General features: G+C 48.7%; 3 protein-coding genes and 1 pseudogene across 5 annotated transcripts; 2 read left to right on the forward strand and 2 right to left on the reverse strand.

Annotated features, from left to right (window-relative positions):
• Positions 1-34,495: 34,495 nt before the first annotated feature.
• Positions 34,496-195,743, reverse strand: OBSCN (obscurin, cytoskeletal calmodulin and titin-interacting RhoGEF). Of its 2 annotated transcripts, XM_032626878.1 has the most exons (105): positions 194,759-195,743; positions 193,336-193,605; positions 192,827-193,087; positions 191,776-192,084; positions 191,040-191,306; positions 190,312-190,607; positions 189,399-189,675; positions 173,218-173,493; positions 170,692-170,967; positions 166,578-166,853; positions 162,677-162,952; positions 158,760-159,035; positions 154,859-155,134; positions 150,942-151,217; positions 147,038-147,313; positions 134,165-134,440; positions 132,466-132,750; positions 132,041-132,307; positions 131,606-131,875; positions 130,391-130,657; positions 129,820-130,086; positions 129,276-129,388; positions 129,008-129,161; positions 128,460-128,564; positions 127,430-127,696; positions 126,921-127,190; positions 126,533-126,799; positions 126,175-126,441; positions 125,801-126,067; positions 124,494-124,766; positions 123,508-123,774; positions 123,033-123,299; positions 121,232-121,504; positions 120,535-120,801; positions 119,296-119,562; positions 118,920-119,183; positions 110,211-110,474; positions 109,038-109,301; positions 107,868-108,131; positions 107,049-107,312; positions 105,378-105,641; positions 104,792-105,055; positions 103,818-104,084; positions 103,337-103,603; positions 102,962-103,234; positions 102,091-102,363; positions 101,573-101,769; positions 101,326-101,401; positions 94,672-94,944; positions 93,586-93,861; positions 92,973-93,260; positions 92,565-92,840; positions 91,534-91,907; positions 90,155-91,013; positions 89,078-89,356; positions 74,550-74,628; positions 74,202-74,326; positions 73,845-74,042; positions 73,159-73,191; positions 72,921-73,019; positions 72,541-72,759; positions 72,062-72,134; positions 71,661-71,728; positions 70,231-70,347; positions 69,937-70,076; positions 69,357-69,557; positions 69,149-69,231; positions 68,697-68,870; positions 67,843-67,999; positions 67,380-67,496; positions 67,132-67,296; positions 66,867-67,025; positions 66,536-66,713; positions 65,849-65,962; positions 59,693-59,860; positions 59,115-59,217; positions 58,633-58,762; positions 57,758-57,866; positions 48,157-48,354; positions 47,171-47,267; positions 46,722-46,843; positions 46,069-46,181; positions 45,744-45,912; positions 45,506-45,572; positions 44,862-45,062; positions 44,063-44,123; positions 43,479-43,556; positions 42,944-43,116; positions 42,828-42,854; positions 41,923-42,075; positions 41,788-41,833; positions 41,578-41,655; positions 40,560-41,252; positions 39,203-40,520; positions 38,549-38,629; positions 38,130-38,240; positions 37,788-37,955; positions 36,898-37,020; positions 36,553-36,723; positions 36,216-36,300; positions 35,742-35,981; positions 35,276-35,499; positions 35,060-35,135; positions 34,774-34,923; positions 34,496-34,673 (listed from the first exon to the last, which is right to left on the reverse strand). In XM_032626878.1, exons 1-105 carry the CDS (start codon positions 195,741-195,743, stop codon positions 34,496-34,498), a joined length of 23,865 nt encoding a protein of 7,954 aa, XP_032482769.1. The 2 variants fall into 2 exon arrangements, with proteins under 2 accessions (XP_032482769.1, XP_032482770.1); XM_032626879.1 differs by lacking the exons at positions 34,496-34,673; positions 34,774-34,923; positions 35,060-35,135; ... (22 more) ...; positions 47,171-47,267; positions 48,157-48,354 and adding exons at positions 49,597-51,483; positions 54,625-54,667.
• A 16,098-nt stretch (positions 195,744-211,841) lies between these two features.
• Positions 211,842-213,438, forward strand: LOC116751535 (ATP synthase subunit beta, mitochondrial-like). The gene is given in 3 exon segments (XM_032627567.1): positions 211,842-211,863; positions 211,866-211,945; positions 211,948-213,438. Coding segments are annotated over 3 exon segments (1,593 nt in total).
• Positions 213,439-260,260: 46,822 nt separating this feature from the next.
• Positions 260,261-260,933, forward strand: LOC116750984 (annotated as a pseudogene).
• Positions 260,934-263,865: 2,932 nt separating this feature from the next.
• On the reverse strand, positions 263,866-276,943 carry IBA57 (iron-sulfur cluster assembly factor IBA57). 2 transcript variants are annotated; one of them, XM_032629063.1, is made up of 4 exons: positions 276,727-276,943; positions 276,504-276,600; positions 265,765-266,108; positions 263,866-265,327 (listed from the first exon to the last, which is right to left on the reverse strand). In XM_032629063.1, the coding sequence occupies exons 1-4, from the start codon at positions 276,842-276,844 to the stop codon at positions 264,936-264,938; spliced, it is 951 nt and encodes a 316-aa protein (XP_032484954.1). In that variant the 5' UTR covers positions 276,845-276,943; the 3' UTR covers positions 263,866-264,935. The 2 variants fall into 2 exon arrangements, with proteins under 2 accessions (XP_032484954.1, XP_032484953.1); XM_032629062.1 differs by having other exon boundaries at positions 276,504-276,943.
• Positions 276,944-280,439: the final 3,496 nt, after the last annotated feature.

A 280,439-nucleotide genomic window follows, 5' to 3' on the forward strand; every position in this document is an offset into this window, starting at 1 on the left:
TAGAGTTGCAATGAACATTTTGGTACATGACTCTTTTTGAATTATGGTTTCCTCAGGGTATAGGCTCAGTATTGGGATTGCTGGGTCATATGGTAGTTCTATTTGTAGTTTTTTAAGGAACCTCCATACTATTCTCCATAGTGGCTGTACCAATTCACATTCCCACAAGCAGTGCAAGAGTGTTCCTTTTTCTCCACACCCTCTCCAGCATTTATTGTTTCTATATTTTTTGATGATGGCCATTCTGACTGGTGTGAGATGATATCTCATTGTTTTTTTTTTTTTTTTTTTTTTTAAACATCTTTATTGGGGTATAATTGCTTTACAATGGTGTGTTAGTTTCTGCTTTACAACAAAGTGAATCAGCTATACATATACATATGTTCCCATATGTCTTCCCTCTTGCGTCTCCCTCCCTCCCACTCTCCCCATCCCACCCTTCCAGGCTGTCACAAAGCACCGAGCTAATATCCCTGTGCCTTGCGGCTGCTTCCCCCCAGCTATCTACCTTACTACGTTTGTTAGTGTGTATATGTCCATGACTCTCTCTCGCCCTGTCAAAACTCACCCTTCCCCCTCCCCATATCCTTAAGTCCGTTCTCCAGTAGGTCTGCGTCTTTATTCCTATCTTACCCCTAGGTTTTTCATGACATTTTTTTCCCTTAAATTCCATATATATGTGTTAGCATACGGTATTTGTCTTTTTCTTTCTGACTTACTTCACTCTGTATGACAGACTCTAGGTCTATCCATCTCATTACAAATAGCTCAATTTCATTTCTTTTTAAGGCTGAGTAATATTCCATTGTGTATATGTGCCACATCTTCTTTATCCATTCATCCGATGATGGGCGCTTAGGTTGTTTCCATGTCCTGGCTATTGTAAATAGAGCTGCAATGAACATTTTGGTACATGACTCTTTTTGAATTTTGGTTTTCTCAGGGTATATGCCAAGTAGTGGGATTGCTGGGTCATATGGTAATTCTATTTGTAGTTTTTTAAGGAACCTCCATACTGTTCTCCACAGTGGCTGAACCAATTCACATTCCCACCAGCAGTGCAAGAGTGTCCCCTTTTCTCCACACCCTCTCCAGCATTTATTGTTTCTTGATTTTTTGATGATGGCCATTCTGACTGGTGTGAGATGATATCTCATTGTAGTTTTGATTTGCATTTCTCTAATGATTAATGATGTTGAGCATTCTTTCATGTGTTTGTTGGCATTCTGTATATCTTCTTTGGAGAAATGTCTATTTAGGTCTTCTGCCCATTTTTGGATGGGGTTGTTTGTTTTTTTGTTATTGAGCTGCATGAGCTGCTTGTAAATTTTGGAGATTAATCCTTTGTCAGTTGCTTCATTTGCAAATGTTTTCTCCCATTCTGAGGGTTGTCTTTTGGTCTTGGTTATGGTTTCCTTTGCTGTGCAAAAGCTTTGAAGTTTCATTAGGTCCCATTTGTTTATTTTTGTTTTTATTTCCATTACTCTAGGAGGTGGGTCAGAAAGGATCTTGCTGTGATTTATGTCATAGAGTGTTCTTCCTATGTTTTCTTCTAAGAGTTTGATAGTTTCTGGCCTTACATTTAGGTCTTTAATCCATTTTGAGCTTATTTTTGTGTATGGTGTTAGGGAGTGATCTAATCTCATACTTTTACATGTACCTGTCCAGTTTTACCAGCACCATTTATTGAAGAGGCTGTCCTTTCTCCACTGTACATTCCTGCCTCCTTTATCAAAGATAAGGTGTCCATATGTGCGTGGGTTTATCTCTGGGCTTTCTATCCTGTTCCACTGATCTATCTTTCTGTTTTTGTGCCAGTACCATACTGTCTTGATTACTGTTGCTTTGTAATATAGTCTGAAGTCAGGGAGCCTTATTCCTACAGCTCCTTTTTTCGTTCTCAAGATTGCTTTGGCTATTCGGGGTCTTTTGTGTTTCCATACAAATTGCGAAATTTTTTGTTCTAGTTCTGTGAAAAATGCCAGTGGTAGTTTGATAGGGATTGCATTGAATCTGTAGATTGCTTTGGGTAGTAGAGTCATTTTCACAATGTTGATTCTTCCCATCCAAGAACATGGTATATCTCTCCATCTATTTGTATCATCTTTAATTTCTTTCATCAGTGTCTTATAATTTTCTGCATACAGGTCTTTCGTCTCCTTAGGTAGGTTTATTCCTAGATATTTTATTCTTTTTGTTGCAATGGTAAATGGGAGTGTTTTCTTGATTTCACTTTCAGATTTTTCATCATTAGTATATAGGAATGCCAGAGATTTCTGTGCATTAATTTTGTATCCTGCTACTTTACCAAATTCATTGATTAGCTCTAGTAGTTTTCTGGTAGCATCTTTAGGATTCTCTATGTATAGTATCATGTCATCTGCAAACAGTGACAGCTTTACTTCTTCTTTTCCAATTTGGATTCCTTTTATTTCCTTTTCTTCTCTGATTGCTGTGGCTAAAACTTCCAAAACTATGTTGAATAAGAGTGGTGAGAGTGGGCAACCTTGTCTTGTTCCTGATCTTAGTGGAAATGCTTTCAGTTTTTCACCATTGAGGATGATGTTTGCTGTGGGCTTGTCATATATGGCTTTTATTATGTTTAGGAAAGTTCCCTCTATGCCTACTTTCTGGAGGGTTTTTATCATAAATGGGTGTTGAATTTTGTCGAAAGCTTTCTCTGCATCTATTGAGATGATCATATGGTTTTTCTCCTTCAATTTGTTAATATAGTTTATCACATTGATAGATTTGCATATATTGAAGAATCCTTGCATTCCTGGAATAAACCCCACTTGATCATGGTGTATGATCCTTTTAATGTGCTGTTGGATTCTGTTTGCTAGTATTTTGTTGAGGATTTTTGCATCTATGTTCATCAGTGATATTGGCCTGTAGTTTTCTTTCTTTGTGACATCCTTGTCTGGTTTTGGTATCAAGGTGATGGTGGCTTCGTAGAAGGAATTTGGGAGTGTTCCTCCCTCTGCTATATTTTGGAAGAGTTTGAGAAGGATAGGTGTTAGCGCTTCTCTAAACGTTTGATAGAATTCACCTGTGAAGCCATCTGGTCCTGGGCTTTTGTTTGTTGGAAGGTTTTTAATCACAGTTTCAATTTCAGTGCTTGTGATTGGTCTGTTCATATTTTCTATTTCTTCCTGATTCAGTCTTGGCAGGTTGTGCATTTCTAAGAATTTGTCCATTTCTTCCAGATTGTCCATTTTATTGGCATAGAGTTGCTTGTAGTAATCTCTCATGATTTTTTTTATTTCTGCAGTGTCAGTTGTTACTTCTCCTTTTTCATTTCTAATTCTATTGATTTGAGTCTTCTCCCTTTTTTTCTTGATGAGTCTGGCTAGTGGTTTATCTATTTTGTTTATCTTCTCAAAGAACCAGCTCTTAGTTTTATTGATCTTTGCTATTGTTTCCTTCATTTCTTTTTCAATTATTTCTGATCTGATTTTTATGATTTCTTTCCTTCTGCTAGCTTTGGGGTTTTTTTGTTCTTCTTTCTCTAATTGCTTGAGGTGCAAGGTTAGGTTGTTTATTCGAGATGTTTCCTGCTTCTTAAGGTGGGCTTGTATTGCTATAAACTTCCCCCTTAGAACTGCTTTTGCTGCATCCCATAGGTTTTGGGTCGTTGTGTCTCCATTGTCATTTGTTTCTAGGTATTTTTTTATTTCCTCTTTGATTTTTTCAGTGATCACTTCATTATTAAGTAGTGTATTGTTTAGCCTCCATGTGTTTGTATTTTTTACAGATCTTTTCCTGTAATTGATATCTAGTCTCATGGCGTTGTGGTCGAAAAAGATACTTGATACAATTTCAGTTTTCTTAAATTTACCAAGGCTTGATTTGTGACCCAAGATATGATCTATCCTGGAGAATGTTCCATGAGCACTTGAGAAAAATGTGTATTCTGTTGTTTTTGGATGGAGTGTCCTATAAATATCAATTAAGTCCATCTTGTTTAATGTATCATTTAAAGCTTGTGTTTCCTTATTTATTTTCATTTTGGATGATCTGTCTCATTGTAGTTTTGATTTGCATTTCTCTAACGATTAATGACGTTGAGCATTCTTTCATGTGTTTCTTGGCAATCTGTATATCTTCTTTGGAGAAATATCTATTTAGGTCTTCTGCCCATTTTTGGATTGGGCTGTTTGTTTTTTTGTTATTGAGCTGCGTGAGCTGCTTGTAAATTTTGGAGATTAATCCTTTGTCAGTTGCTTCATTTGCAAATATTTTCTCCCATTCTGAGGGTTATCTTTTGGTCTTGTTTATGGTTTCCTTTGCTGTGCAAAAGCTTTGAAGTTTCATTAGGTCCCATTTGTTTATTTTTGTTTTAATTTCCATTTCTCTAGAAGGTGGGTCAAAAAAAATCTTTCTGTGATTTCTGTCATAGAGTGTTCTGCCTATGTTTTCCTCTAAGAGTTTTATAGTCTCTGCCCTGACATTTAGGTCTTTAATCCATTTTGAACTTAGTTTTGTGTATGTTGTTAGGGAGTGTTCTGATCTCATACTTTTACATGTACCTGTCCAGTTTTCCCAGCACCACTTATTGAAGAGGCTGTCCTTTCTCCACTGTACATTCCTGCCTCCTTTATCAAAGATAAGGTGACTATATGTGCACGGGTTTATCTCTGGGCTTTCTATCCTGTTCCATTGATCTATATTTCTGTTTTTGTGCCAGTACCATACTGTCTTGATTACTGTAGCTTTGTAGTATAGTCTGAAGTCAGGGAGCCTGATTCCTCCAGCTCTGTTTTTCATTCTCAAGATTGCTTTGGCTATTCGGGGTCTTTCATGTTTCCATACAAATTGTGAAATTTGTTGTTCTAGTTCTGTGAAAAATGCCAGTGGTTGTTTGATAGGGATTGCATTGAATCTGTAGATTGCTTTGGGTAGTAGAGTCATTTTCACAATGTTGATTCTTCCAATCCAATAACATGGTATATCTCTCCATCTATTTGTATTATCTTTAATTTCTTTCATCAGTGTCTTATAATTTTCTGCATACAGGTCTTTTGTCTCCTTAGGTAGGTTTATTCCTAGATATTTTATTCTTTTTGTTGCAATGGTAAATGGGAGTGTTTTCTTAATTTCACTTTCAGATTCTTCATCATTAGTGTATAGGAATGCCAAGATTTAGCTAGGTCTTTGGGCTTATTTGGAGACAAACCAGTACCTAAGATTTTTGGCTTCCAAGATTCTCTTTTAGCAATAAGCTTCACCTCATATACACATTAACAGAAACCAACAGTAACCAAGGAAATGGAACTGTGGACTCCAGCAATAATTAATGAACTAGAGATTGGGTACAGGATTAAATCAGCAGACCTCAAAGAATGGGGACTGCAGACTGATTCCAAACAAATGGAGAGCTACAGCTACTGCCACTTGTCTCTTCTTATCTTTACTCCCAGGTAAATGTCATCCTCTGGGTGTTAACCCATTGTGACTGATGCCCCCTTGCCTTCCTGTGAAGGTCTGCAAAGGACAAATCATCGTTGCTTATTTTATATATTTATTTTTTATTCTGACTTTACCCCTCTCTACAGTAAGTTCTGGGGGTCCACAGGCCACTTTAGGTTGATTTTTCCATTGCTGCCTCTCAAGTGCCTAGAACAACACCAAACACATCTTGGAAGCTCAACAAATATTTATTAAATAAATGGATGTGAATGAAGGCAATAAATGCACACACACTTTAGATGGAATAAGTCAAGTGTCCTGCTTATTCTCCATGGGTTCTGGGCCCTTGTCTGGTCTGGCCTGGGCTGTCCCAGGAGACTCTCTCTTCTGGGCAGCCCCACCCCAGGACCTCTTGGTGACTGGCTGCCTATGATCCAGCAGTAAATGGGAGGAAAAAAGAGAGATGGTGGGGCAGCTTTCCTGAGCTCCTGGACATCTCCTCACTGGAATCAGATGATGTTTCTTTTACCCCCACCTTCCAGGCCCAGGAGTGGGGACTGCTCTCCCATTGCTAGTGTCTGGGACTTCAGTGTCCCTTGTCCAATCCCTTATCCATCTGAAGATTAGGAACATGCACTTCCATTACAGCCTCTTCACCTACACCATTGGGATGGAGTGCTTCTTGTTGGAATTCTGTCTGATTCATCAGGAAACTCTCTTTGAGTGTGCCTAATTTAGGAAACTTTTAGGTATATTAAAATAGTGTGGGTGTAATTTTTATTTCTCCTTTTATTTACAATTTATTTTTCAAGATGTATGACTCACTTTAGTTTTACCTGTTAGTAAAAGAGTTTTGTAGCTGTATTGTGCTTTTGTGTGTGCATGTGTCTGTCATCAGGGGAAATTTTTTATTCTGACTGCATAAAATTTAGAAAATTTTAAAGAACACTATGTTAAACTAAAGTATAAAAAAATACTTAAGTCTGCTTTAATTTACAATTTTTTCATATAGTTACATAACTATGGTGCCTTGTATCTGCATTGTCCTTGTGTATGTGTGTGTGTCATTAAGGGAAATCTTTACTTTGACTGGAAAAAAAATTTAGAAATAGTTAAACAGAAAATATTATTTAAACAAAATAACAAAATATAAAAAATACAATGAAAAACATATGATAGCAAAATGTCAACTGCCCTAAATTAATCTATGAATGTAAGGGTTAAACTAATAAAAACATTATGAAGTTTGAATGCTGTTGTTGTTTGCATTTCTTTTTTTGCCTTGTTTTTTTAAAAACCTATCAAATTTTATTTGGGAATTCCCTGGCGGTCAAGTGGTTAGGACTCTGTGCTTCCACTGCTGGGGGCCCAATTTCCATCCCTGGTTGGGGAACTAAGATCCCACAAGCTGTGTGGCGTGGCCAAAAAAAAATTTTATTCAGGTGAATTTATATATACATTTATAGTAACAGCTATTAGCATACAAACTGGTTTTTATTGTTTAAACATCTCTACCATGTCAAATTTCACTGATGATTGTAGTAAATAGCAATTCTTTATTAAAATTTAATAAAGACCTATGTATTTCTAGAGGGTCTCATGACCTGGAACTATGTACTCATATGAATTATATTAAACATTTTTTTATTTTAAAACCACTATCTTATAATTATACTATATCAAACTTCAATAAGAACTTTTGCAGCATCAATTAAATAATAGAAGGTAAACTAAAGAGAGGAATCAAAATAACTTTAGGGAAGAAAGCACAGGCAGGTGTTCTGCTGTGGTTGAGGGTGTCCAGGGCCTGGCTGCTGTGAAGTTGAGCCAAACCTGCAGGTGACCCTGGGTCCCAGAGTGCTTTCAGCATGACTCTTCTCTCTCCTGAGGACCCAGGGGAACCCCTGTTCCTTCTGGGCCTCTGTGGGCTGTAGGTGGAGCAGCAGGAGCATAAGGCCCACTTGGGAACTTGGACTTGAATTTAGCCAGTGTTTCCCTGGCTGATCATTCTCTTTCCTCAGGTTGTGGAGCTTTCTCTCCATCAACGGAACTACCATCCTGCTTTCCTGAACTCTTTTCTCATACAAGAGTTTCTTCTTTTGCTAGGAGGAAGTGGTTCTCTCAAATTCTGTTCTCACGTCTTTAGTCAACTTCTTGTAGGGTTGCTGATCTGACATGTGGTGTTCAGGCTCCTGCACACATTAGGAAGTTTCTTCTCAGTTTCTACAGAGTGTGTTGCCTCATTTGACTTTCTCTCAATTTGTGTGACATCTTCTTCTTGTAATTCAGGCTGATTTTGAAGCTTCAGCTGGAGCTTCTGAATCCCAGTTTCAAGCTGTGAATTTTCAAGCTGCAAAGGTACTCTCTCAGTTTGGAAACTTGTTACTTGTCTTATAAGCTCTTCAATCCCTTGGTTTTCTTCCAACAATTCTCTGGATAGTTCTTTTTCTCTTTTGGGACTACCTAAAGGGCCATGTGTGTTACTGTCATCAGTGACACCTTTCTGATGATTGACTTCTGATGGAGGAACAGGGCAAACATCATTTTTTGTTCTCTTTCCCTCTACTTCTGAGTTTCCATTATCTGGGTGACCTCTAATAAGGTTAAGAAAACGGGTCATCTTCAGCATGGTCTGGCCAGTGTCTTTAATTCGCTCACTTTATCTCTAACAGCTTGTTGCATCCATACATTTGAGAGCTCCAGTCTTCCTTTCTCCTCTGTCGTTTCCCACATTCTCTGCTTCCATCTTGTAATTTCTTTGTTGAGCCATTCTGGACTTTCCTGAATATCAGTGTTATTGTTAGAATTGTATGTTATTTTCTTCCCAGGTTGTTCTCCATTACCATGGGATGCTTGGCACCATTACAGTAAAGAATTTGCTTACAATGGGAATGGATGTTAGTAGTGTATGAGGGTTAGAAACTACAGGGTTTCAAGAGATAATAGTGTTGCTTGTTGCTTGAAGGTCCTGGACGAACCTCCCCTTCTGCCCTCAGGTTTTCTCACAGGTAAAATAGGACTATTACAGGTACTCGTACAATGGATAACAAGGCCTTGAGCCTTGTAATATTCTATTATGGGCTTTATACCTTGAAGGGCTTCTTTACTATAGGCTGTTGATTAATTCAATTTGAGAGATCTATCTGAACCTTGATGAGAGGTGTGCTGTGAATTTTGCCAAAATCACTTGAAGATTTTGGAACAAATGATCAGTGTTTCCAGAATCAATACTAGTACACTCAGAGATGGAGCAAATAAAAGATGTCAAAGGGAAATTTAATTCACCTGGTTGGCTGCTTTTATGATCTACTGTCAAATTCTAGAATTACTTCCCCCTTTTGTAAGAAAGAAGTTTTGGCATATTTCTCTAAAGTCTCAGGCTAATAAATGTGTAGAAGCAAAGGAACTAATGAAAAAAGGGTGTATTATCTCTTAAAGGGCCTAAACAAGTGGGTAGGTTCATAGACAGGAACATTTTGAGGTTTATTAGAGATTTCCACTATTTGAACTGTTTAGTACTCTGAGGCAGGGGCTGCGTCATTTTTTTTAAATGTTGTTTTACTGTATTTATTGAGACGCAGTTGTGAGCAAAGTAAAATAATGAAGATTATTTTTTTAAACCAGCCATAAAATCTGTAGAGACACAAAGTAGCTTAGTGTTTGCCTGGAGCTGGAGTGGAAACAGGGATTGGCTGCACGTGGGCAGGAGTTTCTTTCTGGGGTGGTGGAAATATTCTAAAATTGCACTGTGGTGTCAATTAGGACTGGGAAGAGATTGATCCCCAATCTGGACAAATGTTTCTCTGATTAAGAGGAAAGATTGGGAAGAGCCTCTGTAGTTCCTCAGAGCCTCAGGACTGAGAATTAGGAGGACGTTGGAAAGGCTAGTTAGAGGCCTGAAGGTACCTGAAGCGCTTAAATTTGTAACAGTCTCTTTTCCAGTGTCCTGGATCTTTGGAATAATAGCAGAAACTAGGAGGATTTTGGTTTCATTTAGTGGCCTTCATTTGCCAGAGTTGAAGATTAAGAATTTTAGTGTCTTTATTATAGGTAAATCATCTAGAGTGTGAGAGGGCTTGTTTGCCAGATTAACTAAATCTGGAGTGGACATCATTTCCCATTCCATTCTAATCATTTTTACTGGAAGGGAAAGATTCCTGTTCAGCTCACTAATAAACAGTTAAAACCTACCGAGGTGGAATCAACATCTGAAGGAAAACCAGAATTTTCTTTAAAAATAATCTGAAGTTGATTATAATAGTCATGAATAGGTTTGACAGATTTGTGTGTGGAACCTTGAATTTTGTTTCAATCAACAGGTTTTGGAAAAGCCTTAGGAATTGCTTCATGAAATTACCTATCAATTGCTCCAGCCTGATTATATAGTAAGTTAGGGTTCTGGTCTCCCAGTTGCAATCCTGGAGACCTTTCAGGATTTTCCCAATTAGTGGTTTTCAACCGATACTTGGCCTGGCCTTCACCAACAAGCATGGTAATTAGCTGATATAAGTCAGAGAAACCAGGCTGATAAGTTTGAATGACTATATTAAATTCCACAGCCAATCTGCAAGATTATTTGCTACTTTGGGAAAACCTTTGACTATGGCTCACAGTTCAGCTTTAGTCCAGGGAATATAAGAAATTAAAAATTTAGACTCTGGATGCTCAGAAGGCTTAATTTTAACAAGATAGGTTCTGATAGCTTAAAGGAAAGGAGGTGGGGAAAGTTTCAGGGAAAAAGGGAAGTTCAGTGAAACAATTAGTATGAGGGAACTGAGGGTATAGAGGAGGTGCAAGTGGTATAGAAGGGAAGGAGGAAGGAGGGGCCAGAGGCAGGGCCTGACCATGAGAAGCCAAGGGAAGAAAAAAATAGCACCAGAGGTGGAGCCTAAGACAAAGAAGCTGGGGGAAAAGGAACATGAGGCTTTGGAAGCCATTTTATTTTTCTTTAACCATTTGTTTACCTCAGTTAATTTTAAAATCTTATTTTGCAGAGAGGCAATTTTAGGCTCCTGATAATATTTGGAAGCCTCAAAACACCAGTCGAAATAAGCATTCAATTCAGTTTGGGAAGCTTTAGAGCTATCGTTGTCCAATTCAGTTTTTAACAAAGGAAATTTGGGGATTTCAAAAGTTCCCCATATTGGCCATTGATGCTCTAAATTGCCTTTGGTTAGGTCGGTCCATTTAGTTAGAGTTGTGCATGAGGAAGGACTGCAGTTTTTAAGCATAAAATCAGTCCTCCCTTGTAGGAAGAGCATCCATAAAATATTTTGATAACTGGATGTCATTTCTCAGAGATTTTTCTCTAGAGTAAAATAATAAATTTTAAACACCCTACACAGCTCAAGAAGCTTCAGCAATTCAAATAGCTTAAACACCCTGTAGGCCTAATTCCAGCCAATTCTAAGGGAACTACCTAGTCCTGAGTATTCAGGCCCAAAAGCTGCTCAGCACAGCTCTAGTGGAACGGCCTAATTTCAAAGAAGTCAGGTCAAATGCTTAATAGCACAGTTCCACTAGGGAACAGAGCCTGTTCCAAAAAGAATCCAGCCAAAGGCTAGTGCAGTTCCAGTTAGAACAGAGTGATTTCAAAACAGTCAGGTTGAAGTGACAAAAGTACTCACAGACAGACCAAGACCTTAACCAGAAAGCACAAAGCCTCAAAATAGATCCTGAATAAAATCTGGAGAACTTCAAAATGAGACAGAAAGGAAGAGGGCAGGGCACAACCCTTAAAGAATGACACAGCCATTGAGAAAAAGAGGATAGAACTGATTAGGCCCAGAATGACAGAAGATTTGACTTTCAGTAGAGCTTGAGCCCCATTATACACTCATTGTAATACATTAGCATGCAAATGACACACCCACAGGCACCATGACAGTTCCAAGCCTGACCATAAAAGCCAAAAAATGGGCAGTAGCCGAATTCCTGGAAATCCCCACCCCTTCTCCAAAATAGTTGAAATAATCTTCCCACTCCTTAGTCTATGAAATTACCCAGTCCATCAAAACTAACCACCCATATTTCAGAGCTGCTCTCACCTTCTGAGACAGACTGCATTCTGCCTATGGAATGTGTATCTCTCTCAATAAACCTGCCTTCACTTTACTATGGTTCACTCTTGAATTCTTTCCTGCATAAAGCCAAGGACCCGCACTTGGCGGTCTGTTCCAGGAACTTGACTGAGACCTGGGACATAAACATCCTCTTGTGCCCCATTTTCCTGCAACATCTTTACAAAGGAAGAGGAGGAAAGTGGTCTTCTCTCCCTCCCCACTTTTTCTTTGATTATAAAAATGTAGCCCACTTAGTTCTCAGGGTAGAGCTCTCTTGTCTGCCTGCTTGTATCCTTCACAAGCATCCTATATTAAAAAATCTACAGAAATATGATATCAAACCTGGCAATTGTGAGAAGAGGACAGCACAGTGCGGGATATTGAAAATGCATTTGAAATTAAAAGAACAGCAACTTAAAATAAGCTTGTTTATATAGAGACTGCTATATCAAAACCTCATGGTAAACACAAACTGAAAATCTACAATAGATACACACACATAAAAGAAAAAGGAAGCAAATACCATACTAAAATTAGTCAACAATTCACAAGAGAAGAGAACAAAAGAGGAAAGGAAGAAAAAAGACCTACAAAAACAAATCCAAGACAATTAACAAAATGGTGATAAGAACATACATATTGACAATTACCTTAAATGTAAATGGGTTAAATGCTCCAACCAAAAGACACAGACTGGCTGAATGGATACCAAAACAAGACCCATATATATGCCATCTACAAGAGACCCACTTCAGACCTAGGGACACATACAGACTGAAAGTGAGGAGATAGAAAAAGATATTCCACGCAAATGGAAATCAAAAGAAAGCTGGAGTAGCAATACTCATATCAGACAAAATAGACTTTAGAGACTGATACAAGAGACAAGGAATGGCACTACATAATTATCAAGGGATCAATCCAAGAAGAGGATATAACAATTGTAAATATACATGCACCTAACATAGGAGCTCCTCAATATATAAGGAAAATGCTAACAGCCATAAAAGGGGAAATTGACAGTAACACGGTAATAGAGAGGGACTTTAACACTCCACTTACACCAATGGACAGATCATCCAGACAGAAAATCAATAAGGAAACACAAGTCTTAAATGATACATTAGACCAGATGGACTTAATTGATATCTCTAGGACTTTGCACCCAAAAGGAGCAGAATACACATTCTTCTCAAGTCTACATGGAACATTGTCCATGATAGATTGCATCTTTGACCAAAAATCAAGCCTCAGTATATTTAAGAAAATTGAAATCATATCAAGCATCTTTTCCAACCACAATGCTATGAGATTACAAATCATGTACAGGGGGAAAAAACCCGTAATAAACACAAACATGTGGAGGCTAAACAATATGCTACTAAACAACCAATGGATCACTGAAGAAATCAAAGAAGGAATCAAAAAATACATAGAGACAAATGACAATGAAAACACAGCAATCCAAAACCTAAGAGATGCAGCAAAAGCAGTTCCAAGAGGGAAGTTTATAGCAATACAATCTTACCTCAGGAAACAAGAAAAATCACAAATAAACAACTGAACCTTACACCTAAAGCAACTAGAGAAAGAAGAACAAATAAAACCTGAAGTTAGATAAAGGAAAGAAATCATAAAGTTCAGAGCAGAAATAATGAAACAGAAATGAAGAAAACAATAGCAATGATCAATGAAACTAAAAGCTGGTTCTTTGAAAAGATAAACAAAATTGACAAAACTTAGCCAGACTCATCAAGAAAAAGAAAAGGAGAGGGCTCAAATCAATAAAATTATTCATAAAAGAGAAGTTACAACAGACACCAGAGGAATACAAAAGATCTAAGAGACTACTACAAGCAACTATATGCCAATAAAATAGACAACCTGGAAGAAATAGACAAATTCTTCTCAGGAAGAAATAGAAAATATGAACAGACCAATCATAAGTACTGAAATTGAAACTGATTTAAAAACTCCCAACAAACAAAAGTTGTTTCTTCACAGGTGAATTCTCTCAAACATTTAGAGAAGAGTTAACACATATCCTTCTAAAACTCTTCCAAAAAATTGCAGTGGAAGAAACACTCCCAAGCTTATTCTCCAAGGCCACCATCAGCCTGATACTAAAACCAGACAAAGATGCCACAAACTAAGAAAATTACAGGCCAATTATCACTGATGAACATAGATGCAAAAATCCTCAACAAAATACTAGTACACCAAATACAACAACACATTAAAAGGATCATACACCACGATCAAGTGGGATTTATCTCAGGGATGCAAGGATTTTTCAATACATGCAGAGCAATCAATGTGATACACCACATTAACAAACTGAAGAATAAAAACCATATGATTATCTCAATAGATGCAGAAAAAGTTTTGACAAAATTCAATACCCATTTATAATAAAAACTCTCCAGAAAGTGGGCATAGAAGGAACTTACCTCAACATAATAAAAGCCATATATGGCAAACCCACAGCTAACATCATTCTCAATGGTGAAAAACTGAAAACATTTCCTCCAAGATCAGGAACAAGACAAGAATGTCCACTCTCACCACTTTTATTCAACATAGTTTTGGAAGTCCTAACCATGGCAATCAGAGAAGAAAAAAGAAATAAAAGGAATTCAAGTTGGAAAAAATGAAGTAAAACCAGATGAAGTAAAAGTAAAAAAAAAGATGAAGTAAAAGTAAAAATTTCCTCTGTTTGCAGAAGAAATTATACTACACATAGAAAATCCTAAAGACACGACCAGAAAACTACTAGAGCTCATCAATGAATTTGGTAAAGTTGCAGGATACAGAATTAATACACAGAAATCATTAGCATTCCTATAAACTAAAAATGAAATATCAGAAAGGAAATTAAGGAAACAATTCCATTTACCATCACAACAAAAACAATAGGAGTAAACCTACTTAAGGAGGCAAAAGACCTATACTCAAAAAACTATAAGATGCTGATGAAAGAAATCAAAGAGGACACAAACAGATGCAGAGAAATACCATGTTCTTGGACTGGAGGAATCAATATTGTCAATATGACTTTACTACACAAAGCAATCTAGAGAGTCAATGCAATCCCTATCAAATTACCAATGACATTTTTCACAGAGGTAGAAGAATATTTCACAATTTGTATGAAGACAAAAAAGGACCCAGATAGCCAAAGCAATCTTGAGAAAGAAAAATGGAACTGGAGGAACAGGCTCCCTGACTTCAGACTATACTACAATGCTACAGTCATCAAAACAGTATGATACTGACACAAAAACAGAAATATGGATCAATGGAAAACGATAGAAAGCCCAGAAATAAATCTATGGTCAATTAATCTATGCCAAAGGAAGCAAGAATATACAATGGAGAAAAGACAGTCTCTACAATAATGGTGCTGGGAAAACTTGACAGCTACATGTAAAAGAATGAAATTAGAACACTCACTAGCACCATACATAAAAATAAACTCAAAATGGATTAAAGACTTAAATGTAAGGCTGGATACTAGAAAACTCTTATAGGAAAACATAGGCAGAACACTCTTTGACATAAATCACAATAAGATCTTTTCTGATCCATCTCCCAGAGTAATGGAAATAAAAACAAAAATAAACAAATGGGACCCAATTAAACTTAAAAGCTTTTGCACAGCAAAGGATACCATAAACAAAATGAAAAGACAACCCACAGAATGAGAGAACATATTTGCAAATGATGCGACCAGCAAGGGATTAATCTCCAAAATATACAAATAGCTCATGCAGCTCAATATCAAAAACCAAACAACCCAATCAAAAAACGGGCGGAAGACCTAAATAGACATTTCTACAAAGAAGACATACAGATGGCCAAAAGACACATGAAAAGATGCTCAACATCACTAATCATTAGAGAAATGCAAATCAAAACTACAGTGAGGTATCACCTCACACCTGTCAGAATGGCCTTTTGATATTTTTAACAAACACCCCCAAATCAAATTCTTAATGAAGTCTTTTTGACCTTGGACTAACTTTGAGATTTTCCCAGAGGGACCCTGAAATAACTCAAAAGACTTTTTCTCTCTCCTTATAAAAAAGAGAGATTAAACTAATTCAGTCTATTTGATATATTAAATTATATGGGAAGCATTGTCAAATAAGTGATGCTAAAACTTCTTTAGGTTATATTTGTATGGATGTATGTTATTAATATGTATTCCAGAAATTGTATGAATTCCTAGAAATCTGATGTGTCCTAGTATAGTGTTATATGTCATAATTGTGGTTATTATCCTAAAATGTATGTCACAGAAATAACCAAATTTCCTTATCAATTGCATTGTAATGAACTTTCATCAGATTTTTAACCATGGCCTTTTTAAAGTTCCTTTGTCATTTATTGACAGTTACTGTTTTATTCATATACTTGCAAAAGTGCTTGTCTTCAAAGAGCTTCTTGGAAAGAACTTTGACAAGTTCTGATAACTTTCAGATATCACTGAACTGGGTAAGAATTTACAGAACTCTAATGGAGACACTGATGGATTTATAAAACTGGTAAGAGAAGATCAAGATCAATGAGAATTAATTAAATGTGACTGAATGAACTAATGAGAATGATCATAATTTTCCTGTCTTTTTCTTGAAAACATCACTGGTTCTTTAATTTTTTGTTTCTCCAAATTTACGGAAACTTTTTCTCTTAAGCAATTTTTTAACTTACGGTAATTTTGTAAATTATACCATTGTAAATGGAATTGAAACATTCATTTTTTTCCCTACCTGACCCCCCCAGAATTCAGAAACTCTTATTGAGTATTCTTATTTTCGTGGCAATGAAGTTATTTGCATAAGTTCAATAAGAATCTGTCCTCCTGCAACAGGACACAATGGAAAACACTGGTTATATTACCAAGGCATTGATTGGAATGTCATATTTGAGAATGCACATAAACTCAGATATGATCCAACAGCTTTAAGAAACTAAGGTTGACTTTATAGAGCCAATAAAGCCCCTTGGAAACTCCCTGGGGCCTTGCTTACAGGGTTCCTGGAAGCCATACCAGGTGAATAAAGAAGGTCACTTCCTGGCAGCCCTAGGAACCTTAGGATATTTGGGGGGTCTCAAGAAGAGAAGAATTCACCCAAATTTGTAGGTATTGCAAGAGAAGTCTGATGGTGAGCCTTGGCTTGGCTTCTTAGCCTCAAGAGACTTTTAAGAGTCCAATCTGAGATTGTTTATGAAAAGGTCCAGCAAAGCAGACTTTAAAAGAGCCTGTATAGTCATCACTATTCTTGCTGCACTTACGTAAATAATCCGGCCATGTTGGAAACTTTGCAAACAAATTTACAAACAAATTTGTCTTACTTTGGTTATCTATGGTGGAAATGGGGTGATTGTAGAGAAGAAAATCATGTTTCAGTAGAAAACTATAACACACTGCCATTGTTATCTGATTCTAGTCTTATTCATTGCCTTTGAGGTTTTGTTATCTACCTATCTACCTATAAACTGAACCGGATCCTGATTTCTAGTTCTCTCCAATATTTGACTACAACTCTCCAAACTTACATTTCCAATTTTCTTCCACCATTTTCACTTGGAATCACTTTAAAAACTGCCCTTTTCCTGAAGCCCTGCAAACTGAAGCTGGATGACTTGATATAAACTTCAGAGAAATCTCCATGGCAGAACACACATAGACAACCTTGCCTGTTGCTGTGTGGCACACTCAGGATGTTCACTGGAACATCCAATGACATCATTGGATACATTCAAACTGCAAAACATGCTTTGAGTCCAACATCTAGAAATCTTCTCAATTAGCTATCCTCAGGACTCAGAAACTGGATTTATAATTTGCTCCAACCATTAATTTTGTGGGGGGGGGTTGTTTTGTTTCAATGGAAATACCTCTTATTAAATACTTGATTGCTTGCACTAGAGGCATAGCTTTGGGAGCTCACCAGCAATACCCCCTCCTGAAATGAGACACACCGTTTAACTGAACTGATCTATTCCCAAGACTAAGAAACCAGTTCCTTGAGGTGAAACAACCTGACAACTCAGCTCTGGACAGTGAAACTTCATTGGGGAAGTTTCAAATGTGGTGTCAACTACAAGTTGGCACTTGCCATTGGCACTTGCCATTTACCTCTACAAGGATTAAATCATGAGCTGCTGTAGCTGCTGACCTTCAACACCCCCTGAAAGGAATTCTGGGTGGAGGCCAGGAATGAGGCACTCTGTGCTCTAGGAAAAACTGGCAGAACAGGTCTTCAGATAATTTTCAGGAGAAGATTTAACGAGCCCAATTCTTGCATCTCCTCATATCTAGAAAACACTAAAATCCTTCATGGTGACGTCTGCTCCTTATGACCAGTAGCAACCTTCTGCAAAAATTGTGTGCTTGAGTGCATGTACTCTCCCTTCACCAAAATCACATATATACTGATCTTCCCCCACTACCTCTTCAGAGCAGTTTCTCAGAGCTATCAGAAATGCTGTCTCCAAGGCTATAATCTTCATTATGCCCCAAATAAAACTTAACTCACAACTCTCACGTTGTGCATTGTTTTCAGTCGACAGTGGAAATAAAGGGGAGCAGAATGGGCCACCCAAAATATGCCTCTTTGGCATAAGGATTATGCTGAACTGATAACTTTGTGAAACAGCTTACATAGATGTTCTGAAAACAAAATAGAAGTTACCCTTTTGTGAGGGACATTTACTTTAGAAAGGGTGCCTGTACCAGAAAGAGAGCTACTACCAGAGACAACTTTATACCTGAGAGTCTTAGCTGCATGGCAAGGCAACTTTGTTTGCTCTTCTCACCTTCTCATCAATTGCCTTCCCACCTAGAAGCCCCAGACCCTGTCCCTTTCTTTAGCTCAGGATGGTATATAGTCTCAAATCCTGGCTGCCTTTTGAATCTCATATTTTTGTGGGGCTCCCATACATACATACATATGTAATTAGTTTTTTTTTCTTCTGTTAATCTGTCTTTTATTACAGGGCGGTCTCAGCCAAGAACTAAGAAGGGTAGAGGAAAAATTATTTCCCTCTTCTATAATAAAATATATTTAAATTTATAATGTAGTAATGAAAGTTAACAGATAATCATGATTGCCTTTTTATTTAATATGATTACAGCTCTTGCTACATCAGAACTCTTTTTTTCTGGATATCTTTGATAACTGAGGTATCACAGTTTCTTCCAGCAGTCACATCTTTGTAGAGTTAATTACTAACTCATATTCATGGGAGACGGGAATAAATTTGAGATTCTATTTTAAAATTCAGTTTCATATTTTAAATGTTCTAAGTAAATAAGAACTTATACCAATATTCCTTCTATTATTTGGGGTAAATTTTTCTTGAATGATTAGAAAACAACCATTTGCAATACTTTGGAGCAAAACATGCTCCTTCGTTATCAATAATCCTCTAAAGACTGTTTAACTGCTCTTTCCACAAAATCTCAAAATTTAATTTGTTTGTTCAAACCATCACAAATCTTATGGCTAATAAGGAGGTAAACAAGAGCAGAAAGTGTTCACCATGAGGGTCTGACCCTGGCTCTAAGAACACTGTTATCTGAGGAGCTTGAGCAGTCTGACACCTTCTAATGGCTTCATAAAGGAGAGAGTTCATGTTTTTCTTTAAAACTTATCCCAGGCCAGCCCCGGGCCCCAAGGCTGTTAGCAAGGAGAATGCAGGAGACAAAGCATAATCATAAGTTACACATACCCTATTTGCCTGCAAATTGAGTACTTAAACAGCTGGTATGCAAAGAAAGTCATCTATGCTCTATCTCCTTTATTAGTGGTCAGGGAGAAATTACCCTAAAGCAAGCATTTTTAGGGTTCCCAATGATTGTGGCCATGGACGGTCACCAAGAACTGTGTTGTCTGCATAACAGTTTTGTCTGTTTCCCTTCAAGAGACCTAGATAAATCAATATCTTTAGATTATAAATATCCTGGTGAGAAAGCATCTTGCTTCCTGCTGTACCTTCTGCTCAACCCAGTCTCTGCATTTGTCCTAAATATCTCTCCTATTTCTCATTTTTACTCCCCACGGAACTTGAATATTTCACAGAGGCTCTTTTGCAGGACCTGAAGTCTAGTTGGCCAAGAATGTCACTTGGCCGGGGGAAACCTTCAAGATGGTGGAGGAGTAAGACATGAAGATCACCTTCCTCCCCACAAATATATCAGAAATACATCTACATGTGGGATAACTCCTACAGAACACCTACAGAACGCTGGCAGAAGACCTGAGACTTCCCAAAAGGCAAGAAACTCCCCACGTACCTGGGTAGGGCAAAAGAAAAAAGAATGAACAGAGACAAAAGAATAGGGACGGGACCTGCACCAGTGGGAGGGAGCTGTGAAGGAGGAAAGGTTTCCACAAACTAGGAAGCCCCTCCACTCTCAGAGATGGGGGGGTGGAGGGGGGCGGTGGTGGAGGGGAAGCTTTGGAGCCATGGAGGAGAGCGCAGCAACTGGGGTGCAGAGGACAAAGCAGAGAGATTCCTGCACAGAGGATCGGTGCCAACCAGCACTCACCAGTCTGAGAGACTTGTCTGCTCACTCGCCAGGATAGGTAGGGGCTGGGAGCTGAGGCTCGGGCTTCAGAGGTCAGATCCCAAGGGAGAGGACTGGGGTTGGCTGCGTGAACACAGCCTGAAGGGAGCTACTGCGCCACAGCTAGCCAGGAGGGAGTCCAGGAAAATGCTTGGAACTGCCTAAGAGGCAAGACACCATTGTTTCAGGGTGCGCGAGAAGAGGGGATTCAGAGAACCGCCTAAACGAGCTCCAGAGACAGACACGAGCCGCGGCTATCAGCGTGGACAAGGAGATGGTCATGAAACGCTAAGGCTGCTGCTGCAGCCACCAAGAAGCTTGTGTGCAAGCACAGGTCACTATCCACACCTCCCCTCCCAGGATCCTGTGCAGCCCGCCACTGCCAGGGTCCCGTGATCCAGGGACAACTTCCCCAGGAGAACACACGGTGCACCTCAGGCTGTTGAAACGTCACGCTGGCCTCTGCCGCCCCAGGCTCGCCCGGAATTCCGTACCCCACCCCCACCCCCCACCCCTGCACCTGAGTGAGCCAGAGCCTCCTAATCAGCTGCTACTTTAACCCCATACTGTCTGGGCGGGAACAGACGCCCTCAGGTGACCTACACACAGAGGCGGGGCCAATCCAAAGCTGAACCCCAGGAGCTGTGTGAACAAAGAAGAGAAAGGGAAATCTCTCCCAGCAGCCTCAGGAGCAGCGGATTAAAGCTCCACAATCAACTTGATGAATGCTGCATCTGCGGAATACCTGAATAGACAATGAATCATCCCAAAATTGAGGCAGTGGACTTTGGGAACAACTGTAGACTTGGGGTTTGCTGTATGCAACTGACTGGTTTCTAGTTTTAGGTTTTTCTTAGTTTAGTATTTAGAGTTTATTATCATTGGTAGATTTGTTTATTGATTTGGTTGCTCTCTTCCTTTATATATATATATAAATATATAGATTTGTTCCTTTTTCTCTTTTTGTACGAGTGTATGTGTATGCTTCTTTGTGTGATTTTGTCTGTATATCTTTGCTTTTACCATTTGTCCAAGGGTTCTGTCTGTCCGTTTTTGTTTTTGGTTTTGTTTTTTAATATAATTTTTACCACTTCTGATCATTGGTGGATTTGATTTTTGGTTTGGTTGCTGTCTTCTTTCTTTCTTTCTTTTTTAAATTACTTTTTAATTTTTAAATTTTCAATAATTTTTAAAATTTTCTATTTTAATAACTTTATTTCTTTTTATTTTCTTTCTTTTTTTATTTCTTTTTTTCTCCCTTTTCTTCTGAGCTGTGTGGCTGACAGGGTCTTGGTGCTCTGGCCGGGTGTCAGGCCTGTGCCTCTGAGGTGGGAGAGATGAGTTCAGGACATTGGCTCACCAGAGACCTCTCAGCTCCATGTAATATCAAACGGTGAAAGCTCTCCCAGAGATATCCATCTCTATGCTAAGACCCAACTCCACTCAACAACCAGCAAGCTACAGTGCTGGACACCCTATGCCAAACAACTAGCAAGACAGGAACACAAACCCACCCATTAGCAGAGAGGCTGTCTAAAATAATAATACAGTTGCAGACACCCCAAAACACACCACCAGACGCAGCCCTGCCCAACAGAAAGACAAGATACAGCCCACCAACCAGAACACAGGCACCAGTTCCCTCCACCAGGAAGCCAACACAAACCACTGAACCAATCTCACCCACTGGGGACAGACACTGAAAACAATGAGAACTTCGATCCTGCAGTCTGTGAAAAGGAGACCCCAAACACAGTAAATTAAACAAAATGAGAAGACAGAGAAATATGCAGCAGATGAAGGAGCAAAGTAAAAACCCACCAGACGAAACAAATGAAGAGGAAATAGGCAGTCTACCTGAAAAAGAATTCAGAGTAATGATAGTAAAGATGATCCAAAATCGTGGAAATAGAATGAAGAAAGTAAAAGAAATGATTAACAAGGACCTGGAAGAGCTAAAGAGTAAACAAACAATGATGAACAACACAATAAAAGAAATTTAAAATTCTCTAGAAGGAATCAATAGCAGAATAACTGAGGTAGAAGAACAGATAAGTGACCTGGAGGATAAAATAGTGGAAATAATGACCACAGAGCAGAATAAAGAAAAAAGAATGAAAAGAATTGAGTACAGTCTGAGAGACCTCTGGGACAACGTTAAATGCAACAACATTTGGATTATAGGGGGCCCAGAAGAAGAAGAGAAAAAGAAAGGGTCTGAGAAAATATTTGAAGAGATTATAGTTGAAAACTTCCCTAACATGAGAAAGGAAATAGTTATTCAAGTCCAGGAAGTGCAGAGTCCCATACAGGATAAATCCAAGGAGAAACACGCCAACACACATATTCATCAAATTATCAAAGATTAAATACAAAGAAAAAATATTAAAAGCAGCAAGGGAAAAGCAACACATAACATACAATGGAATCTCAATAAGGTTAACAGCTGATCTTTTTTTTCCTCTCTTTTTTTTTTTTTTTTGAGGTACATGGGCCTCTCACTGTTGTGGCCTCTCCCGTTGCAGAGCACAGGCTCCAGACATGCAGGCTCAGCGGCCATGGCTCACGGGCCTAGCCAATCCGTGGCATGTGGGATCTTCCCTGACTGGAGCACGAACCCATGTCCCCTGCATCGGCAGGTGGACTCTCAACCACTGCGCCACCAGGGAAGCCCAACAACCGATCTTTCAGCAGAAACTCTGCAAGCCAGAAGGGAGTGGCAGGACATATTTAAAGTGATGAAAGGGAAAAACCTACAACCAAGATTACTCTACCCAGCAAGGATCTCATTCAGATTCGATGGAGAAATTAAAACCTTTACAGACAAGCAAAAGCTGAGAGAATTCAGCACCACCAAACCAGCTTTACAACAAATGCTAATGGAAATTCTCTAGGCAGAGAACACAAGAGAAGGAAAAGACCTACAATAACAAACCTAAAACAATTAAGAAAATGGTAATGGGAACATACATATCAATAATTACCTTAAATGTAAATGGATTCAATGCTCCAACCAAAAGAAATAGACTGGCTGAATAGATACAGAAACAAGACCTGTACATGTGCTGTCTACAAAAGACCCAATTCAGACCTAGGGAGACATACAGACTGAAAGTGGGGGGATGGAAAAAGATATTCCATGCAAATGGAAATCAAAAGAAAGCTGGAGTAGCAATTCTCATATCAGACAAAATAGATTTTAAAATAAAGACTACTGCAAGATACAAAGAAGGACACTACATAATGATCAAGGGATCAATCCAAGAAGAAGATATAACTGTAAATATTTATGCACCCAACAGAGGAGCACCTCAATACATAAGGCAAATGCTAAGAGCCATAAAAGGGGAAATCAACAGTAACACAATAATAGTAGGGACTTTTAACACCCCACTTTCACCAATAGACAGATCATCCCAAATGAAAATAAATAAGGAAACACAAGCTTTAAATGACACATTAAACAAGATGGACTTCATTGATATTTATAGGACATTCCATACAAAACACAGAATACGCTTTCTTCTCAAGTGCTCATGGAACATTCTCCAGGATAGATCATATCTAGGGTCACAAATCAAGCCTTAGTAAATGTAAGAAAATTGAAATTGTATCAAGTATCTATTCTGACCACAATGCTATAAGACTAGATATCAATTACAGAAAAAAAAACATAAAAAATACAAACACATGGAGCCTAAACAATATGCTACTAAATAACCAAGAGATCACTGAAGAAATCAAAGAGGAAATCAAAAAATACATAGAAACAAATGACAATCAAAACATGATGACCCAAAACCTATGGGATGCAGCAAAAGCAGTTCTGAGAGGGCAGTTTATAGCAATACAATCCTACCTCAAGAAGCATATCAAATAAACAACCTAAACTTACACCTAAAGCAATTAGAGAAAGAAGGACAAAAATAACCCAGAGTTAGCAGAAAGAAGGAAATCATAAAGATCAGGTCAGAAATAAATGAAAAAGAAATGAAGGCAACAGTTGCAAAGATCAATAAAACTAAAAGCTGGTTCTTTGAGAAGATAAACAAAATTGATAAACCATTAGCCAGACTCATCAAGAAAAAAAGGGAGAAGACTCAAATCAACAGAATTAGAAATGGAAAAGGAGAAGTAACAACTGACACTGCAGAAATACAAAGGACCATGAGAGATTACTACAAGCAACTATAAGCCAATAAAATGGACAACCTGGAAGAAATGGACAAATTCTTAGAAAAGCACAACCTTCCGAGACTGAACCAGGAAGAAATAGAAAATATAAACAGACCAATCACAAGCACTGAAAATGAAACTGTGATAAAAATTCTTCCAACAAACAAAGGTCCAGGGCCAGATGGCTTCACAGGCAAATACTATCAAACATTTAGAGAAGAACTAACACCTATCCTTCTCAAACTCTTCCAAAATATAACAGATGGAGGAATACTCCCAAACTCATTCTACAAGGCCACCATCACCCTGATACCAAAACCAGACAAAGATGTCACAAAAAAAGAAAACTACAGGCCAATATCACTGATGAACATAAATGCCAAAATCCTCAACAAAATACTAGCAAACAGAATCCAACAGCACAGTAAAAGGATCATACACCATGATCAAGTGGGGTTTATCCCAGGAATTCAAGGATTCTTCAATATATGCAAATCAATCAATGTGATAAACCATATTAACAACTTGAAGGAGGAAAACCATATGATCATCTCAATGATGAGAAAAGCTTTTGACAAAATTCAATACCCATTTATGATAAAAACCCTGCAGAAAGTAGGCATAGAGGGAACTCAACATAATAAAGGCCATATATGAAAAACCCACAGCCAACTTTGTTCTCAATGGTGAAAAACTGAAAGCATTTCCTCTAAGATCAGGGACAAGACAAGGTTGCCCATTCTCACCACTATTATTCAACATAGTTTTGGAAGTTTTAACCACAGCAATCAGAGAAGAAAAAGAAATAAAATGCATCCAAAATCGGAAAAGAAGTAAAACTGTCACTGTTTGCAGATGACATGATACTATACATAGAGAATCTTAAAGATGCTACCAGAAAACTACTAAAGCTAATCAATGAATTTGGTAAAGTAGCAGGATAGAAAATTAATGCACAGAAATCTCTTGCATTCCTATACACTAATGATGAAAAATCTGAAAGAGAAATTAATGAAACCCTCCCATTTACCATTGCAACAAAAAGAATAAAATACCTAGGAATAAACCTACCTAAGGAGACAAAAGACCTGTATGCAGAAAACTATAAGACACTGATGAAATAAATTAAAGACTATACAAACAGATGGAGAGATATACCATATTCTTGGATTGGAATAATCAACATTGTGAAAATGACTATACTACCCAAAGCAATCTACAGATTCAATGTAATCCCTATCAAACTACCAATGGCGTTTTTCACAGAACTAGAACAAAATTTTCACAAGAAGTTTTGTATGGAAACACAAAAGACCCTAAATAACCAAAGCAACCTTGAGAAAGAAAAACGGAGCTGGAGGAATCAGACTCCTGGACTTCAGACTGTACAACAAAGCTACAGTAATCAAGACAGTATGGTACTGGCACAAAAACAGAAATATAGATCAATGGAACAGGATAGAAAGCCCAGAGATAAAACCATACACATATGGTCACTTTATCTTTGATAAAGGAGGCAAGAATATACAATGGATAAAAGACAACCACTTCAATAATGGTGCTCAGAAAACTGGACAGCCTCATGTAAAAGAATGAAAATAAAACACTCCCTCACACCATACACAAAAATAAACTCAAAATGTATTAAAGACCTAAATGTCAGGGCAGAGATTATAAAACTCTTAGAGGAAAACATAGGCAGAACACTCTATGACATAAATCAAAGCAAGATCCTTTTTGACCCACCTCAAAGAGAAATGGAAATAAAAACAAAAATAAACAAATGGGACCTAATGAAACTTAAAAGCTTTTGCACAGCAAAGGAAACCATAAACAAGAGGAAAACACAACCCTCAGAATGGGAGAAAATATTTGCAAATGAAGCAACTGACAAAAGATTAATCTCCGAAATATACAAGCAGCTCATGCAGCTCCATGTCCCAAAAACAAACAACCCAATCCAATAATGGGCATAAGACCTAAATAGACATTTCTCCAAAGAAGATATACAGATTGCTAACAAACACATGAGAGGATGCTCAACATAGCTAATTGTTACAGAAATGCAAATCAAAACTACAACGAGGTATCACCTCACACGAGTCAGAATGACCATCATCAAAAAATCTACAAACAATAAGTGCTGGAGAGCGTGTGGAGAATAGGGAACCCTCTTGCACTGTTGGTGGGAATGTAAATTGGTACAGCCACTATGGAGAACAGTATGAGGTTCTTAATAAACTAAAAATAGAGCTAACATACGACCCAACAATCCCACTACTGGGCATGTACCCTGAGAAAACCATAATTCAAAAAGAGAAATGTACCAAAATGTTCATTGCAGTACTATTTACAATAGCCAGGACATGGAAGCAACCTAAGTGTCCATTGACAGATGAATGGATAAAGAAGCTGTGGCACATATATACAATGGAATATTACTCAGCCATAAAAAGAAACGAAATTGAGTTATTTGTAGTGAGGTGGATGGACCTAGAATGTGTCATACACAGAGAAGTAAGTCAGAAAGAGAAAAACAAATACCGTATGCTAACACATATATATGGAATCTAAAAATAAAAAAGAAATGGTCTGACAAACCCAGGGGCAGGACAGGAATAAAGATGCAGACCTACTAGAGAATGGACTTGAGGACACGGGGAGGGGGAAGGGTAAGCTGGGACGAAGTGAGAGAGTGGCATTGACATATATACACTACCAAGTGTAAAATAGATAGCTAGTGGGAAGCAGCTGCATAGCACAGGGAGATCAGCTCGGTGCTTTGTGACCACCTAGGGGGTGGGATAGGGAAGGTGGGAGGGAGATGCAAGAGGGAGGATATATAGGAATATATGTGTACATATAGCTGATTTATTTTGTTATACAGCAGAAACTAACACAATATAAAGCAATTATACTCCAATAAATATGTTTTAAAAAAAGTGTACAGATAAGAAAAAATAAAACTGGCCCTCATCGCAAATGACTTGATTTTCTATGTAGACAATGTGAAGAAATCCATAAAAAGGACATTTTGTGGCATTTTCTTACCCTTGCCTCTTCCCCTTTCTGGCACAGGACAGCTCAATCAAATGGAACCTGCTCTATTCCCAGCTCCTCCCTTTGGATTAAAAAGAAAACACTGGAAATGGCTTGCAACATTCTCGCTTGTCTGGGGGTTGCCTGAGGGAGTGGTTTCTGTCTATAATGACTTGAAGTACTGAAGGAAACGGTGGCATAGTTGGATGCCTGGTTGGAGGCTGCTGAGAGAAGTAGTTGGCACTGTGGTGCCTTAGAGCTGCAAGAAGTCTATAGTTACATGTGTGCCTTGGGGCAAGAGAGTATAGGCAGAGGAACACAAGAGAAATGCTAGGATTCTGAGAAGACGCAGGGGAGAAAATATTAGGTAATCAAAGGCATTTAAAAGCAACTGTATTTACCAGGAACTGGAACAAAAGAAAACAGCAACCCCAGAAAAGGTTTAAAAGCACCTGGCCTCTATGCCAAACTGATAAGTAAAGGTCTACCCTTTTATGAAGTCTGTCCATAAAGACTTGGAGAGGTGACTATTTTTACATGCCCAAATCTCAACAAAAGATCACAAAGCACACAAAGAAAAGGGAAACATAGCCCATTCAAGGAAACAAAATTAATCTCCAGAAACTGACTCTAAAGAAACATAGGTCTCTGAGTTACTAGATAAAGAATTTAAATCAACTGTCTTAAAGATGTTCAATGAGTTAAAAGAGAACACAGATAGTTGACTAAACAAAGTCAGGAAAATGATGCATGAACAAAATGAGAATACCAACAAAGAGACAGAAATTATAAAAAAGAATGTAACAGAAATTCTGGAGGTAAAGAACACAATAAATGATTTGAAAAAATTTACTAGAGGGGTTCAACTGCATACTTGAACAGGCAGAAGAGAGAATCAGTAAAGTTAAAGACAGATCATTTAAAATTATCTAATCAGGAGCAAAAAGGGAGGAAACAAGAACAAAGAACATGAACAGAGCCTAAGGAACTTGTAGGACACCATCAGGTGGACTAACATTCACACTACTGGAGTTCCAATAAAGAAGAGAGAGAGAAACGAGCAGACATTATTTGAAGAAATAGCAACTGAAGACAGCCAAAATTTGAGGAAAGAAATAGACATACAAATTCAAAAATTTCAACAAATTCAATCTAAGATAAATCCACAGAAACTCACACCAAGACATGTGTGAGTCAAATGTCAAAGACAAAAAGAGAGTCTTGATAGCAGTAAAAGAAAAGCTACCCATCATGTAAAGGGAGTCTTTATAAGATTATCGGCAGATTTCTCAGCAGAAATTTTGCAGTTCAGAAAACAGTAGTATGATATATTCAAAGTGTTGAAACACAAAATACAGTATCCAGAAAAACTGTCAGTCAAAAATGGAGAACTTTTGACATTTCCAGATAAACAAAGGCTGATGGCATTTATTACCACTAGATCTGCCCTACAAGAATGCTAAAGGAAGTCCTTCAAGTTAAAATGAAAGGACACTAGACAGTAACTTGAAGCCATACAAAAGTAATGAGTTATGTGGTAAAGGTAATACGGACAAATATTAAAATCTGTATTATCGTAATTCTAGTTCATAACTCCACTTTAAATTCTTTTATAGGATCTAAAAGATAAATATAAAAATAATTGTACATTTATCTTAATGGGTACAATATAGAGAGATATAATTTGTGAAATCAATATCATAAAATGCGGGTGGAACTGTAAAGGTGTAGATTTCTTGTATGTTATTTAAATTAAGTTGTTATCAGCTTAAAATAGATGTTATAACTTTAAACTGTTTTATGTAATCCCAATCACACATATAAATAAAATATTCTTAGAATATACAAAAAATAAATGAGAAGAGAATCACTTCTCATTTTTTCACAATTTTTATAGTGAATTTTTTTCACTATAAAAATTAATGAAACACAAAGAAAGGAAGAAAGAGAGGAAATGAGGGACAAAAAACTACAATACAAATAACAGAAATATTACAATACCAGAAAACAAATAGCAAAATGTCAATAATAAGTCCTCTCTATCATTAATTACTTTAAATGAAAATGGATTACACTTCTCTATAAAAAGACATAGATCAACTGAATGGATACAACAACTGGATTTGACTCTTGCTGTCAACAGGAGAATCACTTTGGATCTACAAATGTACAGAAGTTAAAAGTTAAAAGATGGAAAAGGATGGTCCATCAAGTACTAACCAAAAAAGAGTAGAGGTGGCTATACTAATAAGAGACAAAATAGAATTTAATTCAAAAACCTTCACAAGAGACAAAAAAGAACATCATATAATGAAGAAAAACTTAATTCACCAAGATGTAAGAATTGTAAATGTACATACACCAAACAGCAGAAATTCTAAGTATATGAAGCAAACACTGACATAATTGAAGGGAGAAATAGGCAAATCTACAACAGTAGTAGAAAACTTTAATACCGCAGTTTCAATAATGGATAGCTGGACAAAATCTCAATAAGGAAATAGTAAGCGTGAATGATACTGTAGACCAACTGCACATAACAGATATGTATATATAGAATACTCCACACAACAGGAGTAGAATACACTTATTTCTCATGTACACATGGAAAATTCTCCAGGATAGATCGCATGTTAGGCTATAAAACGAGTCTTAAATTTTTTTAAAGACTGAAATCATGCAAAGTATCTTTTCCAATCACAAAGGAATAAAATTAGAAATCAATAGTAGAAGAAAGAGAAAAACTAGAAAATCCACAAATATATGGAAATTGAACAAAACATTCTTAAACAACCAATGGGTCAAAAAAGGAATCAAAAGTGAAATGAGAAAATATCTTGAGACAAATGAAAATGTAAATGCAACATAACAAAACATATGGAATGCAGCAAAAGCAGTGCCAAGGGGGAGGTTTATAGGTGTAAACACTTACACTAAAAAAGAATGACACTCTCAAATCAACAACCTATATTTTCTCCTTAAAGTACTAGAAAATGAAGATCAAACTAAACCTCAAGCTAGAAGAAGGGAGGAAATAAGAGCAAAAATCAATGAGATAGAGAATATGAAAACAATAGAAAAAATGAAATAAAGACTTTTAAAAAAAAGATAAAATTGACAAACCCTAAGATAGACTAAGAAAATAAAGAGTGAAGACAAAAAATCAGAAATGAAGAGGGGACATTACAAATGATACCAAAGAAATTAAAAGGATTGTAAGATACTATGAACAATTGTACAAAACAAGCTGGATGATCTAGAAAAATAGATAAATTCCTAGAAACACACAACCTACTGAATCACAAAGAACTAGAAAATCTGATCAGACCTGTAACTAGTAAGGAGGTTGAATCAGTAATCAAAAACCTCTGAAGGAAGAAAAAAAACAAAAACAGAACCACAAGACTTCACTGGTGAATGCTAGCATACATTTAAAGAAGGATTAAGACAAATTCTCCATGAACATTCAAAAAATGAAGAGGAGAGAACACTCTCAAACTTATTCTATGAGGCCAGCATTAACTTGATATAAAAGGCAGACAAAAGCACCACAAGAGAGCTACAGACCAATATCCCTGATGAATACTGATGCAATAACCCTCAGCAAGATACTAGCAAACTGAATTCAACAGTACATTAAAAGGATTATACACTAGACCAAATGGGACTCATTCCTGGAATGAAAGGATGGTTTAACATTCATAAATTGATCCATCTCTAAATTAAAATAATGTAGGGAGGAAAAACATGTGATCATCTTAATGCAGAAAAACCATTTGACAAAATTCAACACCTTTTCATGATAAAAAAAAAAAGGCCAACAACAACAAAGTAGGAAACTACCTCAACATAATAACAGTGATATATGAAAAACTCACAGTGAACATCATACTCAATGATGAAAGACTGAAAGTTTTTCCCTCTAAGATCAGGAACAAGACAAGGATTCCCACTTTCACCACTTCTATTCAACATGGTACTAGAAGCTCTAGCCAGAGCAATTAGGTAAGCAAAATAAATAAAATTAATCCAAATTGGAAAGAAAGAAATAAAATTATCTCTGTTTGAAAATGATAAGATCTTATATGTAAGGAACCCTAAAGATTCCACAAAAAGATCTGTTAGAGCTAATACATGAATTCAGCAAAGTAGCAGGATACAAAGTCAACACACAACAATCTGTTGCATTTCTATACAGTAACAATGAACAATCTGAAAAGAACATTATGGAAACATTCAGTTTACAGTGGCATCAAAAAGAATAAAATACTTAGGAATAAACTTTATCAAGCAGGTGAAAGACTGTACAATGAAAACTAAAAAAACCTTGTTGAAATAAAGAAGACATAAATAACTGGAAACATATCCAATGTTCATCGATTGAATGATCTAATATTTTTAAAATGTCAATAATGCCCAAAGCAACTGACAGATTCGATTCAATCCCTATCAGTATCCCAATGACATTTTTTTTTTGCAGAAAATAAGAAAACCTATCCTAAAATCCAATGGCAGTTAAGGGACCCCAATAGGTAATGCAATCTTGAAAAAGAACAGAGCTAGAGGATTCACACTTCCTGGTTTCAAAACTTACTGAAAATCTACAGTAATGAGAACAGTGTAGTACTGGCATAAAGACAGACACACCAATGGATTAAAATAGAGAGCCCAGAAATAGACTCTTGCATATATAGTCAAATCATTTTTGACAAGGGTGCCAAGACCATTCAATGGGGAAAGGACAGTCTTTCCAACAAATGATGCTGGGAAAACTGGATATCCTCATGCAAAAGAATGAAGTTGGACCCTTACTGAACACCATATACAAAAGTTAACTCAAAATGGACCTAAGACCTAAGTGTAAGACCTAAAACTATAAAACTCTTAGGAGAAAACATTTAGGGTGAAATCTTCTTGTCATTGAACTTGGTAATTATTTATTCACTATGGTACAAAAGTTGTAAGCAACAAAAGACAAAGTGGACTTTAGGTAAATCTTTAAAAATTTGTGTATCAAATGATAATATCAACAAAGTAAATTGGCAATCCACAGAATGGAAGAGAATATTTGCAAATCATACATCTAAAGAATTAATATCCAAAATATATAAAAAATTCCTAAAACTCAACAACAACACAAACCACGTGATTCAAATATGGGCAAAGGAGTTGAATAGATTATTTCTCCAAAGAAGATATACAAATGGCCAATAAATTCATGAAAAGGTGCTCAGTATCACTGATCACTAGGGAAATGTAAATCAAAACTATGATGAGATACTACCTCACGCCTATTAGGATGGCCTAGTATCAAAAAAAAAAACAACAACAGAAAACAGCAGATGTTGATGAGGATGTAGAGAAGCTGAAAACCTTCTGTGCTGTTGGAGGGAAAGTAAAATGATACAACCAATGTGGAAAACCCTAGGGAGTTCCCTCAAAAAATTAAAAATGTAATTACCATATTCCACTTCTGGGTATATAATCAGAAGGATTGAAAGCAGGGTGTAGAAGAGATAAATGTACACCATGTTCATAGCAGCAACATTCACACTAGCTAAAACATGGAAGCAACCCAAGTGTACATCAATGGGTAAGTGAAATGTGGTATATACATACAATGGAGTATTATTCAGCCTTCAAAAGGAAGGAAATTCCGCCATATGCTATAACATGGATGGATCTTGAGGACATTACGCTAAGTGAATAAGCCAGTCACAAAAGGACAAATATTGTATTATTCCACTTATATGAGATACCTAGAGTAGTCAAATTCATAGAGACAGAAAGTAGAATGGTGGGTGCCAGGGGCTGAGGAGAGGAGAGAATGGTGAGTTAGTGTTTAATGGATATAAAATTTCAGTTTTATGAGATGAAAAGAGTTCTGGTCATGAATGGTGGTGATGGTTGCAATCATTATGAATATATAACTACTGAACTGTATTCTTAAAACACTTAAGATGATAAATTTATTACTACAAAAATAAAATTGAAGAAAAAAATTATCTATCAAGCCATGAAACAACTGGAAGAGCCTTAAATTATTACTAAGTGAAAGAAGCCAATCTGAAAAGTCTATATACCGTATGATTCCAACCATATGACATTCTGGAATAGGCAAAACTATGGAGATAGTTAAAAAGAAAAGGAAAAACAAAAATCCTTTCAGTGGTTGCCAGGGGTTAAGAGAGAGGGAGGGATGAGTAGGTAGAGCACAGAGGATAGGAGAGTGGTGTGGGGCTGTTAATGGAGCCACGTTAGTGGGGTTGGGTTTGGGAGGAATGTGGATGGGAAGAGCTAAGGGAGAAGCCTCTCTGCTAACAGCAGAACCCTACCAGCCCAAGAGAGCACAGAGCCTGCACCCACCTTGGCTCCCTTCCCACCTCCATTCCTGCCTTGCCAGGTGAACCAATGAGGGGATGCAGTGGGGTCAGCTGCTGATGTGGCAATGTAAGGTCACAGTGCCCAGGACCCAGGCGGTTGGGCTTAAGGATTGGTTGAGTGGCCATGTTTACTGAGTCTGCAGAAGGTTAGTGTGTGTGTGTGTGTGTGTGTGTGTGTGTGCGTGTGCGTGTGTGTGCGTGTGTGTGTGAGCTGGACGGGGAGGCAGTTCACTTTTGGAGATGTTCGGTTTTTAGATGAAGTGTTTTGTGTTCAAGTAAGATCTAAGGGGTGGGTGTCCAGTGTGCGGACACCATTCTCTGGAGATGGGGAAAGCAAGGAGGGCTGGATTTACCAGCATGTCTCCGTCACCATGTCCGTGAGACTCGCTGAGAACTAAGAGGGTAGTGTCTGCTGTCCACGTGCTCCAGTTTGAGCTCCTCCCCCACCACAGGAATGGTGCTGTGGTGGAACAAGTCGGAATCCTTGATACGTGCCCACAATCAGGTTTTCCCGGCAAACTACCTGGGCTTGTGTCCATGTCTGATGCAGCACTGACACGGTTAGTAGAAACGCACACACCCGCAAGGTATGGAGCTGCCTCCACATTGAACTGGTTCAGAGGGCTCTAGTCTTAATGAAGTCTTTGCGGGCACACAGCCGGGACAGAGAAGGGCAGTTCTGCCCTCCCCCAAACACCAGGAAGGTGGCAGGGCCCTCACCCCCTCCCCCAAACAAAATAATGAAACAGAGAGCGCCTCATCCAGTTCTGCTTTTTATTGATGTGTGTATACATATGAAGGGAGTCCTGAAAGACTGAGAGGTGCGGTCCCGCAGGGCCAGGCGTTCAGCGCACCTGGGCCAGGTTGTGTTTTTTGTGCAGCAGCGCCCGCCTCTTCTCGCGCTCTCTCACGAAGGCGCGCAGACTTGCGGTGAGGAAGGTCACGGCCGCAGGCTGGGAGCTGGCGGGGCCCTCCTCGGTCAGCCACGGGCACTGCAGGCAGCTGGATGCGGACGGGCGGCCCCTGGAGCGCGCGGGAGGGTGGCGTTAGCCGTGCTCCCGCCCACGACGGGCAGGTCAGGTCATAGGGGGATGGGCCAGGCAGGGTAGGTAGGGGTGCCTACCAGGGGTGCGCGCACAGCGTGCTTCGGAGGAAGGCCACAGCGCCCCCGGACAGCCCCGCGTAGCAGCGGCTCAGCTGGATGAGCCCCTTGCGCAGCCCTTTCTGCAGGTCTCGCATTCCCTCGCTGCTCACCGGGTACTCAGCGCTCAACCTGAGTGGGTGGGGGTCAAGTGACTGAGGTCACCCTCAATGGATGGGAGTCACAGGGACCTGGGCTCACCCTCAGAGTACCCCAGGCCTGCCCTTCCAGCCAGCCCTCCCAGTCCACAGGGCACGTGGAGACTTACATAATGAAGGCCGTGACACCTATGGCCCAGATGTCGGTCTGCGCGAGGGCACCCTGGCCCTCTAGGAGCTCCGGAGCTGGGGACAGCATGGGTGGGGGTCACAGGTGAGGGGCTGGGTGTTTGCAGTGGAGGAGGCAGGGAGACAGGGCTGGGAGAAGGGCTTGCTCCTGCCACACCCCTCCCCCAGATCAGGCTTGGTGTCTGTGCCCTGCGCACCCATGGTCTCCATGTAGTCCTTGAACCTCTCCGAGGGCAGGACCCTCTCCTGGGCGGAGCTCTGGGCATTTCCAAAGTCGATGACCTTGAGCAGGTTGTACTCTGTGACAATCACGTTCTCAGACCTCAGGTCTAGATGCAGGATACCCTGGGCGTGCAAGTACTGGGCAGCACTTAGCATCTGCCACAGATAGTCCTTCACCTCTGATTCCGAGTAGGAGGGCCTGGGGGCAGAGGGCCAGTTAGGGGGCATGTGGGGAGGGGCACCCAGGCTTTGTCCACAGCTGAGGGGCCACAGGGAAGCACCAGACTTTCCTGCTGGACTTAGGAGGGAAGGCCCAGCTCTGCTGAGCCACCCTGGTTGGCTGGCCGGTGCAGGCGGGGCCAGGAGGCGGGCCGGAGGTGGACCACAGTGCTGGCGGCCAGGTCCTGAGCCCCGAATCCAGGCCAGGCCCCGCCCTCTCACCTCTCGGCCAGACAAGGGAGCAGCTCAGGCCCAGAGCACAGCTCCAAGATGAGGACCAGGTGTCGGGGGCTGAGGTAGGCAGCCTGCAGCTGTGCCAGGTGGGGGTGGCGCAAGCCCTTGAGGGTCTCGTATTCCCGCAGCACGGCAGTCCTGTCCTCAGGGTGGCAGGGCACGATCTTGGCAGCCAGCACGCGTCCACTGGCCTTCTCCCGGCACTGCCGCACCACGCTGAAGCGGCCCCTAGGCGGGAAGCACGGGCCAGGCTGGTGAGGAGCCAGCCCGCCCGGTGGCCCAGGCCGGACCCCAATCTCAGAGAAGCAAGCCCAGGGGGAAGGTCCAGGAGGGGGTGGCAGATGCGCTGAGGCAAATGTAGGTGGAAGTGATCAGAGGGGAGAGAAGATGGGGCTGGGGTGGGAGCATGAAGAGCTAGTGGGGCCATGATGCTGCCACGCGCTCTCCCCGGAGGGCCCGTACCTTCGGATCTGTGTCTGGAAGGCGAAGGTCTGCTTGCTGGGGAGCGGCTGGGCTGGCCCTGAGGCACCGCTCTCCTCTTCAGAGGCTGTGGGAAGGGGAAGCCGATGACTGGTGGAGGGCACCCCTGCAGCCCCATCTCCCCCAGCCTTTTCTCCCATCACCCCTTCCCAGGCAACCAGACAGGGGGGCCCTCTTTGAACCCCGAACGCTCTGACCTCTCACTCCTCAGGCCATTTGTGGGTGGGGGGCCTAGCAGGCAGAACCAACCATCCCAAGTGAGCATGTGACTCACTGAAGTGGCAGGGCGCATTCCGTAGAGCCCTGCAGAGTGGCTCACCCAGGTGGCTGGGCCCTCCCAGGAGGACCTGCTCCGAGGGGCTGCTGTAGGGGCCCATGCCCGCCTTGCTGACACAGGCCGTCCGGAAGGTGTACACCCCGCCCCGAGAAAGCTTGCCAGTGAGGTAGCAGCAGTCAAAGATGTCCGAGGCCAGCGTGCTCCAGCTGCCGCCTGGGCCACACAGGAGCGGGTGAGAGGCAGCCCAAGGCCTCCCCACTCCATGTCAGGGTGGAGAGGCCCGCGCAGGCCCCCCAGGGGCGCAGAGCAGCCAGGCGCTTCCCCACGGTCCCCCCACAGTGACCCTGGGGCCCCCCAGGATGTGAGGATTCAGGAGTGGCCCCATACCTTCCAGGCTGTACTGTACAATATAGGTCACAGGGCCATATGACTCCACAGGCTTCCAGACCAGCAGCACCCCGTCCGCATACACCTCCCCGATGTCCGGGCGTGGGGAGGAAGAGGGGCACTCTGCAGGGCCCACAGACAGCAATCTGAGGTGGGCTCCCAGGGGCTCTCTAATGAAGCTCTGAGCCCCAGCCAGCCCTGCCTCATCTTCCTGCAGCCTGCTGCCAGGCCCCTGAGCCCACCCTCACTTGGTCCAGTTCATTCAGAGGTCCCTTCCAATGCTGACTAGTAGGAGGGGCTCAGCGCCTCTCCTCCGAGGGGCCTCAGGAGGTGTCTGCCCTACCCAACCCCGCCAGGCTCCCCTCCCACAGGTGCCCGCCCAGGAACCCCATGGAATGGCCCTTGCTCACAGCCCGCCACCAATCCCAGCCTCTAGTCAGAGGGGCCTCTATTTTGCTGGGTTGCGGTGCAGGGCTTGTGGGGGTTCGCCCCCTCTGGGGACCAGGTCAGAGGTCTGAGAGCTAGGCCTGCAGCCTCTGTCTTGGCTCCCCCAGAAACACACCCCAGCGCTGTGTTTTGAGAGCCTGGTTTGACTATAATAGACATACAAAATGGGAAGCCGCCTCTTCCTGCATTTGCTGGAGACACAGGGAGGGAGGTACCGTGGGAAATGCAAGGAGAGGAGCACCCAAAGAGGTGTCAGGGAGAGGGCCTGGCCAGCTGTGTCGCCCTGCATCCCCTCCCGGATGCCTCCTGCGTCCCCTCCCGGGAGTCCCGGTCTGCAGAGCCGGCTACTGCCTTCTGTGACCCCTCCAGGCCCTGGTAGTGCCCGGATGTGGATGCCTGGGTGGTGAGCATCACGTTCCTTGGGCCCTGCCCGGCCTACGCACCTGCCTTCCGGAGAATGGCCGTGGTGGCCGCCGTCCCCAGCACACTGCGCACACTGCACGTGTACACGCCCAGGTCCTCGGCAGTCACCACCAGGATGGTCAGAAGCTGGAAGTTCTTGAGCGTGGAGGAGATGAGGAGGCGGCTGCTGCTCTCAAGAAGAGCCCCGTCTGCAGCAGGATAGAGTGGACCTCGAGAGAAGCTCCCCACAGGTGGCCTGCCTCATGGTCACACCCGGGGCCCACACCCTCTCTGAGCCTCAGTTTCCCTCTGTACAATGAGAGTAATGCCCTAAAGGAGCACCCCCTGCCTCCCTGCCCCTCAGCCTCAGGAGAGCTCTTTACCTTTACTCCAGGTGGCCTGTACAACTGGCTGGGCCGACACCTGGCAGGCCAGAGTCACAGATTGGCCCAGGACCACCATCTCATCCGAGAGCTCCCTTAGGAACGATGGTGCTGGGGAAGGGAGGTGAGGTGAGCTTTCAGAGGTGACCCTAAGCCTGAGAGCAAGGCCTGGACTCCGCCGTGGGGATACAGATGAGCCCCACCCCCAACCGGCTCATCTCCAACACCAGCGCCTACTCCAGGAAGGCTTCCAGGACTGCAGGGCCGTGACTGCTGGGGCGCCAGAGTCCCCCTGTGTACTCAAGACCCCATGGGTGTGAGCTTCCCCCCGCCATGCACTGTCTTGGCAGGGTTCCCTTTCCCCACAGTAAGGTCCCTTGGGCTGCAGTGGGGGCCCAGCCCCTGGGTAGTATACCGACCTCGGTCCCTGCTCTTCAGGCCTGATAGGCGGAAGGAAGCTAGGCCTGCCTTCTTCCTGGGGGGGCCCTCCTTCTCCAGACCTGCAGTATGGAAGTGGCCATGAGAGGTCACACGTTAGGGGCCTGGCTCCTCTGGGAGCATGGGAGGAAGGCTCTGGGGCCCCTTGTAGCCAACTGTGGGATTCCCATGTGGCAGAAAAGCCCAGATCCCAGGGAGTCTTATTGAAAACGAGCTATACCTGCTGCAGAGGGCACCACCCTCCCTACCCAATCAGCATCAGCCCATCCTAGGCAGGGCCACCACGGGCAGGTAAGGGCAGCAGCTCAAGGGACCACAGGTGCCTGGGGAGGTGTGGCTGAGGGCCCAGGGCTCAAGGATCAGGGAGGGCTGGTCTGGTTCCTACTTCCGCAGGGGTGTAACTGCAGTTGAATTACAACTGGGCCTCACATGCACATGGGGAGGGATCGAAGCTGCAAAGGTGACCTCGAAAACAAGCCACTGTGTCCCGGGAGGTATGGGCAGCACCGGGACAGGGGAGGGCTTCCTGCATCACTCAGGTGAGCTCCTGAGCTGTCCTTTTGGACAAGGAGACCCAAGGTGCAGAGCGGGGAACATGGATGTGCCCAGTCCTGGGGCAGGGTGGGGGTAGTAACCTTCTGGCCTGCCCCTCAGGAGGCGGGAGATGTGGGCCACCGAAGCCCTCACTCTCTGGCGTAGCCCCAGCTCTGTGGACTCCTCCAGCAGTGATTGCCTCCCAGGGAAGTGGAAGAGCCTGCTGGAAGGGGGTGACCACTTGCGCTTCCTGCTACCAGCAGCCTCCCCGAGCAGGGCCTCCATGTCCTCTGGCTCCTCTGTGATCTCCAGGCTTGCTGGCGGGCCCAGAATGCCCGGCCATGCGGCCTCTGGGAGCTCAGCCAGCTCCTCCCCAGCCTCAGACTCAGGGGAGGGTGGCAGCTCTGGCTCCACAGGCTTGGGGACCTTCTTGAAGGTCATGAACTCAAATGGGAGGTATTTGATGTCGTACAGGTCAGACAAATTGAGGTAGGCAGGATCCACCTCCGAGATGTCCAGAGACACAGTGTCAGCCGCTTCCAGGTCCCTGGACAGGTCCCGGATCTGTACGAGCGACACCTGAGAGCCCCCACTTAAGTCTTCCCGTGAGCTCACCTCCTGGGAAGCCCTCGGGAGGGCCCTGCCACCCTCAGGTAGAGGCACTGTGCTGGCCTGGGGTGGTGGGCTCTCGGCCCCTGCCTCCTCCTCTTCCGAGGACTGACAGGCAGCCCAGGACATTCTGGCCCACAGGGGCCCCTGACCCAGCATGCCACCGGCATCCCCACCAAAGGCAAAGGTGCCGTAGCCCACCACCCCCGCGTAGCCCCCTTGGAATCCCAGGGAGAACTTCCGTGTGGTCGCCAGCTTCTGAGGCCACTGTGGGCTGGGCGAAGACTGGGACAGGCCCTCTGTCTCCTGGGACAGGCCCTCTGTCTCCTGGGACAGGCCCTCTGTCTCCTGGGACAGGCTTTCAGTGTCCAGGGAGGGGCCGGGCTCCATGCCCATATGGGAGGCTGGCTCTGGGGGTTTGGGTGGATCAGGCCTCCCAGCAAGAGGGGTGTCCTTCAGCCCTCTCTCAGAGTCTGACTGGGAGCTTGCTTGGGCTGGGGAGGGGGAGGCCTGTGACTTTCCTGAGAAGAAAGGGCTCGGGGATGTCAAGAGCGGCTCTGTGCAGTGCCCTGGAGGGAAGGAGCCGGGAGGTTGTGGTGCCAAAGCAGCAGGGGTGCCACAGTCCTGGGGGGCAGGACTCCTCTGGGGTTGAAAGAAAGGGTCAGCCTGCCCTCCACAGCTATCCTGCAATGACCCCTCTTGCTGAGCGGAGCACCCATCACCACCGGTGGACGGAAGTGGCCTCAGCCCCTGCAGCGGTCCCTCTGGATGTTCCTTCTCCCTGGCATGTGCATCCCCTCCCGGGATGCTCTCTCCGTGGGCCCCCTGAAGGCTCGAGGGGCCCAGAGCGGGACACTGCCCCTTGCTGCAGGCCTTGGCAGAGGGGCTGGCTGTGTTCTGCCCGTCAAGGTCCAGGGAGCGGCTGAAGCCAGAGGCCTCTTGGGTGCTTGCACTGGGCATCCGCAGGGAGGTCTCAAAGGAGGGTGCTTCGGCCATCAGGGTGGCATGCTCCTCCCTGGCAGCCTCCTCCTCCAGCGCACGGTGCTCCCACAGTGGCTCTCGAAGGCCGGGCAGGACGCCCGAGAAATAGCCACCCTTGAGAAGGTGCCGCCGCCGGGCGGGGTGCCGTCTGCTGCCTGCGGACAGACCCCCTAGCTCTGGGCCCTCGCCCACCTGCTGGTAGAACAGGCTTCGGATGACACTCTGCCGGGGCACACAGCCCAGGGCAGCTGGTGGCTGTGCACCCTGGGGTGACGCTGCGGCGGGTGGGCAGGCCTCGGCCTCCTCAGGCAGGCTGGCGGAAGGCCGCAGGAAGCCCCGGGGGTGCAGCAGCGGGGAGTGGGTCACCGGGGAGGGGGGCAGCGACTTGGCCCGGGCGAACGGTGCCAGCTCGTTGTCGGAGGAGGAAGAACTGCTGGAGGAGGCACTGACATCACCATGCAAGTGCCGGGCCACCCCGAGGGATGGGCTGTCGGGCGGGCCCTGGAGCAGCTCCGGGATGGAACGCATCACCAGGATGGACTTGTAGCTCATCAGGGAACGCTGGGGTTGTGGAGGACAGGGGTTCGTCAGCTGGCTGCCCGCTGCCTTCCCAGCTCTCGGTGGGCCCAGAGGGACGCTCAGGAAATGGTGGGCATTAAAAGACGTGGGCCCAGGGCTCTGCCAGTGTGTCCCCATCTTGGCAGGGATGTTGCATGTTGCCCCACATCACCCCGGTGTCTCAGGTAGCAAAGACCTGAAATGAAGGATGCCCAGCCCCACTTCCCTGCTCTCCCAGACCCAGAAGGGGCACACACAGCCAGCCAGCTCTCTGGGTCTCATTCCCCTCTCTGGCCTCCCACGCCCTCCACAGGGCAGCACAGCTCACCTGCCAGCGGCTGCGGGCCAGGAGGAACTTCAGCTGCTTGCTGTTGATGAAGTGGGCCTCCTCCGCAGGCACAGACTTCTGGGGGAGCCCAGGCGAGAGGCATGTTGTGGGGAGACCCTGGTGCACCCTGTGGCCCAGGCAGGCCCCCATTCCTCTTGGCCTCAGTTTCCCTCCCCGTGAGCCAGGCCAGCCTGTGTTTAGCCTACTCACCAGGAACCAAGGGTGGGCAAGGCACTTGGCGGCACTGGGCCGGGCCCTGTGGAGAGAGGAAGGATGGGATCAGTCCAAGTGGTCATTGGGGCAAGAATGAGGACCTCAGGCAGAGGGAAGGGCATGTGTACTCACTCCACGGCCTTCTGCAGAGCAGCCTTGATAAAGTCCTGGGCATCCTCACTGAGGTGGGTGGCCATGGGGCTACTCCAGGACACCCGCCCTTCCAGGACATTCAGAAGGGTTGCTCGGTCACTCTCGCCAGCAAATGGGGACGAGCAGGTCAGGCTGAAAGCAGAGACATGACTAGCCTTCAGTCGTGACCTGAATTTCTGGGTCCATGGGAGGCAGGGTGCCAGGACAGGGAGTGCTGGGTCTCATGGGGATGGTGGTGGCTGGGGGCTCCCAGCCCTGACTAGAGATGCCTCTGAACACCACTGTCATCCAGCCCTGAGAATTCCAGCATATGTCTCAGATTTGCCCAGAGACCCAGGCTCAGCTTGGAGCTGGGATCCAGGCTAAGCCTGGAGTGGGTATCTGGTCCCAGGCTGGGTGAGGCTCCAGGCTTGGTCTGGGATAGGGATCAAGGGTCAGCCTGGGGTAGGGATCCAGGCTCAGCCTGGGGCAGAGATCAAGGGTCAGTCTGGAGGGGGCACCTGGCCTTAGCCGGGGGTGGAGGGATCAGGGCTCCACCTGTAGAGGAAATCCAGGCTCAGTCTACACCACCAGCGTCCTCAGGGCAGCAGTAACTGTTATAAGGGGGCTCTGGACAAATTACCTACACCCTTTAGGGGAATAGCTCAGTGCTCTGCCCCGTGACCCAGCAGAGCTCCTCTGTGACAGGGTGTGTGTGAAAAGCACTTGGCAGAAACCCCTTATCGGAGTTGGCTGACTGCATGTTCCCAAGATAGTTGCCCCTTAGGTCTCGGGTCTCTGATCTGAGGAGCAGCCAGCAGTTCAACAGCTTCCCGTGGGCCTGCTGAGGAGGGGTCTGGGCCGGCTTTGGAGGAGACAGCCGACAGGAGCCGGGGTCTGCTCACCTGAGGTAGGAGATGACCCCCATGGCCCTGCAGGAAAAAAACCACCACCGTGAGTCACCCCAGACCTGGCCTGGTGAGGGGGAGGAGGAGGCAGAGAGCGGGTGCCCCCCACTCACCAGATGTCGGAGGCCTCGCTCACAGGGGTCTGCTCGATGATCTCAGGGGCCACAAACTCAGGGGAGCCGTATTTGCTGTACTGTGGCTCTGCCGGGGTGATTTTTTGGGCAAAGCCAAAATCGCAGATTTTAATGTCTTCCCGAGCAGGATGCACCATTAGGATGTTGGGGGGCTGTCAGGCAGAGTCGGGAGTGGGTGAGGCCGTACCCTAAGGAAGTGACTTCCAGGGCTGCCGGGCCTGGGGAGGACACTCGAGGGTCTTTGAGGGGCTGCCCCACAATGATGGTGAGGCCAGCATGGGGTAGTGGGCAGCCCCGGGGACAGGTTTCAGTGCCATTTGGGGACAGTTTCTGCTCCATCGGACCTGCACCCCACCTGAAGGGGTCGTCATAACATAGTGAGCTCCCTGTCCCCAGAGGTGAGGAAATCCTGACAGGAAATTTGGATGTGTTGGGCCTGCACCCTCTCAGCCTATAGGCTCCAGGCTCCCACCTGCCCCTCACTGGTCTCTGGGGGCGCCAGGGAGCCACATACCTTTATGTCCAGGTGGAGGATGCCTTGGCCGTGCAGGTAGTGCAGCCCCTCCACCAGCTGCTGGATGTAGACCTTGACCTGCAGCAAAGGCTGGTGCTCAGGTGAGCCAGCCTCGAGAACCCCCTCTACTTACCTCCCTGCCTGCTCCCACCTACACTGCCTCCAATTCCCTCCAGACCTGAGCCTGGGACGGTGGTCCCGCAGGGCAGGTTACATGCAAAGCCTCACGGACCCCTGTAGCTGGGGGATTCCTCTGAGCCCCAAGGCGGGGCAGGTTTGGGTGTGTGGAGCAGCCTGTGCAAAGCAAGAAGCGACTGGGAGAGCAGGCGAGGCCTGGCCAGCTAGTTCAGTGCAGTCTGGGGTGGGGAAGAAGCGAGCCCCGGGCACGGGAGGGCTCTGAAAGCCCGACAGGAGCTGCGACACCCTGTGAGGCCCTGGAACACCCTAGAAGGTCTCTGAGGTGGGCAGTACTATGCTGGGGGGCTAGTCTGAGGGACAGGTGGTCTGGGCAGGGGAAGCAGGAGGCCTGGCCAGGCATGCAGGCTGCCCTGAAGCTGGGTGGGCAGCCCAGGCAGCACAGTCACCTCGGCCTCTGTCACCACACTCTTCTTGAACAGGCGGTCCAGCAGTTCCTCCGACGAGCACCTGGGACTGTCAAGGAAAGCTCTAGGGTCTGGAACCCTCATGGCCTCACACCACCTGGGGGGAGTCTTATCTCGGGGCGGGGGGCGGGGGGAGCTATTCTAGGGAGGCTGGTGCTTGCAGTTGAGGAGGATGTGAGGGACAAGATGCCCCAAGTAGAGGGGCTGAGGCCAGTGGGCAGCAGCAGAGTGGGAGTGGAGGTATCCTCTCCCCTCTGCACAGAGCCCACGTGTGCCCCCTCCCCCCGCAGGGGACACTGACTGGGGAGGTGGGGGTGTGGTGAGCACACACGACATTCAGAGACCCTCAGCTGGGCCACGATTGTGGCAGATGGATCAGGTAGGGTGTGTGCCCCTCCTTGGAGCATGGGTAGGCATCCGAAGCAGCGTCAGCGCTTGGGGCCTGCAGAAGCCAGGTAAGAAGTCCAAACTTCCTGCTGGAAAGGCAACGTGGACAGCGGGAGGAGCCCACAGGCGCACGTCTTGGACCTTCTGGATGCAGCCCTGCCCAAATTCCTGGCCCAAAGGCCTAGGAGCTATGAGGTCTGTGCAGTGTGTTCGGGGTTGGGGAGGGGGTTAGTCACAAAGCATCGAAACGCCAGCGTTACCGGCTGCCCCCATGAGGCAGGCAGGGTTGGGATCACCAAAACCACAGACCCCACGCAGCCCTCCGGACCCCTGTGTATCTGGGGCACATCCCCCTCCCCCCACCACCTTGCACCCTTGGGGTGAGACGGGATACAGCTCCAGGATGAGGATCAGGGTCTTTCGGGTCTCAAACTGGTCCAGCAGTGCAGTGACCAGCGGGTGGCTCAGCCCTGCTAGGATGTCCCGCTCCCGATAAGCCTGGACACGTGTCCTGCTCCGCAGGGGAATGAACTTGGCGGCGCAGGACATCTGGTTGCCCTTGTGCTGCACCCTCTTCACGAAGCCGAACACACCCCTGGGAGGAGGGTACAGCGCGTTGGGGGTGGGGTTCCTGGGGGACGGGGTTTGGAAGGGGGCAAAGCTCCTGAGAAGGGAGGTTCCGGGACAGCAGGGGCTGGGGCAGTGGGTACTGGAGGGGGCGGAATTCCTGGCAGGTGTGGGGCAGCAGGTACTCTGCGGGCAGGGGCTCCGGAAAGAGGTAGGGTTCACAGGAGGCAGGGGCTCCAGAAGGTGAGGGCTGGAGGAGGCAGGTACTCGGTGGAGGTGGGGTTCCGGGGGGCAGGGTGGGCTTCTGCTAGTGCTGAAGTGGGGATTGTAGGGGTGCAGTGGAGGGGAAGGCTGGGAGCTCCTGGATGGAAACTCTGGGGTAGGAACTCCGGGAGGCTGAGGATGAGGGTCTTAGGGGGTGGGGGTCCAGCGGGTGAGGCTCCTGGGGCTGGGATGGGGGGCGGGCAATACCTTCCAATTTCCTCCTTGACCTCGTAGAAGGAGTGCAGTTTCCTCCTAGAGCTTTGCTCACTGTCGCCTGTAGCCAGGGAGGGGGAAGCTGTAGGTGTGAGCAAAGATGACCACCCCGTCTCTCTGTCCCCCAACTTTATAGTGCCCGAGCCTGTGGGAGCTCACAGGACCCCCATACCCACAGCCCCACACGCCTGCATGGAGCCAAGACAGGCCTGGGAAGGGGTCCCCCACTCACCCCCATGGACCAGCAGCTCTGCCTTGCATAGCACCTGGCCGCCAGCGTTGTTGGCCAGGCATGTGTAGACACCAGCGTCATGCTGGGCCACATCCCTTAGTACCAGGGAGTATGTGGTCCCTTCCTGCTGCTGGCTGAGCCGGGGGCCATCCACCAGCTGCGCACCGTCCTGGAGACACAGGAGGGCAGGGAGGCCATCAGCCCACCATGGGTGACCCCAGCACCACGGCCCAGCATGACCTTCAGGGAGTGCTGTGTCCAGTCCAGTGGGGTTTCACACACTCCCCCTCCCGCCGGCAGGCCCCCAACCCTGTCCTGTCCCTACCTTATACCAGGTCACCGTGGGCTGCGGGTTGCCCTCAATGACAGCCTGGAATTGCGCCACGCTGCCCCTCTGGGCATGCACATCCTCAATGGTGACCTGCATGGATGGGGGCCCTGGGGGTAGGGGAGGGAGCCGTTGGGAAGGAGCCTGGCTCTGTCCCACCACAGCCTGTCCTGTGTTGAAATCTTTGATCCCTGGCCTACTTTCACAGAGACCCAGACCCAGGTGGGCTGGCAGTAACCCCAGGTGTGTCCTGGTACCCTAGGTGGGCAGAGAGGCCCCGAGATATACCCCAGGGTGAAAGAGCCCACCTGCCTCCCAAGTGAAGGTGACCCCATCCTGACTCCCCCCAGGCCCCTGATGGTCCGGAAGTGCTTCCTTCAGTCTAACCCCTGTCTCTCCTGCTTCAACCTCGGCTCTCTGAGGGCAGGCTGCACAGAATATGCTAACTCTGAGTGGGGAAAAGGTCACTGCTGCCTGCATCTCCCCTCCCAGTGATGCCTTCTGAGGGGACACAGGGAGAGGGGGAGCAGGGGCCCTGGCCACAGTAAGGCTGGGACATGCCAGGTGGCTTTGCAGGCCCCTCCATGCAAATGTCCCCCCTTGCCCAGGGCATGGTGGGCACACGTGTAAAGTGCCGGGCCCCCACCTACGTGTGGCATACATGTCGCTGGCCTGGTACACATATGTCCTGTGCTTGGTCTCTGTGAACACGTGGCTGTGGATGTCCCAGAGCTCCGTTGCACCTGCCCTGGGACAGGCAGCGCCCTCCATCCTGGGGCCATGGAGTGGAGTTAGCGGTCTGCCCCACCCTTCCACTTTTGGGGTATGGGAGGCAGACCTTCAAGATAAGATGGGGGCTGCAGCAGACTCTTTGGGAGGGGATGTACAGAAAGGGGTCCCAGCCCTGGGTGAGAAGGGAGCTCCCCCAACTTCCCTTGCTCCAGGGGTGGCCTCTCCTCCCTGCCCTACCCTTGGGCTTAGGGTGGGGCTGGTATAGAGAGTGCAGGGGTGCTGTGATTCCACCCCTTACTCTCCTGTCCCCGTGCCCGACCCTGCCCCCAGGATGTCCCCTCATCCCCCAGCCAGCTGGGGAAGTTACCGGATGGGCACCATGCGTTCCTGGACCTCAGCGTGTGCCCGAGAGTTCTGCTCCAGGCCCTCGTGGGAGAGACGTTGCGGTACCTTCTGGGGCTCTCCTGGTGGGAGGCAAGGGGCACAGTGAGACGGAGCCTGGGATAGGGCTGGAGACAATCCCTCATGACTTGCCTCTGCATCGACCTCCAGGGCCCAGAGGAGGGGAGAACAGCCAGAGTAGGGGCTCCAAGAGCACAGGATCCTTGACCGCAAACCTAGAGCTCCAGCCATGCAAGTGCACTTCAGCCCCCTGGGCTGGGGGGAGGGGCCCCATAGCACATTCCCAGGGGTCTGGTCTGCCTGGGGCACTGCTCACTTACTGTTCCTTCCTATTCCCCTCTCTTCCTGGTCTCCCTCCTTCTCCTCTCCCCCCTCCCCTCCCCTCCCCCCTCCCCTTCTCTCCCCCTTTCCCTCCTCTCCCCCTCTCCCCTCCTCTCCCTCCTTTCCCTCCTCTCCCCCCTCCCCTCCTCTCCCCCTCCCCTCCTCTCCCCCTCCCCTTCTCTCCCCCTTTCCCTCCTCTCCCCCCTCCTCTCCTCTCCCCCCTCCCCTTCTCTACCTCTTTCCCTAATCTCTCCCCTCCTCCTCCTCTCACTCTCTGTTCCCTCTTCCTCCTCACCTTCCCAGGAGCACAGGGTACCCAAGCTGTCCCCTGAGGGCTGACCACAGGAGGCCTTTGGCTCCTGGGACAGACATGCTTAGGGTGGGAAGGACCTCCCAGAACCCATCCACCCCTCTAGCTTCACAGGCTGAGTGAGGGGTGGGCCTTGTCCAGGGTCCCCAACATGTGGAACCATCAGAATGTCGGGGGTCCCCAGGCTCTGCTAGTTCACCCCCATGGGATGGGCACCCAAATTAACCAAGGTTGGTGTCAGAACGGAGGGGAGGTTAGGGGTGGGGGGGTGGTCCTGGAAGCAGGTGGTACTTTGCCTTCAGCCTGCTGCCAGGCCTCACCGGATGCATCCCCAGCCTCCACTCCTGGGGGATTCTGGCCGGCCTCCTGGAGTTCAGGTGGCCCCCCAGGTCTGGGGCCGGGGCTGGTATGTTCCCCTGTGGTGGGTCCCGGAGCCTCAGGGCACATCAGTGTCCTCTGGATGGATATGGTCTCCTGGTCCACTTGCCCCAGAGCACCTGGGGGTGCGATGGCAGCATCTGTAGGAAAGGCAGGTCCACGCATAGGAGTAAGGGTTGGCCTGAGCCCGGGGAGTGGGATACTGCCCAGATGAGCCAACCCCAGCCAACCCTTCCCACCTTCCTGCTCCAGCCACACATTGGGTGCAGGAAGGGCCGAAGGTGGAGGCCCCTGAGAGAAGAAGGGATCCAGAGACTGTGCCAGGGGAGATGGCACTCCAGGCAGCAAGCTCAAGACTGGTCCACCCGCAGGGTGTTACACACATGCCCTCACAAGAATGTCAGTTCCTACAGGGGCAGCTGGGCCTGGACTCCCATCCATCACTCTGGGTGGCCCCTCAGTCTCAGCTAGTCTCATCCCTTCATCCTGGGGCTGGCCTTGCTCTGTAGCCCACTCTGGATCCTAGGGTACTGGGTCACCCAGGCTCAAGTGGACCCAGCCCCACAGTCTAGGGAAGCTAGGGACAGCCAGATGTCAGATCAGGAGCCATGAACTCCTCAGAGGGTAGGCTGCATTCCTGCCCTCCCAGGGCAGCCCCTGTCCTCCACCCAGCAGCTTTCTCCCCTCCACCTGCAGCCTGGCCTGACCCAGACCATTACACTCTCACCTGGTGCCAGCCCCGGGAACCTTCAGACCCTCCTGTGTCTCGGCTTCCTGCCCTCAGCCTTCAGTGCAGCTCCCTCCTCCACCTGGCTGCCATCCCCGTGTGGCCATTCAGAGATGCCCATCACTCCATTTCTAGAAGGTCCCCCTTTATGGAGCTCTCCCCTGCCCCAGAACCTCTCTCCTGTTGATCTTCTGTATCCTAGGGCCCACCAGGCTGAAGAGGCAACTGGGCAGGCTGCCATCTGTTTGCCCTCTATGGCGTTGGGGCAACCATCCTGTCTTTCCCCACTCCAAGGAGATCATCAGGACCCCTGACACATCACACCCCCACGTCTGTCCTGACAAAGGACCCAGCTGCACAGGAGGCCCCCAGCAGGAGCAACCGCTATGCGCTGCCCCAGCCACACTGTGTGCACCTGTCACCAGCCCCTTAGCCTACATGTGAGCAAGCTGGCCAGGCGAACTATCACGTCTCCACCCAGGATCCCCAGGACTAGCCAGGACCCACAGGTCGATGCTGAGGGTCCACACAGGGCTGTCGATGGAAAGGGCCTGGGCTGTCCACTGGTTGGTCTCCAGGGCCAGGCCAGGAGGGCCCCTCCCTCCCGAGTCATCGGAGTCACCAGGTGGAGAAGCAAAAAAGAGCAGAGCAAAGACAGTGCAAGGAACCAGTTTATTAGCATCATCAGCGCCGACTGACGCGGGCTGCTTCCCACACAGAGACCCTGGTCCACCCTGTAGAAAAGGTCTAGGAGGGTCTGTAGAGCTGGGCCCCACACAGGCCTCCTGGAGGCCAAGAAAAAACGTTCACGGGTAAGATGTGGCTTGGGGGAAGCCCCCTATCGAGAGGGAGGCTGGAACCCCCAGCCTGGGTGAGAGGCAGGGCTGTGCCAGGCCTGGCCACTGGGACGGGGGCCTAAGCCGGGGCAGACAGGGCCCATGTGGCAACCACTGCCTCATGAACGGAGCAGGAAAGATGCCCAAGTGCCTTCCCTGTGTCTGGAGCCCCCGAACCCAGAGCTGCAGTCTGCGAGTCACTCTGGCCAGTGCTCTCAGAGCAGCTTTGGTACACTCTGAGATCACAGATGTGTGTAATGTCCTCAGCTGAAGACCGAGTCCTGTGCGGTAGGAAGCACCCAGGGAGGAAGGGGAGGGAGGTGTCCTGAGTTGTTGGAGAGCCAGGGCAGGGTCAGAGCACACGTGTCCGAGGGGTGCCAGCTCTGGGACTCTCTCCTGAGTTGAAAACCCAGGGCAGCTGTGAAGTGAGTTGATGCTGGTGCCAGGCAGGGTCCTCGGCCCCAAAGCCATTTGCCTCTTTCTGCTGCCCCCTGCAACCATGGCAGCTTAGTCAGGGGTGTCCCAGCCCCAAGAGTCTCTCATCTCAATCCTAGCCACCCAGCTCCTGATGGTCCTGGCCTCAGCCCTGGGAGGGGCTAGGGTCCACGTCCCCATCCGGGCAAATGTGCAGGGTGACAGTCTCCCCCACTGTCCCAAAGCTGACCGTCTGGGTGGAAACCTCCGTTTTGAAGCTGCTCTGGCCACTGTCCACAGAGCGCTGAACCTGAGTGCAGAAGGACGGCTTCCGGGACATGGTACCTCCAGCCCGGGCCTCCTGAAAGCAGAAGGAGATGCCCCTGGGGCCAAGGTCCTGCGGCCCTGATGGAAACACCTCCCGGGAGCTGGGCATGCGTGTGAAGAAGCCAGGGGAGGTTCGGGAACCTGGCGGGAGCCCCACGTTGAGCAGGACGGGCTGCCCCACGGTGGGCTCGCTGATCTCTCTCTGAAGCACTGAGATTTTGCAGGGTGGGTCATCGGAAGCACTGGGCATGGGGCCGCTGCAGCCAAAGGTCTCCCCTTCCTGGGGCACGTAATCCTCCAGGTCAGCCAGTGTGAGTGCACGGCCGTTGTGTGTGAGGATCTTGGGGTCTCGGCCCTGAAGACCATCGGCACTCAGGGGATCTTCTATCTGGTAGGTACCTCTTTCCTCCGTCTCCTCCAGGGGTGCCTCCTCTTCAGCAGCCCAGGGAGGGGAAAGCTCAGGGGTCTCTGGCCCCGTTTCCACATGGAAGACTAGGGGCTCGCCAACACTGGCCATGGCTGGGGGCTCCTGGGTCAACAGCTTGTTGTTGGAGTTATTTGTATTGGGGTCTCCTCCAGGCATCCTGCCAGGCAGTGTGGAGAGAAGCCCCTCCGAGCTGCCAGGCGTCTCTCTGGCCAGAGACGCGCCCGTCGAGCCAGTCTTCTTCACCCGAACTTCAATGGTCTCCTCGACCTCCACCCATTTGGGTTGGGGCCCAGCGTCCCCAGGCAGGGCTGACATGTGGGCCTCGGGCTCCGTCACGTACAGAGTGGGCACAGTGGGCCTCCAGCCTGGCTCTGCCTCGGGCCTGCAGGATTGGCTGGCTCCTGGCGAGGGCAGCAGCTCAGGGGCCAACAGGCCTGGCTTGGGCAGGCTGGCAGGGTGATAGGAGTGGGAGGGAGACTTGCTGGGGGACTGGCGTCGGCCACGGGGGCTCTTCACCACAGTGGTAATCGTCTCCTCTCTGTGGGGAGAGGGCCGAGAGGAGATAGGCACAGAGACCCACAGCCTCACCCAGCACCCTTGCCATCAGCACATTCGCGGGCCAGTGAGAGAGATCAGGTTAATGTACAAGCAAACAAGTGGCGAAATTGCATAAACTAACTCCTACACGTGGGCTTAAGCCGGATCTCCAGATCCCCATCCAGAGAACCAAAGAAACAAAGCACAGAGTCTCATCTGGCCAACTTCAGGCTCTAGTGTACAGATCTCAAAATGAGGGTTGAGGCATCAGGGGAGGCCCATGCTGTATCACGCAGGTACCTCCAAACCCCAGACTGGTTTGTAACGTCATGTGTCAATCTCCCCTCCTTGTTTATGGCTGTCTCATTTTGGAGACACCAGCCCTCTTTACAGAGCTAATGAAGGGGTGCAAGCCACACAGCCCTCCTTGTTGATCCCATCAGTGCTTTGTGCTTTGTAACATGGCAGGAGGGTGGTGGGGGTTAGAGAGGCTCTCAGACGGCAGGCGCCTCAGTGATCCTCGGTTAGGGACAGGCTGGGCAGCTGATGCCGCAGGCGCAGGAGGAATGTCAGAGGCTTGACCTGTGGCCTGTGCTCATGGCCTGCAGGTCTGGGGATGTGAGGCCCGGCAAGGACACCTGGCTCTAGGCATGGCTTGGCCAGTCATGGGCTGTGTGACCTCAGACAAGTCCGCCTCCCTCTTGGGCTCCATTTCCCAAAACAGGAGGGGGATGGAAGGGGAAGAGGAGATAGAACTCAAGTCCATTTCCTCGTGAGTGTGCATGGGGTGCTGGCCAGGGACCTTGCAGCAATTCTGGGGGATGGGTCTGACCCCCTTTTACAGGTGCAGACAAGGATGAAGAGGGCTCGAAACTTGCCCAGAGCCAAGAGTCAGAAGCCCACCAGTCAGCCCAGGCCTTCCTATGCCAACCAGTACGCCTGACCTTGCCAGGTGCTGAGGGTGCAATGGGTAATAGGCAGGGAGCAGGAACACATTTAGTAACACACAGCTCTCCTGGGCCCCAGGACCTGCATTTCCTCTCGGGCTCAGGCAGAGGGACCCGGCATGCATATGGTGACAACTCAGTGCTGTCACCAGCTGCCTGCAATGACTAGGACTTTGTCTGTCTCTTGTTCAGCTTTGCTTTTGTCTAACTCACAGCTCCATACAGGAGCAGTTACTCCCAGGCATGGGCCCAGAGATGTGTGGCCACACCTTGGGGTACATAGCAAGTACAGATCCTGCCTCCTCCAACCCTCACCCGGTAGAGGGGAAACACCATGCCCCCTTGACTCATGGGGAAGCTGAGGCACGGAGACGTGGTCTACTCAGGGCCACAGGCCTGCCTTCCTGCTTCACGCAAGACTCAGTGGCACTAGGCTTGTCCCTGGGTCAGAGACTGCCCAAACCTGGGCAAGGCCCCATCTGCTGTCCTCACACTGCCTGATTTGCTGAGCCGAGACAGTGAGTCCAGTGGAACTGGACAGCTGGATCACTCCTCCTAAACGCACCCCCATGCTCCGCTCACTGCTGCCCCCACGAGGGCATGTAGGCACCCTGCTCTGAGGCCACTGGCACAGCACTTGAGGCTGCCAGGTGGCAGGGGTCTCTCTGGTACCCCTTGGCTCCCTAGAGCCCCTCACCGTGCCGCAGGCGCAAGTGCCCTTGCTGGGATGCTGCGCCAGGCAGTTGCCTCTCTCCATTCCTCAAGATGAAGGGGTACACGCTTCCTTGCAGGGTGAGGGTTGCTACCTCCCTAAGCCTGGAATAGACTGGACTTCAGGATGCCTCGGGAGTTACCTAGTCCAGCCTCCCATAAGCACGAGGACACCCTAATGCCTCCTCAGCGGGGCTGCCCGGCCCCATCTCTGCTCCTTCATTTTGTCTTCCGTAACATGTCAATAACAATGCTCCCCTCCTAGATGAAATGTAGAGGTGATCTGTGTAAAGCTCTGGCATGGTTGCATACCTCCAGGGATGGGACTTACTTCTGCCCCAGGCAGACCCATCTATTGTGAGGTGGCAATCTGCTTTGGGGTAGAAGGGAGAAAGTCACGGAAGGGTTAACCTAGGAGCTTATCAAGACGGGATTCTCCAGCAATATCACCACCTGCAGGCACCTATAGGAGGTCTCATGCCTATGGGGAATTAAGAGGTTCCCCATCCTGGAGCCTCCCAGTCCCCTGGCTTTAGGAAATCATAGTCTTTCTTCCTCCTGGATTTTACAAGCTCTTCCACCCATCTGCTTCACCCCTCTCCTACTGGAAGTCCTTCCAGATTATCCAGGTCAAAACCAATCCTGCCTTCTGTGGGTTCACCTAGCTCTGGACCTCTTGTATTATTTAATTATCAACAACATGTGTGGCTTTTCCTCAGCCTTGAAGGCACTGAAGGATGGAGAATGGGACAGTGGGTGTGGCACTGAGGAAATGAGTTCTTGGCCGGCTTCCAATTGTGAGCCACCCTCAGCAAGCCTCCTCTCTTCCCTGAACCTCAGTGTCCCCATCTTCCTAGTGTGAAGGCTGAGTCTGGAGACCTCTAAGGCCCCTAGAGCTGTGCTGTTCACTATGGTTATGCTATTTTAATTAAATTCAAAGTGTTGAAAATCGAATAAATTTAAAAATCTAGTTCTTCAGTCACACTAGCCAAGTAGCCACATGCGGCTAGTAGCTGCTGTAGTGGGCTGTGTAAATATAGATTATTTCCATCATCACAGAAAGTTCCATTGGACAATGCCCTAGGGTATCCTAGGGTAGCATTCCGTCTCTAGTACACTGGGGGAAGCAGCTTTCAGTCCCTGCTCCCCGCTAACTGGCATGATTCTGGGTCCAAGCCCTGGGTGAGCCACTGTGACGTACACAGAGTTAAGTCTACCCTGCTGAGGCAACGGGGCCATGAAAAGGGTACTTAGACCCTGGAAGAGACAGCTTTGAAGTGTGAAGGTAGCCAAGGGCCCAGGGGGAGGTGAATGCCCTGGGAGTATCTGCAAGGTGCTGGCAGTCTGCGTGGTGAACAAAGGCCATGTGGGCAAGCAGTCAGACAAGCAAGGGGCCAAGCTCCACAGGCAAGGTCCAGGGAGGTTAGTGGGCATGCAGGGAGCACTGCAGTCAGAAGGAAGGTTAGGAACACGCCTGCACTTACATGATGACGGTTTTCTTGGGGACTTTAGTCTCCTGCTCAGTGACTACAAAGAAAACAGTCGGAATAGCGAGGGTTACAGATCAGCCGGTGTTTGGGGGCTGAGCTATCTGAGTGGCATGGCAGTGTTGTAACCTGCTCAGCTTAGGAAACCGGATCCAAACCCTGCCTGACTGTGTGGCCCTGGTCGGAATGTCTCAGCTTAGAGTCCCAGGTCCCTCATCTTTGAAATGGAGGTGATAATGCCTGCCTTGAGTGGCTGGGGAATGAGGAGTTGTGATAACAGTGTGTCCCACGTGAGGGAAGAATTCCTCTTGAGGGGTTCTTGCAGGAGCTTCAAGGAGAGTAAGGGCTCTGTCTAGGCTGCCCACACAGAAATCCAAGCTTTTCCTTCAGCCCATGTGCCCAGGGAGCCCTGTGAACTTGTCAGGCCTGAAGTTCCACTTTTCATAGAAACCGAGGCCTAGAGAGGGAAAATGAATGGCCTGTGGCTGATAGCCAAACTGGGACCGGGGTGGCTGGTGCCTATTTCACAAAAAAATCTAAAGACCAAAGGGCGTCTCTCCAGGGCAGAATGACTCCAGAGGCCTAGAGGTAGCACATCTGAGTCCTGTGGCATGAGACCACAGAAGTCCCTCTGGGAGTGACTTGAGGATCCCTGAGCAGGGTCCTGAGCTCTGAGTGAGCAGGGAAACCTAGGTCTTCCCATAGGAGCACCCCATAAATTCAACTGTCTCTTGACTTTCCTAGCTTTCCTCCTCGCTGGAGCCAGCAGGATATGGCCTGTGGTTCCCATTTTGCTGATAGGGGACCCACGTCCCAGGGACAGGGCGGGACCCATTGGGGACCTGGCAGCAACTACTCCCCACCATCTCGAGGCCTCTTTCTCTGTAGCTTTTGGACAGGGTGAGGCTTGGCACAGAGATGCCTCTCCCAGCCTTGCCCAGCTGGATAGCAGGCAGCCCACCAGCTACCAGCACCCATACATCTCAACAGTCCCTCTTGCCATCCTGTGGGGAAAATTGAGGGGAAGTCTCAAAAAAGTCAAGTGGCATGGCCTAGGGCACACAGCCTCCTAGTCCCTGGTCGATGGGATTTTCTGCTCTGTTGCAGTGCCACATAGAAAAAGAACTTCCCTTAGATGACTGTGGGTATCTTAACCTCGTCTCCAGTTAGATGAACGTGAAGTAAATGTACTAGCTGTGTCTGTATGGCACTTGGGAGCCACACTTACTGTGCGTGTTTGTGTGTGTCCATGCTAATATGTGTGTCTGCATGCACACGTGTGTGTGCCCATATGTGCTTGTGCAAGCTGCCTCCTGGAGAGAGGCGAGTCCACTGGAAGAGAGAATGGGATCCAGACAAAACATCCTGTGTGTTTAGACGTAGTCGGGCCCAGAGAGCACCAACTTGTTGTGGTCTGTAGGCCAAGCAGTGAGAGATCCAGGGCTTCTTGCCTCACCCTCCCTGACAGGGGCCTCATTCTGTTGCTTTTGGGGGTGGTGGCTAGGGCACCTGTGGGCTGCTACATTCCTGGCACCTTTGTTCCTGACCTAACCTGCCACCAGGTGGGCTCTGGGCTCCAGTGAGTGCCGGCTGTGGAAGGGGTGCAGCTGTGCAAAGTGCGGCTCCTGGCCCTGTGCAGCTTCACAAGCGAAAGGGCAGCGCCCCACCCCACAGGGCCAGCCAGGGCCCGTTCTGGCTGCAGAGCCGCCGGGTTAATGATGAAGCGGCAGGATAGGGTTAGGAAGCAGGAGGCAGCGGGCTCCAATTCCAGGGTCTGTGAAGACTGGCCTCTCCCCATGAGGCACGAAGGCCACTTCCGGCATAGGTGGGCCGCCCGTCCTCCACACCCTGTGTCCACGGGACCTTGACAGAGACCCATCATGACAATGAAGTAAATAGCTCTGTAGGACGTGCTTGTCACCAGTCGAGAGGGTGCGCTGAGGTGCATGCTGAGCCCTGCTCTGTCCGACGTAAGATGCCACAGGGCAGGATAGAGGTGCCGGCAGATGCCATGGGGCCCTCCGATGGGAACCAGTTTGACCAGTGCCCTTTGGGGCTTGAGGAACAGGATCCCTGCCCACGAGGGAAGGAAGAGTCCCTAGAGGGCGTCAAAGGCCCCAAGGCTGAGCTCCTGGCGCCAGGTGGCTGGCTCTGTGAGGGTCCAGACAGACAGCAGCCCCTGCACGTTGGGCCCTGGGAGGGATTGATCCAGTGGCTCAAGGCATCAGAGAAGCCAACTTTCAGGACTTGGGAGGACACATATCTCCCAGCTCATCCTACTGTGAGAGCTGCAGCTCCACCAGCTTTTTTGGTGCAGCTTCTGCTTGCATGCCCCCGAGGATGGGAGGCTCAACATCTGTCCTGGCAGCCCCGTCCAGGTGAGGCAGTTCAGACTGGGAGAAACTCTCCCTGGGGCTGCTGCCTGCCCTGGGCCATCCCCGGGCTGGGCCCAGCTGGGACCCTGGAGCCAAGCGTGAGTGGAGGAGTGTGGCATCTTGCCACCCTTCACCTCCTGCCCGGGAGCACACGGCTCCCTAATGAGGCCCATTCTGCAGCCCAGACCCCTTGCAGCCTGGTCCAAGCCAGGCCAGGGAGGCCAAGCCACGGCATTCTCTCTTTTCCTCAGCCAGCTCTCTCTTCCCACCCAGTGTGGAAGGATCAGGCCCCTGACACCTGTTCCTTCTCCCAGGAGCCAAGTTGGTATCCAGCAGCCTGCTTCTGTGGAGCCATCCCTCTTACCATCCCTGCCACCCATCCTATAATACCCCTCCGACCACTGCCTGGCAGGCTGCTCAGGACCCAGGTCTGGGCTTTGTATGCACTTGTTATTCCCTCAGGGATGGTGAGCAGGGCTTAGGGCCCCACCCCCAGCCCCTCGGACTGCCCCTCCAGCCTTCCCCAGGCTCTGGGTTCACAGCCCACCCTCCTCCGGCCCACATACATGCTGCTCCAGTCAGGAACTGGCAACCAGTGCTTGCCCCTCAACCTCTGAATCCCCTCCTCTGTCCTTGCTTCCCCTCATCCAGGAAGTGTGCTCTGATTAGAGGCGCTGATGGTTTCACCCCACCTGGCACTGCCCAGGCATATGGCGGGTCCAGCCCAGGCCGAGACTGGCAGAGGAAGCACTCACCTTCCACGGCAGCGAGCTGTTCCACGTGGTGCTGTTCTCGGGCCTGCAGCGCCGGGCTCTGCATGAACAGCTCCGCGCCGCCCCGTTTGGAGCCCAGCCGGTTCACCAACTGCAGGGCAGACAGCAGAGGCTCACTTAGAGCCCGTGGCTCCCCAGGGGCCTGGGCAGTCTCTTGGAGGCCATACAGGCCAGCTGTAGCATGGGGGGCCCACCACGGCTGTTCCTAGAGCTGCGGAGCCTGACCACAGGGAAAAGGGTATCGGGCGAGCCACTGTGTCCCCAGCACTGACCAGGAGCTTCCTGTGATGGTGGGGACACTATCTGCTCTGTCCAGTGTGGTGGCCACGTGGGCTCTGAGTACTTGAAATAGAAGTGAATCTTCACCTAGAGTTAACTTTAACTGACTTAAATTTAAATCACTGTGTGTGGACAACAGTGACCGAAATGGACAGCACAGGTCCAGAGCTGACATGGGTCCATTTTTTCCCTGAGAGTTGCCATGCGGAGCAGGCCCCACACTTCACCCGTGAAGGCTGCCGGCAGCAGCAGTAGCTAGCAGCCAGGAAGAACCACAGCCAGCACACACCTTCCCCAGACCATTGCCAGTTCCCCCCGGGCCACAAGGACTGAGGGGGCTCCACCCAGGGCCCGCCTCCTCCGTCCCTGTCTTCTCAACATGGACAGTGGGTGACAGTGGCCTGCTGTCCCCTCATCATGGACAGTGGGTGACAGTGGCCTGCTGTCCCCTCGTCATGGATGGTGGGTGACAGTGGTCTGCTGTCCCCTCTCTCATTGTGGTCAGGAATGGTGGTAACCAGGCAGGATCCCCAAGACAGGTCCCCTCAGCCCCCTCCCCCTGGGCCCACCCTCCTCACCTCACACTCATAGAGGCCCAGGTCCTCCTTGCCAGCTGCCCGGATCTCCAACACCAGCAGGCCGCTGCGGGGCTCACTCAGGGTCTGGTATTTGCCCCCAGGGGTCAGCAGGGCCCCATCCTTGTACCACCTAAAGCCAACCCCGGGAGTGGTCAGGTGGGGTCTCCCCAGGTCCCCCATGCTCAGGACCCTCCCCTCACCCACCCTGCAGATCCAGATGTCCTTACAGAGGACATCCCTTACATCCCTCTTGGATGCCACCCACCCAACATCCTCTGTCCTCCTCGCTGCAGCTAGAGCTGTGTTCAGAACGTGCTGCAGCCCCATCACGCCCACTTCTCATCGGAAAGGCTGAGGTTCTGTGTCCAGCCTACCCCAACCCAGCGAACGGGCTGCCCACCCTCATTTCTCAGGCAGGCAGGATGGCCCCAGGGCAGGCCCACCTGCCCACCTCCACCCTGGCCCCAAGCTGCCTGGCCCACCTGATCTGAGGGTGTGGGACACCTTCGATGGTGCAGGTGATCTGGGCATCTTCTCCTTCCACAAAGGGCACTGCCCGGACCTTGTTCACAAACCGAGGCGGGACTGCAGGGTCCAGGGAATGTGGAGAGAGGGGAGAGAGACAGAGATTGAGAGATGGAGAAAGAGACAGAGACACAGAGAGAAAGAGATAGACAGAGAGAGACACAGAAACAGAGAGATGCAGACAGAGGAACAGAGATACAGGGAGACAAAAAGACAGAGACAGAGACAGATAGAAGGAGAGAGACACAGAAATGGATACAGAAATACAGAGAAAGAAACAAAAAAGAGATGGAGGCAGAGAGATGGACAGATAGAGACATAGAGATACAGAGAGAGACAGAGACAGAGAAACACACCATGACGGAGCTGGACCCCACGCCCACCAGCAAGTCCCCCGACCTCAGTAAGATGTTCACACCCACCCCCTGCCAGCTCCATCCACAGGCCCATGCCCCCCCATGAGGGCTGATACCCTTCCAATGCCCAGAGGGTGGGGCCTGGGCGCTCACACTCTGGCCTTCCCCCCAGGGCTCACCTTGCACCAAGATCTTGCCCAGGGTGCTGGCATTGCCAGCAGCACTGGCTGCAAAGCACATGTACTGGCCAGAGTCGACACCAGTCAGGTTGTCCAGGATGAGAGCACACGAGCCATCAGGGTCTTCAATGAGGATGTGATGAGGGTCCACGTCCACTGGCTTCCCATCTGGAAAGGAGAGGAGGGCCGTCACGAGGGAACCCTATCAGGGACAAGTGACTGGGCCTGCCTGGGGGTCACAGTCGCAGGGTTTGATGGAGGAGGCTGCCCCTGCAACACAAGAGCCAGTGTGGGTTCCCTGCCAGGGGTCTAGCCAGCCAAGCTGACCTGGAGCCCTGGATGGAGATGTGGCGCACCGCCCCCCATCTACTTCCCCAGACCTCACTGGGCATGGTGTAGCCTCTTAAAGGCAGGCTCTTAGCTGGAGGCAGGGGCCGGGCTGGAGGACCCAAACCCAAGGAGAGGACATCTCCTTCTGATAACCAGACCCTCAATCACCTCACCAATGATTCTGCAACTATCCAGGGGCCTCCAAGGTACTGACCCCACCTAGTAGACATACTCGGACACCACCCATTTCTTTCTTTTTTTTTTTTTTTTTGCGGTACGCGGGTCTCTCACTGCTGTGGCCTCTCCCGCTGTGGAGCACAGGCTCTGGACGCGCAGGCTCAGCGGCCATGGCTCACGGGCCCAGCGGCTCCGCGGCATGTGGGACCTTCCCGGACCAGGGCACGAACCCGTGTCCCCTGCATCGGCAGGCGGACTCTCAACCACTTGTGCCACCAGGGAAGCCCCCACCCATTTCTTTAATCACCCTCATCCAAATGCCCATCTAACATGTCCAGCTGTAACACATTTCTTATCTGGGAGAGGGATGGTGAGATGTGCATCTTTCACTAGAAAGAATTCTTTCCTCCATAAATATGTAAAATTTCATAGATGAACACTTTCCAATAACTCTGTACTTTCTGAACAAGGTTGTTTAAGTTATAACAGTTCATAAGCAGCACCTTGACTTCTGATTCACAGGGAACCTTAAGAAACAATTTAAAAATATATCCCCCCAAAAGCCTCCAGCTACCACCTCATTTCTCTGTGCCCCTGTATGATAATTCCAGGAAAGAGTTGTTCTCACTCTCTGTCTCCAGGTGCTTCCCTTTCCATCCTTTCCCAAACCCACACCTCTTGGCTTTCACCTCGCACACAAAACAGCCCTTGGCAAGGCTACCGGTGACACTGTCAATCTGTGGTCAAATCTCAGTCTTCATCTTGCTGTCAGAAGACAACTCTCCATGGACTTCTGGGATTCCTGCACAGTCAGATCCTCTGGGCAAAGACACCTACCACCAGCACTGACACCCCAGGAGCCATCCAGGGCAGCAGGAACAAGCCCTCACCTTCCTTCCCTATGAGACATTTGCTTGTTTTCCAGGGCCATAAGTCACTTCTTGCTCCGGAGGGAAGGATGGGAAGATGTGCCAGTAGCCCCAGAAAAGCTCAGCATGTCCTAAAACTTGGGGGTTCTCTCTTGTGGTACAACCCACTGCATGAAGCTGACATCTGGTCCCTGGATGTGGAGATCAAGGCATGGGCAGCCCATGCTGCTTTTGCTGTGAGAAACAGCCTTTGTCTCTGACCTGGGGTCTTGTGTCTTTTGTTTGTATCTGGCTGGTAGGCTGGCTTGCTGGCTTGCAAGCCAAGAAACATCTCACCGTTTCTGATCTGCAATTTTGGCAGCGAGGAAGGGATACCTGTTAGAGACACAGCATCCCAAGAGAGGAAGAAAGTGGCCCATGGGCCAGTTAACAGAACATGAGGGAGGTCCACAGGAATCAGTGGTGAACATACTGACCACACTTCATGGTCAGCTGGGCAGGAAACAGCTGTTTGCTGTGAACGGACGGAGAGAAACTGAACAGGTGGCTGCAATCTGAGCACGGAGAAGTGGGCTCAGAGACAGACACTTGAATAGTGCCTTGGTTGATGTACTCTTTCCTTGCAGCGGGGACACTGCTGGTTCAGCCTCAGGTCAGCCCCACTCCCCAACAAATATTAGAACCCATGCTGAGTCCCAGGAAGGTTCCATTCCCTTCTTACCCCAGTCACAGAAACACACACCTACACCGGGTGCAAAGAGAGAGCCATCACCAATCCTGATGGGCAGAATGCAGGTAGGAGCAGGGCTAGAACTCAGGGATGAGAGGCACGGGCACCAAACATGTGCAGCATTCTTTTAGAGTTAACAGTAAAGGACCTCAGTGTTTGCTGTGAACCCTGGCTCGGGACAGCTCCCTGATATAGACAAACCTCTATGGGGAACCATCAATAGCTGGCACATGGGCTCGTGGCACCTGGATGGTGTCTAGAATGCTGGTGACACACTGGAGAAGGTGATCCAAAGAGATGTAAGTGCTTCCTGACAGGTTGCCCTGCCTCCTTGGAAAACTCACTCAGCCCTTATGGGAAGACCCAGAAAGAGGATGGGAGGTGTTACCATGGCTCTGGGCCAGTGGAAACCCCTGCTAAGTGGACCCCATCCAAAAGGTCACCACCATGCAAGTTAAACCCCAGCCAGGCAAGGGGCACAGAGCCCCTGAGAACAATGTGATGTGGTTTTTAAGTCAAGCGGTCCCTGAAGCTAAAAGAGATGGGATCAGTAGTGACAATCTTGCTGCCCCATTTAGGGCTTTGAGTGAGCCCAAAACACTGGATATTACTGAGCTATGGAAGTGTGTCTTGTTCCATCTCTGGCCCCTTCCTCGTCCTCCACCTTCACCTCTGTTTAAGAGAAAAATAATCAGAAGATGGGGCTTCCCTGGTGGTGCAGTGGTTGAGAGTCCGCCTGCCAATGCAGGGGACACAGGTTCGTGCCCCGGTCCGGGAGGATCCCACATGCCGCTGAGTGGCTGGGCCCGTGAGCCATGGCCGCTGAGCCTGCGCGTCCGGAGCCTGTGCTCCGCAACGGGAGAGGCCACAACAGTGAGAGGCCCGTGTACCGCAAAAAAAAAAAAAAAAAAATCAGAAGTGGGCCTTCGTCTCCCTGTGCCCAGAGGGACCAGAGGCCCTACATGCCCATCTGATATGCCAGGCACCTGAGGCAGGGGGAGAACTTAGATTTTGATGGCTCTGCTGGACACAGGCATCTGATTCCACTGATGGGATGTGAGCAAGGTTCCCAGAGAGCAGGAAAAGTAATGTCACCTTGGGGTCAAGTCAGGGTGCTATGACTGTGGCTTCTACCTCTGTTCAGAATTCCCTGCTCCACACAAGGGTGGGGACACCCTACACTTGGATAGGTGGCTATAGAGCATGTAACCAGGTCCAGCCCAGCAACGTGTCACGTCCCACGATTGCCAACAGGACCCCAGGAGGAGAAAGGAAGTTCCAGGCCTCCTGGGTGATGTGAAAGGAGCCAAGCTAACGAGAGAGGCCGAGTCCAAAATCAACAGCCAGAGAGAGTGGTGGCTGGCAGGAGATTGTCACCAGCCCAATCCAGTCACTGGTCCTGTGGCTCCAGCTGGCTTGGACAGGGTGGCTGTAATAGGGTCTGCTGTGCAGGCTAACAGCTCCTGGTGGGAGTCCTGGGCATTCCAGCCACCCGCTTTTCCTTCCTGCTGGCATGCAAGGACCAAGACCAGAGGTCCCTGCATTCGCGTGGGCATGATCTCTAATACACATCGCTGGTGCTCTCTGCTCCCTGCTGGCTGCCCCCTGGGGGGGGCGTGGATCAGGACTTGGCCCTCTCCCCCGACACTCAAGCTTCCGCCAAATGAATGACATGTTTGCTGGCTGGTGAGTCTGATTTCTCCTGCCAGATGCTACTTTTCCTGGCAAAGGTTATGTGCTCACTGACCTTGAGATGTTGTGAACGCCCTGGCTATGTGGTTTGACACTTAACAGGCTATAGACAGGTGGGTTGAAGACACCCTTCCTTGGGTCCATGAACCATGGAGGCAAAGTGAGGCCACTGATAGGGCTCCCACCAGGGTTCCTGTGTGGAGCCGTTGCACTGCACGTGGCACTGACTTCCAGTGCATGCCAGACAGGGGACTGCCGAGAGAGGCTCTGAGATGACGGGGGTGCACATCACTTGGGGTGGACCCCCCATCTGGCAGATGGGTGCCTCTCAGGGCCATCTGTGGTGTTTCCAACTGAGATGCTGCTTTGGGTCGTTGAACGGCCAGCTCTGGCCACACCACATGGCTGTGTACGCTGCCTGGACCACCTGAGGTTTGAGAACCTGTGTCGTCTCTCACAGAAGCTGCCCAGCATGAATTGACCGTCTGACTGTCCCTTGCTTCCTCTACTCACTGGACACAGCTGTCCTCAGAGGGGTGAAAGCCTGCAAGTTGCTCACAGGGTAATGGTCAAGATGAAAGGGACAGTGGATTGTCTGGATACAGCTGGGAACCTGGGATCCCACTCTGACTGTTCCTGGGCATGGTGCATCCCTCATTCCCCTCAGACGCAGCCCGGCGGGCACACTTTCCTGGGGGCAGCCCAGCTGAAAGGTGGCGGCTGAGAGGCTCATTCTTACTTCTAAATAACTTTTATGGGATGGCTTTGTCTCTCTGGACACATCGTCACAGGTGCAAGTATGGGGTGTGAGAAGGGATGGCAGGGAAATGGAGCTGCACTACATATGGGCTCTGTGAGGCAGCTGGGAAGGGAGTTCCACAGACGCCAGGACCCCACAGACCCCAGAAGGACGATCCCCAGGCTGCTGTGGGGGACCAGCTGCTGCTCCACTGACTCTGGCCTGAAGCTCTGACAGTGGGACTGGGACGGCCTCTCTTTCATGTCCCAGCAAAGTGCCCCTGCATGTCTTCTCCAGCCCCATTCTTAGCCATTCGTGGGTGAACAAATGCCCCAGCTGGCTGTGAACAAGCAGGACAGGAGGACTGACTTCCCTGGGACAGCTCCTCCAAAACCAGGACTGGACTCGGCTACTGGGACTGAACTAAGGATTCAGGATTTACCTGCCAGCCCAGAGGAGACCTACCTGCCAGCCAGGTGAGGCCTAGTAAGAGTATCTTGGTTTACCTGGGAACCTGGACCACGCCAGATGGTCTATGCCACACTCTGATTTAGGCCATACTGCATCAGCTTGACCTCAGAGGGGCCAGAGATTGAGGTCAGCCATGCAGGTAGTCAGCCTACGTGAATGCCCCAACAGAAACCCTGGACAACAAGGCTCAACAAGTGAGCGTCCCTGGTTGGCCACACTCCGTGTGATGGCACACATCTGTACTGACAGAAACAGGCATGTCCACACAACACCACTGGAGGGACATCTGGACCATACCTGGACCCCCAACTGGACCCCACCCCATGTGCCTCTTCCCTTTTACTGCAGTAAACCAGAACCCTGAGTGGAACGGCTCTGCTGAGTTCTGTGAGTCCTAGTGAATCACTGAACCTGAAGGCGGTTATGGGACCCCCAACATTGCAGTTCGTGTCCAGTGAGAATGGTCTTGGGCTCCTGACCTCGGTGTTCCTGGGGATCCCCAAACTTTGCAGCTCCCATCACATACAGAGTCAAATCTGAGACCCACACGGCAGCCCTCAAGGCCCAGCATTCCCCAGCCTCATTCCCCACTGCACCTGCCTCAGCACCTCCCCCTCCCCTGTCCTCCTGGAGCCTCACTGCCTATTTGGAGTTCCTCCAACATGTCTGCATGATGAATGCTCTCTGCCCTTCACTCTGCCTTATTTCTCTGGCTGGTCACAAATATTACACACTTGTCTATGTGCTTGTCATCTGTCTCCTCGCCTAGAAGGTCAGCCTCCTTGGACAAGGTTGATCTGCCTGTTCACTGCACCTTCCCTGCACCTGGAATGGTACCTGGGCACTCAGCACAAACATGTCAAATGAGAGAGCTCATGAGTGAGATTCGGTGGTGGGCAGAGTCACTGCGTCAGAAACACGATGCATACCTAAGCAGCCTCCGCCTCTGTCCCACCTCATCCACCTGTGCACACTGGCCAGCCTGTCTTTGATTCAGGAACAGGAGACTGGAACAGGAGGCCTGTCTCTTGTGTCCAGCCCCTCAGCCAGACCCCACCCTGGATCCCTGGTCCCCTGCCCAGCCTGATTCCCTCTGGGCAGCTCTTGCTTGTTGCAAGATCAGTATCCACTGGCCCCCAAATGCCTACCTTTGTACCAGCTCACGATGGGCTTGGGTGTGCCCGTCACATGGCAGGCTAGTTTGACTGTCTCGCCCAGCTCAGCCGTGCAGTCGGCCAGCTCCTCTTCAAATTCCGGGGGGCCTGGGGATACATACACAGGGCCTGGAGCACTCACCCGTCCCCTCAGGTGCACACCTGGCAGGGCCAGAGCCCCATGACCAAGGATGTGGCTGCAACAGATACCACCCCTTGTGAGCCTTTATCCATAGTACCACAGTAGGGCCTGGATGGGCATTAGGGTGAGCGACACAGGTTGGCTGTATACCGGGGAGTGGTAGGGACTGTGGAAAAAGAGGGCATGTTGAAATGGGATCCTCTCTCCTGTTCTAAGCGAGGAACTTCTGGGCCCTTCACATTCCTAACACTGTCTGGGCACCTGCCTTGTGCTGGAAAGCCCCGAGTGAACCTCGAGGCTCCCCTCAATTCTGGTCAGGGCCAGCCCTACACTCTGACTAAGGGCTCCCGAGAGGCTGGGCTAACCAAGGGTAGAGAGAGCCACTTGCCCCAGAATCGAGCCCCTTCCCTTGTGCCTGCCCAGGTAGGGGCAGGGCGCCAGGGCTCAGGACCTGCCAACCTGGGCGCCTGCAAGCCAGACAGCCAGGCTGAAAGGTTCAGCCTCCCATCCAGCCTCGCTTCATGAGCCCAGGCACTCACGCCACACGGGCAGGGCCAGGCGCTGCTGGATGCCACAGATCTCCTTCACCCAGGAGTTCTTGGTGATGACCGTCCGCGCCTGCAGCAGGTACTTGCGTACTGAGTCCTCCCGCTCGTGCCAAACCTCGAAGGCACGGTCATCGCCCTCCACCTTGTCGTTCAGGTCGATGCTGCTCAGCTGTGGGGGGAGGATGCAGGCTGAGCACCCGGATGCAGGCTGAGCCATGGTCACCCAGGACAGGGCTGCAGGACCGGCCAGCAGCCTCCACCTGCCCGCACATCCTGCATGGCCTCCCTCTGCCCACCCAGGCTCCGCTGGCACCCTGCAAACCTTCATCATGTTCCGGAAGACATAGCTGAAGGTGTCAGTGCGTGAGTCCCGCTTGGGCTTGCAGACCACCAGGTGATGGCGGAACAGGAAGACATGCCGGTGGTGGCCCTTCCACGGCATCCGCGCACCCGGTGTCCCCTCCCACACAATGAAGTGGCCCTGGGAGAGTGGTGAGCCTGTGGTCAGCCAGGCCCAGCCTGGAGTCCAGCCCTCCACAAGCCCTGGCCACCTGCCCAGGCCCTCCACTGCACCCCCAGCCCCAGACCTGGCGGATGGGCTCGCCTAGAGCCTCCAGGGTGCCCGGGTAGTTCTCCATGAGCGACACGTGCAGCTGGTTCTCGGCACGCTGCGGCAGGGCCGACACCACTGCATAGGCCTGCTCCAGCAGTGCACAGTTTTGTCCATTCCGCGCCTTGTTGCGGATCAGCTCCTGGGGGAGACGGCGGGTCAGGGCGAGACCTGGGGTGGCTGGGCATGGGGGTGGCCCCGCAGCCCCTGGCCAGCCGTGCCTACCTTGAGGAGGGCCTGGTACTGCTGGACCCGTTCCACCGGCTGCTCCAGGAAGTGCTGCAGGGACGGTGGGGGTGGCTGCGAAGGATCTGTGGCTGACAGCACCTCCTCAGTGTATTTCTGTGGAAATTGCAGGGCTGGGTTCAGGGCGAGGGGGCACAGCCTCCAGATGGCTTATGTCCCCAGAGCCCCAGAGCTGGTGGATCAGGGTCCCACACACAGACCCTCCTCCCCAGGTGGGCCCCACCAATGCCCCAGGTGATGGCGGGTGTCACTGTCTAACAGGTGAGCAGAGCTTGGGGTTGGGCGGCGGGCGGGGGGACCCTGCCCGCTTTTCTAAGCTAAGGGCCAGGGGGCCTGGGCAGGCTGAAGTGGGGCCTGAGCAGGGTCAGGGAAGATGATCTAAGAGCTAGAAGCCAGCATCAAGCCTGGCGAGTGGAGGCAGGGCTGACGGGCAGAGGAGCACCTTGTAGAACTCCTGCACGGCCGTGCTGACCATCACCGACTCAGCCTGCACTCGGCCCACCAGGAACTCCAGATACTTCTCAAAGGCTGCCTGGTTCTTGATGAAGCACATGGCCACGTCGTCATCCGTGTCACAGCTATGCAGCTCCTGTGAGAAGCTGCCATGGAGGGGAACAGTGGTCAGGCGAGGGCTGACATCAGGACCCTCACCCACGACCCACAACCCAGCCCCAAACCCTCAGGTTTGGGAAGAAACAGGCTCCTTCCCAGGGCCGGGTTCCTGTGGATGACAGTGAGTGTTCTAGGCTGTGAGGGCCACGCATATGTGGTGTTTCAGGGTGTGCACTTATGTGCAGGTGTGCAAGCACGTCAGGGAGTACGTGTCTGTGGGTGTACATGTATTCGTGTGTGTGCCATGTACATGTGTGCGCACATTTCTGGGGTACGTCTGTGTACTTGGGTTGCAGTGGGTAGGTGTGTCACAGGCACTTCCGGGGATAAGCCAGGTGCACGTGCCTGTGTTCCTGGGGACATGTGTGTACAGGAGTGTGGTGCACCAGTGGGTGAATCGAGTCATCAAGGGTTCTGTCTCTTCTCGACTCCTGCCCACTCTCCTGAGGTACAGCCCTGTCGGTACACACATGTGTGAGTGTGAGTATCCACGTGTGTATGCACATGTGTGGTGTGTGTCCACGTGTGTAGGCATGTGTCTTGTGCATGTATGACTTGTGTGTGCACACATGTATCTACACACATGTGAACAGTGTGTCCAAGTGTGTGTCTAAGCATGTGTGTGTATACATGCATGTACGCACAGACCGGGGAATAGCCTTGAGGCCCACCCTGCATGCCCACCTGCTATGGAAGTGACTGATGTCCTGCACATTTCGGAAGATGACTGCCTTCTGGCTGGCCACGGCCGTGGGCACGTGGGGGCAGTGGTCCAGGTACTGCATGTGGTGGTTCTGCAGGAACTGCAGCTTGCCCACAAAGGCCTGCTCTGAGCTCAGCAGCTCCTGCATGATGGAGCTGGGTGGGGAGACAGCCATGAGGGGAAGATCCAGGAGCTTAGCTGCTGAACCGGGCACTTCCAAGTCACGTGCATCCTGCTGCCCACTTTCAGAATGGGCCTGGCAAGCTGGTGGAGGGAGGGCACCCTCACACACCAGGCAGCCCCACCACACGAAGTTTCCAGGCAAGGTCCCGCCAGCTAGAGGCAAGCCCCAGGGGACTTGGGTGTAATTAGCATCTTGGAGGCTCCCCACAGGAACCCAGCTTCCCACAGTTCCTGCCCGGTGGCCCCTCACCTCAGCCTCGTCTTGTACTCATCCTCCGACACAGCCTCCCCGGGGAACTCAGGGGCCTCAGCTGGCCCCCACTCAGGTGACAGCTGGTGAGAGACGGGAGAGGGTCATAGGCAGCCTGAGCGCTAGCCTGTCCTTCCAGGGCGAGGCTCCCACCTTCATGGGGAACGGGGGTACAACCCCAGGACCACCCTTCCAGCCATCCAGGTACCTTGAGCCGCTTGTCCAGGTAGGCAGGAGACACCCAGCCTTGCCGAGAGAGGCTGGACTTGGTGGGTTTGGTACGCACAAGCCAGCGCAGCGGGTGCGCCGAGTCCAGTACCTCCACATACTGGCCCTCCCGCAGCAAGATGGCATCCTGCTCAGCCCCCAGGGGCAGGTAGTCAGCCGTGACCACATAGATGTCAAAGATCTGGGGGGGAAGTCACTGAGTCAGACCTGGAGAGGGGCCAGTGGGCCTCCTAAGGCCCCAGGCTACAAGGCCTCTGGAATTAAGTGGAGAAGAAGCAGCCATCCTGAGATTCCATGAAGTTCTAGAACAGGCTCAACCCATCTCTACTGATGGAAATCCTACCAGGAGTGCCAGGCGGCCCACCCCAAAGGGACAAGGAGGAACCTCTGGGGTGCTGGGCGTGTCCTGGGTCGCAGTGGTGATATTGGCCACTCAGGTGTGTGCCCACCTCCTCTGCCCCAGCTCCCCTGGCCCCCTACACCAACTCCACCTTCACCCTGTCCCTGACACTCTCATACCCCCTTGCCCCCCCTGCCCCACCCCTCGCCTGCCCATGAACCTCTCCCCGGTAGTCTCCATCCTCGGACTCTGAGGATGACTCCTGGACGCTGGAAGAGGGGCGTGACCGTCCATGCCGGGGGGATGCAGACGGCGTCTTGGACTCCTCATCGCTGTCACCTCCAGGTACCTGCAGCGTGGCTGGGGGACACAGGGCACATGGTGCCTTCAAAGGGCCTGCCCCCAATGCCGCCCTCCCATGGGTCTACAGGGCGTTCAGGTGAGGAGGGGCCCCAGTCCTGGGGGCTCAGTCACGGCCACCCCTGGACCTCGCTCCATCACCAGCTACCCTTACCCTGTGTGATCTTGGCTGACACCATCTCTGTGATCTGCGAAGTGAGCTTCTTCAGGAACTCCTCCGTGCCCACCTCGGCCAAGGACAGGTGGCCACAGGCCTCTGATGACGGAAGCTCTCCTGGGGGCCAGACCCTAGCTCAGCCAGCCGTGTGCTCCACAGATGTGCCCGAACACCCGCCTCCAGGCCCATCCTGGGCTTGGGGGTCAGAGTAGCCAAGGGACGCACAGACTTGGGCCAGAGCTGCCAGAAGCAGGGAAGGCTGACCACAACTAGGGGTCTCTTTGGCTCAAGGGCAACTGAGCCAAGGTGTGACTTAGGGGACCACAAACTCAGGCATGACAGTGGGGGCAGCAGGTGGCTGTGGGGAGAGCAGGCAGTCAGGGGACAGCAGGTAGCCAGCATGGTTGCAAGGCAGTAGGCAAGGGCAGCTGAGGGCAAAGCTGGGTAAATGGTCAGGCTGGGGTTGGAGCTTGGAGCTGTGGGGTCCCCAGTGGGGTTTGTGCCAAACCTCCATTCCTGTTGGCCACTTGGCCACTGGTCTGGGAAGGGGCTCAGAAGGGACGGAGATCACAAGGACCTCAGCCAGGCAGTATAATACGAGGGCAGGTCCTGGACACTGAAGGCAGGGGGCAGGACCCCAAATTGTGGCCCAAGGGCTGGGGGACCAGACCCCTGGCAGCTGTGGTTTGATGGCTTCAGGTCGACCTTGATGGAAGTGTGATCCTTTGCAGGTGTAAGGGGCTGGGAGCAGTTGCTGGGGTTATGGGGGAATGAGGGCGGCTTGGGATGGGGGCAGCACAGGGAAGGGAGGGCTGGGTAAATTAACAAAGCAGGTCAGTGGAGAAGTGATCCCAAAGGTGGGCAATGGGTACATGGGGTGCATGGCTCCCTCCTCTCGACTTCTGTGCAGACTCAGTATCCTCCATAAAACAATGTTTTAAATATGCCAATGTGCTGGGGCCCTGTGCAGGTGGCCAGGAAGCAGCTGGACATGTCAGGGGGCAGGCACACTTAGAGGCTGGGAATAGGGGGACCCAGCTTGGGGGCAGGGGGAGAATCCCTGACAAAGTGGGGACCCTGTCGGCAGCATATCCAGCACCCGCCTCCCCGAACTGCCCCCCTGCCAGCCCTGACTCAGCAGCTGCCTGCTCCTAGGCATCCATACAGCCCCCTGGACGTGAGCTCTAAGCCAAGGGCTGGCCCAGCCCAGGGGCCCCCGCGAGCTTCCACATCCTCGAGGGTCAGAAATGGCCCGGAGACCAACCAAATCTCAGAATTAGGCCCATAAGAGGGCAGGGAGGCCCAGCCCAGAGCTAGGCAAGCAGGTGTTCCTAGGGCCACACGGTCCTGGGGCCTGCCAGCTGGGCAGCCTCCTCCACACCCCCTGTCCCCCACCCCGCACAGATGTGTGCCCACTCAGCCCGTACCTTTCCTCTGCCCAGCGAGGTCTGTGAAACCTGAAGGTTGCGACATCTGTTCAGAAACAACTTGGGTCCTAAAGGGGGAGGAGGTATCCTGAAGGGCCTGACAGAAAAGAGGGTCTGGGGGCAGTGGGTCTTGATGCCACAGTCGGGGCCCTGGGGAAGTCCTCTCTTTACAATGGGGACCCAAGCCACATGGCCCAAGAGGGCCAGAGCTGGGCTGGGATCTGTGATGGGGCTCCCTCCCAGCAGCAGCACTGCCCCCCACCAGGACCAGGACCCCACTCTCCCGGGACCTGCACTCCCAGGACCCACTCTCCCAGGACCTGCACTCCTGCACTCCCAGGACCCACACTCCCGGGACCTCACTCCTGGCCCCTCTGCCTCTTGAGCAGCCCCTCACTCACCCCTGCAGGAAGGTGGAGATGAGGGCCTCCTTCACCCCGGCCTGCTCCTCTGCTGCCCCAGCCTCCTTAGGTACTGTCAGGAGAACAGGGTGAGCGACCAGGATGACACCTCATACCCTCGAGCTCTGATTCTGATCGGGGCCCCTGCCAGGGATGCCTGGACCACCCCCCAGGGGGCCTTGGCCCTGTCATCTGGAGCCCCGAGGAAGACTGTGCCCAGTGTTCCAGCTTGGCCCACAGTCATCCCACCACTGGTAGGGACGGGAATGGGGTCTGCACTTGACTCACCCACCCTGGGAAGAGCTGAGAGTGACCCAGGAAGAAACCACTCAGGGCGGCAGGGGGCTTCTAGGAGAGTCTCAGCTAGCTGAACGGAGCCCACAGTGTAGGGCGTGGGAGCTGGCCCATGAGCTCTGAGGCTGCACACTACCCACACTGCCCCTCTCCCACTCCTGGCTGGGTCACCCATGCCCACTCACAGCCAGAGACGTGCAAGCTTGCGGAACAGAGGGCTTGGCCAGCAGTGTTTGTGGCGATGCAGGTGTAGGTGCCCTGGTGCTGACGGTCCACATCCAGAAGGACCAGGCTGTGCTGCTGGGCAGAGCTGGCCACTGTGTAGCCCGGCGTGTGGCAGCCGATCCACAGCACACCCTGCTCAGCCTCCTCCCGCAGCCAATGCACAGCTGGGAGCGGGTCTCCTGCAGGCAGGAGTATATGGTGGACAGTCTCCCCACACCAAGAGGGTGGCTCTGGGAAGCAGGGGTCACCTCTGAGCCTCCCTAGGAGGTCCTGAGTGGGTGCAGGCAGGGGACCTCCCTGGGGGCTCTCCTGAGTGGGACAGGGAGGCAGGACATCTCACCTTCAACCTTCACTGAGAAGGTGATGCTGGAGCCCTTCTTCACCTTCTTGGAGGTGAACTTCTCCAGGAATCGGGGTGGCACCAGCTGTTGGTGTACATCTGGAGAGACATGGGGCAGTTGGTGGTAAACAATGTAGAGCCCCAATTCCACATGGTCGTCCCCCTCACGCACCCTCACCGAACCTGTCCCCAGTGTCCACCCCACCCTCCTTCCCTCTGCCCCCTGGAGTCGGCTCACCGAATGCTGGCTTCTCTTCTGGTTCATTGGGGCCTGAAGAAAGCACAGAAGTCAGATCTACAGCACCAAGGTGCCCCCTCCCCTGAGTGGGCCTGCCTAGCATGGTGTGAGTCCCGAGGGTGGCCCCGCCCACTCCTACACACAGCACCTTTCCTAAATCTGGCCATGCAGAAATGGAATTCACTCAGTCCCCACGGACCAGATGGAGTGTTACCCATGCCCGCCCAGGAGTCTGGGGCGTTGCTCTGAAACTAACTTGGGGATGCTTGTGCTGAAAACGCCACAACTGAAGCAATGCCACAGGCAGTGTTGGGTCCCTAGACCAGGGCAGATTTGGGCAAGACTTGGAATCACCTTGCAGTGCTCAGAACTTTGGAAAATAAGGAAGTTAAGACCTCTACTCCCCCAATTACTACCTGCCTCTTCCTCCACAGTCTACGGAGGGCTCCATGCTTGCCTGAGCCTACTCCACCAGCTAGCTACCCTGCTTGCTGGTCAGTTTTCATGGGCCCCACGCCCTCTAAGGGCCCATGCTCTCTGGGAGCCAGCTTCTGGCCACCTGTGACTTTTGCACACAGGGGCAGTGACCACTGGGCCCTAGCTCCCAGGCTTGCCACAGCATGGTTTATAGGTGGACATCAACCTGGGTGTGGACACCAAGCTCTGCTGCATCCCTGAGCACCCACCTCGGACCAGCAGCCGAGCAGACGAATAAGCAGCACCCACGGTGTTGCTGATGTAGGCTGAGTACTGGCCAGCATCCTCACTGGTGACCGAGACAATCTCCAGGGTGTGCAGTGTCTTCCTGTCCGTCATGCAGATGTGTGCAGATGCAGTCAGGGGCTGCCCATCTTTGAACCAGTACAGTCGAGGCGTGGGGTAGCCTGGGGCCGCAGGGGGAGTGGTTAGCACAGGGCCACAGCCCAGTGGGCACCATGCCCTCCACAGGCCCTCATAGACCCCTGGGTGATCTAACCCTAACCAACCCTAACCCTCCCTCTGGTGGGAGGCAGCTCCTTTCCCTTCATTTCTCTCCCCCTTACCTTTCACCTTGAGCTGGAACTTGGCCAGACGTGTGCCGGGGGCCACCTGGAGGTCTTTCAGGTCCTCCACAACCTGCGGCAGCTGCCCCTCCTCTGAGGTAGACTCCGTGCCCTCCTGCTCCCAGCTGGCAGGGAGAACCAAGAAGGGGCAGATGTGAGATGGACCAGTGAGGGGTCCAGGACAGGAGGGGACCAGGGTCAAGCGTGGATGGCTTCTGAGGTCTCCTCTTTCCTGGACAGAGACTGCCATGGCCTAGTTGAAGGCTCCAGGATTTGGATTCTGTCAGTCCAAGCCAGCATTGCCACCCCCCGCAAAGGGCCCAGGACCACCCCTGCATGACTCTCTACCTGGACAGGTAGCCTTGGGCGCTGAAATAGGACGAGGTTTCCGTGGCATCCACAGCAGTTTCGTAGTCGGTGCTGGTCACTGAGGATGAAGGGTGGAGCTGAAGCGAGGCCTGCACCCCATCTGCCTGGGGAACGGGCCCCACCCCAGAGGCTACCTGATTCTCACTGCGCAGCCATTCCTGGGAGCCACTCACGCTTCTGAGTCAGAAGGCATGGGGGACACAGCTACCCTATGGCCCCTCCTTGTCTCCAGGCTGTTACCAGCCCATGTTTCCAGGCCTATAACTAACTACAAGACCCAACAAATTATAAATACTGGGCTTCATAAATAGCAGACAGTGGCAACAACAGCATCTTCCAGTTCCAGCCAACTAAGGAACAAGGATAACACAGGCCTCAAAACCAACAGCTGGGACTTCAACTTCTAGCCACAATGGAGAAGAGGGGCTGGATTTACCCTCTGCTAAGGTCTGAATGTTGTGTCCCCCCAAAATTCATATGCTGAAATCCTAGCCCTCAACGTGACAGTGTTTGAAGATGGGATCTTTTTGAGGTGATCAGGCTTAGATGAGGTCATGAGGGTGGAGCCTAATGAATGGGATTAGTGCCCTTATAAGAAAAGACCCCTTCCCCCTTCCCCCTTCCCCCGTGTGAGAACACAGTGAGAGGATGGCCATCTGCAATTCAGAAGAGGGCTTTCACCAGCACCCAACCATGCTAGCACCCTGATTTCAGACTTCCAGTCTCCACAACTTTAAGCAATAAATTTCTGTTATTTAAGCTGCACAGTCTATGGTACTTTGTTATAACAGCCTGAACTAAGACACTGGCCCCCTGAAACAACCAAAGGAAAACAAACACAATACACAAAACAATGGTTGTGATGTTGTGATTTATAATAAGAAATATGTGTTTGGTCTTCCTCCTGTTTCTGACTCAGAGCTCCTAAACCCTTGGAATTTCCTAAGTGAGGAGAGGCACAGAGGTGGGTTTTTTTATGTTAATGAAGTGATTTTCCAAAAGCCCCTAAGGATGGGGGCTGATTGCCAGGGTAACCAACCATGTGACTAGAAGGTTGGGACCCCCTGACATCCAGGGAGGGGAGAGGGGCTGGAGATTGAGTCCAATCCTAGGAATAAACCTACCTAAGGAGGCAAAAGACCTGTACAGCAAAAACTATAAGATGCTGATAAAGAAGTCAAAGACGACACAAACAGATGGAGAGATATACCATGTTCTTGGACGGGAAGAATCAATACTGTCCAAATAACTATACTACCCAAAGCAATCTACAGGTTCAAGGCAATCCTTATCAAATTATCAATGGCATTTTTCACAGTAGAACAAAAAATTTTACAACTTGTATGGAAACACAAAAGACCTTGAAGAGCAAAAGCAATCTTGAGAAAAGAAAAAAAACAGAGCTGGAGGAATCGGGCTCCCTGACTTCAGACTATACTACACGGCTACGGTAGTCAAGACAGTATGGTACTAGTGCAAACACAGAAATATAGATCAATGGTACAGGAGAGAAAGCCCAGAGATAAACCCATGCACCTATGGTCAACTAATCTATGACAAAGGAGGCCAGAATATACAATGGAGTAAAGACAGCCTCTTCAATAAATGGTGCTGGGAAAACTGGGCAGCTACACGTAAAAGAGTGAAATTAGAACACTCCCTAACACCATACACAAAAATAATTTAAAATGAATTAAAGATCTAAATGTAAGGCCAGACACTATAAGACTCTTAGAGGAAAACATAGGCAGAACACTCTTTGACATAAATCACAGCAAGATCTTTTTTGACCCACCTCCTAGAGTAATTAAAATAAAAACAAAAATAAACAAATGGGACCTAATTAAACTTAAAAGCTTTTGCACAGCAAAGGAAACCATAAACAAGACGAAAAGACAACACTCAGAAAGGGAGAAAATATTTGCAAACGAAGCAACTGACAAAGGATTAATCCCCCAAATATACAAGCAGCCCATGCAGCTCAATGTCACAAAAACAAACAACCCAATCCAAAAATGGGCAGAAGACCTAAATAGACATTTCACCAAAGAAGACATACAGATGGCCAAGAGGCATGTGAAAAGATGCTCAACATCACTAATCATTGAGAAATGCAAATCAAAACTACAAAGAGGTAGTTCTCACCTCATACCTGTCAGAATGTCCTGCATCACAAAATCTACAAACAATAAATGCTGGAAAGGGTGTGGAGAAAAGGGAACCCTCCTACACTTTTGGTGGGAATGTAAATTGATACAGCCACTATGGAGAACAGTATGGAGGTTCCTTAAAAAACTAAAAATAGAACTATCACGTGACCCAGCAATCCCACTACTGGGCATATAACCTGAGGAAACCATAATTCAAAAAGACACATGCACCCCAATGTTCATTGCAGCACTATTTACAATAGCCAGGACATGGAGACAACCTAAATGTCCATGAACAGAGGAGTGGATAAAGAAGATGTGGTACATATATACAATGGAATATTACTCAGCCATAAACAGGAACAAAATTGAGTCATTTGTAGAGACGTGGATGGACCTAGAGACTGTCATACAGAGTGAAGTAAGCCAGAAAGAGAAAATGCATATATGTGGAATCTGAAAAAACTGTATAGATGGTCTTATTTACAAAGCCAAAATAGAGACACAGACGTAGAGAACAAACCTATGGATACCAAGGGGGAAAGGGAGGGTGGGATGAATTGGGAGATTGGGATTGACATATACACACTACTGATACTATATGTAAAATAGATAACTAAGGAGAACCTATTGCACAGCACAGGGAACTCTACTCAATGTTCTGTGGTGACCTAAATGGGAAGGAAATGCAAAAAAGAGGGGATATGTGTATATGTATAGCTGATTCACTTTGCTCTACAGTAGAAACTAACACAACACTGTAAAGCAACTATACTCCAATAAAATATTTTTTTTTAATCACCAGTGGTCAATGATTTAATCAGTTGTGCCTGTGTAATGAAGTCTCCATAAAACCCCAAAAGGATAGGGTTCAGAGAGCTTCCCGGCTGGCAAACACATGGACACTGGGGGAGAGTGGCATGCTTGGCCCTGCCCCTTCCCACGCGCCTTGCCTATACGTCTCTTCCACCTGGCTGCTCCTGAGTTATACCCTTTTATAATAAAGCACTGATCTACTAAGTGAAATGTTTCTCTGAGTTCTGTGAGCCACTTTAGCAAATTATTAAAACCCAAGGAAGGGGGTCATTGGAACCTCTAATTTATAGCATGTAGGCCAGAAGCACAGGTAACAACCTGGACTTGCAGTTGATATCTGAAGTGGTGGTGGAGGCAGCCTTGTGGGACTGAGCCCTTAACCTATGGGATCTGATGCTATTTCCAGGTGGATGGTGTCAGAATTGAGTTGAACTGTAGGACACTTGGCTGGTGTCTCAGAGAATTTCTTTTTGTGGGAAAGAAAGAAACCCACACATTGGAATTGGGTACAGAATCATCAGAATGGTTAAGATGAATGAAGGACAGTGATGTATTAGAGATAGGAAACAATGGTGAGTCCTATAATTGCCCCAGCTTCCTGACTTAAGTTTACGGGAAAAGGAAACTGAGGCAGAGCCAGGCAGACCCTGAGTTGAGGAGACAGAGCTGATGTCCTGAGAGACAAAGGCAGCCTGTGCCCATGGAACAGAAAAGCTGAGAAGAGAAAGCTGCACAGAGAGAGGGCCCCCTCCCTCGAGGATGCCACAGAGCACTGACTGGCACATGCACACAGGAAAGAGCCATCTGAAAGGACTAGAGGAAGTAGCACCAGAAGAGCACAAGGGCTGGAATAATGTCTGTTTGCAGTCAGATTAGAAACTTTCTTAATTCACAGGGCATCAGGTTGAGTACTCAGGAACACTCTCACTTCAGCAGACGATCAGCTTTGGACTGAGCACTGCCTTGGCCCCACATAACAAATCACACAAGCCAGACCCAAAAGGATCAAGCTGCTTCCAAGTAACACACTGTACTGCTCAAGAAGACCTGCAGAAACACAAAATATCCAGCTCCCAGCAGGGTTAAATTCACACTGTCAGGCATTCAGCCAAGACTGTCCGACATGCAAGGAGGCAGGAAACACACAACCTGTAATGTGTAGAATAATCAATTGTCAAAACCAAGTCAGATTTGACACAGATGTTCGAACTGGGAGATAAGGACATTAGCACAGGTATTAGAATTGTATCCCATGTGTTTGAAAAGTTAAGATGAGATATAGAACATATAAAAAAGACTCAAGTAGAACTTCTAGAGATAAACAATACAATGGATGGGATTGATAGCAGATTAGATACTACAAAAGAACAGTGAACATAAAAGCATAGAAACTATGAAAAATGAAATGCATAGAGAAAGAAGAATTTTATTAATAAAAATGGAAAAGGATTATTAGTAGGCTATAGTACAACTTCAAGTGGCTCGATTATTTGTAACTTAAGTTCCCAAATGAAGGGGGAAAGAAAAAATATTTGAAGAAATAATGCCTCCCCCAAATTTCAAACTTAATGAAAACTATTGACCCAAAATTCCAAGAAGCTCAATTAACTGCACAAGGAACATAAATAAAGACAATTGCACCAAAGACTATGATCAAATTACTCAAAACCAATGACAAAAAAAAAAATCTTAAAAAGTATCCAGAGATCATGTTTGCAGAAATTGACAAGCTGATCCTAAAATTCATAAGAAAATGCAAGAGACTCAGGATGGTCAAAAAATCTTGAAGAAGAACCAAGTTGGCAGACTCACAGTTAAAATTTTCAAAACAGTATTATACACGGCTACAATATTCAAAACAGTGTGGTAATGGCATAATGACAGACATCTGGATGAATGGAATAGAATTGCGAGTCAGAAGTAAACCTATACATTTAATAGAAATTCGTTTCTGATAAGAGTTCCAAAACAATTTTATGAGGGAAAATAGTCTTTTCAACAAATAGTGGCGGGACAACTGGATTTCCACAGGAAAAAAATGAATTGGGGCCCTTACCTCATACCATATACAAATATGAACTCAAAATGTACCAAAGACCTAACTAAATATGAGAGAAGAAAGCATAAGTGTAAATCTTTATAACTTTGGATTAGACAGTGGCTTCTTAGACGTGACAAGTAAAGCACAAGAAACCAAAGAAAAAGTAGATAAACTATACTCCATCAAAATTTAAAACTTTTGTGCATCAAAGAACAATCAAGAAAGTGACAAGACAACCCACAGAATGGGAGAAAAGATTTGAAAATCATATACCTGAGACAACTAGGGCATGTGCTGGATGCTGGTGGGGGACCCCGATGCCCAAGGAGACAGGAAGAACCCCCAAGCAAACCGGCAGGACATGAGGGGACTGAGGGGGAGGAGAAGTGGAGGCTGGACAGGGCCAGTGCCCATGAGGGGTGGCTGGGGGGGGAGGGGTTCCCATGCCTGGAGGGACCCGTGGGGGCTTGGATCAGAGGGGAGCGGGCCCAGTCTTTCCCCTGCCTAATCGGCTGGGGAAGTCTGCCCAGCTCTCGGGCCAGGTCCTACGCCCTCAGAGGTCCCCTCCAGGCCAGGTTGGTCCTGGGGATGTAGGAGGGAGGCCTAGGAGATCAGGAGAGGAAGGTGGGAGGGGCCCTCTGGGACTGGAGGAGCAGGAAAGGAGCAGAGGGCATTTGCCCCACCCACTCGAACCAAGGAAGCCTGCTGGGCTCCAAGGTGGGGTCCCCTACCCTCTGAGAACAGAGGTGGGAGACATGCCTGGGCCCCTTCTGTTCTGTTGAGCCTAAGCCCCACGCACCACAACCCCCAGGGCCTTTTCCAGCCTTCTGGGTCCTAGGCATAGGCCCCACCCACTGCCTAAACCTCGACCCTGCTTAGGCCCTGCCCTCCATAGCCAAGGCTTTTTTCTCCTCCTCTTTTTTACTACTGTGATTCTGTTTTACCTTCCAGTTATTGTTTCATCTATATTTTTATTTTTATATTTTTTCTAACATATCTGTTAGTTTCCTAATCTAATTTTATTTTTTACTTTATTATTGTTCTTTTTTTTTTTTTTTTTGCTGTCCTGTGTGGCTTGCAGGATCTTGGGTTCACAAGCTGGGGGTTGGGCTGAAGCTCCTGTGGTGGGAGGTCTGAGTCCGAACCACTCGACTAACAGAGGAACTCAGACCCCAGGGAATATGCATCAGAGTGAGGTCTCCTGGAGGTCCTCCTCTCAGCACCAAGACCCAGCTCTACCCAACAGCCTATAGACTGTTGGAAGCCTGAGGCCAAAAAACCAGTAAGACAGGAACACAATCCCACTCATAAAAAAAAAAAGAGAGATAGCAAGAAAAATATGTCATGGATGAAGGGGCAAGGTAAAAACCTCCAAGACCAAATAAATGAAGAGGAAATAGGGAATCTACCTGAAAAAGAATTCAGAGTAATGATAGTAAAGATGATCCAGGATCTCGGAAATAGAATGGAGCCACGGATTGAGAACATACAAGAAATGTTTAACAAAGATCTACAAGAACTAAAGAACAAACAAACAGATGAACAACAAAATAACTGAAATGAAAAATACACTAGAAGGAATCAATAACAGAATAACTGAGGCAGAAGAACGAATAAGTGAGCTGGATGACAGAATGGTGGAAATAACTGCCAAGGAGCAGAATAAAGAAAAAAGAATGAAAAGAATTGAAGACAATCTCAGAGACTTCTGGGACAACACTAAATGCACCAACATTCGAATATAGGGGTCCCAGAAGAAGAAGAGAAAAAGAAGGGGTCTGAGAAAATATTTGAAGAGATTATAGTGGAAAACTACCCTAACATGGGAAAGGAAATAGTCACCCAAGTCCAGGAAGCACAGAGAGTCCCATACAGGATAAACTCTAGGAGAAACACACCAAGACATATATTAATCAAACTAACAATTAAATTCAAAGAAAAAATATTAAAAGGGAAAAACAAAAAATAACATACAAAGGAATCCCCATAAGGTTAACAGCAGATTTTTCAGCAGAAACCCTACAGGCCAGAAGGCAGTGGCAGGATATACTTAAAGTGATGAAAGAGAAAAACCTACAACCAAGATTACTCTACCCATCAAGGATCTCATTCAGATTCAACAGAGAAATCAAAAGCTTTTCAGACAAGCAAAAGCTAAAAGAATTCAGCTTTACAACAAAAGCTAAAAAAACAAACCCAAAACAATTAAGAAAATGGTAATAGGAACATACATATGGATAATAACCTTGAATGTAAATGGATTATATGGCCCAACCAAAAGACACAGACTGGCTGAACAGATACAAAAACAAGACCCATATATATGCTGTCTATAAGAGATCCACTTCAGACCTAGGGACACATACAGACTGAAAGTGAAGGGATCAAAATAGATATTCCATGCAAATGTAAATCAAAAGAAAGCTGGAGTAGCAATACTCATATCAGATAAAATAGACTTTAAAATAAAGACTGTTATAAGAGATAAGGAAGGACACTACATAATGATCAAGGGATCAATCCAAGAAGATGATATAACAGTTGTAAATGTTTATGCACCCAACATAGGAGCACCTCCATACATAAGGCAAATACTAACAACCATGGAAGGAGAAATCGACAGTAACACAGTTTTAGTAGGGGAGTTTAACACCTCACTTACACCAATGGACAGATCATCCAAACAGAAAATAAATAAGGAAACACAAGCTTTAACTGACACAGCAGACCAGATAGATTTAATTGATATTTATAGAACATTCCACCCAAAAGTAGCAGAATACATTTTCTTCTCAAGGGCACATGGAACATTCTCCAGGCTAGATCACATCTTGGGTCATAAATCAAGCCTTGGAAAATTTAAGAAAATTGAAATCATATCAAGCATCTTTTCTGACCACAATGTTATGAGATTGAAAATCAATTACAGGAAAAAATTGTAAAAACCACAAATACATGGAGGCTAAACAGTGCACTACTAAATAACCAAGAGATCACTGAAGAAATCAAAGAAGAAATTAAAAAACACACAGAAACAAATGGCAACAAAAATACAACCACCCAAAACTTATGGGACACAGCAAAAGCAGTTCTAAGAGGGAAGTTTATGGCAATTCAATCTCACCTCAAGAAACAAGAAAAATCTCGAATAAACAATCTAACCCTAACCTAAAGCAACTAGAGAAGGAAGAACAAAGAAAACCCAAAGTCAGTAGAAGGAAAGAAATCACAAAGATCAGAGCAGAAGTAAATGAAATAGGGCTTCCCTGGTGGCGCAGTGGTTGGGAGTCTGCCTGCCGATGCAGGGGACGCGGGTTCGTGCCCCGGTCTGGGAAGATCCCACATGCCATGGAGCGGTTGAGCCTGTGAGCCATGGCCGCTGAGCCTGCGCGTCCGGAGCCTGTGCTCCGCAACGGGAGAGGCCACAGCAGTGAGAGGCCCGCGTACCGCAAAAAAAAAAAAAAAAAAAAAAAAGAAGTAAATGAAATAGAAATGAAGAAAACAATAGCAAAGATCAATAAAACTAAAAGCTGGTTCTTTGAGAAGATAAACAAAATTGATAAACCCTTAGCCAGACTCATCAAGAAGAAAAGGGAGAGAACACAAATCAATAAAATTAGAAATGAAAAAAGAGAAATCACAACTGACACCGCAGAAATACAAAGGATTATAGGAGACTATTACAAACAACTATATGCCAATAAAATGGACAACCAAGAAGAAATGGACAAATTCTTGGAAAGGTACAATTTTCCATGACTGAACCAGGAAGAATTAGAAAATATAAACAGACCTATCACAAGTAATGAAATTGAAACTGTGATTAAAAATCTTCTGACAAACAAAAGCCCAGGACCAGATGGCTTCACAGGCGAATTCTATCATACATTTAGAGAGGAGTTAACACTGATCTTTCTCAAACTCTTCCAAAAAATTGCAGAAGGAGGAACACTCCCAAATTCATTGTACAAAGCCACCATCACCCTGATACCAAAACCAGAAAAAGATATCACAAAAAAGAAAATTATAGACCAGTATCACTGATGAACATAGATGCAAAAATCCTGAACAAAATACTAGCAAACAGCATCCAACAACATATTAAAAGGATCATACACCATGATCAAGTGGGATATATCCCAGGGATGCAAGGATTCTTCAATATACGCAAATCAATGTGATACACCATATTAACAAATTAAGGAATAAATACCATATGATCATCTCAATAGATGCAGAAAAAGCTTTCGACAAAATCCCACACCTATTTATAATTAAAAACTCTCCAGAAAATGGGCATAGAGGGAACCTACCTCAATATAATAAAGGCCATATATGACAAACCCACAGCAAACATTATACTCAATGGTGAAAAACTGAAAGCATTTCCACTAAGATCAGGAAAAAGACAAGGATGTCCACTCTCGCCACTCGTATTCAACATAGTTTTGAAAGTCCTAGCCACAGCAATCAGAGAAGAAAAATAAATAAAAGGAATACAAATTGGAAAAGAAAAAGTAATACTGTCACTGCAGATGGCATGATATTATACATAGAGAATCCTAAAGCTGCCACCAGAAAACTACTAGAACTAATCAATAAATTTGGTAAAGTAGCAGGATACAAAATTAATGCACAGAAATCTCTGGCATTCCTATACAATAACAACAAAAAATCAGAAAGAGAAATTAAGGAAACAATCCCACTTACCATCACAACAAAAAGAATAAAATGCCTAGGAATAAACCTACCTAAGGAGGAAAAAGACTTGTTCTCAGAAAACTATAAAACACTGATGAAAGAAATCAAAGATGACATAAACAGGTGGAGAAATATACCATGTTCTTGGATTGGAAGAATCAATATCGTCAAAATTTGTCACTATTGTCAAAATACTACCCAAAGCAATCTACAGATTCAATGCAATCCCTATCAAACTACCTACCAATAGCATTCTTCATAGAATAAGAACAAAAAATTTTACAATTCGTATGGAAACACAAAAGATCCCGAATAGCCAAAGCAATCTTGAGAAAGAAAAACAGAGCTGGAGGAATCAGGGTCCCTGACTTCAAACTATACCACAAAGCTACAGTAATTAAGGCAGTATCGTACTGGCACAAAAACCGAAATATAGATCAATGGTGCAGGAGAGAAAGCCCAGAGATAAACCCACACACATATGATCACCTAATTTACGATAAAGGAGGCAAGAACATACAATGAGAAAAGACAGCCTCTTCAATAAGTGGTGCTGGGAAAACTGGACAGCTACATGTAAAAGAATGAAATTAGAACACTCCCTAACACCATACACAAAAAAAAAATTCAAAATGGATTAAAGATCTAAATGTAAGACCAGACACTATAAAACTCTTAGAGGAAAACATAGGGAAAACACTCTCTGACATAAACCACAGCAAGATCTTTTTTGACCCACCTAGAGTAATGGAAATAAAAACAAAAATAAACAAATGGGACCTAATTAAACTTAAAAGCTTTCGCACAGCAAAGGAAACCATAAACAAGATGAGAAGACAACCCTCAGAATGGGAGAAAGTATTTGCAAATGAAACAATGGACAAAGGATTAATCTCCAAAATATACAAACAGCTCATGGAGTTCAATATCAAAAAACCAAATAATTCAATTAAAAAATGGGTGGAAGACTTAAATAGACATTTCACCAAAGAAGACATACAGATGGCCAAGAGGCATGAAAAGATGCTCAACATCACTAATTATTAGAGAAATGCAAATCAAGAATACAATGAGGTATCACCTCACACCAGTCAGAATGGCAATTACCAAAAAGTCTAGAAACAATAAATGCTGGAAAGGGTGTGGTGAAAAAGGAACCCTCCTGCACTGTTGGTGGGAATGTAAATTGATACAACCACTATGGAGAACAGTAGGGAGGTTCCTTAAAAAACTAAAAATAGAGCTACTGTATGACCCAGCAATCCCACTACTGGGCATATACCCTGAGAAAACCATAATTCAAAAAGAGACATGTACCACAATGTTCACTGCAGCACTATTTACAGTAGCCAGGACATGGAAACAACCTAAATGTCCATCGACAGATGAATGGATAAAGAAGATGTGGCACATATATACAATGGAATAGTACTCAGCCATAAAAAGAAACGAAATTGAATTATTTGTAGTGAAGTGGATGGACCTAGAGTCTGTCTTACAGAGTGAAGTAAGTCAGAGAGAGAAAAACAAATACCGTATGCTAACACATATACGGAATCTAAAAAAGAAAATAATGGTACTGATGAACCTAGTGGCAGGACAGGAATAAAGATGTAGACATAGAGAATGGACATGAGGACATGGAGTGGGGCGGGGGAAGCTGGGGCAAAGTGAGAGTAGCATCGATATATGTACACTACCAAATGTAAAATAGATAGCTAGTGGGAAGCAGCAGCATAGCACAGGGAGATCAGCTCGGTGCTTTGCAATGACCTAGAGGGGTGGGATAGGGAGGGTGGGAGGGAGGCTCAAGAGGGAGGGGATATGGGGACATGTGTATGCATGTGGCTGATTCACTTTGTTGTACAACATAAACTAACACAGCATTGTGAAGCAATTATACTCCAATAAAGATCTGTTACAAAAAAAAAAGAAAAGAAAAAGAAAATCACATACCTGATAAGGATCTATCGATAGTACCCAGAATATACAAAAAACTCTTACAACTCAAAATTTAAAAAACAAAGAATCTAATTTTAAAATGGACAAAGGATTTCTCCAAAAAAAGATACACAAATGGCCAATAAGCACATGAAAAGATGCTCAATATCATTAGTCAGTAGGGAAATGCAAATCAAAACCACAATGAGACACCACTTCACATCCATTAGGACGGCTATAATTGAAAAGATGAACAAAAACGAGTGCTGGCAAAGATGTAGGGAAATTGGAACCTTTGTACACTGCCGGCAGAAATGTAAAATGGTGCAGCTGCTGTGTAAAAGAGTTTGTCAGTTCTTCTAAAAGTTAAACATAGAGTTTACCACCTGACCCAGCAATTCCACTCCTAGGTATAGATCCAAGAGAAACGAAAACATATGTCCACACAAAAACTTGCACATGAATGTTCATAGCAGCATTATTCATAGTAGCCATAAACCAATGGATAAACATCATCCAATGAATGGATAAATCATCCATATACAGTGAAATATTTTTCAGCCATAAAAAGGAATGGAGCACTGATATTTATTACATGGATAGACCTTGGAAACAAGCTCAGTAGGGCTTCCCTGCTGGCGCAGTGGTTGAGAGTCCGCCTGCCGATGCAGGGGACACGGGTTCGTGCCCTGGTCTGGGAAGATCCCACATGCCGTGGAGCGGCTAGGCCCGTGACCCACGGCCGCTGAGCCTGCACATCCGGAGCCTGTGCTCTGCAATGGGAGAGGCCGCAACAGTGAGAGGCCCGCGTATCGCAAAAAAAAAAACAAAAAAAAAGCAAGCTCAGTAATAGAAACGAGACATAAAAAGCCACATATTGTATAATTCCATTTACATGGAAAATTCAGAATAGGCAAACCCACACAGACAGAAAACAGATTAGTGGTTGCCAGGGGCTGGGGGAGGGGGAATGGGGAGTGACAGTCAATAGGTATGGGGTTTCTTTCTGGGATGATGAAAATGTTCTGGGGTTAGATGGTAGCATAACCTTGTGAATATATTAAAAACCACTGAACTATATATTTTTAAATGGTGAATGTTATGGTGTGCAAATATCTAAAAACTTTTAAATCCCAGTAGAAAAGGTAAGTTATGTACAGAGAAACGAAGATAAGAACGACATCATATCTCTCATTGGAAAGAATGCAAGCTAATAGATGGTGGAGCAACATCTTTAAAGTATGGAAGGAAAAAACTGTCCTAGCAAAAATATCCTAAAGAAAAGCAAAATAAAGACATTTTTCAGATATACCCACACTACAAAAATTGCTAAAAGATGTCCTTCAGGCAGAAAGAAAGTGTTACGAGATAGAAATCTAGACCTACACAGCAAAATAAAGAGCTTGGAAATGGAACTACTTAGGTAAATATAGAAAATCTCGTCTTATTTAAGATACTAGACTTGTTATATTTAATAGTTTTATTTTCCTTTTTGTTGAGAGAATTATAGATTCTCATGCTGTTCTAAGAGATAATACAGAGATCCCATTTACTCTTCACCCAGTTTCCAGCGATGTTAACTTGTCTCAGAGCTATAAAAGGTGACATTGCTATGATCCCTCGATCTTGTTCAGATTTCACAAGTTTCACACGAACTCCACTGAGTATATGTGTGTTTGTTTAGCTTTATGCAATAAAATGAAATTTTATCATAATTGTTGCACGTGTTAATAATTTGTTCCTTTTCCTTGCCAAGTAGTATTCCATAGAATAGCCATACCACAGTTTGACAGTTGGGTCATTACCAGTTTTTGGCTATTGGGCATAAAGTTGCTATGAGTATTTGGGCACCGGTTTTATTATGAATTTGAGTTTTTATTTCTCTGGGATAAACACCAAAAAAGGCAATTGTTAGATCATACAGTAGCTACATAGTTTTGTGAGCAACTGCAAACTGTTTTTCAGAGTGGCTGCACCACTTTACACTCTCACCAGCAATGCATGGGCGATCCCATCAGGGAAATGGAAATAAAAACAGGCACATCTTCCGTGTGCTTATTTGCCTTCTGTATGTCCTCTCCCTTGAAATGTATGGAAAGGTCTTTTGCTCCTATTCTAAGTGGATTTTTAAAAAAAATTTACTGTTTAATTTTGAGCTTTCCTTTACATAATTTTTAGTCCTTTATAAGATATGTGATTTGCAGGTATTTTCTCCCAGCCCATAGCTTTTCATCTTCAACACCTGGTCTTTCTCAGAGCAAAAGGTTTGAACTCTGAGGAGGTCCAGTTTACCAATTCTTCCTTTTATGGGTCAAGTCTAAGCAGTCTTTTCCTAGCCCTAGGTCCTGAGGATCTCCTCCTACTTTTTTCTAAAAGTTTTATAGCTTCATATTTTACATTTAAGTATTTAATCCATTTTGAGTTAATTCTCACATAAGGTCAAAGTTCATATTTTTGCCTACGAGTGTTCAAATTACTCCAGCATCATTTGAAATTCCATCCTTGAATCTGAGATTCTATCCTTACTCCATTTGCTTTTGCATTTTTGTCAGAAGTCAGATGGATATATTTGTACTGAAGCTGTCTAGGGCCCGCCAGGAATCAGGGACAAAGACCAAATATATATTTCTTATTGTGCCACCATGCCGTTAACCACCCACTGCGCCCATGGGGTACCTCCAAACCTTTCCAGGTTCCTCCCCAGCCCAGCCACCTCTCAAGGGGGCTCCAAGAGAACACTCCATCCTCCACAGACATTCCAGCCCCACATCCTGCCTGGCCTGAGGCCAATGGTCTCCAGCACTGCCTCTCCCAGCCAGGATCCCACCCTGACCCATCAAACCCGAGCATGCACTCACGGTCCACGCGGAGCTCCGCTTTGGTAGAGGACACACCCACGCTGTTCTCAGCCAGGCAGCGGTAGACACCCATGTCTGCTGGCACCACAGCTGTGATGATGAGCTGGTGGCCGCCCTGCTGGTCCTCACTGATCATGTAGTGGTCATTCTCCTCCAGCACCCTCCCGTCCTTGAACCAGCGCACACTGGGCACGGGCTGGCCTGTCACCACACAGTCAAAGCTCACGGGGTACCCATCCAGCACCTCCTGATTCTGTAGCTCAGTCAGGAACACCGGGGCTGGGAGGGACGGGCAGGGCATAAGACACGTTAGCCTCAGGCTCCCCCAAGTTGCCCCAGCTGCCAGCAGTTCAATGTGCGTGATCTGCATGGCACCCATTCACATGAGCGCTCACAGGATGGGCGGCTAAACAGAATTCTGTCTCTGCCAACTGAGCTCTTCCCTCCTCCCCATGCTCTAGAAGAATCTTCTCTTCATTAGCCTGGTTCCCAAGCTACCATGTGGCCAGAGAGATAGCAGACAGGAAACGGGGAAGAAGGGGAAGTAAAGGGAAGACCAAGGTTGGTTGTCTGGGATTGGAAGCACGCTAGCAGCTCAGAATTAAAGAGGAGGAACGATGCTGTGGGTTATTAAGGATACTCCCTTTGTTGTTCCTAGGGAGATGCAAGTAAACAGTGAAATGACTTTTTAATGAACTTTAGTTGCTAGAGTGGGAAATGGGGTTCATGTTGGACTATGTGGAACCCCGCCTCTTGTACAGATTATATCTGAAACCCTCACGGGGGAAAAAGTAACCCTAAACTCTAGGGTGTCAGTATTCCCGAACCCATTTCACAGAACAGAACTCTGAGGCTCCGAGAGGCTAATCAGTGGCAGGCAGAGCGGGGATTTCAGTTGAGCTCTGTCTAACCCCAGAGTCAGGGCTCCTCCCAGCTCAGTGGGCTGCATGTGCGAACAGCCAGAAGCTAAAGCCCCTTGAGCTAAACCTCCTTGAGTTTTCAGCTGACCCTGGTCACCGCTGCTGCCTTCGCTCTTCCTCTCCCCTCACCCCTGACCCAGGCAGCTTGCAGACTCACCTGCCTCTGTGGCCAGTACTGGCTCCGGAGGCGCTGCAGGGGTGGGGGCCACCTTGCCAATGCGCATCTCCACCCCACGCAGCCCCTGCTCTGACAGGCTGATGTCCACTCTGTTGTCCAGCGTGCCAAACATGTCCCGGAAGCAGGTGACTGCCCGGCGGGCCTCGGCAAGCGTCTCGAAGCGGATGCAGATGGACTGTTCATCTTCGCGGTATGTCTGCCAGTCCCCAGGCTCCTCGGGCTCTGCCTTGCCCTTGTCAGCGCTGAAGATCTCCTCGTCTGAAACCTCTGCCGGGCCCTTGGTGCGGAACAGGCGGTGCAGCCGCCGGGCGGCCCGGCGGAAGGTGTCATCCAGCTCACTCCCGGAGGAACTCTCGGTCTCACTCTCCATCCCACTGACCACCACACAGGCACTGTGAGCCACACGGCCAAACTTGTTGCTCACCTGACAGGTATAGTGGCCAGCGTCGGCCCGGCCCAGGCTAGTGACCAGCAGGGAGCAGGTGCCATCCCCAAGCTGGTCAATGTGGTGGTGCCGGCCATCAGTCAGCTGCACACCGTCCTTCAGCCAGTGGGCACGCACATCTGTCTTGCTGGACACTACACACTCCAGATGCAGGACATCTCCCACCTGTGCCACGGTGTCCCCAAACGTGTGGCAGAACACAGGCCCCTCCTGCTGCTGTATCTCCTTCCGGACCTTATAACCCTTGAAGGCAGCCTGGATCTTCACTGCTGCCTTGTCCACGGATAGGTCGCCCAAGTCCCCAACGCTCAGGTCTCCTGGTGGTGGGGGTACTGAAGCTGGCTTCTCCTGCTGCTTTTGTGGCTTCCCAGAAGGGGCGGCTGGGGCCTCAACCTGTGTGCACAGATAAGGTGGGGCACCTGAGGCCCGGGACAGGGAAAGGATCATGTAGGGACACACACAGGGCAGGGGGAAGCAGAGCCCAGGTCTCCTGCCCCAGCTCCACGCCTTGCTCCTGCATGCCTGCTGCCTGCTACCTGCTGTCAACTGCACTACCTTCACTGAGGCCAAATGCCTGATGGCTTCTGTTGCTTCCGAAAAGCAAGCCCACCCTCCCTAAAACTGCTTTCCCCAGAGCAGGACAGAGTTGTGAGAAATTCCAAGGAGAGATAGGTTCCAGCTCTTCAGAAAAGAAGTTTTAACAGCCAGGTGGATGGATGGGTAGGTGGATGGTCGCTGGATGGGTAGATGGATGACCAACAGATGGGCAGATGGTGGGTGGGTGGAAGAAAGGCTAAACGGATGGTGGATGGACCGACGGACAAGAGTGGAGAGATGATGTGTGGATGAATGACAGAGTGGCAAAGATCTAAGAGACCCAGGCCTCTCCTTGTAGGCCAAGCTGGAGACTCACCTTGCTGGTCAGTGGTGAGGCACTGGCCCTCCCAGCCTTCTTGAGGTAGGTAACCAGGGAAGGAGTGCCCGCACGGGACTCGTCGTCAGAGCTGGTGTGTGAGAGGTCAGCCTCGCCAGTGCGTGCCAGCTCGTCAGCCGTGGAAGAGTCCTCAGAGAGGTCGGGAGCCTCCTGCTCTACCTCCTGCCGCAGGCACTGCGGGCGTCCGTCCTCCTCGGGCAGCTCGCTGATGGAGTCCAGCGTAGGCTCTCGGCTCATGTGGCGCTTCCGGGCCAGGGCCTCCCACAGGAGATGCAGGTCGCCTTCCTGGGCTGCCTCAGGGGGCAGGCTGGGCTGTGTGGGGACCTCATCCCCAGATTCTGGGGTCAGCACCACTGAGGAGGGCAGGAAACGCGTCAGTCAGGCAGGGACAGAGCCATAACCCCAGGCCGGCCTTAGCTACTGACCACGGTTCCCCTTATAGGCCTCTGCTGCCTGCCTGGGCCCCCAAGAGTTCTGATGCACCCTGTATACAAGGTTTTCGAGGTTCTGAATGGCCCTCTCTAGGCCTCAGCATCCCCTGAGCAACCCAGACCTCAGTCTTCCTCCTGCACAGGAGGGGATGACCACAGGGAACACCAGGCCAGGGTCAGTGCAGGTGCAGGGGGTTCAGAGTGTAGGGGGTTCAGGGTGCAGGGGGCTCAGACTGTAGGGGGTTCAGAGTGCAGGGGGCTCAGAGTGCAGGGGGCTCAGAGTGTAGGGATCCAACGCTTTAAAGAACCAGCAGTGGGCACCAAGGGCTGCATTGGCCAGGATCCCACTCAGAGAGCGATGTGACCTCAGATGCCAATGATGTGGGTTCTGACAGGAGGCTGAGCCACAGGGATCTGTTCATCTCCCCACCCCGGGCCTCAGTCTTTCTTGGTGTGAGGCAGTGTCCTCAAGAGGACCTCCTGCAGTTCCCCGAGAGAACCAGTGAGCAAAAGGGCTGGCCCACTCCACATCCCAGGGCTCCTCCCTACACTGGGCACGCTGGGCCCTGGGAGACATACCCTGGAAGGCAGCAGCCGCCACAGAGACAGGGTCCCGTGCAGGGGCACAGCGATACTCGCCCTGGTCCTCCGCTGAGAAGTCCCGAATCAACAGCGTCTGCCGCCGACCCCGGCAGAGAAGCTGGAAGCGCCCACTGGGCTGGATGCGCTCTGTTCCCTTCAGCCAGATGACCTCACCAGCCTCGGCCACCTCACACTCCAGACACAAGTCCTCCCCAGCTGCCACCTGCCGGCTCTCAGGGGCAGGGGGTGCAGGCGTGGGCTCCCGGGGCTCTGCTGGGAGAAGCAGTCAGGAACAGGAGGGACGCGTCAGTAAGGACGCGGGCAGGGACCCCCAGCTTAGAGAGGCCTTGAGGTCTCCAGGCTGGACCCCCACCCTCATAAACCAGGACCAAGGCAGCAACTCACCAAGCCTCACTGTCTGGGGCAGGTACACAGGCTCCCCAGCGCCTGCTACGCCCACTGCGGCCACACGGAAGCGGTAGGTCTCCCCGGGGACCAGGCCATCCACCAGGCACTCGGGCCCGGGCACCAGCTCGTGGCACAGCTGCCACTCTCCTGTGGCCGCTGCCTTCACCTCTACCCGATAGCCACAGAGACCGCCTCCGCCGTCACTCGTGGGAGCCGCCCAAGACAGTGTCACGGCACTACCACTGCGCCCCACCACCTCGGCGTCCTCTGGGGGGTCGGGGAGGCCTGGGGGGCGGGCAGGAGGCACAAGGTCAGTGCAGCAGCTGGCAGTCAGCACCCGCAGCCCCGCCCACCCTGGGGTCTGCTGGTGGGGCACAGTACGGTCCACCCCTCAGAGTCCTGTGAGCAGCTGTGCCCTACAGCCCGGCCTTTCTGAAGGGGGGAGGATGATGCGTTTGAGTCACAGGAAGACTGTGTGCCCAGAGGCCACCGAGCGTGGGGGGCCACAGAGAGCCCCCAGCAGCCTCTGAAGCTGAAACCTCCTGCACCCCGACCTGTCTCCCCGAGAGCCCTGGACCCGAGCTGCAGCAGGCAGACCCAGGCCACCCACCCAGCACAGTGAGCCTCGCAGAGGCCACGGCATCACGGGCGGCGAAGGTGACCTCGCCGGCGTGGTGCAGCCGGGCCCGGCGCAGCAGCAGGGTGTGGTGGCTGCCTTCGGCGGTGACTGTCCAGTCCGCGTCGTCAGGCTGCACCGAGGCTCCGTTTATGTACCAGGTCGCCTCACCCACCGGCACTGTCTCGCTGAGCGTGCAGCTGAAGCTGGCCCGCGCCCCGGCCAGCACGGCTGCGTCCCGGGGTGCCTCCAAGACCTCCAAGCGCCAGCCTGCGGGGCAGGGTGGCAGTGTGAGCTCAGGGGCCAAGGGGCGGCCTGGGGCGGGGCGGGGCTCGGAGACACCCATGCCACCCCCTCCCGTCACCCCCGAGAAGAGGAGGGCACCAGCCTCAGGTGGGAGTGGCCTCAGAGATCAACGTCCCCAAGGCTACCACCCCATGCTCCTGTGGGCAAGTCTCAGAAATCGATGCCCTTCCCAGAAGCCTCAGCTTCCCCCCCCAACCCCGTACTCCACCCCGGACCAAGCAGCTGGGTACCCAGTGGGAGGAGTCTCCGAGACCCACACCCCCCTGCTGCCCCAGCCCTGGCCTACTACCCACGGCCAAATATCCAGTGAGAGGGGTCTCAGTAACCTATGCCCCCTCCTAGGACCCCACCCCCCTCGCACCCCACAGTGTGATATCTCGTGCTCGTGGGAGGGTTCCGAGAGGCTCATGCCTCCAGCATCCCTGGCCTCAGCCCCTCCCCCTGCACCCAAGCAGTAAGGTATCCGGTATCTGGTGGGAGAGGTTGAAGAGCCCCAAGTTCCCACACAGTGGCCCTGGTCCACCCACCCCCGCCCCCTGCAGCGTGTGGTATTTGGTAGGACGGGTCTGAGAGACTCACACACAGCCTGTGGTCCCAGCTCCACCCCCAGCATCCCTGCAGTGGGTGATCCCGTGGGAGGGGTCTAAGTGACTGACCGCCCCCCTACATCCCCACCCTCCCACACTCTTGCAGTGGGGTATCAGTGGGAGGGATCGCAGAGAACCACCCTCCCCCCTTGGACCCAGCCCACCCTCCCGACCCCACAACTCTAACCCCGGACTGTGAGGAACGCAGATGTCACCACGTCCCCCGCCAGGAAGGTCACCCGGCAGCTGTCTCGAGGCCGCAGGTTTTTGAGCAGGAGCAGGTGCCGCAGGCCGTTCTCGAAGTAGACCACCTCGGCGTTCTCAGAGGTGCGCACCGGCTCATCATCCAGCAGCCAGGTGTGGGCGGCCACCTCCGGCTGGGACAAGAGGCACTCGAACAGCGCCTCACCGCCCTCAGGCGCCTCCACGTTTTCCAGGCCTCTCACCACAGTGTTCTTGGCTGCCGAAAGAAGGTGGCTCAGGGCATTCTCAGGGCTTCTCCAGCCCAGCACCCCCAAGAGTCACGTGGAAGAGCCTCCCTCAGGACAAAGGGCCTAAGAGAATGCAGCCAGGTGGGGGGGGGGGGCGTCTGGGTGTCCACCGGAAGTAGCCACACAGGGACTTCCCGAGGCCCTGCCCATCCCCATGCCATCACCAGACCTGCGGCTGGGAAGGAGGGTCCTCCCCACCTCACACATAAGAAGCCTCACGAATGTTCACAGACAAAATTCACTGGCGGCCACAGCCGGGCTCAAACCCAGACGGAGGTTTATGCCTCTCAGCTTTGCTGCAGCATGGGGCTCTGGAGAAGTGTTCCATTCCTTTCCTCCCCAAGCCAGGCTGGCAGACCTGTTGGGCTCTCCCCTCACTCACTCAGACCAGACAGACCTCTGCCCTAATTTTCAGCCTGACCTAATTCTCTTGTACATACAGCCCAGGGGTCAGTAATAAGCAGCTATGCATTTTTCATGGAAGCCATGATGTCAGGCCTGGGCATGCCAAGCCCCAGATCCAGCTCAATGCCTGGTCCCCAAGGGCTTGCCACCTCCAAGAGTCAATTCCCATGACAGGCCACCTGGACCCAAGGTGATCCAGTGGGCTTCAAAGTCCACGGGGGCTTCCTGAATGAGGTGGATCTCTGAGGATGGGTAGGGGAGGTGTCCAGGCAAGGGAAGAAATAAGAGGGGACACCATGATGGGACTGAAAAGGGATTTGTGGCAGGGGGGCAGCAGGGAGCCAGGTCAGTGGGGTGAAGGATGTAAAACAAGGTGGGGGGCAATAGGCAGGGGTAAGGGCAGGCAGGAAAGGAGCACCACATCACCCAAGGCTGTACAGGATGCTGGGGAGGTCTGGCCTTGACCCACACGACAGCAAGGAGCCACTGCGGTCACCGAGGGGGTGGCAGCCTGGCCGAAGCTCCAGGTCCACAGCCCCAGCTGCTGTCTGGGATATGCACCCCGAATGGAACCAGCACAAAGCCCTGATGCTCCCTCCTAGCTCGTCCACAGAGTCCACACACCCCTCAGGCAGGGGTCCCCGAGGAGTTAAGAGGGGAGGGCATCTCAGAGCAGAGGACCCACGGGGCCCATCCACATCCCTCTCCTTGCCACCCTCCTGGCCCTGGTCTGCTCACATCACAGACCAGACTCCCCCCCATAACCCTGGCTCCTTTCCTCCCTAGGTCAGAACTGACAGAACCAACGGGGACCTAGGAGTGCATCCCACATCTCCTCTGTGCTTGGACGGCTGCGACCAGCCCCATCAGGGCTGCAGCTGCTCTTGGCCGCGATGAGATGGGTCGGGGACAGGGAGAAGGCTGGGCCTGCAATCAGCGCTGGAGTTCACCCTCCTTAGCTGCTATCCAAGGATCAAGGCTGCTTTATTTCTACAAAAGCCCAGATATTAAAGCAGCAGTGGTGAGCCCCTGAGGCCTCCCTCCTGCCACATCTCCTGCTTCTCTGCATTTTCTTCTCTACTCCCTGCCTGAGGCCTGAAGGCTCTGCCCCAGATGTCCACAAGCCCCCACCCCCCTGCCTCCTTCAGGCCCAGGTCCACACTGCAGCCCCTCCCCACAGCTCTTCTCACATTGTCCTTCAGCTCCCACAGGAATGTCACCCCCTGAAGGGAAAGAGTTTTGTCTGTTCACTGCTGTGCCCCCAGGGGGCAAAAAAAAAGTGTTTAAAAACTTAAGCTATTGAACTAGTGTGTGAATGGGGTGTGAGCGACCTCAGGCGGCCAGTGGCCCGGACCAGGTCCCACCTGCTCTTCCCAGCTTGGATGGCCCCCTGACAACTGCCTGACAGCTGCCAGCTCACTCAGCACTGGGAACGTTTCAGGTTTTCCCAAATAGAGAGTGGCTTCAGCCAAATGGCACCTCCACCCCTGCAGAGCTGCAGCCCATTGTCTCCCCTCCTTGGCCCCCCATAGGGTATCCTGGCTGTGTTGCCGATAGGGAAGTGGGGCTCAGGGCATCCTCTGAGTGACCAGCCCGGGAAGGGGCAGAGCTGGGGTCTGAGCTCAGTATTCGTGGAGCTCAGCCAGTGGCCCTCCTCTGCTCTAGTACACAGCCCCCGTCTATGGCCATACAGGCCCCAGGCCTGCCCACCCACCTGCTTGCCTGGAGGCTGCCTCCCTGCCTGCCTCTACCTCCACCCGTCCCCGACAGGCTGAGCTGGATACAGATTCTTCAAGCAGCCTCTGCCCTTGTGTTTTCTAGCTGTGCTGTCCTGTCAGGCTGCCTGGGGAGGAGAAGGGGTCTGGGTGGGTAGGCTCAGAGCCTAGGATCTGCTTACTGGGGTCCCATCTTTCCAGCACGCTGTCCCTGCCTGCCATTTCACCATTATGGCTCCACGTGAGCAGCACCATGGCTGTGCTGGGCCTGGGGCTGCCCGCCAGACGGCCTCACCTTGCACTTGCAGCAGGGCCACCACGCGGGTGCCCGCGGCCTCACAAGTATAGATGCCGCTGTCGCAGGGCAAGGCCGGCCTGAAGGACAGCCTGGCCACGGTCCAGTCCTGCTCTATGATGACACGGCGCCCATCAGCGCACACCTCCTGCTCGTCCTTCGTCCACGTGGCCTGCACGGGCCGTGAGTACTGGCAGAGGAGTTCAGCCGGGCCACCCTCCTCCACTGCCAGGTCCTGCATGGCACTGACCACTTCCACTGTGGGATCTGTCGGCCGACAGGCCAGGCACGCGTCAGCTGGAGCAGTGTGACTGCGGCCCACCCACCCTCTGCAGTCAGCATCAGCGACTCGGAGGCAAGCAAAAGCAGGGCTGTGGTAGAAGGGGGACTCACCCCGGTGACCCAGGGCCCTCCACGTGGGGCAAACCTTGCCCCCATACACCCCCGCCCACAGCAGACTGTTGGCTCAGTCTCCATCCACTGGGCCTCTCCTAACCACTGTTTCCCCCGAGCCCTCACTTCCTCTAGCCCAGGGCGTATGTTGCCCCAGTAGGACACAACAACCACTCCTGAAATCCCTTGGGCCCGTTCGGGCTCCACAGCTCCGATGGGCACTTGGCACCCCCAGCCCAACTTATCCCTTCTCCAGGGGCCTTGTCGCCCGCCCCCTCAGGGCTCCCACCCCATCTCCATCTGCTGAAATCCTATTAACAAACGGTTTGCCCCTCTGACCTGGGCAAATGTCCACATTTATTCTGCAAGAGCACGGAGGAGGCCAGTTGACAAATATGCCAGTCGAAGCCACACTGGGCTGCTGTGCCAGAGGTTCCCAGTGCCCCCACTGGGAGGGCGGCTGAGGGGGTTCCCTGGAAGCCCACTACCCTCCCCGAGGACTAGCTCTTTCCCAGTAAGGGCGCAAGACCCTGACCAAGCCAACAGCACAGGAAGCAGCTACAAGCAAGGACAGTGCAGGCCATGCCCAGGGCTCGGAAAGCTGCCTTCACCTCCAGGCTGCTCTCTGGGTATGTGACTGAGGGAGGGGCAACCGCAGAGTGGTGGCCAGGTGGGCAGCCGTGCCCAGGGCCCTATAAGCAGGTGGGAATGGGGTCGGCCTCCAGTTTCACTGCTGAGTCCGGCCTTCTTTCTCATCCCGCAGGTGGGACTGCAGCCTGCCCACAGTGCGCACTCACGGTACACACAGAGAGACGCCCAGTCTGCGTGCTGGAGGCCAGTCCCTGAACTCCCACCCTGGGAGCCCGCAGGAAGCGTGCAGGGGCAGCAGGGGCAGAAGCTTCAGCATAGGGCAGGGTTCCATCGTCTGGTACCTTTGACCAACAACTTGGCCCTGGAGACCAAGGGCCCTGCACGGAAGGTGATGGTGCCTGAGTCAGCGACCCCCAGGCCTGAGAGCGTGAGAGAATGGAAGGTCCCATCACGCACGGAGATGGCACTCTGGGGGCCGTCCTGCAGCAGGGTCCCATCCAGCCACCAGTGGGCCTCCGGCCCACCGGCACGGGACACCTCACAGGAGAACGTGGCCACCTCCCCCGCAAAGACGTCCACGTTCTGTAAGCCACGTACCAGGCACGGTGCTGCCTCTGTGCAAGAGGGCGAAAGGAGGGGAGCTGGGGGTGCCCTGGGTCTGTGGGGCCACCCTGAGGTCCACCATGCTGGAGGCAGCCTGGGGCCGGGGTCTCGAAGTCTACCCAGGCCAGCTGGCACCCCCTGCTCACAAAATGATACATGAAGACCACCCATAGCCTGTGGAAAGCCAGCTCAGCCCCCCTGCACCTCACAGCCCCCTTCAGAACATGTTCGGTTTCATCAAAGGAGACCAATGACCTGCATCTCACCCTTTTCAGAAGGCAGAATTGACAAGCCCCAAGTCCCATGGCTGCCATCTTCATGGGGTTCAGTGTGGGATAGAGAAGAGAAGTCATGGGGTCCACCTCTCTGAGACGGAGGGGGTCTGCTCAGGAAGTGACCCTTCCTTCCTGGGAGTGTGGAAGCAGATGCTTCTCCCATCCCCAGAGGGCCATTTGTCCAGATGTCCCCTAAGGTCCCTTTGGCCCTAAGATTCTGGGGCCCTAATGCAAAATGGCAATTTCCCCCTGATCTGTCACACAGCAGGGCATGAGCCCAGGGGGTTTCCCAGATGCCTGCTCTGTGCCTGCACACCCGCCCCAGCCAGGCTCTCCCTCAGAAGCCCTCCACGTCCCTCCTAGGCATGCACAATCAACTCTCTAGTCCCAGGCCCACACCAGCCCCTCCATGTTCTCCCAAGAGTGCATATCTAACTGTATCCCCAACCTGCTCCACCAGCTCCCCATTCCCATCTTCAGCACAGTTCCCAAGCTTCCCTGTTTCCCACCAACCACCCATCTGCACAAGCTCATTCTCATGGCTCTCTGCCTGAAGCCATAGCTGCTGTCTGTACATGAGCCAGTTTGCCCCAACTGGGGACACCGGGGTGAGAGGGGCCAAGGCACTTCCCTCAGTGGGATCTGCAAGACCCAACCCAGCTCCATGCTGCCTCTCACAGACACCCACTCTGATGAATACATGAGGCCCCTCCTGGCCTGACTCTGCTCAGGACACACAGGATACTGCCCCTTCCCATCATTCAACTTGAGGGCACTGCACTCTGGAGACTTTCCCAGCCCCACAGGCCACGTGAAGACTCGGGGTGGGGACACCTGAGACTCAGGACACACTGTCTCCATGTACAACTCCCCCAGCAGATTGGGGACTCACTGAGGGGAGAGCTGCAAATGGCCCCTCTCGAGGTAGATAGTAAATATATGATGGACAGACAGTGGATGGATGAGTGGATGGATGGGTGAGTGGATGGATGGGTGAATGGATGGTGGATGGATGGACAGATAATGGATAAATGATGGCTGGCTGGATGGCTGAATGGTAGATGGATAAACGGATGGATAGGTGGATGAATGGGTAGATGGTGGACAGATGGATGAATGGATGGACATAGGGATGGATGGTAGTAGAATGATGGTTAGATGGATGGATGGTGGATGGATGGATGATTGATGGTGGATAGATGGTGGACAGATGGGTAGATGCTAGATGCATGGGGAGATGGTGGCTCGATGGATGGATAGATGGATGAATTAATGATGGATAGATGGTGGATGGATAAAAGTATTGATGGTAGATAATGGTGGGTGGATGGATGGATGGACGATGGATGGTGGATGAATGGATGGATGCTGAATAAATGGATGGACGGATGGATGGAAGGATGGATGGAATAGAGGGGTAGCTGGATGCATGCATGCATAGATGGATGGGTAAATGGTGGATGGGTTGATGGCCAGTGGATGGTAGATGGACAGGACCAGTATGAGAACCAGGAGTAGGACAGCAAGGGAGGGTCTCTCATGGCCAGGTATCCAGAGATGACTAACTCTGGGGACAAGGTATAACAAGTTGAAGGTCCTTAAATCCTATTTGCATGTCTGGGCTCAGGTACACTATGCCCCAAACCACTCACGTGTCACAGGTGTGCTATTGTATCAACATCTGGGAGCCTGTCAGGTATGCAGGGTGTGTAAATGTGGACAAGAGCACACAAACCTGCATCACAAGGAGTAGCTATATGGAGGGTACAAGTCCAGAAGGCCCTGCCTCCATCTCAGGGCCCAGGTCCCCAGCAGCCAGACTCCCCATCTCCCCTCCTACACACAGCACTGATCCCACACAAGGACCCAACATACACCAGAATTTCTCAGGCTGATCTTCACTAGCCCACCTCCAGTGGCTTTAGTGGTCAAGAGTGGAAAACTGTCACCCCACAGCAAGAGCACTGCTGGAAGGCTCAGGTTTCTGGCCTTACCACCTGCCAACAGTTCCTTGAGTAGGGAAACATGGACACCTACAAGCAGGAAGGCTGGGTGTAGGAGGGGGCTGCCCACCTGTGACCTTCAGCTGGGCCTCTGAGCGACACGAGCCCACTTGGAAACTGATGGTTCCGGCATCTTCAGGGGTCACCTGTGGAAGCAGAGATGGGGGCATCAGCCCAGCAGTGCCATTTCAACCACCTCTACTTTGCAAGTCCCCAGCCCATTTCCACTGGAGTTGAAACCTTCCCTCTCCCACCCCTGGCGGGTGGGAAGGCCCCTGGATGCATTGCAGGGTACAGGCAGGTCTGGGGAACACCACCTTGTGCAGGGTGAGCAAGTGGAGTGTGCCATGCTCCACAGTGATGTCGTTCATCTCGTTGGCCTGCAGGGGCACCCCTCCCAGGGCCCAGTGGGCCTCCTGGCCCAAGGTCCTTGACAGTCGGCACTGGAAGTGGGCGTCCTGGCCCTCGCTGAGCTGCACATCCTGCAGGGGCTCCAGGATGGTCACCTCAGGGGCTGCATGGGTTGGGGGTGAGGTAGAGGCATGGCATCAGCCTCCGTGTCTGGGATGCCCCTCCCCCACCATCAGGAGCACCTCCCAGTCCCCAGGGTCTGCCCCCAGCACCCCTGCCCCAATCCCCAAAGACAAGCACACTGGGCACCACTCTACCCCAACATCTTGGGTCACCCCAGAATCACTCATTCACCACCAGTTCCCCACCCTCAAAGGCAGGAAAGCTTGTCATCTATCACTGTCCCTTGACAGGGCCTGGCCCAAGGAGGACCTGGGTGTTCTGGCCCCAAGCACAGTGAGCAGTGAGGCCCAGCTCCTGCTACCTGTGACCGTGAGTTCGGCAGAGGATGTGTGGAGGCCCACGCGGAAGGAGACAGTGCCCGCATCCTCGGGAGTCACGCTCTTCAGCCGCAGTGTATGGGTGCGGCCACCCCGCATGGCCACTTCTGTCACCTCACTGCTCTGCAGTGGCAGGCCCTGGAGGCGCCACTCCACATCCACGGACTCAGCCCGCGACACTTCACAGCTGAACTCTGCTTCCCCGTCGGCCTGCACCTCGGTGTCAACCAGGCCCCGCACAATGGTCACCTCAGGCTCTGGAGTGTGGGCAAAGGGGGCCTTTACCAGCCAGGTCAGAGCACCTGGGCCAAGCTCCCATGCCCCCCGCCCCAACTCACCTCCAGGAAGCCCTCCCAGGCACTCTCATGCTCTTCTCCTGCCACACAGCCTCTATCTGCCCCACGTGAGATTCATCACCCAGCTGGCTCACAACACAGCTCCCTACCATGACACTGAGCTACTGGGGACAGAGCTTGGGCTGGGGGCACCTCTGTCTGGAGGAAGTGGGCAAGGGATTGTGGGGTGGTGGGCTGCTTTTGTTCCTTCCCCCACCTGTGGCCATCCCTGCCCTGGCTGGGACACCAGGGAGGCAGGAGCTCACAGAGGGTGGCCCAGGCCAGGCTGCCCCACCTGCTGGCAGGGGCGGGAGGCAGGGCAGTGTTTAGGGCTACGGTTTCCTCACCGTCGACGCTCTTTTCTAGGGGCAGCAGCTCCAGAGTGGTGCAGAGAAAGCTTGCAAACCCAGGGGTCTTACAGCCGCCCCAGAACAGCACCCGGCAAGAGGGGGTACCGGGATGGGCCAGGTGTGCCCCCAGGGCAGCTATATGGGGAGTGGGTGTGGCAGGGAGGGCTCACCTTTGACTGTGAGGGAGGCCAAGGTTTTCTGGCTGCCCACCATGCAGGTGTACTCGCCCGTGTCCTTGGCCTCGAGTCCGTGGATCAACAGCTCACACGTGGCCCCCTTGCGTCGCATCTCATACTTGGGACTTCCTTGCAGTTCCACACCCTCCTTGAGCCACAGCACGGGGGCCCCAGGCTCTGAGTCATTCAGCTGGCAGCACAGCCGGGCCACACCACCCGCCTCCTGCTCTGCACTCTGCAGCTCCGTCTTAAACGTGGGCCTAGGGGCTGGGGGGTCAGGGAGGGGCTCTTAGGGCTGCTCCTCAAGGTGCCTGCCAGCTCCATGGGGGCTGAGGGGCCTGGGGAGGGCAGGGGCCCTGGGAGGCTCACCGCGGACAGAGAGGCTGGCAGTGCTCTGTGCGTGGCCTGTGTCGCAGGTGTAGGGGCCGGCATCCTCTTGCTCAGCACCGTGCACCAGCAGCTCAGCGGCTGTGCCCTCCAGCACCATCTGGTACTTGGCACAGGGGAAGAGCTGCAGGTAGCCCTTGCGCCACTCCACGCTGGCACCTGCCCGGCTCAGTTCACAGCGCAGGTGTGCCGTTGCACCCTCGTCGACCTCCTGGGCCTGCAGCTCCCGAAGGAACCTCACGGGTGCAACTACAGGGGTGAGGGAGAATATGAGGGCAGGTGCAGGAGCAGCTATGAGGGCAGTGGGGCCCAAAGGCGTGCAGCTAAGGCAGAGGGGTAGCGGGGGGGAAGAGCTTCAGGCCAGGTCTGCCCCGCGTTGCACGCGCGAGCCCATGTCACCTCCAGGGTGGAGGTGCGGCCCTGACAATCTCCCACAGTACGTGGGGCCAGCCTCGGGGCCCACCTGTGACGGTGAGGGTGGCGCTGGTGGCCTGGGAGCCGCAGGTGCAGGTGTATTCTCCAGTGTCCTCCCGGTGCAAGTCCCGAAACACCAGCTCCGCCACGTGGCCCCGCTGCTGTGGCTCCCAGCGCTCGTCAGCCTGCAGCTCCAGACCACCCTTACTCCAGACCACAGCGGCGCTAGGCTCAGACAGCTCACACCGCAGGCTGGCTGAGGTGCCCTCCTCAGCCTGCAGGCTCTGCAGTGGCTTCCTGAACACCACCTGTGGGGCTGTGGAGTGGGGGTCAGGGGTGGAGGGGAGAGAGAAGGTCAGCCCCAAGGCTGCTGCCCAGACACCCAGCCAGGAGACTGGCACCCCAAAACCCAGTCGGACCCACCCAGGGCCTAGGCCAGTTGTGGCCTGTGGCTTCACCCCAGCTGCCCGACCTGCCCAAAGCACCCAATGCCACGGGCTCCTGAAGGCTGTGGGTAGAAGTGGAGTCATGGGCCTGGGTCCACTCTAAGGGGAAGGAGGGACTGAACTGGGGGCTATGAGAGGAGCTCTGGATCTGACCCAGACTATTCTCATGCTGATCTCCACCCAGGAAGCCCACAGACAGGCCTGTATCCCTCCAGGTCATCAAGGTGGGGGCAGGTGGATCTCCTTGGACCCCTAGGGCAGGGCCTTGACTGTCAGATCCTGACTAGAGGCTTTGGGGTATAAGGAAAAGTTGACTGCATTATGACGGGTGGAGGGAGGGGAATAAGGTGGGAGTTCTTTCCCTACGGCAAGTGTAAGCCATGTGAGGTCATTTGGCTGGAGATCAGTACGCAGACACAAAGGACACTGAACAGAGCTCTAATGGGGGAGCACAAGGGTGACATAAAGAAACTGCACATGGCACAGAGGAGGCAAGCACTCATGGGGGGCCAGTGTGGGCACAAGAGACAAGGGCACAAGTACAGGCTCCCAAGTAAGTCCACAGGGCCATCTTTACCCCTAATGGTCAGCGTGGCAGAGGTCCTCTCCTGCCCGCACACACAAGAGTACTCCCCGGCATCCGCTATAACCAGGCCACGAATCTCCAGCTCACATACGGCCCCGTCCTGCCTCAGGCTCACTCTGTCCCCGGCTCTGAGGGTCTCGGGCCCCTTCCTCCACTCCACGGGGGCTGCCTTGCTCAGTTCACAGTGCAGTATGACCATGGCCCCTTCCATGGCCTCTTCCTTCCTCAGACCCTTTGTGAACTTGGCAGGCAGGCCTGGAGATGGTCAGAAACAAACACTATCACGCTCTCTGAACACACAGAAGAATCAGGACGTGCACAGTACATAGAGGACAAAAAACCCAACTGGACACCAACCACCTGATGGGTGTGCCCAGCACACACTGTGGACTATGACTTTTAAAGGTCCAACCTGTACATGTGCCACACAACAGAGAGGGACCATGACAGGGACAATAAAAGAATTATGGAAGGAAAAGGATAGTGAGACACAACAGTAGAAAAGGAAACTGAGAGCAGAGAGGTGGTGATGGGCAGCCACCAAATGCCAGTCCACGTGGTCACATGTGGTCTTTACCCCTGACGGTGAGCGTGGCTGATGTCTTCTCCTGCCCGCACACACACGAGTACTCCCCAGCATCCTCCACGGTCAGGCCACGGATCTCCAGCTCACACACGGCTCCATCCTGCCTCAGGCTCACTCTGTCTCCAGCTCTGAGGGTCTCAGGCCCCTTCCTCCACTCCACAGGGGCTGCCTTGCTCAGCTCACAGTGCAGTGTGGCCGTGGCCCCTTCTGTGGCCTCCTCCTTCCTCAGACCGTTTGTGAACTTGATGGGAAGGGCTGGGAAAGTCAGAAAGACACAAACACTATAACACTCTCTAAAGGCACAGATTAGACAGGACGTGGACATCACAGAGAAGACACAAAGCACAACTGGACATGGGCAATGTGCTGGGTGTGCCAAGCACACGCTGTGGACTGGGGCTTCCCTCGGCCCAATCCGTTCAATGTGTGGCTGTGACACCTTCTGCAGACTCCTCAGGCCACATGTTTGTACGAATCTGCTGGGCAGGGCTGGAGAGGGTAGGACGGTGCGGAGAACATCAGATTCTCCGGAGAATACTGGGGAACAGCACATGCCTGGATGGAGTAAAAGACACAGACACTAACAGGAAACAGGACAGAACGTGCAGTGACATGAGGGGTGGAAAGTAGCTCAGATGTTGGTTGCTCGTGGTTCACACAATAGCCCAGAAGGAGGAAGGAGTTCTGTGGAGTTATGGGAAGAGGGTGGCACTGAAACAAGGAAGGTAGGGAGGATAAGTGCAGGGTGATGCCATGAAGTCAATTGGACAACAAAACACAGCTCTACTTGGCCACATGGGTCTTTACCCCTGACAGTGAGTGTGGATGAGGTTTTCTCCTGACCACACACACACGAGTACTCCCCGGCATCTGCCACAACTAGGTCACGGATCTCCAGCTCACACACGGCCCCGTCCTGCCTCAGGCTCACTCTGCCCCTGGCTCTGAGGGTCTCGGGCCCCTTCATCCACTCCACAGGGGCTGCCTTGTTCAGCTCACAGCGCATCATGGCCGTGGCCCCTTCCATGGCCTCTTCCTTCCTCAGACCCTTTGTGAACTTGGCAGGCAGGCCTGGAGATGGTCAGAAACACACAAACACTATCACCCTCTTTGAACACACAGAAGAATCAGGACATGCACAGTACATACAGGACACAAAACCCAACTGGACATAGATCCCCTGATGGGTGTGCCCAGTACACACTGTGGACTGTGACATTTAAAGGTCCAACCTGTACTTGTGTCACACAACAGACAGGGAACATGACAGGCACAATAAAAGAATTATGGAAAAATAGATAGCTAGTGGGAAGCAGCCGCATAGCACAGGGAGATCAGCTTGGTGCTTTGTGACCACCTAGAGGGGTGGGATAGGGAGGGTGGGAAGGAGGAAGACACAAGAGGGAAGAGATATTGGAACATATGTATATGTATAACTAATTCACTTTGTTATAAAGCAGAAACTAACACGCATTGTAAAGCAATTATAGTCCAATAAAGGTGTTAAAAAAAAAAAACCAAGGGGGACTTTGAAAAAAAAAAAGAATTATGGAAGGAAAAGGAACAGGATAGTGAGAGAGCAGGGTAGAAAAGGAAACTGAGAGCAGGGAGGTGATGGGCAGCCACCAAATGCCAGTCCACGTGGTCACATGTGGTCTATACCCCTGACGGTGAGCGTGGCTGATGTCTTCTCCTGCCCGCACACACACGAGTACTCCCCAGCATCCTCCACGGTCAGGCCACGGATCTCCAGCTCACACACAGCTCCATCCTGCCTCAGGCTCACTCTGTCTCCAGCTCTGAGGGTCTCAGGCCCCTTCCTCCACTCCACAGGGGCTGCCTTGCTCAGCTCACAGCGCAGTGTGGCCGTGGCCCCTTCTGCAGCCTCCTCCTTCCTCAGACCGTTTGTGAACTTGGTGGGAAGGGCTGGGAAAGTCAGAAAGACACGAACACTATAACACTCTCTAAAGGCACAGATTAGACAGGACGTGGACATCACAGAGAAGACACAAAACACAACTGGACATGGGCAATGTGCTGGGTGTGCCAAGCACACGCTGTGGACTGGGGCTTCCCTCGGCCCAGTCCGTTCAATGTGTGGCTGTGACACCTTCTGCAGACTCCTCAGGCAGCATGTTTGTACGAATCTGCTGGGCAGGGCTAGAGAGGGTTGGACGGTGTGGGGAACAACAGATTCTCCGGAGATTACTGGGGAACAGCACATGCCTGGATGGAGTAAAAGACACAGACACTAACAGGAAACAGGACAGATCGTGCAGTGACATGAGGGGTGGAAAGTAGCTCAGATGCTGGTTGCTTGTGGTTCACACAACAGCCCAGAAGGAGGAAGGAATTCTGTGGAGTTATGGGAAGAGGGTAGCACTGAAACAAGGAAGGTAGGGAGGATAAGTGCAGGGTGATGCCATGAAATCAATAATTGGACAACAAAATACAGCTCTGCTTGGCCACATGGGTCTTTACCCCTGACAGTGAGCGTGGATGAGGTTTTCTCCTGACCACACACACACGAGTACTCCCCGGCATCTGCCACAACTAGGTCACGGATCTCCAGCTCACACACGGCCCCGTCCTGCCTCAGGCTCACTCTGTCCCTGGCTCTGAGTGTCTCAGGACCCTTCCTCCACTCCACAGGGGCTGCTTTGTTCAGCTCACAGCGCAGCATGGCTGTGGCCCCTTCCATGGCCTCTTCCTTCTTCATACCCTTTGTGAACTTGGCAGGCAGGCCTGGAGATGGTCAGAAACACACAAACACTATCACCCTCTTTGAACATGCAGATAAATCAGGACATGCACAGTACGTACAGGACACAAAACCCAACTGGACATTGACCACCTGATGGGTGTACCCAGTACACACGGTGAACTATGACTCTTAAAGGTCCAACCTGTACATGTGCCACACAACAGACAGGGACCATGACAAGGACAATAAAAGAATTATGGAAGGAAAAGGATAGTGAGACACAACAGTAGAAAAGGAAACTGAGAGCAGAGAGGTGATGGGCAGCCACCAAATGCCAGTCCACGTGGTCACATGTGGTCTTTACCCCTGACGGTGAGCATGGCTGATGTCTTCTCCTGCCCACACACACACAAGTACTCCCCAGCATCCTCCACAGTCAGGCCACGGATCTCCAGCTCACACACGGCTCCATCCTGCCTCAGGCTCACTCTGTCTCCAGCTCTGAGGGTCTCAGGTCCCTTCTTCCACTCCACAGGGGCTGCCTTGCTCAGCTCACAGTGCAGCGTGGCCGTGGCCCCTTCCGTGGCCTCCTTGCTACTCAATCTTCTTATGAACTCAGTAGGTAGAGCTGAGGATGATCAGACAGACACAGACATCAGAGTCATGGGAGAACTTCAAAGGCAGCACATGACAGGACAGAGGAAAAGACACATACTCCTACAGGATAATAGGACAGAACCTGCAGTGACACAAGGGGTGGAAAGTAGTTTAGATGCTGTTTTCTTGTGGTTCACACAACAGCTCGGGAGGGGGAAGGAGTTCCGTGGAGTTATGGGAAGAGAGTGGCACTGAGGTGAGGAGGGTAGGTGGGATGAGTACAGGGGGATGCCATGAAGTCAATAATTGGACAACAAAACACAGCTCTGTTGGGCCACATGGGTCTTTACCCCTGATAGTGAGCGTGGCTGAGGTTTTTTCCTGACCACACACGCATGAGTACTCCCCGGCATCTGCCACAACCAGGCCATGGATCTCCAGCTCACACACGGCCCCGTCCTGCCTCAGGCTCACTCTGTCTCCAGCTCTGAGGGTCTCGGGCCCCTTCCTCCACTCCACAGGGGCTGCCTTGCTCAGCTCACAGCGCATCATGGCCGTGGCCCCTTCCATGGCCTCTTCCTTCCTCAGACCCTTTGTGAACTTGGCAGGCAGGCCTGGAGATGGTCAGAGACACACAAACACTATCACGCTCTCTGAACACACAGAAGAAACAGGACGTGGATAGTTCACAGAAGATACAAAACCTAACTGGACATGGACCACCTGCTGGGTGTGCCCGGTACACACTGGACTGTGACATTTAAAGGTCCAACCTGTACATGTGCCACATAACAGACAGGGAACATGATGGGGACAACAAAAGAATTATGGAAGGACAGGAACAGGATAGTGAGAGAGCAGGGTAGAAAAGGAAACTGAGAGCAGAGAGGTGATGGGCAGCCACCAAATGCCAGTCCACGTGGTCACATGTGGTCTTTACCCCTGACGGTGAGTGTGGCTGATGTCTTCTCCTGCCCGCACACACACGAGTACTCCCCAGCATCCTCCACGGTCAGGCCACGGATCTCCAGCTCACACACGGCCCCGTCCTGCCTCAGGCTCACTCTGTCCCCAGCTCTGAGGGTCTCGGGCCCCTTCCTCCACTCCACGGGGGCTGCCTTACTCAGTTCACAGTGCAGCATGACCATGGCCCCTTCCGTGACCTCTTCCTTCCTCAGACCCTTTGTGAACTTGGCAGGAAGGCCTGGAGATGGTCAGAAACAAACACTATCACGCTCTCTGAACACACAGAAGAATCAGGATGTGCACAGTACAGAGAGGACAAAAAACCCAACTGGACACCGACCACCTGATGGGTATGCCCAGTACACACTGTGGACTATGACTCTTACAGGTCCAACCTGTACATGTGCCACACAACAGACAGAGACCATGACAGGGACAATAAAAGAATTATGGAAGGAAAAGCATAGTGAGATAGCAGGGTAGAAAAGGAAACTGAGAGCAGAGAGGTGATAGGCAGCCACCAAATGCCAGTCCACGTGGTCACATGTGGTCTTTACCCCTGACGGTGAGCATGGCTGATGTCCTCTCCTGCCCGCACACACACGAGTACTCCCCAGCATCCTCCACGGTCAGGCCACGGATCTCCAGCTCACACACAGCTCCGTCCTGCCTCAGGCTCACTCTATCTCCAGCTCTGAGGGTCTCAGGTCCCTTCTTCCACTCCACAGGGGCTTCCTTGCTCAGCTCACAGTGCAGTGTGGCTGTGGTCCCTTCTGTGGCCTCCTTGCTTCTCAGTCTTCCTATGAACTCAGCAGGTAGGGCTGGGCAGGGTCAGATGAACACAGAACATCAGAGTCTCAGGAGAGCTTTGGAGACATGACAGAACAGAGGAAAAAACAGACTCCAACAGAACAACAGGACAGAACCTGCAGTGACACAAGGGGTAGGAAGTAGCTCAGAGCTGGTTTCTCATGGTTCACACAACAGCCCAGGAAGGAGGAAGGAATTCCATGGAGTTATAGGAAGAGGGTGACACTGAGACAAGGAGGGTGGATGGGATGAGTGCAGGGGGAAACCAGGAAGTCAATAATTGGACATCAAAAGACAGCTCTGCTTGGCCACACGGGTCTTTACCCCTGACGGTGAGCATGGCTGAGGTTTTCTCCTGCCCACACACGCATGAGTACTCCCCAGCATCTGCCACAACCAGGCCACAGATCTCCATTTCACACATGGCTCCGTCCTGCCTCAGCCTCACTCTGTCCCCAGCTGTGAGGGCCTTGGGCCCCTTCCTCCACTCCACCGGGGCTTCCTTGCTCAGCTCACAGTGCAGTACGGCAGTGGCCCCTTCTGTGGCCTCCTTGGTCTTCAGATTTTGGATGAACCGAGCAGGTAGGGCTGCAGAGGGTTAGATGGACAGAAACCATCAACCCCTCAAAAGGACTGGGCATATGACCAGAACATTCAGGATGAGAACAGAAGCAGCAATGTGGAGGACATGTGAAGAGACAGACCAACGCATATATGACAGTGTGATCATCTTGCATCTTTCCCAGTGAGGTGCAGGGTGGCAGGGGACTGGTTCCATCCAGACCTCTTGTCTTCTCAGAGCACATCTGTCCTACCTATACCCATTCATACTGTCTAAGCACTGACCTTGTCTGCACCCAGAGTACGAACCAGGCTTCTCCAACTCATACATGCAACAATGCAATGTACATCTATCTCTCCTGGGAGAACCCCCAGAAGGCACCTTCCAGTCATGACATCAAGTGCCCCACTGACATCCCTCAGTTTTGCTCCCCACCCCAGGTAGAGTGTCAATCCAGCACTGCCCACATCTGGGCTCACTGCATGCCTTCCCTGCCCACACCAGGCCCCACCTCATCCACCTCGCACATTCCTTTCCTTACCCCACTGGACTTGCACTCTCCTAGCTCAGGTCTCCTAGACCCTAATGGATTCTAGCTGTGGCCTTCTAACCACGCCCCAAGCCCTCCAACCTGTAGTCTTCTCCTCCATCCCAACTCCAGAAAGAGTGTGAGCTTCACAAGTTATAGCTGACCAGAGCCCACCCTGGTTACAACCCGTTGTGGGTTGAATCGTGTCCCTCAGAAATCATATGTTGGAGCCCTAACCCCCAGGACCACAGAATGTAGATGTATTGGGGGATGTGGTCTTTAAAGAGGTGACTGAGGAAAAAGGAAGTCACTGAGGTGGAACCTAACCCAACATGACTGGTGTTCTTGTAAGGAGAGGATATTAGGACACAGATACACACACAGAGGGATGACCATGTGAGGACATGGAGAAAAGATGGTCGTCTACAAGCCAAGGAGAGAGGTCTCGAGGGAAATCAGCCTTGCCCACACCTTGATCTCAGACTTCTAACTCCTAGGACTGGGAGGAAAAAATTTTCTGATGTTTAAAGCCACTGTTATGTTGTTAAGCCATTCAGATTTTGGTACCAGGAGTGGGTTGCTACTGTAACAAATACCTAAAATTATGGAAGTAGCCTTGGAACTGGGTGATGGGTCGCAACTGGAAGAGTTCTGAGGTGCATGTTAGATAAATCTAGATTGCCTTGAAGAGATTATGGGTAGAAATATTGATGCTAAAGGTGCTTCTGGTGAGGCCTCAGATGGAAATGAGAAATGTGTTATTGGAAACTGGAAGAAAGGCAATCCTTTAATAAGCAGCAAAGAATTTGGCTGAAACGTGTCCCAGAGTTTTGTGGAAGGTAGAACTTACAAGTGAACTTGGATATTTAGCTGAGGCGACTCGTAAGCCAAGCACTGAAGACACAGACTGATTGCTCCTTGTTGCTTATGGTAAAATGTGAGAGAAAACTGAGTTATGTCAAAGAAGGAAGTATTTAAGCAAACGGAAACCAAAAGTTGAGGATTTAGAAATTTTCCAGCCCATTGAAATTGCAAAAAAATGAGAATGCCTGTTCTAGAGAGAATACCAAGGGTGTGGCTGGAAAATCATTCAGTAAAGAGATTATGAGTGTGAGTCCTGGATCCAATCAGCCACCTCAGCAAAGTCAGGACTAGAGATGGAATTATCCAGGAAGGCTGTGTGGAAGGCTCTTGTCTGAAAGCTTGGACTCCTGTGAATTGTAAAGGAGACCAACAAGGCTTCTGAGAATTTTATATCAGCAGAAACCCTGCCAACCATGACTTAATCAGACATGGAAGGGACAAAATGATGGAAGCTGGGATTTCTATAGGATGGGTCAATACAGCTAACCGGCTGGGAACACGTGCTATCCTTCAAAGTTGGGAAGAATAACCCCATGGCAATTCAGAGGTCAGCAGGGATGCCACTGCATCCATGGTCCCAGAGGGCCACGCCACCTCTGTCCAAGGCCAAGGGGGTGAGGTCACCACTCTGGTGGACCCAGAGACAGAGCATTGAGCCAGAGGATCATTCTCCAGCCTTAAAATCTAACAGAATCTGTCCTACTAGATGCTGGGTTTCTGTGAAACCAGTGGCCTCTTTCTTCTTTCCTATTCCTCTCTTTTGCAATGGGAATATCTATCCCATGCCTGTTCCACTGAAGTGTTTTGGAAACGTATAACTTGTCTGATTTCACAGGTTCACAGCTGGCGAGGAATTTTGCCTCAGGATGAATCGTAACTCTAGTCTCACACATACTTGATTTAGATGTGATTTAGATTAGATTTTTGACTTAGCTTGATACTGGAATGGGTTAAAACTTTTGGGTTTGGGGGATGAGGTAAATGTACTCTGCATGTGAAAAGAACATGCATTTTGGGGGACAAGATGACAGAGTATTATGGACTGAATCATGTCTCCCCTCAAATTCACATGTTGAAGCCTTAACCCCCAAGAACTCAGAATGTGAATTTATTTGGAAATAAGGTCTTTATAGAGGTAATTAAGGACAGAATGGGGTCACGGGCGGGGGAGGGGTACTAATTCAATCTGACTTATAAGTGTCCTTATAAGAAGAGGAGATTAGAACACAGGAACACACAGAGGATGCCCAGGTGAGGACAAAGGGAGAATACAGCTGTCTACAAGCCAAGAAGAGAAGCCTCAAAAGAAACCAACGCTGCAGACACCTTGGTCTTGGACTTCCAGCCTCCAGGACTGTGAAACAATAAATGTGTGCTGTTAAGTCACCTATATGTGGTATTTGTTATACAGCCCAAGCTTTCTGAGACAGAGCTCTTCAGAGCCTCCACACAATCTCCAAGATCAATCAAACGCTGTTACCACACACAGGAGGGCCTGGCCTGTCTGGCCACCTACTCCCTGAGCCCCTCAATGCTGCACCTCAGTCTTTCTGTGCACATCCGTCACTAACATGAATGACTCCACTCCACGCCTGAGGTCGAGACCCCATGCATACCCACAGCCCCAGCCACGTGCCAGTGGCCCAGAGCAGCTCTCCTGGACCATGATGCCTCCCTAGGGGTGTCCTCACACCACCTGCCCCTTGGGTCTGTACCCGCAGGGTCTAGACAGGGCTGGCCAGTGCGTTCTGTGAGATGGATCAGACAGACGGTGACTGTAACCCTAAGACGACAGTGACGTTGGGAGAGCACAGAACAGGTGGCAGAGAGAAGTCATTCAGGTGGCCACATGCAGTCTTTACCCCTGATGGCCAGTGTGGCAGAAGTCCTCTCCTGCCCGCACACACATGAGTACTCCCCGGAGTCCGCCACAACCAGGCCATGTATCTGCAGCTCACACTTGGTCCCAGCCTGCTTCAGGCTCACTCTGTCCCCAGGTTTGAGGGTCTCGGGCCCCTTCCTCCACTCCACAGGGGCCGCCTTGCTCAGCTCACAGTGCAGGGTGGCTGTGGCCCCTTCCATGGCTTCTTCATTCTTCAGACCCTTTGTGAACTTGGCAGGCAGGGCTGGTCAGAAAGACACACACACAATCACACTCTGTGAGCACACACAAAAGGCAGGATGCGAACAACACAGAGGAAACACAAGCACACATGGGCCATGTGCTGGCTGTGCCGAGGACACACTGTGGTTGGTGGCTTCCCTCAGCCCAGCCCCTTCTGTGGACTCCTCAGGCCTAATCCTTTGTATTAACCTTGGAGGCAGGGCTGAGAAGGGTCAGAATGACATGGAGACCATCGGATTCTCTGGAGAAGTTTGGGGGCAGAACGTGACAGGATGGAGGAAAAGACACAGACTCCAACAGGACAACAGAACAGTATCAGTGGTGACACGTGGGGTGGGAAGTGGCTTAATTGCTTGTTTCTTCTGGTTCATACAACAGCCCAGGAAGGTGGAAGGGATTCCACTGCCTTATGGGAAAAAGGTGGCACCGAGACAGGGAGAGAACGTGGAATGAATGCAGATGGATGCAATGAAGTCAATAACTGAACACCAAAATATGGCTCTGCTTGATCACACGTGGTCTTTACCCCTGACAGTGGGCATGGCCAAGGTCCTCTCCTGCCCACATACACACAAGTACTCCCCAGCATCCATCATAGCCAGGCCATGATCTCCAGCTCCCACACGGCCCCACCCTGCCTCAGGCTCCCTCTATTTCCATCTCAGAGGGTCTCGGGGCCCTTCCTCCAAACCACAAGGGCCATCTTGCTCAGCTCATGGCACAGTATGTCCATGGTCCCTTCTGTGGCCTCTTCATTCCTCAGACCCTTTGTGAACTTGGCAGGCAGGGCTGAGGAAAGCTAAGAAGTCACTGAGAACATCAGACTCTCTCAGGGGACTCTGTGTCCAGGACACCACAAAAACCACACAAACTGCAAAAGAGCACAGTATGAACAAGTGGAAAAATGCACAGATGGTGATGGAGGCAAATGCCCCAGAGGGAACAGAGAACACAAAGCACTGGACATGACATCTACTGGACAGGGAAACAGGCGCCATGAGACAGCTGGGGGAATCCAGTTGAAAAGATACAGAAAGGCACAGGATCCAACAGGGGAGGTGGTGACATGGAAACAAGTCCATTTGGCCTCACGTGGTCTTTACCCCTGACAGTGAGCGTGGCTGAGGTCCTCTCCTGCCCGCACACACACGAGTACTCCCCAGTGTCCGCCACAGCCAGGCCACGGATCTCCAGCTCACACACGGCCCCATCCTGCTTCAGGCTCACTCTGTCCCCGGCTCTGAGGATCTCGGGCCCCTTCCTCCACTCCACGGGGGCCGCCTTGCTCAGCTCGCAGTGCAGTGTGGCCGTGGTCCCTTCTGTGGCCTCCTCCTTCCTCAGACCCTTTGTGAATTTGGTGGGCAGGGCTGGGCAGGGTCAGAGTGACACAGAAAACATCAGACTCTCTGGAGAATTTGGGGAGATCAGGATGTGGACACTTGACAATAAAACACTCACACTTCGGAGCAAATAAGGAATAAAAGCTTGGACCCACAGACACATGGGTAGGTGGCAGTGCATGGGGGCAGAGGACAGACTAGGCTGAGCCCATCTAGATACAAACCAGCAAGGAAATGGAATCCTCAGTGAGGACCTCATGACATGGACAGACACATAGAAATGGCCACAGTGCCCACAGGATGGATGGAAATGGACAGTAATCAGAAGGGATGTCCTCTCAGCATCTTCCATGGCCCATCCTGCCTCAGAGTGTATCTGATGCCAGATTCAAGGGCCCAGACCCCTTCCCCCACTCTACATGCCAGGCTGCCCAGCTTACACCACACCATGGCTGTGGCCCCCTCCAGGCCTCATTTCTTAGCAATTTTATGATCTTGAGGGATATATCTGGGGACGGAGACACAAAGAGGGCTACCTAAACTTTCCCACGAGTTTGCACCAGCACTCCCGCCTTGTCAACTCCTGCTGCTGCTGGGGCCAGAGCCCCGGCATGACTGGGCCTGAACAGGACTGACAGAGCTAGGAACACCACAGCTATAAGGGAAGCCGAAGCCACCCTCCTCCTGGCCTGTCGTCCTGGAGTAGGTGTCCTTGGGACCTGCATACTCTTAAAAGCAGCTCTCTTGGGCTGCTTGCAGCTGGTCAACTTGGGTCCTCTGCTCCTTGGCCACTGATGGTGCCTCGTGCAGTGCAAGTTGCTCTTGACTGTGAGATAGGCCTCCAGGCCCACATCCCCTGTGGTCTCCTGGTGGGTCTGAACAGTGTGAGTGCCCGGTGTCTCTGCGCTGGAGACGCTGCACTCCATTCATGAAGTTCAAGGTGGCATGGTGGCCTGGCATCTCCCCAAAGATCTGCGTATCTGTGCACATGACGGCCCTGCCCAGCCTCCAGAACCCTCTTCAGGGTCCACCTTGTCTTGTGAGCATGGCTCAACAGGGCCCAGGATATAAGACCCCTGTGCACCTACAGAGCTGTCCTTCCTTCTGCGCTGAGATGCCCCCAGGCCCCTTCATCAATGTTGCTCACAGGACCCTCTCAGGACATGGTGGGTGGCCTCATCCTCTGTCCCATCTGCTACCCCCCGCAGGAAGTGACTAGGCCCTCACTAGGGCAGGCCCCTGAGGACCTGGACCCCCAGCACAGGGAGCTGACCTATTGCCAGGCCATGAGCCACACCACAGCAAAGCCCCGTCCTGAGTCCTCATCTCTGAGGGTCTCAGGCCCCTTCCACCACTGCATGGGGCTGCCTTGCTCAGCTCACAGCACAGCACGAATGTGGACATGGCTCCTCCCATGGCCTGCTCACGCTTCATAACTTTTTTGAATTGGCTGGTCAGGCCTGGGGAAGGTCAGACGGACACATAGACTGATGGACTCTGGAGCTTGCAGACAAGGAATGGGCCACAGACACCATGCTGGCCACACAAGCACCCGTTGGAAGGGGGGCCCCGAGGGGACACCAGGCAAAATGCCCACAGTGGGCTACTCTGATGCAAGAGGACTCCCACTACCCTGCTTCAAGGATATCCACCCAGCTGGCCGTCTTCCACCCCACAAAGAAAGTGGCCCTACTGGCCCCTAAACACATGGGCCAGCCCTCCTGCTCTAGCTGACTGTGCCCCACCCTCAAACTGTGACCTCTCATCCCGTGTCCCAGCCACAGGTCACCATGCCACGCCTGATGGACCCCCTTCTGTGGCAGTTGCCTAGAGCCAGCTTACCTGCCACAGATGCCAGACAGGGAACCCAACGCCAGCACGGGTGTCCACCTGCCCTTCCTGACTCTGGCTCTGCGCCTCTGTGCAGCTCTTCCTGCCCCTCCTTCCTCTCCTTCCACAGTCAAGCACTGTCCACACCCACTTCACCTCCACCCTATCCCTACACCCAGCCTCACCTCTCCTAACCACCAGGAGCTGGACAACAGAACCTAGGACCTCCCATCATGGCTCTCCCATGGCCCAGCATGCATGTCCCAGCTTCCACCTCTTGACACCCCGTTTGACATCCCACCCTTGAGGGCCACACTTTGATCGACTTCCTAGCTTCTCTTGGCATGCCCCCTCAAGAGAACCATACTTCCACTCTTGTACTGTGTGGGTGCCCTCCTTCTCTCCCTCAGGCATGAGCCCCTGAGAGCAGGGAGGACCATATTCTCTGCTCTTTATCTGAGACGAGCCTCACAGAAGCAGGTGCTGGGAGACTCGTGCTGTAGGAATGCAGGAGATGCACACAGAAGCGAAAGACCGTACACAGACAGGGCAGGGCTCAAGGACGTGATCAAGCCCTCAGACACGAAGCCACTGCTCCACGCGGCCACACACAGTCTTTACCCCTGACAGTCAGTCTGGCCGCTGTTCTCTCCTGCCCGCACACGCACAAGTACTCCCCGGCATCTGCCACAACCAGGTCACGGATCTCCAGCTCACACACGGCCCCGTCCTGCCTCAGGCTCACTCTGTCTCCAGCTCTGAGGGTCTCGGGCCCCTTCCTCCACTCCACAGGGGCTGCCTTGCTCAGCTCACAGCGCAGCATGGCCGTGGCCCCTTCCGTGGCCTCTTCCTTCCTCAGACCCTTTGTGAACTTGGCAGGCAGGCCTGGAGATGGTCAGAGACACACAAACACTATCACGCTCTCTGAACACGCAGAAGAAACAGGACGTGGATAGTTCATAGAAGATACAAAACCTAACTGGACATGGACCACCTGCTGGGTGTGCCCAGTACACACTGGACTGTGACATTTAAAGGTCCAACCTGTACATGTGCCACATAACAGACAGGGAACATGATGGGGACAACAAAAGAATTATGGAAGGAAAAGGATAGTGAGACAGCAGAGTAGAAAAGGAAACTGAGAGCAGAGAGGTGATGGGCAGCCACCAAATGCCAGTCCACGTGGTCACATGTGGTCTTTACCCCTGACGGTGAGCGTGGCTGATGTCTTCTCCTGCCCGCACACACACGAGTACTCCCCAGCATCCTCCACAGTCAGGCCATGGATCTCCAGCTCACACACAGCTCCATCCTGCCTCAGGCTCACTCTGTCTCCAGCTCTGAGGGTCTCAGTCCCCTTCCTCCACTCCACAGGGGCTGCCTTGCTCAGCTCACAGCGCAGCATGGCCGTGGTCCCTTCCGTGGCCTCCTTGCTTCTCAGTCTTCCTATGAACTCAGCAGGTAGGGCTGCAACAAGGTCCGATGGACACAGACATCATCTTCATCCCCCCACAAAGGATGAAAGGGGCTGTATGGAACCACATGGGGTGACATGGGCAGAGTGAGTAAGTATACTTACCCTGTACGGTGAGCCTGGCCGATGTTATCTGGTCCCTGAAGCAGCAGGAGTACTGCCCGCTGTCCTGAGGCCGCAGGTCCCGGATGAGCAGTTCCAGCATGGTACCCTCCTGCCGCAGGCTGTACTTGCCTCCAGGCTTCACAACCTCATCTCCACGACGCCACTCCACGGGCATGGCCACCGATGACAGCATGCAGTGTAGTGTGGCAGCACCACCCTCCAGTACCTCCACGTCCTTCAGCCCCTCTTGGAACCGCACTGGCTGAGCTGTGGACAGGCATGAGCTCAGCTCAGCCCTCACCCTGCTGCCTCCTACAGGGGTCTCCCCTGTGGCCAAGCATGGCTGAGAGCAGCAGCTGCAGGGTGCAGGCGGGCCCACCTCACTGTCTACATTGGGGGCTAGTGACGGTGACCTCTAGACCTCTGCCTCTCCAGGAGGGTGAGCCAAACAGCAGGAAACAGAGAAGGGTGGAGTGTTATGGGCTACACTGTGTCCCCCAAATTCATCTGTTGGAGCCCTAACCCTCAGGACCCAGAATGGGGCCGTATTTGGAGATGGGGGTCTTTAAAGAGAAGACTGAGGTAAAATTACATCACTGGGTGGGTCTTAATCCCACAGTATTGGTGTCCTTACAAGAAAAGGAGATTAGGACACAGACACACACAGAGGGATGACTGTGAAGATACAGGGAGAAGACAGCTATCTACACGCCAAGGAGAAAGGCCTCAGGAGAAGCCAGGCCTGCCAACACCTTGATCTCAGACTTCTAGTCTCCAGAACTAGGAGACAATAAACAGGGAGACACGTTTTTTTTTTATGCTACTCAGTCTGTGGTATTTGTTACCCGGAACCCGAGCTGACTGAGACAGATGGAGATGAGCCAAGCCAGGAGAAGGGAGACACGGTGATGTCAGAACACAAAACAAAGTCGGGAATGAAGTAAAAAAGAGATTGCTGGTCAGAAGACCAAGAGAGGGTGAGGGATGCTATCAGGACCATCAGAGCCCCAGAGATGGGCAGTAGGGAGCAGAGCAAGATGGATGAACTGCTGGAAAGATACAGGTGGACAGAAGGAGCCTCAGAACAGCACCTCCCCCCTACACACACACACACATAGAGGGCAGAGATAGACAGGGTCAGATAGAGTCCCGGAGTCCCTCTTGCCCTTAGCAAGACAAGAAACAGGGGTGCCCAGAGTGCGGCTGGAGGCTGCCCAGCACCCCCCTCCAGGGGCTCACCATGGACCCTGACAACGGAGCTGCTCCAGGCACCACCAGCCTCACACTTGTAGCGCCCACCGTCCTGAAGGGTGGTGTCAGTGATGACCAGTTGGGCTCGGCGGCCCTCATAGCTCAGACGGCACCGAGCCGACGGCCGCAGGGCCTTCCCGTCCTTGGTCCAGCACACAGGGTTGTCTAAAGCAGCAGTCTCACAGACCAGGGTCAGATCTTCCCCCTCCATGACTGCGGCATCTGTGAGCTCCTGGGAGAAAACACCTGGCTTCTCTGAAGACAGAGAGGGATGCATATGACACTTGTGGGCTTCTGCAGGAAAAGCCCCAGGTCTCACTGCAGACCAGGCAACACTCCTGGTCAGTGCCCACCTGTCCCCCTCAGTCTGGGCCGCAGACAGGGCTGCTGGGGGAACAGGACAGGCTCTGTGTGGCTCCACATACCAGAGGGGTGGGCCCAGCCTCTACACTGACCTTGAGCTCACCTCTGCATACCACGTGCAACAACGCATCTTGAAATAGTGCCACTCAGCCTCCCAAGCCCCGCTCCCTGGGATCCAAGGCCCCAGCCCATGGGAAGTCCATGGTGCCTTCTCTGTAAGCCCCAGGGCCTCACCCAGCGTGTGGCCAAGCCACTGTCTTGAGGTTGCATGCTTAGTCACACAGACTGGCCCCCACCATGGCACTGGGCACATGCAGCCTACCTATGACCTGCAAGGCAGCTGAGGTCCGCTGGTCGCCTGCCTCAAAATGGATGGTGCCTGAGTCCTTGAGGGCCAGCTGCCGCAGGGTAAGCACATGGTAGCCACCTGGCTGGACCTTGATCTCACTGAGTTTGTTGGCAGACAGTGGGGTTTTGTCCAAGAACCAGTGGACGGGCTTGTAGTCGGCAGGGGTGATACGGCAGCAGAAGGTGGCCGAGGAGCCCTCCTGCACCTCCAAGTCCTTCAGGTCCTCCGTGATGAGCACTTTCTGGCCTGCAGGGACACAAAAACGGGCATGTCAGTGACCCTCTGGCCAGCTGCCAAGGGAAACAGGGTGCTCCCCAAGACCTGGGGTGGGCTCACGACAGAGATCGAGCAAATGACTCTAACGGGCTCCGAATGACAAAACATAAAACAGTAAGTGGGTCCGAGCTGAACCATCAGTGAGCCCCAATCCACCTCTGGCGTCCTTCTGCAGAGCACACAAGGTGACCCACTTTAGGCCCCTCCATCAGGCTGTGCTCCCTAACCTGTCTAGGCCAGTTATGCCTGTCACAGAAATCACTTGACGCAATTCAATTTTGTATTAACAGAGGAAACGAGTGTGACGAAAGATGCATGGCCATGATCACATTTAAATCGAATGCGTTGGAGGACTGACAACGTGAATCACTAGAAAAACATTTTTTGCTGTTGTCTTAGGTATGGTGAAACCTTAGGAAGAAGCTATAAATATAGAGATAGATTGGCCGCCAGATTCCTTCTGCATTCACAGGTGTCTTGAAGCTATTGCACACCAGAAAGCATAGATAGCACATCAGGAGGGTGATGTACACAAAAAGAGATACGGAATTCTGATTCGTGAAATGATACACAAAGAAAAGGCTCTGGCTGACACTATTAGACGGGTACAAGTCTGTGTGTTTTAAACGTTTTTAAAGACCATATGTTGTTATCATGGGACACTCTGACTTTTTTAAAGTATGAACAGCTACTGGGTTGGCCAAAAAGTTCGTTCGGGTTTTTCGTAGCCTCTTACGGCAAAACCTGAACAAACTTTTTGGCCAACCCAATACTTTATTAGATAGCGGTGCTTCTACTGCACTAACAAAATGTTTTCACTGAGCTCAGTGGATTCACTGTATTTCACTGAAAAAGAGAAAAAAAATCAAGAGTGAGGCTTCTTTGTTATTCTTTTGGGTTTTTTTTTCTGTGGAGAGACACCCCAGGAAGGACCTCCACCTAACTTCACCCTGGACACCGGCCCTGGGATCTGGAGGGCTGGGCTCAAGCCTGCCCTGATGCCTACTTGTCCTACAACCCTGAACCAGCCAACAACCCCGAGTAAAGGCCCAGTCTCCCTATCTGTGAAGTGGGAGAGTGATAACCCTCACCCTGCCTGCCAGGTGAAAACTGCTGCTCAAACCTGAAAACTTCCCCGAGCAAGTCTCCTTCCACAGGAGCAGAGGCGGTACATCTGCATGTAAGTACATGCAGAGCTCATGCAGGGGCACACGCTGGAAGGGTTCCAGAAACATTCATCCAGCAAATGAAGGCACAAATAAATGAGGGCTGCTGACTCATTTACACAAGGCCCAGCTGGGAGGGCCAGAGACAAGACCACCCAGGACAACTCCCCTTGGAGATGGGGAAACCAAGGCTGGGTTTGTCTAGGGCCAGGCAGAGTTCTGATCTCTTCCCATCTCCAAGTCTACTTTAAACAAAGCTTACACCTGAGCACACCATGGGCCTTGAAATATAGTGTGCAAATGAGAGCAACAGCACGGTGACTGGGCCTAACCTTTCACCAGGAGCCGAGCCTGGGACTGGGCCTGGCCAATGTCACAGGTGTAAGTGTCACTGTCCGCCTTCTCCAGGGTGCTGATGGTGAGCCTCAAGGTCAGGCCCTCCTGGCTGGGAGCATGCTTCTCCGAGGTTTGCAGCTCTGTGAGGCCCTTGCGCCAGGTCACTGAGGCCGCAGGGCGCTCCGTCTTGCAGGCAAACACAGCTGTGCCCTTCTCCTCTAACTGTAGATCAGCCAGCTCCTCCGTGAACTGGTTTGGCTTTTCTGGGGGAGAATGGATGGGAGGGAGAGGCCTGTGCAGACCCCATGTAGGCCCTCAGGACAGGAAATCACTCCCATCACAGGTGGTTCTCCTGGCCCACCCACAGAACCTCAGGGACCTGAGCAAGCCCCTTCCCTGCTGGGCGCCCCTCCATTCCTGCCTGGAAAGAGAAGCCACAGGGGCTGTCCCAGGGTCTCTCATGGGGGTTACCTTCCACTCGGAGGCTGGCTGTGCTTTTGGAAGACTCCGTCTCACACGTGTACTCGCCAGAATCTTTGAGTGAGGCTGCATGGATGACCAGCATGGCTCGAGTGCCTTCGATGAGAAGCTCATACTTCCGACTCTTACGAATGGCTTTCCCATCCTTCAGCCAGCACACTGGGGTCCCCTCCCGTGACAGCTCACACCTCAGCACCACATCCTCACCCAGCATGGCCCGCTGGTCTTCCAGTGGCTTCATAATGTCAACTGGCCTCTCTGAAAAGAACAGAGATGGTGGCCCAAGAAGCATGGCCGCAACTCTACCCACAGCCACAGCCCTAGCCATGCCTGGGGTGAGGGCAAGGCAGGCATTCAGGAACCTTCAGGCTCTGAAGGTTGAGACCACAGAATCTACAGCTCTAAAACTTCCAACTCTGGAACCTCAGACCCAGGGGCCTCAGAGCCCTGGAATACCAGGGAAGCACCCCGGGAGGGAGAAAGATTAGACCACAGAATCTTATGTTCTCAGCACTGTTCGGAGTCCTGTGACCCAAAGCATGGCCATGGGCCAGCGCTGACTATGGGCTGAGCTTCACCCACTGGCGTCAAGTACTCATGCTGGAAGTAGGAGCTCAGAAATGCCAATGGCAATTTCACTGGCTTCACGAGTCATGCACCCTGGGAGCTACCACAGCAGTCGAATCACGGACTGAAGACCAGAAACCCTGCTTCTGCCCAAAGGTTCCAGAACCTCATCCTAGAAAGTAAGCCCCCTGGATGACCAGAAGCCCCCAGTACTCTGATAGATGTCTCCAGGTGCCAACCAGGGGCTGGGGAGACAGTTCCCAGATGCACCCCCTTCCAGCTTCCAAGCCCAAGGCCCGTGCTCCAGGCTGCCTGGGGAGGGCCCAGGCTCAGCAGCTCCCAAACCAGCCCCTAGAGACAGACCCCCAACCTGCCCCAGCCAGTCAGTTCCCACTGCCACCATCACCCACCTCTGATGATGAGCGAGGCCTTGGAGGTGAGGCCCCGCACAGAGAAGACCACCTCCCCAGCGTCACTTGGCAGAGCATCTCGGACAGCCAGCGTATACTTGCGGCCCTGGCGTGTGGCCCAGAAGCGGCCAGAGCTGCCCACCGTTTTCCCACCAACCATCCATACAGCAACATCGCTAGTGTTCTCATGGGACAGGACACACTCAAAGCTGCAGCTCTCGCCCTCCGTCACCTCCACTGTCTTCAGCCTCTTGGTGATGCCCACGTGCAGGTCTGTGGGCCAGAGGAGACAGTCATCACGCCAGCCAGGCCCAAGGAAGCCTGCCCCTCGAGACAGGCACCGTCAAGCCTGTAGCAGCCCCAGTCCACACCCCAGGAGGGACAAGACCAGCCCACCGTCCCCAACCCCACTCTCAGAGGGCCTGCTGCCCCTCTCAGCAAATGTCCTCTTGGCCTCCAGCTGTCCACACCTTGGTGTTTGGATGGCTGATAGCTATGCGTTATGACCAGGGCGGCCGCCTTAACATTTGCTATGGAACAATGTGGAGAGAATAAGCGCCGCACACAGTTGTCACCAGCTTCTATGCTCCAGAAGAAGAACAGGCACCCAAAATGAACAGGCAATCCAGCTCTAGGACAAACTCACCACACCGCCCTCCCTTTCCTGTCCCTTTCCTGTCTCATCAAACACTGGCCAGACCATCAGGGACCAGCTACGGGATCACAGGGCAGCAGGCCTGCCATGCACACAAGAGAGAGCAGGACTACGGGGGTGGAGCCAGGACAGTGATGCACCCAGGACGTTAGGCATCCACCCTATAGTTGGGGAACCAGGCCCGGATTGGCAGGAGCATGTGAAAAGCCTGTGGCCTGCCCACGGCCACCTTCACCAGGCTGTGCCATGGCCTGGGAGCCCTACTGGGGCACCCCCTGCCTGACATCTTGGGCTCTCCCACTCGCCCACTCCAGGAGGCTCTCCTGACCGCCCCTCTGTGGCCCCTGTGCCTGCCCGTACACATCCCCTGGTGCAGAGTGAATGTTTCCAGCCTCTGTAGAATCCTTTACACCTTGGGACTCTATCAAGCAGAGCCAGTCTAGTCTCCCAAGCTTTGCTCTGTTGCCCATCATCCCTGGCCCACCTGCCTGCACCTGGGCCTCCTAGGAGCCTGCCCTGACCTCTCCAGGCTCAACAGAGCAGCCCCTGGTCTCGGAGAGTTGGGTGGGCCCCCCAGGCGGAGGCACCCCCATGCCCAGAGCCACGCCCCCAGTGCCCTGGCCCCGCCATCCGGAGCCGCTGCAGCACGCACCGTGCACGCTGACATGGGCACTGGTCTCATCAGTGCCCACGTCGCAGGTGTACAGGCCAGCATCGTCCCTGCACAGGTTGTGCACCACGAGTCCCCGAGTGCCCGCTGTGTACAGGAATTCATTCTTGTCACTGGGGCCCAACTCCATGCCATCCTTTCGCCACACCACACGAGCCTGGTGGTCAGAGACCTCGCACCGCAAGGCCAGCGTGCCCCACTCCTCCACGGACACGTCGTCCAACGTCTTCAGGAACACCACCGGCTTCCCTGCAGGGAAGGTGTGGGCGACTGAGGGGACGAGCTGCCACCTCTGGCCCTCGGGGTGCCAGGTGCACATCCCAGGGGTCCCCAGAGACCCCACAAGGACACCTCACCTTTGACCTCCAGGCGGGCCGAGGCCATAACTTTGGGCGAGGAGGCGCATACGGTGCCCGTGTCAGCCCGTTGGACCTGCTTCAGCACCAGTGTGTGGCGGTGGCCCTCATGGGTAATCTCGTGTAAGCTGTCGTTATACAGCGGCGTCCCATTGAGCGACCACTCCACCTCCTCGTCCTCGTGGGACAGCTCGCAGGAGAAGCAGGCACAGCCCTCCTCCGTGACCTCCAAGTCCTGCAGTGGCTGCGTCACCATCACCTCCCGCACTGCCAGGAGCACACCAGGCAGCTCAGCACGACCGCCATCACCGCCTCCCCTAGAGACCCTCTGGTGGCCCTGTGCCCCCTCGCTCTGTACCTTCCACAGTAACCTCAGCGCTGCTCTGGGCACTGCCGGCCTGGCACCGGTAGACACCAGCATCCGCGGGTCTGAGCCGCACGATGCACAGCTCTGCCATGTGGCCCTCCAGCCTCATCTTGAACTTGTCAGATGGCACCAGGGGTGTCTCCTCCTTGTACCACTGCACGGTCTTGGGGGCTGGCTTGAAGTCACAGGACAGGACTACCGACTGCAGCTCGCGCCCCACCTTGGGCTCTAGTGGCCGCGTGAGCACCATGGGAATGTCTGTGGCAGAAGGAAAGAGGGAAGCACTGCGTCAAGTGGGCCAGACCACAAGGCCATAACACCTGCCCCTGCCCTGCCCGCTCTCCATCTGCAGCCTACCCGCCAGGCGGCGCACTTTTACCTGAGACGACCAGGCAGGCGGTGGAGCGTGATTTGCCAATGGTGAAGTGCACCGGCCCGGTCATGGTGGAGCAGGTACGCCGCAGCGTCAGCCGGTGCACCGTGCCCTCCTGTTCCATTCCCACGTCAGCCCCTGCCCGCAGCACTGTCTTCCCCAGGAGCCACTTAGGCGGCCGCACTGAGGGGATGGAGGTCTCACACTCGAACCAGGCAGGGGCAGGCTCCATCACCGTCACATCCTGCAGGCCCCGCACGATAGCGATGGATTTCTCTGTGGGCGAGCGGCCAGTCACTGGGGCAGTCCCGGCGGAGGATCACCAGCCACCCCTCCTGCAGGGTTGGTGTTACTTCCTGGGAACAAACCCTCTTAGGCATGCTCGCTTCCTCCCTGGGGTGACCCAACGCGCCCAGTCAGGTCCTTCTCAGACCTGGCCACCTCTAAGTGCCACAGGCTGTAACACCTCCCCTGGCGGAAAAAAGGAACAGCTGCCCACCCAGCCCTGCCCGAACCTTCCACAAAGAACTGGGCACTGGTCTTAACATCGCCAGCATCACAGGTATAAGTGTCCTCGTCCTCAGGCTGGACGGCGTTGATGACTAGTTGGCGGTAGAGGCCGTCACTGACCATCTCATACTTGGCCCCAGGCTGCAGTTCCACGTTGCCCTTGAACCACCGCACCTGGGCACTGGCCCTCGACATCTGGCACTCGAGCACACCGCGGTGCTTCTCTATTGCGATCTTGTCCCGCAGCGGGCGTAGGATGGATACCGGCAGCTCTGTGGGTACACCCGGCAGGGTCAGGGCAGGTACAAAGTGATCCCGAGCACCCAGGGCTGGGTGCTGTGGCTGTGCATCTTCCAACCAGCCGGACTGGGACATCGCGCTCAGGCTAAACAGCCTATGCCGGCCCGCCCGCCAGAGCCAGCAGAGAGCTGGGCTGAGTGCTGCCCTCGGGCCAGTCTGGGACTTGCTACTCACATCTGACCACAAGGACACCGGGCACACACCCAGTGGGCCCCATCATGCGCACGCCCGCCCCACTCCCCCACCCCGCCCGTCCTCTCGCCACACAGCCTCACCCTCATCCTGCACACCCCCGAATCCCTTGCACCCTGCCCTCACCTTAGGCATCCAAATGTCTCACACCCCTGCCCCCTACCTGTTTCTAGACCCTTTCTCCCTCATGCCCCGCAGCCACTTTGACTGTCGTCAAGGCCGCCAGGTAAAGCCTTGTGTGCTTACTTCCTGCCAGGGCCTCACACCTTTTCTCTCCAGCACTTGCTTCAGTCCCAGGAAGGAGAATTCATTGGTACCTCCGTTTTACACAAAGAAGGAGACCCCAAGGCTGCCTCCCCTAGACCACTTTCTTCCTGCCAAGGAGGGAATACCCCCTTTCCCTCCTCCTGGATCACTGCTGTCCTCATTCCAGGAGGTACCCCAGGACAGGGACAGCTGGCCTTTCAGCCCTGTGAGACTCAGTACCCATGCTTGCTCACACACACGCTGTCCAGCCCATGCCCTGCCCTGAGCCGCCATTACCTTTTACTCGGAGCTGGGCTTGTGATTCCGCACGTTGTGCTACAAATTTGATTTCCCCTGCATCTTCCACCAGGACCCTCCGATAGATGAGAGTGTATGTCCTTCCTGGGAACAAAGGCCACTCAGCACTAAAGGGAGCGGTGGCCTGCGGGCGGGAAGGAGGAGGAGCCCTGCTGAAGCCCACCCACCGTCCTCATCTCACCTTCCTGGCGGATCCGCACGTTGTCACTGGGCCGAAGCTTGCTGCCCTCCCGGAACCACTGGGCAGGCACCTCGTCGTGGGAGACCTCGCAGGAGAAGGTGGCACCTTCCCTCTCCATCACTTCCACATCCTCCAGAGGCCTCACGATCTGGACATTTCGGCCTGGGGCAAGAAGCAGGCCCTGCTACATCCTGACACGCAGAGCTATCTGACTGCTACCCCCCACCCCAGCTTGCTGAGGGAGTACAGGATGGGTGGGGCAAGAGCAGAGCCAGAGGGCCAAGCACTTGCTGGGTGACGCAGTGGGGGGCCAGGGGGTTCTTGCACCCACCCACCCAGCCCTCACCTTGCACCTTCAGGGAGGCCGAGCTCTGAGCATCGCGGGCATCACACACATACACGCCCTGGTCCCCAAGCTCACATCGGTAAATGATGAGACTCCTGCAGGCCCCTTGGGCCCCCATGCCCACCGTCTTGCTCCCCCGCAGCTCCACACCGTCCTGTGGAGGAATGAGGCCAGGTCAAGTGCTGGAACTGCCCAGCAGAGTGGTCCCATTCCCGCCCACCCATGGTGAGAGGTAAGAGGGGGCAGAGGAGTCCAAGTTCCCAGGCACCTTCAACCAGCGCACATCCACATTGGGGCGTGAGAGCTCACAGTCCAGGACCACCTTGTCCTTTTCAGTGGCCACCACGTCCTGCAGAGGGCGGCTGAACTTCACAGGCAGCTCTGGAAAGACAGGAGGGGAGTGGTGAGAAGCAGGGCCTCTGGGCAGGGACAGGGCCTGAGCTGGTTGGAATCATTCAGCTGGTTAAAGGAATGAGCCCCAGGCTTCCCTGGTGGCGCAGTGGTTGAGAGTCCGCCTGCCGATGCAGGGGACACGGGTTCGTGCCCCGGTCCTGGAAGACCCCACTTGCTGCGGAGCGGCTGGGCCCGTGAGCCATGGCCGCTGAGCCTGCGCGTCCGGAGCCTGTGCTCCGCAACGGGAGAGGCCGCAACAGTGAGAGGCCCACGTACCGCAAAAAAAAAAAAAAAAAAACGGAATGAGCCCCCCGCTCCTCCAGGATTCCATATCCCTGCCCATAGCTGTTTCCCTGGGCCACCTTGGGGACAGGGGCAGGTGCTCTGGAGTGAGTCCCGCCCCACCTATGTCCACCTACCAGTGACCACCAGCCGTGCAGATGTGTGCACGCCCTCCGCCCTGAAGGAAACCAGGCCACTGTCCTGCCTCTGCAGCCCAGACAGCGTAAGGGTATGGGTGGGGCCGTGCACCACCAGCTGGCACGTGGGTCCCGGCTGGAGCCGAAGGCCATCTCGAGTCCAGCTGCCCTCCACATCAGCGTGGGACAGCTCTACTTCCATCGTGGCTGTGCCCTGCTCCTGCACCTCCACTGTCTGCAGGCCCCGCACAAGCCGGACCTGGCGCACTATGGGACAAACAAGGGGAAGGATGAGCCACTGTAGCAAGACCCTGGTCCTCGGTCCAGCCCCCATCACTTCCCCAGGGAGCCTCAAGGTGCTCTGGCAGGGGAGGCCTGCCCCTTCAGGTGGATGCCTGCCCCCTCCTTCACTCCCTTCCCCACCTCCCTGGCCCCTGCAAGTGAAGGTCCACCCCTTCCTCCCTCTTTCCCTTTTCCCCCTTTTCCAGGGCCCTGCCCCCAGGGGGAGATTCCCTACCCTCCCCAACTCCTCGATGCCCAACCCCTAGGCCAAGCCCCCTAAGCTGCTCACTTTCCACAGTCAGCTTGGCCTGCGTCTTATCATCCGCTGTCTCGCAGCCATAGAAACCACGGTCAGCGAAACCCACACTGCGGAGAACCAAGCGGTGACTTGAGCCCTTGGCGTGTATCTCCACATTCTCGCCTGCCACCAGGGCCGCGGCGTTGCGTGTCCACTTGACCTCCGGCCATGGCCGCGTCAGCTCCACCTCCATGGTCACCGAGCTCCACTCTTCCACAGTCTGTGGCTCCAGCTTTTTTTTGAACAACACTGGGGCCTCTGGAGTCACAGGAGAGGGAGGTCATTACAGCCACTGCCACTCTCAGGAAAGCAAGGCAGAGGGACCCTGCCCCAACCCCCAGACAGCAGAGCTGCCCTCCACCACATTCTGACTCCAAGCTAGGCAAGGCCTTGGCCATACTCAGGGCCCAGCTGCACACATGCACAGGCACAATTTTGTGGAAGGAAACCACACTTCAGGTGGGCTTCTCCTTTCCCAGTCCCCCTCCCACCTCCTGCTCCCCTGCTCTGAACAACTCCTGCCATCCCCCACCAGGGCCTGGAACTCCTAAGTGTGGCCGGTGACCAGGAGCATCGGGACCCAGGAAGCCACTGAGACAGGCCGACTCTGAGCTCCCAGACCGGCTGCACCACAGTCTCTGCTTTAACTAGGCCCTGGATGCGTCACATTAAGGAAGAGAAACGCTAGAGTGAATCTCCCAGTCTCGGACTGTGCCATGATCTCCGCAGAAGTGCATCTGCCTGCATTACTCCCTTACTCAGGAACCTGAGATGGCTTGGCTCCCACTTACTCTCAGGTAACGTGCTGGCCCTCCCCCATGCAACCTGGCTTCAGCGAGCAAAGCGCACCCCCACCATCTGCATCTGCTTGCACCGGCTGCCAACTCCAGTCTCTCCCGCCTTGCCATCCTTTGGGCTCAGCAAGGATCGTCTCCTCTAGGACGACTCCCTGGAGTGTCTGAGCCTCCACCCACTCCCCGACCAGGTGTGCACTACAGGAGTTTACCATCTCCCCTTTAGAGCAGGTGCCTGGCCCCTCGGTCTGACCCTACTCTTCTCTCTGCAGCTGACAAACCCTGTGTCCTCTGAAGTCAGCCAGATGAGCTGGATACAGGCCAGCAGCAGGATGCTACCTTGGGACCAGCCCATTAGGAGACGCCTGCTGCGAGGAGCCGGTGCGCCCTTCCTGCTGCCCCACACACGCACCTCGGACCCGGAGGGCAGCCACGGTCTTGATGCCCTCAGCCTCCGCGGTGATCTGGCCGGCATCTTCCAGGGCCAGGCCCAAGATAGTCAGGCTGTGGCTGGCACCCTTCTGTGATATGAGAAACTTCTCGCAGGACTGTAGCTTGATGCCATCCCGGAACCATGTCACCGCCACGTCGCTGGGAGTCACCGTGCACTGGAAGGTGGCCTCGCAGCCCTCTTCCGCGACCACTGCGCTCAGCCCAGACGTGAACTTGACCACGCAGGGGACTGCGGACAAGAGCTCCACTTGAGAGGCAGTTAGGAGGGGCAGGGTCCCCCACCTAGCAGACGCCGCGGAAGGACACCTCTTCGGGAAGCAGCCCTGGAATGCTCCGCCAAGCCACCCACCCACCCACCTGGGCGGCCCAGCCCCTGCGCCCGGCATCCACATACCGCTCACGGTGAGCATGGCGCTGGTGTGGTCATCGCGGCTCTCGCACACGTACTCCCCCGCATCTTCTGCCCGCAGGTCCGACACAGTGAGCGAGCGCTGAAGTCCCGCAGCTGCCATCTGGAAGCGTTTGCCGGCCCGGAGTTGCGTGCTCCCGCGGCGCCACACCACCTGGGCCTGTGCCGGGCTCAGCTCGCAGACCAGCTTCACTGTGCCGCCCAGCTCCCCGCTCACGGGCTCCAGGGGACGGCAGAACTTGGCAGCCACCTCTGGGGGAGGGGAAGGGAGGGGACGTCAGCCTGGTGGGGCTCGGGCCATAGGACCAGCTCTGAGCTGCCCGGTCGTGCGCCCTGAGCCTCACCCAGTCTCCACTCCAGGACACTGCAAACAAGGGGCTCCCAGAGGACCTGCCCGTGGCCCCACTCACCTTCCACTTGCACCGGGAAGTCCTGCTCCTCTGCGCCCAGGCGGCAGCAGTAGACGGCACTGTCCAGGATCTGTGCGCCACGCACAGTCAGGGTGTGGGTGTCCCCCAGGCTGGCCGTCTCGTGCCGCTTGCTGCTGCGAATCTCCACACCATCCTTGAGCCAAGTCACCGCGGCCACAGAGGGTGCGGCCAGCGTGGCTGTCAGGACGATGTCCTCGTGTTCCCTGACCACCAGAGGTTCTCTGCGTCTGGGTCTCTCCAGGGTCGGGGGCTCAAGTTCCGGCTCTGGGGGGCGAGGGCGGGGGGTGACCAACAAGCATTAGAGGGGAGACCTTCGCATCTCTGGCTGGGTCCCGTCCCCCCTCCAGGCCACATGGTGGGAGAAGACTGGAAATGAAACTGCCCGGGCTGTCCAGCTCTCCACTACTGCCTCTCTGCTGAGCAAGCCAGACAGTGAATGCAACGGGGCCACACTCTGTGCCAGGCACCGTCCCGGCTCACAGGGGCAAATGCAACGGGGCCACACTCTGTGCCAGGCACCGTCCCGGCTCACAGGGGCAAATGCAACGGGGCCACACTCTGTGCCAGGCACCGTCCCGGCTCACAGGGGCAGCGCAGGGCAGCCAGGAGGGACCACCTGGGGCCACAAGCTCTGTCCCACCAAAAGCTGAGAGTCGAGGATCCCTGCCCCCATCCCCAAGGGAAGATGGGCCCCATGAGCAGCTAATGCACGGAAAGTAAGGCACACAGTGACCCTGACACAGCCTGGGGGCTGGGCCAAAATTCCAGAAGAGCAGTGGGGAGCAGGGCCAGGAAGGGAGGCAGAGGAGGACGGTCTCAGTAGAAGAACCCCCATGCGGAGTGGAGAGACCAGGCAAAGACTGAGAGGGATGAAACAGCCTGAGAGCCTCCAGCAGCCAAGCAAGGGGGCAAAGCCAAGGCAGAGAAGGGGGAAGGGGAAGGCCCTGGGAGGGGACCCAAGAGCGTCCCTGTGAGGGCTGACCCAGGGGAGCACCTGGAAGGACCACACTGGCTGCTGGATTGGGGACAAGGGCCACAGCTGGGGACAGTGTCAGCCACCTCAGGACACTGAAACCCAGTGATGTCATTGGCAGCCAGGAGGGATGGGAGCAGGCAACAAACCAGCTTGGCTCAGGCCCAGGACAGGATGGGCATCTGAGCAGAGGCCGACACAATGGGCTGACCTCAATGCAGCTGGACGGTCAGGGCCCCAAGGCCAGAGACAGGGACTCCAGACCCAATGGGGGTAGGGGCATCCAAGGCCAGAAGCTCCTCAGAGCAGGACTGGGTTCCACAGCTGCCCACGAAGACTTAATATGGGAATAGTGCCCCTTGCCAACGACAGACAAAGAATGGCCATTTCAGCAGACTACAGGCCTTAGCAGCCTGCAGATGACTGAGAAAGCCTGTGGCAGGTTTCATGCTGCGAGAGGTGGGGATGTGATGGAGAGATGCAGGAACCTGGGGAAGCAGATGCCAAGAGTGTCCTGGACCAGGGGCTGTGGCAAGCATCCCGCAACTCAAGGACCTTCCCAGTGGACAGAGCCCTGGGGCTGACTGCATCAGAGGAGAACCCAGCACAGGCCCAATACACACATGTCCCCCACCCTGCTGGAGATGTGCTAATTTCCCCCAATTTGTCAGGTGCTCAGCCTTTACACCCAACCCTGGCACCCACCTGTGACATCCAGGTGGAAGGAGACCCTCTGGCCCCCGGCCTCGCAGCTGTACTCCCCGGCGTCTGCCTTGCCCGCCTGCTGCACCACCAGCCGCCGCCCTCGGCCCGTGGCCTCCACACGCACTTTCGAGCTCGAACTCAGCTTCTTTCCATCCTTGTACCACGTCACCTCCGTCTGGGCCTGGGCCACCTCGCAGCTCAGCGTGGCACTGGCCCCCGCCACGGCCTGCACTTCACTGCATGCCGGCTGCTCCTTGGCAAACACCACCTTGGGCTCTGGGGACAGGGGAGGATGCAGAGAGGCAAAAACACCATCTCAGTCAAGAAGGCAGCACTAGGGAAAAAAGGCCTGGACAGATGGGAAGGGGGGCTGGAAACTTCTCCAGGCTCTGTGCTGGCTGCACAACAAGTACCCACAATTTATCTATACATTCTACCACTGATCTGTGCATGTTGTTCCAAGTGGGGACTTTGTGAAAGATTTCTTCCATGGACATGTTCCTCTAGGAAAGGAACTGTGGGATCAGGAGGCATGTACACCTCAAACTTCCTAGAGGATGCAGAGTCTTTCCCACACGACTGAGCAGAGAACGTTCCCACCCACAGTGCAGGAGAGTTCCTGAGGCTCCATGCTGTTGTCAGCTGTTGGCAATCTGGTAGTTGTACTTCCCGAGCTCTCTTTTGCATGGTCCTGATGATTTAGAGTGGAGCACCGTTACTGATTTTTTTGGCTTTTGGTGTTTGCCCTTCTGTAGTGTCATTGCAAGGCTTTTGCCCAGTTAGCAGTAGCATTGCCTGTCTTTTCGTTATTCATTTTCAGGAACTCTTTATATATTTATGTTAGAACTTTGAGAAGTATGGGTGTGTAAATAACTTCTCCATCTTTGTCACTTGTTTTGTCATCTTTTATGTGTCTTCTATTGATATAGTTCTTAGTTTTAATACAGGCAAGTATGTCAATTTGTCCCTTGTGATTAATGCATTTATATCCTAGTTAAGAAATCTTTTATTACCCTCAGGTCATTAAATAATCTGTATTAGCTGCTAAGAGCTTGCTTTATCTTTCACATTGGAGTCTCTAACCCACCTGAAGTTGGTGTTTGTGTGTGCTGCGAGGGAGATGTCCATTTTTATTATAGAGGAATAGATATAAAAATAGAGATATATGTATACAGTTACATGGTATTAGCACAGTTTATGAAAAGACCATCCTTTCTCTATACCACACACTAGCACTACAGAGTTAAAAAACAGAAAAGGGATGGGGGAGTCTGGTTATGTGCGGGGCTGTTTCAGAGCTCACTATTCTGTTCCTTTGTTCTGTGTATTTATCCCTGCATTGAAACCCAGTTGTCTTCACTACTGTAGCTTTATAATAAGTTTGGTATCTTGCAGATGAAATGCTCTCACTTTATGAGTGCTTCGGTTCCACTTGACTCTTGGAATCAACTAGTCAATTTTGACACACCCACAAAAGAACTTTTCTTTGGGTTTTGATTAGGAGTGGACATCTTTGAGTCTTCCATGCATATCCCACCATTCATTTAGCACTGTCTCCCTAAAGTATTTAATAATATCCTCCTCAGAAGCCTTAAACATATTTTATTAGACATGGAATTAGAAGCATGATACTTTTGATGCTATTATAATTGTCTTAAAATATCCCTTTCTGACTCTTTGTCGCTAGGACCTCAACATAGAAGCGTTTTCTGTGTATTTTGTATGTGGCAGTCTTCCTTAACTTTCTTACTAACTCTAAAAATTCTTCCTTTTCTACCTTCTGCATTAATAATCTTATCATCGGTGAAGTCCACTTTTACTTTATCTAAGTTTTATTGCTTTATATTCCTCCTTATAGGCTGTACAATGTTGGACACAAGTTCTGATAGTGGAGCCACTTGAAATGCTCCAGTTAAAAAGAAAAGATTTCAAGGTTTCCCTATAAGTGTGATGTTTGCTGTGGTTTTCTTTAGCACCCTGTATCAAATTAAGAAACTATCCTTTTATTACTAGTTTATTAAGAAGTTTATTAATATGAATATATGCTACTACATTTCATAAAACTCTTATTCTGAATATGATGTAAAAAATTTATCAAGCACTTTTATTCTGCATTCTTCTGGGTAAAAACATGCTTTTTCTCTTTTAGTTTCTTAACATTATAGATTGTATTGATTTTTCTTATGTTCTGATGTTGAACCACCCTTGCATTCTTGGATTAAGATCTGAGTGTATTGTGCTTTTCATGCATTGCTCCACTCACTTTGCCAATACTTTGTATAGGATTTTGATATTGACATCCATAAAAGATTGGCCTGTAATTTCAATTCTTTATACTTTCTTTGTCAGATTTTGGTATCGATGTTACATGCTAGCTACATAAAATGAGTTAAAGAGCATATATATATATATATATATATATATATATATATATACACACACACATATCCATATATATCCATATATATGTATATCTCCATATATACACATATATATGTATATCCCCTTCAAAGCTTTTGCACAGCAAAGGAAACCATAAACAAGACCAAAAGACAACCCTCAGAATGGGAGAAAATATTTGCAAATGAAGCAACTGACAAAGGATTAATCTCCAAACTTTACAAGCAGCTCATGCAGCTCAATAACAAAAAAACAAAAACCCAATCCAAAAACGGGCAGAAAACCTAAATAGACATTTCTCCAAAGAAGATATACAGACTGCCAACAAACACATGAAAGAATGCTCAACATCATTAATCATTAGAGAAATGCAAATCAAAACTACAATGAGACATCATCTCACACCAGTCAGAATGGCCATCATCAAAAAATCTAGAAACAGTAAATGCTGGAGAGGGTGTGGAGAAAAGGGAACACTCTTGTACTGCTGGTGGGAATGTGAATTGGTACAGCCACTATGGAGAACAGTATGGAGGTTCCTTAAAAAACTACAAATAGAACTACCATATGACCCAGCAATCCCACTACTGGGCATATACCCTGAGAAAACCATAATTCAAAAAGAGTCATGTACCCAAATGTTCATTGCAGCTCTATTTACAATAGCCAGGACATGGAAACAACCTAAGTGTCCATCATCAGATGAATGGATAAGGAAGATGTGGCACATATATACAATGGAATATTACTCCGCCATAAAAAGAAACGAAATTGAGCTATTTGTAATGAGGTGGATGGACCTAGAGTCTGTCATACAGAGTGAAGTAAGTCAGAAAGAGAAAGACAAATACCATATGCTAACACATATATATGGAATTTAAGGGAAAAAAATGTCACGAAGAACCTAGGGGTAAGACAGGAATAAAGACACAGACCTACTAGAGAATGGACTTGAGGACACCGGAAGCAGGAAGGGTAAGCTGGGACGAAGTGAGAGAGTGGCATGGACATATATACACTACCAAACGTAAAATAGATAGCTAGTGGGAAGCAGCCGCATAGCCCAGGGAGATCAGCTCGGTGCTTTGTGACCACCTAGAGGGGTGGGATAGGGAGGGTGGGAGGGAGGGAGATGCAAGAGGGAAGAGATATGGGAACATATGTGTATGTATAACTGATTCACTTTGTTATAAAGCAAAAACTAACACACCATTGTAAAGCAATTATACTCCAATAAAGATGTAAAAAAATGCAAAAATATATGTATATCCCTTTTCCATTCTCTTAAAGAATCTCGATGAATATGGAATAATTTCTTTCCAGAATATTCTATATAAATTGCCAGTAGAGCCACTGAGCTTAATCTTGTTCTATGAGAAGATTCTTTTATTATGTTTCCATTTAGTTAAAAGGTTATTAGACTGTTCAAGTCGTTAATTTCTTCTTGCGTAAGTTTTGGTATAATTTTCTAAGAACTGGCCACTATTTCAAAACTTTTCAAATTTATTTGTGTGAAATAATATCGTGTTTTATTATAATAATGTCAAATGATTCATAGTGGGTTTCTTGGTATCTATATACACCTATGAATCATTATATACTAATACGATATCAAACTGTTATGTGGTGGCACTTAGGAGTCAATGCAGGACCACAGCCCATCTCTATTTGAGGTTAACCTCTCTTAACAAAAGGAAACTAAAGTTAGTTCACAGACATCTCTGTGAACCAGCCCAGAAGGTACAGACACACACAAGAGTCATTAGGAAATGATATGAAATAAATACCACTTTACTAGTCAGTGGGTGCTACTACCATACCCCATCTTTAACAAAGCATGCTAGTGTAAGAAAAGCTCCTTACTACTCTCCATTTCTAAATTTATACATCATTTAGAAATACTGACACAGGAAAGGAAATACTGACACAGAATATACTAATTGAAAGACAAAAGGAAACCAAAATTTGCTTTCAGATGAATGTGCCATATCTCAGAGGTGCATATCAAAGACATATATCTACCAACCCTCTTCTCTTGGTTTACTTTGCACAGACATTGCAAGAGAACAGGAACCTATATTTTGCAACATTTGGGTACATACATAACTTCTACAACCATGTGCAAGGAAGGAAGAGTGTCCCAAGACAACTAAAACTTTGCTGATCCAAAATTCAGACTTGAGGTAATGCCAAGTATGATTATGTGCCTGAAACTTCCCCTTATCAGGTTCAAAGAAATACAAACGTCTCTGATTAGGGCAAATCCTCATATGGTGCTGGGTGAGGGAATCTGGATGCTGCTAGAACATCCAAAAGTACATTCACATATCCTGAGGTGAGAGACATCTGGTCTACTCGAGACCCCAAGGGCGAGATGGAGCCAGGGTCCTGGACACCAAAGATCACCTGGAACATTACAACATGGAAACACCACTCATGGTGCACAAGAGGGGACACTCTTCCTTCCATACACACCCTTCCCACCCAGTGTCCCTGGGATCAGGCACAAGCATGAAAGTGGGAGGTGGGAAGATGGGAGATGTAAAGAGATTAAATGTGATGGAAAGGCCACTGGGTCTGTCACGGCTATAAGCCAGTCACATCATCTCCATAAAGGGCTAATTTAGCATCCCTCCCAAATAACTGACCTGTGACATCCAGGTGGAAGGAGACCCTCTGGCCCCTGGCTTCACAGCTGTACTCTCCAGCATCCACCTTCCCTGTCTGCTGCACCACCAGCTGCCGGGTGCAGCCCTTGGCTTCCGCACGCACTTTCGAGCTCGAACTCAGCTTCTTTCCATCCTTGTACCACGTCACCTCCGTCGGGGCCTGGGCCACCTCACAACTCAGCACGGCACTGGCCCCCGCTACGGCCTGCACTTCACTGCGTGCTGGCTGCTCTTTGGCAAACACCACCATGGGCTCTGGGGGATGGGAGGGATGCATAGGATCAAAGATACCATCTCAGTCAAGATGCAGCACTGTGGAAAGAACGACTAAACAGGGAGGCAGGAAGACAGGAAACCTCTCCAGGCTTTGCACCAGCTGTGTGACCTAGAGAAGCTCCACCACCTTCTCAGCAACAATGACACCCTCTGTTTCTACATTCTCCTGATCTATGTAGGCTGTTCCCGTGAGAAGCTGGGAAAGACTTCTCCCCTGCACAGATCCTCTAGGAGAGGAGCCGTAGGGTCATGCGTTCCTCAGCCTTCCTAGATGAGGCCAGAGCCTTTCCCATACAGTTGTGCAGGTCACGTTCTCATCTGCAGTGAAGGAGAGCTCCTGAGACTCCACCCTCTTGCCTACTCTCAGTATTGTCAACTGTCGGCAACCTGGTGGGAGTGAAGTTACACCACCTGGCTGTCTATTGCAGGGTCCTGATGATTCACAAAGGGAAGAATCTTTATGAATTTTTTGGTCATTCTGTGGTTTACTCTTCTGTGGTGTCACTGTTCAAGTTTTCCACAAGTTTCAAAATTAGCATTGTCTGTCTTTTCCATATTCATTTAGGAGCTCTTTATATAAATAAATGCTATAGAGTGTTGATGCTTATGTGTATTTATCTATCCTCCCCATTTTCGTGCTCTACCTTTTCATTCCTTTATGATGTTTCTGGTGAAGTTAAGTTATTTAATTAAGTCTGTTACAGGCAGATATATCAATTTGATATCAATTTGTCCTTTGTGGTTTCTACATTTATGTTCCGTTTAAAAATCCTTCATTATCCTGAGGTCATTAAATAACCTCTATTATCTGATAAAAGCTTATTTCACCTTTCACACAGAGGTCTCTAACCTGCCTGGAGTTGGTTCTTTGTGTTCTAGGAGGTAGATTCCAGTGTTATTTTATTTTTCCATATAGTTAATGGTCTTAGTACCATTAATGAAAAGACCCTCCTTTCTCTCCACCTCAGCGTGAACTCACCATTCCTGTCCCTTGGGCTATTTATCTGTCTCTGCACTGAAACCCACTTGTCCAAACTGCTGTAACTTAAAATAAAAGTCTTGATTTAGGTTAGAGCAAATGTCCTCATTCTGTTCTTTGACTGGCTTTTGCAATCAACTTGTCAATATTCTCACACCCAAAAGACCTATTATTGGGGGTTTAATGGGAATTGAACACTTCTAGGTCTTCCATAGATTCATATCCATTTATTTGTATCTTTTTGCCTGCCTCTCTACAATGTCTAATCATTTCTTCCACAAAGTGTCTCAAGATCCTTTCTTAGACTTGGAACTGGTAAAATGACCCATCTAATGTTATTGTAACTCTGAAAATTTCATTTTCCAGTTTCTTGTTTCGGGTATATAGATATAGAACTGTTTTCTGTATATTATTATTATTATTATTATTTTGGTACGCAGGCCTCTCACTGTTGTGGCCTCTCCCATTGCGGAGCACAGGCTCCGGACGCGAAGGCTCAGCGGCCATGGCTCACGGGCCCAGCCGCTCTGTGGTATGTGGGATCTTCCCGGACCGGGGCACGAACCCATGTCCCCTGCATCGGCAGGCGGACTCTCAACCACTGCGCCACCAGGGAAGCCCTCTATATTATTTTTGTATGCGGTAATGTTTCGCAACTCTCTTACTAAGTGTAGTAATTAATGTTTCTGGATTTTCTAAACTGATAATCATATCATCTGTGTGTTCCAATTTCCCTCCTTACTGTGCTATAAATGCAGCATTACAGTGGTGAAAATTGGTTTCCTTGTCTTGTTCCCTACTTCAAAGGCAATGCTTTCAAGGTTTCACTGTATGTGTGATGTTAGCTAGTTTTCTCTACATTACCAATTATTAAATGAAAGAAGAACCTTTTATTAATACTTTGGTAAGAATTTTATGGCAGGAATTGATGCTAACTTTTATCAAGTATTTCTCCTAGATATATGATGTTATATTTCATTGAGTATTTTTAATCTCCATTTATTGGGGAAATAGTATCATTTTTCTTTTATTTTCTTGATGTCAATCTTTCTATACATTTTCTACTGTTCCTTGTGTTAGATAAACCTTGCACTCTTGCAATAGGACTGTTCTCAGAGTGTATTTTCCTCTTGATAACCTGTTGAATTCAGTTTGCTACTATTTTGTTGAAGATATTAGCCTTGATATCATCAATAGATTAAACTGTGTTACTTATTCATATTACCTTATCAGATTTTGGTATCAATGATATGTTCTACACATAAAATGAATTAGCGAATGTATTCCATTTTTCAATACTACAGAAGAATCTGTATGAACATGGAATAATTGCATTCCAGAATACTCAGCACAATTTAACAGTAGAGTGAGTGGGCTTAGATTTCTGCTGTGAGATTATTTATTATGGTTCCATTTATTTAAAAGACTATCAGCTGGCAGAAAAAGCTTTTGACAAAATTCAACACCAATATATGATAAAAACCCTCCAGAAAGTAGGCATAGAGGGAACTTACCTCAACATAATAAAGGCCATATATGACAAACACACAGCCAACATCATTCTCAATGGTGAAAAACTGAAATCATTTCCTCTAAGATCAGGGACAAGACAAGGTTGTCCACTCTCACCACTATTATTCAACATAGTATTGGAAGTTTTAGCCACAGCAATCAGAGAAGAAAAAGAAATAAAAGGAATCCAAATCAGAAAAGAAGAAGTAAAGCTGTCACTGTTTGCAGATGATATTATACTATACATAGAGAATCCTAAAGATGCTACCAGAAAACTACTAGATCTAATCAATGACTTTGGTAAAGTAGCAGGATACAAAATTAATGCACAGAAATCCCTTGCATTCCTATACACTAATGATGAAAAATCTGAATGAGAAATTAAGGAAACACTTGCATTTACCATTGCAACAAAAAGAATGAAATACCTAGCAATAAACCTACCTAAGGAGACAAAAGAGCTGTATGCAGAAAACTATAAGACACTGATGAAAGAAGTTAAAGATAATACAAACAGATGGAGAGATAGACCATGCTCCTGGACAGGAAGAATTAACATTGAGAAAATGACTATACTACCCAAAGCAATCTACAGATTCAATGCAATCCTTATCAAACTACCAATGGCATTTTTCACAGAAGTAGAACAAAAAATTTCACAATTTGTATACAAACATAAAAGACCCCGAATACCCAAAGCAATCTTGAGAAAGAAAAACAGAGTTGGAGGAATCAGGCTCCTGGACTTCAGACTATACTACAAAGCTACAGTAATCAAGACAGTATGGTACTGACATGAAAACAGGATAGAAAGCACAGAGATAAACCCGTGCACATATGGTCACCTCTTCAATAAGCCTCTTCAATAAGCGGTGCTGGGAAAGCTGGACAGGTACATGTAAAAGTATGAAATTAGAACACTCCCTAACACCATACACAAAAATAAACTCCGAATGGATTAAAGACCTAAATGTAAGGCCAGACACTATAAAACTCTTAGAGGAAAACAAAGGCAGAACACTCTATAACATAAATCACAACAAGATCCTTTTTGACCCACCTCCTAGAGAAATGGAAATAAAAACAAAAGAAAACAAATGGGACCTAATGAAACTTAGAAGCTTTTGCAGAGCAAAGGAAACCATAAACAAGACAAAAACACAACCCTCAGCATGGGAGAAAATATTTGCAAATGAAGCAACTGACAAAGGATTAATCTCCAAAATTTACAAGCAACTCATGCAGCTCAGTATCAAAAAAACAAACAACCCAATCCAAACATGGGCAGAAGACCTAAATAGACATTTCTCCAAAGAAGATATACAGATTGCCAACAAACACATGAAAGGATGTTCAACATCACTAATCATTAGAGAAATGCAAATCACAACTACAATGAGGTATCACCTCACACCAGTCAGAATGACCATCATCAAAAAATCTACAAACAATGAATGCTGGAGAGGGTGTGGAGAAAAGAGAACCCTCTTGCACTGTTGGTGGGAATGTAAATTGATACAGCCACTATGGAGAACAGTATGGAGGTCCCTTAAAAACTAAAAATAGAACTACCATATGACCCAGCAATCCCACTACCTGGTATATACCCTGAGCAAACCATAATTCAAAAACAGTCATGTAGGGCTTCCCTGGTGGCGCAGTGGTTGAGAGTCCGCCTGCTGATGCAGGGGATACGGGTTTGTGCCCCGGTCCAGGAAGATCCCACATGCCACAGAGCAGCTGGGCCCGTGAGCCATGTCTGCAGAGCCTGTGCATCCAAAGCCTGTGCCCCGCAATGGGAGAGGCCACAACAGTGAGAGGCCCGCGTACCCCCACCCAAAAAAAAGAGTCATGTACTACAATGTTCATTGCAGCTCTATTTACAATAGCCAGGACATGGAAACAACCTAAGTGTCCATCAACAGATGAATGGATAAAGAAGATGTGGCACATATATACAATGGAATATTACTCAGCCACAAAGAGAAACGAAATTGAGTTTTTTGTAGTGAGGTGGATGGACCTGGAGTCTGTCATACAGAGTGAAGTAGTCAGAAAGAGAAAAACAAATACCATACGCTAACACATATATATGGAATCTAAAAATAAAAAAGGTTCTGAAGAACCTTGGGCAGGACAGGAATAAAGACGCAGACATAGAGAATGGTCTTGAGGACGTGGGGAGGGGGAAGGGTAAGCTGGGACGAAGTGAGAGAGTGGCATGGTCATATAAACATTACCAGATGTAAAATAGATAGCTAGTGGGAAGCAGCCACATAGCACAGGGAGATCAGCTCGGTGCTTTGTGACCACCTAGAAGGGTGGGATAGGGAGGATGGGAGGGAGATGCAAGAGGGAGGAGATATGGGGATATATGTATATGTATGGCTGATTCACTTTGTTATAAAGCAGAAACTAACACACCATTGTAAAGCAATTATACTCGATTAGAGATGTTAAAAAAAATGATTATTGGCTGTACAACTTGTCTATTTTCCATTGTGTGAGTTTTGCCATAGTTCCTAGGAATTGATCAATTTGTAATCCTCTGTTCTTTGTGAATTTTGTACACACATTGCAACAAAATATGGCTCTATATTTTGCTACATCTGTGTTCAGAAAACTTACTTATCAATGTGAAAATTGCTGTCCCAGGATACCTGAAACTTTATAACACACAATTCAGCCATGAAATAATTCCAAGTATTATTGTGTGACCAACATTTTCCCTTATTCTGCTTCAATGAATTGAAACATCTCTTACTAACAGGAACCTCAAGTGTTCTTGGTAAGGATCTAGATGATCTGCCACAAAAACCCCAGTGGACAGATAACTCGTCTATTTCAGCCCTATGCAACAGGTAGACCCAGAGTGACAGACACCAAAGACCACCAATGGAGTCTGAACAAGCTAGGAAAATGTGACTAAGGATTATTACATGGAAAACAACCCATGATATAAAAGAACTGCCTCTCTCCCTCCAGGATACACCCAGCAATCCATGTTTCTATGAACTTAGATTTAGAAATGTTTTCTGCATATTGACTTCTTTAAACACGAATCCTACTCAAGAATCGTACACAGTCAAAAAATAATTTTGGGGGTTCTCTGAATTGATAATCACATCATCAGCATATTCCAACTTTAGATTCACGAAAACTTTTGCCAGTGATTTTATGATCCTTCATACTTGACTCAGTGGTTAGTCAGTGTACTGTCACTCACATCAGGGTTTCCAGATACCCATTAACTGGGATGTTGCTGTTGCTGCTATTGTATATGTATTTTATAATATAAAAAAAAGAACACTTTTATACAATTTGCTAAGAATATTATGGAAGGAACTGATGCTCCATTTTATCAAATTATTGCCTCGATATAGGACATTTAAATTTAATCAGACATTTGATTCTGTGCTCATTGAGATGATCACATTTTTTGCATTCAATCTCTTAATGTCAAGCCTTATATCTATTAACGTTGCCAACATTCAACTCAAGGTGCAATCCTAGACTATGACTTTCATAACTGATCTCTACCCCCTGCATACATGACTGAATTCCATTTAATAACATTTAATTTATGATTTGGGCTTTGATAACCACAATAGATATGTCTGGAATTTCACTCATTCTTCCTGCCTTTCTTGTGCGGTTCTGGTATCTATGTCATATTCATTGCATAAAGAAAGTTATGGAGTGCATCTCCTTCTTCTGTCTCTAAGACCATCTCCACAAGCATGGAATAATAGTTTTTCAGGATATTTTGTAGAGTGTACCAGAGAACTACGAGGTAGTTCTTGAGAATATTTTTCACTATTCTTCCTACTGATTGAAAAGTCATACAACTCTTTGAGATTTCTATATCTTCTTGTGTCAGTTTTCATACACTGGCCAGGATTTAGTCAAATTGCACAACTTTTCAAAGCTTTTATTTAAAAACACTCTCTAATATTCCCCAAATGCCACATTTTACAGAAATGCCTGGTCGGATCTGGGATATCTATAGACATCCATAAATCATCCTATGGTCTCACGGTCTCCAACAGTTACGGGTTGGCACCTAGGAGTCAATGTGGATTGGCAGCCCACCCCTACACAGCATTAAGACTCTCTTCACACAAGATGAGTTACCTGATTTCTTAGACTTCCCATTCTTCCAGCCACAAGGCAGAGACACTCACTAACCTTTAGGAAAATGCAACGAAATAAAGACTACTTTGCCCATCAGAGACAGCAGCTGGTACACTCAATCCTCATTAGCAAAGCAGACTGATGGGGCAGAAGCGAATTTTTCCTTTCCATTCCTAAATTCATCAAAATAAGGCCACGGGGAATACTGACCCACATCATCCAAACAATTTGAAGACAAAGACAAAATCCTATTGCATTTAAGAAGATCACCCTAAATAGCACAGGTCACTCTACACCATTCCTCCTTTCTTCCTCCCTTTACAAGATCGTGACAACAAAACTTGGGCCTATCTTCCACTACCTAAAGGCAACCGGAGCTTCCCTATCCAGGAAAAGGAAGGAAGGCCATCCCAGAAACATGAATCTGATCATCAAAAGTTCACTCCTAAGGTAATTCCAAGCTGGATTGTGTACCAGGATCTCCACTAATCCGGGATCAAGGAAGTTGAAACCCCATCTGACAAACTAAGACCCGGCATGAGCTGCCGGATGAGGACATGTGGTCGGTGTTATGAAAGATATACGATGAGAGGAAAGTCACATATCCCCAGGCGGACCTCAGATGCCATGCATCAGGGAGAGCCAGGAACAAGAGGAAGGCTCTAGGCAGGTGCTAAGACACTGTGACTGGGCCTTAATGCATGGAAACAGGTGGACACAAAGGACCCTTCTTACCTCCACGCCCACCCTCTCCATCCAACCTCCCCCTGGTAAAATGGCTATAAACGTGGGACGTGGAAGACTGGGAGGCTACAGGCAAGTGAACACCCATCTGTCAGGCCGCAAGACAGTCCCCTCATCACCTCCAAATAGGTTAGCTCAGTATCCTCCTCCAGGACTGACCTGTGACATCCAGGTGGAAGGAGACCCTCTGGCCCCCGGCCTCGCAGCTGTACTCCCCGGCGTCTGCCTTGCCCGCCTGCTGCACCACCAGCCGCCGCCCTCGGCCCGTGGCCTCCACACGCACTTTCGAGCTCGAACTCAGCTTCTTTCCATCCTTGTACCACGTCACCTCCATCTGGGCCTGGGCCACCTCGCAGCTCAGCGTGGCACTGGCCCCCGCCACGGCCTGCACTTCACTGTGTGCCGGCTGCTCCTTGGCAAACACCACCTTGGGCTCTGGGGACAGGGAGGGATACACGGGTCAAGGACACCATCTCAGTCAGGAAAGCAGCCCCGGACAAAGGAGACCTGGGTGGGGAGCCATGTGCCAGTCAGGTGCGAAGGGTGCGGAGATGGGGCAGGGGCCAAGCTGGAGACTTCTCCAGGCTCTGCACCAGCCGTGTGCCCTGCAGAAGTCCCCCTGCCTTTCTAAGCAACAAGTAAAACAAGTGATGCATTCTCCCCTGGGTCCGTGTGAGCTGGTCTGGGGGTTGGGGTGGTGCCGGGAGGGTGAATTGTTGGAAGAGACTTCTCCCCTGCTCATGGCATCTGCGGAGTCACACGAAAGTGTTCCCAAACCTTCCCAGATGGGGCCACAGTCTTCTTCATATGTCTAGGCGGGGAACTTTGCACCTGCAGTCCATGGATATCACTGAGGCTCAGTGCCCTGCCCTACACATAGTACGGTCAAGTTGTGGCAATCTGGTGGGAGTGCTGGCACCTCCCCATGGTTCTCTTTTCCATTCTCTGAGGAATAAAGAAGCTGCGCACATTTCCCCGTACACTGGGGTCCCCATTACTCTTTTCTTCTTCCTGGTGACACTATTCAAATTTTTGCCCACTCACCAATAGTAGGCTCTCTCTTCTCTCCATTCATCTCTAGGCACTCTTTATGCATTGAAATACTAGAGAAGGACAGATTGCTAGCTTTCAAGGTTATTCCCAACTGTGGGACTCCCATTTTCACTATGTTATCGAGTCCTCTGATTAATCAAAGTTATTCCCTTCAATAGTGTTACCGATGTCCATTTCAGCCCTTTCAGTTTGGAGCATTTGTGTTCCATTTAAGAAACCTCCCTTACCTTCGGTCTTTAAAGAAACCACGGTATCACCGGACTGTTTTTTGGTTTGTACCTTTTAACACTAAGGTTTCTAACCCACCTCGAGTGTACTTTTGAGTGTGGTGTGAATTGTCAGTACAGTTTAATTTTTCCCTATGGGTAAGTGGTCCAAGCACTATTTATGAAGACAACATCCCTCCTCGACTTCTCAACACAGACAGCACAGCAACAGACGAAATTGTGGGGGCGCGGAGGGGGCTGCGAGACGGGCGGAGGGGGGATTTCTCCGTGGTGGTGCAGGAAACCACTGCTGCAAGGAGCTCTTGCTGACCTCACTACTACGTTCCTCTGATGCCATAAATATCGCCGCACTGGGATCCCCTTATCTTGAAAACTATATAGCCTCACGATCATTCTTGACGACGGCTCCCAGGAAGTGCTCCTACCGCTCTTCTGCAAGCAAATAGCACATTGGCTGTACCTTGTCTTTGGAATCTGCCTGCTATTCTACCATCCGACCACCCCAAACACAAATTTGCTTTTATTTTCATTGTTAATCAACATCTCTGATTTTTCTCCTCAGATTACTGTCCGTCGATGGAAACCTCTGACTCTCTCTCAAGAATGTGTACTAATTTCCCCACATAAGTCTCGTAGCATCTTCTATCAGACCTGGAATTAGAAACATGATACAAATGTGCCATTTTAACTCTTTCACATTAGTTTCACTTGCCAAGGGTTTCTCGCCAGGACTTAGCTGTGGAAATGTCTTCTGCATGTTCATTCTCTTACACCATAATCTTGCTCAACAATCGTACACAGCCTAATAATGGATCCGTCAGGTTGTCTGAGTTGATAATCACATCATCAGCAAATTCTGCCTTGAGTTTTTCTAAACCCTTTGCCAGTGATTTTATGCTCCTCCTGAATCCGCTCAGTGGCTACAGAGGCCCACGTGTGTTCTCCGTCACATCAAAGATTTCCAGGGACACGTTAAGTGGGATCCTGCTCTTGTTGTTACTGTTGTTGTTGTTGGAGGAATTTTATTATAACGTTACAAAAAGAACACTTTTGTACAGTATGCTAAGAAGCATATGGCGGGAACTGGTGCTCAGTTTTCTCACACTTTTTGCTTGGATTTCGGACGATCATATTTCATCAACCATTTGATTCTCTACTTGTTCAGAGGACCACAAGCTTTTGCATTCAATCTCTTAATGCCAAGCTTTATATATATTAACTTTGCCAACATTCAGGCCAACGTGCAATCCTGGACTAGGACTCTCATCACTGATCTCCACCCTATGGATGCATGGCCGAATTCCTTTTGCTAACATTTCATTTATGATTTTCACTGTGATATTCACAATATATACATCTGGCATTTCATTCCTCCTTCATGCGTTACTTCTGCGATTCTGGGAGGCATCGATGTTATGTTCTGCACTTAAACAGACTTATGGAGTGCATCTCCCTTTTCTATCGCTAAGACCATCTCCACAAGCATGGAATAACAGTTTTTCAGTATATTTTGTAGACTGTACCACAGAAGTACCAGGTAGTTCTTGGGAAGATTTTTCATTATTGGTCCCACTGATTGACAAGTCATACAACTCTTTGAGTTTTCTACATCTTCTTGTGTCAGTTTTCATACAGTTGCCCAGGATTTAGTCAAACTTCATAACTTATCAAAGCTTTTATCTTAGAACACTCTCTAATATTCTCAGAAAGCCACATTTTACAGAAATGCCTGGTGGGATCTGGGATATCTATACACACCCATAAATAAACCTATGGTTGCACGGTCTCAAACAGTTATGGGCTGGCACCTAGGAGTCAATGTGGAATGGCAGCCCACCCCTACTCAGCATGAAGGCTCTCTTCACAGAAGACGAGTAACCTGATTTCATAGACTGCCCTATATTCCAGCCACGAGGCAGAGACACTCACTAACCATTAGGAAAGTGCAACGAAATAAAGACTGCTTTGCCAGTCAGAGTCTGCTGCTAGTTCACTCACTCCTCATTAGCAAAGCAGACCGATGGGGCAGTAGCGACGTTTTCCTTTCTGTTCCTAAATTAATCAATATAACTCCATGGGGAAAACTGACCCACAGCATCCAAACTGTTTGAAGACAAAGGCAAAATCCTATTGCATTTAAGACGATCACCCTAAACAGCACAGGGGACTCTATTGCAATCCTCCTTTCTTCCTCCCCTTGCAAGACCGTGACAACAAACTTCGCCTATCTTCTGCTACCTACAGGCAACCGGAGCTTCCATATTCAGGAAAATGAAGGAAGGGCATCCCAGAAACCTCAACTCTGATCATCCAAAGTTCATCCTAAGATAATTCCAAGCGGGACTGGGTGGCCAACATCTCCACTAATCTGTGATCAATGAAATTGAAAGCCCATCTGGCAACCCGAGACCTGGCATGAGCCATGTGGTAGGTGTCAGGAAAGAAGTACCATGGAAGGAAACTCACATATCCCCAGGCCTACCTCAGACCCCACGCATCAGGGACAGCCAGGATCCCGATACCAGGAACAACAGGAAGGCTCTAGGCAGGTGCTAAGACACTGTGACTGGGCCTTACCGCATGGAAACAGGTGGACACAAATGGCCCCTCTTCCTGCCACGCCCACACTCTCCATCCATACTCCCCTGGGCAAAAATGGCTATAAATGTGGGACGTGGAATTCCGGGAGGCTACAGGCAAGTGAAAACCCGTCTGTCAGGCCGCAAGACAGTCCCCTCATCACCTCCAAATAGGTTAGCTCAGTATCCTCCTCCAGGACTGACCTGTGACATCCAGGTGGAAGGAGACCCTCTGGCCCCCGGCCTCGCAGCTGTACTCCCCGGCGTCTGCCTTGCCCGCCTGCTGCACCACCAGCCGCCGCCCTCGGCCCGTGGCCTCCACACGCACTTTCGAGCTCGAACTCAGCTTCTTTCCATCCTTGTACCACGTCACCTCCGTCTGGGCCTGGGCCACCTCGCAGCTCAGCGTGGCACTGGCCCCCGCCACGGCCTGCACTTCACTGCGTGCCGGCTGCTCCTTGGCAAACACCTCCTTGGGCTCTGGGGACAGGGAGGGATACACGGGTCAAGGACACCATCTCAGTCAGGAAAGCAGCCCTGGGCAAAAGAGACCTGCGTGGGGAGCCGTGGGCCAGGCGGGTGCGAGGGGTGTGGAGGTGGGGCGGGGGCCGAGCTGGAGACTTCTCCAGGCTCTGCACCAGCCGTGTGCCCCGCAGAAGGCCCCCTGCCTTTCTCAGCGACAAGTAACACAAGTGATGTGTTCTCCCCCGGGTCCGTGTGAGCTGGTCTGGGGGGTGGGGTGGTGCCGGGAGGGTGCATTTTTGGAAGAGACTTCTCCCCTGCTCATGGCATCTGCGGAATCACACGCAAGTGTTCCCAAACCTTCCCAGATGGGGCCACAGTCTTCTTCATACATCTAGGCAGGGAACTTTGCACCTACAGTCCATGGATATCACTGAGGCTCGGTGCCCTGGCCTACACATAGTACGGTCAGGTTGTGGCAATCTGGTGGGAGTGCTGGCACCTCCCCATGGTTCTCTTTTCCATTCTCTGAGGAATAAAGAAGATGAGCACCTTTCCCCGTACACTGGGGTCCCCATTACTCTTTTCTTCTTCCTGGTGACACTATTCAAATTTTTGCCCACTCACCAATAGTAGGCTCTCTCTTCTCTCCATTCTTCTCTAGGCACTCTTTATGCATTGAAATACTAGAGAAGGGCAGATTGCTAGCTTTCAATATTATTCCCCAACTGTGGGACTCGCATTTTCACCGTTTGATCGAGTCCTCTGATGAATCAAAGATTTTCCCTGCAGTAGTGTCACCGATGTCCATTTCAGCGCTTTGATTTTGTAGCATTTGTGTTCCATTTAAGAAATCTTCCCTTACCTTCGGTCTTTAAAGAAACCATGGTATCACTGGACCATGTTTTGGTTTGTACCTTTTAACACTGAGGTTTCTAACCCGCCACGAGTGTACTTTTGTGTGTGGTGTGAATTGTCAGTACAGTTTAATTTTTCCTTATGGGTAAGTGGTCCAAGCACTATTTATGAAGACAACATCCCTCCTCGACTTCTCAACACAGACAGCACAGCAACAGATGAAATTGTGGCGGCGGGGAGGGGGCTGCGAGACGGGCGGAGGGGAGATTTCTCCGTGGTGGTACAGGAAACCACTGCTGCAAGGAGCTCTTGCTGACCTCACTACTACGTTCCTCTGATGCCATAAATATCGCCACACTGGGATCCCCTTATCTTGAAAACTATATAGCCTCACGATCATTCTTGACAACGGCTCCCAAGAAGTGCTCCTACCGCTCTTCTGCAAGCAAATAGCACATTGGCTGTACCTTGTCTTTGGAATCTGCCTGCTATTCTACAATCTGACCACCCAAAACACAAATTTGCTTTTATTTTCATTGTTAATCAACATCTCTGATTTTTCTCCTCAGATTACTGTCCGTCGATGGAAACCTCTGACTCTCTCTCAAGAATGTGTACTAATTTCCCCACATAGTCTCGTAGCATCTTTTATCAGACCTGGAATTAGAAACATGATACAATTGTGCCATTTTAAGTCCTTCAACTTTTGTGTCCTTCACAAAAGTTTCACTTGCCAAGCGTTTCTCACCAGGACTTAGCTGTGGAAATGTCTTCTGCATGTTCATTCTCTTACACCCTAATCTTACTCAACAATCGTACACAGCCTAATAATGGATCCGTCAGATTGTCTGAGTTGATAATCACATCATCAGCAAATTCCACATTGAGTTTTTCTAAACCCTTTGCCAGTGATTTTATGCTCCTCCTGAATCCGCTCAGTGGCTACAGAGGCCCACGTGTGTTCTCCGTCACATCAAAGATTTCCAGGGACACGTTAAGTGGGATCCTGCTCTTGTTGTTGATGTTGTTGTTCTTGGAGGAATTTTATTATAACGTTAAAAAAACAACACTTTTGTACAGTATGCTAAGAATCATATGGCGGGAACTGGTGCTCAGTTTTCTCACACTTTTTGCCTGGATTTCGGACGATCGTATTTCATCAACCATTTGATTCTCTACTTGTTCAGAGGACCACAAGCTTTTGCATTCAATCTCTTAATGCCAAGCTTTATATATATTAACTTTGCCAACATTCAGGCCAACGTGCAATCCTGGACTAGGACTCTCATCACTGATCTCCACCCTATGGATGCATGGCCGATTCCTTTTGCTAACATTTCATTTATGATTTTCACTGTGATATTCACAATATATACGTATGGAATTTCATTCCTCCTTCCTGTTTTCTTCTGTGATTCTGGGATGCATCGATGTTATGTTCTGCACTTAAACAGACTTATGGAGTGCCTCTCCTTTTTCTATCTCTAAGACCATCTCCACAAGCATGGAATAACAGTTTTTCAGTATATTTTGTAGACTGTACCAGAGAACTACAAGGTAGTTCTTTGGAAGATTTTTCATTATTGATCCTACTGATTGACAAGTCATACAACTCTTGGAGTTTTCTACAACTTCTTGTGTCAATTTTCATACAGTTATCCAGGATGTAGTCAAACTTCACAACTTTTCAAAGCTTTTATCTTAAAACACTCTCTAATACGCTCCGAATGCCACATTTTACAGAAACGCCTTCTCGGATCTGGGATATCTATACACACCCATAAATAAACCGATGATCGCACGGTCTGAAAGACTTATGGGTTGGCACCTAGGAGTCAATGTGGAATGGCAGCCCACCCCTACTCAGCATTAAGGCTCTCTTCACAGAAGACAAGTCACCTGATTTCTTAGACTGCCCTATGTTCCAGCCACGAGGCAGAGACATTCACTAACCTTTAGGAAAGTGCAACAAAATAAAGACTGCTTTGCCAGTCAGAGTCTGCTGCTAGTTCACTCACTCATTAGCAAAGCAGACTGATGGGGCAGTAGCGACGTTTTCCTTTCCGTTCCTAAATTAATCAATATAACTCCACGGGGAAAACTGACCCGCAGCATCCAAACTGTTTGAAGACAAAGGCAAAATCCTATTGCATTTAAGACGATCACCCTAAACAGCACAGGTGACTCTTTTCCAATTCTCCTTTCTTTCTCCCTTTGCAAGATCGAGACAAAAAACTTGGCCTATCTCCTGCCATCTACAGGCAACTGGAGCTTCCCTATCCAGGAAATTGAAGGAAGGGCCTCCCAGCAACCTCAAATCTGACCATCCAAAGTTCATCCTAAGATAATTCCAAGCGGGACTGGGTGGCCAACATCTCCACTAATCTGCGATCAATGAAATTTAAACCCCATCTGGCAACCCAAGACCTGGCATGAGCCATGTTGTTGGTGTCAGGAAAGAAGTACCATGGAAGGAAACTCACATATCCCCAGGCCTACCTCAGACCCCACGCATCAGGGACAGCCAGGGTCCCGATACCAGGAACAACAGGAGGACTCTGGGCAGGTGCTAACACACTGTGACTGGGCCTTACCGCATGGAAATAGGTGAACACAAAATGGCCCCTCTTCCTGCCACGCCCACACTCTCCATCCATACTCCCCTGGGCAAAAATGGCTATAAATGTGGGACGTGGAATACCGGGAGGCTACAGGCAAGTGAAAACCCGTCTGTCAGGCCGCAAGACAGTCCCCTCATCACCTCCAAATAGGTTAGCTCAGTATCCTCCTCCAGGACTGACCTGTGACATCCAGGTGGAAGGAGACCCTCTGGCCCCCGGCCTCGCAGCTGTACTCCCCGGCGTCTGCCTTGCCCGCCTGCTGCACCACCAGCCGCCGCCCTCGGCCCGTGGCCTCCACACGCACTTTCGAGCTCGAACTCAGCTTCTTTCCATCCTTGTACCACGTCACCTCCGTCTGGGCCTGGGCCACCTCGCAGCTCAGCGTGGCACTGGCCCCCGCCACGGCCTGCACTTCACTGCGTGCCGGCTGCTCCTTGGCAAACACCTCCTTGGGCTCTGGGGACAGGGAGGGATACACGGGTCAAGGACACCATCTCAGTCAGGAAAGCAGCCCTGGGCAAAAGAGACCTGCGTGGGGAGCCGTGGGCCAGGCGGGTGCGAGGGGTGCGGAGGTGGGGCCGGGGCCAAGCTGGAGACTTCTCCAGGCTCTGCACCAGCCGTGTGCCCCGCAGAAGGCCCCCTGCCTTTCTCAGCGACAAGTAACACAAGTGATGCATTCTCCCCCAGGTCTGCGTGAGCTGGTCCAGGGGGTGGGGGGGTGGGGGGAGGGTGCGCTTTTTGAATAGACTTCTCCCCTGCTCATAGCATCTGCGGGGTCACACGCAAGTGTTCCCAAACCTTCCCAGATGGGGCCACAGTCTTTTCCATATGCCTCAGCAGGGAACTTTGCACCTGCAGTCCATGGAAATTACTGAGGCTCGGTGCCCTGGCATACACATAGTACGGTCAAGTTGTGGTAATCTGGTGGGAGTGCTGGCACCTCCCCGTGGTTCTCTTTACCATTGTCTGAGGAATAAAGAAGCTGAGCACCTTTCCCCGTACACTGGGGTCCCCATTACTCTTTTCTTCTTCCTGGTGACACTATTCAAAGTTTTGCCCACTCACCAATAGTAGGCTCTCTCTTCTCTCAATTCATCTCTAGGCACCCTTGACGCATTGAAATACTAGAGAAGACAGAGTGCTATAGCTTTCAATGTTATTCCCAACTGTGGGACTCGCATTTTCACCGTTTGATCGAGTCCTCCGATGAAACAAAGATTTTCCCTGCAGTAGTGTCACCGATGTCCATTTCAGCCCTTTGGTTTTGGAGCATTTGTGTTCCATTTAAGAAATCTTCCCTTACCTTCGGTCTTTAAAGAAACCATGGTATCACCGGACCATGTTTTGGTTTGTACCTTTTAACACTAAGATTTCTAACACACCATGAGTGTACTTTTGTGTGTGGTGTGAATTGTCAGTACAGTTTAATTTTTCCCTATGGGTCAGGGGTCCAAGCACAATTTATGAAGACAACATCCCTCCTCGACTTCTCAAACAAGCAGCACCATATCAGATGAAATTGTGGTGGCGGAGAGGGGGCTGGAAGACGGGCGGAGGGGGGATTTGTCCGTGGTAGTGCAGGAAACCACTGCTGCAAAGAGCTATTTCTGGCCTCACTACTAGGTTCCTCTGATGCGGTAAATATCGCCGCACTGGGATCCCCTTATCTTGAAAACTATATAGCCTCACAATCGTTCTTGACAATGGCTCCCAGGAAGGGCTCCCACCGCGCTTCTGCAAGCAAATAGCACATTGGCTGTACCTTGCCTTTGGAATCTGCCTGCTATTCTACCATCCGACCACCCAAAATACAAATTTGCTTAGACTTTCATTGTTAATCAACATCTCTGATTTTTCTCCTCAGATTACTGCCCATCGACGGAAACCTCTGACTCTCTCTCAAGAATGTGTACTAATTTCCCCACATAGTCTCATAGCAACTTTTATCAGACCTGGAATTAGAAACATGATACAGTTGTGCCATTTTAAGTCCTTCACAAAAGTTTCACTTGCCAAGCGTTTCTCGCCAGGACTTGGCTGTGGAAATGTCTTCTGCATGTTCATTCTCTTACACCGTAATCTTGCTCAACAATCGTACACAGCCTAATAATGGATCCGTCAGATTGTCTGAGTTGATAATCACATCATCAGCAAATTCTACCTTGAGTTTTTCTAAACCCTTTGCCAGTGATTTTATGCTCCTCCTGAATCCGCTCAGTGGCTACAGAGGCCCACGTGTGTTCTCCGTCACATCAAAGATTTCCAGGGACACGTTAAGTGGGATCCTGCTCTTGTTGTTGATGTTGTTGTTCTTGGAGGAATTTTATTATAACGTTACAAAAACAACACTTTTGTACAGTATGCTAAGAATCATATGGCAGGAACTGGTGCTCAGTTTTCTCACACTTTTTGCCTGGATTTCGGACGATCAAATTTCATCAACCATTTGATTCTCTACTTGTTCAGAGGACCACATCCTTTTGCATTCAATCTCTTAATGCCAAGCTTTATATATATTAACTTTGCCAACATTCAGGCCAACGTGCAATCCTGGACTAGGACTCTCATCACTGATCTCCACCCTATGGATGCATGGCCGATTCCTTTTGCTAACATTTCATTTATGATTTTCACTGTGATATTCACAATATATACGTCTGGCATTTCATTCCTCCTTCATGCGTTTCTTCTGCGATTCTGGGAGGCATCGATGTTATGTTCTGCACTTAAACACACTTATGGAGTGCATCTCCCTTTTCTATCGCTAAGACCATCTCCACAAGCATAGAATAACAGTTTTTCAGTATGTTTTTTAGACTGTACCAGAGAACTACAAGGTAGTTCTTGGGAAGATTTTTCATTATTGGTCCTACTGATTGACAAGTCATACAACTCTTGGAGTTTTCTACAACTTCTTGTGTCACTTTTCATACAGCTATCCAGGATGTAGTCAAACTTCACAACTTTTCAAAGCTTTTATCTTAGAATACTCTCTAATTCGCTCCGAATGCCACATGTTACAGAAATGCCTTCTCGGATCTGGGATATCTATACACACCCATAAATAAACCTATGGTTGCACGGTCTCAAAGACTTATGGGTTGGCACCTAGGAGTCAATGTGGATTGGCAGCCCACCCCTACTCAGCATTAAGGCTCTCTTCACAGAAGACAAGTCACCTGATTTCTTAGACTGCCCTATGTTCCAGCCACGAGGCAGAGACACTCACTAACCTTTAGGAAAGTGCAACGAAATAAAGACTGCTTTGCCAGTCAGAGTCTGCTGCTAGTTCACTCACTCCTCATTAGCAAAGCAGACTGATGGGGCAGTAGCGACGTTTTCCTTTCTGTTCCTAAAATAATCAATATAACTCCACGGGGAAAACTGACCCACAGCATCCAAACTGTTTGAAGACAAAGGCAAAATCCTATTGCATTTAAGACGATCACCCTAAACAGCACAGAGGACTCTGTTCCAATCCTCCTTTCTTCCTCCCTTTGCAAGACCGTGACAACAAACTTCGCCTATCTTCTGCTACCTACAGGCAACCGGAGCTTCCATATTCAGGAAAATGAAGGAAGGCCATCCCAGAAACCTCAAATCTGAGCATCCAAAGTTCATCCTAAGATAATTCCAAGCGGGACTGGGTGGCCAACATCTCCACTAATCTGCGATCGATGAAATTGAAACCCCATCTGGCAACCTGAGACCTGGCATGAGCCATGTGGTAGGTGTCAGGAAAGAAGTACCATGGAAGGAAACTCACATATCCCCAGGCCTACCTCAGACCCCACGCATCAGGGACAGCCAGGATCCCGATACCAGGAACAACAGGAAGGCTCTAGGCAGGTGCTAAGACACTGTGACTGGGCCTTACCGCATGGAAACAGGTGGACACAAATGGCCCCTCTTCCTGCCACGCCCACACTCTCCAACCATCCTCCCCTGGGCAAAATGGCTATAAATGTGGGAGGTGGAATACTGGGAGGCTACAGGAAAGCAAACACCCGTCTGTCGGCCGCAAGACAGTCCCCTCATCACCTCCAAACACGCTAGCTTAGTATCCTCCTCCAGGACTGACCTGTGACATCCAGGTGGAAGGAGGCCCTCTGGCCCCCGGCCTCGCAGCTGTACTCCCCGGCGTCTGCCTTGCCCGCCTGCTGCACCACCAGCCGCCGCCCTCGGCCCGTGGCCTCCACACGCACTTTCGAGCTCGAACTCAGCTTCTTTCCATCCTTGTACCACGTCACCTCCGTCTGGGCCTGGGCCACCTCGCAGCTCAGCGTGGCACTGGCCCCCGCCACGGCCTGCACTTCACTGCGTGCCGGCTGCTCCTTGGCAAACACCTCCTTGGGCTCTGGGGACAGGGAGGGATACACGGGTCAAGGACACCATCTCAGTCAGGAAAGCAGCCCTGGGCAAAAGAGACCTGCGTGGGGAGCCGTGGGCCAGGCGGGTGCGAGGGGTGCGGAGGTGGGGCCGGGGCCAAGCTGGAGACTTCTCCAGGCTCTGCACCAGCCGTGTGCCCCGCAGAAGGCCCCCTGCCTTTCTCAGCGAAAAGTAACACAAGTGATGTGTTCTCCCCCGGGTCCGTGTGAGCTGGTCTGGGGGGTGGGGTGGTGCCGGGAGAGTGCATTTTTGGAAGAGACTTCTCCCCTGCTCATGGCATCTGCGGAATCACACGCAAGTGTTCCCAAACCTTCCCAGATGGGGCCACAGTCTTCTTCATACATCTAGGCAGGGAACTTTGCACCTACAGTCCATGGATATCACTGAGGCTCAGTGCCCTGGCCTACACATAGTACGGTCAAGTTGTGGCAATCTGGTGGGAGTGCTGGCACCTCCCCATGGTTCTCTTTTCCATTCTCTGAGGAATAAAGAAGATGAGCACCTTTCCCCGTACACTGGGGTCCCCATTACTCTTTTCTTCTTCCTGGTGACACTATTCAAATTTTTGCCCACTCACCAATAGTAGGCTCTCTCTTCTCTCCATTCTTCTCTAGGCACTCTTTATGCATTGAAATACTAGAGAAGGGCAGATTGCTAGCTTTCAATATTATTCCCCAACTGTGGGACTCGCATTTTCACCGTTTGATCGAGTCCTCTGATGAATCAAAGATTTTCCCTGCAGTAGTGTCACCGATGTCCATTTCAGCGCTTTGATTTTGTAGCATTTGTGTTCCATTTAAGAAATCTTCCCTTACCTTCGGTCTTTAAAGAAACCATGGTATCACTGGACCATGTTTTGGTTTGTACCTTTTAACACTGAGGTTTCTAACCCGCCACGAGTGTACTTTTGTGTGTGGTGTGAATTGTCAGTACAGTTTAATTTTTCCTTATGGGTAAGTGGTCCAAGCACTATTTATGAAGACAACATCCCTCCTCGACTTCTCAACACAGACAGCACAGCAACAGATGAAATTGTGGCGGCGGGGAGGGGGCTGCGAGACGGGCGGAGGGGAGATTTCTCCGTGGTGGTACAGGAAACCACTGCTGCAAGGAGCTCTTGCTGACCTCACTACTACGTTCCTCTGATGCCATAAATATCGCCACACTGGGATCCCCTTATCTTGAAAACTATATAGCCTCACGATCATTCTTGACAACGGCTCCCAAGAAGTGCTCCTACCGCTCTTCTGCAAGCAAATAGCACATTGGCTGTACCTTGTCTTTGGAATCTGCCTGCTATTCTACAATCTGACCACCCAAAACACAAATTTGCTTTTATTTTCATTGTTAATCAACATCTCTGATTTTTCTCCTCAGATTACTGTCCGTCGATGGAAACCTCTGACTCTCTCTCAAGAATGTGTACTAATTTCCCCACATAGTCTCGTAGCATCTTTTATCAGACCTGGAATTAGAAACATGATACAATTGTGCCATTTTAAGTCCTTCAACTTTTGTGTCCTTCACAAAAGTTTCACTTGCCAAGCGTTTCTCACCAGGACTTAGCTGTGGAAATGTCTTCTGCATGTTCATTCTCTTACACCCTAATCTTACTCAACAATCGTACACAGCCTAATAATGGATCCGTCAGATTGTCTGAGTTGATAATCACATCATCAGCAAATTCCACATTGAGTTTTTCTAAACCCTTTGCCAGTGATTTTATGCTCCTCCTGAATCCGCTCAGTGGCTACAGAGGCCCACGTGTGTTCTCCGTCACATCAAAGATTTCCAGGGACACGTTAAGTGGGATCCTGCTCTTGTTGTTGATGTTGTTGTTCTTGGAGGAATTTTATTATAACGTTAAAAAAACAACACTTTTGTACAGTATGCTAAGAATCATATGGCGGGAACTGGTGCTCAGTTTTCTCACACTTTTTGCCTGGATTTCGGACGATCGTATTTCATCAACCATTTGATTCTCTACTTGTTCAGAGGACCACAAGCTTTTGCATTCAATCTCTTAATGCCAAGCTTTATATATATTAACTTTGCCAACATTCAGGCCAACGTGCAATCCTGGACTAGGACTCTCATCACTGATCTCCACCCTATGGATGCATGGCCGATTCCTTTTGCTAACATTTCATTTATGATTTTCACTGTGATATTCACAATATATACGTATGGAATTTCATTCCTCCTTCCTGTTTTCTTCTGTGATTCTGGGATGCATCGATGTTATGTTCTGCACTTAAACAGACTTATGGAGTGCCTCTCCTTTTTCTATCTCTAAGACCATCTCCACAAGCATGGAATAACAGTTTTTCAGTATATTTTGTAGACTGTACCAGAGAACTACAAGGTAGTTCTTTGGAAGATTTTTCATTATTGATCCTACTGATTGACAAGTCATACAACTCTTGGAGTTTTCTACAACTTCTTGTGTCAATTTTCATACAGTTATCCAGGATGTAGTCAAACTTCACAACTTTTCAAAGCTTTTATCTTAAAACACTCTCTAATACGCTCCGAATGCCACATTTTACAGAAACGCCTTCTCGGATCTGGGATATCTATACACACCCATAAATAAACCGATGATCGCACGGTCTGAAAGACTTATGGGTTGGCACCTAGGAGTCAATGTGGAATGGCAGCCCACCCCTACTCAGCATTAAGGCTCTCTTCACAGAAGACAAGTCACCTGATTTCTTAGACTGCCCTATGTTCCAGCCACGAGGCAGAGACATTCACTAACCTTTAGGAAAGTGCAACAAAATAAAGACTGCTTTGCCAGTCAGAGTCTGCTGCTAGTTCACTCACTCATTAGCAAAGCAGACTGATGGGGCAGTAGCGACGTTTTCCTTTCCGTTCCTAAATTAATCAATATAACTCCACGGGGAAAACTGACCCGCAGCATCCAAACTGTTTGAAGACAAAGGCAAAATCCTATTGCATTTAAGACGATCACCCTAAACAGCACAGGTGACTCTTTTCCAATTCTCCTTTCTTTCTCCCTTTGCAAGATCGAGACAAAAAACTTGGCCTATCTCCTGCCATCTACAGGCAACTGGAGCTTCCCTATCCAGGAAATTGAAGGAAGGGCCTCCCAGCAACCTCAAATCTGACCATCCAAAGTTCATCCTAAGATAATTCCAAGCGGGACTGGGTGGCCAACATCTCCACTAATCTGCGATCAATGAAATTTAAACCCCATCTGGCAACCCAAGACCTGGCATGAGCCATGTTGTTGGTGTCAGGAAAGAAGTACCATGGAAGGAAACTCACATATCCCCAGGCCTACCTCAGACCCCACGCATCAGGGACAGCCAGGGTCCCGATACCAGGAACAACAGGAGGACTCTGGGCAGGTGCTAACACACTGTGACTGGGCCTTACCGCATGGAAATAGGTGAACACAAAATGGCCCCTCTTCCTGCCACGCCCACACTCTCCATCCATACTCCCCTGGGCAAAAATGGCTATAAATGTGGGACGTGGAATACCGGGAGGCTACAGGCAAGTGAAAACCCGTCTGTCAGGCCGCAAGACAGTCCCCTCATCACCTCCAAATAGGTTAGCTCAGTATCCTCCTCCAGGACTGACCTGTGACATCCAGGTGGAAGGAGACCCTCTGGCCCCCGGCCTCGCAGCTGTACTCCCCGGCGTCTGCCTTGCCCGCCTGCTGCACCACCAGCCGCCGCCCTCGGCCCGTGGCCTCCACACGCACTTTCGAGCTCGAACTCAGCTTCTTTCCATCCTTGTACCACGTCACCTCCGTCTGGGCCTGGGCCACCTCGCAGCTCAGCGTGGCACTGGCCCCCGCCACGGCCTGCACTTCACTGCGTGCCGGCTGCTCCTTGGCAAACACCTCCTTGGGCTCTGGGGACAGGGAGGGATACACGGGTCAAGGACACCATCTCAGTCAGGAAAGCAGCCCTGGGCAAAAGAGACCTGCGTGGGGAGCCGTGGGCCAGGCGGGTGCGAGGGGTGCGGAGGTGGGGCCGGGGCCAAGCTGGAGACTTCTCCAGGCTCTGCACCAGCCGTGTGCCCCGCAGAAGGCCCCCTGCCTTTCTCAGCGACAAGTAACACAAGTGATGCATTCTCCCCCAGGTCTGCGTGAGCTGGTCCAGGGGGTGGGGGGGTGGGGGGAGGGTGCGCTTTTTGAATAGACTTCTCCCCTGCTCATAGCATCTGCGGGGTCACACGCAAGTGTTCCCAAACCTTCCCAGATGGGGCCACAGTCTTTTCCATATGCCTCAGCAGGGAACTTTGCACCTGCAGTCCATGGAAATCACTGAGGCTCGGTGCCCTGGCATACACATAGTACGGTAAAGTTGTGGTAATCTGGTGGGAGTGCTGGCACCTCCCCGTGGTTCTCTTTACCATTGTCTGAGGAATAAAGAAGCTGAGCACCTTTCCCCGTACACTGGGGTCCCCATTACTCTTTTCTTCTTCCTGGTGACACTATTCAAAGTTTTGCCCACTCACCAATAGTAGGCTCTCTCTTCTCTCAATTCATCTCTAGGCACCCTTGACGCATTGAAATACTAGAGAAGACAGAGTGCTATAGCTTTCAATGTTATTCCCAACTGTGGGACTCGCATTTTCACCGTTTGATCGAGTCCTCCGATGAAACAAAGATTTTCCCTGCAGTAGTGTCACCGATGTCCATTTCAGCCCTTTGGTTTTGGAGCATTTGTGTTCCATTTAAGAAATCTTCCCTTACCTTCGGTCTTTAAAGAAACCATGGTATCACCGGACCATGTTTTGGTTTGTACCTTTTAACACTAAGATTTCTAACACACCATGAGTGTACTTTTGTGTGTGGTGTGAATTGTCAGTACAGTTTAATTTTTCCCTATGGGTCAGGGGTCCAAGCACAATTTATGAAGACAACATCCCTCCTCGACTTCTCAAACAAGCAGCACCATATCAGATGAAATTGTGGTGGCGGAGAGGGGGCTGGAAGACGGGCGGAGGGGGGATTTGTCCGTGGTAGTGCAGGAAACCACTGCTGCAAAGAGCTATTTCTGGCCTCACTACTAGGTTCCTCTGATGCGGTAAATATCGCCGCACTGGGATCCCCTTATCTTGAAAACTATATAGCCTCACAATCGTTCTTGACAATGGCTCCCAGGAAGGGCTCCCACCGCGCTTCTGCAAGCAAATAGCACATTGGCTGTACCTTGCCTTTGGAATCTGCCTGCTATTCTACCATCCGACCACCCAAAATACAAATTTGCTTAGACTTTCATTGTTAATCAACATCTCTGATTTTTCTCCTCAGATTACTGCCCATCGACGGAAACCTCTGACTCTCTCTCAAGAATGTGTACTAATTTCCCCACATAGTCTCATAGCAACTTTTATCAGACCTGGAATTAGAAACATGATACAGTTGTGCCATTTTAAGTCCTTCACAAAAGTTTCACTTGCCAAGCGTTTCTCGCCAGGACTTGGCTGTGGAAATGTCTTCTGCATGTTCATTCTCTTACACCGTAATCTTGCTCAACAATCGTACACAGCCTAATAATGGATCCGTCAGATTGTCTGAGTTGATAATCACATCATCAGCAAATTCTACCTTGAGTTTTTCTAAACCCTTTGCCAGTGATTTTATGCTCCTCCTGAATCCGCTCAGTGGCTACAGAGGCCCACGTGTGTTCTCCGTCACATCAAAGATTTCCAGGGACACGTTAAGTGGGATCCTGCTCTTGTTGTTGATGTTGTTGTTCTTGGAGGAATTTTATTATAACGTTACAAAAACAACACTTTTGTACAGTATGCTAAGAATCATATGGCAGGAACTGGTGCTCAGTTTTCTCACACTTTTTGCCTGGATTTCGGATGATCAAATTTCATCAACCATTTGATTCTCTACTTGTTCAGAGGACCACAAGCTTTTGCATTCAATCTCTTAATGCCAAGCTTTATATATATTAACTTTGCCAACATTCAGGCCAACGTGCAATCCTGGACTAGGACTCTCATCACTGATCTCCACCCTATGGATGCATGGCCGATTCCTTTTGCTAACATTTCATTTATGATTTTCACTGTGATATTCACAATATATACGTCTGGCATTTCATTCCTCCTTCATGCGTTTCTTCTGCGATTCTGGGAGGCATCGATGTTATGTTCTGCACTTAAACACACTTATGGAGTGCATCTCCCTTTTCTATCGCTAAGACCATCTCCACAAGCATAGAATAACAGTTTTTCAGTATGTTTTTTAGACTGTACCAGAGAACTACAAGGTAGTTCTTGGGAAGATTTTTCATTATTGGTCCTACTGATTGACAAGTCATACAACTCTTGGAGTTTTCTACAACTTCTTGTGTCACTTTTCATACAGTTATCCAGGATGTAGTCAAACTTCACAACTTTTCAAAGCTTTTATCTTAGAATACTCTCTAATTCGCTCCGAATGCCACATGTTACAGAAATGCCTTCTCGGATCTGGGATATCTATACACACCCATAAATAAACCTATGGTTGCACGGTCTCAAAGACTTATGGGTTGGCACCTAGGAGTCAATGTGGATTGGCAGCCCACCCCTACTCAGCATTAAGGCTCTCTTCACAGAAGACAAGTCACCTGATTTCTTAGACTGCCCTATGTTCCAGCCACGAGGCAGAGACACTCACTAACCTTTAGGAAAGTGCAACGAAATAAAGACTGCTTTGCCAGTCAGAGTCTGCTGCTAGTTCACTCACTCCTCATTAGCAAAGCAGACTGATGGGGCAGTAGCGACGTTTTCCTTTCTGTTCCTAAAATAATCAATATAACTCCACGGGGAAAACTGACCCACAGCATCCAAACTGTTTGAAGACAAAGGCAAAATCCTATTGCATTTAAGACGATCACCCTAAACAGCACAGAGGACTCTGTTCCAATCCTCCTTTCTTCCTCCCTTTGCAAGACCGTGACAACAAACTTCGCCTATCTTCTGCTACCTACAGGCAACCGGAGCTTCCATATTCAGGAAAATGAAGGAAGGCCATCCCAGAAACCTCAACTCTGATCATCCAAAGTTCATCCTAAGATAATTCCAAGCGGGACTGGGTGGCCAACATCTCCACTAATCTGCGATCGATGAAATTGAAACCCCATCTGGCAACCTGAGACCTGGCATGAGCCATGTGGTAGGTGTCAGGAAAGAAGTACCATGGAAGGAAACTCACATATCCCCAGGCCTACCTCAGACCCCACGCATCAGGGACAGCCAGGATCCCGATACCAGGAACAACAGGAAGGCTCTAGGCAGGTGCTAAGACACTGTGACTGGGCCTTACCGCATGGAAACAGGTGGACACAAATGGCCCCTCTTCCTGCCACGCCCACACTCTCCAACCATCCTCCCCTGGGCAAAATGGCTATAAATGTGGGAGGTGGAATACTGGGAGGCTACAGGAAAGCAAACACCCGTCTGTCGGCCGCAAGACAGTCCCCTCATCACCTCCAAACACGCTAGCTTAGTATCCTCCTCCAGGACTGACCTGTGACATCCAGGTGGAAGGAGGCCCTCTGGCCCCCGGCCTCGCAGCTGTACTCCCCGGCGTCTGCCTTGCCCGCCTGCTGCACCACCAGCCGCCGCCCTCGGCCCGTGGCCTCCACACGCACTTTCGAGCTCGAACTCAGCTTCTTTCCATCCTTGTACCACGTCACCTCCGTCTGGGCCTGGGCCACCTCGCAGCTCAGCGTGGCACTGGCCCCCGCCACGGCCTGCACTTCACTGCGTGCCGGCTGCTCCTTGGCAAACACCTCCTTGGGCTCTGGGGACGGGGAGGGATACACGGGTCAAGGACACCATCTCAGTCAGGAAAGCAGCCCTGGGCAAAAGAGACCTGCGTGGGGAGCCGTGGGCCAGGCGGGTGCGAGGGGTGCGGAGGTGGGGCCGGGGCCAAGCTGGAGACTTCTCCAGGCTCTGCACCAGCCGTGTGCCCCGCAGAAGGCCCCCTGCCTTTCTCAGCGAAAAGTAACACAAGTGATGTGTTCTCCCCCGGGTCCGTGTGAGCTGGTCTGGGGGGTGGGGTGGTGCCGGGAGAGTGCATTTTTGGAAGAGACTTCTCCCCTGCTCATGGCATCTGCGGAATCACACGCAAGTGTTCCCAAACCTTCCCAGATGGGGCCACAGTCTTCTTCATACATCTAGGCAGGGAACTTTGCACCTACAGTCCATGGATATCACTGAGGCTCAGTGCCCTGGCCTACACATAGTACGGTCAAGTTGTGGCAATCTGGTGGGAGTGCTGGCACCTCCCCATGGTTCTCTTTTCCATTCTCTGAGGAATAAAGAAGATGAGCACCTTTCCCCGTACACTGGGGTCCCCATTACTCTTTTCTTCTTCCTGGTGACACTATTCAAATTTTTGCCCACTCACCAATAGTAGGCTCTCTCTTCTCTCCATTCTTCTCTAGGCACTCTTTATGCATTGAAATACTAGAGAAGGGCAGATTGCTAGCTTTCAATATTATTCCCCAACTGTGGGACTCGCATTTTCACCGTTTGATCGAGTCCTCTGATGAATCAAAGATTTTCCCTGCAGTAGTGTCACCGATGTCCATTTCAGCGCTTTGATTTTGTAGCATTTGTGTTCCATTTAAGAAATCTTCCCTTACCTTCGGTCTTTAAAGAAACCATGGTATCACTGGACCATGTTTTGGTTTGTACCTTTTAACACTGAGGTTTCTAACCCGCCACGAGTGTACTTTTGTGTGTGGTGTGAATTGTCAGTACAGTTTAATTTTTCCTTATGGGTAAGTGGTCCAAGCACTATTTATGAAGACAACATCCCTCCTCGACTTCTCAACACAGACAGCACAGCAACAGATGAAATTGTGGCAGCGGGGAGGGGGCTGCGAGACAGGCGGAGGGGGGATTTCTCCATGGTGGTGCAGGAAACCTCTGCTGCAAGGAGCTCTTGCTGACCTCACTACTACGTTCCTCTGATGCGGTAAATATTGCTGCACTGGGATCGCCTTATCTTGAAAACTATATAGCCTCACAATCGTTCTTGACAATGGCTCCCAGGAAGGGCTCCCACCGCGCTTCTGCAAGCAAATAGCACATTGGCTGTACCTTGTCTTTGGAATCTGCCTGCTATTCTACCATCCGACCACCCAAAACACAAATTTGCTTTTATTTTCATTGTTAATCAACATCTCTGATTTTTCTCCTCAGATTACTGTCCGTCGATGGAAACCTCTGACTCTCTCTCAAGAATGTGTACTAATTTCCCCACATAGTCTCGTAGCATCGTTTATCAGACCTGGAATTAGAAACATGATACAAATGTGCCTTTTTAACTCTTTCACATTAGTTTCACTTGCCAAGCATTTCTCACCAGGACATGGCTGTGGAAATGTCTTCTGCATGTTCATTCTCTTACACCCTAATCTTACTCAACAATCGTACACAGCCTAATAATTTATCCATCGGATTGTCTGAGTTGATAATCACATCATCAGCAAATTCTACCTTGAGTTTTTCTAAACCCTTTGCCAGTGATTTTATGGTCCTCCTGAATCCGCTCAGTGGCTACAGAGGCCCACGTGTGTTCTCCGTCACATCAAAGATTTCCAGGGACACGTTAAGTGGGATCCTGCTCTTGTTGTTGATGTTGTTGTTGTTGGAGGAATTTTATTATAAAGTTAAAAAAACAGCCCTTTTTTTTGCGGTACACAGGCCTCTCACTGTTGTGGCCTATCCCGGTGCAGATCACAGGATCCGGACGCTCAGGCTCAGCGGCCATGGCTCATGGGCCCAGCCACTCCGCGGCATGTGTGATCTTCCCGGACTGGAGCACAAACCCGTGTCCCCTGCATCGGCAGGTAGTCTCTCAAACACTGCGCTACCAGGACGGCCCAGAAACACTTTTGTACAGTATTTTAAGCATTATGTGGCAGGAACTGGTACTCACTTTTCTCACATTTTTTGCCTGGATTTGGGATGATCAAATTTCATCAACCATTTGATTCTCTACTTGTTCAGAGGACCACATCCTTTTGCATTCAATCTCTTAATGCCATGCTTTATATATTTTAACTTTGCCAACCTTCAACACAACATGCAATCCTGGACTAGGACTCTGATCACTGACTCCACCCCGTGGACGCATGGCTGAATTCCTTTTGCTAACAATTCATTTATGATTTTGGCTGTGATATTTGCAATACATACGTCTGGAATTTCATTCATCCTTCCTGCCTTTCTTCAGTGATTCTAGTATGCATCGATGTTATGTTCTGAATTTAAAGAGACTTATGGAGTGCATCTCCTTTTTCTATCTCTAAGACCATCTCCACAAGCATGGAATAACAGCTTTCCAGGATAGTTTGTAGACTGTACCAGAGAACTACAAGGTAGTTCCTGGGAAGATTTTTCACTATTGGTCCTACTGATTGACAAGTCACACAACTCTTTGAGTTTTCTACATCTTCTTGTGTCAGTTTTCATACAGTTGTCCAGGATTTAGTCAAACTTCACAACTTTTCAAAGCTTTTATCTTAGAACACTCTCTAATACGCTCCGAATGCCACATTTTACAGAAATGCCTTCTCGGATCTGGGCTATCTATACACACCCATAAATAAAGCTATGGTCGCACGGTCTCAAAGACTTATGGGTTGGCACCTAAGAGTCAATGTGGATTTACAGCCCACCCCTACTCAGCATTAAGGCTCTCTTCACAGAAGACGAGTAACCTGATTTCTTAGACTGCCCTATGTTCCAGCCACGAGGCAGAGACACTCACTAACCTTTAGGAAAGTGCAACGAAATAAAGACTGCTTTGCCAGTCAGAGTCTGCTGCTAGTTCACTCACTCCTCATTAGCAAAGCAGACTGATGGGGCAGTAGCGACGTTTTCCTTTCTGTTCCTAAATTAATCAATATAACTCCACGGGGAATACTGACCCACAGCCTCCAAACTGTTTGAAGACAAAGGCAAAATCCTATTGCATTTAAGACGATCACCCTACACAGCACAGAGGACTCTGTTCCAATCCTCCTTTCTTTCTTCCTTTGCAAGGTCATGACAACATACTTGGTCTATCTTCTGCTGCCTACAGGCAACCGGAGCTTCCCTATCCAGGAAATTGAAGGAAGGGTGGCCCAGCAACCTCAAATCTGTTCATCCAAAGTTCACTCCTAAGATAATTCCAAGCGGGACTGGGTGGCCAACATCTCCACTAATCTGCGATCAATGAAATTGAAACCCCATCTGGCAACCCAAGACCTTGCATGAGCCATGAGGTAGGTGTCAGGAAAGAAGTACCAGGGGAGGAAAGTCACATATCCCCAGGCCTACCACAGACCCCAAGCATTAGGGAGAGCCTGGGTCCCGATACCAGGAACAACAGGAAGTCTCTGGGCAGGTGCTAAGACACTCTGACTGGGCCTTACTGCATGGAAACAGGTGGACACAAATGGCCCCTCTTCCTGCCACGCCCACACTCTCCATCCATACTCCCCAGGGCAAAAATGGCTATAAATGTGGGACGTGGAAGACTGGGAGGCTACAGGCAAGTGAACACCCGTCTGTGGAGGCCGCAAGACCGTCCCCTCATCACCTCCAAATAGGTTAGCTTAGTATCCTCCTCCAGGACTGACCTGTGACATCGAGGTGGAAGGAGACCCTCTGGCCCCCGGCCTCGCAGCTGTACTCCCCCGCGTCTGCCTTGCCCGCCTGCTGCACCACCAGCCGCCGCCCTCGGCCCGTGGCCTCCACACGCACTTTCGAGCTCGAACTCAGCTTCTTTCCATCCTTGTACCACGTCACCTCCGTCTGGGCCTGGGCCACCTCGCAGCTCAGCGTGGCACTGGCCCCCGCCACGGCCTGCACTTCACTGTGTGTCGGCTGCTCCTTGGCAAATACCACCTTGGGCTCTGGGGACAGGGAGGGATACACGGGTCAAGGACACCATCTCAGTCAGGAAGCCAGCCCCGGACAAAGGAGAGGGAAGTGGGGAGCCATGGAACGGGCGAGTGCAAGGGGTGCAGAGGTGGGGCGGGGGCCAAGCTGGAGACCTCTCCAGGCTCTCCACCAGCCGTGTGCCCCGCAGAAGGCCCCCTGCCTTTCTCAGCGACAAGTAACACAAGTGATTCATTCTCCCCCAGGTCCGCGTGAGCTGGTCCAGGGGTTGGGGGCGTGGGGGGAGGGTGTGCTTTTGGAAGAGACTTTTCCCCTGCTCGTGGCATCTCTGGGGTCACACGCATGTGTTCCCAAACCTTCCCAGATAGGGCCACAGTCTTTTCCATATGCCTCAGCAGGGAACATTGTACCTGCAGTCCATGGAAATCACTGAGGCTCGGTGCCCTGGCCTACACCTAGTATGGTCAACTTGTGGCAATCTGGTGGGAGTGCTGGCACCTCCCCGTGGTTTTCTTTTCCATTGTCTGAGGAATAAAGAAGCTGAGCACCTTTCCCAGAATGACTGGCGTCCCCATTACTCTTTTGTTCTTCCTGGTGCCACTATTCAAATTTTTGCCCACTCACCAACAGTAGGCTCTCTCTTCTCTCCATCTCAGGGCACTCTTTATGCATTGAAATACTAGAGAAGGACAGATTGCTAGCTTTCAAGGTTATTCCCAGCTGTGGGACTCCCATTTTCACTATGTGATCGAATTCTCTGATGAATCAGTTTTTCCCTTCAATAGTGTCACCGATGTCCATTCACGCTTTCAGTTTGGAGCATTTGTGTTCCATTTAAGAAATCTTCCTTTACCTTCGGTCTTTAACGAAACCACGGTATCACCGGACTGTCTTTTGGTTTGTACCTTTTAACACTAAGGTTTCTAACTCAGCACGAGTGTACTTTTGTGTGTGCTGTGAATTGTCAGTACAGTTTAATTTTTCCCTATGGGTAAGGGGTCCAAGCACTATTTATGAAGACAACATCCCTCCTCGACTTCTCAACACAGACAGCACAGCAACAGACGAAATTGTGACGGCAGGGAGGGGGCTGCAAGATGGGCGGAGGGGGGATTTCTCCGTGGTGGTACAGGAAACCACTGCTGCAAGGAGCTATTTCTGACCTCACTACTACGTTCCTCTGATGCAGTAAATATCGCCGCACTGGGATCCCCTTATGTTGAAAACTATATAGCCTCACAATCGTTCTTGACAACGGCTCCCAGGAAGGGCTCCCACCGCGCTTCTGCAAGCAAATAGCACATTGGCTGTACCTTGCCTTTGGAATCTGCCTGCTATTCTACCACCCGACCACCCAAAATACAAATTTGCTTAGATTTTCATTGTTAATCAACATCTCTGATTTTTCTCCTCAGATTACTGTCCGTCGATGGAAACCTCTGACTCTCTCTCAAGAATGTGTACCAATTTCCCCACATAGTCTCGTAGCAACTTTTATCAGACCTGGAATTACAAACATGATACAATTGTGCCCATTTAACTGTTTCACTAATGCCACGGGGAATACTGACCCGCAGCATCCAAACTGTTTGAAGACAAAGGCAAAATCCTATTGAATTGAAGATCACCCTAAACAGCACAGAGGACTCTGTTCCAATCCTCCTTTCTTCCTCCCTTTGCAAGGTCATGACAACATACTTGGCCTATCTTCTGCTGCCTACAGGCAACCGGAGCTTCCCTATTCAGGAAATTGAAGGAAGGGCGTTGCAGAAACCTCAAATCTGATCATCAAAAATTCACTCCTAAGATAATTGCAAGCGGGACTGGTGGGCCAACATCTCCACTAATCTGCGATCAATGAAATTGAAACCCCATCTGGCAACCCAAGACCTGGCATGAGCCATGTGGTAGGTGTCAGGAAAGAAGTACCAGGGGAGGAAAGTCACATATCCCCAGGCCTACCACAGACCCCAAGCATTAGGGAGAGCCAGGGTCCCGATACCAGAAACAACAGGAAGTCTCTGGGCAGGTGCTAAGACACTGTGACTGGGCCTTACCGCATGTAAACAGGTGGACACAAATGGCCCCTCTTCCTTCCACGCCCACATTCTCCATCCATTCTCCCCCGGGGAAAGATAGCTATAAATGTGGGACGTGGAAGACTGGGAGGCTACAGGCGAGTGAACACCCGTCTGTGGAGGCCGCAAGACCATCCCCTCATCACCTCCAAATACGCTAGCTTAGTATCCTCCTCCAGGACTGACCTGTGACATCGAGGTGGAAGGAGACCCTCTGGCCCCCGGCCTCGCAGCTGTACTCCCCCGCGTCTGCCTTGCCCGCCTGCTGCACCACCAGCTGCCGCCCTCGGCCCGTGGCCTCCAAACGCACTTTCGAGCTCGAACTCAGCTTCTTTCCATCCTTGTACCACGTCACCTCCGTCTGGGCCTGGGCCACCTCGCAGCTCAGTGTGGCACTGGCCCCCGCCACGGCCTGCACTTCACTGCGTGCCGGCTGCTCCTTGGCAAACACCTCCTTGGGCTCTGGGGACAGGGAGGGATACACGGGTCAAGGACACCATCTCAGTCAGGAAAGCAGCCCTGGGCAAAAGAGACCTGCGTGGGGAGCCGTGGGCCAGGCGGGTGCGAGGGGTGCAGAGGTGGGGCAGGGGCCAAGCTGGAGACTTCTCCAGGCTCTGCACCAGCCGTGTGCCCCGCAGAAGGCCCCCTGCCTTTCTCAACGACAAGTAACACAAGTGACGCATTCTCCCCTTGGTCTGCGTGAGTTGGTCCGGGGAGTGGGGAGGTGGGGGGAGGGTGTGCCTTTGGAAGAGAATTCTCCCCTGCTCATGGCATCTGTGGGATCACACGCAAGTGTTCTCAGTCCTTCCCAGGTGGGGCCACAGTCTTCTCCATACACCTAAGCAAGGAACTTTGCATCTGCAGTCCATGGAAATCAGTGAGGTTTAGGGCCCTGGCCTACACTTAGTATGGTCAACTTGTGGCAATCTTGGGGGAGTGCTGGCACCTCCCCATGGCTTTCCTTTCCATTGTCTGAGGAATAAAGAAGCTGAGCTCCTTCCCCAAATGACTGGGGTCTCCATTACTCTTTTTTCTTCCTGGTGACACTATTCAAATTTTTGCCCACTCACCAATAGTAGGCTCTCTGTTCTCTCCATCTCTAGGCACTCTTTATGCATTGAAATACTAGAGAAGGAAAGATTGCTAGCTTTCAAGGTTATTCCTAACTGTGGGACTCACATTTTCACTGTGTGATCAAGTCCTCTGATGAATCAAAATTTTTCCCTTCAATAGTTTCAGCGATGTCCATTTCAGCCCTTTCAGTTTAGAGCATTTGTGTTCTATTTACAAATGTTTCCTTACCTAAATCTTTAAAGAAACCACAGTATCATCAGTGGGGTTTTTTGTTTTTACCTTTACACTGGGTTTCTACCCCACCACGAGTTCACTTTTCTGTGTTGTGGGAATTACTAGTACGATTTAAGTTTTTCGTATTGTTACTTGGTACAAGCATCTGATGGGGATACTCATAAACTTCCTCTTTGCACAATTCTTCTAGGACAGAAACTGTGGGGTCATTATGGGTGCATTCCTCATCCCTCCTAGATGAGGCCAGAGTCTTTTCCCACAGGAAAGTGCAGGGCATGTTCTCATCTGCAGTGAATGAGGTTTGCTGAAGTGCTACCCTCACCTACTCTCATTGTCAGCAGTCTGGTGGGAGTGAAATGTACCTCCTGTGGCACTCTTTTGCATTTTTTGTGATGATTCAAAATAAAGACCCATTTCTGATGTTTTTGGTCATCAGTGTTTGCTCTTCTGTGGTGTCACTGTTCAACGTTTTTGCCCTATTTTTAATAGCACTGTCTGCCATTTGTATGTTCACTTTAAGGACATTTTTATACATACGAATGCTAGGCACTGACAAGTGTTTGTGTTCTAAATGTCTTCCACATCTGTGTGGTTTGCCTTTTCAGTACTTCATGCTATCTTCTGATGAATCTATCAATACATATTTAGTTTTAAGGTAGTCAAATATGTCAAATTTTTTTCATTATGATTAGTGCACTTGTATTTTACGAAGTCATTCTTTGGGACTTCCTTGGTGGTATAGTGGTTAAGAATCCACCTGCCAATGCAGGGGACACAGGTTCGAGCCCTGGTCCGGGAAGACCCCACATGCCACAGAGCAACTAAGCCCGTGCACCACAACTGCTGAGCCTGCTCTCTAGAGCCCGTGAGCCACAACTACTGAGCCTGAGAGTCACAACTACTGAAGCCTGCACACCTAGAGCCCATGCTAAACAACAAGAGAAGCCACCGCAGTGAGAAGCCCGCACACCACAGTGAAGAGTAGCCCCAGCTCGCCGCAACTAGAGAAAGCCTACATGGAGCAACGAAGACAAAAATAATAAATAAAATTTTTCTTAATCATTTATTTTAAAAAAGAAAGAAATCATTCTTTAGTCTGAGGTAATTAAAACCATCTATGTTATCATCTAAGGGTTTTATGATTTTCCCTTCTATTCTGTGGTGTTTAACCCAACATGAGTTGACCATGGGGGATATGAATTACTGGCCTAATCGTTTTCCTATATGGTTAAATGGTTTAAGTGTCATTTATTAAAACCATGTTGTCTCTACTCCTTGCATGATTCCACATTTTTTTTAAGAAAAAGGAGCAGGGGAATGTGGGCATCCATTCATGTGCAGATTTGTGTCGGAGATCACTACTCTGGTCCTTTGGTCTGTGTATCTATCCTTGCAATGAGACACTATTGTATTCATTACTGTAGCTTTATAACAATCTTGATATTGGTATAGCAAATAACTCACTTTTTGCTCTTCTTCAATAGTGTATTGACTGTACATGGTCTTAGCAATTTACTTCTGAATTTCCACAACCCCCACTAAACAAACATTTGTTTGGATTTTAATTGGTATTGAACATTTTTTATTCTTCCCTGGATTTCTACCCAACTATTTAGAACTTCTTTACTGTCTCTCAAAACATTTTTAATAATTCCCCCCCACACACAGAGCTTCTCACCACCCTTTATTAGACTTGGAATTAGAAAATGATTCTTTTGATGCTATTGTAACTCTTTTAAAAATTTCATTTTCCAGATGTTTGTTGCTACTATGTAGCCGTAGAAGTGTTTTCTTCATATTGATTTTTTTACATGGTAATCATTCTCAGCTATCTTATTAAGTCTCATAATTTATCCTTTGGATTAATCATATTATCCATGAATTCAACTTTTGTTTCTTCACACGTTTCTGTCTTTTACTTTCTTTTCCTCCTATCTCTGTTGTACAATGTTGATTAAAAGCAGTAACAGTTGGCTTCCTTGTCTGGTTTGCTATCTCACAGACAAACTTTCAAACTTTCACTTTTTTGTGTGCAGATTAGCTGGTTTGTCTGCAGCATCATTTATCAGATTACAAACTGTTTTATTTATAATTTGTTAAGAATTTTATGTCATGAATTGATGCCAACTTTATTAAACTTTTCTTCTGTATTTATAATGCCAAATCTTACCAAATACTTTATTCTGCATGTCATGAACAGATTGCTTTGCTAATGTTTCTAGTGTTTGAACAGCCTTGCATTTCTGGACTATGACTTTTATCACGGTGTATTACCAATTTTCCTCTTAATATATTGTTAAATTTATTTTGATAATATTTTGTTTCAGATATTGGCCTTGATATCCATAATAGGTGGTCTGTAATTTTAATTCTTACAATTTTTTTGTCAGATATTTGTATCAATGTTATGCTATCTACATGAAACAAATCAGAGACTGTTTATCTCCTTTTTCTATTTTCTAGAAGAATATCCATGAACATGGGTTTTCTTTCCAAAGTATTTCATATAATTTACCAGTGGAACTACTGGGCTTAGATCTTTCTCTATGAGAAGATTTATCATTATGGTTCCAATTATTTAAAAGATTATAGGACTGGGCTTCCCTGGTGGCGCAGTGGTTAAGAGTCTGCCTGCCGATACAGGGGACATGCGTTCGTGCCCCGGTCTGGGAAGATCCCACATGCCGCGGAGCGGCTAGGCCCGTGAGCCATGGCCGCTGAGCCTGCACGTCCGGAGCCTGTGCTCCGCAATGGGAGAGGCCACAGCAGTGAGAAGCCCGCGTACCGCAAAAAAAAAAAAGATTATAGGACTACCTGAGTTGTTGAATGTTTCTTGTGTCACTTTTTATATAGTTTTCTAAGAATCTGATCAATTTGTCAAAACTTTCACACTTATTGCCATGAAAAAATATTGTCATATTCTTCTAAAATACCATTCTTAAAAGATATATACATGCTGGTATAGGAGAAGCTACTATTCCTCTCCAAGTCTAAATCTATAAATCAGACTCCATGGGGAATTCTGACATAGAATGTTCTAACAGAAAACAAAAGGAAATCAGTATCTGCTTTGAAAAGAGAATTCCAGACCTCACATGTGCATATCTCAGGCACGTATCAACCAACCCTCTGGTCTCTGTTTACTCTGCACACATATTGCAAGGAAAATGGATCTAGATTTTGTTACATGTAGATGCACAGATAACTTCTATATCCATGTGCAAGGAAGAAAGAGTGTTCAGAACACCTAAAACTTTGATAATCCATAGTTCAGTCTTGAGATAAATCCAAGTATGACTGTGTGGCAGAAATTTCCCCTTGTCCTGGTTTAATGAAATTCAAACATCTCTCCCTAGTGTGAACCCACATGCGTTGCTAGGTGATGGCATCTAGGAGCTGTCAGGACATCCAGGAGGAGCAAATTCACATACCCACAGTTAAAAGACATCTGGCCTACCTCAGACCCCAAGTGCAAGACAGAACCAGAGTCCCAGACACCAAGGAATACCCAGAAGGTTCTGGGCAGATGCTGGGAACTGAAGACTGTGCATTACTGTGTAGAAACACCACTCAGGGTTTATAGGAACACCATTATCCCTTCTGTTCACAGCCTACCCATCCAGCCTCCCTTGGTCCAGCCATGGGTATGAAAATGGGAGGTGGGAGGACGGAAGGCTAAATGAGATGAAGTCTAGTGGGAAGATCATCGGGTCTGTTGGGGGATGCAAGCCAGTCCCATCACCTCCACACAAGGCTAAGTTACTACCTCCAAGGACTGACCTGTGACATCCAGGTGGAAGGAGACCTTCTGGCCCCCGGCCTCGCAGCTGTACTCCCCGGCGTCTGCCTTGCTCACCTGCTGCACCACCAGCCTCCGGGTGCAGCCCTTGGCCTCCACATGCACTTTTGAGCTCGAATTCAGCTTCTTCCTGTTCTTGTACCACATCACCTCTGTCTGGGCCTGGGCCACCTCGCAGCTCAGTGTGGTGCTGGCCCCCACCACGGCCTGCACCTCTTTATGTGCTGGCTGTCCCTTGATAAACACCACAGAGGACTCTGGGCACAGAAAGGGATACACAGTGTCAGAGACACAAAGCTGATACCAGCCTGTGAGACCAAAACTTAAGAGTTCAGTAAAGTTTCTCCTTGGAGCCAGTGATGCCATGTGCCCAGGAAGGTGTAGAGTTGTGTTTACAAACAAATATCTCAAGTGTACATTTTGGTGATGTTCTGACACAAGGTCAATTCCTAAGGCTAGAGGAAAGTGGCCAAAGTTATTCTAGCATCTGTCACAGCTAGTTCATTGTCTTTCCCATGTGACAGTCACCTCTGGCAGGCAGGTTGGGTTGTGTGCACTTGTATCCCCTATATCTATAAATACATATAGGATCTCAGAGAGTCCATGCTGTATATGCATTCATTCATTCATTCATTCAATCACTGATGCAACTAATGTCAGTGGAGGGCCCATTATCTGCAGGCACTATGGTGGTGCTGGGAATGTTATACCATAGCTGGAAACGTGAGTAACACAGTCTCTGTTCTTACAGATCTTACCTTCTACTGAGGAAAAACAAACAAACATGACAATGATTTAATGCTACGGTCAATGCTGTGATGAAATAAGAGTGATGTGCTAGAGAGAAGGGACTGACAGTGACTTAGATTTGGTGGTCAGAGAAAATCTTGGTAAGGAGTAATGTTTAGGTGAAGTGCTAAATGATAAAAGGGAGGCAGCTTTGATGAAAGCTGAGGGGAGTCATTCTAACGGAGATGAGAGCTAGGGCCAGGGCTCTCCTAGAAGGATAGATGTGAAGTGAGTGAGGAAGGTAAAAGGGAACTGCACTTTTGGAACCACACTGGGCATCTGATTTTCTCCTCTGGACACTGCTGTTCCTTAGTACAGCATGACACTAAAAGGCATAGGGCTGCTACTACGAAACAGGAAACCTGGTCAGGCTATGTATACCTTGTGTAAGCAGAAAGATAGTTAGAGATTGAGGAGCCAAGCCTCCAGGAAAAAGAGATCTTGTAGAATTGAGCCCCACACTCAGCCACATTCCCCTCAAGATGTTTGATGAGCTCCACAACTGCATGGTCCAGGAGACTACGAAGCCAAGCAGAAAACCTCTGAAAACTATAGCAGACTTTTTAGCACCTTGCATTACCAGAGAGACAAAGATTAGAGTTGAGTGTCTGCCTGAAAAGAGACCCCCCTCCATACCCCAAGTCTCTGTAGAAATCCTTGGAGGACTATGCCCAGGAATGGGGGCAAACCAGAGATAGATGACCCTGATCAAAACTGTAATGCAGCATTGAGTGAGTGCAGTCCTTGAATAGACTAAAGTTCTTAGTTGTTCTCTCCCTCCCTAGCAAAGGAAATACTGACCCTCTGTCTGAAGTAAGATAACATCATCCATATTCAAAAAGTTTTCTCAAACGATGTCTGACAGTCAACTGAAAATTCACTGGCATGTCAAGGACAAGAGTGAATAGAAATCCAAAAAAAAGCAATATCAGATGATCAGACCAGGATATAACCATGATAATACTTCTTTAATGTGAAAGAAAAGAAAATATATCAAATACAAAAATTTTACTACAGAGTCTAGAATCTATAGAATCTATAAGAAATTAAACAAATGGAAATTATGAAACTGGAAAATACAATAACTGAAAGTAAACACACTATAAATGGGTTTGACAACAGATTAGATATAGAAGAATAGAAAATTAGTGGATTGGAAGACAGATCTAAAGAAAATATCCAGACTAAAGCAGAGAGAGAAAAAAAATTAAGAGGTGGAGAGAAAGAGAGATACATATGAGACATGTGAGAAACCACACTCTATGGTTGAGGAAAGACAAAACTCCACAGACTCAAAATGCTCTGCAACCCTAACCAGGATGAATACAAAGAAAATCACACTTAGATTCATCAATGTAAACTGCTGAAAATCAAAATCAAACACAATACCTTAAAAACAACAGGAAAAGAAAAAAATGACCCTTGAGGGAACATAATATATATGACAGTAGATATTCCAAAAAAATACATGGAATCTGGAAGACAGTGGAATAGTCTCTTAAAAAATTTTTTTTTAAATATGGGCAGGGGATTGTTAAACTGTAATTTGATAACCAGAGAAAATAGCCCTCAGAATATTGGGCCTAAATCCTGGCTCTGTAATTCTCTGGCTATGTGAACTTTGGCAAGTTATGGAATTTCCTTGTGCCTTATCTTAAAATGGGAATAATCAGAATTCCTCTTCCCAAGGTGGTTGTGAAGTTTAGACAAGTAAAAAGACAAGAATCACTTCATAAAATCTGGCCCTTGGCATGTAATTAATACCCGCTAGCTGCTATGTGGTAAGTTTTGTGAGAAAACACACTTTTAGGTGGCATGACCACACACCCCTACTCCCTAATAATTAAGCTGAGGAACATAAGAAGGACCTCAAGGAACCCACCTGTGATGTTGAGGTGGAAGGAGATCTTTCAGCCCCTGGCCTCTCAGCTGTATTCACCCAGCATCTACCTTGCCTACCTGATGCGCCACCAGCCTCGGGGTGCAGCCCTTCCTTGGCCTCCACACACACTTTTGAGCTTGAACTCAGTTTCTTTCCCTCCTTGAACCATATCACCTCTGTCTGGGCCAGGGCTACCTCACAGCTTAGCATGGTGTTCACCCCCACCTCAGCCTGCACTTCCCTGCATGCTGGATGCTCCTTGGCAAATATCAGTGTGGCCTCTGGGGACAGGGAGGAAGACGAGACAATCAAATTTCTAGAATTGGATGAGGGCCCACCTTCTGGATCTCAAAACCATGATGCCTTGGCCACAAGCCAGTCCTATTCCTAGCTTTCTCAACACAGAGAACTTCACACTCAGAAGATGTACAAAGCAGGGAACAGGTTAGTTCTCAGACTCTGAAGGCTCCCAGTTCAATAATTTTCACACTGGTATATGTTACAGTTCAGGCTCTGGCATCTACTTAGCACCTATGATCTCATAATTACCCTAACAAAGAGAGGCATAATTTGTGGCTGGCATATCACAGCATTGGTATTTTCAGGGAGAATTTCTTATACCATGTCACCAAGAACAGGCAATACCCCTGAGTCACAGGAACATTAATATGTTAATGCAGTCTACAACTTCTAGCAGGCCAGTCACCATTAGTGTAATCAAATCCTTGGCCTTGGGAATCAGATGCTGCTTTTTATTAACTTACTCTATTTGCTTGACATCACATTACTCTAGAACAGAGGTCCCCAATCCCCGGGTCACAAACCAATACCAGTCCACAGCCTGTTAGGAGCTGGGCCTCACAGCAGGAGGTGAGCAGTGGGTGAGCAATCAAAGCATCATCTGCTGCTCCCCATTTCTTCCCATTGCTCCCCATCACTCACATTACCACCTGAACCATCCCCCCATTGCTTGCATTACCACCTGAACCATCACTTGCATTACCACCTGAACCATCCCCCATAGCTCACATTACTGCTTGAACCATCCCCCCTCCCTGGTCTGTGGAAAAATTATCTTCCACAGAACTGGTCCCTGGTGCAAAAAAGGTAGGGAACCACGCTCTAGAACCCATTCTACTACTCTAGACTTGATTTTCTTCTTTAAAAAGTATATTCATTGGTAATTCTTTCAGTGAGATTTTATGAATGATAAATTCTCTCCATTTACTCTCTGAAAATGTCTGTATTTCACTTAATTTTGAATGATAGTTTAGCTGGATACAGAATTCTAGATCAACAGTTATTTTCCCTCAGTGCTTTGGAGACTATACCATCTTTTCTGTGCTCTTCATTGCTGCTGAAAAATCTACAGGAAGAATAACTATCATCCCATTAATCTTTTTTCCCTTTGGAGGTTAAGATCTCCTCTTGGTTTTTGGCCTTCTGGAATTCACTAGCTGTGACTTTTTTTTTTTTTTTACAATTCCCATTATTTCTTATGAATCTTGAAGTTTAGGATTCATGTCTTTTACCATTTCTTAAATTTCTCCACATTATTTCTTTCATTATTTCATCTTCCTCATTATCTCTAGTCTCTCCTAGAAGTCCTTTTAGACATACGTGTGGCCTTCTACTTCTCTTCTCTATGTCTGTCATTATCTCTTATTTTTTACCTCTTTGTGATTCATCCTGAGTAATTTTCTCAGATCTATCTTCCAATTCAATAATTCTATCTTCAGCTATGTCTAATTTGCTGTTTATCCCTCCACTGAATTGTTAGTACAAAAGTTGTGTTTCTTATTCAAGAAGTTTCATTTGATTCTTTAAATCTGCCTGTTCTTTTTCCTAGTATTTCACTTTTTCTTACATTTTCTAGTCTTCCATACATATCTTTAATCATTTTAAGTAGACTTATTTGACATACTCTTTCAGATTGTTTTTCTATCATCTGAAGTTCCTGAGTGGAACTTCTGATCTTCTAATATTGCTCTTGTTTGTAAGTTCCAACTCTCATTTATATTGGATCATTCTTCTGGTGCTTAGATAATTCCTTTTATTTCTTATATGACTTAAAATACAAATGCATAAACAATAATTATAAAACTATAAAGTTAACAGACACACTATGTATGAAGACATAACTTGTGACATTAACAACATTCAGCTTGGGGCACAACCTGTAAAGAAGCAGAGTTTTTCTATTGAAACTAAGATGATATAAGTTCAAACTTGATTATTACAAAGTTAGATGTTAATGACAATCCCCAGGGTAATCACTAAGAAAAAATGAATGTACATATACATAAAGAAATGAGAAAGTAACAAAAATGGCACACTAGAAAAAATAAATTAATCATAAATGACAATAATGGAGAAAATAATGGCAAAAAGATATGACATATAAGAAACAAAGAGTAAAATAGCAGAAGGAAATACTTCCTTATAAGAATTAACTTAATACAAAATGAATTTTTAAAATGCTGTCTACAGGAGATTCACTTTAGATCCAAAGATACAAATAGGTTGAAAGTGAAAAGATACTCCATACAAATAGCAATCAATAGAGACCTGAGGTGGCTATACTGTCAAACAAAAGGAAAAAAACATTACAAGACATTATATTTAATATATACAGATATAGATTAAGGATGTTATATATTGATTAAAAGGGTCAATTCATCAAGAAGATATCACAACCACAAACATAAGCACAACTAACAGGAGAGCTCCAAAATATATGAAACGAAAACTAAAAATTAAAGGGAGAAATAGACAGTTCTCCAAGAATAGTCAGAGACTTCAGTACCCTACTTTCAATAATGGATAGAACAACCAGACAGATCAATAAGGAAATAGGACATGAATAACACTATACAAGAAACTAGACCTAACTGACTTACAGAGGACACTTCACCCAACACCAACAGAAGACACATTTTACTCAAGCACATATGGAACATCCTCTAACACAGACCACATGTTAGGCCATAAAACAAGTCTCAATAAATCTAAAAAGACTGAAAGCATACAAAGAATCTTTTTGACTATGATGGAATGAAACTAGACAGCAATACTAGAAAGAAAACTGGAAAATTCAAAAGTATGTCAAAATTAAACAACACACTCAAAGGAGAATTACAAGGAAAATTAGAAAATATTTTGAGATAAATGAAAATGAAAACACAGCATACCAAAACTTATGAGGTGCAGTGAAAGCAGTGCTCAGTTTCCTGCCATCCATAGCTATAAGTTATAAGCCTATTTTTAAAAGAAGATCACAAATCAATAACCTAACTTCATACCTTAAGAAACAAGAAAAAGATTAAGTTAAACCCAAACTTAGAACAATGAAGAAAATAAAGATTAGAGCATAGATAAGTGAAATGGAGAACACAAAAGCAATAGAAAGAATCAAGGAAACCAAAAGGTGGTTCTTTGAAAAGATCAACAAACTTGACAAAATATTAGCTAGACTGACCAAGAAAAAAGATAGAAGACTCAAATTATTAAAATCAGGAAAAAAAAAAACTGGGGACATCAATAAAGACCTTACCAAAAAAAAAAAAAAAAGGATTAAAAGAGAATACTATGAACAACTGCACACCAACTAGATAACTAGATGAAATGGGGAAATTCCTAGAAACACATAAACTATCAAAACTAACACAAGAATAAATGGAAAAACATCTGAATAGACCTATAACAAGTAAAGAGATTTAATCAGTAATCAAAAACAAAATGAGAGGCATCCAGACTGGAAATGAAGTAAAACTACCTGCAGATGACATGATTTGTATATAGAAAATCCTAAGGCATCCACAAAAGAACTAATAGAGTGAATAAATGAATTCGGAGAAGCTGCAGGATATTAGACCAATATACAAAAATCAATTCTATTTCCATACATTAGTAATGAACAATTTTTAAAAGAAATTAACAAAATTCCATTTACAGTAGCATCAAAAAGAATAAAATACTTAGCAACAAACTTAACAAAATAAGCACAATTCCTGCACACTAAAAACTATAAAACATAATTGAAAGAAATTTAAAAGACCAAAATAAATAGAAAGTCATCTCATATTGTGGATTAGGAGACTAAGACTGTTAAGATGGCAAAGAGGACTTCCCTGGTGGTCCAGTTGTTAAGACTCTGCACTTCCGGGCACGGGTGTGATCCCTGGTCAGGGAACTAAGATCCCACATGCCACATGGTGCAGCCAAAAAAATAAAATTAAAAAAGAAATCTGGGGCTTCCCTGGTGGTGCAGTGGTTGAGAGTCCACCTGCTGATGCAGGGGACGTGGGTTCGTGCCCCGGTCTGGGAGGATCCCACATGCCTCGGAGTGGCTGGGCCCGTGAGCCATGGCCGCTGAGCCTGCACCTCCGGAGCCTGTGCTCCGCAACGGGAGGGAGGGGCCACAACAGTGAGAGGCCCGCGTACTGAAAAAAAAAAAAAAAGAAATCTGATACCAGTCATTTGGGTACATCCCTGGTGGTGCAGTGGTTAAGAATCTGCCTGCCAGTGCAGGGGACATGGGTTCAATCCCTGGTCCGAGAAGATCCCACTTCAGCACCACAACTACTGAAGCCTGCATGCCTACAGCCCGTGCTCCGCAACAAGAGAAGCCACTGCAATGAGAAGCCTGCGCACCCCAACGAAGGGTAGCCCCTGTTCACCACAACTAGAGAATGCCCACGTGCAGCAACAAAAACCCAGTGCAGCCAAAAATAAATAAATAAAATTTTAAAATAAAATAAAAAGATGGCAATATTCCCCAAATTGACCTACACATTTTGATGCGATCCCAATCAAAATACCAGCTGCCTTTTTTGCAAAACTTAAAAAGATGATCCTAAAATTCATGTGGAAATGCAAGGGACCTCAAATAGCCAAATCAATGTTGAAAAAAAAGTTAAAGAATTCACATTCCCAATTTCAAAACATACCACAAAGCTACAATAATCAAGACTGTGGTAGACATATATATCAATGGAATAAAATTGAGAGTCCAGAAGTAAATACTTAATTAATGGTTAATTGACTTTCAACAAGGATGCCAAAAAAATTCAATGGGGAAAAATTCTTTTCAACAGATGGTGCTGGGACAACTGGATATCCAATGGAAAGGATGAAGTTGGACCCCTAACTCACACCATACACAAAAATTGTCACAAAATGGATCAAAGACCTAAATACAAGGGCTAAAACTGGAAAACTCTTAGAAGAAAACATAGGTATCAATCTATTTGACCTTGGATTGGGCAACGATTTCTTAGATGTGACATCTAACACACAAGCAACCAAAGAAGATAAACTAGATTTCATCACAATTTTAAAACTTTTGTGCATCAAAGGGCACAATTAAGAAAGTGAATGGAAGAAACTATGTGCAAATCACATATCTGATAAGGCTATACTATACTATATATAGGATAAGGCTATACTATCCAGAATATATGAAGAACTCTTTCAACTGAGTAATAAAAAGATAAATAATTAAAAAACAAGCAAAGGATCTGAATAGACATTTCTCCAAAGAAGATACACAAATGGCCAAATACATATGAAAATATGCTCAACATCATTAGTCATCAGGGAAATACAAACCAAAACCACGATAAGATACTACCTCACATCCACCAGGATGGCTATAATCTGGTGGTTCCAGGCATCCCAGGGTTTGTGACTGAATCACCCCAATCTCTGCCTCCATTGCCATTGGCCATGTTCTCGTGTATCTGTATCGCGAATATCCCTCTTTCTCTCAAAGGACACCTGTCATTGGAGTCAGGGCCCACCCTAATCCAGGGTCATCTCATCTTGTGATCCTTTGCTTGATGTTGTCTGCAGAGACCCCATTTCCAGTTAAGGCCACATTCTGAGTTTCCAGACAGACTTCAGGGGGACACAACACTGACGACTTGCCTAAGGTCACCTGTCTCTTAAGAGGCAGGAGTGAGGTCTGACCATGTTCACTCTGATCCCTCCACAGCCTGCCTCGAAGTCAGTGTCCAAAACCAGGGCACAGCCACCCTGATGTGGGCATGGGCCAGTGCCGCAGGACAGATCCCTCAGCAGAACCAGGCCAGCCACACCACCAGATGCCCACCTCTACCACCCTCAATGTTCCACTGCTGAAGCTGGAAGATTAAGACTCACTTTCCCAGGTGTCTGAGCAAGGAATGGCCATCGGACCCACACAGTACTAGGAGGCATAGGGAAAATCTGCTGTGGGCTCCTCAGAGAGCATCTGTTCTCTGAATAGAAGAAAGAGCAAGTGATACCCTGTGCTAGGTAGGACTGCCTCAAGATCCGTGCACCACCGTATGCACGCACCTTCTCCAAGCTATTCCACCAAACACTAATCCAGGTGCTGCTGTGAAGGGATTCTGCAGAAGGAATGTAGGTCTCAGATCAGTTGACTATGAGTTCATTAACAAGGAGATTATCCTGGTTGGGCCTGACCTAATCAGGTGAGACCTTAGACAGGAGGGGGTTCTTCCTGGCCAAAGAGATTTGGAGCATAAGAGCGAATGGACATGAGGGGCCATGTGGCAAAGGACCTAAGAGCAGCCCCTGGCTGCCAGCCAGCCAGGAAATAGCCTTAGACCCAGAACCACGAGGAAATGAATTCTGCCAGCAACTTGGATGAGCTTGGAAAAGGACCCTGAGAGAACTCAGCCAGATGGCATATGGATTCCAGCCCTTGAGACCCTGAAAAGAGAATCCAGAATCCACATCTTGAATTCTGATCTATAGAACTGTGAACTAACAGATGGGCATTATTTTAAGCCACTGAGTTTTGTGATAATTTACTGCACAGCAGTGAAAAGGAAAAAAACAAACACACACACAATCCTTACATGTTCTTCCCACCTTGAACATGATGGCTGGAGCTAGGGAAGCCATCTTGTGACCATGAGGCAATAAGCTTTAGAAAGATCTTTATCTTATGCTCAAGAAAGCAAAGATCTAGACAGATAGAGCCTGTGTCCTTGTGGTAGATTGTTAGAAATTGTCCCCAATTAACCAGGGGACTCCTCATCAACAGTGAGGTCTACTTCTCCAACTCCTTAGAACTAGGCTGGCCTTATGTCTGGCTTTGTGCAGTAAAACACACAGAATGTAATATTCTGGGACTGGTGAAAACAAATCTTAACAAACCCTGTAGCATCTCCTAATCCCTAAAGGGAACCCAGCCAGAATATGAAGGAGCTCAGGCTACCCACATGGAGAAAGAGGCCTTGAGAATGAGATGTCACAAGGAGAGCATAGCCCCAGAGGAGAGAACAGCATGGTCCCAGACAGGAATCGGCCCAGACAACATCACTAGAAGAGAGAGGCCTGTCATCACAGCCAGCCCCCTGACTGGGACATCAGACACACAAATGAGGCCAGACTGGATCCTCCTGTCCCAGTCAACACCAGGTGGAGCAGAGATGAGCCACCCACGCTGAGCACTGCTTGAATTCCTGCCCACAGACTGTTCCATTGGGCCACTAAGTTCTGGGGTTATTTGTATAACTGATATGGGCCTGATGAGTCAGCTGAGCACTGCCGTCACCCGCACTGAAAACAGGCCTGGTTCCTCCAGGCCTGTTCCTATGAAATGGTCAACTGACCTGTGACACCCCAGGCGGAAGGAGACCTTCTGCCCCTGGCCTCACAGCTGTACTCCCCAGCGTCCCTATTCCCCACCTGCTGCACCACCAGCTGCCGGGTGCAGCCCTTGGCCTCCACGCACACTTTTGAGCTCACACTCAGCTTCTTCCCATCCTTGTACCATGTCACCTCCGTCTGGGCCTGGGCCACCTCACAGCTCAGTGTGGCACTGGCCCCCACCTCAGCCTGTACCTCCCTGAGTGCTGGCTGCTCCTTGGCAAACATCGCCGAGGGCTCTGGCAACAGGGAGGGATACACAGCAGAGGCTCTGCCAAGGTGAGGTTTCCCAAGTCCTGGAGCCATGACAGAGCTTTGCTCTAGACCCCAGGCAGCCTCGGATCCCACCCCCCATGAGGATCCTTTGTGATGAGGTGCTGCACATGGAACCCTCCATGGGCACAGATGGTCCAGGTACCCCAACCCCTCCTGGGTGTGAAGGAAAGCAGCCTCAGAGCTCCATGATGGGCAGCCCAGCCCCAGTGCCTGTGCTCAGATGGAAGGAGGCATGGGCGGGATGGCAGAGACCCTTCTGAGGGCCAAGATGGGGCAGAACTGGACTTGGAGAATCTGCCAAGAGACCTCAATGGCTTCTAGAAAGAGCCAGGGCCTCAGATTCACCAAGATCCAAATCTGACCTTCCAAGGACACTTCCAGCACTTTCTAGGTCTGCTCTGCCTCATTTCCTCATCTTTAAAAAGAGGACAAGGGCTTTAAATTTCCTTCTTATCTTTTATTTTCCAGGCCTGCATTCTTCACCTATATATATTAGTTTCATGGGTCGTTTCTTCACCCAAATTCAGAAGTAACTGCCCCTACCCCCAAGTATTCTCAGAAGAAATGAAGGGAGAGACAGCTTGGCCTTGCAAGTGCTGCACAGCTGGATGCAGCCAGACCTGCACCAAGCCTGGGAGGCAGTGCACTAACCACAGACATGCAACCGGAAGTCCACAGAGTCCTCGCCCACTTGGCACAAGTAGGTGCCCTCATCCTGCACGGTGACTGAGGTAGCCACCAGCTGGTGCTGTGTGCCCATGTCCTCCTGTGAGAAGTACTGGCAGGAGTGACCAAGCTCCACCCCATCCTTGTACCAGTGTACACACATGTGGGCCTCTGAAGTTTGGTATTCAAAGTGGGCTGAGCCCCCGGCCGTGGCGTCTACACAGCCACCAGCCATGTCCTTGTGCAAAAAAGGATGTAAGGCCTACAAGGGCACATGGGCAGGTCAGGGGGCCGACAGAGCCCTAACCACACACGTGCCCAGGCAGCTAGCAGAGGAAGGTGCTCAGGGCTTCAGGATCATGGGAGACACTGGCCCTCGCCCAAACCTCGGCCGCTTCAGAGACAGGGCCAGCCTCAGCTGCTGACTTTCAACCACCCAAGTGCCACCCACTCATAGGAAGCTCCTCCCCTACTGAGCAGAGTGTCTGACACCTACCCTCCCAACGGGGTTGGTGGTGTCCCTGGTTCCCCACCCTACCCTCAGGGGGTCACCTGAGCCTGCCCAACCCCCTACCCTCGTCACAAGGTCAGCAGAGCTGCCCAGACTCCTGCCCTCCCCACATGGTCACCTGACTCCATCCCACCCCCCCCACTGTCTCCATAGCATAGGCTGAGCACCCCACACACACCCCTGCCCTCCCCACAGGGTCACCTGAGCCTATCTGACTCCCCACCCTCCTCAGGGGGTTGGCAGAGCCCCTGATCCCCCACCGTCCCCACAGGGACAGAGAACAGCGGCTCCTGCTACCCAGGTCCCCCAGAGCCTATCCAGAGCTGGGGGACAGAATGCGCGGCCCTGGCCATGGCGGCGGCCCAGGGAGGACATGAACACACACACACTGGTGTCACCTTGCACCAATAGTTGGTAGGTGATGCGGTCCCCGTGGCTGACACACTCATACAGGCCTGCGTCTTCTCGCTTCACGTCCCGCACTAGCAGTGCCCGCTGCCCGGCTGACGCCTGCACCTCATACTTGGGGCCTGGAGACAGTGCGTGTCCGTCCTTGAGCCACGTCACAGCTGCAGCCTGGTCCGATAACTCGGCCAGGAGCTGGGCCTCCTCGTGCAGCCGGGCCAGCACCTCCCGTGCTGCCACTGCTGCTGCTGAACCCTTGGTCGTCAGCCCCAGGGCTGCTGGAAGTCACAGACAGGTGGAAAAAGGGGGTGTGGGTGAAGGGGGAAGTGGAACGAGGCAGAGTGAGCAGAGGGGGAAGAGCCAGATATGGTGGAGGGGAGTCAGAGAGGCAAGAAAGGCAGAGACAGGACAAGAAGTGGCATAGAAGGAATCAACCAAGAGGGAGGAGGGGAGAAGGGGAAGGGAAGGGGGGCATACAGACAGAGAATTGAAGCTTGGCGCCATCGGGGACACTTTAGCCCCTCTTCCACTCACACCCGGTGACCTTGCACACCCCACCACCTGGCCCCACTTCATCCAGCAGCCCGCCTGCCCCAGGAGCAATGACAGATCTTCCGAGCCCTGAGACCCCAGGGACCCCATCCCGCCCCCACTCCTGGAGGAAATGGGGCTCAGAGGGGCCCCAGGGTCATGGGATGGGGTCCCCCTACCTCGGACCTCCATGCGGATGCTGCTCTCGATACCATTGGCCACGAACTTGAGCTCAGCCCCGTGCAGGCTGACAGGCACCAAGCGAATGGTGAGAGTGTGCCGGGTGCCATCACAGTGTATCGCATACACACTGCTGGCCTTCAGGGCCTGCCCGTCCAGGAACCACTCCCCTGCTGAGGCCGTAGTGAGGTCTACAGAGAAGGTCACCTCGCCGCCTTCCACGGCCTCTACCGCCTTCAGAGGTGTTTTCACAGCCAGCTGCGGGGCTGTGGGATGGGGGCTTCAGGAGGGAGCTGGGCCCCTGCCCTCCTCTCTTCCAATGCCCGGGCCCAAATAACCCCTGCTCTAGGAAGTCCACTGGACAAGCGCATGGAGACCACGAGCAAAAGTCAGATGCAGGGTGGAGTGAGGACAAGTTACAGCCACCCGAGATCCCCTTCAGATCCCACAAACCCAGTGTGGCAGGGCAGCTGTGTAGCCCAGTGCCCGGGGGCTGTTGGATACAGATAGGTTCCTGTGGGGCTTGAGTCCTGTCTTTGGGTCCCCTGGCCTTCCCACAAAAATGTCTTCAACAGCATCAGGACCCTGGGCCCACCCCACTACCGTAAAGAGGACCCATGAGTCACTCTGGCCTCTCCAAGGCTGGGCCACACTCTGGGTCTGGGTGATTCAGGGGCAGATGGCCCCACAGGTTGTTACCAGGGTGCCGGGGAGAACAGAACCTTCCACACTTACCCAGGTGTACAGTTCCCGGGAACTCGAGGTAGGGGCTGTGGCCAAAGCTGTTCACAGCTGACACCCTGAACTGGAACTCCCCCTCCTCGGCCACACCAGCCACAGTCAGCTGAGGCATAGCCACCCACTCGTCTTCATGGCACCGGCTCCAGGGGTAGGTGCCCACTCTCTTCTTCTCCACCAGGTAGCCATCGATAGCAACAGGGCGGTCCCCATGGGGTGGTGGTGACCAGCCAAGGGTCACGGAGCTCTCCGTCCTGGCCTTCACCACAGGGGCCTCAGGAGCACGCAGGAGCGGCCTTCTGGGGACTGAGCGGAGCACGGGCCCATGTCAACAACTGGGAACCCCCTCCCCAAGCCCTGGCTCCAAGGTCACAGTAGGATAAAGGGGTTGTCACAGAATTCCCAGCCCTCCCCAGGGGCACTGCCCTGGTGGTCTGAAATGGCCTCAGCCCAAGGGGACTGCCAGCCCAAGAGGACGTTGTGAGCCCATAACCCCAGTCTCAGCTCTGTGGCCATTTCTCTGTTTGCAGTGGAAAGAGTGCCCGGGCTTCAGGGGCCACCCTGAGCTGTCCACGTGGCCTGGAAAGGAACTCTTTCCAGTCCTCAGCCTTGACTCCATTGGGATCTTGGGCTGGATGATGGTTGAGGCAAGGCACAATGACCCTTCCAAGGGTGCTGAGATCCACGTTCAGGGTCCCTATCCCCAGCAAAGGGCTGACCCTGGGGGAGCCAATCTCAACACCAAAGCCACAGAAAGAGGACACACCCGCAATGTCACCCCCTACACGCCGTGCTTCTAGAACAACCTGCACTTTCCAATCTGGTTCACAGGGTGGGGGGCCACCAGGACTCCTACTTTGCAGATGCCTAGTGTGACCACAGTGGAGGAGGGTGTCAAACAAACCATGAGCCCCAGAGAACCACAGCTACAACCTAGGCATTCCCTGCCCCGCACGGCGCTCCCCACAACAGGCGACAACTCAGAGCAGGGCCCAGTGGACTGTGGGCAGTGTACCCTCTGTGTGACAGGTACTCCCTAGGCCCTTACCTGACACGCAGAACTGGGTGGACGTCCGGCAGCCCCCAGCCACAAAGGCCACCTCACCGGCATCGTCCAGGCTGCACTGGGAGACGGTCAGCGTGTGGCACGTGCCTTCGGCAGTAATGGCCACTCGGCCCCCGGCCACCACCTCCTTCTGGTTCCACAGCCAGTGGATGGGGCCCTCTGGCTTGGCCAGCTCCACATAGAACACGGCCGTGTCTCCCACTCGCCCAGCTGTCTTCCTCGGGAGCTTTCGAAGGAGGTTGCCTGGGGTGGGCAGAGGAGCAGTGGGGAAGGGGAGGGGGAAGGGCTGCAGCTGGTCAGAGAGACCCCTGTAGGCCTGTCCCCCCCTTACCTCCTTCCCGCCCCTGTCCCCCGAGTGCCCACCCCACTCCTCCCTGACACACCCCTCATGCCAGGGTCCTGCCCGCCCCACCCGCCCACTACCTACGCCGCTTGCCCAGCTCCTCTGAGACCCGGACCCTGCCCAGTCTCTGGGCCCCCTGCCCGCCCACCTTGCACCGCCAGCTCGGCCACCGTGCGACTGCCCTCTGCCGTCTCGCAGATGTACACAGCATCGTCATCAGAGGTGACGTTGAGCACGGTCAGCCGGCGCTCAGCGCCTGCCTCCTCGATGAGGTACTTGGCACCGGCCCACAGCCGCGTCTCCTCCTTATACCACGCAGTCTCCATGGGCGGCTGCGGCACCTCACACTGGAACGTGGCCGACGCTTTCTCTGGCACCTCCAGGTCCTGCAGCCGCTTTCTGAAGGGCACCTTGGGCTCTGCGGAAAAAGAGCTCAGGTGAGTGGGGCGCGGAGAGGGAAGAGGGGCAGGCAGGAGGGGTGACGGAGGGGGCGGTCGGGGGCGAGGAGGAGGGTGAACGGAAGGAGGGGGGCAGGGTAAAGGGACGTGTAAGGCTGGGGTGGGGTAGGGAGCCAGGACAGGGGGTGGAGGGGCTTTGGGGGCAGAGGGTGGTGGGTGGGAGGGCAGAGGAGCTGTAAGGAGGGGACAGAAGGAGGTAGGGGTATAGAAAAGGAGGGAGGACAGAGGAGAGGGAAGAGAACTTAAAGGAAAGAGCCCCCCGCCCAAAATATAAGGAGGAGTCTGGAAGAGAAAAGGAGAAATGAGGCAGGTGAAGCCACAGCAAGCAGCCCCACTGAGCAGGCCCCTAGGCTGGTCCTGGACAGGCAGGATGGGTTGGGTTCACACAGCAGTGAGGCCACTGGACAAGTACTGGCCTGTGGAATTGCTCAACTCCAGGAGCGCACTTTCGTGTGAAAAACGAGGAAACTGAGGCACACACACAAAGGTTGAAGCGCCCTGCTGGAGATCCTACAGCTGGTAAAAAGTGGAGGTGGGACTCCAACCACTTCAAGAGGCTGGTCTTAGGAAACAAGAGTAAACAGCCCTCCAGCAAATTCTGATGGTGTTGCCTACAGCTGCCCCGGTGCCCTGGGGGAGCCCCCAGACCTGGACATGAGCCTGCAAACTGACCCAGAACCACCTTCAAGCTGCACCCTGGTGCAGCCCCAGCCTGAGGCCTCCGACAGCGCAAGGTTTGTCCTTGCTCCTGCCCTCCTTCCAGCTCTGCCAGGGAGACCCCCTTAGCATCCTGTAGGAGGGGTGGAGAGCCTGGTCACCCTCAGCCTGGAGAGAACAGGCTCAGCCACTGGGCACCCTGACCATCTCCCAGACGGAGGGGGTGTTAGTGACAAAGCACTTTGTTGTATACTCGTGTTACTCTCACAAAGACAATGGAACAGAACAGCGAGAGCTGCCAAGACCTCCAACCACGGATTCCTCTGCCAGACAGGCACAGGGTGGGGAGATGGCAGCAGCAGCCAACGCTGGAAGGAAAAGACAGGAGGCCTGGGAAGGAGCCTCTGCCTGTGCTCACTGCGCACAGGGACCTTGTGCCCGGCGCCAGGAGCTCACCTCGCACGACGACTAGCACGGAGCTGTAGGTCTGGCCCACGAGGTTGGACGCCGTGCAAGTATAGAGGCCACAGTCTGACTGCTTGCAGAAGAGGATCTTGAGCACGAAGTTCTCCTGCGCGTCCTCATACACCACATGTCTCCGGCCCTCAGCCACCAGCTGCCCATCCTTCTTCCACACTATCTCAGGCTTGGGCTCACCCGTCACGAAGCAGCTGAGGCGCGCGTGCTTGCCCTCAGTCACCGTGCAGGTGCGCGTGCAGGCGCTGGGCGGCGAGGCCGGGGCGCCCTCGGTGCGCATGGCCTCGCGCCGCAGCTGCAGGTGCGCCAGGAGCATGGCTGTGGAGGCCCCAGGCGGGCAGTCTGTGTCTGTTTCCTTGTCCACTGAAAGTCCGGCGGCGGCACTAGCGGCGCCCAGCGGGTTCTCCGCGTGCACCGTGTAAGTACCGCTGTCGCGCGGCCGCGCAGCCAGGATGCGCAGCGCGCTCGCCTCGCCGCTCGCCTCCACGCGCACTCGGGGAGCGTCCAGCGCGCCCAGGCGCCGCCCATCCTTGGCCCAGCTCACAGACATCGGCGGCGAACCGCGCACGCGGCAGCGGAAGGTGGCCTCGGCTCCCTCGCGCACGCGGATGGACGTGGGCCGCAGCAGAAAGTGGGGTGCCTGCTCGGCGCACGCTGCCTCGGCGTCCACCTGCAGGCCGACCGCCGCGAAGGCTTCACCGATGGCGTTGCGCGCACGGCATACATACTGCCCGCTGTCACCCAGCGCCAGGTCCAAGATGGTGAGGCGGTACAGGTCGCCGTCCTGGGCCAGGCGGAAGCGAGTGCCCGCCTCCACCTGCTGCAGGTCCTTCTCCCAGCTGACCTGCGGCGTGGGGTTGCCCACGATCTGGCAGCTCAGTGTGGCGTCTTTGCCCACCGACACCACGAAGGCCTTGGGCCGGGTTAGGAAGCGAGGTGCACCGCTGAACGAGGAGTGATCCATGGTGGTGGGGGTGGGGGGAGGCGGGGGAACCTGCGAGTGGGGTGAGGGGGAAGGACAGAGTGGGGATGAGACCCTGCTGTGCTTAGAGCCCCCCGCCTTTTCCCCACGTGGCCACTTCACCTGTCCTGGAAAATCCAGCTTAATCCAGGGTAAAGCCCTCCACATGGCCCCTCTTCCCCATCCGGGTGCCGTCTCCCCTGACGCATCCCATCCCTGCAGGTAGCATCACCAGATGGTATGGTGGTCCAGAAGTGTCGATTTGCTTCTTTCTGGACCCACCCCCCCCCCAAATGGGCTCTTTTTCATTGGCAGGAGCATCTCCTCCCTCTTGTCCCAGCGCCAGGCCTGCTGCCCCAACTCGAGGTCCAGCTGAGCACCTGTCCCAGAACACCACACCAGCACCAAGCTTGCCCTCCTCCCTGTGCGGCATGTGCCACGCTGTACCTCATCACAAAGACCTTCCTTCCCTGTCCCACCTGGGCCACTCCACCTGCCAGTAGGTGTCCTGTCCCTTCCCCACACACTGTTGCTTCCTAGAGTCTGAAACTCCAACCTACCTAGTCTCCCCCAGTCACAGAGAGGCCACTCTCTGCACTCTGACAGGGCCTGGCTGTGGAAGCTCACAGTAAGTGCCCACTACTGGCCTGTCCCCTCTCTCTAAGGCACACCAGAGGTCACAGCTTCTTCACCCCAGCAGACTCTCGTACGAGCCATCTGTTTGGCATGTCCGTTTTGTTCCCCATCCTCCCACCTCGGTGACTTCCCCCACCCAAGCGTTTGGGTTCCACTGCAGGCTGTGTTCACAGCTGCCTAGCCCTCCTCACTGGGCATTCCACAACAGAGAGCCCTCTACACGGGGCCTGTCCCGCCTGAAGCTGTCCTGGGCCGGGTCACATCTCACCTCTCCTGGGATCCCCCTCCTCCTCTGGACCCCTGAGGGGGTGTGCTCATCAATGAGCAAAAAATGGGAATCCTGCAGCTTGTGGGGTGGGGGCTCCTCCAGCACACAGGGCTGCCCACCCCTCCTCACCCTGAGTGCCTGCTCCCTTCCCCCAGGAATTGGAATGGGGAGGGTCAGGGGCAGTCAGTCAATGGTGTGTCTGTGGAGAACAATCAGGGAATCCCCCAGAAAGAGGCAAGGAGTTCCAGGCTGAGAATGGGCAGGCCGGCTAGCCAGGCCCAACTGGGGTTCCTGCAGGTCACGTAGTCACGCTGCAGATCTTAGCTGAGGCTCCCCTGGCTGCGGCTCTGCCGACTGGACACCTTGCAGGGATGGGGCTGGCGCCATCAATGCCAAAGGCCCCAGGCTGACTCTGGCCTCTGCCCACTCCAGGTTGGGCACTGCTGGCCTCCAGCACAGGTGGGTGAGGTGAAACTGGGCCTTGCCTACACAGGGGCTTCTGTAAAGAGAGCCAACACAAATGGACCCCACTGGGCCCTGGGCTGTCCCCAGGTGCCTTAACTCTCTTCACCCCAAGAGCCGAGCCATCAGCATGGGCTGCCCACCATGGGACAAATGGGGCAACGTCCCCAGGCCCTCCAGCTCCCCATCCTGTGATTTAGGACCTAATCCCCTTAATCCCCTTCAAGGAGGTGAGCTGGGACCATCCTGCTGACTCACTGTGCAGTCAGCACCTCTGCCCCGCCCCCAGCTCCCCCACGGCCTGGCTGGGCTCTTGGCCTGGGAAGGACCTGGGCAGGTGGCCACCCGCCTCCATGGACACCCTCCTGGGCCTCAGCGTCCCTCTGTGGAAAGATTACTTTGACACCAGTTCCCCAGGGCCCTGAGTTCTGGGCTCTTCCCAGCACACCACCGCCTCCTGAATTACACAGTTGCTCTGTGGGTTCCCCAAGGCAGGACGTGGCATCCTCCCCCTGCCACACCCAGAGCAGCTGTGGGAGACAACTGTTCTGAGCTCATAAGTGAGTATATGCAGGGGGCAGGGGGCCAGTTCCACAGCTGGCAGCCTCTGGGGGCCAGGAGGACAGGGATGGGGAGGGAGGTCTCATCTCTGCACATGCTCAGGGAGAGCCAGCTCTCAGCAGGTGCAGAAGGGTGGGCAGAGACCCCAAGAACCTCTAAAGCCACCGGGGATGCGTTCCCTGTCTAGGGCCTATATGCCCCACCCTCACTGCGGCAGACCCATGGAGGTCTAAGGGGGCTCACCCAGACAAGACACCCCTTGACACCCCATACCAGGCAGGCATCCCCACTGGGCAGCAGGGCCAAGGCACCCCAAGGTATGCCCCAGGACTCTGGAGCTGCCTTCATTCAAGCTGAGTGTGGGGCAGTGACCACCCAAGGCCCCTCTGGGCACAGGGTCACCTGCAGTGTCCTCCTCCTCCCCCTGCCATGTTGGGGGCTGGGGCTACTGGAGCTGCAGCCACAAGGGAAGAACAGGAGTTTCAGGAGGAGACACTGGGCCAGGACCTCAACCCCAGCCTCTCAAGGAAGCCTCTTCCTCTCACAGACGCCCACCTGGGAAGGCAGTTCCCTGTGGACCCCACTCAGGCTCCTTAGCCCCTTGGAGGCCCCAGCTTGGCACTGGCAGGATCTTCACCCTGAGGCCAAGACCCTCCCCCCTTGCAAGCCTGCCAGGGAGCCTTGTGGCTGACCCATGCCACACCCACAGCCCCTCCACCCTTGCTTTTCCAGAACTTGGGGTCCTTGTGGGTCTTGGGCCATTTTCCAGATGAGTCCAGAGTGGGAAGTGGCTCACAGCCTCATAGCAGAACCTTGGGCGGCCCCCTCCCAGAAGGCCTGTCCCCCCAGTTTACCCCCAACCCTGTGGCCCCCACACCCTTCCAGAAAAGACTTCAAAGGGAAGCTCCCACAGCCTGTGCCTTTCCCTGAGACCCCTGGGCCTTCCAGCTTCCTGAACTCCAGGGGAAATTCTTTCCTGGAGTCGTGTCACTGGCCCTCTGGCTGTCCCCTCCGCTGAGCCAACAGGCCCAAAATAGCCCCAGCTGTCAGCGGGCATCCATCTCAACAGAGCTGGGGGCAGGGCCAGCCAGACCCTCAGGGCACTGGGCAAAGGAGGAGGTGGGTGCTTCTGATGCCCCCCTCCTCCCCCAGCTGCTCCCTCCCCACATGAGGGTCTGGCTCAGCTCACCAATGGGGCAGGGGCTAGAATCCATGGCCCCAACCCCAGGAGCAGCACCGCCTGGCTGAAACCCTACCCCGGGTCCCTCCATCCCCCAGAGCCATGACCTTCAGCAGAGCCGTCATCAGGGGCACTGCATGGCCCCCCACCCTGCTTGCTCTCTGCCTCCTCACCTGTCTCTAGCAGGGGCACTGGGCAGCACCCAGGCGAGGTGCTCAGATGCTGGGGCAGGGGCTGCTGGGTCTCACCTCCCTCCGAGGGCCCAGGACCGACAAAGCTCCCACCCAGCAGCCCGCACTCCTGCCGGTCCTCAAACTGGACAGGGACAAAAGGACAGGCGGGTGCTATCAGCTGAAGGAGACTGGGCCCGCCCCCACCCCGCCCCCACCACCGCCAGCCCGCCCAGCCGAGCTCCAAAATAGCCTGGGTGTCACTGCCCCAGATTTGGTTTCACCCCTGGCCCCAGGGAAGCAAAGGGCAGAGGCTCGGGGCGGCTGGGGGAGGAGGAGGCCTGTGTGTTCCAGTAATGTTGCAGGTGGGGCAGGGGCCCCAACTCGTGAGGACCCCTGCTCAGACCAGCATCCTGGAGTGCAGGGAGGGAAGGAGAATGGGGGATCCATTACCACCCCCAGGAGCACCCAGGACCATCCCCCAGAGGGGAACAGAACCACCCCAAGATGACCAGTCACCTGAGAGTCCTGCAGCCTCTTGGTAGAGGCAAGCAGCTAGGAGCCCAGCACAGGTGCCCAAGGGTCGGCGCCCCTCCACCCTAACCACACATGCGACTGGGGTGGGTTCTTTATCCCTGGTCACTCCAGGCAGCACCTGGCCTGGCTGGGTGTCCATGGCATCTTTACATGGGAGTGAGGGTCCCTGACACCCCATCCTGAGACCTTCACTTCCCAGGGACTAGGGACCCAGCCCCAAGGGGTGGGCAGGCAGGACAGGGGCAGGTGGTGTGGGTGGCTTCACGTCCCAGGAGGGCTGCCCCCCATCCCCATGACTCCAGTGCGGCGACAAGGGTGAACGGGATGCCGGGCCCACCGAGGAGAGAAGGTGGGCTTCGCTTAGCAGGGGCCTAATGGGGAGCCAGAGAAGGCCGTCTGGTAAGAGTCCTGGGGCCTCTCTTGGGAAGAAGCTGACCCACCAGTGTTAGGCAGTGGGGGAGCTGCTCTCTGCCTACCATCACCCCCTGCTCCTGAGCCAGCACCAGGGCCTTATGTTCCTGCCCGGTACCCGCAGCCTGGCGGCTGAACCACGTCCTCAACCCATCTATGCCCTCTACACCCAGGCCTGTATCCAGTGGGAAAACCCAGACTCTGAGCACAGAACAGTACCTGAGCTACCCAAAGTCTCAGTCAGCTCAGGCCACCAAAACAAAGACCACAGACTGGGGGACTTAAACATAGACACTTATTTTAGAGTTCTAGGGGCTGCAAGTTCGACATGAAGGTATTGGCAGGTTCCATGTTGGCTAACAGACTTTCTTTCTGGTAAACAGATGGCACATTCTCTGTGTCCCAACTTGGCAGAGAGAGTGAGCTCTGATGTCTCTTCCTCTTCTCATAAGGGCAATAATCCCACCATGGGGGCCAACCCCATAACTTCATGTAACTCCATTCATCATCCCCCTCCATCCCCCTCCCTGCCTGTGGTCCTCCACAGCTCACCCTCCTCCTCTTCTGTCCTCCCTCCCTGTCCTGTGATCTACCTCCATGCCTCAGCTGCTCTTAGGACCAGCCCGACTCCACTCTGCTTGCAGACAGATCCCTGGTCACCAGCTACAGCCAATGGACCTACACATCACTGTGCACTTCAAAGATGTCGGCTCTCCTGGGTGTTCTCCATCTCTGCAGAGAAGGTGACTAGTGCCCAACCGATGTATTTTTCAACAATCCACATACTTGCTGCACCCCATGGAAACTGCATCGTCCACCCTCATCATCCTTGGCAGGGAGAGTGGATAACATCACCCACCAGGTCACCTTGGACTATGAGTCACCCACCTGTCAATCTGGGGGGACCACAGGCTTCAAGGGTCCTGGGCCCTATCTATCTTCTCTACCTGGCCTGAGACTCTTGTGCTAACATTCCCATGAGTAGAGTAAATGCAAAACCAAGTGGGTCCCCCAGGGTGTCTCAAATGTTATCAGGTACAAGTCCTGTGTGATCATGTCAAAAGTCTGTGGTTCCAGTGCAATTGTGAAGATGAAGTTGTATATTCTAGGGAGAAAGAAGGTTTTATTTCCCTTCTGAATGTTTTAAATGCTTGACCAGCTTGTGAATAACACAGATGAAGGAGATGCAAACTCCCATATGGAAAACAAACACACAATAACACTTTGCAGTGTTTCATATCAAGAGTTTATTGGATCTTCCCCAAAATGGTGTTTTTGAAAATTTTACTGCAGAGAGACCTGAGGTTCAGAGAAGTTAGAATGATTTGCTTATGTTTATACAAATGACAGTGCTTAACCAAGTTTCTCCTGAGAATAAATGACAAACAGCCTGTAAGACCAGGGAGATGTAACAACTCAATGTATCACCACAGCCTGCATAACATCCTGGAACAAAAAGGGGACATTAGGGCTTCCCTGGTGGCGCAGTGGTTGAGAACCCGCCTGCCGATGCAGAGGACATGGGTTCGTGCCCCGGTCTGGGAAGATCCCACATGCCGCGGAGCGGCTGGGCCCGTGAGCCATGACCGCTGAGCCTGCGCGTCCGGAGCCTGTGCTCCGCAACGGGAGAGGCTGCATCAGTGAGAGGCCCGCGTACCACAAAAAAAAAGAAAAAAAGGGGGACATTAATGGGAAAGCTGGTGAAATCCAAATAAAGTCTGGAGTTTGGTTTTGAAAAATTGTGTAAATGGTTAAAAATTCCTTGGTGGGGGTATGGGTGAAAAAGCAAAAAGTTTGAAGAGAGCTGACCAGGTGAAAATTCTGCACATATGTAGGTAGATAAGGGTTTTTAAATCATACTATTGCTTTTAGTGGAGAAACTTTGAAAAGAATTTAATGCCCACCTATATTATAATGGATAAAGAAATGATTGTGTCATTGGGCAATGTGTGCTACACATCAGTCTGAAAAATGAACTGGAATTGTATCCACAGGGCTAACTCTAAAAAACATAATGTCAGTAAATAAATTAAGTAATCAAATGAAAAAAAAAAACAATCCAAAGTCAGGAGCTCACATTTCCCCCGAGCCTCTGTTGGTCCCTGGTGTGCCCACCACCTCCCCTTGGCCACAAGAGGCTAAACCTGCAGTTGGAAGCTGAGGGAGGGGGAGGAGGGGCAGGTGGAGGGTCAGAGAGGAGCTGAGGCCAGAGCTAAGCAGGGGAGAAGAATGTGCCAGAAACACGAGGGAGGGAGGCCCTGCCAGGCAGGACAGCCTAGGTGAGTATTGCAGGACCTGCAGAGACCTCCCGGGGCCTTCGTCTGTCCACAGGACCTTTGGGATCCTGAGCTCAGAAGTGCAGACCCCGGAAACAGCCCCAGGATGTCCTCCCCATGGCAGGACTAGAAAGGGGCCCGGGGTTGAGGGGCCAGGAGGAAGAGAGGAACCCAAGGGATATCCTGGGCTGACTGCTGACCACCAGCTATGCAGACCGGCAGCGGGAGAGGCTAGCGACCGGGCCTGGCTCTGCACAGGTGATGGCCTCGCTCATCAGGTGGAAGTGGGGGGGCACCAAGGAGAGGGAGCTGGCTCTGGGCATACTGGGCTGGACAGGCCTCTGGGAGAAGGCGTCCGTGGGCCCCCAGGGACAAGGAGAGCTGGCACTGTGAGAGGCAAGGCCAGAGCTCCAGGGGCACTCACATCCAGAGGAGAGAGACCAAAGGGGTGAGGGGCTTATCAGCACCCCATTTGTCTTCCCATCCACATGGTGGACTGTCTCCTTTTGGATCTGAGTGCACACCCCATGCCAAGGCTGGAATTGTCCTGCTCCCCACCTGGGGACCTCGTTCCAGGATGTGTGCCAGTCACCTCCAGGCCTGAGCTTAGCGTCCCCGCCAGGACCACAGTGAGCCCCAAGATAGGGGACTGCTTTCTCCAGTCCAAGGACCCCAACTGCCCAGGGGCCAGGCCCACGGCAAGGCAGCTACAAAAGCCAAGAGACAAGACAAGTGCTACCGAGAGGAGGTTATCGCAAAATTGCACCGTGTGCAGGGCAAGAAATGGTGAGGCCCAAACTTGGTTTCAAGAAAATGCTACACAAGACACCACAGTTATTTGGAAGATGAAGCACCTGATTTCCTCAGCAACAGCCACAAAAGGTTGTCTCAGTGATTGACAGCTTTCCAAGATGTTAGGAGAACTGACAGCAGGGAAAACAATAAAATGGATCGTGCTTGACATCATGGTCGGTGTAGGTAAGACTGGCTTTTAGTGGAGAAGCCAGGGAGTAAATACGTGCCCAGGGCAGGAACGGAGCCCACCATCACCCACGTTCCAAGGTCAGAAACCACAAAAGGACTGAGAAAAACATCCAGAAAACTCTTGGTAAATTGATAACTGTGGTTATCATTAGAAGTGGGGGAGTTTTAACTTGACATACTTGTATATTATTTAAAATTTGAACACCAAGCATGTATTCCTTTGCAGGAAAAAGAAGTGAAAGACAGGACTTCCCTGGCAGTCTAGTGGTTAAGACTCTGCACTTCCACAGCAGGGGGCAGGGCTTGATCCCTGGTCGGGGAACTAAGACCCCCACATGCTGCAGTGTTGCAAAAAAAAAAAAGAAAACAAAAAAAATAAGTGAAAGACAAAAATGAGTTCCAAGAAACTGAGTGGCTGTGGGAGTTCCCTGGGGTGCAGGTCTCCTCACCCGCCCCTTACTGACAGCCCCCCCACAAAGGTGACCCAAGAGTGGAGCAGAGTGGACACTCCACCAAGACCACGCAAGAGATAAAGTCCAGCTGTCCCAGGGGGTAGGAAATGCAGATTCTAAATAAAGCTTTCTGTAAAGTGATGCTGCAATGTTTTAATGGAAACACCAGTTTTCTTTTCAACTAGCTTTAATACAGATATCCCACTTCAAAGTAAACTTTCTCCAGTAACATTTCAGGATCAAAATAAAATCTATTTGGAGCAAATAAAGTAGATTCTGCCCTCAGTAAAGTACTGACAATAGACACCAGACACAATAGATTGATAGTAAAGTCTTGATAGACATATAGTAAAGTATCGACAATAGATACCTCAAAAACTAAAATCATTTCCCTTGTGTTAACAACCTAATTCAGTTTTGGAAAATAGAACCTTATTCGCAATGTTATTAATGTGTGTTAAATTGCACCATAAAGATAAGAAGATCTCTGTCTTTTTCCGTATGTTGCCCTTGTCTGCTCCTCTCTGTAGTAATACACATCAGACTACTTCGTAACGTTCATACAACGACAATAAAATGTTATTATGGTGGAAAAGATCTCTGATTCCAATCCTCTCATTCTCCTAAACATAGATCAAAACTGGGTTATCCTTTCTGTTTCCATTTCAAGACCGAAGTTTGGAGGCTTATTAATGCCAGAATTGAGAAATCTAAAGGAAATGTTACTTTCTCAAACAAAGTAAATTGTTTGGAAAATTACCGAATGAAATACAAGCTCACTTCTGTCACTGTAAGATTGAATTGTAGGTGTTTGTAACAATGAAGGCTCCATGCCCATCAGGCAAAACAGAGGCCACATCATTCAAATGCTTACATCCGGTCTACATCTGGGTACTTCTGGCCGAGGTTTAGAAGAAAAATGACATAATGCAGGGGTTATTCTGTGTTCAGAATTCTGCTAAGCTTTTATATGAAAGGAAAGACAGGGACAGATGTGGAACAGACACTCGAAGGCAGAGGCGCTGGGGACCCTAATGCCCCAGGACAGACCCTCCTTAAGGAAGTGCACCTTGATTTTGTATCTGCTTCTCAGGTGCAGGCTATAAGCTCTTCTGCCCCACCAAGGCAATGCACACACATCTCTCAACACCGGTTATATACTGTCTTAGCTGAACGCATTGGCAAAGGCCTTTTAAAATCACGCATATTTTCTGAATGCAGTCTTATATGTTTATCTCTAGCATATCACAAGTGTGCTGGAAAAGTGTTGGCTTAATTTTAAAATCCTACCTGAGCCAAACCCAAAGAAAGCGAAGTCACAGCCTCAGCCTCCCTCCTAAGATAGTCTGGTGGCCTCATGAGTGCAGAAAGGGGCCTTCACCTGCAGGGGCGCCTGACCTTCAGTCTCACCCCGAAGGCTGTCCCTCCCATGGGGAGTCAGCTGTGCCCACTCCCATTCAAACAGGTGTGTGTTTGGGACAAGCAATTTGGTGCCTTTCTTCATTGGCAACCCAGGCAGGAACAAATTTAGAGATCCTTTTATTCCAGAAGGAATCTGAGAGAGCTCTGAGTCCACAGTGCAGACCTAATGGACTCTCAGAGGGGGCCGGTTTTAGACTAAATGTTGTTCCATCAATTAGGGGCAGCACAGCATGACACTGGGAGCTAAACCAGCTGCCACAGACTAAACGTTTGTGTCCCCCCAAAATTCATATGCTGAAATCTAACCCTCAGTGTGCTGATATTAGGAGGTGAGGCTTTTGGGAGGTGATTAGGTTATGAGGGTGGAGCCCTCAGGAATGCGATTAGTGTCCTTATGAAAGAGACACCAAAACTGCCCAGACTTAGATCTCAGACTTCCAGCCTCCAGAACTGTGAGAAATATATGTCTGTTGTTTATAAGCCACCCAGTCTATGGTATTTGGCTATAGCAACCCGAAATAAGACACCAACTACAGAAGCAGTTATTGGAAAGGCAACACCTGCATGCTCAAAATTGTAGTTTTCACATCCTCATGACGAAGAATTTCATAAAAAGATTTTTAATGGATTAAACAACTTTAATTTGATAGACCCAGAGGCAATTGCTGAATCTTACTGAGAACCAAGTCTGCACACCACCAAGCCTCATCAGAGAGTTCATGGTCAGGTACTGGGCAGCTGGGTAGCTAAAACAGTTCAGGGTCTGTGGCATAATGAGAAATATATATCTGGTCTTTGTCCCTGGATCCTGACACTGAGCTCCTATATCCCTCAGAATTTCCCAGGTGATAGGACTGTTTTTTGTTCTAATGAGGTGACTCTTGGTGGGCTCCTGGATGCTTCCTGGATGGAGGCTGGTCACCAGAAAAATCAAGCCGTGATTAGAAGCTTGAAATCTTCAACCCCACTCCACCCCCATTCTCCAGAGAAGAAAGAGAGTCTGGAAATGGAGTTAATAATTGATCACACCTCCTTTGATCTCCTTTATTATATAATAAACCAGTAAAAATACATAAGTGTTTCCTGAGTTCTGTGAACCATTCTAGCAAATGACTGAACCTGAGAAGGGGGTCATGGGAACCCTGATGTATAGCCAGTAGGTCAGAAGTGTGGGTGGCTCTGGACTTGCAATTGGCATCTGAAATGGGGGTGGCCTTGTGGGACTGAGCCCTTAACCTGGGGGGTCTGACGCTATCTCCAGATAGTTAGTGTCAGAATTGAGTCAAATTGTTGGACACCCAGCTCATATCCACTGAGAATGGGAGAATGGGTTGTAGTTGTTGGAAAACACCCCTGGATCCATCTACTTCTAAAATCTCAAGGGGCATTGTAATAGTAACAAGAAAACTTTACTGAAGATACACTTATTTAACACATGTGAAAAAATAATACCATAAAGTTACAAGTATTGATCATGTTACTTGCATACCCACAGCCATCCTTTATATCCATTTAAAAATTCGAGTTAGTATTTCAAGCTTTGATTCTGTTAACATCTGATAAAAGGCTATCATACAATGGAATACTGTAAATGTTGAGCACTTGAAATAAATAGCTATTTTGCTTGCAAAATATTAGTCACCTGCGGAAATTACCTAGTGCGAAAAGGCTCTACCTCTCCCTGGGACCTCATGCCTCTGGAAGAATTCTTCTTGTGCCCTTTAAAAGATTTCGTAACCAAGACTAAAGAACCATCACATATTTTTGCAAATAATGCTGGGAGGTGCATCGGCATCCACAGCTATGTTGAACGTCCCTCCAATGTTGGAATGAGGCTGGTATTTCTCCAAAACAAGTCTACAAAGCCTTGCGGGGCTTCATAGAGAGAAGGCTCCTTTGTCATCTCCCATTTCTTACCCCATGATATTCACGTCAATGCAAAACAGTCCAATCGTCAGGTGGCAGGGGTTTTAAGCCTCTTCCAACACCTTGAGGTTTGAGAACCACAGGCATCAGCCTTAGCTCAGAAACAAGGTTCAGAGGGTCCACTTCTGGGACAGCAGCATGAGGAGCTCTGCAGACCCACTCCACAGCAAAACACGTGTAACTGGTGAACACTAATAATAATAATAAAAAGAAATTACAATCTCGGAAAATTGTCCTCAGCGCACGCAGCAAAAGCAGAGATGTTGACTCAAGAAAATCTACTAAAACTTGGTAAGAATGATAAGAGTCTGAGGTGATTTACCCAAACGACCCCCAGCTCTGTTTGACAGAACCCCACCTGGGGTGGGTATGGCCAAGAAGATGGGGGTCCCTCTCCTCTCAGCTCCTGATCAGGGGGTATGGCATCGTACCAAGGGGGCAGGCCACCAGCATTTCTCATTCCCTCCAGCTCCAGAGCTGAAGCAGCGAAATTCCTGGTGAGTGTGGCTGAGAGTTTGGGGGCACCCTTCCCTTATGCAGTGCCTACTCACTGAATGGAGGCATATGGTAGACTGAACATATGGGGGTCCTGATTATCCCGACCCCAAATCACTCATAGAGCAGAGGTTCCACACCGGGAGAAGCAAATCAAGACCAGAGGCTGCCGCTGACAAGAGCATTAGCTCAGAGATTCTTCCCAGGGGAAAGGCAGTTCACAGAGGGCTCCAAAGCTTTCCACAAAGGAACTGACCGCATTTGAAACAGAGTGCAGGAATGTTCAAGCCTCAGGGTGCTCTTGAAAACAGTAGCTCCTCTTAATTAAGAGAAAAAAGCTAAACCAAGCCAGTTCACCAGAGAGAACCATGGAAAGAGACAGCTAAGGGGCTTCCCTGGTGGCACTGTGGTTGAGAGTCCGCCTGCCGATGCAGGGAGCGCAGGTTCGTGCCCCGGTCTGGGAAGATCCCACGTGCCGCGGAGCCGCTGGGCCCGTGAGCCATGGCCGCTGAGCCTGCACGTCCGGAGCCTGTGCTCTGCAGCAGGAGAGGCCAGAGCAGTGAGAGGCCCGTGTACCGCAAAAAAAAAAAAAGAGACAGCTAAGAAGAACCTCCTGGGGTAAGAACAAACCTCAGAGACTGGCCTTAAAACTGAACACTAGCCAGAAGACTGCGCAGCAGTTTATGGGCATTGCTGAAAACAGCAGACCAGTCAGCCAATAGTTAGTGGAGCCCAACAGCTGGGTGTGATATCAACTGAAACAGCTTAATGGAGGGATCAGGAAAGAGATAGTCAGAGAGCCCTCTGAAAATCCCTGCATCCCAGGGTGACTTTGCTTATGCTTAAATTGCACCCTCTGAGGAGTGACACCAAAGGCTTTGCACTGGCGGGGAAACAGACTCACTAAAAGAGGCTAGCTGTATCACTAAGCAAATAAATAGGCAAACAACTGCAAAAACAAGCCCAGAGAAAAAGTAGGGGAATCAGTATCCAGAGTTACCAAAATATATTACCTAAAATATCTGGCTTTCAACGAAAAAATTATGAGACATGCAAAGAACAGCAAAGTGACCCATATGCAGGAAAAAAAAAAAAAAACAGACAACAGAAACTGTGAGAGGGACCAGATGTTGTACTTAACAAAGTTTCACAGCAGCTATCATAACTGTTCAAAGAACTTAAGGAAGCCATGCTGGAAGAAGTAAAGGAAGTTTTCATGATGATGTCTCATTAAATAGAGAACAGCAGTAAAAAAAAATTATAAAATGAAACACACACTGGAGGGGTCCAATGGTAGATGTCAATGGCAAAAGAAAGAATCCATGAACTTGAAGATAGAGACTGATTGAGATTATGCAATCCAAAGAACAGGGAGAATAAAGAATGAAGAAAATAGACAATCTTAGAGAAATGTGGGACACCATTAAGTGCACTAATATAAACATAAGAAAAACAACTCACCACACACAAGAGAAGCCCAATATGATTTACAGCTTATTCCTCATCAGAAACCATGACTGCTACAAGGCAGTGGAGATAGGTAGCAAAGAGCGGACTTCCTGGGTAAATCATTCTCTGCCACCAAAACAGCGTATCAAACAAAACAGGATCTTAAAAAACACCAAATCAGAACATTAAAGTAAATACAACATGCTTGAAATTATGTTACTATTATTCAAATTAGTAACTATCATTAAAATTGATTTCAAATCCTGGGCAACGCTTTAGGCCACCTACTGGGGGAATTGTAATGCTCTTGGTTAAATTCTAGAAATTCTCTCATCAGTCCTGGAAGTTTTTTCACAGTGTTCAAGAGGAATTCAGTTGTGATGACTAACTTGGGTGAAAGTCCAAAAATGATCCTCTAATTTGAGAGTTTCAGGAAGCAACACTGATATAAGAATTTAAACAATTTAGGGACTTCCCTGGTGGCGCAGTGGTTAACTCCACCTGCCAATGCAGGGGACAGGGGTTCAAGACCTAGTCCAGGAAGATCCCACATGCTGAGGAGCAACTAAGCCCACACACCACAACTACTAAGCCTGTGCTCTAGAGCCCGCGAGCCACAACTACAGAAGCCCACATGCCTAAAGCCCATGCTCCGCAACAAGAGAAGCCACCGCAATGAGAAGCCCGCGCACTGCAACGAAGGATAGCCCCCGCTCGCTGCAACTACAGAAAGCCCACGCACAGCAACAGAGACCCAACGCAGACAATAAATATAAATAAATAAATAAATTTATTTTTTTAAAAAAGAATTTAAACAATTTAAAGTAACACAAGGATTTTAATAATATATCCTGTATCCACTAAAATAAATGCCAGGGAATGTATATGAAAAACATTTTTTTTTTGGCCCCAAAGTATTTACCAAATCTTTGAAAAGGCTTGTGGAAGATCTTTTTGACGTGTCCCAGGAAAATGAACTTCTGGGTGCCCTTGTACTGGTGTCAGCAGTACAGTTGTGAGCCCTCCCTCCCCCTCTCATGGTTTAAAATTAGAGCCCATGGGGCCTGGGAGTCACTATGGAACTGCCTCCTGCCCTCAACAGCTGCCTTCCCTCCCTACAAATGCTAATATTAGGGCGGCACAAATTCCTAGAGTAGAAATTAAGGGCCACAATTAACTGGGTGACTTAACTTGGCAATCTTGCCCTTTTATCATGGTTAGAAACTGGACTTTTCACAGCCATGGCTTTGCTACAAAGTCACTCAGTTTCTTCAGCTCAACCCCCGTATCTTTGGCCTTTCCAAAGAGCTTCAAGACTCCAACTTATTTTCTCCTGGGCATTACATTCTGGGCATCAGTTCATACAACATCCTTTTCACTTCGGCCCAGGGCTGTGCTGGACATGCTCTGGACAAAGTTATTTCTAGGGCATACCACAAAGCTGTTCCAGGGCCTCCATGTGGTCACTGTTGGACCTTCAATGGCCAGAGCCAAGGTTAAGCACATATAAAAGGGTCACAAGAACAGAGAAAGCTGTCCAAGCAAGAAACAGACCCTATTTTTCTAACCACTGACTCTTGGATGTCAGAGCTCAATTAGGAAGCTGTAGTAATCAAGACAAGACAGTGGCTCAAGAATAGAATAGTAGAAAAGAGAAGAATAGAGAGCCTGGAAACTGGCCTGCACACATTCAGACACTGAGATGTCCCTACAGAGGACTGGGAAGAATTGTCTAGACAACCAGCTCTCTGAAAAAAATGAAAGCGAGATCACTACTTTGCACCTATCATGGGATGAATGGTATCCCCAGAAAAAGATATGTCGAAGTCCTTACCCCCAGAATCTGTGCTTGGGAGCTATTTAGAGGTAGAGTCTTTGCAGATGCAATCAAATCAAGAGGTCATTAGGATGGGTCCCAACCCAATAACTAGTATCCTTATAAGGGGAAATGTAGACACAGAGGCAAACATGCACTGAGGGAAGATGATGTAGGAACGCAAAGGAAGAAGCCCTTGTGAAGACAAAGGCAGAGATTGTAGTGATACAGTCACAAGTCCAGACCTCCTGGGGCACCAGGAGCTGAAAGAGGCAGAAAGGATCCTTCCTAGAGCCTCTGGAGGGAGCTTGACCCACTGACACTTTGAGTTTGTACTTCCGTAGGAGAATAAATTTCTGGTGTTTTAAAGACACCAAATTTGTGGTAATTTATTACAGCAGCCCTAGGAAACGAATATAGTGTCATACACAAAATTCAAGCGGATTAAACATGGAATTACCATATGACCCTTTAATTCCATTCCTAGGTATGCACTCAAGAAAACTGAAGCATGTCCACACAAAAACTTTCACAGCAACTATTCACAATAGCCAAAAAGTGGAAAAAACTCAAATGTCCATTAACTGATTAACTGATGAATGGATAAACAAAATGTGCTCTATTCTTACAATTGAATATTATTCAGTCATGAAAAGGAATAAAATACTGAAACATGTACAATGTGGATTAATTTTGAAAACATGCTCAGTTAGAGAAGGCAGACACAAAAGGCCATAAACTATATGATTCCTTCATATGAAATGTTCAGAACAGGCAAATCCAGAGACAGAAAGTGGATTAGTGGTTACCAGGGTCTAGGAGAGGAGAATGGGGAGTGACTGCTTAATGGGTATAGAGTTTCCTTTTGAGGTGATGAAAATGTTTTGAATCTACATAAAGCTGATGGTTGTACAACATTGTGAATGTATTAAATGCCTCTAAATTGTATACTTTAAAATGGCTAACTTTATGTTATACGAATCTTACTTCAATTTAAAAAAATCAAGCTGAAATGAATTTAAAAACCTGACTAAAAGTCTCCACCCCAGCTCCACCATGTTGGGACTTGTGGGTCGTGTGCCGCTGCCTCAGCCTCTGAGGGCTTGCAGGGACTCAGCCCTTCAGCACTGCCACCCCAAGCCCAGCTCTTACTGCGGGCCACTTTGGCAGCACTCCACCAGCTCTCCAGCCTGCCAGAGACTATGCTGCTCAAACATATCCATCGCCAAAGGCAGACACCGCCACTGGGTGTGTCGTGGCGGTCATTGGTGCAGTGGTGGACGCCCAATTTGATGAGGGGCTGCCACCCATCCTAAATGTCCTGGAAGTGCAAGGCAGGGAAACCAGGCTGGTTTTGGAGGTGGCCCAGCATTTGGGTGAGAGCACGGTAAGGACCATTGCCATGGATGGTACAGAAGGTTTGGTTAGAGGCCAGAAAGTCCTGGATTCTGGTGCACCAGTCAAAATTCTTGTTGGCCCTAAGACCTTGCATAGAATCATGAACATCATTGGAGAACCTATTGATGAGAGAGGTCCCATCGAAACCAAACAATTTGCTGCTGTTCATGCTGAGGCTCCTGAATTCATGGAGATGAGTGCTGAGCAGGAAATTCTTGCTACTGGTATCAAGGTTGGGGATCTGCTGCCTTCCTATGCCCAGGGTGGCAAAATTGGGCTCTTTGGTGGCTCTGGAGTTGGCAAGACAGTACTGATCGTGGAGTTAATCAACAATGTTGCAAAAGCCCATGGTGGTTACTCTGTGTTTGCTGGTGTTGGTAAGAGGACCCATGGGGGCAATGACTTATACCATGAAATGACTGAGTCTGGTGTTATCAACTTAAAAGATGCTACCTGCAAGGTCGCGCTGGCGTACGGTCAAATGAATGAACCGCCTGGTGCTCGGGCCCGGGTAGCTCTGACTGGACTGACTGTAGCTGAATACTTCAGAGACCAAGAAGGTCAAGATGTATTGCTGTTTATTGATAACATCTTTTGCTTCACCCAGGCTGGCTCAGAGGTGTCTGCTTTATTGGGCAGAATCCCTTCTGCAGTGGGTTATCAGCCTACCCTGGCCACTGATATGGGTACCATGCAGGAAAGAATCACCACCACCAAAAAGGGATCTATCCCCTCTGCACAGGCTATCTACGTGCCTGCTGATGACTTGACTGACCCTGTCCCTGACACTACCTTTGCCCATTTGGATGCTACCACAGCGCTGTCCCGTGCTATTGCTGAACTGGGCAGATATCTAGCTGTGGATCCTCTGGACTCCACCTCTCACATCATGGATCCCAACATTGTTGGCAATAAGCATTATGATGTTGCCTGTGGGGTGCAACAGATCCTACAGGACTACAAATCCCTCAAGGACATCACTGCCATCCTGGGTATGGATGAACTTTCTGAGGAAGACAAGTTAACTGGGTCCCGTGCATGGAAAATACAGCGTTTCTTGTCTCAGCCATTCCAGGTGGCTGAGGTCTTTACCAGTCATATGGGAAAGGTGGTACCCCTGAAGAAGGCCATCAAAGGATTCCAGCAGATTTTGGGAGGTGAATATAACCCTCTCCCAGAACAGGCCTTCTATATGGTGGGACCCATTGAAGGAGCTGTGGCAAAAGCTGATAAGCTGGCTGAGGAGCACTCGTGAGGAGGTCCTTTTGGCAAACTAAGCACTCATCCTCTGTGCTGTCCCTCTCCTTGCCCCTAATCCAAAAATCACAGTTTCCTCTGTAAGCCACACGAGAGCCTAGACTGAAGACATTGTGTTCTGTCTGAAGAGTATTTCAGGTTTACAATAAAATGTACATCCCTCAAAAAAAAAAAAAAAAAAAGAACCAACACATGAGAATTCCTTGGCAGTCTAGTGGTTAAGACTTGGCGCTTTCACTGCTTGGGCCTGGGTTTGATCCCTGGTCAGGGTGTTAAGATCCAGCAAGCCGTGTGGCACAGCCAAAAAAACAACACAGTTTTTAGAAGAAAATTGAGAACATGTATATGCAAAAATTTCTTAAACAAAACATAAGACAACAGACATCCTAAAAGGAAAATAATTATTTTGACTACATTCAAATTAATGATGGGGAATTCCCTGGCAGTCTAGTGGTTAGGACTCCACACTTGCAGTGCGGTGGCCTGGGTTCAATCCCTGAGATCCTGCAAGCCGTGCAGCATGGCCAAAATAATAACAATAAAATAAAATTCATGATGGCTGCCCAAAAGAAGATACCAAAACCAAACTTCAGAAAGGATGCCTACCACATGTGTGAGTTGCAGGAATTCTTACACATGTGTGCTACAGTACAGATACAAGGATGTTCAAGGTGGTACATGGCAGCAAAATATTGTCAGCAAACTCACTTGCCGGGGGGAGAATCAAATAAATTGCAGGACATACCTGGCGAACGCAGGATGCAGTCATAGAAAGAATACAAGAGGTCCTCGCCCACTGACATGGGAAGACACCAGTATCAGGGTTTTCTAGAGAGACAAAACCAACACGCACATATATATGCATCTGAGTTGGCAAACTGGAGAGCCAGGGGAGCCAATATTCCAGTCCAAGTCCAAGGACAGAAGACTGATGTCCAGCTCAAATAGTCAGACAAGAAGAGTTGCCTCTTCCTCCACCTGTTTGTTCTATTCAGGCCTTCCAATGATTGGATGAGGCCCACCCACACTGGGGAGGGCCACTTGCTTTATACAGTCCACCAATTCAAGGATAACCTCATCCAGAAACACCCTCACAGACACTCCCAGAATCATGTTGGGCCAGATGTTTGGGCTCCCCGTGGCCTACTCAAGTTGACACATGAAATCAGCCTTCACAACACATGTACCCAGTACAGAAATGTGAACACAGAGGACACAATTCCATGTAAGCTTGGAAAAGTACAACACAAAACACTGTGTGTGGGCACAAACATACAAATAAATCTATGTCTGTAAGTGCACAGAACTGTCTGAAAGTGAGCACAGATGGCTAATTATGGTGACTTTCGGGAGGGTGGAAGGGAGGACACAGGCTTTTCACTCTATGTGCTTCTGTGCCATTAGGTTGTATTCAACAGGCACACATCCCATTTGCAGTTAAAAAAGAACAACAAGGTAAGTTTTAAAAGAGGAAAACAAAGCCAATGGGCTTTGCTCATGGAACTCCACAAGGGAGATCTTCCAGGAGATGCAGCCCTGGGCAGAGGGAGCCAAGCGCGACAAGGAGAGGGGGCCTGAACAGCAGAATCCTGGAGAACTCAGTCAGGAAGAGATGCTAGGAGGCCCAAAGCCGGGAGAAGACCCAGAGCTGCCTAAATTGGTGTTTTGTGTCCGAACTCTGAGCACTGTGGACAGCATGCAGCCTGGCTCATTAGAACAAAGAAAACCTGTAACAACAGGAGAAGCAGCAGCCCCCCAAGTGTGCTGTGCAGGAGGCCGAGCCTGAGCAGGGCTGGGGTGAGGGTTAGGGTAAGAGCCATGGCCAGGCCAAGGTGAGGGCCACAGTGAGGGTCATGGTAAGGGTCAAAGTAAGGGCCATAGTGAGGGCCACAATGAGGGCCAAGGTGAGGGCCACAGTGATGGCTAAGGTGAGGGCTAGGATGAAGATCAAGGTGAAAGCCAACTGATGGCTATGGTGAGGGTCACCAGGAAGGCCAAGGTGAAGGCCACAAGGCTGGGCTGATGGCAGAAGTAGCCTCATTGCAGTAGTGAGTGCCAGGCCTGGGGTTCAGGCATTCCCCCTCACCCTGCACTTTTCAACCTGCCTTCAGAGTTGTTTCTTTCAACGAAGTCTTAATCAGAGCTCAAATATAGAAAGCTGATCAGAGTAGAAATATTATAGTGCCGTGGTTCTTAAAGTGTGGTCCCACCAACTTGTGGGTCCCTGAAGCCCTTTCAAGACACCTAGCAGTACGGACAGTTTCCATGTTGCCTCTTTCACTCTTACTCTCTCACCAGTGTGGCATTGTCCCAAGGTTGCAGGACTCCAGAGCAGAGAATTCAGCTGTCCTGTATGAAGCTGGGTATTAGAGAGATTTGCACACTAATAAATGCCACTTTTGTCTCTACATTTTGTTCTTTGTTGGTTTTAGAAAAGACAGGGGTTTTTCCATTAAAAATACATTATTTATATTAACATATAATGGGCTTATTATTATTTTAAATGAATTAATAAACATTTTAAAATTTCTCAGTTTTGATATCAATAGATTTATCACACAGGAACTAAAGCTCTTTGAGGTCTGCGGGAAAGTTTTTAGGAGTTAAAATAATTCTGAGGCTGAAAAGCTCCCAGGGAATCCCTGATTGGTACAGGACATAAGTCTAAAGCAACAGCACTAAACAAGCAAGAACACAATGGTTTTGAGCAACAGAGTTCAAGACTCACAGTTCATAAACTAATGGCTGTGGTAGAAATAGACCCAGAGTTAATGTACATATGTGTGTGTATACATGCACACATGCATATACGTATTCTGGCCAAACAGAAAAGATTTGGGGATGAATAACAACAAGAAAAATCTAAATAATGCTTTTCATTAGAAACACACCTAAAACATAAGGATATTAAAAAGTTCAAAGAAAAAGAACAGAAAAATACAGAAAAGGCAAATATTACCCAAAAGAAAACTGATGCAGCTATATTACCAGCAAACAAAATTGGCTTTGTGGGAAAATAGTAACTAAAGTTCAGAGGTCATTTGAAAAGGTTCAATTCAGCAGGCAGCCATAAACTTCAAAGGAAAGGCATAACATAGTTGATGTCCTCTGACCAGAATGTTAAAATTCAGCAAAAACAAAACAAAGACAAGCTCCATTCATTTAGATATCACCTCTAAATAACTTAAGGGCTAAAAAAATTGCAATGGAAATTTTTAAATATTTAGAACTAAAATGTATCAAAAACATGGCCTGTCAAACTAATGGGATACTGTTGAGAAAGAAACAGCCTTAACAGCTTAGAGTAGAAGAAAAGAAAGGCCAAAATCTAAAAGTTAATCATCTAATTTCAGAAGCTAGGAAAAGAATCATCAAACCAAACACAGAGAACATATAAGGAATGAAAGAATAATGATAAGAACAGAAATTAATGAATAAAGAGTAAAGAGAAACCAGAGAGGATAAATAAAACTACATGTTGCTTCCTTGACAAACCTTTGTCAAGACTGACCAAGAAAAGGAGATGGCAAAAATAGCCCACATTAGGAATGAAGTGATGGCAGAATCACAAACACTGCACAGATTGAAAAGATAAGAAGATTCAAACTATATTACAAAGCTATAGTAATTGAAACAGCAATGGTACTGTTTCATATAGACATATAGACCATTGGAACAGAATCAAGAGCCCAGAAGTAAACTCTCACATCTGCAGTCAACTAATCTTTGACAAGAGCATCAAAAACACACAATAGAGAAAGGACAGTTTCTTCAACAAATGTGGTTGGGAAAACTGTACATCCACATGCAAAAGAATGAAAATGAACCACTATCTTGTATCATACACAATAATTACCTCAAAATGGATTAAAGGCATAAATGTAAGACCTGAAACCATAAAACTCCTAGAAGAAAGCATAGGAAAATTTCTCCTTGGTCTTAGAAATGATTTTTTGAATGACACCTAAAGCACAAACAACAAAAGCAAAAACAAACAAGTGGGACTATATCAAACTAGAAATTGCTGTATAGCAAATGAAGCAATCAATAAATTGAAAAGACAACCTACAGAATGGGAGAAAATATTTATAAACCATATATCTGATAAGGGGTTAACATCCAAAATATATAATGAATTCACAACTCAAGAGCAAAAAACCACAAACAATCTGATTAAAAACTGGCAAAGGACTTGAAGACATGTTTCCAAAGAAGACATACAGATGGCCAACAGACACATGAAAAGATGCTCAGCATCACTAATCATCACAAAAATATGAATCAAAACCACGAGATATCACCTCACATCTGTTAGAATGGCTACCATCCAACTACAAGAGATAACAAATGTTGGTGAGGATGTGGAGAAAAGGGAACCCCTGTGCACTGTTGATCAGAATGTAAATTGGTGCAGCACTGTAGAAAACAGTAGGGTGGACCCTCAAAAATTAAAAATAGAACTACCATATGATCCAGCACTTGACTATTGGGTATTTATCCAAAGGAAACAAAATCGATATCTCTGCACCTCCATGTTCATTGCAGCATTATTCACAATAGCCAGGACATGGAAATGACCCAAGAGTTTACCAACTGATGAATGGATAAATAAAGTTGGTATGCATATACAATGAAATACTATTCAGCCAAAAAGAAAGAAGGAAATCCCGCCATTTGTGACAAAATGAAAGGAGCTGGAGGGCATCATGATATGTGAAATAAGTCAGAAAGAGAAAGACAAATACTGTATGGTATCACTTATATGTGGAATCTTAAAAAAAATTTTTTTTAACCTGAGCTCATAATAACAGAGAATAGAATGATGGTTTGTAGGCGTTGTGGGGATGGAGGAAAAGGCGAGATATTGGTTAAAGTGTACAAATGTTCAGTTATAAGATTTTTTTAATGTACAGCATGATTTTTTTTAAAAATAGGATATTTTCCAAAACTCATTGGATTGTATACTTTAAATGGATGCAGTTTATTACATATCGACTATACCTTATTATAGATTATTTTTTAAAGCAGTATAATATTATGAACAATGTTATTACAACAATTTGATAACTTAGATGTTATAGACAAATTCCTAGAAAACACAATCATCATTTCAATTCATATCCCCCCCAAAATCAATAAACTTTAACAACCAGTCATGATTTTTTTAAAAACTTAGCAAACTAGGACTTCCAGTTATAAGAACTATCTTAGGGCTTCCCTGGTGGCACAGTGGTTGAGATTCCGCCTGCCGATGCAGGGGACACGGGCTCGTGCCCCGGTCTGGGAAGATCCCACATGCCGTGGAGCAGCTGGGCCCGTGAGCCACAGCCGCTGGGCCTGCGCGTCCGGAGCAGCGGGAGAGGCCACAACAGTGAGAGGCCCGCGTACCGCAAAAAAACAAAAGGAACTGTCTTAACCTGAAAAGGGATATCTACTAAAAAATCTCAGCAACAATCAGATCAAGTGGTAAAATTACAATGGCATCTCTCTTAAGATCAAAAATGGGGTGTGGTACCACATCTCTACCCAACTTAATCCATCATAGAAAGACATGGAAAAAGGTAAAGGTGTAGGGATTGCAAGAAATAAACAAAATTCTCGTTCACCTCAGGTTATATGATTGTCTACAGAAAAAGCCCCAAATCACTTACAGAAAAGACTCATTTGCAAATTTATTTCTATACATCTGTGAACAAAAATTTACATAAATGCAGTTTTACAAGGATACCATTTGCAACAGTATCAAAATTATTTTTAACAACACATGAATAAATTTAACAAAAGATATATAAGAACTTTAGGGAAATTATACAACTGTTGTGAAAGACATCAAAGTAGGCCTAAACAAATGGAGAGACACATGATGTTCATAGATTTGAAAATTCAATGACACTAAGATGGCAGTTTCCCCAACCTGACCTACAAATTTAATGCAGTGTTGAGCAAAATGCTATTTTGTGTGTGTGTGCACAAGTGTGTGTGAACAGATTGTAAACACTCTGACTCTAAAATTCACATAAATAATCAAAGCACCAAGAATAGCCAAGATGCTAGTAAAGTTGCAGGATGCAAAATCAACATACAGAAATTTGTTGCATTTCTATATACTAATAACAAACTATCTGAAAGAGAAATTAAGAACACAATTCCATGTACAATTGAACCAAAAAGAAAAAAATACCTGGAAATAAATTTAACCAACAAAGTGAAAGATCTGTACACTGAAAACAATAACACACTGATGAAAAAAAAATTGAAGAAGACACAAATAAATGGAAAGATAGTCCATGCTCATGGGTTGAAAAAATAATATTATTAAAATATCCATACCCAAAGCAAACTATAGATTCAATGCAACCCCTATTTTTTAAAAAATCCAATGGAGTTTTTCACAGAAACAGAACAAACAGTCCTAAAATTCGTATGGAACCCAAAAGACACCAAATAGCCAAAGCAATCTTTGAGAAAGAAGATCAAGGCTGGAGGCATCACACTCCCTGATTTCAAACTATAGTAAAAGCTATAGTAATCAAAACAGTAGGATAAAGGCATAAAAACAGGCACATAGATCAATGGAACTGTGTAGAGAGCCCAGGAATAATTAATTTATGACAAAGGAGCTGAGAATATACATGGGGAAAGGACAGTCTCTTTAGTAAATGGTGTTGGGAAAACTGGACTGCCACATGCAAAAGAATAAAACTGGACCACTGTCTTACACCATACACAGAAATTAACTCAAAATGGATTAAAGACATAAATATAAGACCTGAAACTCTTAGAATAAGACATAGACAGTAAGCTCCTTGACACTGGATTTAGCAATAATTTTTTGGATTTGACACCAAAAGCAAAGGCAACAAAAGCAAGAATAGACAAGTGGGACGACATTGAACTAAAAAGCTTCTGCACAGCAAAGGAAACCATCAACAAAATGAAAAGGCAATCTACTGATTGGGAGAAAATATTTGCAAATCATATATCTGATAAGGGGTTAATATCCAAAATATATAAAGAACTCATACAACTCAATAGCAAAAACAAACCATCCAATTTAAAAGTGGGCAGAGGATCTAAATAGACATTTTTCCAAAGAAGACAGACAGATGACCAAAAAAAACACATGAAAAGATGCTCAACACCACTAATCATTAGGGAAATACAAATCAAAACTACAGTGAGATATCACCTCTCACCTGTTAGAATGGCAATTATCAAAAAGACAAGAAATACCAAGTATTGGCAAAGATGTGGTGAAAAGAGAATCCTTTTGTGCTGTTGGTGAGAATGTAAATTTGTGCAATTGCTGTGGAAAACAGCATAGAGATTCCTCAAAAAAATTAAAAATAGAACTACCATATGATCCAGCAATTCAACTTCTGGGTATTTATCTAAAGAAAATGAAAACTCTAACTCAAATATATATATGCACCCTCATGTTCACTGCAGCATTATTCACAATAGCCAAGGTATGGAAACAACCTAAGTGTCCATCAAATGATGAATGGATAAAGAAGATGTGGTATTTATATACAATGGAATATTATTCAGCCATGAAAAATAAAGAAATTTTACTGTTTGCAACAACATGGATAGACCCTGAGAGCCTTATGCTAAGTGAGATAAGTCAGGCAGAGAAAGACAAATACTGCATGATCTCACTTATATGTGGAATCTAATTTAAAAAAACAAAAACAAGCTCATAGATACAGAGAACAGATTGGGAGTTGCCAGAGGTGGGGGGGGCGGTGAAATAGGTGAAGGGAGTCAAAGGGTACAAACATCCAGTTATAAAATAAATAAGTCATGGGGCTATAATGTACACCATGTGATTATAGTTAATAATACTGTATTGCATATTTAAAAGCTGCTAAGGAGCGACTTCCCTGGTGGCACAGTGGTTAAGAATCTGCCTGCCAATGCAGGGCACATGGGTTTGAGCCCTGGTCTGGGAAGATTCCACATGTCACAGAACAACTAAGCCTGTGAGCCACAACTACTGAGCCCACATGCTTGGAGCCCATGCTCCGCAACAAGAGAAGCCACAGCAATGAGAAGCCCACGCACTGCAACAGAGAGTAGCCCCCACTCACTGCAACTAGAGAAAGCCCGCATGCAGCAAAGAAGACCCAATGCAGCCAAACATTAATTCATTAATTAATTAATTTTAAAAAATTTTAATAAATAAATAGAATTATCTGCTTAAAAAAAGTTGTTAAGGAGGTAGATCTTGAAAGTTCTCATTACAAGAAAATCTGTTAACTATATATGGTGATGGATGTTACCTAGATTGTTGTAGTAATAATCTCACAATATATAAAAATATTGAATCAGTATATTGTACACCCCAAACTAATATAATGTTGTATGTCAATTATACATTAATTTTTAAAAATAGCCAAGATTCTATCTCAAGGTCTTGGCTTGCTATAGAGACATATAAGTTCTAAGAATTAACCTCAAGATGCAGTAATTAAGACAACATGGTACTAGCACAGGGATGGACAGATAGAACACTAGAACATGTGGAGCAGAATGAAAAACCCAGAGACAGACCCACATAGGTAGACCTGTGGGGGTGACCAAGAACACTGTGGGTCAGTGGGAAAAGATGGATTGTTTGGTGAGCAGGGTTGGGACCACTGGTTACAAAAACAGGAAAATATTAAAGTTAACCTCACCTCACACCACACATCAACATCAGTGCCAGGTAGATTAAAACCTAAGTGTGAAAAGTACAACAGCAGAAGTTTTAGAATCTGGTATAGGACAGCAACTTCCTGACCTCAGAGTGGTGGGAATTTTTAAAGCAATGTACCTAAAGCATACACCTTAAAAAAATATTGAGAAAAGTTAACTGTGTTAAAATTTAAAGCTTCTATCCTAAAAAGACATTTAAAAAGTGAGAATGTTCTGTATATGTCTATTAGGTACATCTGCCTGGATGATCTATCCATTGTTGAAATTATTGTTATTATTATTATTATTATTATTATTATACAATTATTGTAATGTTGTCCATTTCCCCCTTCAGATCTGTTAGGATTTGCTTAATATATTTAGGTGCTCTGATGTTGGGTGTGTATATATTTATGATTGTATATATTCTTGATGAATTGACCACATTATCATTATAAAATGACCATCTTTGTCTCATTACCATTTTAGTTTAAAGTCTATTTTATCTGATATAAGTATAGCTACCTGCTCTCATTTGGTTTCCACGGAGTATCTTTTCTGACCCCTTCACTTTCAGTCTGTGTGTGTGTGTGTGTGTCCTTACATCTAAAGTGAGTGCCTTATAGGCAGCATATAGTTGGGTCTCTTTTATATTCATTCAGCCACTCTATGCCTTTTGATTAGAGAATTTAATCTATTTACATTTAAAGTTTGTATTGATAGGTAAGGACTTACTGATGTCATCTTAATTGTTTTCTGGCTGTTTGTAGTTTCCTTGTTCCTTTCTTCCTATCTTACAATCTTCTTTTGTGAACTGATTTTCTATAGTAGTATGCTTAGATTCCTTTTTATTTATCTTTTGTGAAGCAACTGTAGGTTTTGCTTTGCGGTTACAACGAAGCTTATATAAAACATCTTTTAGCTATAAAGGTCTGTTTTAAGCTGATAACAACATAACTTCATCCACATACAAAAGCTCTACCCTTTACTCCCCACACCACATTTTTTCTCTTGGTGTCACAATTTACTTTTTTTAATATTGTGTATCCATTAACAAATTGTTATAGCTATATCTATTTTTTAACATTTCTGTCCTTTAACCTTTATTCTAGAGTTAAGTTGTTAACACAACACATTACAGCATTAGTGTATCCTAAATATGACTATATACTTACTTTCACCAATGTGTTTTACATTTTCATGTGTTCATTTTACAAATTAGAGGGAAAAAAGAAAAAGAAAAAAAGGTTAGAGACGAGTCCCAAATGGAGAGAAAATATCTGCAAGGCATACAACAACTGATGATGAACTAGTATTCGAAATTCACACATAACTCTTATAAAATCTAGGAGAAGATAAAGGCCACCAGAGACAATGAACAAAGGATTGAGACACTGTACAGAAAGGAAACGATGGTGGTTGACTAGCAGAGGATGATGCACAATACCATTTCCAATTGGAGTATTAAATCAAACTGAAGAAACACTGATTCTGATCCATCAGCCCCCAACCCAGAACTCCCTGTGGTAGGATGAACCTACCCTATGGACCCAAACTTTCCTGCATGCACTCCAGCACAGCACTTGTGATGGGCTGCAGGAACAAAAACATATATTGTCGGGACCTCCCTGGTGGTCCAGTGGTAAACAATCTGCCTTCCAATGCAGGGGACGGGGGTTCGATCCCTGGTCAGGGAACTAAGATCCCACATGCCATGGGGCAACTAAGCCCATGAGCCACAACTACTAAGCTTGCACACCTCAACTAGAGAGCCCACATGCCACAACTACAGAGCCCACGCACTCTGGAGCCCACACACCACAACTAGAGAGAGAAAAGAAACCTGCACGCCACAACTAGAGAGAAGCCTGCGCAATGCAACAAAGAGCCCATGCGCCCCAACAAAAGATACTGAGATCCTGCATACTGCAACTACAGCCCAATGCAGCCAAAATAAAAAATAAAAAAATAAACATATATTGTCTTTCTCTAAGTACAGTTTCTAAACACTCCCCCTAAACTCCCCACAGTGGTTAAGATCATAGACACAGTGCCTGGCTATGTGTCCCCCATTCTAGGCTGATCATTTCCACCTCTCCTATGGAGGTGATGAAGGTCACATGGCATGCTGTCTAGGATTGTGTTGAAACCTGAATTCCCATCTTTACACGCCTGTGTTCATAGTAGCATTATTCACAATAGCCAAAAGTTGGAAGCAACCCACATGCCCATCCATGGATGAATGGATAAACAAATTGCGGCCCATCTGTACAATGGAATGTTACTGAGCCTTGAAAAGGAAGGAAATTCTGACACGTGCTACAACATGGATGAACCACGAAGACATTATGCTAAGTCAAATAAGCCAGTTACAAAAGGACAAACACTGAATGATTCCACTTACATGAGTGACTTAGAGGAGTCAAATTCATAGAGACAGAAAGTAGAAGGGTAGGTACTACAGGCTTGGGGGAATAGAGAGTTATTGTTTAACATGGACAGGTTTCAGTTTGGGAAGATGACAAAGTTCTGCAGATGGATGGTGAAGTTTACACAACAATGTAAATGTGGTTGACACTGGAATCTACACTTAAAAATGGTTTAAATGTTAATTGTTACATTATATATATTTTACCACAATTTTTAAGTAAAAGTTTTTTTAAAAAAACTGAATTGCCATTTTTCATTGATTCCTAGAACAACTTCTTCCTGCTTTTCCAGCCTCATTCTCCCACTGTCGTCCCCCTACCACCACTTCCCCATCCCCACCCTTGCCCACTCAGCCAGGTCAGCTGAGGATGTCTCCTGAAGAGATCCTACCTACTTGAGAGCTGACTCACAACTGGGTTCACTCTCCGACTGTTCCAGGGACTGGAAAACACCACTGAACCCTTCCCCTGCCCCTCCTCTCCTGTCCGCATCCCCCCCAACGCCCACCCCCCCAATCCCCTCCTATCCTAAGTGCCCTCTCCTGCCTCCAAAATCCCACCTCTGCCACCCCATGGCCCACCCCTTGCTCCCCAGGCAAGCCCCCATTCCCAAGTACCCGCCTGCACTGCCCCCACTCTCACCCCCATGGAGTAATGCAGTTCACTCTCTCCTGGTCCCTTACCCCACACCCAGGTTGCATCAGGGCAAAATAAACACCAGAAGCAACTGATGAAGAAACATGACTTCTGATTTAGAGGGGGATAGGGAACAGTGGAGTCCAAGCTGCTTGGACCCCTTGGTCATGTCCACCAGTTACTTTTTGGTGACCTCCAGTCTGTTGGTGCCTATGGGGCCTCCCCCTCCCAGGCAGTGCATTCCTAGCAGAGCCCCTACCCTCCTCCCAGGTAGTCTGTTCTATGACAACTGGTACACACCTGCTTGGGCTGCTCCCCAAGGGCCCCAAGGTCAGGGGGGACCCTCAGAGGGGCAGCTGACAGCCTAAGCACCAAGAAGAGACCAAAGCTCCACCCACTGCCTGAGCAAGCACCCTCAGGGCCCGTGAGGGTGGGCACAGTGGAGCTGTGTGTTCCACACCAACTTGGCAAGCAGGGCCATGGGGGCAAGACCTTGCCAAGGGCATGTGATCAGGATGCAGGGACATCCCAGGAACTGTGGACCACACCTGACCACAGCTACTGCCAGGCTGGCCCATGTGGTGTCATCTTCTTATTGAAAGTCAGTAAAACTGTGACCAGAGGGCATTGCTGGCAAAGATTCCCTGATGAGACCTTTAAAGCACTTTATTAGCACTTTAAGGACAGGAGCTTCTGAGAACAGAAGATCCACCGTGCGGTGGGTGGACAGGCCCACCATGGCCACACAGAACTTTTGGGGTCAAGACTATCACCCTGCTTCACAGAACAGGTTAGTTCTCCCCAGAATGCTCTGTAAGTCTAATGCAATTCCTATCAGAACCCCAGCAAAATAGAGATCAGCCAAAATCTTAAATTAACTAAAGCTAACTTTAGAAACTATAAAGGTTTGCAGAACAGCTGCAGATCTGCAGATTTGTTCCCTGAAGGCAAATGCAGCCTGACGCTGATCTGCTGGCTGTCTGAATTCTCTGGTATCTTAGCCCTGCTTTGCTTTTGTGCCCCTTCCTACAACACACACACACACACACTCACTTTCCAGAATGCTGTGACCTGCAGTCTGCTTAGTTCAACTATGCTTGCGCATTCTTTCTCTCCCTCCCTCCTTCTCTCCCTCCCTCTCTCTCTCTCTCTCTCTCTCTCTCTCTCTCAGAACTCGGCATTTGCATCTGACTTGATTCTCCCCATAATGATTATATTTCAATGATGGCACTAGATCTGAATTTGCATCACTTGATGTCTGCCATTGGACAGAGCCTGGATGAATTACAAGGTTTGATGCTTGCTGTATTTGTACCCTTACCTACATTTTAAAAATCTACAAGTATTGGGAATTCCCTGGTGGTCCAGTGGTTAGGGCTCCATGCTTCCACTGCAGGGGGCACGGTTTCGATCCTTCGTCAGGGAACTAAGATCCCACAAGCCACGTGGTGTGGCCAAAAATATAAAAACTAAATTAAAAAAAAAATAGGGACTTTCCTGGTGGTGCAGTGGTTAAGAATCTGCCTGCCAGTGCAGGGGACGTGGGTTCAATCCCTGGCCCAGGAAGATCTCACATGCCCCAGAGCAACTAAGCCTGAGCACCACAACTACTGAGCGTGCACTCTAGAGCCTGTGTGCTGCAACTGCTGAGCCCATGCACTATAACTACCGTAGCCTGCGTGCTCTAGAGCCCACAAGTCACAACTAGTGAGCCCGTGTGCTGCAACTACTGAGGCCCACATGCCTAGAGCCCATGCTCTGCAACAAGAGAAGCCACCGCAATGAGAAGCCTGTGCACTGCAACAAAGAGTAGACCCCACTCACCACAACTAGAGAAAGCCCAAGCGCAGCAAGGAAGACCCAATGGAGCCAAAAAAAAAAGCAAAACCAGCTGGGCTTACTTTCAGGAGACCCAGAGGGCTGTGGGAAATAGAGACTCCACTCTTAAAGGAAGAACATAAAATCTCATATGTGGACTTACCTGGTGGCACAGTGGTTTAGAATCCGCCTGTCAATGCAGGGGACGTGGGTTCGAGCCCTGGTCTGGGAAGATCCCACATGCTGCGGAGCAACTAAACCTGTGTGCCACAACTACTGAGCCTGCACTCTAGAGCCCACAAGCCGCAACTACTGAGCCCACATGCTACAACTACTGAGGCCCATGCACCTCCGCAACAAGAGAAGCCACTGCAATGAGAAGCCCACGCACTGCAATGAAGAGTAGACCCCACTCTCTGCAACTAGAGAAAGCCTGCATGCAGCAATGAAGACCCAACACAGCCAAAAAAAACCAAACAAACAAAACAAAATAAACAGGGAATTCCCTGGAGGCCCAGGGGTTAGGACTCCACACTTTCACTGCCAAGGGCACAGGTTGGATCCCTGGTCTGGGAACTAAGATCCTGCAAGCCATGTGGTGCAGCAAAAAACCAAAAACAAACAACAAAAAAAATCTCAAATGCTCCAGGACCCAAGGCAGAAGTAGTAATTTGAAAGGAGCCTGGGTTACCTCACCTGCTGATCTTGGAAAGTCTCCTGGAGAGGCAGAAGGCAACTGGAGCTCACCTGGGGACACAGATAATGGAGGCACCCATTTTGGGGAGCTCCTTCTACCACAAGGACACTGGTGCTGGCAAGTGCCATCTTGGAGTCCTCACTCTAACTCATTAGCACCAGGATCCAGCCCCATCCACCAGGGGGTCAGCACCAATACTGGGATGCCTCAGGCTAAGCAACTAGCTGGGCTGAATATAGCACCATCCACTAGCAAGCAGGTGGTCTTACGACCCCCTGAACCCACAGCTACCCTGGGACACAACCCTGCCCACCATAGGGTCCACTACCCAATCCCACACACCACTGTAAAGGCAATAGCCCCGGGACTCCCAGGGTCCCCAAGTCAGAGACCACAGGACCCAGCTCCACTGAAGAGTGGGCAGACGCCAGCCCCAGGACCCCTTGGGCCGGAGTCCTGCCCACTAACTCCAGGACCCCTAAGGCCCTGCAGCCAGAAACCCTGGGACCTATCTCCACCCACCAGTGAGCTGGCACTAGTCCCAGAACACCTGGGCTCCAGCTTCACCCACCAGAGGGATGGCACTAGCCCAAGGACCAGCCTCACACATCAGTGCGCAGACACCAGCCCCACAGCCTGCCAAGGCAGGGCCCAGCCTACCCACCAACAGGCTGTAACTAGCCCCAGGAGTCCATGGGCTCTGCTCTCACCCACCAGCAGGCCAATACCAGCTCTAGTACACACTGGATCCATCAGCAAGCTGCCCAAGGATTTGGTTCCACCCACAAGCAGGCCAACTTAAGCTTCAGGACACCCTGGACTCCATAGCCAGCTGTGTCAGGAACCAGTCCAGCCCACTAGCAGGACAACACAAGCTCCAGAACCACCAGGTCCCTGCAGCCAGAGACCCCAGGACCCAGCTCTGCCCTCCAGCGGGTTGGCACTAGCATCAGGACCCAGCTTTCCCCACCAGTGGGCGGGCGCCAACCCCAGGAACTCCCAAGCCCCAGCTGCACCCACCAGCAGGCAAAGACCAGCTCTAAGATACCCTGGACTCCTAAGCCACCCAGGATCCAACTGCACGTACCAACAGGTCAGCACCAGCTTTAGGACATTCTAGAGCCTGCAGCCAGCCAAGTCAAGAAACAGCCTCACACACTGGCAGGCCAACACTAGATCCAAGAAACCTGACCCCAAAACCACTCACCCCAGAACCCAGCTGTACCCACCAGTGAGCGAGCACTAGTCTCAGAACCCTCTGGGGTTCCTCATCCAGCTGCCTGGAGACCAGGCTCTGCCAACCAGCAGCCAGCAGCCTCCTCACAGGCAGAGCCTGGCAACCAACCAGACTGGGGGCCAGCCACGCCTACCAGACCACCCACACACAAGGGCCTGCCACAACAGAAGGACACATGTAGGGGCACCCCTAGAGAATATAGCTCTGGTGACCAGAGGGGAGCGCACTGCTGGGTTGCATAGGATGTCTCCTACAAAGGGCCATTTATCCAAGGTCAGGAAACATAACCAACCTACCAGATACATCAAAATAAAAACAGCAAATTAGGCAAAACGAGGCAACAAAGGAACATGTTCCAAATGAAGGACCAAGACAAAATCTCAGAATAAGAACAAAGTGAAGTGGAGATAGGCAATCTATCCAAAAAAGAGTTCAAGGTAATGATCACAAAAATGATCAAAGAACTCGGGAGAAGAATGGATGAAAAGAGTGAGAAGTTAGAAGTTTTTAACAAAGAGTTACAAAATATAAAGGACCAAACAGAGATGAAGAAAACAATAACTGAAATGAAAAATATACTAGAAGGAATCAACAGTAGATTAAATGATACAGAGGAACAGATAAGAGAGCTGGAAGATGAGTGGTGGAAATCACTAAAGCTGAAGAGAAGAAAGAATAAAAAGAAATGAGGACAGTTTGAAAGACCTCTGAGACAACATCAAGCATACTAAACATTTGCCTTATAGGGGTCACAGAAGAAGAGAGAGAAAAGAGCAGAGAACATATTTGAAGACAATAGCTGAAAACCTCCCTAACCTGGAAAAGGAAACAGACATCCAGGTCCAGGAAGCACAAACAGTCCCAAACAGTATCAACCCAAAGAGAAGTACACCAAGACACACTGTAATTAAAATGGCAAAAGTTAAAGGTAAAGAGAGACTATTAAAAGCAGCATGGGGAAAGCAACAAGTTATGTATAAGGAAACTTCCTTAAGGCTATTAGTTGACTTTTCAGCAGAAACTCTGCAGGCCAGAAGGGAGTAGCCCAATATATTTAAAGTGATGAAAGGGGAAAACCTACAACCAAGAATACTCTACCAGGCAAGGTTTTCATTCACATTTGATACAGAGATCAGAAGTTTTACAGATGAGCAAAAGCTAAAAGAGTTCAGCACCAGCAAACCAGCTTTACAAAAAATGCTAAAGGGACTTCTCTAAACAAAAAAGAAAAGGCCACAACTAGAAACATGAGAAGTGTGAAAGGAAAAACTCACTGGTAAAAGCAAATATAAAGTAACAAAATCAACCACGTATATTGGAATTCCCTGGTGGTCCAGTGGTTAGGACTCTGTGCTCTCACTGCCAAGGGCCCAGGTTCAATCCCTGGTCAGGGAACTAAGATCCTACAAGCCGTGCAGCATGGAAAAAAATGTATAAAACTAGTATGAAGGTTAAAAGACAAAAGTAGTAAAATCATCTATACCCACAATAAGTAGTTATGGGACACACAAAACAAAGAGGTGTAAAATATGATGTCAAAAACAGTAATTGTGGGAGAGGGCAATAAAAATGCAGGGTCTTTAGATTGCTGTATATAAACCTCATGGTAACCACAAACCAAAAATCGATAATAGGGCTTCCCTGGTGGCACAGTGGTTGAGAGTCTGCCTGCTGATGCAGGGGACACGGGTTCGTGTCCCGGTCCAGGAAGATCCCACATGCCGTGGAGCGGCTGGGCCCGTGAGCCATGGCCACTGAGCCTGCACGTCTGGAGCCTGTGCTCCACAATGGTAGAGGCCAAAACAGTGAGAGGCCCGTGTACCGAAAAAAAAAAAATTCATAATAGATACACACACAAAAGAGAAAGGAATCCAAATATAACACTGAAGATAGTTATCAAATCACAAGGGAAGGGAACAAAAGAAGGAAGGAACAAAAAGAACTACAAAAACAACCTTCCCAAAAAATTAACAAAATGGTAATAAGTACACACCTAATTACTTTAAATGTAAATGGACTAAATCTTCAATCAAAAGTCACAGGGTGGCTGATTGGATAGAAAAATAAGACTCGTATATATGCTGCTTATAAGAAACTCACTTCACAGCTAAAGACACACACAGAATGAAAGTGAGGGAATGGAAAAAGGTATTCCATGCAAATCAAAATCAAAAGAAAGCCAGGATAGTAATACTTATATCAGACAAAATAGACTTTAAAACAAAGACTGTAACAGGAGACAAAGAAGGACATTACAGAATGATCAAGGGATCAATCAAAGAAAATATAATAATTATAAATATATATGCACCCAACATAGGAGCAACTAGACATAAAGCAAATATTAACAAACATAAAGGGAGCAACTGACAGTAACACAAAAATATTAAGGGACTATAACACCCAACTTACATAAATGGACAGATTATCCAGACACAAAATCAATAAGAAAACATTAGCTTTAAGTGACACTTTAGACCAGATGAACTCAATAGATATATCTAGAACATTCCATGCAAAGGCAGCAGAATATACCTTCTCTTCAAGTGCAAAAGGAACATTCTCCAGGATAGATCACATGCTAGGCCACAAGAAAAGTCTCAGTAAACTTAAGATCACTGAAATCATATCAAGCATCTTTTCTGACCACAGTGCTATGAGACTAAAAATCAACTATTAGAAAAACTGCAAAACAAACAAACAAAAAAATGTGGAGGCTAAACAATATGCTACTGAACAACCAATGGATCACTGACTAAATCAAAGATGAAATTTAAAAAATACCTGGAGACAAATGAAAACGAAAACACAGGGAGGGACCTTCAAGATGGCAGAAGAGTAAGATGTGGAGATCACCTCCCTCCCCACAAATATATCAAAAATACATCTACATGTGGGACAACTCCTACAGAACACCTACTGAACACTGTCAGAAAACCTCAGACTTCCCAAAAGGCATGAAAATCCCCAGGTACCTGGGGAGGGCAAAAGAAAAATGAAAAAACAGAGACAAAAGAATAGGGATGGGACCTGCACATCTGGGAGAGAGCTATGAAGGAGGAAATGTTTCCACACACTAGGACACCCCTTCACTGGCAGAGACGGGGGATGGGCGCAGGGGAAGCTTCAGAGCCACGGAGGAGAGTGAAGCAACAGGGGTGCAGAAGGCAAGGCAGAGAGAGTCCCACACAGAGGATTGGTGCCGACCAGCACTCACCAGCCTGAGAGGCTTGTCTGCTCACCTGCTGGGGTGGGTGGGGGCTGGGAGCTGAGGCTCACGCTTCGGAGGTCAGATCCCAGGGAGAGGACTGGGGTTGGCTGCGTGAACACAGCCTGAAGGAGGCTAGTGCACCACAGCTAGCCAGAAGGGAGTCCAGGATAAAGGCTGGACCTGCCTAAGAGGCAAGAGACCATTGTTTCAGAGTGTGCAAGGAGAAGGGATTCCTTCCCCTTCTGCCCACAGAAGGCAGAGCACTGCCTAAATGAGCTCCAGAGATGGGTGTGAGCTGTGGACTGCAGAGACATGTGTGAGCCGTAGACCCCAGAGACAGGCATGAAACACTAATGCTGCTTGGACCCCAGAGACAGGCATGAAACGTTAATGCTGCTGCTGCAGCCACCAATAATCCTGTGTGCAAGCACAGGTCACTATCCACACACACACACACACGCGTGCACACACACACACACACACACACACCAGGAGCCTGTGAAGCCCACCAATGCCAAGGTCAACTTCCCCGGGAGAACACACAGCACGCCTCAGGCTGCTGCAATGCCACACCAGCCTCTGCCACCACAGGCTCACCCCACATTCCAATTATAACTACTATACCCCTCCCTCCTCCAGGCCTGAATGTGCAAGAGCACCCTAATCAGCCGCTGCTTTAACCGCCTCCTGTCTGAGTGGGGAACAGATGCCTGAGGGAGAACTACACGCAGAGGTGGGGCCAAAACCAAAGTTGAACCCCACGAGCTGGGCGAACAAAGAAGAGAAAGGGAAATTTTTCCATGCAGCCTGAGGAGCAGCAGAATCAACTTGCTGTACCATGCCTCTGTGGAATACCTGAATAAACAATGAATCATCCCAAAATTGAGGTGGTGGATTTTGGGAGCAACTGTAGACTTGGGGTTTGCTGTCTGCAACTGATTTGTTTCTGATTTTTATGTTTATCTTAGTTCAGTTTTTAGCACTTGTTATCATTAGTGGATTTGTTTATTGGTTTGGTTGCTCTCTTTTTTAAATTTTTTTTTATTTTAATAATTTTATTTATTTTTTCTTTCTTTTTTTCCCTTTTCTTCTGAGCCGTGTGGCTCATAGGGTCTTGGTGCTCCAGCTTGGGAGTCAGGCCAGAGCCTCTGAGGTGGGAGAGTTGAGTTCAGGACATTGGACCATCAGAGACCTCCTGGCCCCACATAATATCAATCAGTGAGAGCTCTCCCAGAGATCTCAATCTCAACAATAAGACCCAGCTCCCCACAACGGCCAGCAAACTCCAGGGCTGGACGTCCCATGTCAAACAACTGGCAAGAGAGGGACACAACTCCACCCATTAGCAGAGAGGCTGCCTAAAATCATACTAAGTTCACAGACACCCCAAAACACACCACTGGATACAGCCCTGCCCAACAGAAAGACAAGATCCAGCCCCACCTACCAGAACACAGGCACCAGTCCCCTTCACCAGGAAGCCTACACAAGCCACTGAAACAATCTTACCCACTGAGAGCAGATACCAAAAACAACAGGAACTATGAACCTGCAGCCTGCGAAACAGAGACCCCTAACACAGCAAGTTAAGCAAAATGAGAAGACAGAGAAACACAGCAGATGAAGGGGCAAGATAAAACCCCACCAGACCAAACAAATGAAGAGAAAATAGGCAGTCTACCTGAAAAAGAATTCAGAATAATGATAGTAATGATGATTCAAAATCTTGGAAATACAATGGAGAAAATACAAGAAACGCCTAACAAGGACCTACAAGAACTAAAAAGCAAACAATGATGAACAACAAAAAAATGAAATTAAAAATTCTCTAGAAGGAATCAATAGCAGAATAACTGAAGCAGAATAACGGATAAGTGACCTGAAGATAAAATACTGGAAATAACTATTGCAGAGCAGCATAAAGAAAAAAGAATTAAAAGAATTGAGGACACTCTCAGAGACCTCTGAGACAATATTAAACGTACCAACATTCGAATTGTAGGGGTCCCAGAAAAAGAAGAGAAAAAGAAAAGGTTAGAGAAAATATTTGAAGAGATTATAGTTGAAAACTTCCCTAATATGGGAAATGAAATAGTCAATCAGGTCCAGGAAGTACAGGATAAACTGAAGGAGAAACACGCCAAGACACATATTAATCAAAAATTAAATACAGGGGCTTCCCTGGTGGCGCAGTGGTTGAGAGTCCGCCTGCGGAAGCAGGGGACACAGGTTCGTGCCCCGGTCCGGGAAGATCCCACGTGCCGCAGAGCGGCTGGGCCCGTGAGCCATGGCCGCTGAGCCTGCGCGTCCGGAGCCTGTGCTCCACAACGGGAGAGGCCACAGCAGTGAGAGGCCCGCATACCGCAAAAAAAAAAAAAAAAAAAAAAAAAATTAAATACAAAGAAAAAATATTAAAAGCAGCAAGGGAAAAGCAACAAATAACATACAAGGGAATCTCCATAAGCTTAACAGCTGATCTTTCAGCAGAAACTCTGCAAGCCAGAAGGGAGTGGCAGGACATATTTAAAGCGATAAAAGGGAAAAACCTACAACCAAGATTACTCTACCCAGCGAGGATCTCATTCAGATTTGATAGAGAAGTTAAAAACTTTACAGACAAGCAAAAGTTAAAAGAATTCAGCAACACCAATCCAGCTTTACAACAAATGCTAAAGGAACTTCTCTAGGCAGGAAACACAAGAGAAGGAAAAGACCTACAAAAACAAACCCAAAACAATTAAGAAAATGGTAACAGGAACATACATAAAATCAATAATTACCTTAAATGTAAATGGATTCAATGCTCTAATCAAAAGACACAGACTGGCTGAATGGATACAAAAACAAGACCTGTATATATGCTGTCTACAAGAGACCCACTTCAGACCTAAAGACACATACAGACTGAAAGTGAGGGGATGGGAAAAGATATTCGATGCAAATGGAAATCAAAAGAAAGCTGCAGTAGCAATTCTCATATCAGACAAAATAGACTCTAAAATAAAGACTATTGCAAGAGACAAAGAAGGACACTACATAATGATCAAGGGATCAATCCGAGAAGAGGATATAACAATTGTAAATATTTATGCATTCAACATAGGAGCACCTCAATACATAAGGCAAAGGCTAACAGCCATAAAAGGGGAAATCGACAGTAACACAATCATAGCATGGGACTTTAACACCCCACTTTCACCAATGGAAAGATCATCCAAACTGAAAATAAATAAGGAACCACAAGCTTTACATGACACATTAAACAAGATGGACTTAATTGATATTTATAGGACATTCCATCCCAAAACAACAGAATACACTTTCTTCTCAAGTGCTCATGGAACATTCTCCAGGATAGATCATATCTTGGGTCACAAATCAAGCCTTGGTAAGTTTAAGAAAATGGAACTCGTATCAAGTATCTTTTCCAACCACAACACTATGAGACTAGATATCAATTACAGGGGGAAAAAAACTGTAAAAAATACAAACACATGGAGGCTAAACAATAAGCTACTAAATAACCAAGAGATCACTGAAGAAATCAAAGAGGAAATCAAAAAATACATAGAAACAAACGACAAAAACACGACGGGGCTTCCCTGGTGGTGCAGCGGTTAAGAATCCGCCTGCCAATGCAGGGGACACGGGTTTGAGCCCTGGTTCGGGAAGATCCCGCATGCTGCAGAGCAGCTAGGCCTGGGCGCTACAACTACTGAGCCTGCGCTCTAGGGCCCACAAGCCACAGCTACTGAGCCCATGCACCACAACTACTGAAGCCTGCATGCCTGGAGCTCCTGCTCCACAACAAGAGAAGCCACTGCAATGAGAAGCCCATCGACACAACTAAAGAAAGTCCACATGCATCAATGAAGACCCAACGCAGCCAAAAAATAAACAAATAAAATTAACAAAATAAAACATGACGACCCAAAACCTATGGGATGCAGCAAAAGCAGTTCTAAGAGGGAAGTTTATAGCAATAAAATCCTACCTCAAGAAACAAGAAACATCTCAAATAAACAACCTAACCTTACACCTAAAGCAATTACAGAAAGGAGAGCAAAAAAACCCCAACATTGGCAGGAGGAAAGAAATCACAAAGATCAGATCAGAAATAAATGAAAAAGAAATGAAGGAAATGATAGCAAAGATCAATAAAACTAAAAGCTGGTTCCTTGAGAAGATAAACAAAATTGATAAACCATTAGCCAGACTCGTCAAGAAAAAAAGGGAGAAGACTCAAATCAATAGAATTAGAAATGAAAAAGGATAAGTAACAACTGACACTGCAAAATTACAAAGGATCATGAGAGATTACTACAAGCAACTATATGCCAATAAAATGGACAACCTGGAAGAAATGGACAAATTCTTAGAAAAGCACAACCTTCTGAGACTGAACCAGGAAGGAATAGAAAATATGAACAGACCAATCACAAGCACTGAAATTGAGACTCTGATTAAAAATCTTCCAACAAATAAAAGCTCAAGACCAGATGGCTTCACAGCGAATTCTATCAAACATTTAGAGAAGAGCTAACACCAATCCTTCTCAAACTCTTCCAAAATATAGCAGAGGGAGGAACACTCCCAAACTCAGGCCACCATCACCCTGATACCAAAACCAGACAAAGATGTCACAAAGGGAAAAAACTACAAGCCAATATCACTGATGAACATAGATGCAAAAATCCTCAACAAAATACTAGCAAACAGAATCCAACAGCACATTAAAAGGATCATACACCATGATCAACTGGGCTTTATCCCAGGAATGCAAGGATTCTTCAATAAATGCAAATCAATCAGTGTGATACACCATATTAACAACCTGAAGAATAAAAACCATATGATCATATTAATAGATGCAGAAAAAGCTTTTGACAAAATTCAACACCGATTTATGATAAAAACCTTCCATAAAGTAGGCATAGAGGGAACTTACCTCAACATAATAAAGGCCATATATGACAAACCCACAGTCAACACCATTCTCAATGGTGAAAAACTGAAACCACTTCCACTAATACCAGGAACAAGACAAGGTTGCCCACTCTCACCACTATTATTCAACATAGTTTTGGAAGTTTTAGCCACAGCAATCAGAGAAGAAAAATAAATAAAAGGAATCCAAATTGGAAAAGAAGAAGTAAAGATGTCATTGTTTGCAGATGACATGATACTCTACATAGAGAATCCTAAAGATGCTACCAGAAAAATACTAAAGCTAATCAATGACTTTGCTGAAGTAGCAGGATACAAAACTGATGCACAGAAATCCCTTACATTCATATACACTAATGATGAAAGAGAGGGCTTCCCTGGTGGCGCCATGGTTGAGAGTCCACCTGCCAATGCAGGGGACACGGGTTCATGCCCCAGTCCGGGAAGATCCAACATGCCGTGGAGCAGCTGGGCCCGTGAGCCATGGCTGCTGAGCCTGCGCGTCCAGAGCCTGTGCTCCGCAGCGGGAGAGGCCACAACAGTGAGAGCCCCGCGTACCACAAAAAAAAAAAAAAAAAAGATCTGAAAGAGAAATTAAGGAAACAGTCCCATTTACCATTGCAACAAAAAGAATAAAATACCTAGGAATAAAGCTACCTAAGGAGACAAAAGACCTGTATGCAGAAAACTATAAGACACTGATGAAAGAAATTAAAGATGATATAAACAGATGGAGAGATATACCATGTTCTTGGATTGGAAGAATCAACAATGTGAAAATGACTCTACTACCCAAAGCAATCTACAGATTCAATGCAATCCCTATCAAACTACCAATGGCATTTTTCACAGAACTAGAACAAAAAATTTCACAATTTGTATGGAAACACAAAAGACACCGAATAGCCAAAGCAATCTTGAGAAAGAAAAACGGAGCTGGAGGAATCCAGCTCCCTGACTTCAGACTATACTATAAAACTACAAAGTAATCAAGACAGTATGGTACTGGCACAAAAAGTGAAATATAGATTAATGGAACAGGATAGAAAGCCCAGAGATAAACCCAAGCACATATGGTCACCTTACTGTTGATAAAGGAGGCAAGAATATACAATGGAGAAAAGGCAGCCTCTTCAATAAGTGGTGCTGGGAAAACTGAACAGGTACATGTAAAAGGATGAAATTAGAACACTCCCTAACACCGTACACAATAATAAACTCCAAATGGATTAAAGACCTAAATGCAAGGCCAGACACTATAAAATTCTTAGAGGAAAACATAGGCAGAACACTCTATGACATAAATCACAGCAAGATCCTTTTTGATTCACCTCCTAGAGAAAGGGAAATAAAAACATAAATAAACAAATGGGAGCTAATGAAACTTAAACGCTTTTGCACAGCAAAGGAAACCATAAACAAGACAAAAAGGCAACCTCAGAATGGAAGAAAGTATTTGCAAATGAGGCAACTGACAAAGGATTAATCTCCAAAATATACAAGCAGCTCATGCAGCTCAATATCAGAAAAAAAAACAACCCAATCCAAAAATGGGCAGAAGACCTAAATAGGCATTTCTCCAAAGAAGATATACAGACTGCCAACAAACACATGAAAGGATGCTCAACATCACTAATCATTAGAGAAATGCAAATCAAAACTACAATGAGGTATCACCTCACACTGGTCAGAATGGCCATCATCGAATATCTACAAACAATAAGTGCTGGAGAGGGTGTGGAGAAAAGGGAACCCTCTTGTCCTGTTGGTGGGAATGTAAATTGATATAGTCACTATGGAGAACAGTATGGAGGTTCCTTAAAAAACTAAAAATAGAACTACCATATGACCCAGCAATCCCACCACTGGGCATATACCCTGAGAAAACCATAATTCAAAAAGAGTCATGTACCACAATGTTCATTGCAGCACTATTTACTATAGCCAGGACATGGAATCAACCTAAGTGTCCATCGACAGATAAATGAATAAAGAAGATGTGGCACATATATACAATGGAATATTACTCAGCCATAAAAAGAAACAAAATTGAGTTATTTGTAGTGACGTGGATGGACTTAGAGTCTGTCATACAGAGCGAACTAAGTCAGAAAGAGGAAAACAAATATATCTTAAGACATATATATGGAATCTACAAAAAACGCTTTTGATGATCCTAGGAACAGGACAGGAATAAAGATGCAGACATAGAGAATGCACTTGAGGACACACGGAGGGGGAAGGGTAAGCTGGGACGAAGTGAGAGAGTGGCATGGATATATATACCAAATGTAAAATAGATAGCTAGTGGGAAGCAGCTGCATAGCACAGGGAGATCAGCTTGGTGCTTTGTGACGACCTAGATGGGTGGGATAGGGAGGGTGGGAGGGAGACACAAGAGGGAGGGGATGTGGGGATAAATGTATACATATAGCTGATTCACTTTGTTATACAACAGAAACTAACACAACATTGTAAAGCAATTATACTCCAATAAAGACGTTAAAAATATAAAAGTAAAAAATAACCCCCCCAAAAAAACACAATGATCCAAAATCTATGGGATGCAGCAAAAACAGTTATAAGTTGGAAGTTTATAGCGATATTAGCCTGCCTCAGGATACAAGAAAAATCTCAAATAAACAACCTAACTTTACACGTAAAGGAACTAGAAAGACAGAGAAAACCCAGAGTTAGTAGAATGAAAAAAATTATAAATATCAGAGCAGAAATAAATGAAATAGAGACTAAAAAGCAATAGAAATTTCAACGAAACTAAGAACTAGTTCTTTGAAAAGATAAACAAAATTGATAAACCTTCAGCAAGACTTAGCAAGGAAAAAGAGAGAGGACCCAAATTGATAAAATCAGGTATGAAAAAGGAGAAGTTACCAACTGATACAACAGAAATACAAAAGGCTCATAAGAGATTACTATAAACAACAATACACCAATAAAATGGACAACCTAGAAGAAAGGGAAAAATCTTTGAAATGTATACTCTCCCAAGATTGCACTAGGAAGAAATACAAAATATGAACAGACCAATCTCCAGTAATGAAATTGAATCAATAATTTTAAAAAAAAAACCTCTGAAAAAACAAAAGTCTAGGACCAGATGGCATCACAGGTGAATTCTATCAAACATTTAGAGATGAGTTAACACCTATCCTTCTGAAACTATTACAAAAAATTGAAGAGGGAGGAATGTTTCCAAACTCCTTCTATGAGACCAGTATCACTCTGATTCCAGAATCAGACAAAGATATCACACACACAAAAAATTACAGGTCAATATCACTGATGAACACAGATTCAAAATCCTCAACAAAATAATAGCAAACCAAATTCAACAATACATTAAAAGGATCATACACCATGATCAAGTGGGATTTACCCCAGGGATGCAAGGAAGTTTCGATACCTGCAAATCAATCAATGTCATACATCACATTAAAAAATTGAAGAATAAAAATCATACAATCATCTCAGTATATGCTGAAAAAGCTTCTGACAAAATTCAACATCCATTTATGATAAACACCCCACAAAATAGGTATAGAGGGAACACACTTCATCATAATAAAGCCCATACATGATAAGCCAACAGGTAACATCATACTCAATGGTGAAAAGCTAAAAGCATCTCCTGTAAGATCAGGAACAATACAAGGATGCCCTCTCTCACTGCTTTTATTCAACATAGTATTGGAAGTCCTAGCCAAGGCTAGAAAAAAGAAAGACAAGAAAAAAGAACTAAAAGGAATCCAAATTGGAAAGGAAGAAGTAAAACTTTTCCTGTTTGCAAATGACATGATATTATACATAGAATATCCTAAAGATGCCACCAAAATAATACTAGAACTCATCAATGAATTTGGTAAAGTTGCAGGATACAAAATTAATATACAGAAATCATTTGGGGACTTCCCTGGTGGTCCAGTGGTTAGGATTCTGTGCTTCCACTGCAGGGGACATAGGTTTGATCCCTGGTCGGGGAACTAAGATCCCACATGCCACATGGCATGTCCAAAAAATAGAAAAATAAGAAAGAAATTGGGTTGCATTTCTATACATAACAATGAACTATATGAAAGAGAAATTAAGGAAACAATCCCATTTTCCATTGAATCAAAAAGAATGAAATATCTAGGAATCAACCTACCTAAGGAGGTAAAAGACCCACACTGAGACAACTATGAGATACTGACCAAAGAAACTGAAGATGACACAAACCCATGTTCTTGGATTGGAAGAATTAATATTGTTAAAATGACCATACTACCCAAGATAGATTCAATGCAATCCCTATCAAAACACCAATGGCATTTTTCACAGAACTAGAACAACTAATTTTAAAATTTGTATGGAAACACAAAAGACCTTGAATAGCCAAAACAAGAAAGAAGAACAGAGCTAGAGGTGTCACGCTCCCTGACTTCAGACTAATCATAAAGTTATAATAATCAATGCAGCATGGTACTCGCACAAAAACAGTCACTCAGATGAATGGGACACAACAGAGAGCCCCGAAATAAACCCATGCACTTACGGTCAATTAATCTATGACAGAGAAGGCAAGAATATACAATGGGGAAAAGACAGTCTCTTCAATAAGTGGTGCTGGGAAAAATGGACAGCCACATGTAAAAGAATAAAACTACAACATTTTCTCACACCTTATACAAAAATAAACCCAAAGAAGAACAGACACATGTTGGACTCCCCTGGTGGTACAGTGGTTAAGAATCCTCCTGCCAATGCAGGGCACATGGGTTCAATCCCTCCTGCCAATGCACGGCACACGGGTCCGGGAAGATCCCACATGCCATGGAGCAACTAAGTCCATGAGCCACAACTACTGAGCCTGGGTGCCACAACTACTGAAGCCTGTGAGCCTAGAGCTCCGCAACAAGAGAAGCCACTGCAATGAGAAGCCCACACACCACAACAAAGAGTAGCCCCACTCACAACAACTAGAGAAAGCCCATGCACAGCAATGAAGACCCAAGACTGCCAAAAATTAATTAATTAATTAATTCAAAAAGAATAGACACATGAATATGTATAACTGAATCACTTTGCTGTACACCTGAAACTAACTCAACATTGTTAATCAACTATACTCCAATATATAATATTGGGTTGGCCCAAAAGTTCGTTCGGGTTTTTTCCATAATATCTTTCAAAAAAACGCAATGAACTTTTTGGCCAACCCAATAAAAAGTTAAAAAAATGTTAGGTAATAAAGAAGGTTTGATGAAAATAAAATAAAGTCTCAATATTAAGATTTAAAAAAACAAAATGGACTAAAAACCTAAATGTAAGACCAGAAACCATAAATTCCTAGAAGAAAGCATAGGCAGAACACTCTTTGTCACAAATCATAGAAACTTTTTTGTGTGATTTGTCTCCTAAGGCAAAGGAAACGAAAGCAAAAATAAACAAATGGGACCTAATTAAACTTGAAAGCTTTTGCACAGCAAAGGAAACAATGACAAAACAAAAAGACAACCTACTGAATGGGAGAAAATATTTGCAAATGATATGACCCATATGGGCTTAATACCCAAAACATATAAAGAGCTCATACAACTCAATATCAAAAGAAAAACAGGGCTTCCCTTGTGGCGCAGTGGTTGAGAGTCCGCCTGCCGATGCAGGGGACGCGGATTCGTGCCCCAGTCTAGGAGGATCCCACATGCCACGGAGCAGCTGGGCCCATGAGCCACGGCCGCTGAGCCTGTGCGTCCGGGGCCTGTGCTCCGCAACGGGAGAGGCCACAACAGTGAGAGGCCCGCGTACCGCAAAAAAAAAAAAAAACAACCGATTGTAAAATGGGCAGAAGACCTGAATACACATTTTTCCAAAGAAGGTAATACAGATGGCCAACAGGTATATGAAGAGATACTCAACATCACTAATCATCAGAGAAATGCTAATCAAAACCACAATATCACCTCACACCTGTCAGAATGGCTATCATCAAAAAGATCACAAATAAATAACAGATGTTGGTGAGTATGTGGAGAAAAGGGAACCACTGCACACTGTTGGTGGGAAGGTAAATTGGTGGAATCACTGTGGAAAACAGTATGGAGGTTCCTCAAAAAACTAAAAAGAGAACTACCATATGATCCAGCAATTCCACTCCTGGGTATATCCAAAGAAAATCAAAATCCTAATCTGAAAAGATGCATGCACCCCAATGTTCATAGCAGCATTATTTACAATAGCCAAGATAAGGCAGCAACCTAAATGTCCATCAAAAGATGAATGGATAAAGAAGATTTCATACATATATACAATGGAATATTACTCAGCCATAAAAAGAATAAATTTTTGCCATTTGCAACAACATGGATAGACCTGGAGGGTATTATGCTTAGTGAAATAAGTCAGAGAGAGAAAGACAAATACTGTGTACTATCACTTATATGTGAAATCAAAAAAATAAAGCGAATGAATATAACAAAAGAGAAACAGGTGCACAGATATGGAGAACAAACTAGTGGTTACCAGTGGGGAGAAGAAAGAGGGAGGGCAGAATAGCAGTAGGGGGACTTCCCTGGTGGCACAGTGTTTAAGAATCTGCCTGCCACAGGGCTTCCCTGGTGGCGCAGTGGTTGGGAGTCCGCCTGCCGATGCAGGGGACACGGGTTTGAGCCCTGGTCCAGGAAGATCTCACATACCACAGAGCAACTGAGCCCGTGCACCATAACTACCGAGCCTGCACTCTACAGCCCGTGAGCCACAACTACTGAGCCTGCACGCCACAACTACTGAAGCCTGTGCACCCTAGAGCCCGTGCACTGGTAGAGCCTGGTACTGCTCCATGGCCTGTTAGAAATCAGGACACACAGCAGGAGGTGAGTGTCAGGTGAGCGAGCAAACCTTCATCTGTATTTACAGCCACTCCCCATCGCTCGCATTACCGCCTGAGCTCCGCCTCCTGGCAGATCAGCAGGATCCTAGATTCCTAGATCCTAGATTCCTAGATTCTCATAGGAATGCAAGCCGTACTGTGAACTGCACATGCAAGGGATCTAGGTTGCATACTCCTTATGAGAATCTAATGCCTGATGATCTGAAGTGGAGCTGAGGCGGTGATGCTAGTGCTGGGGAGCGGCTGTAAATACAGATTATCGTTAGCAGAGAGGTTTGACTGCACAGAGACTATAATAAATCAATTGCTTGCAGACTCATATCAAAACCCTATCAGTGGGACTTCCCTGGTGGCACAGTAGTTAAGAATCCGCCTGCCAATGCAGGGGACACAGGTTCAATCCTTGGTCCAGGAAGATCCCACATGGAGCAACTAGGCCCGTGCACCACAACTACTGAGCCTGCATGCCACAACTACTGAAGCTCGTGCGCCATAGAGCCCACGTGTTGAAACTACCAAGCCCACGTGCCGCAACTACTGAAGCCTGTGCACTCTAGGGCCTGCGTGCCGCAACTACTGAGACCACGTGCTGCAACTACTGAAGCTCGCGCGCCTACAGCCCATGCTCTGCAACAAGAGAAGCCACTGCAATGAGAAGCCTGCGCACTGCAATGAAGAGTAGCCCCCACTCACCGCAACTAGAGAAAGCCTGCACGCAGCAACAAAGACAAAACACAGCCAAAAATAAATTAAAAATTTTTTTATTTTCATCAAAAAAAAGAAAACCCTATCAGTGAGTGGCAAGTGAAAACAAGCTCAGGGCTCCCACTGATTCTGCATTATGGTGAGTTGTATAATTATTTCATTACATATTACAATGTAATAATAATAGAAATAAAGTGCACAATAAATGTAATGCACTTGAATCTTCCCCAAACCATCCCCCCCCACCCCAGTCCGTGGAAAAACTGTCTTCCGCGAAACCAGTCTCTGGTGCCAAAAATGTTGGGGACCGCTGTTGTACAGCACAGGGAATACAGCCAATATTTTATAATAACTTTTTTTTTTTTAACATCTTTATTGGGGTATAATTGCTTTACAATGGTGTGTTAGTTTCTGATTTATAACAAAGTGAATCAGCTATACATATACATGTGCTCCCATGTGTCTTCCCTCTTGCGTCTCCCTCCCTCCCACTCTCCCCCTCCCACCCTTCCAGGCTGTCCCAAAGCCCCGAGCTAATATCCCTGTGCCTTGCGGCTGCTTCCCCCTAGCTATCTACCTTACTACGTTTGTTAGTGTGTATATGTCCATGACTCTCTCTTGCCCTGTCAAAACTCACCCTTCCCCCTCCCCATATCCTCAAGTCCGTTCTCCAGTAGGTCTGCGCCTCTATTTATAATAACTTTAAATGGAGTGTAACCTACAGAAATTTTGAATCACTATGTTGTACACCTGAAACTAATATAATATTGTAAATTAACTATACCTCAGTGAAAAAAATTTTAATAAAGTATACAGGAGGATGTGCATAGGTTATACACAAATACCACACCATTTCATATAAGGAACTTGAGCATCCTTGGATTTTGGTATTCAAGGAGGTCCTGGAATCAAGCCCCCCAGGACCAAGGGACAACTGTATTTCAAACCACATTCAATCCTCATTACCCTTGGTGTCTCTATTTTCAAATTCGCCTACTCCCTAAGTTTATTTGTGACCCCAAAATCAATACTCGAGGTGCTTTCGCAGTCCTTGCAGACATGCCCAGAGCAGTGAAAACTCAACTCTCCCAATGCTCACGTTCCCAGCTGAGGTGGAACAAGGCATACTCTGTCTTTGTGTCCCAGCTCTCAGACTGTAAACAAATGTCCTTTTCATAGTTGATTTATTACACATTTTTTGAATTTTTGTACTTTTTGTGGATTTCACTGTTTAAAATGGCCCCCAAGCATAGATCTGAAGTGTTATCTAGTGTTCCTGAGCACAAGAAGGCTGTGACATGCCTTATGGAGGCAATACATTAGGTGGGCTTCATTCAGGTATAAGTTATAGTGCTGGTGGCCGTGAGTTTAATGTTAATGAACCAGCAATATATAGGTGACTTTAAACAGAAACACATATCAAATAAAGGTATCTGTTGATCAGTTGATAAAAATGTAACCAGAGGCTGGAGGGAACCTAACTCCATTCTTTCCACAGGAGCAGTGGTTCAATATTCACTAATTCAGTGTTTGCAGGGAAGTTATGGAATATAACTACAGCAAATAATGAGAATCCACCACATCCGACAAAGGACTGGTATCGAAATATATACTCAACAGTAAAAATCAAACAACCCAATTAGAAAAGGGGCAAAATTCATGAAAAGTCATGTCACCAAAGAGGATTACATAGATGGCAAATAAGCACATGAAAGGAGGTTCAACACCATTAGCCATCAAGGAGACTCAAAGTAAAACTACCGTGAGATACCTCTGCATGCCTATCAGAAAATTAGAAACAGTGAAAATGCCAACAAGGATGCAGAGAAACTGCATCTCTGGTACACTGCTGGTAGGAGTGTAAAGTGATATAGCCACTCTGGAAAAGTTGGCAGTTCCTTATAAAACTAAACATGAAACTAACATATGACCCAGCCATTGTTCTCCTGGGCATTTATCCCAGAGAAATAAAACTTGAGTTTACATGAAACCGGTATATGAATGTTTATAGCAGCTTTATTTGTAATCACTCCAAACTGGAGACAACGCAAATGTCCCTGAACAGGTGGATGGTTGAACAGACTGTGGTAGTTCATACCATGGAGTTGGACTGAGCCACAAAAAGGAATCAACTATTGACACAGCAGCAACCTGGACAGATCTCCAGGGAGTTATGCTGAGTGGAAAAAGTCAACACATAGAGGTTACTATAGGATTTCATTTACATAACATTTTTGAAATGACAGAATTTTAGAAATGAAGGACAGATTGGTGGTGGCCAGGGGTTAGGGACAGGTTAACATGGGATAGAGGTGTTCTGTACCTTGACTCTAGTTGAGACAGAAGTCAACACATGTACACAAATGAGCACAAAGAAAACGGTGAGATCTGAATAAGGCCAGTGAATGGTATCAGAGTCAATATCCTGGTGTGATATTGTAGCACATTTTTGCTAAAAGTTACCATGGGGAGGAACTGGGTAAAGGGTACTGGTACCTCTCTGTATTATGTCTTACAATGGCAATGATCTCTGTAAAAATACCCATTAAACAAAACAGCCCAACACAAGGTGATGGGGTATCTGGAGCAGGTCAGGAGAGGCCGCACAAACTCAATCAAGGCCCTGGGCCAGGTGTGTCTGCGAGCAGCCCTGTCCCCTGATGCTCTTCTGCGTCGGTCTGCACCCTCTCGGCGATACCCACTCTGTGCCCACGACCTCCAGGCCACCCCACACCCACCCCTACTGAACCCTACCCCCATGAGGACAGCCACCACAGCACCCCACAATTCCTACAAGCCCCGTGTGCTTTAAGATAAACTCAGTTCTGCCCACTCTGCTGGCACCCCCTCATCCATCACCCAGGGGCAGGGGCTCTCCTTCAACCCCCACTCTGCCCCAGGATAGTGCCAGGCCCTGTGCAAACCCCTCGTGGGCTCTGCCTGATGTGGCGTCCTGTAATCCTGCCCCAAGATGCATTGGCCTCAACTATTTGAAGGATATTCCAGACATGCAGTAGTCTCAAGGCCTTTCCTTGCTGTGTCCTCTGTCTGAACACACTCAGTACATATGTCCCCCAACCTCTATCCCTCATGTGCCCAGTCCCCCCATGTGCTCCATCCCCCCATGCACCCCAACCCTGTCCCATCCCCCCAGTGCACCCAGTCTCCGCATGCACCCCGACTTCACACATGCCCCATTCCTCCAATGCACCCTGACCTTGCCCTATCCCCCAAATGCACCTAGTCTCCACATGCACGCCAACCCCACCCTCTCCTTGTCCCCCCAATGCTCCCTGATACCACACACACTCCATCTCCCAATGTGCACCATTCCCACACTTACTCTGTCCCCCCAACATATCCCGACTCTGCACCCACCCTGTCCCTTAATTGCCCCAACCCTGCTCCATCTCCACCTGCACCCCAACCCCAAACAAGCCCAGTCCCCCCAATGCACTCCATACCTGCTCATGCCCCATCCCTCCAACGGCCTGGTCCCCACCACATAACCCATCCCCACCAACAGACAGCCTATCCCCCCAATTCACCCCATCTCCGCACACACCCCATCCCATTCTCTGCTTTATTCTTGACCGCAGAGCTACGGCAATCCAGTATATTTTGTATTTTACTTTTACGGTTTGTAGGCACTCAATAATTTGTTGAATGAATAGAGGAATGAATGAGTGAAATGTAGATCAGAACTCAGCAATCTCCAGATTCTTCATCAACAGGGGTCCCTGCTGTCATTCATTTCCCTGACGAACTTCTTGAGAGATTTCTGAATAAAATTTATTCAGAAGTAATTCCTTTTACCCACAAACATTAATGTGGCCAAACTGAATCAACATCGTTTGAAAAGAAACTGAAGACAAGGACAGAGTTGGCTAAGTGCCCAGATCACAGAGAGTGCAAGGGGGCTCCCCCCAGGGTTGAAGAGTGGAATGCTCCCCCAGCTTCCCCTCAGCACAGCCAGGCATCTGCCCAAGATGTTTGAAATGTAAACACCAAATCTCCAGATGGAATTAGAAAGACTGACAGCACCAAATGTTGGCATGGACTAGCTGCTGGTGGGAGTGTAAAACGGACTGGTCACTGTGGGAGAATGCAGGCAGCTTCGTCCTATGTGTGGCCCACAGGCCCACCCCAAGGCGCTGACTTGGCGAGTTGAAAGCCTGTGTCCACAAAGGGCTTGTTCGAGTGTGGGAATGAATGGAGATGGCCGGAGCAGAGAACGGGCAGAGGCTATCTGCTCAGAGCTCGCTGCAGCAAGGGAGTGAGGGGCAGTCAGGGGTGGCAGAGCTTCCCTGTGGGAAAAGGGAAGGCCCTGGTGTGCCAACAGAGGCTGTGGGCCCGCGGAGCTGGAACGGCTGACGAGCAGTGGGGTGTCCCGTGGGACGGGTTAGGGAGCATATTTGGCTTGCTCTAGTTGGTTCCAAGTTGGAAGCAGGACAAAAGATAGGGAAGCATCAGTTATTGATCAAGTCCTGTGGTTTGGGGCTGATGGCTAATTGCAGGGGTTGTTGTTTGGCTGCCTGGACTGTTGCTAGAGATAGCAGGCTGACATCCTGCGAGTCTGACTATAACAGGCTGGCTACTGGAGATGGTGGGTTGGTTTCTTGGGCAGGTGGCCAAAGGTTGTAGGTCAGATTTCTATTTTTACAGATGGTCTGTTTATGGTTTGTATGCTCACTGCTGCTTTCCCCGTAACAGCCCAAACTGCAAATATCCCAGGGGTCCCTCGATAGGAGATGGATAAGCTAACTGTGGTCCGTCCACTCAACCAGCACTACTCAGCAATAAAAGGACTGCACCAGGGACACTTGCGTCATGGGGGAGGCTCAAAAATGTGCCGAGAACAAAACCTCCCTTGGAAGTGCAGCATCATGTGATTCCACTGACATGAAGCTTTAGAGCAGGTTCAGCACATCTGTGATGGTTGGGGCATACAGCCTGACTAGGAAGGGGCAGGAGAGAGCTACCACAATTGTATGTATTTTTGAGAATTCATCAAACAGCAGGATTTGTGCATTTCACCACATGCTAATTTCACCTCCAAGAGGAAAAAAAAGAACCGTAAATGATGTTGATGAAGGCGCTAGGGATGGGTGTGGCTGAGGTCTGCCACTTGCTTGGAAATGCATCAAAAATTAAGAAAGGCCAAGGGGTAGGGGGTGGCTAGAGGATTAGGGTGGGAGATTGATACCCAAAGGAAAAAGCACAGCAGAAGCTCATTGCAAATTGGGCATGTCCAAGGAGTGTTTACTGCAAAACTCTCAGTTTCCTGGTGCTGGGAAAACTGTACAGCTACATGTAAAAGAATGAAATTAGAACACTCCCTAATACCATACACAAAAATAAACTCAAAATGGATTAAAGACCTAAATGTAAGGCCAGACACTGTAAAACTCTTAGAGGAAAACACAGGCAGAACACTCTATGACAGACATCGCAGCAAGATCCTTTTTGACCCACCTCCTAGAGAAATGGAAATAAAAACAAAAATAAACAAATGGGACCGAATGAATCTTAAAAGCTTTTGCACGGCAAAGGAAACCATAAACAAGATGAAAAGACAACTCTCAGAATGGGAGAAAATATTTGCAAATGAAGCAACTGACAATGGATTAATCTCCAAAATATACAAGTAGTTCATGCAGCTCAATATCAAAAAAACAACCAAATCCAAAACTGGGCAGAAGACCTAAATAGACACTTCTCCAAAGAAGATATACAGACTGCCAACAAACACATGAAAGGATGCTCAACATCACTAATCATTAGAGAAATGGAAATCAAAACTACAATGGTCAGAATGGCCATCATCGAATATCTACAAACAATAAATGTTAGAGAGGGTGTGGAGAAAAGGGAACCCTCTTGCACTGCTGGTGGGAATGTAAATTGATACAGCCACTATGGAGAACAGTATGGAGGTTCCTTAAAAAACTAAAAATAGAACTACCATACAACCCAACAATCCCACTACTGGGCATGTACCTTGAGAAAACCATAATTCAAAAAGAGTCATGTACCACAATGTTCACTGCAGCACTATTTACAATAGTCAGGACATGGAAGCAACCTAAGTGTCCATTGACAGATAAATGGATAAAGAAGATGTTGCACATATATACAACGGAATATTACTCAGCCATAAAAAGAAACAAAACTGAGTTATCTGTAGTGAGGTGGATGTACCTAGAGTCTGTCATACAGAGTGAAGCAAGTCAGAAAGAGAAAAACAAATATCATATCCTAACACATATATATGGAATCTAAAAAAAAAAAAGGTTCTGAAGAACCTAGGGTCAGGACAGGAATAAAGATGCAGATGTAGAGAATGGACTTAAGGACACGGGGAGGAGGAAGAGTAAGCTAGGACGAAGTGAGAGAGTGGCATGGACATATATACACTACCAAACATAAAATAGATAGCTAGTGGGAAGCAGCCGCATAGCACAGGGAGATCAGCTCGGTGCTTTGTGACCACCTAGAGGGGTCGGATAGGGAGGTTGGGAGGGAGACCCAAGAGGGAGGGGATATGGTGTTATGTGTATACGTATAGCTGATTCACTTTGTGATACAGCAGAAACTAACACACCATTGTAAAGCAATTATACTCCAATAAATATGTTTTAAAAAACCCTCACTTTCTGTGTTAGATATTTTCAAAATAAAATGTTGGAGAAAGCATGTCTAAACATAAAAGGGGAGGAGGGATCAGCATCCGCCAGCCTCCACTCAGATATGCTGGGGTCTTCAGGTACAAGCTCTTGGTACCGGCCTCTTACAATGGGGTCTCCATCCAACTCAGTCTCAGATTTCCAACTTGATAATTTTTCTCACATCTATTTATAAATACTCCTGGAACCAGTGCCAAGAAAAGAATGCAGCACAACTGGCTGAGTGCCACCCACTAGGGGGTTAGCATCCTGCCCATGCCCATAGTGAACCATGAAATCTGAAATACAAAGAGTCAAGAGGAAATCATCCCACAAGACTTATCTGCAAGATGTGTATCAAAATATTATCATCTAAATAAGAGAGAGAAAGCACAAAGAAAACATATCGAATGTCCATCTGTGGCCTAGTTGAGTGAACCAAGTGATATCCAAATACTGGAAGCCACAAAAAACATCCATGGTGATGACAGAGGGATAAGTGCTTATGAAATGTGGGGAAAAAAAATACAGACGCAAAACCGACATATTAAACATAGAAAGACCTCAACTACACAGAAGCAACACAGAGATAAACCCGGAAGAAAATGGGACAAAGTAAATATATATTTTTAAAGAGAGCTTCTGGAAGATCAAGTTACCGCAACACCAGGTGGAAAGAAATGAAAATGGGAAGAAGAAGAAATGGGACAAAGTAAATATATATTTTTAAAATATATATTTTTAAAGAGAGCTTCTGGAAGATCAAGTTACGTGCAACACCAGGTGGAAAGGGGAACATGGCAAGGAAACACAGCAGTCCGGTGGGAAGAGAGGGGTTTTTTCCAGAAAAGGCTGGGCAAAAGGAGAGTGCAGACCTGGCCCCCCTGCCTCCCATGCAGCCCCCAGGATTCTCTTCCCACTCCTATTGCCCTGTTAACTAAAAATACTTGGTTTTGTTGCTCCTCTGCTTTTCAGTTTTTTACTTCTTTAATTTCTGTTTATTATTTACTTTCTTTGAGTCTATTATGTCGTTACTTTGCTAACTTCTTAAGTCAGAGGCACAACTGTTTAAACTTTTGGTCTTTTTAAATAATATGACTAAAGCTATAAAGTTAACCCTAATATAAACCCACAACCAAATTTTGTTGTGTTTTCATTGTCATTTCATTTCTAAGTAGCTGATAATTTGTGATGACTTTTTTCTTTGACCCATGAGGTATTTAGATGTGACTTTCTTAACTTTCAAGTGATGAAGGATTTTTAGTTATCTTTTTATTGGTATCTTTTTAGGTAAAATTTGGTCAAAGGATATGGTCTCTATGAAACCAATTCTTTGAAAGTTGTGGAAACTTTAGGGTTGAGAACAAGGACATGTTCCATGTGTTTTTGATAGGAATGTGTACTCTTCAATCACTGAGTGCAATGGTTGATAGATGCTTTAGATCAAGCTTATTGATTCTGTTATTATCATCTTGTCTTTACTGACTTTTGTTGATTTGCCGATTAATGAGAGAGGTTTCTGTGTTTTTTTTCTCTGACATCAAATATGTGGTGCCTTTTCCAACAACCAACTCTCCAATTCTCTGACTCCAACCAGGTGTCCAACAGTTCAACCCAATTCTGAGACTAAGTTCCTGAGTTAGTGGTCAGACCCCACAGGTTCAAGGACTCAGCCCACAAGACGGCCCCCACTTCAAATGCCAATTGCCATGAGGCGCCCAGGCCATCAACACTTCTGTCCAACCTGGCTACAAATTCAGGGGTTCCCATGACCCCCTCCTCAGATTCGATTAATTTGCTAGAGTGACTCAGAACTCAGGAAACACTTTACTTAGGTTTACTGGTTTATGACCTGCGTTCCAGATATAACTCAGAAACAGCCGAATGGAAGAGATATGTAGGGCAGGGTATGGGGGTTCAATGGATGGAGCGCACATGATCTCTCCAGGCACCACCCTTCCAGCACCTCCGAGTGTTCACTGGCCTGGAAGTTCATCAAATCTTGTTTCAGAGTTTTTATGGAGCTCAATCTCCAGACCCCCTCCCTCCCTGGAGGTTGGGGTGTGACTGAAAGTTCCCACCCTCTTATCACTTGGTCTTCATGGTGACTGGTCCCATTCTAAGGCCATCTATGGGCCCACCCTGTGCCACCTCATTAGCACAAACTCACTCCCAAATTAGGCATTATAAATATCAACTTTCAGATTCAGCATTTTAGATTTATCCACATATTTACCTTCCCCCCCCCCCACGCACATTCATTCTAATCTTGCATTTCATATTTTCCCTTATGGGATTTCTTCTATGGGACTTTCCTTCTGCCTTATTCTTGAGAATATTTAAATTCTAAACTTTTTGTTTGTTTGTACAATTCTGCACCTAATTCCGATGTGTAGGTTCTCTCCCCACACCAGGCAAGTCTCCAATACCACTTGGGTATCCCACAATTCAACCCAATTCTGACACTATCTACCTGGAGATAGCATCAGAGCCCACAGGTTAAGGGCTCAGTCCCCCAAGACTGCCCCCTCACCACTTCAGACAGCAATCACAAGTCTAAGTTATCACCTGTGCTTCTGACCAACTGGCTATAGATAGGTTTTTACAACCCTCCTTGGGTTCAATTAATTTGCTAGAGTGGCCCAGAGAATACAGAGAAACATTTTACTTAGTAGATTACTGGTTTACTATTAAAAGATATAACTCAGGAACAGCCAAATGGAAGAGATGCAAAGGGCAAGGTATGTGTGCCCTCTCTGGGCATGCCACTCTCCCCAAACCTCCATGTATTCACTGACCTGGACACTCTCCAAACCCCATCTTTTTGGGGTTTTATGGAGGCTTCATTGTAAAGGTATGATTGATTAAATCATTGGCCTTTGGTGACTGATTCAAGCTCCAGCCCCTCTCCCCTTCCCAGAGGTCAGCGAGTGGGATTGAAAGTTCTAACCCTCGAATCACATGGTTGAGTCCTCTAGCAACCAGGCCCCATCCTTCAAGGCTTTCTAAAAGTCACCTCCTTAACATAAAGTCTGGTGTGGTTGACAGGAGCTTGTTATAAATATTAACACACCTCTATCACTCTAATTACTTAGGAAATTCCAAGAATATTAGGAGCTCTGTGCCAGGATTAAGGACAAGACCAAATATATATTTCTTACTGAAAACCACAGTTATCTCAGATGAAAATGTCTTATTTCACCTCATTCGTGAATGACAGTTTTGGGTGTACAATTCCAGGCTGATAGTTATTTTTCTCTCAGTACATTGAAGGCATTACTCACTTCCCTTCTGGCTTCCACTGATGCTTTTGATAAACCAATTTTCTTTTTTTAAGATTTTTCTCTCTACCTACTTTCAAGATCTTCCCTGTGTCTTTGGGATTATGGACTTTCATTAAGATGTGACGAGGTAGAGCTACAGACCCACTGGGCTTCCTGAGCCTAAGAAGTGACAACTTCCATCAATTCTGGAAAATTCTCAGCCATTATTTCTTTCCTCTGCCCCATGTTCTTTTCTCTCCTTCTGTAATTCCACTTAGATAACTATGTTATTATACTAAATCTTCTCTCCCTTCTCCCATCTCTTACTTTGTATCGTATTTCCCAATTCTTCAGAAAATACACCCATGGACTTTTTTTAAAGAATATATTTTTATTTCTACAAGTTCTCTTTGATCTGTTTACGACCTGCTTAATCGTCTTTATAGTCTCTTGCTTCTTACTAATATTTCAATGCCTTACTTTATTCCTTTAAATATACTAAATACACTTATTTTTTATGCCTGGTTACTCCAATATCTGAAAGTTTGTAGGTTTGATTCTATGATTTTTCTGCTGACTCATGTTTCTTTTTGGGTTAAATTAGTGTTTCTGGGATTTTTGGGTTTTTAACAACGAAGGTATATCCCTTAGAACTTATTCTCTGTAAAACCTGAGTTGGATAAGGGCTTGTAAAGAAAGGTTTACACTTGCATTTGCCCGGTTTCTAGAAATACTACCACCCAGTGCTATCTTTTTTTTTTTTTTAACTATGACATACTTTCTACAAAACAAACTAAAGCAAATAGGAAAATCAGCAAAAACCTTCCCTAGTATCTGCACCAGTTCTCACAGTGATCAGTGTTTATGAAATTGGAAGCAAATGTAAAGATTAAACACTGACTGATCCCCCTCTGGGTAATGTGCACAAGAAGGCTGGCTTTAGAGCTCCTGAAAGTCAGAGCTTCCTGCAAGCTCCAGCGTTTCTGTGAAAACTGACTTGGTTGTCCAAGAAAAGTAGTACTTCTGTCATATGGCAGTCTCCTTTTAAAAGCACTGAGGTAAAACACGGAATGTGCATTTCTTTGGATCTGAACCAAATATTTTAAGGTCACAGTTACCTGGAGAACCCTGAAGACATTTACAGGACACATGATCTCCAAGCAGCATTTCAGTCGGAAGCTGCCTACGCTTAAAACACCATTGGCCACCTCCTTTCTCATTTACTTTATGGCTCCCACATAAGGTCACATGTCAGCACAGTGGCTCATGCTCAGGCCAAGGGACTGATGTCCCATAAATACCACTACCCAGAGAAGACACTTGGCTCCCAACTCTGGGCATCCACAGACAGTGAGAAGCCCTGAACAGTTTTTTAATATACTATATTCTTTTAAAGATTTTTTTTTTTTTTTTTTTGCTTCACCGGGTCTCAGTTGCAGCACGTGGGATCTTCATTGCGGCATGCAAACTCTTAGTTGTGGCATGCATGCAGGATCTAGTTCCCCGAACACGGATTGAACCCGGGCCTCCTGCATTGGGAGTGTGGAGTCCTATCCACTGGACCACCAGGGAAGTCCCACCCTGAGCGTTTTTTAATTCACAGCACAGATACTGGCAGCACCCTGGGCCAGTACATGGGCCCCTGTGTCCTTTATTTATATGTCATGAAGACCTACTCCATTCTGGTCCAGTGGATGCCCTGCCTTTTTAATTTTGTTCACTCCAGGAGACTGAACCTCAGAACGGTGCTGCTCATCCAGCCTGACCACCTGCTCTCAGTTTGGGGGAACGGGAAGGGGTCAGAACTGCCTGGCTGTTTCCTTCCCTGAGGGGAGCCTCACCTCACTGGGCTGGCCAAGCCCTCAGAGCCCCCCATGTCTCAGTCACCTTCAATTTCCCAGTCCCTCTCTGTGCCCCATCTTCCCCTCAGGCTCCCAGCATCTCCCCACCCCCCAGCTCCACTGTCCCCACCTCCTCCTGGAGTGACTCCTGGCTGCATCTGGCTGCAGGTTCTTGGAGGGGATACTGCTGCTGCCCCAACACCAGGATGGCTCCTTTGTCACTCAGTCATCCCATCCCAGCTCTGTGGGAACTGCTCACATGCCTCACAGGGACAGGCCTGTCTGCCTTTTGCCCTGGGTCTGCAGACCACAGCTCAGAGTCACCAGGGTCCAATCTCCTCTGGACTCGGAGCTCCATCACAGGTCCAGGCCTCTGAGGCCTCTTCCCTTCTTGTCAGTCCAGCAAACTGAGAAACTCTGCTAAAGTCTTTTATCTGGTGTGCACAGGGAAAGCATCTCAATGTATCTAGTTTACCCAAAACCAAGTCCCAGCACCTTCCACTCAAAATAAAAACACAGTGATCCAAAACCTATGGGATGCAGCAAAAGCAGTCCTAAGAGGGAAGTTTATAGGAATACAATCTTACCTCAGGAAACAAGAAAATAAAAAACCTAACCTTACACCTAAAGCAACTAGAGAAAGAAGAACAAACAAAACCCAGAGTTAGTAGAAGGAAAAAAATCATAAAGATCAGAGCAGAAATAAATGAAAGAGACAAAGAAAACAATAGCAAAGATCAATGAAACTAAAAGCTGGTTCTTTGAGAAGATAAACAAAATAGATAAACCTTTAGCCAGAGTCAACAAGAAAAAAAGGGAGAGGACTCAAATCGATAGTGTTACAAATGAAAATGGAGACGTTACAATGGACACCGCAGAAGTACAAAGGATCCAAAGAGACTTGCAACTGTATGCCAATAAAATAGAAAACCTGGAAGAAGTGGACAAATTCTCAGAAAGGTACAATCTCCCAAAAGTGAAGAAATATGAAAAGACCAATCACAAGTACTAAATTGAAAATGTGATTTTAAAACGCCCAACAAACAAAAGTCCAGGACCTGATGGCTTCACAGGTGAATTCTATCAAACATTTAGAGGAGAGTTAACACCTATCCTTCTGAAACTCTTCCAAAAAATTGCAGAGAAAGGAACACTCCCAAGCTCATTCTACAAGGCCACCATCATCCTGATACCAAAACCAGACAAAGATACCACAATAAAAGAAAATTACAGGCCGATATCACTGATAAACATAGACGCAAAAATCCTCAACAAAATACTAGCAAACCAAATCCAACAACACGTTAAAAGGATCATACACCATGATCAAGTGGGATTTATCACAGGGTTGCAAGGATTCTTCAATCATATGCAAATCAATCAATGCGATACACCACATCAACAAACTGAAGAATAAAAACCACATAATCATCTCAATAGATGCAGAAAAAAAGCTTTTGACAAAATTCAACACCCATTTATGACAAAAACTCTCCAGATGGGACTTCCCTGGTGGTCCGGTGGGTAAGAATCTGCACTCCCAATGCAGGGGGCCCAGGTTTGATCCCTGGTCAGGGAACTAGGTCCCGCATGCATGACAAAACTAAGAGTCTGAATGTCGCAACTAAAAAGCCTGCGTGCTGCAACTAAGACCCAGCACAACCAAAATAAATAAATATTAAAAAAAAACCTCTCGAGAAAGTGGGCATGGAGGGAACCTACCTCAACATAATAAAGGCCATATATGACAAACCCACAGCAAACATCATTCTCAATGGTGAAAAGCTGAAAGCATTTCCTCTAAGATCAGGAACAAGACAAGGATGTCCACTCTTGCCACTTTTATTCAACATAATTTTGGAAGTCCTAGCCATGGAAATCAGAGAAGGAAAAGAAATAAAAGGAATCCTAATTGGAAAAAAAGAAGTAAAACTGTCACTCTTTGCACATCACATGGTACTATACATAGAAAATCCTAAAGACCCTACCAGAAAACTACTAGAGCTCATCAATGAATTTGGTAAAGTTGCAGGATACAAAATTAATACACAGAAATCACTTGCATTCCTATACACTAACAATGAAAGATCAGAAAAAGAAATTAAGGAAACAATCCCATTTACCATCACATCAAAAAGAATAAAATACCTAGGAATAAACCTATCTAAGGAGGCAAAAGATCTGTACTCAGAAAACTACAAGATACTAATGAAAGAAGTCAACGATAACATAAACAGATGGAGAGATATACCATGTTCTTGGATTGGAAGAATCGATATTGTCAAAATGAATACACTACCCAAAGCAATCTACAGATTCAATGCAATCCCTATCAAACTACCAATGGCATTTTTCACAGAATTATAACCAAAACGTTTACAATTTGTATGGAAACACAAAAGACCCCAAATAGCCAAAGCAATCTTGAGAAAGAAAAACAGCTGGAGGAATCAGGCTCCCTGACATCAGACTATACACAAAGCTACAGTAATCAAAACAGTATGGTACTGGGAATTCCCTGGCAGTCCAGCAGTTAGGACTCTGCGCTTCCATTGCAGGGGGCACTGGTTCAATCCCTGGTTGGGAAACTAAGATCCCACATGCCAGTGGTACAGCCAAAAACAAACATAAAACAAAAAACAAACAAAAAGTAGAGTACTGGCACAAAAACAGAAGTATAGATCAATGGAACAGGATAGAAAGTCCAGAGATAAACCCACACACCTACGGTCACCTAATCTATGGCAAAGGAGGCAAGAATATACAATGGAGAAAAGGAAGTCTCTTTTGTTCGTGGTGCTGGGAAAACTGGACAGCTACATGTAAGAGAATGAAATCAGAACACTCCCTAACATCACACACAAAAATAAACTCAAAATGGATTAGAGACCTAAATGTAAGGTCAGATACTGTAAAAGTCTTAGAGGAAAACATAGGCAGAACACTCTCTGACATAAATAGCAGCAAGATCTTCTTTGATCCACCTCTTAGAGTAATGAAAATGAAAACAAAAATAAACAATTAAACTTAAATACTAATTAAACTTAAAAGCTTTTGCACAGCAAAGGAAACCATAAACAAAACGAAAAGACATCCCTCAGAATGGGAGAAAATATTTGCAAAGAAAGTGACTGACCAGGGATTAATCTCCAAAATATACAAACAGCCCAGGTAGCACAATATGAAATAAACAAACAACCCAATCAAAAAATGGGTGGAAGATCTAAATAGACATTTCTCCAAGAATGACATACAGATGGCCAAAAAGCACATGAAAAGATGCTCAACATCGCTAGTTATTAAAGAAATGCAAATCAAAACTACAATGAGATATCACCTCACACCAGTCAGAATGGTCATCATCAAAAAATCTACGAACAGTAAGTGCTGGAGAGGGTGTACAGAGAAGGGAAATCTCCTACACTGTTGGTGGGAATGTAATGTAAATTGGTACAGGCACTATGGCGAACACTATGGAAGTTCCTTAAAAAACTAAAAATAGAACTACCATATGACCCAGTAATCCCACTCCTGGGCATATATCCAGAGAAAAACATAATCTGAAATCAAACATGCACCCCAATGTTCACTGCAGCACTATTTACCATAGCCAGGACATGGAAGCAACCTAAATGTCCATCGACAGAGGAATGGATAAAGATGTTGTACGGCAAACTCCTGGGGCTGCCGTGAGGATGTCGTGACCGCCCCTCAGCCCCAAGATGCCGCCAGGGCACAGCCCACAGCTCCCCTGACTGAGGTGTACACAGGCAGGATCCGGCCTCTCCCCTCCCCTCCCAGATTTTATGTGGGCAACCTGCTGCAACTGGTTCTGCCTGGATGGACAGCCTGAGGCAGCCTCACCACCCCATGAAGCCAGGTCGCAGGCTTATTCTATCCCCAGGTACAGCTCCTTCCCTTCCCCCACAGTCTCGGAACCAAGCTGCAAGGCCTGTGGGGCGCACTTCACAAGCGTGGCCAGGAAGGCCAATGGCCATGTGTCTCAGGACCAAGAGGAACCCGTCTACCTGGAGAGCACAGCCAGAGCACCTACTGAGGGTGGACGCAGACCATCAACTCAGAGGATAGCTGAGGCTGGAGGGCCTCTCTGTCTGACCTGACCAACCGGAGGACGTTGAAGGTCTAACTGTGTGGCATCTCAAAGAGATCCTGGCTCACAACTTCATCAACTACAAGCGCTGCTGTGAGAAGTGGGAGCTGATGGAGGGTGACGTGGCTGTACAAGGGTCAGAAGGGACTCCAGCAGCTGGTGTGTGGTGTTGAAGACCAAAACAGGGGAGCAGGGGAGCAGTGCCATCCAGCCTGGAGGAGAACCTGTGTCGGATCTGCATGGACTCGCCCATCGACTGTGTTCTGCTGGAGTGCAGCCACATGGTCACCTGTACCAAGTGTGGCAAGTGCATGAACCAGTGTCCCATCTGCCGGCAGTACGTGATCTGAGCCGTGCATGTCTTCTGATCCTGAGGGCTTCTACTGGCTTCTTCAGTGCTTTACAGGGACATAGCTCGAGATGTCTGGGCCCACAGTTAGCCAGCTTATAGAGGGGCAGGCTAACAAGAAAATCTGCAGTGTTCCTAAGACCAGGGCAAGCAAAGATGCTGTGTCACCTCTGGGCATGCCTGTCTTGCTTCAGAGGCGCACCTTGTGTCTGGCAGAGGCCAAGGCCAGTGGGAACTGGTACAGATCACACAGGCAAGTCCCTGTTTCAATGATCTTGGGGTGATGATGGTAACTGATGAAGCGAGGACTTTCTGGAATTTGGACCATATCTTCCTCCCTTCCTCTGAGAACCTAAACAGTTTCACCCTTCTTCCTGTAGCCCGCCCATCCCCCTGAGCTGCGTGCCTCTGTTTCACCCACCAGAAGTCCTGGTAGAAATGGCTCTCTTCTTCCCCAGCACATCTGGATTCATTTCTGGTCCCTCCAGCTTTCTGTGCTTTAAGCAACCTTTGCTAAAGTCTGTTGCTGCATTACCTAAAATCCATGTGCTTCTTCAGACCAAAAAGGCGTTAGCTTACGAGACCAGTAATGATCCTCCTTAGGATAGAATTTGGACCAGTAAACTCATTTCTGGTGAGAAATGAAACACAAATGCTACTGAAAAAAACTTGAAGTCGTTAAGAGTTTCTTCCTTAAGTGCTGGGATTGGAAGCTATCAGTCTCCTGACCTGCCCTTGGCAGTCAACAAAGCATCTGGCTTTCAAACTGCTGGGAAATTCCAGCCTCTGTGCAAGAGATGGTGCATGGATCATCTCTTTTTCTTCTCTTGGGGCCTGACTTGGTGCCATCCTTAATTTTAGCTTATGAGAAAAAGGAAAGCGTTGGGTGGAAGTAATGGCTTTCTGCTTGGCTTGACTTCTCCAACAAACCGCCTTAAACCACTTTCCCCTGAGCATGAGGTCCCTCCTTCCCATAGAGGTTTTAAACATGGTCTCACTGAAGGCACAGAGACTTAGGCAGAGAGAGCCTCACTCTTCTCTAGCCAGATTTCTTATGAAGTTCCTGGACACTGAGTACGTAAAACACAGCACCTAACAGGTATCAGAAGGTACTGAATGAGGCTGGATTCAGCCCTTGAGCAGACAGCTAGAAGTCTTAGTTCCCCAGGTTGGTGGGGACTCCCTACTCCCATTTCCTTTCTCAGCCTACCGATTTAGGGTCAGGAAGAAGCCTTCTCTAAGCCCTTTAGGAAGGGCCATACAATGAGTAGGTGATGTTTCTGAGCCCTCCTAGGGTCTTTTCACCACCTAGTAGTCTTTACTACTAGTCTTTTCACCACTAGAAGAGCTTAAGTTTGCTGGAGAAGCTTAGCCAAGCACAAACATACATACTATGTACTATCAGAAAAGCTGTATGTGCCCCTATTACCACTGGATGAACTATGCAAACCCTTAAACACCTGAGAGCCTTGGCAGTCATCCCCACCCCTTGCAGCCAAGATCTCTCAGACCAGAAGAACCAATCATGACTTTGGAAAGCAGTGGGAAACCTCTAAGGGAACCTGTTTATTGGTACAGACATGCTTAATGCTTTCTCTCCATCAACCACTAATCCCCCTTTGGGGGAGTGAAATAATTTTATAAAGTAGTTGTCAGCTGAACACTGGATCATCTACCTTGACATTATACCAAGTCCTGGATGATTTGATTCTTGGCTACAGCCTTTGTAGAAACTGGGGGAATCAAGAGATTTCCCTGTAAAGACATCATCTTTCACCTTTCTGCTGGACAGTAAATACTACAGTTTACAGTGCCTACCAGATTAACAAAGGATTCAGCTACTCAATTCCTCTGTGAAACAGGTCTACATATATGCAGCTCAGTTACAACCTAGCGATAACTTCAGGGCAGAAGCTGGCTGTCTCCCTACTTAAAACTTGCTTTCTCTGCTGAGGCCTTACCTCTCCCTACCTCCCAATTTCCCTCTTAGACATGAGTTAATAATATTCTGATGGTTGGTTTGTAACCTCAGTAAGAATTAGAACTGATGTCATTTACTCATTTTGGAGAAAACTTGCCTTGAAGTCTTCTAACCTCTTTTGGTGAAGGTTTCCATTTAGGAAAAAAAGGTGCCCCTGCCTTTTTTGTATCTCATTACTATACCAAATAAAAGTTGGGAATTCTAAGATCCCAGTTCAGTAACTGTCTAACCTAGGTAGAAAACTTGATTTTTATCCTTGAATGCTCTCTCCTGCCCATCATGGAGCCTTGGTCTTAATTATGATGGAAACATCTAATTCTTCCATTATTCCATGGCTTTTGCTGTGATTGTTCTGAGATTTCAGTTGAGACTTGTTTTAAAAGACATGGACAGCTCACTGGTTCATAATACATTGGAATAGCTGGATCCCAACTAGTAAGAATAAGCTGTGCAGGAATTAGTGCTCAATATATATTGTAAAAATTTGTTGAAATCTTTAAAAAAAAATGTACATATACACAATGGAATATTACTCAGCCATAAAAAAGAATGAAATAATATCATTTGCAGCAACATGGATGGACCTAGAGATTGTCATGCTGAGTGAAGTAAGTCAGACAGAGAAAGACAGATGTCATATGATATCGTTTACATGCGGAATCTTAAAAAAAATGGTACAAATGAACTTATTTACAAAACAGAAATAGAGTCACAGATGTAGAAAACAAACTTATGGTTACCAGGGTGGGAAGTGGGGAGGGGTGGGGGAGAGATAAATTGGGAGATTGGGATTGACATATACACACTACTATATATAAAATAGATAATAAGGACCTACTGTATAGCACAGGGAGCTCTCCTCAATACTATGTAATGACCTATATGGAAAAAGAATCTCAAAAAGGGTGGATGTATGTATAACTGATTGCTGTACAGCAGAAACTAACACAACACTGCAAATCAACTATACTACAATAAACATTTTAAATAAATAAATAAATAAAGTTAAGGGGGGAAAAAAAAAAACCCAGAGTTCCACATGGGGCAGTTGTGCGTCACACTTTAATAGCCACTCTGAGGCATCAGGTAGGACACCCAGTAACCACGAGATTCACACTGCAGTGGGAAAATGGAGGTCAGTGGTTTAAAGTGGGGAAGTAAGTCATCCCCTTACTGAGAAGACATGACTACATCAGAAAAACAGCAGCAAGTAAGCCAAGCAGAAACTCCTCTCTGCACCCTGGGCCCAGGGCAGCCACTCCTCCCCTGAGCTCATGAGGGCTATGGTGGGGAGAGGGGGCTGCCAATGCCATTGTGGGGCCGAAGCTGTGGAGATGTGCTACCCTGGCATAAAATGGTATTGGGGCTCCCCCAGCTGGCACCCCTGAGCAGAGAGATACACCTTGGAGGGCTCAGGTGGATGTCAGCAGTGCATGTGCCTCCACTCACAGACACCGCCACTCCACCTGGCCCCAAGAGATTCCCACCCTGAGACATGCCCCCAAGTCAACATGGTAAGACCATTCCCAGAGCCCACTTGCCCCTTCAGCCACCCCAGACACTGAGAAGCCTCCTTTCCAGGCCTGACCAGGCAGGCTCAGAGGGGTGTGGACAGCCCAGAGGCATCCTGGAGCATCCTGCCCTTGGCTGATGGATGAACTACCTCTAGATCTATACGGTTCGGAATCTCATCCAGGGCCTGGTGGAAGCTGGGCCTCTGCTCAGCACAGAGGCAGGCGCAGGACTCACTTCTACCCACCCTCAGTCCTCAGGAGGGCTCCTGATGCTCCAGCCACAAAGCCACCACGAGAGGACAGCCAGCCTCAGCACAGGACCCTCCACAGGAAGCATGATAGGCTGGGAACACCGGGGCTGCAGCAGCATGCCCCACCATGCCCGCAGCTCTGGGAGGCCCACGTATACTTGGGGACCCTCCAAGGGGGTATTCTCTCAACTGGGCCACCCTAGGAAGTGGGGGCTGGCCTACAGGGTGCAGCAGATAAACAGAGGCCTTGTACAGGACTGCAGGGACATCCAGGGCTACTTAGTGGATGTGGGCCACCAGTCTGGCACAGATGCAGTTAGGGCCACAAGGCCACTCTCAGAGGTTCTGATGTGGAGAGGACCCTTGATTTTCTCGGACCGCAACAGAGCCAGACCCACGTCCCCCAGGCCTGCCCTGTACTTGCCGGCTGCCTGCCCCGACTTGGTGAGCACAGAGGTGCCAGGGGCAATGCTGCCCACGGGGAGGGGGCCTGAGAGCTGTACTGGGAAGAGGCGCTTTCGGATGACACCCATGTGGTGGGTGCGAGCCGTCAGCTCCTGGCCAATGTAGCAGCCTTTGGTGAAGCTGACGCCATTCATGAAGGCCAGGTTAGACTCCAGCGGTAGGGCTACTCCTGGGGGCAGGTCATGGACCCCCTCGGGAACGCCTGTAGAGGTAGGGAGAGGCTTGGTGAGACTAAGGTGTCCTCCAGAGCTGGGGACTCAATCAAGAGTGGCCAGGGGTACTGGCCTGTAGGAGTCCCACCACCTGACCCACCACAATCCTCTGGGTCCCTCCTAGAACCCCTTCTTGTCCCTCCCCATCCTCCAGGTCCCTACTCTAGCCCCCGGCTCTGGTCCCTGGGTGAGCACCTTGGTCTGGCCCTCAATACTACCCACTAAAGAAGTCGACCCTACCCCTGACCCCGGATCTCTGCTCTCTACCCTGGCTCCTCCCAGTGCCTGGGCTCACCACACAGTTTCCCCAGGGCTCTGTGTCACACCCCTCCGGTCCCTTCCCATCCCACCCTGTCCTTCCTCTGCCCCCATCCAGCACCACTCCTCTACCCCCGACCCTTCCCCAGGTCCAACCCCATGTCCATACCTTGCTGGTACCGGTGTCGGTGATAATCCTGGAGGTCCCCAAGACGGCCCCCGAGCACCAGGGCTGAGCCCTCATCCTGGGAGAGGAGCCGCCAGCCCATGCGAGCAGTCCGGGGATCACGGGTGAGGATGGTGGTGCACTCGGCCTTCTCCTGAAGCAGCACAGCCCTGCCGGCCTCCTTAGGGGCACAGGGCAGCACGGCCCACACCCGCAGCTCGGGGCATGGCTCCACGGTGACCCTCCGCCGGATCTTGTGCAGCACCAGGTGCCTCTGCAGCGCATCCAGCACTGCGCTGTCACACTCCAGGAGGAAAGTGGGCTGCTCGTGGGAGCCCTCAGGGAGCCTGCGGGGAGAGGAAGGGGTGCATGGGGGCGGGCACGGCACACCGTGGAAAGTGCATGGAGTCAGGCCGCGGCCATACGTGGCTGTGCCTCCCGAGTGCACCTCGGACCACCTAGTAAAGCTGCACAGCACAGCCATGTGCTGGAGACCTCATGGCACCACCTCTCCCCGCCCAGGGAGGAAACCCCAGGAAACAGTCTGGCAGGTGGAGGAGAGGGCTTGGCCCAACAGGTGGGAAGCAGGGCCCTGGGACCACGGTGGTGTCTGGTGCGCAAGGTGAGGCGGAAAGGCACAGACGGCCACACTGAAGTCCAGGATTTGTCTCCTCCAGCCCTGAGAAGCCACTGAGAAGCCAAGGGTCCTAAGGCAGGGCACACAATGGATTTCAGGAGGGAGGTGGGCAGGCAGGAAGAGCTGGGAGGACAGCAGACAGCTGACGCAGGTGAGGTGCATGGTGAAGCCACACCCTACCCATGCCCACCTCCCACCTCCCCTAGGGAGGCTCTGCAACCTGATCAGGGCTCCAGAACCATCCTAACCCTCACTTCAGGCAGCCCACATCCACGGAATGACCCCAGATCCTGTTGTCATTGACGGATGGATGATGGGGCCCTTACAGACAGATGAGCACAGAGGAGAGACCAGTGCACCATCAGACATGGCGGAGGGGCCCTAAGTGGAGACATCCAGGACCCAGAGTACATGGCTGGGGTCCTGGTTATAGATGTGGCTTGAGCAAGGACCCGCAGCTGGGTGGGAGCTGAGACACAGAAGCGGGTAAGACCTTCCAGGAGCACATATAAGACAGAAAGGTCATCAGCTGGTACCCCAGACCCCTCCTCCAGAACCCATCAGCTGTGCCCCCAACCCCCTCCCCAGGCAGGAAAGGGTTAACTGCTGCCCTGGAGCAGCCAGTCACCCCCCGAGGAAAGAGCTACAGAGGCTTGCTTGGTGGGTTCACCTTACAGCACAAACCCTGTCATGTCCATGCATATAACTATCAGCCACGGGTCCAATAAGGACAGGGACAACCAGGTGGAACACAGCAGGCTGTAGCAGCAAGTCAGGTTAGCACCTCACCTTCCAAACAGTCCTCAAAGAAGGTAAAAAATGAGATCAGCTGAGGGGTGGAAAAAGGATCATTTACGGATGGAATTAAAATGCCAGAAAAAAACAGAAGAGTTCAAAGGCGCTGCCTCAGATAACCACATGGAAAGAAGTTCAAAATCACTTATCATGAAACAAAGGCAAATTAAAACCACGATGAGATACCACGGCACAACTATCAGAAATAAGAACATCCAAGGCAGTGAGGATGCAGAGGAGCTGGATCATTCAGCCTTGCTGGTGGGAACGTAAATGGAACAGACATTCTGGAAAATGGTTTGCAGTCCTTTATAAAACTAAACATGCAGCTGCCACACAACCCAGCCATTGTACTCCTGGGTATTTATCCCAGAAAACACCCCAGGTGTTCACATAAAACCTGTGCATGAATGTTAGAGGCATTTTTATTCTTAACAGCCAAGAAATGAAACCAAAATATCCTTCAGTTGGTGAATGGTTAAACACACTGTGGTCCATTCCCTCAATGGAATATTACTCAACAGGGAAAAGGAACAGACTACTGATGAAGCCAAAGGGCATCAAGGTGAGTGAAACCCAATCTCAGAAGACTCTGTTTGTACGATATTCCTGAAATGACACGATCGTAAAGATGGAGAGCGAGCAGGGCTGAGGGGATGGGAAGGGCAGTATGCCCACAGAGGGCAGAAGGGAGCCTGATGGTAATGGAGCAGCTCTGCCTTGATCGAGGTTACACAGGTCTACATGTGTGATCAAATCAGAGCTGCACGCATGAGAGCACGTGGAAATCTGGGAGAACCTGAGGGCGCCCTGTGGCTGGCCCATGTCCGTCCCAATTGTGACCCTGGACTATAGGAGGCAAGATGAAGCCACTGCAGGGACTGGGTGAAGGGTATATGGGACATCCCTGTTCATTTTTTTGTGGCTTACTGTAAATCTATAATTATTTCGAAATAAAAAGTTAAAAAGAAAGAAGAAAAAGGAGCTGCCTCTGGAGAAAATTGGTCCATGCCGGTGAGAAGGAAGACAGCAGTCAGTCAATTTTCATCAAAAGCCTTTTAATGTTATTAGGTTTTTTAACCATGTGCAGGTACATTTTTATTTTTTATTTATTTTTTATATCTTTATTGGGGTATCATTGCTTTACAATGGTGTGTTCGTTTCTGCTTTATAACAAAGTGAATCAGTTATACATGTACATATGTTCCCATATCTCCTCCCTCTTGCGTCTCCCTCCCTCCCACCCTCCCTATCCCACCCCTCCAGGTGGTCAAAAGCACCGAGCTGATCTCCCTGTGCTATGCGGCTGCTTCCCACTAGCTATCTACCTTACGTGTGGTAGTGTATATACGTCCATGCCACTCTCTCACTCTGTCACAGCTAACCCTTCCCCCTCCCCATATCCTCAAGTCCATTCTCTAGTAGGTCTGTGTCTTTATTCCTGTCTTACCCCTAGGTTCTTCATGACATTTTTTTTTCTTAAATTCCATATATATGTGTTAGCATACGGTATTTGTCTTTCTCTTTCTGACTTACTTCACTCTGTATGACAGACTCTAGGTCTATCCACCTCATTACAAATAGCTCAATTTCATTTCTTTTTACGGCTGAGTAATATTCCATTGTATAACTGTGCCACATCTTCTTTATCCATTCATCCGATGATGGACACTTAGGTTGTTTCCATCTCCGGGCTATTGTAAATAGAGCTGCAATGAACATTTTGGTACATGACTCTTTTTGAATTACGGTTTTCTCAGGGTATATGCCCAGTAGTGGGATTGCTGGGTCATATGGTAGTTCTATTTGTAGTTTTTTTAAGGAATCTCCATACTGTTCTCCACAGTGGCTGTATCAATTTACATACATTTTTATTTTTTTAATCTCCGATAAAGGAAGCAGACAGAAACAGTATGAAATACTGGCAAGGGGAGGAGTTGGGCATGGGTGGACAGAATGTGAGGTTGTAGGGGAGAGTAAACCTTGGAGGGAAGAGGGAGAAATGAGGGTAAAGCCATACCCAAGGAGGGAGGAGGCCCAGCATGGGGAGGGCCCTGAGAAGGACTGGTGAAGGGACCACCAGAATGCCGGGGTAGACAGGCCCCAGGCTGATGCCCCCATCTCACTCACGGGGTGGATGTTCCACGGGGTTCAAGACAAATTGGGTGGGGCAGGGCCAGGCTCTGGGCTCAGACACTTTCTGAGCTACCTGTGCAGATGGCCATATGCCATTCAGCCCCTCAGGACCAACAAAGCTTTAATGCACCCCTGCTCCCCACCACCCCAAATCAGACTGTCTGCTGCCCCTGCTGCAGTTGAGTAACAGGGGACAGGTCAGAAGAAGAAGGGGTGAAGTAGGGTGAGCCTGTGCTCAGGGCAGCTTTCTTGGCTGGCATGGCCAATGTGTGGGCTGGAGCACTCTCTGTGGGGCCATCCTGGGCACTGCTGAGCACTGAGAGCACCCTGGGCCCAGGCCACTAGAGGCAAGGAGCATCCACGCCTGAATGACAACCACACATATCCCCAGACGTCACCAAGTGCCCCTGAGTAGAGCTGCCAGATAAAACATAGGATGTCCAGTCAAATTTCAATTTCAGAAAACAGTGTAATGTCTTCATTTCCCAAACACTGCGTAGGTCACCTCCTAAAAAGTCACCCGTGTCTGTTTGAAATTTAGCTGGGCAACCCACAATTTTATTTGCTAAGCCTGGAAGCCCCTCCTAGGGGTACAACCGCAGCAGCAGGAAAAGGAAGGTCAAGGGGCACCTGCAGCCTCCCCAGCCGGCCTGGCGGGCAGGACCTGGATATAGCATGTGGTGGCAGTGCAATCCCAGGTGTCCATCCTCGCCCACCCTCCTGCCCAGGACGCAGGCTGTGAAAACCCAAAAAGGGAGGGTCAAGCCCACCTAACTCCTCATCCAGAACTCCCAGAGTGCCCTCCTCCAGCAGCCCAATGCCCTGCACAGTACCTGACACCCTGGTACCCACCACCCCCGTAAACACAGGGACCTCACTCCTCGAGTGCAGCCCTGGATCCAGCTCTGCCCAGGGTCAGGGTCTTCACACATAAACAGACCCCCTCAGGGGCACTGCAGGTACCAGGTCATGAGGCATGGGGCACAAGGGGGCTAGCAGGTAAGGGACACACAGGTGCACAGAGACCAGACCCAAATGCCTGTCAAGGAGTGGTGGCACTCACCAGGGGCCTTGGACTGCTGCAGGACTGTACATGGAGGACCCTGTCAGGCTGGCATACTCCAAGTCACCTAGGGGAACAGCCTACAGTGTGCCCATGGGGGACTGAGTATATGGAGCCCTATACGCTCCCCACAAGGCAGGAAGAGGACAATCCAGGGGCCCACAGATCATGGCCACAGCAGGAGGGCAGAAGAGACGTGGGTTAAATGGAGGCTCAGTGGGGTTGCCATAGGAACCATGAGGTCCTGGGCAGAGATGCACTAGCCCCACTGCCCACCTTCCCTCTGCTGGGTACACACATACCAGGAACCTGCTGAGACCAGACTCAGCATGGAGCCAGCTGAGATGAGCACCAGGGGAACCAGGCATGGAGAGAAACAAGTGAGCAGTGGACCATCCGAACCCTCTCCAGGCAACCCTGGCCGGATGGCCCCCAGAGACACCCCCCAGAAACCCATAGACAGAGACTTCAGTGTGTCCCACAAAAGCCAGAGCAGCCCAGGACCAAAACCTGGAGTATCTCCTCTGCAGCCAGCACTTAAGGCCTCCATCATGAAGACAGAGGCCCAGGAAGCAAACACATGGTCAGAATGAGGAAGGACTTTCAAAACACAAAGCCTCGGGCTTCCCTGGTGGCGCAGTGGTTGAGAGTCCGCCTGCCGATGCAGGGGACACGGGTTCGTGCCCTGATCGGGAAGATCCCACATGCTGCGGAGCGGCTGCGCCCGTGAGCCATGGCCGCTGAGCCTGCGCATCCGGAACCTGTGCTCCGCAACGGGAGAGGCCACAACAGTGAGAGGCCTGCATATCGCAAAAAAAAAAAACCACAAAGCCTCAGCTGAGGGGGTAAGGAGTCAAGCCACAGACTGGGAGAAAAGGTTTGAAAAGTCACATCTGACAAAGGACTGTCACTCAAAATATACAAAACCACTTACAACTCAAATAAGGAAACAAACAACCTGATTAAAAATGGGCCAAAGACCTCAACAAACACCTCCCCAAAGATAGGTGGCAAACAGCGTATGAAACGATGCTCCACGTCATATGTCATCAGGGAAAAGCAAATTAAAAAAACAACAAGCTACCATTACACACCTATTAGAATGATCAAAATCCAGAACACTGACACCACCAAATGCTGGTGAGGTTATGGAGCAACGGAAAGTCTTCATTCATTGCTGGTGGGAATGCAAAATAGTACAGCTACTTTGGAAGATATTTTGGTGGTTTCCTACAAAACTACACATATTCTTCCCTTACAATCCAGCAATCACACTCCCTGGTATTTACCTAAAAGGAGATGAAAACTAACCGCCACACAGAAACCTGTACACAGATGCTTATAGCACCTTTATTCATAATTGCAACAATATGGAAGCAACTGCTGAAGTCCTTCAGTAGATGGATACATAAACTAGTACATCCAAACAATGGACTATTATTCAACACTAAAATGAGCTATCAAGCCCTGAAAAGACATGGAGGACACTTAAATGTATATTACTAAGTGAAAGAAGTCAATCTGAAAAGGCTGCATACTCCGTGATTCCAACTACGTGACATTCTGGAAAAAGTGAAACTATGGAGACAGTTCCAGATCCAAAAAGATCCTTTCAGTGGTTGTGAGGAGTTAGGAGGAAGGGAGGGTTGAATAGGTAGAGCACAGAGGATATTTAGGGGTAGTGAAACTACCATATATATTATAATAGTACATACACATTATTATACATTTGTCCAATTTGTCCAGCACCAGCAGTGAAACCTAATGTGAATTAAGGACTCTGAGTAATTTTGGTGTTAATGCAGGCTCGTCGACTGTAAATAACATACTACTTTGGAGGAAGAGGTTGATAACGGGGGAGACTATGCATGCGTGGGGGCAGAGAGTATATAAGAAGTCTCTGTACATTCCCCTAAATTTTGCTATGAACCTAAAATTGGTCTAAAAAGTCTACTTTTTCTTTTTTCTTTATTTTTTTGGCCACGCCACATGGCTTGCAGGATCTCAGTTCCCTGACTAGAGATTGAACCCAGGCCATGTCAGTGAAAGCTTGGAATCCTAACCACTAGGCCAACAGGGAACTCCCTATAAAGTCTACTCTAAAAACAAAAAGCTTGTTGGTAGGAATGTAAATTGATACAACTGCTATGGAGAACGGTTGGAGGTTCTGTAAAAAACTAAAAACAGAACTACCGTTCGACTCAGCAATCCCACTACTGGGCATATACCCTGAGAAAACCATAATTCAAAAAGAGACATATACCACAATGTTCATTGCAGCACCACTTACAATAGCCAGGACATGGAAGCAACCTAAATGTTCACTGACAGATGAATGGATAAAGAAGATGTAGCCCATATATACAATGGAATATTGCTCAGCCATAAAAAGAAATGAAATTGAGTTATCTGTAGTGAGGTGGATGGACCTTGAGTCTGTCATACAGAGTGAAGTAAGTCAGAAAAACAAATAATGTATGCTAACACATATATATGGAATCTAAAAAAAAAAAAAAAAAGGTCATGAAGAACCTAGGGGCAGGACAGGACGCAGACCTACTAGAGAATGGACTTGAGGATACGGGGAGGGGGAAGGGCAAGCTGGGACAAAGTGAGAGAGTGGCATGGACATATATACACTACCAAATGTAAAACAGATAGCTAGTGGGAAGCAGCCGTATAGAACAGGGAGATGAGCTCAGTGCTTTGTGACCACCTAGAGGGGTGGGATAGGGAGGGTGGGAGGGAGGGAGACGCAACAGGGAAGAGATATGGGGATATATGTATTTATACATTTATATATGTATAAAGCTGATTCACTTTGTTATAAAGCAGAAACTAACACACCGTTGTAAAGCAATTATACTCCAATAAAGGTGTTTAAAAATAAAAATAAATAAAATTGATTAGTTTGAAAAAAGAAACAAAATTGAGTTATTTGTAGTGAGGTGGATGGACCTAGAGTCTGTCATACAGAGTGAAGTCAGAAAGAGAAAAATACCATATGCTAACATATATATGGAATCCAAAAAATGGTACTGATGAACCTAGTGGCAGGGCAGGAATAAAGACACAGACATAGAGAATGGACTTGAGAACATGGAGCGGGGAGGGGGAAGCTGGGGCGAAGTAGAGTAGCATCGACATATGTACACTACCGAATGTAAAATAGTTAGCTAGAGGGAAGCAGCAGCATAGCACAGGGAGATCAGCTCGGTGCTTTGCAATGACCTAGAGGGGTGGGATAGGGAGGGTGGGAGGGAGGCTCAAGAGGGAGGGGATATGGGAACATGTGTATGCATGTGGCTGATTCACTTTGTTGTACGACATAAACTAACACAGCATTGTGAAGCAACTGTACTCCAATAAAGATCTATTACAAAAAAAACAAAAAGCTAAAGCTTTATCTGAGAGATGCTCCTACATCCGGACCAGGGCGCACTGAGGAAGGAACAACTCAAGGATGGGAAACTAGAAGCGTGACAGTTTTAATGAAAAATTCCAGGAAGTTCCCTGGTGGTCTAGTGGTTAGGATTCCAGGCTTTCACTGCCCTGGCCTGAGTTCAATCCCCAGTCCGGGAACTGAAGTCCTGCAAGCTGCGCAGCTGGCCAAAAAAAAAAGAAAAAGAAAAATTCCAGAGAGAAGATGCAGAGAAAACACCAGGCAGAGAGCAAGCACGAAGAAAACAGGAAAGTCCCAGGCTCCCAGGCGGGACAGCCAGTTGCCAGTGTGTCCCTCTCCCCAGAGAGCAGACCTCGGTGAGATCAGATGTAGGTAAAGGGCCAAGAGCAACCAGGAGGGGAAGGATCACATCCCATGAACTACCAGCAGGCATCAGACCAGAACAAAGGCATAGCGATGGGGTGGAAGGCCAGCAGGACTGGCACCCCATGCCCCAGATTAGAACTGGGAGAGAGAAATCTGGACATTGTTTACCAAGCCCCCAGGCCCAAGAGCAGCCATCTGAGGGAGTGTTCTCATGTCTTCTCTCCTCTAACTGCTCAGGAGAAGTGGGACCACTAACTCAGGCTGTCTCTTTCTGATGGAATGAAGACCCCACCCCACCCCTCGGGGCAGCACTCCCCACAAAGGACTTTGAGTTGGAATCTCAGAAGAGCACCTGGGGTCAGGGGGCGTCATCACAGTGCACCCCAATTCCTTTAGCACACAGACAGCAAGTGGCACTGCGATACCCCATTCTCAGGAATTAACAAGAGAGAGAAAAACAAACTCCTCTGTAGGACAAATCAGGGCATCCACAATGTGTGGAAAGAGCCACCACACACATGCTTGGTGACAAGAACTGCTGGCCCAGCAGCTAAGCAAAAACGCTTCAGACCTGAGGAAAAGTATGAAGAGAAAAAAACCCCTAGAAACAAAAAAATTTTACACTGTAGAGTGACTTACGAGGATATAAAATTCATTATAACAAGAATGCAAAGGCATAAAGATGTAAAGGCAGACTGGAGACTCAAGGAAAAAAATTTGGGGACCAAAACAACATCATTACAACAGATAGATTAACTGAAAATTACTGACACAGAGGGTTTAAGATAATCAAAGAACACAGTTTCTAAAAGAGATTAAAGCAACTACTGGGAAGGTAATAATTACATAAAACAGATAATGACAACAAACCTTTTCTGTAAAGAACCAGACTGTAAATAATTTAGGTTTGCAGCCACACTGTCTCTACCACATTATTATATTACTAATTATACTTTTGCCATTGGAAAATGAAAGTAGCCATACAGTATACAAACAAATGGGCATGCAGCATTCCAATCAAACCTTGGTCAAAGTATGACCAAGGGTCATACTTTACTGAGTCCTGTTCCAGAGTCATACAGCCCACCAAGTGCCCAGCAACATGACGTGAAAGAAGACCCAAAATACAACACATTGTCATAACACTTCAAGGCATCAGGATGAAAAAGAGCCCTGAAGAGTGTCCAAAGAAAAAGCAGTCACACACAAAGGCTCAAAAATAAAAAGGCACCAGGCTTCTTGACAGCAATGCCAGTTGTGGCTTCAATGTTTTCAGGGACGATTTTCAGCCTAGAATTTTATGCCCAGCCAAGCTATCAGGTAAAACCATTTGAAGGAGTCAAAGGTCCACCTGAAGTATCCTACCTCTCAACAAGGCACTAAAGAACATACTCCTCCAGCAGGCAGGCACTGAGGAAGATGCAGACAAGAACCCACAATAGAAGAGGGACATTGGAGTTTCCAGGGCAGTTTCAGGCAGAGCAACGACCTGCAACTGCATGAGAGGTTCTAGAAGAACCTCTGAGAAAGTCTGAGAAAGCTAAGCAAGTGAAAACCGAAAGCTCTATAGCTCTAAAGGCCACTGACTTGGCTTGTCCTGGTGACCATCACAGAAAGTCATGATAAAATCAGCACTGACTGATGTAAAACACCAAACGCTAATAATCACTGAATACGGAGAGCTAATAATCACTGAATCACTGAATTGGACAGAAATGTGTGTACACTGGAGAACTCAGGAAGTAGTGGCACAAGCCAGTAGCGCAGAGACTGCTCCCTGCAGTGTGGCTCCAGGTGCCAAGACCCCTTCTCCGTGCGGTGGGTCTGAGCAGGATCAGAGGCCAGGAGCAGGGACGCCCAGGCCCTCCCATTGGTGAGTGTCACTGGCCCATCCCTGGGTGCAGGCTCCAGCTCACCTATGGCTGCCCTGCCCCGGTGCCCTCCCCCAGGTGCCCATCCCCAGCCCACCCTGTGTGCGGGTCCCCAAGTTCCCTACCCTGGGCGCGCCTCCCATCCTCAGGCGCCCTCCCTTGGAGGCCCACCTCGGCACCCCCTATGCACAGGTTCCCAGGTGTCCCTTCCCCTGGATGCCCTGTCCTGCATGTCCTCTCCTGGATGTCTGTCCTGGGCCATTGGTAGCCCTCCCCTAGGTGCCCTGCCTCTGGGTGTCCTTAGTTCCGCCCCCTGTCCGCCCCTCCCCGGTGCCTACCCCTCCCCTGAGAGCTCTCCATGGGAGCCCATCCTCCAAGCCTTCTCATGCCCGCTCCTGGGTGCCCTTCCCCTGGGTGATACCCCCTCCCCTACCCCGGTCCCCCGGAGCCTGCGCCCCAACCCGCTCTCACCCGTAGAGAATGACGTCATAGAGGGTGCGTCCCTGGACGTTGAGAAAGTGGGCGTAGCCCGAACGCGCCGAAGTTGAAGCCTCGCCGGCCGCAGGACCTGGAAGCGGCAGCTCATTGGTCAGCAGACCCAGGAGAAAGGGCGCAGAGTCCGGCCCACGCACGCGTACCAGGGCGCGCTCGTCCAGTAGGAAGCAGGCCCACGCCGCGCTGCCCGCGGACTCACCACGCTGACTGCAGGAGTTGTGGCCCAGGCGACGCCTCGGGGCAGCGCGCAGCCGCCAGCTCCAGGCCCGGCCGCCGCGCCCTGGAGCTGCACCCCGAAGCAGCGCTGCGGCCGCCATCTTGGGGACGAGTGAGGCGGCGGGAAGGGGCGGCCCGGGCGGCGGCGCGAGCGGGCGGGCGCGCGCCACAACACCTTGGAGGCGGGCGAGTGGAGCGTGCGCGGGGCGGAGGTGGGGGGGGGGGGCGGTGCAGGCGGGCCCCAAAACAGCCCCTGACGGCGGGCGGGCGAAGCGTGCGCGGGGGCGGAGTGTGTGTGAGCATGCGCGGGCTAGTACCACAGCAATCCCTGGAGGCGGGCGAGCGGTGCTCGCTCGAGTAGCCAGGGTGAGGGTGGGCGGACCTTGCGCGGGGGCGACGCCTCGGGCTGTCACTCCCCCGCCCACCTATCCTGAGCTGGCTTCTGCTCCTGCAGTTGACCTCCTCCTCGAGCCTCAGAGAAGTTTCTGCTTGCTTTATAGTGGTGAGCCGCTCATAACCTAAACTTTACCACCTTAACCATTTTTGGGTGCACATTTCAGGGGCATTAAGCGCGTTCACACTCTGTTGCAGCCATCCCCATCATCCAGAACTTTCTCACCTTCCCATACGGAAACTCCACCCCCATCAAACGCAGATCCCTATCTACCTCCCCAGTCCCTGGGAACCCCATTCCACTCTGTCTCTATGAACCTGACTCCTCTGGGAGACTCATAGAAGTGGAGTCATGCAGTATTTGTCCTTTTGTGCCTGGCTTGTGTCTACCAGGTTCCACCATGATGTAGCATATGTCAGCCTTTTTAAGGGCTGAATGATGTTCAATTGTATGTGTATACCATATTTGAATTATCCATTCACCCATTGGTGGACATTTGTGTTGTTTCCACCCATTGGCTGTTTTGAATAATGCTGCTATGAAGATGGGTGTACAACTTTGCTTTCAGTTCCTTTGTAAAACAGACACTCCTGTGTATCCTATACTCTCACACTACCCTTCACTTCTTATCACTAAATGTGTGTGGGGGGGGAGGGTCCCCCACAGCACACAATTCTCTGACACCAGCTAGGTGTCTTAAAATTTAACTCAATTTTTAATCCATCTACCTGGAGATAGCATGAGATCCCATAAGACTGCCACACACACTGTCTCATACACTCACACTCTCCCCCTCCCCACTTCAGATGCAAGTCGAAGTCCAGGTTGTCACCTGTGCTTCTGACCAACCAGCTATAGATCAGAGGTTCCAACAGCCCTCTCCTTGGGTTCAATTAGTTTATTAGAGTGGCTCATAGAACTCAGAGAAACATTTTACCTACCAGATTACTGATTTGTTATAAAAGGATATAAATCAGGAACAGCCAGATGGAAGAGAGCAAAGAGCAAGGTATGTGGGAAGGGGTACGGAGCATCCATGCCGTCTGAGCACACCGCACTCTCCCCAGATCTCCACGTGTTCCCCAACCCAGAAGCTCTCCAAACCCAGTCCTTTTGGGATTTTACAGAGGCTTCATTACCTAGATGTGATTAATTAAATTATTGGCCATTGGCTGTTGATTCAACCTGCAGCCCATCACTCCTCCCGAGAGGTCAAGGGGTCGGGCTGAAAGCTCTAACCCTCTAATCACACGGTTGGTTCTAGCAACCAGCCCCCATCCTTAGGGGCTTTTCAAAAGTCACCTCATTAACATAAACTGGTTGACCAGAACTCCCTAGGGTTTTCCAGGCCCTTGGTCCCCTCCCAGTCGGCTTCCTGGTTGTGAGCAGCCAGGCCTGGAATGCAGTTCCACTGGCCTTTCATGGAAAAGGTCTTCCTCTGTTGGGCCTGTGTTCCTAGGGTGACCCAGCACCTCCCTGTCAGCCCTGTGAGGTCAGGGAGGAAACCATTCGAGGACAACATTGGCGGGGGGGGAGGTTGCATTCCTCCAGCCTCACATCAGCCCATCCCTTGGCCAGCAGAAAACCTGCTTCCCACCAGCACAGCCTGTGGGAAGGGCCAGCAGGCTGACCCAGGGCCACCCGGAACCTTACCTGAGTCCCAGTCCAGTGCCAAGCCCAGCCCACTTGGTCCAGCAGGGCCACTGCTGCCACCTGGGTCTGTTTAAATGCAAATTAACTCAAATGAAGTCAAATGAAACTTTTAGCTCCTTACTGAATGGGCCACACTGAAATGTCCAGAGCCACAGTCAGCTGGTGGCTGCCTCTGTGAACAGAGCAGGCAGCACTTCCCAGCATTCTAGAGTCTGCCAACCAGCACTGCTTCAGGCTCCCTCCTCCAGGTAGGCTTCCCAGATCTCTGCACCAGCCTGGCCAGCCTGACAGCAGGGACCCCTGCATGTGGGCATGGCCTGGCTACTGCTCCTTCTCAGGTCCTCTCACTGCAGCTTCTCATGCCTACAGTTCTAGGTGGAGGGAACTGTGGACCGGTCTCAGGATGCCCCCAAGGAACCCCACTCATTGGCCTGGGTCCAGCTGGGGGCATAGGTTGCTGCTGGATCCCATGTGCATCTCCTCCCTCTGAGGCCCTGGGCCCTGGAGCTGTCGGGAGGGGTGGGGATCTGAGAGCTGGAAAATCAGCAGACATGGGGGTCCCAGACCCTGTTTCCCAGCTGCTGCCAGGCCAGGGGTTGTTTCCTGTTATTCTCTCCTCATGGCCTCCTCCCTTCCCAAAGTCAGAAGAAGGAAGCTGCCCCCATTCTGGGCGCCCCCCTCCCTGAAGCCCTCCACGATCTCCCTGAGCAGCCGGTGAGTTGGCTCCAGCCGTGGAAACAGATGAGAATGAGACAAGGCCGTTCTGTCTGATCCTGCTCCAGGCGCTCCCCTGGCCTGGCCCTGCCCCTATACAGACCTGGGTGGGCCCCACACAGCCCGAGGACCCCACCAGACAGTGAAGCAGGGGTGGGGAGGCCTGGGCTCAACCCACCAGCCTGCTCCAGAGCACAGAAGATGGGGGGCGAGGGTCGATGGCTTTGCACCCCAGTTCAGCTCTCCAGCCTCATGGCCATACAGGCACTGAGAGGTTTTTTTCTTTAAGTAGTTAGGTGAGCATTAAGTGCCAAGTTTAGTGGTTGGGTTCCACCTCTGAGAGTTAACAGACTTGGGCATACTAGATACTATGTCATAGGTGGGAGATGGACACCCTGTTAGGGTATCGGGGCTCAGGCATGAGATCATGGTTATGGTGGTTCAGAACATCAAGAAATTGGTGTTAGAGGTAGGAACGTGTATGACACAGAGGTTGGCTCCCCTAGCCTGGGATGGCCAGTGACATCAGTTGGGAGGACATGACAGTAAATCCTAAGTCACCCCCATTGAAAGCTCACAAAACATACAGGACCCCAGTGGTTCATACAGGCCCCTAAGTTCCTGAGACAAGAGGCTTATGCATTAGGATCCCCTCCTGTGGTGACTGAGCTTCTAGTTAGGCATCTGCCTTCTAATATGGGTTGCATTGCATCCCCCCAAATTCACATTATGGAGCCCTAATGCCCAGGACCTCAGAACGGGGCTGTATTTGGAGATGGGGTCTTTAAAGAGGTGATTAAGGTCAAATGAAGTCACGGGTGGGCCCTAATCCAATAGGACTGGTTTCCTTCTAAGAAGAGGAGATGAGGACACAGACTCACACAAAGGGAAGACCATGCGAGGACACAGGGAGAAGACAGCTGTCTACACACCAA

Source organism: Phocoena sinus, chromosome 3, assembly GCF_008692025.1.
Source record: "Phocoena sinus isolate mPhoSin1 chromosome 3, mPhoSin1.pri, whole genome shotgun sequence".
NCBI classification, from domain to species: Eukaryota; Metazoa; Chordata; class Mammalia; order Artiodactyla; family Phocoenidae; genus Phocoena; species Phocoena sinus.

Excerpts from the sequence above, each read along its gene's own strand:
- IBA57 (XM_032629062.1), bottom strand. The coding sequence starts at position 276,844 with ATGGCGGCCGCAGCGCTGCTTCGGGGTGCAGCTCCAGGGCGCGGCGGC. Across the intron at positions 266,109-276,503 it reads TATGACGTCATTCTCTACGG|GCTCCCTGAGGGCTCCCACG; the intron begins GTGAGAGCGGGT and ends CTCTCCCCGCAG. Across the intron at positions 265,328-265,764 it reads CCGACACCGGTACCAGCAAG|GCGTTCCCGAGGGGGTCCAT; the intron begins GTATGGACATGG and ends CTACCTCTACAG.
- OBSCN (XM_032626878.1), bottom strand. The coding sequence starts at position 195,743 with ATGGATCACTCCTCGTTCAGCGGTGCACCTCGCTTCCTAACCCGGCCC. Across the intron at positions 92,841-92,972 it reads GCCCCAGACAGTGAGGCTTG|CAGAGCCCCGGGAGCCCACG; the intron begins GTGAGTTGCTGC and ends TGCTTCTCCCAG. Across the intron at positions 72,760-72,920 it reads CTTCTCAGTGAAGGTTGAAG|GAGACCCGCTCCCAGCTGTG; the intron begins GTGAGATGTCCT and ends TCCTGCCTGCAG.